At 41.2% G+C, this 235537-nt stretch overlaps 9 protein-coding genes and 1 long non-coding RNA gene across 20 annotated transcripts; 7 read left to right on the top strand and 3 right to left on the bottom strand.

Annotated features, from left to right (window-relative positions):
• Positions 1 to 3364: 3364 nt before the first annotated feature.
• Positions 3365 to 6748, bottom strand: LOC147798687 (uncharacterized). The gene is made up of 4 exons (XM_087139279.1): positions 5990 to 6748; positions 4514 to 5770; positions 3779 to 3965; positions 3365 to 3609 (listed from the first exon to the last, which is right to left on the bottom strand). Exons 1-4 carry the CDS (start codon positions 6746 to 6748, stop codon positions 3365 to 3367), a joined length of 2448 nt encoding a protein of 815 aa, XP_086995405.1.
• A 3911-nt stretch (positions 6749 to 10659) lies between these two features.
• On the top strand, positions 10660 to 15265 carry LOC110976210 (uncharacterized). Of its 2 annotated transcripts, XM_087138712.1 has the most exons (4): positions 10660 to 11090; positions 13499 to 13657; positions 14107 to 14215; positions 15015 to 15265. In XM_087138712.1, exons 2-4 carry the CDS (start codon positions 13508 to 13510, stop codon positions 15092 to 15094), a joined length of 339 nt encoding a protein of 112 aa, XP_086994838.1. In that variant the 5' UTR covers positions 10660 to 11090; positions 13499 to 13507; the 3' UTR covers positions 15095 to 15265. The 2 variants fall into 2 exon arrangements, with proteins under 2 accessions (XP_086994838.1, XP_022084986.2); XM_022229294.2 differs by lacking the exon at positions 10660 to 11090 and having other exon boundaries at positions 11600 to 13657.
• Positions 15266 to 18971: 3706 nt separating this feature from the next.
• Positions 18972 to 28697, top strand: LOC110976155 (cationic amino acid transporter 4-like). The gene is made up of 4 exons (XM_022229211.2): positions 18972 to 21481; positions 22674 to 24399; positions 24825 to 24933; positions 25591 to 28697. The coding sequence occupies exons 2-4, from the start codon at positions 22708 to 22710 to the stop codon at positions 25665 to 25667; spliced, it is 1878 nt and encodes a 625-aa protein (XP_022084903.2). The 5' UTR covers positions 18972 to 21481; positions 22674 to 22707; the 3' UTR covers positions 25668 to 28697.
• A 16343-nt stretch (positions 28698 to 45040) lies between these two features.
• Positions 45041 to 57662, bottom strand: b3gntl1 (UDP-GlcNAc:betaGal beta-1,3-N-acetylglucosaminyltransferase like 1). Of its 4 annotated transcripts, none has more exons than XM_022229261.2 (12): positions 57561 to 57662; positions 54739 to 54855; positions 53789 to 53888; positions 52633 to 52697; positions 51798 to 51863; positions 51542 to 51637; positions 50663 to 50758; positions 50357 to 50481; positions 49804 to 49939; positions 48605 to 48673; positions 48173 to 48247; positions 45041 to 47259 (listed from the first exon to the last, which is right to left on the bottom strand). In XM_022229261.2, exons 1-12 carry the CDS (start codon positions 57573 to 57575, stop codon positions 47179 to 47181), a joined length of 1041 nt encoding a protein of 346 aa, XP_022084953.2. In that variant the 5' UTR covers positions 57576 to 57662; the 3' UTR covers positions 45041 to 47178. The 4 variants fall into 4 exon arrangements, 3 of the variants coding, with proteins under 3 accessions (XP_022084953.2, XP_022084955.2, XP_022084954.2); XM_022229263.2 differs by having other exon boundaries at positions 53789 to 53883; positions 57561 to 57577; XR_002597805.2 differs by having other exon boundaries at positions 47196 to 47259; positions 49791 to 49939.
• A 2630-nt stretch (positions 57663 to 60292) lies between these two features.
• LOC110976134 (uncharacterized) lies at positions 60293 to 75500 on the top strand. Of its 3 annotated transcripts, XM_022229167.2 has the most exons (16): positions 60308 to 60722; positions 62890 to 62961; positions 64456 to 64527; positions 65335 to 65403; positions 65686 to 65766; positions 65967 to 66047; positions 66868 to 66939; positions 67978 to 68049; positions 68545 to 68688; positions 68842 to 68910; positions 69491 to 69565; positions 69648 to 69719; positions 70590 to 70643; positions 70961 to 71136; positions 71348 to 73252; positions 73683 to 75500. In XM_022229167.2, exons 1-16 carry the CDS (start codon positions 60511 to 60513, stop codon positions 73913 to 73915), a joined length of 3459 nt encoding a protein of 1152 aa, XP_022084859.2. In that variant the 5' UTR covers positions 60308 to 60510; the 3' UTR covers positions 73916 to 75500. The 3 variants fall into 3 exon arrangements, with proteins under 3 accessions (XP_086994824.1, XP_022084859.2, XP_086994823.1); XM_087138698.1 differs by lacking the exons at positions 70590 to 70643; positions 70961 to 71136; positions 71348 to 73252; positions 73683 to 75500 and having other exon boundaries at positions 60293 to 60722; positions 69648 to 70546; XM_087138697.1 differs by lacking the exons at positions 60308 to 60722; positions 62890 to 62961; positions 64456 to 64527; ... (1 more) ...; positions 65686 to 65766; positions 65967 to 66047 and adding an exon at positions 66056 to 66735.
• Positions 75501 to 75633: 133 nt separating this feature from the next.
• LOC110976135 (uncharacterized) lies at positions 75634 to 95763 on the top strand. 5 transcript variants are annotated; one of them, XM_022229170.2, is made up of 17 exons: positions 75634 to 77327; positions 78421 to 78492; positions 79735 to 79806; positions 82771 to 82839; positions 83916 to 83996; positions 84686 to 84766; positions 84936 to 85007; positions 85373 to 85444; positions 86010 to 86153; positions 87187 to 87255; positions 87505 to 87579; positions 87684 to 87755; positions 88372 to 88425; positions 89433 to 89608; positions 89814 to 90150; positions 90751 to 91718; positions 92715 to 95763. In XM_022229170.2, exons 1-17 carry the CDS (start codon positions 77137 to 77139, stop codon positions 92930 to 92932), a joined length of 2823 nt encoding a protein of 940 aa, XP_022084862.2. In that variant the 5' UTR covers positions 75634 to 77136; the 3' UTR covers positions 92933 to 95763. The 5 variants fall into 5 exon arrangements, with proteins under 5 accessions (XP_022084862.2, XP_022084860.2, XP_086994829.1 ...); XM_022229168.2 differs by having other exon boundaries at positions 89814 to 91718; XM_087138704.1 differs by having other exon boundaries at positions 77124 to 77235; positions 89814 to 91718.
• A 3414-nt stretch (positions 95764 to 99177) lies between these two features.
• On the top strand, positions 99178 to 106239 carry LOC110976209 (uncharacterized). Its single transcript, XR_015425993.1, has 5 exons — positions 99178 to 99309; positions 101578 to 101646; positions 102384 to 102464; positions 102652 to 102732; positions 106164 to 106239. It is a non-coding gene; the product is annotated as an uncharacterized LOC110976209 (long non-coding RNA).
• Positions 106240 to 109982: 3743 nt separating this feature from the next.
• LOC147798686 (uncharacterized) lies at positions 109983 to 124964 on the top strand. The gene is made up of 6 exons (XM_087138711.1): positions 109983 to 110430; positions 113722 to 113793; positions 118144 to 118197; positions 118392 to 118567; positions 118789 to 120672; positions 121354 to 124964. Exons 5-6 carry the CDS (start codon positions 118839 to 118841, stop codon positions 121575 to 121577), a joined length of 2058 nt encoding a protein of 685 aa, XP_086994837.1. The 5' UTR covers positions 109983 to 110430; positions 113722 to 113793; positions 118144 to 118197; positions 118392 to 118567; positions 118789 to 118838; the 3' UTR covers positions 121578 to 124964.
• A 2898-nt stretch (positions 124965 to 127862) lies between these two features.
• Positions 127863 to 211279, top strand: LOC110976099 (uncharacterized). The gene is given in 101 exon segments (XM_022229093.2): positions 127863 to 128273; positions 132528 to 132647; positions 133121 to 133513; positions 135202 to 135254; positions 135256 to 135322; positions 135996 to 136118; positions 138250 to 138384; positions 139177 to 139299; positions 140265 to 140387; positions 141216 to 141341; positions 141522 to 141644; positions 142734 to 142856; positions 144280 to 144402; positions 145131 to 145247; positions 146202 to 146327; positions 147947 to 148069; positions 148491 to 148607; positions 149005 to 149127; positions 149607 to 149729; positions 150845 to 150970; positions 151428 to 151544; positions 152003 to 152125; positions 152940 to 153062; positions 153447 to 153566; positions 154177 to 154302; positions 155025 to 155153; positions 155645 to 155761; positions 156162 to 156284; positions 156918 to 157040; positions 157322 to 157444; positions 158258 to 158380; positions 158999 to 159121; positions 159698 to 159820; positions 160350 to 160472; positions 161405 to 161530; positions 162032 to 162160; positions 162343 to 162465; positions 162991 to 163107; positions 163675 to 163797; positions 164591 to 164713; positions 165156 to 165278; positions 165578 to 165691; positions 166609 to 166722; positions 167398 to 167517; positions 168128 to 168250; positions 168431 to 168553; positions 168687 to 168809; positions 169037 to 169159; positions 170379 to 170501; positions 171389 to 171511; positions 172113 to 172229; positions 172924 to 173046; positions 173605 to 173721; positions 174393 to 174506; positions 174808 to 174927; positions 175555 to 175677; positions 176195 to 176311; positions 176429 to 176551; positions 177126 to 177248; positions 178109 to 178231; positions 179423 to 179539; positions 179947 to 180072; positions 180317 to 180430; positions 180896 to 181009; positions 181583 to 181705; positions 181913 to 182035; positions 182597 to 182716; positions 183113 to 183235; positions 183984 to 184100; positions 184882 to 185004; positions 185667 to 185798; positions 186641 to 186772; positions 187164 to 187298; positions 187472 to 187594; positions 188155 to 188277; positions 188929 to 189051; positions 189589 to 189723; positions 190866 to 190988; positions 191648 to 191767; positions 193208 to 193333; positions 193882 to 194004; positions 195092 to 195214; positions 195883 to 196008; positions 196659 to 196781; positions 197457 to 197585; positions 198069 to 198182; positions 198644 to 198751; positions 199579 to 199692; positions 200635 to 200748; positions 201154 to 201270; positions 201877 to 202236; positions 203357 to 203473; positions 203995 to 204105; positions 204793 to 204909; positions 205485 to 205601; positions 206131 to 206241; positions 206833 to 206946; positions 207452 to 207568; positions 207823 to 207936; positions 208611 to 208724; positions 209197 to 211279. Coding segments are annotated over 101 exon segments (12714 nt in total). The 5' UTR covers positions 127863 to 128188; the 3' UTR covers positions 209418 to 211279.
• An 8274-nt stretch (positions 211280 to 219553) lies between these two features.
• LOC110976187 (2-oxoglutarate and iron-dependent oxygenase domain-containing protein 3-like) lies at positions 219554 to 233927 on the bottom strand. Its single transcript, XM_022229267.2, has 9 exons — positions 233756 to 233927; positions 228518 to 228723; positions 227853 to 227928; positions 227077 to 227119; positions 225689 to 225753; positions 224816 to 224875; positions 223755 to 223908; positions 222177 to 222300; positions 219554 to 221541 (listed from the first exon to the last, which is right to left on the bottom strand). Exons 1-9 carry the CDS (start codon positions 233851 to 233853, stop codon positions 221399 to 221401), a joined length of 969 nt encoding a protein of 322 aa, XP_022084959.2. The 5' UTR covers positions 233854 to 233927; the 3' UTR covers positions 219554 to 221398.
• Positions 233928 to 235537: the final 1610 nt, after the last annotated feature.

Genomic DNA, 235537 nt, shown 5'->3' with positions numbered 1-235537 from the left:
ATCTCAAGGCGTTTGGAAGCCGTCCTCTGTGGTGTTCTAAAATGGACAGACAAGTTTGTGTGTGTGAGTTTGAACGTCGTGTTTGTGAATTGCAAGCGTTATGCAAGTAGAACATCGCAAGTAGAACGTTGACCATGACCAGACTCTATGTCAAAAACTCCCGCAAGTGAGAGGGCGCATTTCAATTCCATCGATGGAGTTATCATCCGGATGCAAAGTGCATTTGTGTTACTGGGTACGAATTGTCCCGGGTACGAATTGTCCCGATTCCCTACCAGCCCCCCATGCTGTCGATAGGCTAATTTAGATCTTAGACCGCTCTTAGAGTGGATTTGCCAATGGAACAGGGATATGCTGTCCGAAAAGCTCCATCACGTAATCCATTTTTACAGATTTAAGCAACACATTTCTCCAGCTGAAAGTAAAAACTTTTGTTTAGTCATTATCTGTGTTGAAATTGGGTTTAAAATGGCGTTTGGTTAGGCGGATGTGGGTCACTTGAGCCAGATTTATAACCCTCCAAGGGTGTTTGCGTAGTATGAAGCAAAAGCTACCTGTTCCCCCACTAGTCCGCCCCAAATAAGAATGAGTTGAAGGGAGACAGCGTAATGAAATCAATAATCCAATTTGATTTCTTGCCAGTTGACCCGTCAGCCATAGGCGGAGAAGTTTGAATAGACTGAGTACGGCTGAGTATACGTCCGTAAGAGGTAATTGGGTCGACTCGTCATACAACTCCGAAAAAACACCGATCAACTATTTCAATGACGGATTTGTGCCGAGGAGATGTAAATTAATATTGGATATTTGCCCAGCCTGACGTGTATTTTAACACTGTATACTCACTGAATGCCCCTAAAAGGCTTGTGAAAGCGTAATCGTGTAGGACTGGAACCCACGACCCCCTGCTTACTAGTGCAGACGTCTCAACGACTCGACCACCGAGCTTGCCGGTGTCGACTGGCTGGCTCTAATCAGATGTAGCAGCGGGTACCGCGAACAACTATTTCAAGGATGGATTTGCGCTGAAGGGATGTGAATTAATTTTTAACTTTTACCCAACCCGACTTGTATTTTTTACACCCATCAACCAAATGCATCACTTCAATCATTTGTGCACCTGGACCACCTTTCTGATATTGTCAAGGCCGTGCACGATATTGCTGGCTTCAGGGAAGACAAACAGTTGTACGAAGATCCGCCACTACCACTGAAGATCAGTTATTGTGTCAAGAAGTGTGCACTCGTCCTTAAAGGAACTGCCTAGGGTTCGGCCAAAACACAAAGCGGAACGTGCGAAAGAGTTTCTGCAGTTGTGTGACTTGAACTGGCAAGACCGTGTGTCCACACACGCACACAGAACACTGTACCGAGAAAAACCACAACAAATTCAACCATTCTCCCGACAAATGCAGATGTAGTCTAAATGTCGTCGCTCCTTCATGAAGCTGACAACGGGGATGTTCAACTCCTCCAGGGCGCTCGCGGCAAACCATTCAGAGCGGCTTGGCAGATATTGAATGAAGTCACTCTGTGTCACCTCATCATGTTCAACCGAAGAAGGAGGGGGAGATTTAAAAAATGAAACTTGAAGATTTCCACCAGCACAGCACCGCCAAACTGGAGGGGGAATGCCTGTTGAGTGATTTAGAACGCTAGCTGTGCAAGATGTTCCGTGTTGTCAAAATAGTTGGCAAGAGAGGCAGAACTTCCTGTGTTGAGGAAGTAGCGTGGTTGAATGCTTTGGTCGGAGAGACACCTAGCTTGAGTAGCCCAAGACAACAACTTCTTGTTCGCACGGTGCTGTCATGGCAGGGAGGCCACATACGAGGGAGTGACTATTATAGGGCATATGCAGATAAGGCTGGCCTTGACAATGCATCCAGCATCCGGTCCACCACACTCCGTAAGCATGTGGCAACTGCATCTCAAAGTCTTGCGTCAAAGGAACATCAGCTCGAAACTCTAGCCAACTTTATATATTTATATAACGGGTTTTGCCCTTACCCAACTGAATCTGCCAAAGGATACACACGCAATGCTGCACATGTATAGTGTGCACTTCAGATCCAGATGTTTAATGCTTCTCTTCTTGTTCATGTAAACAGCTTGATGCACAGACACAGGAACATGCACAGGCACAGATTGACTAAAATAAAATTAAAATCAAACAGAAATCAAGAGTACGGTACATCCGACGTCTAGGTGATAATAATACATGTATGTGTGCCCACTTTGAACGTGTAAATATACATGCACCCAATGTTTGCTTTGACCTCAATTATAACTTGCACTTAGGTGTATCTAAGTGACACCAATACATGTATCTAAGTTCCCCTAAAAGAGTATGATGCCCAATATTTAAGTTAGACAATACGAAACCCCATACTTTTGACTATGGCTCCAATATGTAGGCCCCCCATGTGCGTCTCTGTATTATTTACCATTCACAATAAAGTATTCCACCGATGTAACAGCATGGCCTAAATGAGTGAGTTTCGGTTTATACAGGACTATAAATAACCCAGTAATTACTTATCAAATTCTTTAATTTAATATGAGAATCCTGAGAATAAAGAGCTCTAACCGTATAATAAACTTCGGCAGGATGGGCGAATCAAAATCTGTCAGATGCAAAACGTGATGGAGCCATCTTGCTTTCAGTGCTGTTTTTACGGTCCCCGCTTATAGCGCCCTCAATCGGTTAGAAATAAAAAAATGAGTTTGGCCGCTACATATCGGCCCTCTAATTGTTTTTCATTAACAATTACATAATAATTATCAAAGAGGTCAAACTCTATTACACCCTTAAAACATTATCCCTGCGGAAAACATGTAAAAACACAAAAATATGAGTAGGTACTGGTAACTCCTAAGTACTACTTTCAACTAGGAGACACAACTTTGACACAACTAGAGTAGAAGTTGTTGTTTTCAACTTGGCACTCCTAACGAACCCCTTCTTGTCCTTGACAACTTCAAGTACTCTCCCAAGTGCCCATAAGTTTCTTGGAGTCGTGTCCATCACCAAGAGAACATCTCCCACAGTCAGATTTCGCCTGGGTTGGATCCACTTTTGCCTTGCCTGAAGGAGAGGGAGGTACTCTTTTGACCATCGCTTCCAAAATATGTCCGCGAGATACTGAACTTGTCGCCACTGCCTGACAGAATATTTGTCCCACTCATCAAACAAACCAGGAGGCAGACTCTCGCCCGACCGTTGCAGAAGCAGACGATTCGGAGTCAGGACATCTAGGTCATCTGAACTGTTAGGACACTCGGTCAGTGGTCGCCCATTCATGATTGCCTCCACTTCACACAATAAAGTTTCGAGAGACTCGTCACTTAGTTGGACTCTCTGTTCTCACAGCAAGGAGTAGAGGATCTTCCGGACACTTCGAATCAACCGCTCCCATCTTCCTCCGAAATGGGACTCTGTTGGAGGATTAAACTGCCAGGATATGCCTTTCTGTGACAAGTTGTCATGGATCTTCTGCTGATTCCAAGTACTTATCTCCTCACGCATCTCGCGCTCGGCCCCAACTAAATTGGTTCCATTGTCAGACAGAATGCTCTTAACTGGTCCACGACGGGCAGTAAATCGTCGAACTGAGTTGATACAGGAACTCGTATCTAGTGAGTGTGCCAGTTCAAGATGGACAGCGCGTGAAGTCAAACATGTGAATATGACCCCATATCTCTTAACGACACTTCTACCACGTTTTACCTCAAACGGACCAAAATATATCAATCCCAACTCTGCTGAATGGAGGCTCACTCAGTGCAAGTCGCTCTCGCGGCAAACTGGCCATTTTCTGCTGCTCAGCTGGGGCCTGGTATCTTTGGCAAATAACACACCTCGAGACGATACCCTTGATGATAGATGGTGCCCCGATTATCCAGTAGTGTCGGCGAAGCTCTGCTAGTATAGAATTCTTGCCCAAGTGTCCAACTGACTTGTGTACCTGCTCAAGAATCAACTTGGACAAAGGAGAGTCCCTTGGCAGCAATATCTGGTGTTTGGACCCAAACTCAACATCTGCTCTACAAAGCCGACCACCAACCCGCACAAAGCCCCCCACAAGCTTTGGAACAAGCTTTCTTAATGAACAAGACTTTTTTTACTGTTGAGAGTGGCTTTCCCTCTGCTTGTTGGAGCGATTTGATTTCGTCCTTCCAGTGTTTCTGCTGGACATGGTACGCCAAACCCTCTCAGCAGCCTCAAAGTTATCTGTGGTAAGCCGAGTGTGGCTCGAATCTCTGGCCTCTTGAGTTTGCTCAACTCTGCCCTGGCTTGATTCAGACTTTGTTGAATTACACGAGGAAATCGGTTCTTTCTTCTCTAAGTTCTGCATCAACTTCTTACGTGCGGCCACTTTGTCTTGGAGTTTTCCATCCAAACCAATATCCAAGCAACGGCTCATTTTAGTCTGGTCCAATCTGAATAGTGTTCAAGAAGTCTGTCGACCGGACTGGTAGGTGACTCTGTAGCTATTAATACGGTTTTCTTCACCTCAAGGTCATTATCAGGTAGTTGGGTGACACGGGCATCTTGCTGGGGCCATTCTGTTTCCGGCTGCGACAGAAGGGCTGGACCCTCAAACCACATAGAACAGTAAAGAAACTTCTTTGCTGACTGACCTCGTGTTGCGCAATCGGCAGGGTTGAGTTTGGTATTCACGTACTTCCACTGCTTCAAGTTGGAGGCATCTCTGATGACTGCAAGTCGATTAGCGACAAAAGTCTGGAACCGACAACTCTCATTTGCAAGGTATTGCAGTACTGTTATACTGTCTGTCCAGTAGTAGGTTTCTTGTATGTCGTAGCCAAGCTCTTGAGTGAGCAGTTTGCCAAGTCTAACCGCAAGAGTGGCTGCTGTCAATTCCATACGCGGAATAGTTATCTTCTTCAATGGAGCAACTCTTGCCTTTCCCATGACAAGAGAACAGCAGATACTCCCAACTTCATCAACAAGCCGCAGATAAGCAGCCACACCGTAGCCTACATCACTGGCATCTGAAAACATGTGAAACTGACAGCTCACAACTTTGCCAAACTCTGATGGCTTGTAGCATCTCCTGATCCTCAGCTGATCTAGGTCTTCCACCTCGCTGAACCACTGATTCCAGATTTGAAGGTCGTCACCTTGGATTTCTTCATACCAACCTAAGTTTCGCTGACAAAGACTTTGAAGGAGAAGCTTGGCCTTCAACACAAACAGAGCTGCAATGCCCAAGGGGTCATATACTGAACTCGTGATGGACAGTATTCCTCGTCGAGTAGCAGGCAAATCTGGCAGCTTGACTCTGAGCCCCAATTCGTCTGATTCAACAAACCAATACACCCCTAGAGCTCGTTCATTGGGAAAACTCTGGTTCTCTATCGACAGATCTCTGATGTCTTTTGCTCGTTCCTCTACTGGCACTGTCTGCAGAACCTGATGGCTATTTGACATCCACTTTGTCAGACGAAAACCACCCTCTTTGCACAAGGCTGTGGTACTCTTGATCAAATGAGCAGCTTCTTGTTCTGTACCAACAGAGACAAGGCAGTCGTCCACATAGAAGCTTCTCTCTACTACTTCACATGAAGCCCTTCCAAAGTGGTCACGATTGTCCTCTACAGTCTGCTTATGGGCAAAACCTGAGCACCTAGGCGACGACACTGCTCCGAAGGGGTGGACTTTCAGGCGATACGCAACTGGCTGTTCTTCAAGATCTGCATTGGGCCACCAAAAGAATCGAAGGCAGTCACGGTCTTCCTTTGGAACCTGCACTTGGAGAAATATAGCCTATATGTCTCCCATTATGGCTATCTCTTCTTGACGGAATCTCAGTAGTACGCCAACCAAACTATTTGTGAGATCGGGTCCTAGTAGCAAAATGCTGTTCAAAGATGTACCCAAGTATGAAGAAGCACAGTCAAAGACCAACCTAATTTTATTGGGTTTGCGCGGATGGTACACCGCATGATGTGGAATATACCACACCTTGCCATCTGCCCGCTGTAAGTCTTCCAATGGAACATGCTCAACATAGCCTTCAGTTATGATCTTTGACATGAACTCTGCGTAGTCATCATGGAGCTCACTGCTTCTCTGCAGCTTACGCTTCAAGCTGTCTAGGCACTTCAATGCCATGGACTTATCGTCAGGTAGTTTCACACCATCTGTTTTGAATGGTAAGCCAATACAGTAGTGACCATCTCTGTGAGTGATATGCTCGTTAACCAAATCCAAGAATCGCTTGTCTTCCTGAGAATACTCTTTCTTGTCATCAATGAGCCTCTCAGGGAAGTCCATATTGATAGTTTCTCGAACTGGTTTTTCCAGATGCTTCAGCTGGTCTACTTCTGTTATTGCTGTGACCTCAGCCTTGTTCACAACGAAGCTACAACTTATATCATTCTGTACTTGTTCGTCTCTCACTAGATTCCAAATCACCCAACCAAGCATTGTTCTTGCAGCATAAGGGCTACCTGCTGGACCTGTCTTCAGATCAAACGGAGTGTAAGCATCTGCCATATTATTGCCAAGCAGGAGTCCAATGTCTGCATCTATTTCTGGCAAACTGATGTCTCTCAGGTGATCCCACTTGGAGATGTCATCTGTCCTTGGGACATGGTGTTTGGAATCCGGAATTGTGCTTTTGGTGTATGTGACTGGGAGATCAATCTCATTCTTCATGTCCAAGTCACTAAGCTTCAGTCCGTCGATGAGATATGTCTTCATTGAGTACGGCTTCCCCATGGTGTCCAAAGTAATGGACTTACATGGACCACTTGCTCCAAGCTGTTGAGCCAATCTTTCACTGCAAAAGGTGACAGCGCCTCCAGGATCCATGAATGCGTACGTCTTTACAGCTTTTTACCATCTTTGAATCTGACTTGAACTGGTACAATTGCCATCGTACATTGACCCTGCTGACCGGCCCTCGTGTTACCTCCTGCCTGCTCTGCGAAGTTTGCACTTTCGCCTTTGCCACCATCTGGATTAGGCTGTGGCTCTGACTTGGGAGCTCTGCTTTCATCGTGAAGACAGGTTGGATGTCGCAGTTTGCAAACATCACACACGGATCTGCGACGGCACTCCTTGCTCTGATGTCCTCGCTTAAGACATCCAAAACATAGACCTTTGGCCTTTACATAGTCTGTCCTTTCAGTTGGAGGCAAACTAGACAGACGTTTGCACTTGTCAGTAAAGTGACTGACGTCACTGCAGTATATGCACATTCTTTTTGCTTCTTGCTTGTCAGATGTCAGTGCAGTTGACCCTTTCCTCTTTTTTGTTGCACCCTGTCTGCCTTGGCTCAGCGCTTGAGACCTCTATGGCGAAGCTACCCTTTGAACGATTTGTGTACTTGGTGATGGGCTTCGCACCTTTGCCTTTTGCATCTTGACTCAGTGCGTCTCTGCCATATGTCGGATCCATCACCTTCTTCGCTTCTTCCTTTGCAAACCTTACAAGTTGGCTAAATTGGATGGTTCCCCCTTTTCTTTGGTTTGCTGAACAACATTTCTCCACCTGTCATGCAGATATGATGGTAGTTTTCCCACCAACTTCCTCATGTTGTCTGGATACTCAAGGACCTTTACTGTTTGGATGCTTTTCACAGCATTTTCACATTCCACCAGTAGGATGGAGAAATCATCGAGTGCTTTGGGGTTGTCTGGACGAACACATGGCCAATCGAGTGCTTTCTTAATGAAGGAGTGGGCCATGAGATGCATATCTCCATATCTTGACTCCAACTCGTTCAGAGCTGCTGGATATCCTTGCTCAGAGGGAAGGTGGCTAAAACATGAGACAATTCTGTTTGCCTCTCCTGTAGTGAATTGCTCCAAGTAGCTCAGTCGCTCGTCATCATTTTCGGTGTGTACTGCCACTTTTGTATTGAACTGCCGGATAAACTTTCGGTAGTCAGCTGGATCCCCACCAAACCGCTTGATCTCTGGGATGGGTCTTTTCAGTTGCCGAACAACAGAGAGAAGGATGTTGTCACCTGAAGTGGCAGTTTCACTTCGGTTGTTGCCACAGTGCTTGTCACCTGAAACAGAATGGTTATTACATGTTATGGCATGCAATGGCACTGATGGACTTCTGCACTGTACACTAGCATTACTACTATGTTTACCTTGTACTTGTGCACTACTACTACTTTGGTTACGACTCTCTGGTACAAAACAATGAGCATTCACATTTAGTGCAGACTGACCACCATTAGTCTGGTCTACTAAATCTGACTGGTTATTCGGTTGCACTGCTGCTAACACAGTATTCTCAGTGAGCTGCTTAACTGAATTTGAATTCTTAATAACTGAACCTGTATTAGATTGGGACTCAAAACTGTCCAAAGCTCTTTCTTTTGCCTTAACAATGTCCAGTTCTGTAGTCAAGTTCAGCTCTTCTTCTTCCAGCTTCAGCTTCAATCTTGCCATCTCGATGGCCTGTTTCTTCTTGAGCACCTTCCTCCTTGCCTCCAAGGCTGCTTTCTCCTGCAGCGCCTTCAGTCGTGCTGATGACACAGTGCTAGCAATGGAAGCCTTTGAGCCCCTTCCAGTCATGCGTGATATGATATAAAACAAAACTGATCGTCGAATTAGGAGCAATTCCAAAGACATATTTTTGAGCCTGCATGTACCAGTAGCATACACATTTGATTTTTCAATTTTACGAATCAGTTCATTTTATATTCACAAATCCCATGTCCCCATTCTTAAAGTTGCCTGTTACTCATTGCAAACATGATGAACATTGGCCCAAAGACGGATTTCCTTACGGATCCTTGAATTGTAGAGTTTTACAGTGGCGGAGCGACTGGTAACTTATTTGCTAACCTCGTGTCATGTAAAATTCACAAACCGGTCCGCGTTCGTTACATTTTCTGCTTCAGCGGAAATAACGACGGCCAACTTATACCGATTGTGTACCAATTTTGGATTCATTTGCATACCTAAGCTCCCTTTTCGATCCAGAATTAATTATTGGGGGTGCAACCCTACACACAGCCGCTTCGGCCCTGTCGTTACGTTCTTGCATTGACTAATCGATTTTTTTTCGTGTAGCAACAAACAAAAGTCCTAATTTCGTGTGTTCTTTGAATTTCTTATTCATTTATGTTTTATGAATTCTTTGTCTTACCTGTCGTTTGGGAATTGCTACATTGAGATGTGTGGACACCAAACCTTTCTCTTTTGTTAATTGAAGGGTGCCCTTCCCCAGGATGACCTCTGAGTAAGTACTATCTGTTCCACTTTTAATTGCGAACTGGAAAGTCCTCTATTTTTGACCTTCAGTGCTAAAACTGAACAGCGCTCACAGGGGTATCTCATCGACCACTGTGACCCAATAGAGTACTGAGGAGTGACGTCATTTGGCCAGGGAAGTGGAAAATAATGGAGCACATGCAAATGCGAGACTTTAAGAAGCTGATGACAGTAGACATACCGGTCTTTTTCAAGGTATTGCGCGTGCTCAGAACTATTCACGCATGCTAAAAACAACGCCCGCATGCTTAGAACTGGTAAAAAGGACTAGCATGTTTTTCGCTACCAAGCGTCTTAAAGTCTCCCATTATTGGTTCGCCAGCTCATGCTTCGGTTCTCTATAGATCTGTAACAACGACGTAACGCTTTGTTTCACGTGTGCTTATCTATCACAGTGAGGTGAGACGCAGTCCATGGAGCTCCCGTAGGAAAACACACATGTAATCAATGCAAAACGTTATTGTGTTTTAGGTTTATTGGTCCAAGTGGTATTTAATGCGCGCGTGCCAGATTGCGTGCGTGCGGAGCGATCGTAGTAATGGCTAGATTCTAGTAACAGGTAGCGTTTCATCAAGCACTTCGCGGCTGTGTTTATGTGTAGTTGTAAAGCGGCTGGACAGGAGAACACATGCACGAGTGGCACAACCACGAGGCCTTTTCCATCTTGTCAGGAATTTCTTGTAATTTTCTTTATGTTTTCGTTAGGGTAGCAAAAATCTCAATCAGTCATAAGTGAGTGGGTCAGCACACATTAAACCTATTATGCAAATTGAAAGCATACGAAAGATGGCAAGCATGGCAAGTGCGTCGGCAGCCGTGAGTGCAGGTCAGTTGTCTGATGAGCATTTGGACAGTTCTTAATAATATGCTGCTGGAAAACTTCACCTTGCCGAGTTTAAACCTTTCCAGTGTTACGCTATTGAAGCATCTGTATGCAGGGGTGACGTTTTTATCTCTACCCACGGGATATGGTAAGACAAAGAGCTCCACATTTCAAGCACTGCCATTTTGCTTTGACCATTTGGCCTTGATGAACTGCTAGTGTTACTCCAACGTCAGCACAACCCCCTACCAACAAGTATCATAGTTCATCTCACCGCTTATTGCCCTCATGAAAAACGAGATGGAAATGTTGCATAAGCTTTGGAGTTGATGCCGTTTATTTCGGAGACTCATCTACTTCAACTATTTACATGAAATTTATGAATAATGCATATCAAACAGCGTATGGGTAATTCACCACAAAAACCTCAAAATCAAGTCGGAAAAGGCCTCGTGGCTGCGCCACTCGCCTGGTCTCCTGTCCAGTCGCTTTGCAGTTACACACAGCCACGAAGACCTTGACGAAAGGCTATGTAACACGATGATGTTATGCGTATTTCAATTCCATATTCATTGTGTGCTTGTAGGACTCAATGGACCAGTAATAAGCACACACTACTAACTGAACGTTAATAACTGCAACTTCTGCCTCACCTAAACTCGTGTGTATGTCAAGTTATTTGACAAAAATGTGTCTGTTCATTATCCTGTCGGAAGTAGTGGCGCCACCTCCGCAGGCTTTGTATGCACGAATCAGCGTGGGCAAGCTCGCTTGCATCTTGTGAATTTTTCGCGAGGATTTTCCCCCGTTTTGGTTGTATAATAATTGCAGCTACTTCTCTTACAAATAGTCCTAACTGAAAGGTGGGGGCAGCAAGCCTTCGGGCGTATGCCCATCTAGTGCTGAAAGAGTTTGTGCGCGGAGTCTATGGCAAACATGACTGTACAATGTTGCAACCTTCATTTTTGAAAGGGGATTTCATCGGACATATGGTGATATTAGGGTAAGGATAAAAGGTTAGGTTACAATTTTAGTAAAAATGTTAGTAAATCTGTAAAACAAATCAAAACAAAAACCAGCGAAAAAATCAATGATAGTTTGATGCGCTTTGAAAGAAAGACGCACTGTATGGATGCCATTCTTACCGCTGATTGGCTTGCTCTCCTACATCGTACTCTGGCTTAACTTGACTTCTATGCAGTTGAAGTATACATGTAGCTCAAATTTGACGTTTGACCTGTGAAACCTTTTAAATGTCAACATTTTAAAGCGCTGAAAATCCCCACATAAATTATTTGTACTGTTTGACTCAATACTTTTCAGTCCTTAAACATTATGTACCGTTATTTTTAAACTATTAGACATTAGACACTGAAGACTACTTGTGGAAGGATATTCATTTTTCTTGACTCAATTTTCCATCCCTCTCAGGTTAATTCACAGCTGTGTAAAACTTAGCCACATTTTTCTTCCCGATTTTATCTATTCCATGTGCACAATTCAGTATTTCCTGAAAAAAGAGGTCTAAAAGTTTACGGAAACCTCCTCCAGTTTTTGTAAAAAAAAGCCTACCGCGGTGCAGCGAGCAGAATACTCAACGTAAAGACGTCACCTGGGCGCGTATCAGTTCTACTTCCTGGACGAGTGGCGGCTGACACAAACAATCTTCTCATGAGTATTCATGAGGTGCAGTAAAACGTAATTATGGCTATACAGTACCGACCTCTTTTGAGAGAATGGCATATTTTATTCACAAGCCCAATCATAAACAGCGGAGAGTATTCAGATCGGGTGAAGTGCTTCTCTTTAGCGATATCTGCAGACACTCCCCCTTTCTTCGGGCGATAGGCGGACTGTTTAAGTCAACAAAGTAGTTAATGCACAATGAGTCTAATTCAGTGGCTGAGAGATTTTTTGAGCTCAATATGTCGCAGGAAACCTGTACAACAGGGAGTGGGTTCAACACCCCTGAACCGATGCCTTGGCGTAGCTGATTTAACAATGATCGGTGTTGGAACTATGGTCGGTTCCGGTGCTTTTCTTCTGCCTGGACAGATTGCGGGAGTGGTGGCAGGACCGATTTCACTTCTGACTTTCTTCATCTCAGGACTGATTGCTTTGTTGGCTGGGTTTTGCTGCACAGAGTGCGCCTTGCAGATTCCTGAAACAGGCGGGTCGTACTCGTTCGTGTATGCCACACTTGGAGAAATGGTCGCTTTCTTCATTGGTTGGATTAGCGCAGGGGAAAGAATTTTTGCGCTAGCTGCGACAGCACAAGTCTGGAGCAGCTATTTCGACGAGGCTTTAGGTGGCTACATACAAAATGCTACTGTCAAATTTGTTCTTGGGGGTGAGGAATGGGATGCCCCTCTTCTTAGCAGCTATCCCGATTTTGTCGCTGGATTGGTGATTCTCGCTTCCTGTGCTCTTATTTCAACTGGCACGAATGTATTCTCCAAGGTTAACAACGCATTTGTGCTGTCGACTTTATTAACTCTTATTTTAGTTTTCGTCGTAGCGATGATTCACGCAGATTTCTCTTACCTTCTAGAGCATGGTTTTGCTCCTCGGGGAGTTGGACGTGAAGAGGTTGTAGCAAGTATAGTAAGTGCATACATAGGATACGCTGGTTTTGAAGCTATCGCACTGAGTGCTGAGGAAGCTAAGGGTCAATCGAAGGATCTCTTGATGGGGTTATTGGCTGCATTTGGTATCAGCATGCTGGTATACATGGCTGGATCCCTCTCGATCACCGTATTAACGGAATACAGCAACATCAATCTGAAAGCCCCGTTTGAAGCGGTGTTTAATGAACTCGATGGTTTACGTTGGATAAAGTACATTGTAGCCATCGGTGCGCTATGCAGCATAACGGGTGGAGCTCTAAACTTATCTTACAGTTTGACCCGCTTCATTTATCCGATGTCAAGAGACGGCCTTTTGCCCGCGATGTTGTCCAAGACCCACGAGAAGACCAAGACGCCCATATTGGCTACTGTGTTGGGAGCGTGTTTTTCAATCGTTTTTGGTGTGTTTGTTGATATCAAGTTTTTAATTCAAGTGTCTTCTATGCTATTTACGCTGGAAACGGCCAGTATTATGTTTGCGGTAGTCATTCTGCGTTACACACCCACTACGCAAACTGGACGCATGGAAGTAGACGGCAAAGATGAAGGTTGTTTCAAGGAAGGTCTATCTTCACCACAAGTAAATCAACGCCAGAGCTTCAAAGAAGTGAAGAGTCTGCGAGGGCCAAAGCAGGAAAGCCATGCTGACATTATCGATGCTGAAAGGGGGCACTCAATGCGTGCATCTTTGATCAATAGGGCCTCAACCAGCCTTCTTCAGTGGATCAGAAAACATCCAACCAGATCTGTGATTCTGTGTCTTTGCTTGCATGGCACCTTGCAGTTCCTCTTCATGGGATTGCTAAACTTCAACCTGGAGGACCTCTTGGGAGCCAGCGACCCTCCTTTAGTACTTGGAGTAGTCATCAGTGGTTCCCTGTCTGTCGTTGTGTGCTGCCCTTTGTTGCTTCTGCCGCAATACAAAGAAGAACTCCTGTTCAAGGTAATATAATCCAATTTTTTTTGCCAGAAGTTGGGCGGATTTTGTCTCAGAGCCAAACGTTTGGGAATCCCTCTAAGTAACTTGAATGGCCCTCTAAGGGTGAAGGCAAATTTAGCCTTTTAAAACATTTTTGAAGGAAAGGAGACGAAATAACCCCCTTCCTCCCTTTCTCATTAATTTTAAAACCAACTGTATTATTTTGTGGGGTGGTGGTCTCTGTTGTCCCCCCCCCGGTCCATGCTCTGGATAATATATTATGTAATCTTTCAATAAAGCCTTACGTCACCATTGCAAATACAGATGTATGATGATGTTACAATGCAGATGCTGGGCGATAAAGTAGGACTTAGTAAAAGAAAACCACGAATCATCTTTTCTTGATAAAAAGTGAAACATTTAAAAATTCCATGCTCTTGAAAAGAACGACACGATTTTTGTTTGCATGACAGGTGCCATTGATGCCACTCTCACCGCTGATTGGCTTGCTTTCTTGCGTTATTCTCTTGCTACAATTTGATTTTCTAGCCTTCATTCAAGTCCTCGTGTGGACATGCATAGGTAAAGTATCACGTGGCTATTCTCTTCACAGCCTAAAATATATTTAATAAACACATAATAACGTTATCAAAATATGAACCCAGATTTTTAAATAATAAAATAATGAAATAATACGTCAAGATGGTCTTATCGTGTTTGTAAAGCTAAATTGCAATTTACAATCCGGCTTTTATTCCTAAAATAGGCTTTTATACTTAATGCTCCATTCAATTGGTATTCTTCAAACTCTCAGAATTGCGTCTTCAATATTAATTAAGTTCCCAGGTCCTGAAATCATTAGGACAGACTCAGAATTCACTTTCGAACTTCAAATTTTATGAATCCAATCTGTGATGTTTTGAGATCAACCTCATGCACTCCTTATGTTTGAACGAACAGGAACTACTACTTAAATATGAAAAGTTTACTTGAAAGTTTGCACACGTTTTTAATGATTTTAGTGTAATGTTTCCGCCTTTTGACACTGGACCAATTCCGTTCAGTTCTATAAAGATGCTGGTAAACTATTGCTCTGTGGGTCAGAACTTTCCCTTGTAATGAAGTAAAAACAATCCCATCACTACCTAAAACGAACCATTCACAAGGTCCATGACTTCTGGCTAACAATCACCTGCGAAGCACAAACGACCAACCGGTAGCGGCTTTACAAGGAAAAGCAAAACTATCTTGTACAATATAATGGAAATCAATATAGTTTATATAGCATTTGTTTTTATGGGGGCGGTTTCGGTTCAATTGTTAAATGGCTGTAACAAGTTAAATGTACGAAATTCTTACAGTCTGCAATTTTGCCTTTCAGGATTACTCATGTACTTCACTTACGGCATAAAGCACAGCGTTGAAGGAACGCGACAAGATGGCTATGAAAAGTTTCAGTGATTTCAAACTTTACTCTCCAATGTCAAGCGTATAAAAAGTATTTGAACATCTTTAATCGAATGACACTCCTATTTCACAACGTCATTATCTCCTGCTTCAAAATGGCTAAATCTTTGTTCTTGTATCTTTGTGATTGGATCCCCTGAAAAATGATTTTGTAAGGGAGTCGTTCAGCTTTTCAAGAGTTTGCTGAGAAAATTTTGCTAGTGAACCGTGAAGTGATATTGCTTTTCCTACGTGTTGAGCCATAATATGCATGTAAACGGTTACATCTCTGATCAAATATGTTTCCTTGTAGAGTGTGACCCAGTTTTTGCTTTTGTCTGAAATTGTGAGAGTTGTGCTGGGTCAAGATCAGTTTTTACCATGGCCATAATGACAGGGAAGTTAGTCCATAGCTTAATGACTTCATCAAGATTTTGTGTCACCGGATAAGTGATTATAGATTGATCTCTTGTTGGATTTTCTTATGTTTGGGGCCGATGAAATCACGGTTAATCATCAATTTGCTGTTTTTGTCAGTGTCAAATTTCTAGTAATTACCTAATCCTGAAACAAACATTTCAAAATTTTGGCATTTAGAAATGTCAACATTCTTTTGATATTTTTTGGATGTTGTCTCGAGTTTTAATATCTTTGATGAGTTGACGAATAAATTGATCAGAGATTCGTAAGTACATAAGCAAACGGTCCATCACAACAGTGCAAACTTGGATTGGCAGCATCGGTATCCGATTGCAGTTAAAGTGTTTGTTTCTGGGGCCTCGTAATTTGGATTCTCTCTCAATCTCTTCCAGTGTAAGGGAACCTTTACAGGTGTCGGTCATTGACTACTCAAGTGTCATATCCCGAAATTGAGAGCTGGGGCATTTACATCAACACCAAGGAAGATCACAAGAACAAGGGCATATTCCCATAATTTCATTCAGACATTTGAGATCAGCACATGACATGTATTGCAACTTGACCTGTTTCTCATTCATGCTTAGCACTTTCTTCCTTTGAACAGTTGATGTAACATCAGCGATAATTGGTTGTATTTCTTCATACTTTTCCGGGACTTGTGCGAGTGCAAGAACATGATCACCTGACTTAATACTTCCCTTGATTAAACTAAAACCAATGTTTGTCACACTATGACTAGATCCAAATGAGGTTCCATCCCCCTGTGATTTTCACACTGACAACATTCCCATCTGCAATTTGACTTTCTTTGTTGGAATTCTGCATATTTTTTTAGTGCATGGATAAGCTTTTCTTCCAAAGGTCGGCAAACGGCAGGCGATTCAGGTACGACCTGACAGCAAAGAAACTGTTAATCTTTTCTGCCTGTGACCTTAAAGAGTACATACACAGCACACTCATTAGACCAAAAGGAAAAGCCACTGTCTTTAACAAGTTCACGAAGGACCAGATTGTTGACTTGAATTACCCAATAATCTTTAACACCACTAACTACAGTAATGAGAAAGACATTAAAAAGTACAAGCAATATTACTCTTGTATTGCCCATAATGCCCAAGATTAAGCGTTGATATGAGGTCGTAGTTCATCAATCCTTCCAGTTCTTTGACGAAGCGCAATTTGCATGTTTACCCTCTGTGAGTTGATTTCTTCTGAAGACTCTATGTTTACTCTACCAAGCACGTTCGTTCAGTCAGCCAAACTTGAATGGTACCTAACTGATGTATGCTGTGTCACTGTACACGTTGCCAACACGATACCACCAGCCTTTTCCCCCGAATGTTTTTTAAGTGCACACGGTCAGCTCGGTATACGACTCTGCTGCCTTTGTCATATGTCGGTGTGCCCAGTCCAGATGTCAAAAGTGCAAATGTCTCCTTTTGAACTGGCACTTTACTATAATTTCGGTTTCCTGAACAGGCGACAGGTTCAGCAGTCTTTTAACCTGCAACTTCAAACAGCTCAGCAGTAACTGATAGGCGTCACTTTTTTCATGTTCTGCAGTATCAGTAATATCTGATGCAAGATGCCACTCATCAAATGATTTCTGCCATCCCTCGTAGTGCACAAGAAATTCTTCTTGCCCTTTGGGATTCACACGATAGTCAATTATCTCTAAGCGCCACATTTTTTTGTGGACCACTTCCCAGATTTCCTGCTGATGCAGACCACAAAATTAAGAGAATTGTAAGCCAGGTCAACAAAGCAGCAAAGGTCGGGCAAAACAACTGCAGTTGGTCCTGTCAAAGTTGCCAAAATCCACGTATGCAGTTACTCTTGGGATGCAAAGAGAAAAAAAGTCACCATGAGCTCGAAAGTTAACGGAAACGGTGGAAGTTAGCTGAAGAAAATACAAAAAAGCCAAAGAAAAAGTGCGTAAACTGAAAAGGCTAGCAAAATATGCAAATACCAATGCAATTCGGGCAAGAGGTTTGGTAAACTGAGGCTTATCTGAAGAGTATCCGGAGAAGAAACGTCGTAAGAAAGGCTGCCTACTATAAGAACTGGTTAAGCCAAAGGAAGAAGTCTCTTTCTCTTGATATGCAACTCGTGTGGGACCTCCTCCAGCAGGATGGTCTTTTCCTAAAGCACCTGAGGGTTGCGGACAGATACGGAAATATTATGGAATTCTCAACACCAACCTTGTCTGCAGCTATAGAATTCAAACCCCCACTAGACCAAGTGAAAGATCGCTATTGCATGTCAGATTTATCCTACCAAGAACTTGTTCTGTCATGTGGTGCTCCTAGTTGTCTTCATTGTACTCTTTAAGGTCACAGGCAGAAGAGATTAACAGTCCCTTTGCTGTCAAGGTAGTACATGAATTGCGTGCCGTTTGCCAACCTTTGGAAGAAAAGCTTATCCATGCACTGAAAAATTTGCAGAATTCCAAAAAAGAAAGTCAAATTGCAGATGGGGATGTTGCCAGTGTGAAGACCACAGGGGATGGACCCTCATTTGGATCTAGGCATAGTGTGACAAGTTTAATCAAGGGAAGTATTAAGTCAGGTGATCATGTTCTTGCACTCGCACAAGTCCCGGAAAAGTATGAAGAAATACAACCAATTATGGCTGATGTTATATCAACTGTTCAAAGGAAGAAAGTGCTAAGCATGAATGAGAAACAGGTCAAGTTGCAATACATGTGCTGATCTCAAATGTCTGAATAAAATTATGGGAATATGCCCTTGTTCTTGTGATCTTCCTTGGTGCTGATGTAAATACACCAGCTCTCAATTTTGGGATATGACACTTGAGTGGTCAATGACCGACGCCTTTAAAGGTGCCCGTAAACTGAGGAAATTGAGAGAGAGTCCAAGTTATGAGACCCAATAAACAAACACTTTAACTGCAATCGGATACCGATGCTGCCAATCCAAGTTTGCAATGTTGTGATGGATAATGTACTTACGAGTCTCTGATCAACTTATTCATCAACTCATCAAAGATATTGAAACTTGAGACAATATAAAAAACCCAAAAAAACAAAAGAATGTTGACGTTTCTAAATGCCAAAATTTTGAAACACCCGTTTCAGGATTAGGTTTTTAGTGGAAGTTTGACACTGATAAAAACTGCAAATTGATGATTTACAGTGATTAAGAAAATCCAAAAGGAGATCAATCTATAATCACTTATCCCATGACACAAAAAACCTGGATCAAGTTATTAAGCTATGGACTGACTTCCCTGTCATTATGGCCATGATAAAAACTGATCTTGACCCAGCACAACTCTCACAATTTCAGACAAAAGCAAAAAACTGGGTCACTCTCTAAAAGGAAACATATGTGATCAGAGATGTAACCGTTTACATGCATATTAAGGCTCAACACGTAGGGGAAGCAATATCACTTCACGATTCACTAGCAAAATTTTCTTAGCAAACTTTTGAAAAGCTAAACGACTCCCTTACAAAAACATTTTTCAGAGGATCAAATCACAAAAGACTACATGCCATGAAACAGGTTATGCAAAAAATGAACAGAATTGAGCATTTGTATGCAAAATGTAAACGACGAAAGGTGTATGTTGTGTCTTGTAGTAAGTGTGGAAACAGTGGGCACAACAAACGTACTTGCCCTGTAGAGTACACTTATAAGGCCATCTAAATTTGTACTGGGAATGGCATAATTTACATGCACTCATTTACATGTATTTTGCTTTAGTAGTTTACAGTATATTTACAAATAGGTCATTTGGGAGACACTTTGTGATAACTTTTTCAGCATTAGGGAGACATTGGCTTTTAGGGAGACATTTCAGTGTCTCCCTATTTTCAAACTACTAGAAGGAGGCCGAATTTTAAAGTCCATATTTTGAGAGATGATAGTTTAGGGCCTGAAAACATACAAAGTTTGGTTCAGATCAGATTAGGCAATAGTGAATTATGGGACTGCAGAGTTGGAAAAAAATTGTGCACGTTCTTATGGGAATGTCTCCTTAATGACTCATTAAAATTATTTTCTTGATAATAATGCAAATTTGATCGACAATATGCACCAATTTACTCTTACTCAGTCGATACACAGATCCATTTTTGACTTTTTTATTGAATAAACCAGCGCATAGAGCTGTGTGATGCCGTATTCACAATTTCCACTTGCTTTTTGTTTGTAAAGGATGATTTTTACTTAATAGGCCTATTTCACAGCTACCTGTACTTGTATTATGATTTTGAACATGATGTTGGAGCACGAAAAGATGTTATAAGTGTGGCCCAACCTCTGATTAGAATACTACCCTACTTGACAATAATTATTTCACAAAAGATGCCTCATAATGATCTGAACGAACCTTGTGCCAGTATCTTGCTAAAACATGCAATTTTCTGTTTGTTCAATTGTTTCTTGTAAATAGATTTTTGATACTACATGTAACTTGCACCGGTGGCAATTCAGCAACTCTCTTTTCCTTTCAAGAAATTCTAGTGTGTATTTATGTCTTGATGAAGTAATTGATGATTTTACTTGTTCTGTAGCTTTTAGACAGTTATTTTGTGTTCTTGATTATCAGGTATGGAACATTTCCTCGGATCAACTGATTTTCTTGTTTTTCTCTCTTCACAATCATGCCAATGAATGTTGAAAAACACTGTAAGAAGGTCTTTATGAAGATTGGAATTGCTTCTTTTTTAAAGCTACGGTTGCATCCCAGGAATACTTGTACATGTATAAGTTAAACGATGTGACAACTCAGTAAATGTTTTGGATACATTTAGGTAACCTGGCTGCACTATACATTGGTCGTGGTATATTTTAGCTTATCATATTTCATATGAATCAGTAAAAGCTAAATTTCTGGTCACAGATGAAATCTGATACTTTTATTGTCTCTACACATACTGTGCTTTGTTTTAAGTCACTGTTGGGCCCGTTTTATTATAATCTGTGAAGATACATGAAAATGCTACTGGTACATGTACGGCACAAGCTAGCTTCACAGATTTCCGACTAAACACCCCTAATCCAAATGGAATTGCTCAAATACCAAGGAGGACGCCTCAAAGTTGAACGCAAAGCTTACAAAGAAACTCGTGAAGATAAGATCTATGCATTGATCTAAGCTGTGTTTTGTGGGAAAATTGTGCAGAGAAAAAAATTATATCTTGAGACCCGACCAGTCCATACTACAATATTATTCCTAGAAGCGAACTTGAAGTTAATGAAAATGTTAAATGTTAATGTTAAAGTCTAGCAATTCTCGCATTTTCTTATCCCCCTTTTAAAAATGTTCTACTTCATTTATTCGTATGAATGAACTCTGAGCAAAGTATTTGATTGTTACCTTGATGCATTAAGTTTGCAAACGATCTGGCATGAAAAGGGAAGGTTATTCAGTTGAAGTCTTGGTGAATATGTGCATTTCCATTGTGACGCGTAATATATAATGCCTTTCGAAACCCCCGACAAATGACAAAATTGTGTATAAATTGGGCGAGGATAAAAATCTTGTCTCTTTAATTATGGATTTTTACCAGGAGAGGTAAAAGCCTGCGGTATTGTTTATTTCTCCTGTCACGAGCGGTAGAATCCTTTTATGAGTGGATAATGGATGCAAATTAACCTCGTTATCCTATTGCCCATTGAATGTGGGATAAAGAACACGTGTTGAAAATTCAGTATGAGTGAACATCATTCAAATACTAGTTTTCAGAGACAGACCTTAATCTAAGGGAAGTAAATAACAGTTATGTTATAGGTGAGCAAGAGCCAAAAATAGAACTGAATCAATCAGGGAATTTACTTTGCATTTGGAGATTATGAATGCACGTAATGCACGCATGTAACGACGTCGTTGAGTTGGGCAGAACAGATAAATACTTGCGTGAGGAAAACTGTTGCATTAGACAAAGGAAAATAGCTGTCAATAGTCAGATTTAAAGTGTCGACATCAACAGTCCGACTGACGGAAATTTTCAAGGTAAAAATCGTAACATTAAACTGTAGAATTATGTAGAATTATAGCTGTATGACAGCGGCTTATTAGGGTCTTTGTTTTTTTCAACTATCTCTTTTTTCCAAGAAGTATTAATGGTGGTTCTATCCTATTTATAAACACTTTCTACAGGGTGATTATTTTGTGAAAAAGTACAAAATGTGAATTCTTCATCCATAGCTCTTTTACAGTTTGCATAGTCAAAACGTTAGATATGGAGATGATATTATCACCCTGTTGCTGTCTTCTAGATTATTCCATGAAGATCTTGGAGGGGCAGAAATGTTTGAGTATATTATTTGCAAATGAGTGATGCTTACCGTGTGAATCTAAAATTCTACCAGGCACGAATTTCATCAAGTAATACTCTGTTCCCACAAATATTATGAGTGACAGTGCAAAATATGGATTTCATTTGTGGCTAGGTTTCCCTGTTTCATCTCGCAGCGAATTGTGTTTTAGGCCTTGTACTGGTCAGTAATGTTTGATTTCAGGCATGAGAATAAGTTGGGTCAGATCCTAACGTTCCCTCTCCAGAAAATAAGCCACCCCCTTTGCAAAATGCCAAATGTACCCCGAAATGTCACTGGTCAATGGTCTAGATTTTCCATTCCCGCATTCGTTCGCTACCTTGAGTTATTTCAACATCTTATTCATGCTAAATAATTTCTTTTGATCAAACTATCAAATGCCAAACAAAGATTAATGAAAAAGCATAAAACACCGGAAAGTCTTCAGAATCTTGAAATCGTCGTATTTACACTAATTTGAAGTTTTATCACTGAAATATTACTGAAGACTTCTATAAGAAACCGGTGTTAGATTAAGTCAATAGATAAGTTTCAGAGATTATAACTTTATGCTGAAGAGATTTGCAGTGTAAACAAAAGTATCATTCAAATTGATAATTAATTGGTGTGGAATATGTGAGAATCAAATGTGAGGTTTTAGAAATAATTAAAGGAATTTGGAAGTTGCATCGGTCCTTCCTTTAATTGAGTCTGTTATTGTTTCCCAGGATCCCGAGTTGCTATTCCTGTACCTGTGTAGAATATATTTACAGCCAAATTCTGAAATGGCGACAAGCTATGTGCTCCTTTGACATGCCAACAAGGTATCACCTCATCCATATTTTGCCATTATTGGCAGAATTTTTTTCCTTTTCCTATGACAACAGGCGTACCCTTTGAAGTCAACGAAGTGATATATTCATGATGGGTCTATTTCAGTGGTTTAGAGATATTTCCAACTCAGTGTGTCGCAGGAAACCAGTACAATGGACGAAGAGTTCAACACCTCTAGATCGATGCCTTGGCACAGTTGACTTAACAATGATCGGTGTTGGAACTATGGTCGGTTCCGGCGTTTTTTTTCTGCCTGGACAGATTGCGGGAGTGGTGGCAGGACCGATTTCTCTTCTGACTTTCTTCATCTCAGGACTTATTGCTTTGTTAGCTGGGCTGTGCTGCACAGAGTGCGCCTTGCAGATTCCTCAAACAGGCGCGTCGTACTCGTTCGTGTACGCGACACTCGGAGAAATGGTCGCTTTCTTGATTGGTTGGAGTGGTGTAGCAGGGCGAATTCTGGGTGTTGCTGTAACAGTGCAAGTCTGGAGTGCCTATTTAGACAAGGCTACAGGTGGCTACATACAAAATGCTACCGTCAAATTTGTTCTTGGAGGTGAGGAATGGAACGCCCCTCTTCTTGGTAGCTATCCCGATTTTGTCGCTGGATTGGTGATTTTCGCATCTAGTGCTGTCATTTCAATCGGCACGAATGTATTCTCCAAGGTTAACAAGGTGTTTGTGCTGTCGACTTTATCAACTCTTATTTTAGTTTTCGTTTTGGCAATGATTCACGCCGATTTCTCTTATCTTGTACAGAATGGTTTTGCTCCTGAAGGGGTTGGACTTGATGAGGTTTTAACAAGTATAATCAATGCTTACATAGGATACGCTGGGTTCGAAGCTATCGCACTGAGTGCCGAGGAAGCGCGAGATCAATCGAAGGATCTCTTGGTAGGGTTGTTGGCAGCATTTGGTATCAGCATGCTGATATATATGGCTGGATCCCTCTCAATCACTGTATTAACGGAATACAGCAACATCGATCTCAAATCTCCTTTTGAGGCGGTGTTTGATGAAGTTGATGGGTTGCGTTGGATGAAGTACATTATAGCCATTGGCGCACTATGCAGCATAACGGGTGGGACTCTAAACATATCTTACAGTTTATCCCGCTTCATTTATCCGATGTCAAGAGACGGCCTTTTGCCCGCCATGTTGTCCAAGACCCACGAGAAGACCAAGACGCCCATATTGGCTACTGTGTTGGGAGCGTGTCTTTCAATCGTTTTTGGTGTGTTTGTTGATATCAAGTTTTTAATTCAAGTGCCGTCAATGCTATTTACGCTGGAGACGGCCGGTATTGTGTTTGCGGTAATTATTCTGCGTTACACACCCACTACGCAAAGTGGTTACATGGAAGTAGGTGGCATTGATAAACTTGGTTGTTTCAAGGAAGGTCTGTCTCCACCACAAATAAATCAACGCCAGAGCTTCGAAGACGTTAAGAGTTTGCGGGGGCCAAAGCAGGAAAGCCATGCTGACACCATCGACGCTGGAAGGGAGCGCTCAATGCGTCCATCTTTGATCAACAAGGCCTCAACCAGCCTTCCTCAGTGGATCAGAAAACATCAAACTAGATCCGTGATCCTGTGTCTTTGCTTGCACGTCACCTTTGAGTTCCTCTTCGTGGGATTACTAACCTTCAACCTGGAGGACCTCTTGGGAGCAAGTGACCATTTGTTAGTACTTGGAATAGTCATCAGTGGTTCCCTGTCTTTCATTGCGTGCACCCCTTTGTGGCTTCTGCCGCAATATAAAGAAGAACTCCTGTTCAAGGTAATATTATTCAAACATTACTGTTTTGCAAGGGGGTTGGGGATTTTGTCCAGGAGCCAAACGTTTGGGAATACCTCAAAGTAATTTAAACGGCCCTCTAAGAGTGAAGGCAAATTTGGAGCTTTCAAAACTTTTTTAAGGATAGGAGATGAATTAGCCCCCTTGCCCCTTTTCTCATTAATTTAAAACCAATATTATTTTGTGGGGGGATGGTCCCCGTTGTCCGCACCCTGTCCACATAGTATGCAACCTTTCTGTAAAGCCTTAAGTCATCATAGCAAATACAGATGCACGATGGTGTTGGGATTCAGATGCTGGATGATAAAATAGGACTTATAAAAAATGAATCATCTTTTCTTGATAAAAAGCGAAACAATTAAACATTTCATGCACTTTAAAAGAACGACATTATTTTGGGATGACAGGTGCCATTGATGCCACTCGCACCGTTGACTGGCTTGCTGTCTTGCGTTATTCTCTTGCTTCACTTTGATTTTCTAGCCTTCATTCAAGTCCTCGTGTGGACATGCATAGGTAAAGTACCACGTGGCTATTCTCCTTACAGAGTAAAATATATTAAATGAACACGTAATACCAATTGGTATTCTTCAAACTTTCAGAAATCGGTCTTTAATATTAAGTTCCCAGTTCTTGAAATCATTAGGACAGGCTCACAATTAACTTTCGAACTTTTTATTTTATGAATCCAATCTGTGAGTTTTTAGATCCACCTCAGGCTCCCCTCTGTTTGTAATGAACAGTAACTACTACTGAAATATGAATATTTTTCTTCAAAGTCTGGACATGTTTTTTAATGATTTTAGTGTAATGTTTCCACCTTTTGACATCAGACCAGATTTATTCTGTTCTGTTCTACAAAATTAAGATGCTAGTAAACTCTGTGGGTCAGAGCCTTCCCTTGCAATGAAGTAAAAAAATTCCCATCACTACCTAAAACGACCCATTCAAAAGGTCCATGACAACAGTCCAACAACGCACCTGCGAAGTACAAGCAAAAAAACAGCAGCGGCTTCAAACATGGAAAAGCAAAACTATACTGTACAATATAATGGAAATTAATTTAATTAAATAGTATATTTTTTATGGAGGTGTGGTGGTTTGGTTCAGTGGTTGAATAGCTGTAACAAGTTACATGTACAAAATTCTCACAATCTGCTTTTTGCCTTTCAGGATTACTCGTGTACTTCACTTATGGCATAAAGCACAGCGTTGAAGGAGTGCGACAAGATGGCTATGAAAATTTATGATTTCAAACGTTACTCTCCAACGTCATGGCGTATAAAAAGTATCTGAATATCTTTAATATAATAACAACACCCCTATTTCACAGCGTCGTTATCTCCTGCTTCAAAAATGGCTACATCTTTATTCCTATATTGGAGATAGCGTCTTTTTCAAAATTCAGTAATATAAATTTATCCTGAAGCTTGAAACAAATCTGATCAAGGTATCTCTGTTTCTAATACTGATGCCGATCTGAGATTAAATGGCAATTTGGCAAGTGTGGAACTAGACATATATTTGATTTTGGCTTCAGTTTTATTTTTTTTCAAAACGTCATCTACACTTCATCTTCTATTGAGTTTACCAACGAAGAAACTTTGAGAGTAAGTGTGGTTTGCCATGTAAAGATAAAACTACAGACTCAACCCAATCAATGATTTCAATCCGGAAAGTAGCATTAATAGGAATTGATTAACCTGGTGCATCTACAATTTTCATGTTGATTTGATAAAGCTGTTCATTTCAATTGAATCTTCAATTAATAAATACTTTTCAGGGGTGGGGCCATTTCTCAAAAAAAATTCTCCCATTTATTAATCAAACATATCTTTTACATCCTGGATAATGTTTTAAAACGTAAAATCTTTAATTATAGAAAATAAACGGACACTTTAATGCTTCTCGTCGAATCGAAAGTACAAGAAAGTAACCCTAATCAAACAAAAAATTAATGAATCAACAGTAAAATGTGCGATGTACTAAAGAAGTGAGCATTCTTTATTAGGCCTAGTTCTTTGAGTGCACGAGCAATCTCGGTTGCAAAGAAAACGGCCAACATACACAGTCTACAGACACTGGACACACAAGCGTCGCGTGATCTTGTGCTGGGACACCGTTGGCAGTATTATTACTGCTAGACTGCTAAGAGTATTTGCACCTTATTTCGCTTTTTTGACTTGCATTTGGCCAACATGGAATTTTTTTTTTAAAAGTGAACTACATCACTTGAAGTACGGTACGAAATGAACCCCTAGTTTTTGCTGCTGAACAAAAAACAAGGATAAGATTTCGAAAGAATAGCCCTATTAATCAATTGAAGCTTACAGGATTTTTAAAAAGTAAATAGAATTAGAAAATTTATAATGAAGCATGTATTGTTTTATCTCTGTTTCACATCTGTATTCTGTTATTTGCGCTTTAAATGGTATTTCAATGCCGAGGAACCGTTCTTTAGAAATGTGTACATTTTCGTTTGCGTCCGATGGAGATTGAGGCTCCCTCAGCTGTGTCACAGCTAATTTGAAATGCTAATTCTCTAGCACTGTAATTTCATGTCATTTGAATTTACGGAAAATGAAAGTATAATTTCTGGTGTATAATATAAAAATAAAATGTCTGGTTTCTGTGGAGTGCCGTGGTGTAGTGTTTAAAAGAGCATCGGATTCGTAGTCGGCGGGTAAAGCTGCAGGTTGCGGGTTCGAATCCAGTCCTGGGGTCATGGTGCGTGCGCCCTTGGGCAACGCACTTTGTCACTCATTGCCTCTCTCCATCCAGGAGTAATTGGGTACTCTGTGAGGGCAGAGATGGTTATTGTGATTGATTTTGCTGCTTTGCGCCGAAATAGCAGCATCGAACCGAGGGAGGTGAGATGGTATTTGGAATGTTTAATTGGCCCAGTGAGCAGGGGTAATAATAATGGAAAAGCGCTTAGGAGCTTAATTGTATACCTGTTAGGTACTTATAAGAAATTCATTTTTGCGTGTCACAACTTTATACAATGGCAATGAAACAAGTACCTAAAAGAAAAATTACCAGCTAAAGTGAATCAGTGCCCGAAGATAAGTTAAAACGTTTAATGGTTTTAGCGACTCCTGAGCATTTGCATGCTATAATGTACAATCAAGTACATAGTAAACAAGAACTTGCTCATATGTGGTTAACTGACAAGAAAGGCCAGATAGCTGCTCAATCATAGTTTTTAAACTGGCAAGAAATACCTTAACCTCTAACAGCTGAGAAGTAATTTACAGGAGGCATGTTGACGATCACTTAGCCTAACAGTAATAAGAATCATGTGGTGAATTGTATCATGTGGATTGTATCCCGTCCGATAGGACATTATAAACGGTAGAAATAGAGATAAGCCCACCCTCCTTTCCGTTCAGCTGATCTCTAACATAGCAGTCCTTGACAGTGACACTTGTCCCTTTTTCATACAAGCCACGCCCCTCTGATGTGGTGTGTGTGTGTGTGGGGGGGGTAGTCTCGCAGCGTTCAGGGCTTCTGGACCGCCAATAAAACACTTTTATGCCAAACAAGTTCCGAAAGTGGGAATTGTCAAAATGGTTCCTTCCCGTTGAAGTGAAGCGGCCCCTCCCTATTGCTTTACTTGCTATCAACCAGCAGAACTGTGGATAAATGGGACACAGGATAGTTATAGACAGGTGAAACAAGGCCCAAGGCTTATTCCTGCAAATCATTAGGACAGCTGCTACGGTTTTGCTGAAAGTTTGTTACCCAGTTGGGGCAGGTGCACGCTGTCCCAACTTTTTTAAGGCGCCCTAAAATGCAATGCTGACTGGAATTGATGCTGTATGGAAAACAAACCCCCCACCCAACCAATCACCCGGTTAGTTTCCCGATTTTCCTTCTAAAAATATCCTCCTCACTAGTCTCCCCTTTTCCTTCTAAAAGTATCTTCCCAGCCTTGATGGTTAGTCTCCCGTTTTCCCTTCTAAATATATCCTCCTAGCCATGATTGTCAACCTCCGATTTTCTTTTTCAAGATTGTCCTAGATGCGATAGTTAGTCTCCTGATTTTTACTTTTAACAAATACTCTTCCAACCTTTATAATCAATCTTCTATTCTATACTATATAAATTATAATAATTATATTATATTCTCCTAATCTTGATGTTAGGTAGCCTGTTGTTTCCTTCCCAATATATCCTCCTAGCTGCGATGAGTAGTTTTAATTATTCGGGTTCCTCCTTGTCAAACAACATCGCACGCGTGCGTGAACACGCAAGCGTAATAAACAATTTCAAAACTATGTTGTGTCTGTCACATTTCACTTCTGGGGTCACAAAGGCACACACCTATCCACCTGAAGACGCTCATGTTTGTTTACAACTACTTCATTGGCTTCCTATTTGACGTTTAAATTAAAATGCTACAATTTTTACAAAAGAAGGAAATACATCCTTTTGGTTGATAAATCCTTGATCTACACAAAACTGTCGTATCAAACAATGACCCTCTTTTGGTCTCCTAGCTCTCCGTGATTCCTCAACATCTAAAAGACAAAATTTGGAGGGGGAGTACGTAGAATTCGGAACCTTGTTGAAGTCGTCGCACGGGACGAGACGCTTTTTACAACCGGGTCCAATGAGTCCCCACTTTGGCAGATTTGTCCCCATAAGAAGGCTCCGCGTATCACGTCTATCGAGCAGTGGACGTCGGCGTTTCTAGTTTTTGCATTTGTGTATTTGTTGCAACATCCTACCCACGCTCGTTCGTTATTGAAGTAAGCAGACACTATTCATTCTGCGGCATTTCGACATGTGGTGTATGGTTGGCGCGAGTACGACATCCAGTTTCGGTTGCGCCAGGCGCGTGTGCCGTCGCGCTCTTGGGCAACTATTGATGCCGAACTTTGGCTGATGCTGCTTGGTGTGCCCGTTTCGCACCAGCATAATTCTCGTCCGTACCAGCAAAGTGAGCGTACCCCTCCACTTCCGCTAACTCCTGAACCGATTCCGGGCCTGGTCGGCGCCCAGTCGCCGGGGTTGGTCAACCTACATGTAACGACTTCAACCGAGGTCAGTGCAATCGCCCCATGTGTCGCTTCGCGCATCGCTGCTCCACCTGCAGGGCATTTGGCCACCCCGCAACCCGTTGTCGGGGAAACTCACAGTCTTGCGTCACAGCACTGGTGCCGGCAGCTGGCAGCAACTCCGGAAAACTAAATAGTATGCTCCCTTTTTTGCGGGCTTACCCTAATACTCAGGACCTCCCACATCTTGCAAGAAAGTTTTTGTGCAGTTTCCGGGTAGGCTATTCAGGTCCCAGGGTTAGTACCTCTGCTCGTAATTCTGCATTTGCTCAGAAACATCCCAACAAGAACGAAAAATTGTTGAAAAAATTTAAACGCATATCCAGTAAACCCAGTTTTAAAAGAACGATTACTTTTAAAGAATGCGACATGACTTATATCAAAATGTACAAGACCAGAGTAAAGCTAGACAAACCAATTAATGCGGGGTTGAATAGCTGTAACAAGTTACATGTACAAAATTCTCACAATCTGCTTTTTGCCTTTCAGGATTACTCGTGTACTTCACTTATGGCATAAAGCACAGCGTTGAAGGAGTGCGACAAGATGGCTATGAAAATTTATGATTTCAAACGTTACTCTCCAACGTCATGGCGTATAAAAAGTATCTGAATATCTTTAATATAATAACAACACCCCTATTTCACAGCGTCGTTATCTCCTGCTTCAAAAATGGCTACATCTTTATTCCTATATTGGAGATAGCGTCTTTTTCAAAATTCAGTAATATAAATTTATCCTGAAGCTTGAAACAAATCTGATCAAGGTATCTCTGTTTCTAATACTGATGCCGATCTGAGATTAAATGGCAATTTGGCAAGTGTGGAACTAGACATATATTTGATTTTGGCTTCAGTTTTATTTTTTTTCAAAACGTCATCTACACTTCATCTTCTATTGAGTTTACCAACGAAGAAACTTTGAGAGTAAGTGTGGTTTGCCATGTAAAGATAAAACTACAGACTCAACCCAATCAATGATTTCAATCCGGAAAGTAGCATTAATAGGAATTGATTAACCTGGTGCATCTACAATTTTCATGTTGATTTGATAAAGCTGTTCATTTCAATTGAATCTTCAATTAATAAATACTTTTCAGGGGTGGGGCCATTTCTCAAAAAAAATTCTCCCATTTATTAATCAAACATATCTTTTACATCCTGGATAATGTTTTAAAACGTAAAATCTTTAATTATAGAAAATAAACGGACACTTTAATGCTTCTCGTCGAATCGAAAGTACAAGAAAGTAACCCTAATCAAACAAAAAATTAATGAATCAACAGTAAAATGTGCGATGTACTAAAGAAGTGAGCATTCTTTATTAGGCCTAGTTCTTTGAGTGCACGAGCAATCTCGGTTGCAAAGAAAACGGCCAACATACACAGTCTACAGACACTGGACACACAAGCGTCGCGTGATCTTGTGCTGGGACACCGTTGGCAGTATTATTACTGCTAGACTGCTAAGAGTATTTGCACCTTATTTCGCTTTTTTGACTTGCATTTGGCCAACATGGAATTTTTTTTTTAAAAGTGAACTACATCACTTGAAGTACGGTACGAAATGAACCCCTAGTTTTTGCTGCTGAACAAAAAACAAGGATAAGATTTCGAAAGAATAGCCCTATTAATCAATTGAAGCTTACAGGATTTTTAAAAAGTAAATAGAATTAGAAAATTTATAATGAAGCATGTATTGTTTTATCTCTGTTTCACATCTGTATTCTGTTATTTGCGCTTTAAATGGTATTTCAATGCCGAGGAACCGTTCTTTAGAAATGTGTACATTTTCGTTTGCGTCCGATGGAGATTGAGGCTCCCTCAGCTGTGTCACAGCTAATTTGAAATGCTAATTCTCTAGCACTGTAATTTCATGTCATTTGAATTTACGGAAAATGAAAGTATAATTTCTGGTGTATAATATAAAAATAAAATGTCTGGTTTCTGTGGAGTGCCGTGGTGTAGTGTTTAAAAGAGCATCGGATTCGTAGTCGGCGGGTAAAGCTGCAGGTTGCGGGTTCGAATCCAGTCCTGGGGTCATGGTGCGTGCGCCCTTGGGCAACGCACTTTGTCACTCATTGCCTCTCTCCATCCAGGAGTAATTGGGTACTCTGTGAGGGCAGAGATGGTTATTGTGATTGATTTTGCTGCTTTGCGCCGAAATAGCAGCATCGAACCGAGGGAGGTGAGATGGTATTTGGAATGTTTAATTGGCCCAGTGAGCAGGGGTAATAATAATGGAAAAGCGCTTAGGAGCTTAATTGTATACCTGTTAGGTACTTATAAGAAATTCATTTTTGCGTGTCACAACTTTATACAATGGCAATGAAACAAGTACCTAAAAGAAAAATTACCAGCTAAAGTGAATCAGTGCCCGAAGATAAGTTAAAACGTTTAATGGTTTTAGCGACTCCTGAGCATTTGCATGCTATAATGTACAATCAAGTACATAGTAAACAAGAACTTGCTCATATGTGGTTAACTGACAAGAAAGGCCAGATAGCTGCTCAATCATAGTTTTTAAACTGGCAAGAAATACCTTAACCTCTAACAGCTGAGAAGTAATTTACAGGAGGCATGTTGACGATCACTTAGCCTAACAGTAATAAGAATCATGTGGTGAATTGTATCATGTGGATTGTATCCCGTCCGATAGGACATTATAAACGGTAGAAATAGAGATAAGCCCACCCTCCTTTCCGTTCAGCTGATCTCTAACATAGCAGTCCTTGACAGTGACACTTGTCCCTTTTTCATACAAGCCACGCCCCTCTGATGTGGTGTGTGTGTGTGGGGGGGGGTAGTCTCGCAGCGTTCAGGGCTTCTGGACCGCCAATAAAACACTTTTATGCCAAACAAGTTCCGAAAGTGGGAATTGTCAAAATGGTTCCTTCCCGTTGAAGTGAAGCGGCCCCTCCCTATTGCTTTACTTGCTATCAACCAGCAGAACTGTGGATAAATGGGACACAGGATAGTTATAGACAGGTGAAACAAGGCCCAAGGCTTATTCCTGCAAATCATTAGGACAGCTGCTACGGTTTTGCTGAAAGTTTGTTACCCAGTTGGGGCAGGTGCACGCTGTCCCAACTTTTTTAAGGCGCCCTAAAATGCAATGCTGACTGGAATTGATGCTGTATGGAAAACAAACCCCCCACCCAACCAATCACCCGGTTAGTTTCCCGATTTTCCTTCTAAAAATATCCTCCTCACTAGTCTCCCCTTTTCCTTCTAAAAGTATCTTCCCAGCCTTGATGGTTAGTCTCCCGTTTTCCCTTCTAAATATATCCTCCTAGCCATGATTGTCAACCTCCGATTTTCTTTTTCAAGATTGTCCTAGATGCGATAGTTAGTCTCCTGATTTTTACTTTTAACAAATACTCTTCCAACCTTTATAATCAATCTTCTATTCTATACTATATAAATTATAATAATTATATTATATTCTCCTAATCTTGATGTTAGGTAGCCTGTTGTTTCCTTCCCAATATATCCTCCTAGCTGCGATGAGTAGTTTTAATTATTCGGGTTCCTCCTTGTCAAACAACATCGCACGCGTGCGTGAACACGCAAGCGTAATAAACAATTTCAAAACTATGTTGTGTCTGTCACATTTCACTTCTGGGGTCACAAAGGCACACACCTATCCACCTGAAGACGCTCATGTTTGTTTACAACTACTTCATTGGCTTCCTATTTGACGTTTAAATTAAAATGCTACAATTTTTACAAAAGAAGGAAATACATCCTTTTGGTTGATAAATCCTTGATCTACACAAAACTGTCGTATCAAACAATGACCCTCTTTTGGTCTCCTAGCTCTCCGTGATTCCTCAACATCTAAAAGACAAAATTTGGAGGGGGAGTACGTAGAATTCGGAACCTTGTTGAAGTCGTCGCACGGGACGAGACGCTTTTTACAACCGGGTCCAATGAGTCCCCACTTTGGCAGATTTGTCCCCATAAGAAGGCTCCGCGTATCACGTCTATCGAGCAGTGGACGTCGGCGTTTCTAGTTTTTGCATTTGTGTATTTGTTGCAACATCCTACCCACGCTCGTTCGTTATTGAAGTAAGCAGACACTATTCATTCTGCGGCATTTCGACATGTGGTGTATGGTTGGCGCGAGTACGACATCCAGTTTCGGTTGCGCCAGGCGCGTGTGCCGTCGCGCTCTTGGGCAACTATTGATGCCGAACTTTGGCTGATGCTGCTTGGTGTGCCCGTTTCGCACCAGCATAATTCTCGTCCGTACCAGCAAAGTGAGCGTACCCCTCCACTTCCGCTAACTCCTGAACCGATTCCGGGCCTGGTCGGCGCCCAGTCGCCGGGGTTGGTCAACCTACATGTAACGACTTCAACCGAGGTCAGTGCAATCGCCCCATGTGTCGCTTCGCGCATCGCTGCTCCACCTGCAGGGCATTTGGCCACCCCGCAACCCGTTGTCGGGGAAACTCACAGTCTTGCGTCACAGCACTGGTGCCGGCAGCTGGCAGCAACTCCGGAAAACTAAATAGTATGCTCCCTTTTTTGCGGGCTTACCCTAATACTCAGGACCTCCCACATCTTGCAAGAAAGTTTTTGTGCAGTTTCCGGGTAGGCTATTCAGGTCCCAGGGTTAGTACCTCTGCTCGTAATTCTGCATTTGCTCAGAAACATCCCAACAAGAACGAAAAATTGTTGAAAAAATTTAAACGCATATCCAGTAAACCCAGTTTTAAAAGAACGATTACTTTTAAAGAATGCGACATGACTTATATCAAAATGTACAAGACCAGAGTAAAGCTAGACAAACCAATTAATGCGGGGTTGAATAGCTGTAACAAGTTACATGTACAAAATTCTCACAATCTGCTTTTTGCCTTTCAGGATTACTCGTGTACTTCACTTATGGCATAAAGCACAGCGTTGAAGGAGTGCGACAAGATGGCTATGAAAATTTATGATTTCAAACGTTACTCTCCAACGTCATGGCGTATAAAAAGTATCTGAATATCTTTAATATAATAACAACACCCCTATTTCACAGCGTCGTTATCTCCTGCTTCAAAAATGGCTACATCTTTATTCCTATATTGGAGATAGCGTCTTTTTCAAAATTCAGTAATATAAATTTATCCTGAAGCTTGAAACAAATCTGATCAAGGTATCTCTGTTTCTAATACTGATGCCGATCTGAGATTAAATGGCAATTTGGCAAGTGTGGAACTAGACATATATTTGATTTTGGCTTCAGTTTTATTTTTTTTCAAAACGTCATCTACACTTCATCTTCTATTGAGTTTACCAACGAAGAAACTTTGAGAGTAAGTGTGGTTTGCCATGTAAAGATAAAACTACAGACTCAACCCAATCAATGATTTCAATCCGGAAAGTAGCATTAATAGGAATTGATTAACCTGGTGCATCTACAATTTTCATGTTGATTTGATAAAGCTGTTCATTTCAATTGAATCTTCAATTAATAAATACTTTTCAGGGGTGGGGCCATTTCTCAAAAAAAATTCTCCCATTTATTAATCAAACATATCTTTTACATCCTGGATAATGTTTTAAAACGTAAAATCTTTAATTATAGAAAATAAACGGACACTTTAATGCTTCTCGTCGAATCGAAAGTACAAGAAAGTAACCCTAATCAAACAAAAAATTAATGAATCAACAGTAAAATGTGCGATGTACTAAAGAAGTGAGCATTCTTTATTAGGCCTAGTTCTTTGAGTGCACGAGCAATCTCGGTTGCAAAGAAAACGGCCAACATACACAGTCTACAGACACTGGACACACAAGCGTCGCGTGATCTTGTGCTGGGACACCGTTGGCAGTATTATTACTGCTAGACTGCTAAGAGTATTTGCACCTTATTTCGCTTTTTTGACTTGCATTTGGCCAACATGGAATTTTTTTTTTAAAAGTGAACTACATCACTTGAAGTACGGTACGAAATGAACCCCTAGTTTTTGCTGCTGAACAAAAAACAAGGATAAGATTTCGAAAGAATAGCCCTATTAATCAATTGAAGCTTACAGGATTTTTAAAAAGTAAATAGAATTAGAAAATTTATAATGAAGCATGTATTGTTTTATCTCTGTTTCACATCTGTATTCTGTTATTTGCGCTTTAAATGGTATTTCAATGCCGAGGAACCGTTCTTTAGAAATGTGTACATTTTCGTTTGCGTCCGATGGAGATTGAGGCTCCCTCAGCTGTGTCACAGCTAATTTGAAATGCTAATTCTCTAGCACTGTAATTTCATGTCATTTGAATTTACGGAAAATGAAAGTATAATTTCTGGTGTATAATATAAAAATAAAATGTCTGGTTTCTGTGGAGTGCCGTGGTGTAGTGTTTAAAAGAGCATCGGATTCGTAGTCGGCGGGTAAAGCTGCAGGTTGCGGGTTCGAATCCAGTCCTGGGGTCATGGTGCGTGCGCCCTTGGGCAACGCACTTTGTCACTCATTGCCTCTCTCCATCCAGGAGTAATTGGGTACTCTGTGAGGGCAGAGATGGTTATTGTGATTGATTTTGCTGCTTTGCGCCGAAATAGCAGCATCGAACCGAGGGAGGTGAGATGGTATTTGGAATGTTTAATTGGCCCAGTGAGCAGGGGTAATAATAATGGAAAAGCGCTTAGGAGCTTAATTGTATACCTGTTAGGTACTTATAAGAAATTCATTTTTGCGTGTCACAACTTTATACAATGGCAATGAAACAAGTACCTAAAAGAAAAATTACCAGCTAAAGTGAATCAGTGCCCGAAGATAAGTTAAAACGTTTAATGGTTTTAGCGACTCCTGAGCATTTGCATGCTATAATGTACAATCAAGTACATAGTAAACAAGAACTTGCTCATATGTGGTTAACTGACAAGAAAGGCCAGATAGCTGCTCAATCATAGTTTTTAAACTGGCAAGAAATACCTTAACCTCTAACAGCTGAGAAGTAATTTACAGGAGGCATGTTGACGATCACTTAGCCTAACAGTAATAAGAATCATGTGGTGAATTGTATCATGTGGATTGTATCCCGTCCGATAGGACATTATAAACGGTAGAAATAGAGATAAGCCCACCCTCCTTTCCGTTCAGCTGATCTCTAACATAGCAGTCCTTGACAGTGACACTTGTCCCTTTTTCATACAAGCCACGCCCCTCTGATGTGGTGTGTGTGTGTGGGGGGGGGTAGTCTCGCAGCGTTCAGGGCTTCTGGACCGCCAATAAAACACTTTTATGCCAAACAAGTTCCGAAAGTGGGAATTGTCAAAATGGTTCCTTCCCGTTGAAGTGAAGCGGCCCCTCCCTATTGCTTTACTTGCTATCAACCAGCAGAACTGTGGATAAATGGGACACAGGATAGTTATAGACAGGTGAAACAAGGCCCAAGGCTTATTCCTGCAAATCATTAGGACAGCTGCTACGGTTTTGCTGAAAGTTTGTTACCCAGTTGGGGCAGGTGCACGCTGTCCCAACTTTTTTAAGGCGCCCTAAAATGCAATGCTGACTGGAATTGATGCTGTATGGAAAACAAACCCCCCACCCAACCAATCACCCGGTTAGTTTCCCGATTTTCCTTCTAAAAATATCCTCCTCACTAGTCTCCCCTTTTCCTTCTAAAAGTATCTTCCCAGCCTTGATGGTTAGTCTCCCGTTTTCCCTTCTAAATATATCCTCCTAGCCATGATTGTCAACCTCCGATTTTCTTTTTCAAGATTGTCCTAGATGCGATAGTTAGTCTCCTGATTTTTACTTTTAACAAATACTCTTCCAACCTTTATAATCAATCTTCTATTCTATACTATATAAATTATAATAATTATATTATATTCTCCTAATCTTGATGTTAGGTAGCCTGTTGTTTCCTTCCCAATATATCCTCCTAGCTGCGATGAGTAGTTTTAATTATTCGGGTTCCTCCTTGTCAAACAACATCGCACGCGTGCGTGAACACGCAAGCGTAATAAACAATTTCAAAACTATGTTGTGTCTGTCACATTTCACTTCTGGGGTCACAAAGGCACACACCTATCCACCTGAAGACGCTCATGTTTGTTTACAACTACTTCATTGGCTTCCTATTTGACGTTTAAATTAAAATGCTACAATTTTTACAAAAGAAGGAAATACATCCTTTTGGTTGATAAATCCTTGATCTACACAAAACTGTCGTATCAAACAATGACCCTCTTTTGGTCTCCTAGCTCTCCGTGATTCCTCAACATCTAAAAGACAAAATTTGGAGGGGGAGTACGTAGAATTCGGAACCTTGTTGAAGTCGTCGCACGGGACGAGACGCTTTTTACAACCGGGTCCAATGAGTCCCCACTTTGGCAGATTTGTCCCCATAAGAAGGCTCCGCGTATCACGTCTATCGAGCAGTGGACGTCGGCGTTTCTAGTTTTTGCATTTGTGTATTTGTTGCAACATCCTACCCACGCTCGTTCGTTATTGAAGTAAGCAGACACTATTCATTCTGCGGCATTTCGACATGTGGTGTATGGTTGGCGCGAGTACGACATCCAGTTTCGGTTGCGCCAGGCGCGTGTGCCGTCGCGCTCTTGGGCAACTATTGATGCCGAACTTTGGCTGATGCTGCTTGGTGTGCCCGTTTCGCACCAGCATAATTCTCGTCCGTACCAGCAAAGTGAGCGTACCCCTCCACTTCCGCTAACTCCTGAACCGATTCCGGGCCTGGTCGGCGCCCAGTCGCCGGGGTTGGTCAACCTACATGTAACGACTTCAACCGAGGTCAGTGCAATCGCCCCATGTGTCGCTTCGCGCATCGCTGCTCCACCTGCAGGGCATTTGGCCACCCCGCAACCCGTTGTCGGGGAAACTCACAGTCTTGCGTCACAGCACTGGTGCCGGCAGCTGGCAGCAACTCCGGAAAACTAAATAGTATGCTCCCTTTTTTGCGGGCTTACCCTAATACTCAGGACCTCCCACATCTTGCAAGAAAGTTTTTGTGCAGTTTCCGGGTAGGCTATTCAGGTCCCAGGGTTAGTACCTCTGCTCGTAATTCTGCATTTGCTCAGAAACATCCCAACAAGAACGAAAAATTGTTGAAAAAATTTAAACGCATATCCAGTAAACCCAGTTTTAAAAGAACGATTACTTTTAAAGAATGCGACATGACTTATATCAAAATGTACAAGACCAGAGTAAAGCTAGACAAACCAATTAATGCGGGGTTGCTACACTAGAGTTATCAAAGATGCTCACGAAAAGCCGTTACAACGACCAAATAGGCTTATTTTACACTGACACAGACAGTTTACTAATAGAGATCCAAACTGACAACGTTTAGAAAGACCTTTTGCAAATTAAAGATCAGTTTGATCTGAGTAACTATCCCAAAGACCACCACTTGTACGACCCTACCAACAAAAAAGTCAATGGGAAATTTAAAGACGAATTTGGCGGGGCAATCATTTCAGAAGCCGTTTGTATCAGACCCAAGATGTATTCAATCAAACTCGCCAATGACACTGAACTCAAAAGCCTAAGGTGTTACAAAGCTCGTCACCGATTACGACCTATGTCACGAGTCTTACAAAGACTGTTTGTTAAACGAAACGCAGTTCATAAACGATCAGTGTCTCATACGGTCATATTGACATCAGCTTTATACGATCGTTCAAAAAAATTTATCGTTGCATTCACTCGACACAAAACGATACATTTTAACCAATGGGATATATACGCTGGCATTTGGTCATAACCAAATATCGGAAGAAGGCGGCAACTCGGTATTTTCTGGCACCACTTGAAGTTCTTCTCTAACGAAAGAACGTTTGGGTCCGTCTAGCAAATAATACAAAGTAGGCCCGTTTTAACTTTTTTACCACCGACCCGTTTAAACTGGCTCGTGCAATTTTCTACTTGATACACGTCAATGCTTCAAACAGGATAGGTCGCTCTTTTAACGGTACCACCTTCCTGTTCACCGGGGTAATACAGGTAGCGAACAACAGCGTTTGGAGGTAATTCATGCCGTTTGCTTCCTCTTTTTGGGGGGACGGGCTTTTTTTTCATTTAACGCTTTTACGACTTGGGGCAACCTTGTGACCCGTTCCACGCATACTGATGACAAAACAAACGTTCGGCCAAAGTTATTACTTTGTTCAACTATTCCCTGCGACCGATGAACACCGGGTTCACCCACTTGAATTTCAATTTTGTTTTTGAACAAGACTTTTTAAAACTCGCCTTTAAATTCCGACCCCGAGTCTTTAGGCCAAGTCAATGGAGACCTGTCATAACTCCGTTTTATGGCTTCTGTAACTTGATTTGCGGTTTTACTCGTATCTAGAAGCTACGTCCACTACGGTCAAAGCGTACTTGTAAGTTTTTCTTTTAACTCGGTCCCACGGTAAATATAATACATCCATCTGATGCGCATCGTTGGGTTTGACTGATTCTGGTAAAGTAGTTGGCCTGGGTATATAACCGAGAGCGGGTAAATAAATTTGCCAGACGACCTGTTTTTTCAACCACCCTCTCACTGCGCTTTTGTCTGCGTCAGTCTTTTGATGTAAATGATCTACGGCGCTTTTTCCTTTCCGATAGCATTGTGAACTATAAAACAGTTTTGAAAATTCTTTCTCCGTTTAAATAAAGTTAACCATACCGGTAGACCAATAAACCCGACCAACGCCGTTCCTCCGACAATCCAAACCAATAGATGGATTTCACATTAGCGCCGTCTACGCATATATCTGCATCGAAACCGAGGCTTTCTGTGTTAAACTTCGTCACACCCGCCTGCTGAGTCGACAAATTACATGCAGTCCCCGGTTCGTAAGTGTGATACCACTTCAGTTTAAACCACGCCCACTGCACAAGATACACGGCCATCGCAGGTACGTTAGTTCGCGGTAAATTGTCATTGTTTTTTCTTGTGATTTCACGTGACTTAACTCCTTACTTTCAATCGTCTGATCGTATTAAGAATTGAAGCTGACACATACAGCCTCGTTTTCAAACGCGGAGGTGCGCAGATCGACGCTAAAAGCGTCGTATTGGGATCTCCTATTCTCTAACTTTCTGATCTTCTGCAGATCGTAAAAATCGGACAACTTGGGCTCTGGCGGCAACGGCAATACATTTTCCCGTTAGTTCTGAATAAACGCGTAACGCTTCGTCTGCATAGACGAATTCCAGCTGACTCACGCGTTCTTGTTTCATACGTTAATGGGGCAAGAACTTTTACAAATCAAAGACTAGTTGGCAGAATTGCAAACCTACTATGTAAATATTGAGGTCATGCTTGGTGATATGCGAGCCGATACAGACCACATTGGTGACAAGCTGGCAGAAATGCAAGCCGAAACTTTTTGTAAGAAAATTCAGTTGACTAAACGCGAATGCACGTTTTTGGCGACAGGTGTGTCGTTGATTGTTTTATCTTTCATATTTGGGATTTTGAAATAAACTTTATAAGTTATAAAACCATTAAATTATAAAACATTCTATAATAAAAAGACAAGACAATGGCAAGCCAACAATACACAAAGCAATTAAATCCAAACCGCCAGCTCAAAGTGCCTCGAGCTATTAAAGGCGAAAGACGCGAAGTTGGGGGGGAACGACGTCGTTATGCCAGGTACCGCCAAGTTAGCTTTCAAATTGGAACAAGACAGCGGTTCAGACGAGGATAGAACCGTATACAACAACGTCGCGGGTAATCTAATTACAGAACTAGACGTTAGTTTACAAGGCAACAAAATTGTGAGTTATTGAGACGCATACGTCTTTCACAATTTTAAAGACAATTGGTTGCCCTCGACGCAAACTAAAACCATGGCTTACTTTGGAATAGAAAGGGAAAATGTGGCTAAATTGAGATTAGGCGCAGCGGACACGAGCTTTGACGTTAGCTTTGACCAAGCGCTTGAAGAAAAGAATGTGGTACCAGACCTAGAGCAGGATCGATTAAAACATCATCTAAATGACGTAAAGTTTAGTAAGTTGGTTCTTATGACAGAACCACCAGTTAGCTGGTCGTTGTTGTACACTAATTACAGCTTGTTATTAAAATAGTTGCTCAACAAAATTTAGCTATAAATAAAATCAACAAATAAACAAAACAAAGCTGCAATACGTTCAAGTAGTTGTAGAGATTGTTACTGCAATAAACCTGACCTTTTACACGTACGAGTACCGAAGCGTCAAATTAGCGTTTAACAAAATAAAAAACCGTATCATAAAATGGAAGACATCAAATCAATATTGAGCGCAAAACCAGAATCTACTTAAGTTTCTGAACCCAAACCCAACGTCAAGGATAGGTTTTGCTCTGTAGTGGCCTCGGGCGAGTCCAAAAAGTACCTGGGATAAGAGTACACCGTCAAAGACATAGAGGCGCTTACAAGCTGAACAAGAGAAATTATTTAACCTTTACGAACTTTGATTCGGACAGGAAATTGCTAAAACATTGGGCAATTCGATTCTAAGTCTGTATGTGCGACTTTTAGGCATAGCTACGCCTATCGGTATTTTGGGTTACATCGTTGATTTAAAACTAGAAGATGATTTAACCAAAGTGTTAGTCAAAGTATGGAACATTAACTCAGTGTAATTTGCTACAAGTACGGCGCTTACCTGTCGCCTTTGGTAGCAACATTAATTACAACAAAACATTTAGCCATCAATAAAAATGCGTCTATTGTAAAAGAAGATGTCGACAGAAGAGAAACAACAACTACCAGCCCCACCATCGAGTCCAGTCAAGAGCCCAGTCAAGACTCAACTTCAGGCAGTAACCAAGAGTAAAAATCCTAAACGGATAGAACCGGGCAATGTTTAGCAGAACATAACAAGCGAACGAAACAGCAATTAGCTAGGTTAAAAATAAACGATAATTCCGGGGCAGAAACCGAAACTAGCACAGAAAGTAAGATCTACACCAACTGCATGGATAATAGAAATTTGATTTAGGCAGACTATTAATTGGCGCGTTGGCTCTCGCTTTGTTCGAAAAAAAAAACCTACGGTAAACCAAGCGCCGGCCGTTCAAACAACAGCTTCTTCCAAGACTGCATCCATTAAATCAACAGCCAACACGGAAGAAATTTTAGACATGAAGTAATAAAAAAAATCACTATGTAATAAGACAATGAGTAACACAAACATTAAAGTAAACGTAATTGCGTATCACGGTGCTGTAGTCAGTATCATTTCCATGAGTTACGCCATGCTGGATAAAAAGCTACTAAAATTAAACTAACCGATTTGGATAAACTCAGCGTGGAAGACGCAGCTAAAATGACTGCCATAGCTAGTGGCGCGCTAATGCCCAAGGTTAGCTCGTGGCGAAAGGTACCAGTATATTGCCAGCCAGTTTGTCCGACAGGTAAAAAACCTGTTTATTATAAAAGAAAATGGCAGAAGGTGGATTTGACTCGGAAGAGATATCTCTGTTGGATGAAGGGGGAGAAGAAGATCAAAACGATTTAGCATTTGAAGATGATCAAAATCTGGAATGGGACAATAGCACTGATACAATGCAACAAGAAACGACGTTTGTAGAGGTCCAAGGACTAGACATGTAACATTTAAGGGCCGAGTTAGTTGAAGATAAAATGAATGACTTTTATGACGCGATGCAAAACTTAACGGGGTACGAGCCAATAGTTAGAGACCCCAACGCCTTTAATCTCGGCAATAAAGACCGTCCACATGTAAAGTTTGAAGGTAAAAAGGTTTTATTGACCCGAGAACACGACAATAGTAGATTTATTAGTTTAAACACCATAAAAAGTAAAACAAATACAGATTTTATAAGACGCGTTTTAGGTTTTAGAAATTGTTACCGGTAAAACAAAACAAGAATAACAAGAAGTGTTTCATAAACTTTCACAATTTAATCCCGACAGCATTCCATTGAGAGAACTCCCTCGAATATCACATCGAGTAAGTGACATAGTAAAAGACCTTACTCGCGATGGAGAAGCGCAAACTGAAGGGTTACACTATAGAGAACTCGTCGCATTGGACAATCGTTACAGACGGTAAACGGAGAGCTTGTATCAAAACAGGGCAAGTTGGACGTGTTGGAAGAAAATATTCAACAAGTCCAAATTGAATTAGAGGAAGCGCAATCAGAAGGAGAGCGTGCGGAAATCAAGAACAGTTGGACGAAATACGAAATTATTAATAGAAAGACCGACCAGATTAGAACTCAAATCAATCGCATCAAAGAAACGATTAACGCAATAATTGATGGCAATTTGACTTTACGCCAAAAAGTCGGGTGCTTTTCAGAGAAAAAGGCTTCACAATTGCGAGCATCTTGACTGCTTTTAGTTTAGCCATCAGTACGATTGTGTTAAGCGTCGTGGCTGCTGCCAGAGCTGCTGGTACTACATCACCTAATGTTGAACCTGAACCCCCAGCTCCAAAACCTGGACCAGCATCTAAAGGGGGCATTACAGACTGGATCAAAAGAAAATTACAAAATTTAGCGAATGTGCTTCGAAAATTCGGCTTATCTGCTTTGGGCGCTTTGCCTGGGATTATTGGAAGCGTGTTGAGTTGGTTGTTTTATGTAGCGAGTAAAGCACTCGTTTGGATTGCCAGCAACGTTTGGACTTCATTTGTAAATTGGGTTAAAAAAATTAACCCAATCATTGATTAACAATGATCGGGGATTTTTTTTTAATAAATGCCTCTTACTTTTTGGTTAACACTTCATAAGCTATAAATCCAAGTCCAGCGACTGCAATAGTCCCCACCGTTAAAGATAGTTTTTCTTCGTTGTGAATATCGAGCGGTTTCTTTTCTTCTGGTTCTTTTACTTGAATGGGTAAAATAGGTTTTGGTGAGGGCTTAATACAAGGGGTAGAAGTTAGTTCAGGTTCTGGTTCTTCTGGATCGGCAAAATCATCAGATGCTACTGTACCAGGTTTTGAATTACAATTTAATGATGGAACGTAACCCGTTTTCATGCTGCTCGTTGGGATTTGTAAATTGTTGTTGTATCCTTCAAATGTACCAATACGTAGGTCCATATCTGACGGTACGAGATACAAACCAGACGCGACTACAAAATTAAGAGGCGTTTTCGCATATTGCAGCGAATCTTGGAACTGATTAATACTCTGTTGTAAATTTGGCTCCGAGTTAATCAAAGATCCACGATAGTTATAAATTGCTGTTGGGCGTGTAATCCTGTTCCAGGTGCTAATACGCTGGGTCATTGTTTGAGCTTGTTTGTAAATAAGGTTTGGAACGAGTCTACCTCTATGCAAATTCAATAACTTACCGACTTCTTTGCCCAATCGCTATCTTAGATTTTCATCTGTCACCATAATTGTAACTATAAATTGGAGTCTCAGTGAACTTTAAAACTTACACCCGGAATGGCGTTTTAAATAAAATCAAACCACTCTACGTTATAAAACCCTGGTGGAATGACTATACCCCCGCGATCTACACCTTGCAAACAGTCTCCGGGCATTTCTCTCTTATGCAACAGGCGCATGATCGGGACATTATTTAAACCCGTAACTAAAGGAGCATACCTGCTTGAATTAAAAGTATAAGATAAATTAGAGTGTCATGTATCTCTTTATCTGCTGCTTCAGCTTTTATTTCTCTTAATCTTAAATGTTGATTTCTTAGCCTAAGTATTAGATTATGGAGGTCAGTTATTTTTTGGCTAATTGAGGCGTCAAATTCATCTAGATTTCCCGCCTCATAAGCTTGAATATATTCTCTTATTACGTCATAAAACAAAACCAAAATGTAATTCTGAGAATGGAACTGTAAGTTCATGTACCTCTACAACATCCATATTGATAGGTTTTACCTCAGCATGTTCTGTTGTGGCTGATGGTGGCAGTGGGTCAGGTATTTCACGCTTTTCGGCATCGGCAATATTCATAATAAATTGTAAGGAAATATGCATCCTAAATAACACTTATCATAATATATTCAAAGAACAGACGTTTGATCGCCCGCCATCGTTACAAGAGGCCATTATAATTGCATTATAATCAATTAAGGTTGATTAAAACCTTCATTTACATTACATTCTGTACATTACAGAAAAACGCAAACCATTCATGTTACAAGTATGCAATGTGCAATTATCATATAACGCCTTGTCAAGACAAGTAAGGATCTACGGACAATGTAACTGCTATCCAGTGAACAAAATGACAAAAATGTGCAAAAAAAGGCTATAACAGTTTGCTCAAACTTACGGTCTGCCGGCAGATATAATGCAAATTGCTCCTGGAGCCTACCGCCGGTTTAAGACCTGGCCATCGGCGTCTTAAGTTATTATTTTCCGGAGGGGAAAAGCAAAAAGAAAGCTTTGAGTAGCTACATCGCACAAAGAAATAAATACCAAGATTTGTATCCTGCTTATACATAAGTACAGCATAATGATGTATTGCGGAATTAAATATAATGAAAGTAGCGGTATTCATTACTAACCCTAGTGCTCCTCGATGAGTTAACACTCCACATTAATTCCTTTTGGTGTGACTTAAGGGTCTTTTCTTCCTGGCAAGAAGAGGCGGCCCATAAGGGCCTGGATCCTTGGAAAATCAGCTGGTTCTATGCTATTTCCATTAGAGGTGACACGTTCATTTAAAACAATTACATCTGCTTCGGATAGATGGACAAGAATCTTTACTTTGTTACTAGTCGCGTATTTTCTGCCAAATGAATGCAAATTCAACCTAACTACAGAAAACAAAGCGCTATTTTCAAAGCTCTAATTTCTTAGCCGCTATTTAATGAAAATCGCGGTAACTTGACTTCAATTCGAAGGACGGAAAAAATAGATCTGGCACTGAAAGGTACTTTGGCAATGTTTAGATTTCGGGATTTTTTTTAATTTCAATTTCTGTCTGTTGTTAAAAGGTTTACCTCAACAAGCATTCAAGGGTACGATATGTAAAAAGACATGTAAACTATCTTAATTACCACCACCGATGTCAACCTGGAAAGTAGCATTTAAAACGAAGGCGTGCGTCTACAGATGTATGCCATTTAAGGGTTATTTATCGTTATTTTTGTCTCACTCCTGGAATGGCGTTGAATTGGGAAAGCAAATTCGTGTTTTGTCATTCATTTCACTGGTGTAATCATTCAATTTTGTCAATGATATAAATTTGTATACGAAGCACTGGCCTTAATCCAATTAACAAGGGAAAGTCACATAATAGTGAGTTATTATGCCTGATTTCTTCGGCCAACTTTTTTCTTAGTCGATCTTGAATCACAACAAAAATGATGTCCAAATAACTGCTAATTCAAATCATCATACCAAACAACACACTGTATGACGACATCAAATGATTAAATCGGTAAAATGGATGACAATTTTTTTTTACTTTTCTGGTTCAACGCCATTCCGGGAGTGAGACGAAAATGATGATAAATAGGACGAATAAGTGTGGTTTGTTTTCGTGATTTACAATGCCCTGAGAGTGAAATCTAGCGGTGTTACGTCGAAATTGAAATCAACATTTAGGGCGAGTGACCCCTCTTTGACGAAATTAAACTTCCGTTTCAGCAATTTGGAATGAAAAAATAAAAATCCCGAGACATGCACATTATGAATCTTTAAAATATACTTACACACGTTTAAAAAATTTTAATTTAAAAACTAAAGAATAAAAATACAAATACGTGAACACGTACTGCAGCTGACTTGCTTGGGCACAGCTCATCGTTAAGTATCTTGGAGTCAGCTGAAGAAGACATAGTCTTTTCCTTCGATGAGATGTAGAGAAGCTAGGTTGCTCTCAAAACTACCACCTGTAAGGTCCTGATTGTCAAAGCACAGTACAGAATAAAGACATACTGAATGCAAATTTTAAGGTTTAAAAACAGCTTAAGTCTCGTTTTTATTTGAATGTAACCTACATACCTCGTTTTTATTTGAATGTAACCTACATACATGTATACGGATCTCCTCATTCTCCTGATGAAAAATGAACATGCTCATCTTCGCAAGAGCAAACTCAAACACGATATACACAGGATGAATTCAAAACAGAACATACATGTACATATGTAGTACCTGCCACAGAGTTGCCGGCGGCAAACATGTCAAAAAATAAGCTACACACGATTTTGTGTAAGCTTCTCTCAACAGATTTTTTTCCGAGCAAAATTACAATTCATAAATTCTTTTGGTCTGATTTTAGACAGATCTTTCATCTCAACAGCAATGCTACCCCCCACGGAGAAATTGCAAAAGCATGCCTGGGAGGCTATATTATAACCCCCCCCGGCATCCTCTTTTATAATGAATAACTGGGCTTACAATGCAAGGCTTTCAGTTTGTCTGCTAAGAAAATGCTCTTAAAGGTACCCTCGATTTGCTTTAGCTGGGAATGGTGACCATGCACAGAGATGGTCAATACCAGTGGAATAAAATATTTAAGTTTTTATGCTTGCAGCAGTGTACCTAGCTGAAATATATGGGAGGGCAAGGGGGGTGTACAAATCATTTCAAGGGGCAGTGGGTTGCATGTATAGCTTTGTGTTCATTTCAAGAATTCAAAATGATCCCTTGGGGAAGCAATGGCTTTCACTGATGGGAACATGGTTTTCCCCTCTCCGTATTTTCACCATTATGCATGATTCCCAGTAACAACTGTGAGAAGAAGAAATACAATTTCCAGATGACAATGAAACCTTCTCCTGCAGGCACTCTTGGAGACCAACATACGTACCATTTTGACACAGATGATGATAGGTGGCCTGGCTTTGCTAAAATGAATGATGGGAACTCGTGGCTTGGGAATGGCCTGGTTGGCAAAAAATAAAGATTATATTGACTGCTGAAGGAAAGACACCCCTGCAAAAATGCAGAACTATATTTAGTTTCAATTAACTGAAAAGCCATAGATGTAACACTGAAGCATGGCAGTAATGGAGAACAGAATTTTCTTATGTTGTTACTACCACTTCTTAAAACCATTCACTGAAAAGTATGAACATTCACCCTGTAACTCGTTTTGAATCATGTATACATGTACACGTAGTTTGAATTTGTATTTGAAATATCCATATTTGTGACAACTTCGATCAAAACACTGGCATACTAATTGTTACTTTCCATTTTGTTCAACTACGAATTGAGCACAACCAGCCAGAACATATACCTCGCTCTCTTCATATATGTAGACACCCTTTTCTATTTTCTTGACGTCAACGTCACAAAACTGGGCCACCTGTGATAACAGAATAGAGTTTGTGAAGGTTTTAGAAATTTCTTCACGAGGGTGAAATACCTGAAATACTCTCAAAAAGGTGCATGTACGGTCCACCATATGCCATGTATGTCTTATGTTCATTTGAAGCAACAAAAGTGCTTAAAATCTAAAGAATGGTGCTTTACAATTAACTTTATGAAGTTTGAGATCGGTGAATTCTGTATATTGCAAAAAAATAATTTCAAACCACTGACAAAATTAGACAGTCTGTTATTGCAGCGACTGATTTATGTTGAGACTTCATTTTTGGATGCTAACATTAACACTTCATATTTGTCTTGCTCAACATGATTTAACAAATAAGGGCAAAAGGTAAGGCTTATCTCAGCTGATGCAGGCCTCTTAATTCCCTTTTTGTTTAGAAATGCAAAGTGTTGTGAGTTAAAGACCTTGGCTATTGACATATTCATCGGCCTTACAACTAGTAAAAAGCCTCTCTCAAACTGGGGGGTTTGTCTATCTCTTCAATGCGGTCCACGACTTTGCAATTACTGTACTTATGGGGCCTGTATGTGGGGGCTTGATGTTTTGACCAAATTTGAAGACTCCTGTCTATGTATACAGTTTGCTGCATCTATTATACAAATGGAACTCCTAAATAATGACTCAGCCTCTGTTGGAAAACCTATGGCAAAGACAGAAGAGCTTGAGTGTGCCTCTTTCCATTCTCCCAGAAGTCCTGCAATGTAACAACTGCTGATTAAAAGCACCTGCAAACTTGCCCGCACTGGAAGCTTTAGTTGGCGAGTTCGAGGGAATAAATTTAATGGACATCTGTACTCATAAAAATCTGGAATACGAGCAGGGGTTACAGGTAACACCACCGCGAAGCTGAAATTTTATTGGTAGCTACAGATGCTGCAGGGAAGGCTGTCTTTCCCATAGTCTGACTTTGTCCTCAAGAGCAAATCATGAAGATTGCAGGGCCAACTGGAATAAGCTGATTGGAAAATTCCAATCAGATGACCCACATGTCAGAGGTCACAGAGCCAACAACAACTACTAGACTCAAAATCTGCATGAAAACGAGGACAATGAGTCTCAACCATGACGCCACTGCACTGTCAAAACTCACATTTGATGTGTACCTTTTCCTTATTATGCTCGCTGAGGCTCCGATAGAACCTCCGGCCCTGTTTCCCAGCATTCCAAATGGTAAAGGAGTCCCAACAGCTTAAGACCCGCTCCTCAAGTGCCTTCATTCTGATATTCCATATTGACTCTCTAGAGGGTTAAAAGAGAATGGTGTAAGTCATCCTGTTTTGTGATCACTCATCTTGGGACAGTAGGTAGGCCAGCAGGCATCTTCCAAACCCAAAAGGAGTCAATTAGCTTTGCACTGGTATATAGGGTAATTAGGCAGCATCGTAATTAGTGGGCTATGACTCGGAATTATCCATGTACCTATGGCAGCCGCTGGCTGACGGCTCCAGTCACTTTGCCACTAGCATGACTTCAATGCAGCCATGAGGTTGCCACTTGGGCGCCAGATGGATATACAATAAGAAAGATTGGTCCAGTTTCTCTACGACAGAAAGCGCTGTCCGTTTCTTTCTGTGTCACTAGTACCGAATTACTTGTGAACATGGTCCATACTGATGTTGGACTTGGCCAATTAAAGAAAGGAAGTGATCCACTTACTGTGAGACTGAATGAGTGGCAGCGGCTGGGTGGTATCGGTACATGAGAAGGCAATGGTCAACTCGGAAGACCTTCCCACCTAGGCGTAAATGCTCAAGGAAGAAAAGCAGGTCTTCAGGTGTCCCCTGAAAACAAACAGAGATTTTCTGAGGGCAAAACAGTTGGCATAAGTTTTATTCATGTTACTGATAATATTTTGGTGACTTGTCGCGATGCTTCATTTTAAAACCACTTGCAGGATGGCTACACAAATCAATTTTTCAGTTCTGTGACCAATTATAAACCAGCCTTAAAAATGCTATGTACCTTGCCATGCTCATTAAATGCACCCACTCTGTCAAATGTTTCCCTCGAGCAGAACCATGTAGGCATGATAACAGTTGGCCCATGAGCTGTGTAGACCTGAAAAGAAATTGATTTCTCGTAGTTGTTTGTAATTTCCTTGCATTTTAATCCATGGAAGCACTTACAACTAACCTCTTAGGCAGTGATGATGAACCAAACGAACAGCCAAAAAAGATATTCTTACCATCTAGCAGCCAAGATCATAAGCAGATGAAGGCAACAATTTAGGAAAGAAATAAACAAACAAAACCAATCTGTCATGCTTTTTTAGGGGCAGGAGGACCGAATAGTTGGCCAGATACATGAAATATTTGAGAGAATTGTGCCTTTGATGATAAAGGCATGAAATTTTGTACACAGTCACTCTGCATCCTACAAAAGACATTGGCTATAAGGCCACTGCAGATTTGCCCCTTGACACCAATGACGGCCATTTTACAAAATGGTTGCCATTGTCATAGGACGCATGTGCAAGGGCCCTATAACCAGATATCTTTCGAAAGACCTTCTTTTACTCTCTGTTAAATTTCATGCTTTTATCATCAAAGTCACAATTTCTGCACCTACCTGTATCTGCTGTACTAAAATAATGGCTGTGGACCGATCAACAGCTTTGGTAGCATTTCTGACCCTGACTGCATCACAATTTCAAAACCCTGCCGATCGGTTGATCTACAAAGGGACAGAGGGGGCCCATAGCTCAAGGTATTCCTTTGCAAAACTGCCCTTGACTCAGCTCTGATTGGTTGGCACACAGAATCAGCTCACATCTGGACGGGCAAATTCGTTTGGCAATACTGAGCACCAAATACATGTAAGTAACTGATTATCCTACTTCACCTGTGTCATCAGCTGTTCCTGATTAATGGAGTTGGCCCACTTTGTGTATCGCTCGGTTGAACCTGCCGGTACTCTGTAAAATTGGCAACCAGTTATCTGCATTGAAAGGTACATGGGGTGGAGCATTTTATTCGTGGGATGAATTTTGTACAATATGACAAGCAGGTGTTGAAGCCAAGTGGATTACATTCAATTTACTTGGTTTCAACAGCTGCTTGTCTAATTAAAGTGATCAGAACATCCCTTTTCTACTCACCGTGAATGGCCGAATAACTGTGGCAGCCAACTGCATTTCAATGCGACGACCGTCCATCACATCATCCTGGGCTCAGGTAAAAACATACATGTAACCTGTTAATGCACAGGCTATGCCTTATTCCCTGTGCAATGAATAGACAAATGTTAGAAAAATACCTTCAAAGACTAATAACAAGACATTGGGAAATGTCATTACATGTATAAAAAAAATTAAGTGTAAAATACACACCAAATCTCATTACAAGCCGCAACTGTCAAATTTAGAACTGTACAAAAACTGCTCCAAGGTGTGACCAAACAGGTCATGCTGCAACAGAACTGTAATACCCCAAGCTGCTGTACACGTGAGCTGGTGGCATAGCTAGGATTTTCACAATGGAGGCAAGAGTGGGGAGGCCGGATGTCAAATGTAAGATGGGGTGTCAAATGAAAGTTTTTCCAACAACTTTCAATGTTTTTCTCAAATTTCAGGTGACAGGGCGGGGGATAATGGAATGGATAACAATGTTGCAAGTAGGCATGGGCCCTACACCCCCCCACTATGCTGATGAAGAACAATTGTGTTTATCTCTGTTTCGACCGATATGAGTGAACTCAAAATATCTCCACTTCCACAAGGGATACTGTTCCATTGCAGCTGATTGCCCAGCCAATGCCGGTACCTAGTCCTGGTGGCCAACAGGCAAGTGGATTGTCAAGAAACTCAACATATGATCTGCTAGGCTGCACTTTTGGATTTGAACATCTGATCCGACGACTATGCTGACAAAGTATGAACCCCCACAGTGATTGAACAGAAGGTTCCTCATATAATATATTTCTGTTAAACTTACTGCATCCAGGAAACACAGGAAGGTACCATGGCTCTGGAGAACAGCTTGGTTTTTGGCATATCCAACTACAAAATAGTAAGCAAGACAACAAGGCTTTTAGGAATGAACTTCCCAAAGCTAAATAGCTTAATTTGACTAAACTGCATTATCAAAAGAGCAAAGTCCTACCAATACAGGGTGTCCCAGAAAAATAAGCCCTGAGGAAAGGGGTTAATATGCCCAAACCATGAGATATGATTATAATGCATAAGGATCTCCGAAAAGTAGAAGCAGTATTCTTTCTAATGATACCTTGATGGTATCCCTCCTGTCATGCATGACTGAACAGCATTGTCTTGAAAATGGGGCATCCGATATCTCATGGTTTGGGCATATTAACCCCTTTCCTCAGGGTTTGGTTTTTCTGGGACACCCTCTATTACTAAAAGTTTAAAACCAAAACACCTGAAGATGAACACAGCATATTTCTGAAGGCCTGAAACTGAGTTTTCAAACAAGTTACAGCTGCACTCTTGGCATGCTTGCAGATGTTTGAACAAAAGGATAAAGAGCATTGTGAGCGGGTATCAATAAACAAAGTAATCAAACTACATGTACCTTTGGAAAGTTTGTTAAAAGGTTGAAGTTCACAGCCCAAAACATCTACGGTGCATGTAGCTTACTAACATTTTGGTTTCAATACAGTGACAGCTGTGAAGTCATGACAGTGAATAAAACCTGGGCCCCCTTATGATGAAAGAAAATGCCCTTGTGCATCTTCAGGGATTGCATTAGATGGCAAGTGCTTTTATATTCTAAGGGAATAAATATGAGCTTGTCTTAAACGTGTGTTTACGACCGGCTCAGGAGAATGGATGACTATTGCAGATTGGGCTATATGACTGGCTCAGGACAATGGATGTGACTATTGCGGCTCGGGCTATCAGTGTTCACTTTCCCGAACTGGTCTTAAATGTTAGTTTACCGGCCAAGCACATATAAATTCCAATTCATGAATACCATTTGCAGAGTCAAAAGAAGTCAATACAGAATTGATTTCCAAGGATTTTGTTATGATGGGATGCCTGCCTGTGCTGATACGGATTTCGAATATTACAGAACCATTTTTCATGGAGTTTCGTTTGATAAAGTCATTATTGCCCCTATGTCTTCTCACCTCCTTTCGGCTGTTTATCATTGTGTCCACCTGTCACAATGACAATACCAGAGGCTTCGAGTCTGGGCTTCCATTTGTCTAGGATGTCACCAGACCTATCCTGGCAAATGCAGGAAAAAAAGAAGGAAAAAATGAACTTAGTAAAACTACAGCACTGTTGCAATTACTGACTGCCCCCGACGGATTTTTGAGTACGGCTTTTGATCTTTCTTTCTCCCCAACAGCATGTTGAATGAGCCCAAAGCTGCATTTGCTCTTGAATTTGCCCAACCTGACATTAAAAGTTGGATACACTAAAGGACCGGCATGACTAGTGGCAATGTGGGTTTGAACACTGTTAGGGAAAGTAGCGAAAATGTCCCTTGGGCAATACTACAAAAACGCTCATCTACCCTGAATGTGAAATAAGTAAATGCTGTGAGGTTGGAGCACAGAGTATGTCGAACTCAACCTGCTGAAGAAAACTGAAAATAATGGGATAATGACTGTGATGCCATTTGTGTGTCTATGCTGTAAAATTACCAAAATTTTATAAATACTTGGCAGCATTCAAGTGTTTGTTAACAATGATCTTTTCCATTTTTACGGCTGATAGACTGTGAATGACTGAAAAAAATTACTCAAGCTATGATATGACTTTAATATTAAGATGCAGATCTAGTGTTTACAAAAGGAAGACGCCATACATTTACAACAGGGTCAGGGTCCGGGTGTATATTTCTAGCACTAATTACTCAATGCTGGTATGCTTGGTAAATTTCCACAAATATTCCGATAATACAACATGATTGATGAATTGACAGGAACTGTACCATGAGCCTGAAATTTTATTAGTTAATGCATAAAGTGTTACCACAAAAAAAAAACCGCTACATGTAAAAGTAGGCCTACATCTTGGAAAGGTAGGCCTATACACATGTACACGTAGATTTCGCTTCATCACTACTCACTGTGCATGCATCTAGGAAGGTAGACAGCTCCAGAGAGCCACTAAATTGTTGGTCGAGTACAGACTGAAGACACTCATCCAGCCAAGCATCAGCATTATGCACAGGCAGGATGATAGACTGAGGGAAAAAGATTGAAATACCAAACATGGAGGACCAGGAACTGGGTTGTCCACATTTGAAGTGTGTCCATGTACATGCAGAAAATTGCAGGGATGGGGGAAGGTCGTGCATATTCCTTGAGTGTGGGGGGGATATAAGGTAATGCAAACATACAAAGAGTCCTTATCATACCAGTTCCCTTGTACAGTCAGAAAATTTTGATTGGCACGACAGCAACATGAATGGAATTGGTCAAAGTTCGCTGATTGACTCCCCAAGAAATGACATCCCTAGAATGTTCTCCATATTTTACATACACGAACAAGTATTGACGAATGTGTGGCCCTTTCAAGCTTTAGGCCAGAAGTTTTTTCCCCCCAAGTCTTTGTCTGAGAAGACTTTGTTGTCATTTTGCCACTGTTTTTGAACTTGGTGCATGGTAACAGTTGAGATTTTCCTGACACTGGATTACTTTCTCAGATGATACACACCAAAGTCAAAATTTATTACAAAGGAGTACAAAATGCTTGAGCGGATAGGAGTGGGATCCTGTACAGGTAGACCCCTTTATCTAGCCCAGCTATGTACAAGGATATTTACGTACATATCTAAACAAAACAAAGGAAGTGGATATTAAGCTATCAACAGCCATATTTAACTAAATGATATTTTTCCTGGCTAAATGTGGACTGTGCCCTCTTGTACGCCTGAGGCCAAGTGGATTGTGCTTATGTCTACCATAAGCTTGAGAAAGATCCCCCGTTTGAACCCAGCTGACATGGCTGATGACCTTTTCTCATCCCCCGACATGAGGAATTTTCTTCTTTTTTCTTTATAAAATTATTTATGGAAATGATGAGTCGAAAGTGCCTGTTGCACTTTTGACTGTACATGTACAGTGTAGCTCCTGAACCTAAAGAAACCTGCAGAGAGGAGACAATGAGTAGCCGGTACATGTACAATTTTAATGGTGGAAGGAAAATCCAAGAGGAATATTCCGGGTAAAACCCAAGGAATCAGGTAGGGACTGAAAACCGAATCCACATGTACCTGAACCACAGTCACAGCGGTGGAAAGTGAGGGAAAGACTACACCAACCACTACACCAACCAACCTGACTCCATGTTCTTTCCTGATTCATTACTCTGGAGGATTAACATGATTCATATGGGAAACAAGTCCAAATCCCCAAATAAGCATTTTTCCTGTCTCTGGAGCGATAAACCCTACCCCCAGAACTAGTAGGCCTACTGGGGTACCCCAAAACTGTGGGGTTTGATTACTTTGAGAACCAAAAGTCACTACTCCGTCATATTCCATGTCACTTTGAGCCAACATGGTTTACATGGTGTCGTAACGCTACCGGGTTTTGGAATCACATTTTTGTGGTGAAGTGGTTCACAGATGAAAGAAAGCTATTGAATCAAATTTTTCCATCACCAAACCTGATTAATTTATACCTCTTAAAAATCGTGATAACGAAGTTTGAGAGCATGAGATAGAATAGCTTTGAAAAAAATGAGATATTTGCAAACCAATTTCTCGCTTCCACCCGTTGACTGTCGCTCGTTGTTTATCAGACTGTTCAAAAGTACTCTCAACTCTCATGCTCTGAAATTAAACTTTATTAGGCCTATCCTGCTTTTGAAGAGGTATAACTTAATCAGTTTTGCTGACAGGGGAAAATTTGATTTAACAGCTTTCTTACACCTGTGAACCATTTCATCACAAAAATTAGATTACAAAACCCTTATACTATTTTACACCACCATCAGACCATGTAAACTGTGTTGGCTCAAACTTCAAAGTCACACGGACTCATAACCCCACTAGTGTGGCACGGACTGTCACTCTCGATCCATCCTTAGCCACACATCCGTATATGCTATTTCGTGTCAGCATACTGAAAATGTTCGACGCATCCACTTATCATCGTGGGCGCAATTTCTTTTGCACACAGAGATGATCCTTAGCCTCTCCGCATTCTTAGCACCATTCATTGAATGATTTCACTCACGTTGTTCTGGTATTTTCCAGTCTGTTTGCCTTCACCCATTCAATCTCACGGGCTCGCTCTCACAGTCGCCATCTTTAAAATAAGGTTGTTGAACATCACGTCATTTGACCCCTCATCGTCTTGACGGCTGTTCCATGTCAAGACATACATGTATGTAATACACGGACTGAGTGAGCGACAAGATGCTACATCACAGTACATGTACCAATGGGCTGTTCCAAAACTTTGGCAGCAGTTTAGATGTCTTGACATGGAACAGCTGTCGAGATGATGAGGGATCAAGTGACGTAATGTTCAACAACCTTATTTTAAAGATGGCGACTGTGAGAGCGAGCCCGTTAGATTGAATGGATAAAGGCAAAAAGACTGGAAAATACCTCAATAAAGTTAGTGAAATCATTCAATAAATGGTTTTTAGAAAGCGGAAAGGTCAAGGATCATGTCCGTGTGCAAAACAAATTGCGCCCACGATGATAAGTGGGTGCGCTGAAAAATGTTCAGTACGCCGACATGTGTGGCTAAGGACGGATCGGGAGAGGGAGTCGGTGCCACAGTACACTCCACACTAGTAGTGGGGCTAACGGACTCACGGAGTATTCTGAGAAGTCGGGTTCGATGTCCCACGTGGCCGTGGGAACGCGGGAGAAATCGAATCCCACACTGGGGGTAGGCCTACCTCTATGCCTAGGCTCAACAGGTTACTCACCACATCGACTGTCATGAAAGTGTCTTAAGAAAGAAAATAGATCGGAAACTGCCGAAACATCACCCTGGCTTGAGCATGTTGAGTGACTGCACGGCGCCGGCGGTGGTAACCAAATAAATAAGGCGCCCTCTGTAGTTTAAATTAATCCATTTCGGCTGAAAGTAGACTGATTCCCTGTCCAAAGATTCCCCGGCAACTCTAATAATAATTTATTTTGTCTAAATCAACTATGGAAAAAGCTCCATTCTTGAGATACATTTCAAAAAGAAAGGTTGCATTTTGGCACGAGGTTGATCATAAACGTAAATTAACCCTGGGTTAAATGAAACTGGTGGGAACAGACAAACTAGGTTATTGCATCACAACAGGGGTTAAATAAATTATTTGGATATTTCTTTTAATTTTTCCCGGAGGGGAAGTCTTGTAGGCTGAGTGAACCATTTGGTTCTGTGTGAACAAGTCGCGACTACTTGACAGTTCTAGGTGAACCAGCAACTCCATCAGATCATGGAGCTGTGTTTAATAGCTCCATGATCAGATTGAGGTGTCACAGGCCTTTCAAGAGGGTTCTCACGCCCATTCTAGAATTTGCGGGAGCACATGTGCTCCTTCGACAGCTTGGAGATTGACCCCTGCTTCGGGATTCATCGGCTCCAAAGTCAAAGTTTTCACTGACCCAGGAACTGGCAGCAACCTGGACATCTGTCAAGGATATGCAATCTCTAAGGGCGTGGCTATCATCATCGTCACCATTGGACTGACGGGGGTACCTGAAGGGACCGGAATAATTGAGTAGGGATGTAAATATGTTTCCTTCTATTTTTCCCAACGGCCGTGGGGTGTACAATTTTATACACATAGGGATACTGCCAATGTTTAAGGAAACTGTTGGTTGAAATCAGCCAATAATATAAGTGCTGGAATCTAATAAATAGTTACATTTTGTGAAATTACAGAAAAGTTGGTCTACTATGGAGAAAATGGACCCTATGGAGTGACACAGGACATAGGAATCCCTCCCTTTGATCGGCTTCTTATCTGTCTCAGGCCTCACCTAATGCTAATCCCTTGACTCATTTAACTGCTTCTAGTTTATCATAGATTTCAAATGACCCGTAAAGAAAGGACAATAGGCCCCGGGTGATTTTAAAGAGGAGGAATACAAATCCACTGCTAGAAATCTACTGCTTTTCGTGTGAAATTAAAATGGTCAACTTTCTGCACGAAAAAATTCTTAATAATTAGTGAGCATTAAGAAAAAAAGTCCAAATTAGTGAAAACGTTGCCCCAAATCAAGCTTATGTCATACTAGCTTATGTCGTACTATCACAGTCCTCAATTCTAATCAATCACATTGGTCTTATTTCCTGTAGATGTTAGACTTTACACGTGTGACTCCCTTTTGGATTTATCTTATAGGCAATGGAGAGAGTGAAGTGTATAAATGACAAAATTATGTATGCTTGATGATGAAAGGAAAGAATGTTGTGCACCCAAGGCGAAGGGTTAATCGTGAAGACCCAGACAGGCCAGTTGTGCATAGCTGTTACATTGGCCAACGAGCTCAATTTATAGCTCAGAGCATTAGTGCGAATCGATACGGTTTATTTCCTTGGTTCCTGACCAATACAGTTGTGAGCAGGCGCAGTTCTAGAGTATTTTTTTCTAGGCGGGTGGGGCTAGACCCTTCGCACGTGACGTCACCTTTCAACTTTCGCTTCTGCTCTTTGATCGTGTACTATTCATATAATGTAAACAGAAATAACCATGCTGGCAGCAAAATATTCAAAATACATTAATTCTGTTTACTCTGAGCAACGTACAGACCTCATTCACAGTGAACTATTTTTACCTTGGTCCCTGAGTTCATCATATATTTAGTGTAATGTATTAAAATTAATTGGGTGGTTCTACACTATTGCTCAGTGGAATCCAAACGTAACTTACTTTCTTTTTGAGTTTGCCTCAGATATAATCTCATCATAAATTTTAATTTATTATTCTTAACAAAGCTGAACTTTTTTATTTTACCGTTATTAATTCTACTCTCAGGTTCCCAAAATAGACTGTTTCACCTTACTTTCAATTGAAGATGGCTAACACAACAATGAATACAATCCATTCCCCTTCTGTATAGCAATTAGCAGCACGAACTCGTACCGGCCAAGGCCAAAATCTGTCAGGGACCTCCGAATGTAGAGTCCCACAACCAGCGGAATCCGGAAAGTAATATCAGCGGATTGATTTAGGGATTTTCCCCGGAAAGAACGTCCAAGTAACAGACTGCATACCCGCCACCCCCCCCCCCCCGAAAGTTCGAATTGACCCGTTGCACCACTTCCTGAATGCATGCCTTACTCTGCCTGAGGCAAACTGTCAGCCTCGATCCCTTCACTGCAACTTAAGTTAAACCTCTGTCCGCAGCCACTCATGAACGCTACACCTAAGCCGTTTGTGTTTTTGCATTGGATGCCTCAAATTGAACGGACACCCGGGGCTCAGGTTTCTTGAAGATGTACTGATGACCCATCATAGTATTTTTTTCGAAATGCTGAGCAGCAAAAAGGCCACAACCCGGTCGTGCAGGGGCGTGGAGGGAGAGAGCGCCCTATGTTGGCAGTATGGTGCCCACTAATTAATTCCCTTAACACCCCGAGAACAAAACAAAATTAAAGTGAATTTGCATAGCCTGTTTAGTGATAGGTTTGCAGTAGCACCATGCTAACTGTATCTCTTTTGTATGTTTGGTACAGTGATACTATCCTACTTACATGGCAGGCCTGCGGTCTGGTGCAACATGAGTCGTATTGTTTTTCATGCGCACCAGGAAGTCAGTTGCATGGAGGAAATTCAGATATTACTCAATGCAACCGAAATCGGTCTGGCAAACAAAACATGATAGAAACATCTGTGACTGTGTTTGTTGAAATCATTGTGATGCGGTAGTGTAATGGGAAGGAATAACACTTTATACAGACACACCATCATGCCGCTGTTGGGATTGTATCACGTTGCACTTTTCTGTGCGTTTTCCGTGGGTCTGGTGACTGGTCAGAATGAAGCCTGCCAGGTGTGTACTTGTACACCAACGAAGGTAGTGGACTGTACGGGCAAAGGTTTGACATCACTGCCTCCTGGAATACCGGAGAATACTCTAGTGCTGTAAGTTGATTGAGTAGCTTTTATTAAGTCTAATATGAATGGGTATTTTAGAGCCTACATGGTCTGCTAATACTTGCTGAGTGCCTGAGGGGTATTTCACTTCTATAACAACCTAGCAGTGCTTACATTATATTTATAGTTTGCAGGTAAGAGTAAAGTAAATGCATCGTGACGTGAACTCTCGGGGTCTTGTTCCTCAGCTTGATGAGACCAAGAAGGTTACACAATTAACTCGAAGGACGAGCAAAACTTGTACACCAATAACGCAGCGGACAACTTCCCGCACTGCTGTCAGATCGTTAGCACTCCCAAGCACTATACACGCACTCAAAAAACATGTGCCAGCACAACCCCGCCCTGGAAACCAGCCAAACCTTTCCCAACAAAAGAACAGGATCCTAATGTAGATGTTAATTTCCTATGTGCGCAGAATATAAGCCTGAAAACTGACCCTTGGTGTAGTGCTTCCGGAACGCTTGGATGGGTAAGACTGGTTACCTTCCCTATTCCAAGCTATGTGTGGTTTAATTAACTTGTGCGATTAGCCCTTTCAATTTGGATGCAAAAAAATTCACGTTTTGGTAAAGAAATTCCTGCCCAAATTATTTTCATGGTAAGATAAGGCCTTGTCCCCAAGTATTTTGTAAAGATAAAATAGAGAAATAGTACTAGAGTGATTAAAACTAGTGATTTTGTGTCAAGCTCTTTTCGTATGCTGTATAGTTTGTTTATGTTTTGATGCGATTTTGAAGGCTCGAACGCAAAGAATTCAAAGTTTTCCTGAAGTTTTCAAAAGTGGGCTGTGGTGGAGAAAGGTGTGAAAGTTTTAGATTTGCTGACGGTTTTCCGCTAGATTTTTTTCTCTTCCCGAACACATCGACCTAACTCAGCACCGATTCCGTTTATTCCTCGTAATTTTACGGCCATGCGAGCGTAAGAATTCATTGACTCGGAAACGAAAGACAAATACAAAAGTACATTTAGTCAACATGAAGTTTATTATTGAAACCGAGGTCTATCTGTCATAAAATTTTCAGGAAATGTTCAAATTCACCGCATATATTCCCAGTTTTACATGTCCTTTAATACACTGGACAGCAAAAGAAACTTGCCGCTTCTGTCAAAGGCCACACATAAAAATTCACTCCATAGAAATAAACAATTCTTTGTACACAGGTATGCTGCAATACCCCTTACAAATCACATGCCCAAAAGCAAGTGATTATCCTTATAACAAAGAATAAATTGACATACACAGCAACTAGGCGGACCACTCGAAGTTTCTGGAAGCTCGCTGCGTTATCTTTTACTTTCAGGCTCTATTACAAGCAAGCAGGTCCTCCACTACTGACAACAAAACAATACTATAATTACAGTCCATTAAAGTAAGAGGTGAGGTCGTTTTGTTTAGTTAGTTGGTGCTCGTACATTAAGACACAGTTTTGAGGAAGACGGGTTCAAGAAAACCAATGAGGACCTTCAAGCGGGGAAAAAATGAAATTTATACAAAGAGAAATCTCTTCTTGCCATTTTGACATTGTAAATTTTAATGAATGCAATTCTATAGCTAGCTTATGTTAAACGATTGCTTTGTTGTCTATAGATCTTGAACCAATCAAAAAATTGAACTAAGGGCTGTCATTTTTCAGGTTGAACTTTCTACAACAGCCATTTTATTGCCGTGTCAGATTGGGGTTCGGGGTTTATATTTTGGTCTATCGTTATGTAATAGAATCCCTAATAAACGAGGACCATGAAGGAATTCGGAAACTCAAATAGTACAGTACTTGTGCAATCACTTTGTTGCAAACAGTAGGCATTTCTGAACCGGAACACCCATACTTGTTTAAACTTCAGCTGCTCCTGAAAACTATTTTCTGATAAGTTTTACAATTTGTAGGGAATACCATCATCCGAAATGTTTTCAACACAAAACTCAGTGGGGAGAGCGCCTAATTATCTAACTTTATCGAATAGTCTATGCATCGTTGTCCCGCAAACGAGATAATTAAGCGGTGGTTGCCATTGAATGAATACAACAAATATTCCCACATTTAAAATAGTGTACGACCTATTCAAGGGAAATGTGTGGCGTCCATTAATTGAATTAAACAGACGCTCATTCTCATCGTAATCGGATTTCAATAACTCCTTTTTTTCATCAAAGGAAATTCGGACATAATAACCTGACAAGAATTCGAAGGCACACCTTCAAGAACCTCACCAGATTGAGAAGGCTGTAAGTACTTCTTAAAACCTGCTGCAGATCGGGGAATCAAAGTGTAGGGACCCCTTTTCTATCCAAAAGGAAAAGGTTTTAAAACAGAATTTCAATAAAGGCCAATTTAAATATCAGGCGATTGCGGAAGCGAAGTGAATTTGACCACGCAATGCACCTGCATGCAAATGTACATGCTCGTTGGTTGAAATGTGTTCAACTTGTATTTTTGGCTGCACAAGTATAGGTTTTCCCGCCCAACTTTTTAAAATTGGCGCTCCAATTAACGTCAGGCTCATTCAATTTAGCGCGAAATAGATTGACGATCCAGATCAACATTCAATAAGCCAATATAGTCATTCAATTTAACTTCATGAACACGCCATTGAAAATTCCTGTTAAACAGCAAAGTTTGAGTCGCTATTCAGTTTAAGAAACCCCAAGAACAGAAGTCAAATTCGCACGATCACTCTGTGGTACTCGTAACAGGCATGCGATTTAGTGAATAGGCAAGCATTTCTGACATCCATGCAATGTTTTTCACCGAAGTCTAATTTACAAATTTAAAATGTTTTATGCTTGACTAATTTATTCAAATTCCATCATGAAGAAGACGGGTTTCACTCGCAGAAAAAGATATCTCTCAGTACACTAATATCACCTTGATGGGAGAACCTCTTGTCTATAATGTACGTCTTTATTTCTGCTTTAAACGAGAAAAAGAAATGATCAAATTCTTCTTATCTGGTTAAATGATTGTTAAAACAGTGACCAAATACTCAATCTTTTCAGCAGTTATCTTGTAATTTGTATTTTTCCTGCTTGAAGATTTATAAAAAGAAAGAACAAAATTGGTTTCGTGTAATCCGAATTTTTTTACGAAAGTCCAGAAACATTTGTCGTTAATATAAAGTGTCAATCTCATTTCACCGTAAGTTAAAGTTATGAGGTCTAGTCTTCACACTCGAACCCTAAACACTCAATTATACCTCACAGTTCTGCCACTTGAGTCTTGAATCCAACGCAAACAATAATGATCACACAGTTCATTCCAGATCTATCAGATCAATGAACGTATTTAATAAAACAGTTTCTCAAACGAACATCTTATTGGCTAAAATTATACAATTTGGCTTTCAGAGTTGTTTGACCGGGGTAGACTTACATTTACTCAGGCTTTCATTTAGGATTAGGTAAAAGACGGTTTTAGATCGTCGCATTCCATTCTTCGCCCGTCTCACGTGTGTCATAAGATCGATCCACAATCCTTTGCTTTAGCACGCCCATTATGCAAATCTCACTACTGAGAGCGCAAGGTATGTAAGGTCACATGCTTATCTATCAAATAGGTCAAAACTATGATGTAAATATAACAAAGGTTCCAATTAGCATTATAAGAGTACATGTATGAGATCTGGGGAACTACAATAGATATCTGAAAAAAAATATACCTGGATGCAAATTTCACGTGATTGCCACACTTATAGATTCAGCGTTCCTTTATTCCGTGTGTAGGAATTTGGAATCGAATCATATTTCGACGATCGAGCCGGGAGGCTTCATTGGACTTTCCAGGGTGTTGAATTTGTAAGTTGCCCTTCCCAGTTATTTCCTGGTAGACAACATGTTCAGTTTCTAGGCCTACACAACGGAGTTTTTCTCCCAGAATGCTTTGTGATTCCCCATGTGCACCCAGTGCCTATTTCTCGAATTGAGAAGAAAGGTGGCGGATCAAAGAGTTTCATAGAGAAGTACATGAACGACTTCCGTCCAAACAATGCACATTGTTGCAATGTTAACTTCATCATCTACTAATCAATGGTGAAGGCGTGCAATTGTTGGATTACTTAAAAGGAAGAAAACATGAAATATGTTACTAAAAATCTAAAAAATAAAAAATGTAAAATATTTTAATAGGGATGGGAATCCTGCTTTACATTTTTATACCCAGCGTTTTCATAATCTGTTTTGACGTCTTTTCAAGACAAAAATGTGCATATAGTAAGGATTTGCGGGTACATCATCTCTTCAAGAAAAGGTAAGGTTTGAAGAGAACCGGTGAGTGTCTACTCGACGTTTCTACCAGGGTGCCCTGGCCGTCCTCATGAATGTGCCGGACTGCTATGTGGTGCTGGGTTATGGAGGGAGCCAAGTTCGGTGAAGCGGGGAAGGGCATAGTAGAACTACCTTTTTTTTTTGAAGAGATAGATCCCAGGTGTACCTGCAAATCCTTACCATATGTACTACTTCCACCAAAGTTCTGCAAACGTATTTCATATGACCAAACATCTCATCCCACGTGGTATATTATTAGGTTTTGGTGTATGTTTCATTCATGCTTTTCTATTCCTGCCCCCCCCCCAACCCGAATTATTTTCACCCCCAACTATCCAGGCTGCTTGAGTACAATCATGTAGAGAAGCTGGATGCAGACATCATGTCAGGCATTGGTGGAGGATTTGGGTCAGTCGGTAGCATTTTTGTTTCTAAATTCAGGAAGTTTCTCTTTAATTAATTTACTAAAATAAGCAATAGCTCCTACACACAAGGAAAAACGCACATCTTATGCATGCACGCTACTATGAATTAGTCAACTGCCTGTCTTTTGTAACACTGAGCAACATTAGGCCGATGCAATATTCTTGTAAAGATAAGCTAGAGTGATGAATCTCTTACATAGCAAATCATCATTATGAAGCGAATGTTCCCTGGATGTTTCACTAACAGTATGTTGTATGATAACAGGTTTTACATGAGGATGGAAGGCAACAACTTAAAGAGCTTGGGTCCGCTGACTTTCCATAGAGTAGCAACACCTTACCGCATGTACGATCTACGTTATTATTTGAAGTAGTTAATCTTTTGAATGACAAAATATTTCAAGACACGTAGTTTTTTTCTGCACAATGATCTTCACTTGAGAGAAATGTCAATCGTTGATAGTATTTTTTTTTACCAGAAAAGAAACAACGTCGTTTTAAAAAATAAAAAGAAATAACATTAAATTAAAGTTTTCTGTTTGATAGTACGTTTCGTAGCAATGCCCTCGTGGAGGTTCCATCACGACTGATGTATCAGGAAAATAAAGAAGTTACCATGTATACCTTGTAAGTATTACGTAGAAAGCAGTGGTGGAATGGAAATACTAATGTAATATTCTTTTTGTGTTAGTGTATTTGATACTGAAATAAAAATTCTTCAATTTTGTTAAGACACTGCAGCTCAGAAGCCATAAAGTTGGAAAGATAAAGATCTCGTGTTTTTTTATGGGAGAAATCCACGTGTATGCGGAAAAAACAGTCATGTCTGCTTAACTCAGAACTATAATGGTCAGTGTTGGATTGAAAGTCGGGTTGTATTGGTTGAAAAAAGAGGGGTGCATCGTTGTAGTAATCTGATACCCATAACAAACATTGATCAAGGACGTTTGCAAAGGAAAGCCAGCAGACCATTCATTAATGGAATTGTGACCATAGATAGTCAGACTTGAGATGTAAACAGAATCCGGCGTACACGTCTAATACAATTTCACAAGACTAGTTTACAGCATTTACTGAGTACAAAAACCTCCATATCTTTCAAGCACTTCACTTGTATATGAAAGTTATTAATTGCTGGTTGTGAAAACCAAAGATTCCTCACAAGAGTCCTCGTCACTGTAGCTCACAAGCCCGAAAGAAACCTGTGGAAAAAGACATCAACATTTCATAGAGACGGAAGGGAACCCAACCTTGTGGAAAACCCCAGAGGAATACTCTAATCAGAAACCGCACTTGGAATCGATAGGCCGCAAAGGTAAAAGGTGAAGAACTAAACATTCAAGGCGTATGACTGACGCCCTATACGCACGTATAGATTAGAAGAATTTTGCCCTCATCTCACAGCTTGATAAACAGGAATGAGAATGGTTCTTTGTGTTTCCAACAGGGTCTTCACAGATAATAAAATTGAACGTTTGGCGCCCGATGCATTCGAGGGAGTAAAGTACATACATACACTGTAAGTGCTTAATTGAAGATATTCGTGAAAGTGAAGATTAGTCTCTTGGTTTGGAAGACGCAAAAGAGAAATTAATGGAATTGAAACCATATTTGAATCATAGTTTTGGGGATATTTGTTCCTTTAATCATACGGTTTACATCTTTTGACATTAAAATTCGTGAAAATGACGGAAAAATTAAAACTACAATAAAAAATATGTATCCAACCGGACCTGAGTTCGACAGAGAATTAAAAATTAAACAAAGTCGTCAAACAGTAGTGGAACAGCATACGAAATGGAAAAAATGGACATAATTTAGAAAGACCAATTATACACAAAACTAAAGAAAAAATAGAAAAAAATGAAAACCCTTAAATGCAAAAAAATCAATTTATGATGTCAAAAGAGAAGCAGGCAAGCAACATTTGTTTTTTCAGGATGTATTTTGCGTCGGGGAGATGTTAATTTATATAACGGGTTTTGCCCTCACCCAACGTATATATTGAAAAACACTGTCTGCTCAGTAAGCAGAAGGTTGTGGGTTCGAGTCCCACCCGAGTAAGCGTGTGATTTTTTTGCAAGCTCTCGTACAAGCACTGAGCATACAGTGTTTATCAATAAAAGACACATTTAGCTAACATAAACAAAGAGGTTAGAGCTGCAGTACATAATTGCAGAAGTCATTATTCCAGGAAGAAGTTACAACATTGCAAAATTAACTCTTAACGGACAGTACATTAAAACTAGTTGATTGAATTAGTTTCATTCTAATCATGAGGTCCATCAGACAGAGAGACTGATTTTTCAATGTCTTGTGATCCGAAAAAACAAGAGAAATGCTATCAAAGTATAACACATACAATCCATATTGTTTCATGCGTTGCATATTTTTCTAAGCATTTTTTTCTTGTCAAAAAAGTACTAAATGTTGGTCATTTTAAAACAAACATTAGTTTAGGATTAAACGGTAGGTATTTAAAGTTTTTGTTCACAGCTGCTAGGGATTAAAAAATCAGTTACAAAAACGCAATAACATCTTAAATAATTCATTTCAGGTATTTCACTTCAAACAGAATTGCATCTCTTCCTGAAAATGTTTTCATCAACACAACTATTGGTAGTACTTTGTAAGTAATTTTCTGACCAAATATGATCTGGTGAATATTTCTTTTGAAAAACTTGAATAATAATAATCGACATAGTACTGTAATTTTTCCCAGCGAAATTGAGTACCAGATTTACTTATTGTCCAGTTACGGGTTCGTAATTGCCAGAGTATCCAGGAAAGTCCACATTAACACACCCGATACCTATGTTTTCTTGGGATCACTTATACTGTTTTAGTTCCATATAGATAGCCGAGGTTACATCAACCCACTACTGTATCCTGTGTACCTATTTTAAAGCTCACTGGCAGAAAAAGTCAATGCCTGCGTCTTTGTAACTCCTCGCCTAAGCTAAGTTTCATGGTATTACGCCATGAATAATTTTACTTTGTGACTACAGTTAGGATTTTTTTATGTACCATCAGCGTACAATGTCGAAAATAAGGTGACGCCTTCCCAACTAATGTTTGCTATTCCTTGCTCTTGTGTAAATCTTTTACATCACATCTTTTCCAGGGACTTGTCTTCAAACCTGCTCAAAGGTCTTCCAGCAGGAGTATTTCGATCGTCAGGAAAACTACGTGCCTTGTACTTGAACAACAATCTTTTCTCTGTTCTCTCGAAGAAGATGTTTGATGGACTGCACTCCTTGCAAGAAGTGTAAGAAAGTTCCATGATAAGGAAATTCTCTGGATGAACGAAATACCAATATAAAACTGAATTATCCTGAAGTCCAGTATCAAACAGTGCCATTCTCACCACCAAACTTTTCTAGTGTTTATTATGAACGATTTTTTTACGATTTCTCCGCAGAATGATTTCAAACAACCCTATTACCAAAATGGATGAACGGGTATTCTCCGACACCCAACTAGTCAACATGTAGGTATTTTTGATATCTTCCATACCCTCGAAAGTAAACAAGCACCCACATAGCTACTGGAGCCGTGAGCCGGCCATAAATATGATCCTGTTTAAATATACTTAGCTGCTGTGTGAACAATCTCAACCCAGAGGTCTTCAATGACTTATTGTGCCACATTTGGAGTCCAGAGTTTGTTATGTGGCCTCATCTTAAAGACACATCGCCGGTGCGTTGGTTACCGTTTAAAACAATATTCAAACCTTATTAGACCTTTTCCTGCTGTTTAATTAATGGTGACTTTGCGTATGCGGGCAGTCAGTAAAACCGCCAGCGCAGGTATAAGCCCCGAGCTGGACGAAGAGAGGGATCAAATTTCCTCTAGCAACGAGGCTGTTTTGGTGGGAACTGCACTTCGCTGGTTCCCAAGCGACTATGAAATTCACGCGTTGCGGTCGCGTCGCTACCAACATGACTCTTTTCAGGCGATGAGAAGGGTGCTTCTACGGAATGTTGGACACCTTGAGTATACAATGGCCAGTAGGAAGATCGGTGTTACTTACCATAAACAAGCTCTTAATTTAGTATGGTTACTCACAGGTACATTTACAACACCCAGCTGACGTCAACCGGTAACAGGCCATTTGTAACGAGGAACAACACTATAAAGCTAGCGTAAGTATCATAACGACGAAAACGCAATGCATCTCAGAATGGTAAAGTAACCTTACTAAAATAAATGCACATTTCCTTTCAGGTCATTTCATGGCAACAACATAAAAATAATCTCTGATTCCGTTTGGCAAGATTTGGGACCGCAATGCAAAGTGTAAGTATAACCTCAGGCGTCCTCTGGTGTCACATAACAGTCATAGTAATAATAGTCGTGTTTCTGTATTTGCACTTCCCAATTGTACCAAACGTTATGGGCATGATAGACAGAGTGTGCAAAACACCCTGTAACGATTTCTTCTTCGGCTGACTCCACTCACCGATACTAGTCATAACTATTAAGGGGGATTGGTGTATTTTTTAATTTGTTGTATTTAAAAGTAGCACCTTATACAACAACTCACTACTGTTTACAAAAAGGCTTCTTCTACGAAATAACATCGTACAAAGCATGTTCCATGGTTTTTTCAGATAATTAACTTTAAATATTTCTTTTTTCCTGTGTTATATATCTTACCCTAACTTCATTTTCTTTGGAAAAGATCAGATTGACAGTTTATTTCATTTATTGCCCAAATTAGGAGCATTTGTGGGAAAAAGCTCACTTTCGATGCATTAACGAAGTCAAGGCTGGCTTCTTAGCGTAGTACATTTATCAAAATTACATCCATAATTCGCATTTTGCTTCAAAGGCCTCTTTTCTAAATGCTGTGAATAGCAGGATCGGGTGCACTTATGTAGGCCTGCCTCTGGCGTACATCAGGGAAAGCGCAGGCTGTTCACAGCCCTTGCAGTTTCGTTGCATCCTTTAGGTTGTCCAACCTTTTTATGGTAAGTGTTAAGGGATTTGGGGTCATGGATCAAAAAAACAAACAAAGAAACATAACGCGGAAAGAAAATTTTGTTCAGCTCAGTTTGTCAATTTTGTGCTTGTTCAAGGACACGCACGCTCTAGCTTTGAATTCAATGAGAAAATTTACCGGCAAAAGCCAAAATATTTGCTCATTATTCTTGGATTTTTCCAAAGATACATCGGTACTACTCTACAAAGAGCCCCTAACGCAAGATCAGACCTCGAAATGTATGTATGACGAGAAAATGATTTTGGCTCTCATTACATGCGTAACTACAATATCTCTGAAAAATCTTTCCATCTCCTCTTACGCCTGGATTTCAGCTGTATCTGTACACATTTCATTTCAAACTGTTATGAGTCAGGACGTATCCATTATTTAGTCCGTATTTAGTCTCGTTGATGCTTTTGTCAAGGTGGCTGTAGATCCTTTCAAACTTTGCATGTTGAGGTTTTTGTACGACTTCTATTTTCCTTTTTCCAAGAATTTTGCCTCCCAGAAATTTTCGTTGAGTCGCCGAATTTCCTGTTTTTTGTCGAACTAGTGATCTGGTGGGAAGTGGATTCGTCCAGTCAATCAATGTAACGCATGAAACAGGCCAAGCCTTAAGCAGCGCTGGTTTTAGCTGTTTAGAATTATCTGATGCACTTTGGGTATGCACACCATGTCACCAAGGCTTCTACGGTGGCCCCTTGAATTCGTGTAGGCCCTGCCCACCTGGTAAGGTTTTAATTTTAGTTGCCTCAGTTCCGAAATAGGGGATAAAGCTGTATAATTTGGTGATAATGTCACATTGAAGGGAATTATTAGTTCCTGAAAATTGCTAATGTTGAAATATATTAAAACATGAAAGGGAATTCTTCCTTTTACCTGTTGTGAGTTGGAGAAATTGTGCCAACATATTAATAGGTACATGCACTTGTTCTTGTAGGTGGATTTTTCCAAAACCGAACTGGACAAGTTGTAAGGAGACGTGGCGACATGAACTGTCATTTTTGCAACAATGGCACTTACGTTACATTGGAGACTCATCCTGGAAGAAATATTGGCGATTGTGTCGTATGCCCATCGGGCACGGATAAAAATCGTCAGGCTGGATTCCGCGCGTGCCCTTGTGTATCCAATTACTACCGCAGAGACAGGTTTGGTGAATGCTTCCCTTGCCCCTTGGAAGGTATCAACTGCTCGGGGGAATACCAACATCTCCTGCCTGGATTCTGGTGGACTTGGGACTGGAGTTCAGTGGACAATTACCATTCATATAAGAAATTTGTACAAAACATTCTCGTGCGGAACGATAGCTACGATAGAAACACCCTTTCATTCCAAGGAGCGCTGCCCAAAGTTCATGCATGCCCGAGGAATGAATCCTGTCAAAATCTTGGTGACGGAGTAAATGTGACATGCCAACTTGGTTACGGGGATTTCCTGTGTTCCCAGTGCATTGCCGGTTTCTATTCTTGGTTGGATCGGTGTTTCGAATGTCCAAGGTGGTGGGTGTTCCTTCTGGAAGTCTTAGCTTCTGTTCTTACCATTGTTTTGGTAGTTGCCATTGTTGTCTGGGACCTTCGGAGGCATCGTCGAAGAGGTCGGTCCATACTCAGTGTGCTGTTCTCACGATTTAAAATTTTGCTCGGCTTCTATCAGATCATAGGCGAGATATTCGACGCACTGCATGATCTTCCCTGGCCGAGACCTTTGATGAAGGTTGGTCAGTTTTTTAAAGTTTTAGAGGTGAACATCATGCAGATGATTGTTAGTCCTCGCTGTTACTTCCCAAACTTTACCTACCCAACAATTTACATTGAGTTCATGGCTGGTTTGAGCTTTTTTATGCTTGTAATTGTGTTGGTGATGTCAGTTTACAGAATAAAACAGTGCTACCTACGTCTTAAGGAGACCCCAGTTGACGTTTGTAATGAACTAATGGCTCGAACAAAACAAAAATGCTACCTAGTCGTGGTTGTTTTGCTTTTTATTACATATCCAAGCCTATCGAGTACCATCCTAACATTGCTGCCGACTGGCTGTGATGTATTCTACCTAGATGAAAAAGAAACAATCAAAGTTCTTCGACTTCGATCAGACTATTCCATCGACTGTGAAACAGATCAACATGTCGGGTATACCTACGTGGCCGAGGTTTCTCTCTGTTATGTTATTGGCTTTCCGTCAGTGTTGCTGGTTATGCTGTGGACGAATCATCGGGGGAGACTGAAGAAAGCCAGTGATCCCTCGAGCTCATTAGAGTTTAGGAATATATCAGATCAAACTCCATTGGAAGATCTAGATCAGCAGACTGATCACGACAATCAGCGTCATCAGACAGATGATGTCTCACACAGAAGTACCAACAATTTTGCCACTGTCGCTTCTCAAGATAATGCGTATGATATAATGCACGTAGATCCAAGCATTGATCAGCCTGTGTCTCTTCCAGCGTTCAGCTCATCAGCTGCTAGAAGTGTTACTTGGGAAACTTTCCTATGTGAAAACTACAAGGAGAAATTCTGGTATTGGGAGATCGTAGAGCTCGTACGAAAAATCCTCCAAGTTCTCTTCGTTCTGTTGTTCGGTGCTGAGGATCACTTCACCCTCTTCGCGACCATCGTCCTATCCGTTGGCTTTCTCGTCGTCCATGCCTACGTTAAGCCAATGAAGGATGCTGCAGAGCATCGTCTACAGATGTGCTCCCTGGCTAGCATCTTTCTCAATCTGTTGGCGGCCTCTTTGCTCCTGTTGCCGAGTGAGGGCAGCAATCCAAGCAACTCAAGAAAAGAGGTTTTGGCAGTATTTTTCGTACTACTCAACCTCAGCATCGTAGCTTTCGTGGCAGGTGGGACGTAGGGATTTTCAAACAAAATATCCTCTAAATAGATTCTCAAAGTAACTTTCAGTTGAATACAATGAGTTATGTGTCTCTAAAAAGGACCAGCATAGCGATGGTTAAAATGTTAACCCTAACTCACTGTCACCATTATATTTTAATTAATATGGAGTGGCCACAATATCAGTAAACCATACCCACTTGGTATATCAATCATTCAAAATGCTTTAATTTTAGAATACAATGAGCAGGGATAGAATCAATGAGCGCGACCCATTCCAAATCTGGAATTATGTTCGGCCGAGAAGTGCACAGAGGGGCATATCTCCCATGCCACTGAATCTACTACGCCCCTTACGTCGCTTGTTTATTTTGGCTTGACGATGATGAAGAAGGTGGAGTCCGCTGTGTAAAGTCTTACTTAATTCTGTTTCCACAGGAAGCGCAATCATGACGCTTGCAAAGACAGTTTTTAATACTGCATGCTGTCAGCACACTGCTGGGTTCATCGCTCACGCCTTCTGTCGGCTTCGGCCGTCACGACTGTACTGGGCACCGAGACGCCGCCGTCGTGGTCGTGGTACTGCTGGAGAAACGCAAGGTCTGTTAAGTGGAAGGCCTGATGCACAGAGTGTTCACCCAGAAAGCTTGACTGAGACACTGGCTGTGTGATGGTCCTCGTTGATTTTGTTCATCATTGGCGTGGATCACCACAGATGCCCATTAAACGTTTGGCGAATAATTCTATGGAGGATCTATTATCCCTTTCGATTGGACATCCATAAGACTAGGTATAATCTTATTGCCCAGGCATAGACATATAGTATAGAATTTGAACCTGTGCATGGGTTTAGTGAGGCAACCTTCGATTGGAGGGAATCCTTTCTTTGCCACATGGACACGGCTGGATATTCACTGTTTTGTATTGTCCAAAAGATTAATTATCCATGTAATATGAACATGCTGCGGCGTGGACTAATTTGTTATAATTTAGGACAATGACAGTGGTGCGACGAAGCTTGGATGCTGCACCATGTGAACTCTTTTTTGGGAGTTTCCAGGAATTCGAAGAAAACCGATCGACTCTACCATGAATACATCAATTCATTCTGGAACCTTATTTCTAAGAGAGACTTCAATCGTGCCTTTGCAAACCTGCTTTAACGTCCACCACTCAAACCTAAACATTGTTGTGGAGTATAATGATACTGTCAAACGCAATTGCAGTCTGGATGCATAATGTATTATACGTGCACAGTCATGAAGATCGATAACATACTCGTGGCTTAGATAACCATTAGACAATAGATTGTTTTATATTACTGTGCTCATTTTATTTTAATGTCACTATTATTTGCCGCTACACAGAAAACAAAAAAGGCTATTTCGCGATTACGTCTCATTTTGGACATCGAAAACTGCAAAAAATCTAGTGATGTTTTGTTTACTTCTGTATCTATATAAACAATTGTTTGAGGTGCAAAATCAGTATACACTGAGTTTGATAGGGCGTTACAATGTGCTTACTATAGTAGTTTAACGTGACATTTAGAAGTGTTAAATATTCAATTTTGAAAGTCTGCACGTGCGTGCTGATTTTTCATGAGTTCAAATACAGCGTACGGTGTTCACCTGTCATCGTTTGAGAAAATCAGCTCCAAAGGACATTGGGCCCATTATTCAACATAAGTGTTTGAGAACTTTTAGAATTCTGATATAAAACCGTTTAAATTTATTTGGATTAAGTATTCATTGGGTGGACGGGTTTTTCCCGCGTTGGTAAATTGGAATATAAAATGTTATACGTACTTGTAGTTCCTGGAACTAAGGAAAAGCGTTCGGTAAAGTATATCATGTCTTTATCTTTATCGCGATTTAATCATATAAGACGCATGTATTTACGCAGCTTCGTATTGAATTCAGGTAAACACATACAGAAAGCCTGTTGGCAAGGCGTGAAGGATAGCGATTTTCTGGAAAAGTAAGACGATTTTGATGCCATGTCAAATGAAAAAAGCTTTAATAATGGGGAATAACGATAACGTTGCCTAGAATATAGTTCAAATCTTGGCAAATGGAAGGCAAATGGCAAATGGAAGGTAAAACACTGTATGCAGTGTGTATCTTGTTTGATATGCAAGATCAATGTGGTTTCTGTGACAACCTCAATGGGTCAATGCACGTATACCTGTTGCATTGGCAGGCTTACTGTGATATACCACAGCTTTAAAAATAAGAGGGATGTTTGTTGTATGAATCGATTTTTTTGCTCCAGTAATTTTGCGTCAGAGTTCTAACTTTACTTTTAAAAATCTTTTCTCCCCCAAAAGTATGTTGGTTGAAATTCCTCAAAAGGATTCAAGTGTCCATATAGGGATATCTTTTACAAATTCCATTTTCTGCATGTGAAATGATCATATCCTGTACTATGAAGAACAGTGTTGGTTGTTTTCGGTCGGTTCCAACAGTTCCCACCTAGCCTCCAAGATGAAAACTATACATCAAATTCAAGACAAAATTTCGGCCGAGTTCCATTCAGCTATATACACAGAAAAGGTTGTTCAATACCCTCCTGCATTTTAGGAAGGGAGGGTCCCTCCAGGGTGTCCGGGGAAAAAATAACTTGACTCCGAGGGTTTGGGCCAAAATCCAAATCTCGCTGGTCCATCCATGTTTATGTGTCAACGTACGTTAAAAAGTAGATTAACTGTAGCCTCTGATTACATGTAGCTGTATAGCGAAGCTTTAGGACCTTGAGTTGTTCAGTCTTGTACTTGAGACCACACTAATTTTTTTTAACCATGCGACGTCAGGGACGGTGATGAGAAACTGTGAAGCCATCATTCATGCAGCAGGTTTCAACTCCAGTATAATGCCGACGAGTTCTAAACATGAATAACGTTCACGCACAGGCAACATTTTGGAGTGGCCAACTTGACACGCACCATTACAAACCCCACTGTGTGTGTGCCGAAACGCCCCTGCTTGCCCAGTAAAACATATCAGCAATCATGCACTGCACTTTGCCTTCAACGGCTCGCGAGCTGAGTTAAATAAAATCATACAGGAGTAAATTTGCTATAGTACAGTAGCGGACAAGTGTGCATCCCCCTATCCCACTATCCCATAGCCGCTTTACTCCGGAAAGCATAGTAATGAGCCGAACGATCAAGGGGTTCTCCCTGGAAAGGACTATGTGTATATACCGGTAACCTTCTCGAAAGGTCAGATGCCTCAGTATCTGTATCAAAAGGGTTTAGTTCCTGTTTGAATTCAACGCAGTACGAGCTTCCTGTTCAGCTGTAACAACGTTTCCGAATCAGCACAGACTGGCTGCGGCAGGGAGTAACGCTGCATTCATAAATGGGCAGTGTCTCCCGCCGCTAGCCATTGGTTTCATACAGGCGCATGAGTTATTTCGAGCCGCAGCCGAAACTTTCCGGACAAAGCCGTAACTAGGATCGGATTTAAATCTCCGTTTTATGCAATTGCAGTTAAATGTCCAGTTCTGTCTTCAACACAAAGCCTGCACTGAATTGCAAGAGGCCACTTTTCACATTTCTTTTCTTTTCTTTTAAGTTCAACACTCCGATTGTTTGCTACACTTGCTGGTGGAAAGTAGACCTATAATCAAATTAATGTAAGAACAAAAACAGAACAGCAAGCGGTCCAACAAGCTCCTTACTCTTTCCGCCTCTGAGCAACACAGTACACTTCTGAATGTTAGCGTACATGGCCCAGTGCTAATTGAGTAAACAGATGTTTAAAATGCAACGATCACATACGCCAGAAGGATATCTAGATGTCTCCATCACTTCCGAAACTAGCCTAGATATAAACGTCTGTGGTTGTATTAGTCGGTCAAACTGACATGACAATGTTAAGAAGGAACTATGTCCAAGCCAACTATCATGTTTATGGAAGTGTTTCACGCAGCATTATTCTGTGCGTTTCTTTTGGGTCGGGTAGCTGGTCAGATAGAAGCTTGCCAGGTATGTACGTGTACACCAGCGAAGGTAGTGGACTGTACGGGCAAAGGTTTGACGTCACTGCCTCCAGGAATCCCATATGATACTATTGCGCTGTAAGTTAATGTGAGATTCAGTTATTATTTTTCAACATGAATATACAAAATTGAACAAGATTCTACAACTATTACAGGAGGATTATTTCTCCCATTTATTACTTACTCCAATTATCAAAGAAAAAGTGTTATACTGTTATTTCAAGCATAGATGCGATGTGCATGTACAGGGCTAATAAATAATGAAATCTTCTGGTGTTTCTTCCTGAAGAATTTCTTGTGAAGGACACTGTTGAATGTTCACTAATATCTACTTGCGCACATCTCATTATTGTTTGTAAGTCATCTTAGTTCCCCAGTGAGTAACTTTTAGAATATTCATTTTTCTCGATTGCAAATTTCAAAGCTTAAGGACATCTCCAACATTTGTGCAATAAACTGCAATAGATATGCTCTAATGAATTAAGGTGAATATTGATATTTTAGTTTATATTTACGTGCGCCGACATTAATATAAATATTGTCATGTGAACATGAATTTCTTTATAAACGAATTGCCCGACTCTTCGACCCGCAGGTAGCCTATTTTTTAAAAAAATAAATCAAGGTTTTGTGCTGATTTGGACGTTTTCCTTGGCGTTTAGCTCTCTGTACGGAAATAAACTTAAAGTTAACTTCTGCCAAAAACCAAAAGGCAGGCTAGACGTGAGCAAACGTATTTAGTATCCATCAGATAATGTATATGTTTACCATCAGATTGCACTTGACGGTCTTCAGAAGCTTATATTGGTCGCCAACACGAGGCAGGTACTAGTTAATAAACGAGGGTCGCCAGATATTATGCGGCGACAGCCAGATAATTTATGGCTGTCTGACAGGTATCAGAAAGGACCACCAGAGCCCACTAGGTGTTAAATGGCGGCCATAGGTGACATAAAAGTTAAATAAATATCAAGACATTTTTACGACCTTTTGAAAACCACGATGCACTCCTTTTCTCTGACACTATTGGGCTTCAAAAAAAGAGGTGTCTTAAGGGACTCGTTTTACAGAAGAAGTAATAAAACGAATTTAAAAAAAATCATTTTTCTATATGAGATTTCAGTAGGAAACATCATACTGGTAACAATGATTTTAACTTTTTTTGTCAAAGGACATTTTCACAGAATAACCTTACAAGAATTAAAAAGCATACCTTCATGAACCTCACCAGACTCCGAACGTTGTAAGTATCTTTTCATAATTTTCCCAGGGGCGTTTTTTTTTCAGAGGGGATAAGGGGCAGGAATCCCTCTTCCCTCAAAGAAAGCCAAAAGGTATCAGAAAAAAATTCCACACAAACATATTTTGCGGTTTAACAAAAAGTTTGACGCGATCAAGAAGAGTAAGTTTACATGCTATAGACTAAAATTAGCCTCTAATGGGGCATAAAGGAGCCTTCGCCCTAATACATGTAAACACTTTCCGCCAGCAAAAACAGAAAACTTCACTATTCGAATTCCCTGCAAGTCTGCCTAGATTTCTTGTCTCATAAGTGGCAAAGGTGAGCTTTGAAAACTTTTTACTTGAAGTACTTAAGTGTTTTATATTTATCACATTATCCGGTTTAATTATCTTTCAGCCTATATATGCTGCCAATTTCATAAAAGACCAAGTGGCGGAACCTGATCCATGACAGTTTTTCAGATATTGTTGCAGCACACTTTTTCACGCAATGAAAAGGCTTCAGTAGTTTTCAAGTAATGTCTGCACAAGCTTGAAGTTGGTTGGACAACAGTTTGGGTCGGAATTCGGCATACCGTGCTATGCTTGCACTGAGTTAGTTTTCCCGATGCAGATGAGCAAAACTTTTCACTCAGTGTGTGCAGGCTGGGAGTCGTGTGGATTGAAAATCAAATGACCGTATCAAGAAAACAATATATTGGATTGGGTAGAAACAAATTACTAGTAATCAGTATTTTCTTGTGATTTCCAAGTTTTAAAAAAAAAACGTTGTGAGACAGTCTTTAAGAAGAGCAGAGGGTTAGAAAAGTTTGAATTTTACTGTTAATAAATTTTGCAGTACAGAGGAGTTAAGTATTTTTTGAATGCTTCGCTCACTGATAAATGAAGTTTAACTTTTTTGGAAACGTTTGTCATAAAAGTTCATTTATATCAAACAGATATGCTTTGAAGTCATCGTTTTATTTGAAACTTACTTCAGTTTATTTACATCCAGTGTGCTTGCTATTTGGCTTTGCTATCTGCTCACCAGTTTAATTTTTTGCGGAGATCTTGGTACCAGAAAAGTACTCGATTTTAACGTCATGTTAGCATGTATGGGCTGGGAAAAGCGTCAACGGGAATGAAAATGTTCCCCCCATATGTTCATTGTGCAGGTGCTTTTACAATTTCGATGTCCAGTTTTTATTTTGAGAAACAAATTATGTTCGAAGGGGATTGACTGTCCATTTTATTTTTTTACCAGGCGTTTACAATTTAATCAAATTTCGACCATAGAGCCAGGAGGTTTCATTGGACTTTCCGGCATGCTGGATTTGTAAGTCGAAACACACATCTTTCAGGCTGGAAACTTTCCACTTATAAATTATTTTCATGGGAAATGCTTGATAAATAAATTATTAACTCATAATCATGAAAATTAAAACATTTTGCAGGCCAAAAGCCACAACATTAAGTCTAAGAAATCATCTGTGACATCGTCCCGTTTTAATATCTTTACGATGCGATGGCTCTTCACCCGATCCAACTGCCCACCACTACTTATAAGTAGGGCTTGCACTCCAAATACGCCATGCTGTAAGCAGGTTGGTATTGGATCGTAGCAGGACTACGTTCGCCACACTTGTAAGCCTGGCATGAAAAGCAACCCCACTTGCCACACAACAGAGAGCCGCTGCTGCGGTGCACAAGCTAAAACTGGTCTAGCTTACAAGTGTGGCAAACGTAGTCCATGCTACGATCCTATGATCCCGACTACTCTATGGAGCGTCAAAAGTGGACAACCTCATGTTCTCATTTTCTGCTAGTAGATTTTCGGGATTTGGGACTTTGCCTAAAGCATAAAAAAAACTCAATTTTCTGCTAGCAAAAATTGGGAATTTACTTACATAAGTCTTCGTACCACGTCAGAAGTGGACAACTAAAAACTTCAAATTTCCGCTTGCAAATTTTATTTGATGCTTCCAAAGAGGACAACCCTATTTTCTCATTTTCTGCAAGTATCGTAGATGTTTGGGTTTTTTGAAGTTGCACCACCCCTTTTCATAAAACCCAATTTTCTTCTTGCAGAAATTTGGATTTTACTTTGCCGACGGTGGGTGGTCCAAAAGTGGATAAGTTAAAAACTTGAACAATTTTCTCCCTATGTTGAAATGGAACGGTCTTGCGAAGATTGGCATCACCCGACCCTGAAAAAAAATAAGGTGGATGAAAGTTGCGAGGCTGCCAGAGTTACGGTCTTTTGTACATGTAGTAGTACTGCAAACGTGCGGAGCCGTCTGTTGACGGGCATCAGGCGTCATTTCCCTAGCTGCATGTGATTGGCCTTTTTCATGCAGCTTGTATTTCAATTTTTGTGAAAAAGATCGGACGTTATTCACGTCAAGGATGTGAATTTTATGGGATTTATCGGAGGGGAGTATTATTCCATAGGTAATTATTGAAAATAATATGTCCAAGACTAAAAAAAATTATGAATTGATTATGGTGGAAGTTACTCGGAGTGGCAAAAGTGAACAACCAATTCTTTAATATTCAGATATCCTAAGTTTTGTTATTCAATCCACCGTCCTTGCATTTCACAGTTGTTGTATCTGATAACTGCGCTGAACCGTCAGTTGCAAGTTTGTGTTTTCATTGCATTAATATCTCTTCACATTGTCACTTTGAATCATTTGCCTCCACTATAACTGCCCACACTGCCCACTGAACAAAGATTTGAATGATAAAAATTAATATTAAATTAAATCTTTGATGTCTTATCAGTGACCGACTGGTGTACTGGCTGAAAGATTTATTTTCTTTGTGGTTATCCTTTTTTGTTATTGGAATTACTGGCTGAATACGTGTTTTGGAATTTTAAGGGTGTCAAAATTATTTCAGCAAATTCAAGTTTTTGAAACTCTTGATTTAAAGGCTTGATTTGATTAAACAGCACTTAGCCTATTCTCTTTAGATGACTTTTTCGATTACAACCTGTTTTTGTTCCACAACAAATTCAATTATTCTACTGGAATAGACACAATGGTTTATTCTAGCTAAAGCATAGTTTAGGGGACATACCACCATGCGCTCATTTATTTAAAATGGAAAGTCCCGACGGCAAGCCACCACCGTCTTTCGAATTACACCGTGTGCTGGGAAGTCGCAAGTTTGCTGTACCACAATGGACTGTCACGCTTTGGACGGCCCCTTTCCTATTTGCAAGTTTCTCAATAGGAATCACCCACATTTTTTCCCGAGCTGTGAAGCCATCGTCGACGAGTCACATGCACACCATTGACCCTATACCGTTAATGTTGGCTGCCCTTCTTCCCAAGATGGTTCCATTCTGAGCGTAGGGAGCACAGCGACCGTTTCAGTTTTTAACTTGTCCACTTTTGGACCACTCCGCCGTCGGCAAAGTAAAATCCATATTTCTGCTAGCAGGAAATTGGGTTTTATGAAAAGGTGTGGTGCAACTTCAAAAAACCCGAACATCTACTTGCATAAAATGAGAAAATAGGGTTGTCCACTTTGGGAGCATGAGAGTAATTTTGCAAGTGGGAATTTGAACATTTTAGTTGTCCACTTTTGACGCTCCACGAAGAGTTGTTGAAGTAAAATCCAAATTTCTCCTGGCTGGCAATTGCGTTTTTTGAAAATGCTTTAGGCAAAGTCCAAAATCTACCAGCAGAAAATGAGAAATTGAGGTTGTCCACTTTTGACACTACATACCTACTCATAGCATGGCGTATAAGTAGCGATGGGTAATCGGATCGGGTGAGCTCTTCCCGTGTTTCGTACACAATCTACTTTGCACTCGTTATTTCTACCACAATTGTTTTGATTCACCATCCTTCATAAATATTGTTGTCAGTTCACGCATAGCGGATAAAAATGGCTTCATGATATGAATCATGCTAGTGTTCACAATATATCTATATGGCGTAATGGATTTTAATGGTATATTTTAACTGCTTAGTCAATTAGGAGGGACAAAATGTAGATCAACATCAGTGACCTCATAAATATCGACCAGTCAGGACAAGACAACGACTAAATATCCTCTTCCTTTATGTTAATATGGAATATAAGCCGTGAATGCAAGCTTTACCGCTATCCCATCACCCGACATTTTTGCAGTGCAATGTTTTGTGTGTTACAAACAAGTGCTTGACACCAGGAAATTTAATACCTGACCAACACTAAATCCACAGCCACTGAAATATTTTTGTAAATTGTGACTTCTTTTCACCTCATTCCTCAAAACTAACCCCTGCCTTTATCCAACATTTTACAGACACCTCGGGTCAAATCGACTAGAAAAGCTCGATGCAGACACGATGCTTGGCATCAATGGTGGATTTTTGTAAGTCTGTGCAAATTCAATGACCATCTGTGACGACTTATAATCTGAGTTCGCCAGACGGTTTCCCTAACATCAGTTACTCCTAATGGACCTTTTTACTAATACGTTCATAATTATGTACGTATGTGCACAAATGAACTTGGCGGTAAGGGCCATTGAAAATGTACAGGGGTGCATTTTGGATTATTTTCTTTCAGGGTCTTCTGACTTTTTTCAGTTGTTTTTCTTCAGAAAATCCCATTAAATCGTTTTGCTATTTGTTTCTAATCTAAGCGGGACTTTTAGTGCTCTGTAAAATGATTTTACAATTGTGATTTTTTTCCTATGCTCATGAGATTAAGCCGGAAAAATCCCACTTACATTAGAAACTCATAGCAAAAACGATTTAATTGAATTTCCTGAAGAAAAACAACTGAACAAATCCAGAAAACCCGAAAGAAAATGGTTCAAATCGCACCCTTTTACATTTTCAATTGCCTTAGCCGCCAAGGTCATTTATACGTGTGCGTGCATAATTATGAATTTATTGGTGAAAAGGTCGATAGGTCCAATATTGATGCTGTGCAACTAATGCACTTAACTATGGTACATTTCACATTTCAAACTCAACTTAGGTGCAGACTGTATTCGCGTGTCGGCTACCTTGAATTGAAGGTGGGGTAAAAAATGGGGGGGGATCTGAGAGGGTAAGTACAAGCGACTAGATAAAACTTTATACAAGTTCTTGCCATTTTCATGTTTAGAATAATTCAAAATTTGTGATCAATTTTATCGTATTTTCCAGCCATATCAAAAAAAGGACTGAAAGTGAGATCTAGAACCCTAAATAGTCCGTCACAGATAACATTGGATACGATAGACTCGGGAAGTAAGACGAAAAATGGCTTCCTTATGAATAAGGTCTTTTGTATCAATGCCTCGTGTCCTCGTAATATAACTGCCGTTGTCATTAGTATGCACCCCTGCGATGCTGTTTGGGGCATTCAGACGTTCAAACTAATCCAACATACGTGGATAAAGTCGCTTTTCATGTAAACAGCATAATTTAAGTATGTTAATATTTCATCCGATAACAGGTTTCACTTGGACGTGGCGTGCAATAAGTTGAAAAGCTTAAGCCCTCTGACATTCAGTGGAGTAGCAACGCCTTACCGAATGTGAGATATAACTTTACATGATGCTGTTGGATAAATTTATTGAAGATGGAATAGTACTATAGCATAGTACTGGTACTATTACTGTTAATAGTAATTAACCAAATGTTTTTTGTTGAATATTTGTAATTACTGTAGCCTTAAATCCCAATGACCCAGTCTAAGTTGTGCCAGTTTATGAAAACTGAGGGAAAGTCACTGATCCGAGGGGTGTGGGCTCGTTTTTTGCCGCATTTACCTTCTGCCGGCCTTCACCCCCCCCTCCATCAGCCGATGACTCTTGCTTCTTTCGGTCATTAGGTTAGCCTAATCATGAGGTGAATGCTTTAGCATAGCTAGAGGGGTGTTAAAACAATGGGAGAGTTTAACTGTTCAGCAACAAAGCTGGGCATGTATCTATTTTGAAACTTACTTTGACTCTCTGGCTTAAAAAGTATTTATGAAGGAGAATGTGTTTATCCTGTCTTAAATTTTCGTATAATATTAGCGCTGGAAGGTGGACACTATGACACTTTAGTTTGCTTCCAGTTTAGATCGATCAAACAAAATATTGAAACCCTTATTGAAACACCTATTCCTTTGTGAGTAGTTTTCGCTCTGCAAAAGGACAAAAAAATACCTTATATATGTATTTTCACTGGAGTTTATGCAGATGCAATATGGTAGCTTCATTTTTTTCTTTCACTCTGCAGTGTATTTCGTGACAATGAAATCGTGGAGATTCCACCACGATTAATGTACCAGAAAAACAAAGAACTTGTCATGTTCAGCTTGTAAGTATAACTCAGTGAATGATTATAATTCTGTGTGAATATTAATGTACTAATTATTTGGTGATGTACCATTTCGGTTTAGCAGATATCATAGGAAAAGTAAAGGATATTAACTGTCCCTATATGCAGCATCATACTGAAATTGTCGGTTTTTCTCTGGTTTCTAAAGGGTCTTCACAAATAACCGAATAGAACGCGTGGCGCCTGATGCATTTGAAGGACTGAAATATATACATACTCTGTGAGTAGCCATTCCGAAAATCCTTGGGGAACTGTTTCATTTTCACGCAATTATAGACGTTTATTTCACTTTTGTGAGAGAGAATCAGTCAATCGGGAATTCGAATTGCATGGCAGCCTAACTATAAAAGCCTCGACATAATCATATCGATAATAATTTACATATTTCTCTCACGTATTATTGTTCTCCACTGATTATTCTATTTGGCAACATTTCCTCGGCCATTTCTCACTTTTAGAAATTGAAGATTTTAAAACACTGTTACACGCGTTGTTTTCCAGCTACCGTCACATGTACAAAATATAAATTCAATGACAGCTGTTGAAAGGATTCACCTTTAGTGAATTATATTACATCCATTCCAGGTATTTCGCCTCAAACAGAATAGCCTCTCTTCCAGAAAATCTTTTTATCAACACAACGATTCGTGGCCTTCTGTGAGTGCTCTTTAATTATCATTGGAAAACAACGATTTCAAATTTTCTTATGCAATTTATTGAAGCACATGTTAGTTCTCCTGAAGTCTCAGGAGAGTTAGATTATTTTTTTGCGTGTAAAACTTTATAAAATGCATTCAGTGAAGGGCTATCCTGACACCTTACGTATCAGTATAAAAGCCCTAAACCACGCACGCACATATTTTGGTCTTTCGGGTAAACACCTGTACAAGAAGTATCATACCTATACAAGAAGTCTATGCAGTATATAGGACCAATTACTATACGTCATCTACGTAAATAAATATAGCCTTTTAAACACAAAAAGCCGACATGTCTGTCAGTTTGACAGTCCGTCTCTCTGTTTGTTTAATTTGGAACAATTTTCCAATTCCTCACAATTAGATTTTCAGAGTTAGGGCCATTTCTAAATTGAGAAGTTTTGAGACTAACTTTTTGTCATTGAAGCACAACATAGTCTTTAATAACGCTTCAAGTTTTAGTCGTTACCTCATTGTTCTTTTGTCATTTGTCTGCGTAATATGTCTCCAAATATTTCTTGCAGGGACTTGTCTTCAAACATGCTCACTGGTCTTCCAGAGGGTTTATTCAAGTCGTTGGGAAGACTCCGTTATTTGTACTTGCACAACAACATGCTATCTTCGCTCTCAAAGAATATGTTTGGAAGACTACACTCCTTGAGACAACTGTAAGACAGTTTCAGTTCTGTGATCTTTTACTAGACGCGTACCTTTATTGAAATAGCGATTATAGTCTTGACTTCCTTGTTCAAGAAAGGACAGCGACCTTGTCGTTCCGCGACACAAACCATCACCAGACGAAACACTACATGGGAAAGTCTGTGATATTTTGTTTGATAAGGGGCGGCAACAGATGGACTATGGTAATAATGGGAGGATATGCATTATTCATACTCGTTAGTGATGATTAGCAGAATTTATGTAAATGACTTTCAAAGTGCATCACGGTCACGAACGACGTTTTAAAACTGAAGCACGAGCCAACATCATATCCAACATAATTTTCAGACACTCAAGAGTTAAACATTTACAAGACATCATTTTATTGTCTGAGACAGCAGCCAAAACTTGCAATGGGCGCAGACAACGGCAAAATTAGAACCATTTTCAGTGTTTGCCGTGTCGCATGACATGATATCTCCACTCACTTTTTGCAATGCAAGTTTCGCCCGTTTCTCTTCCAACTAGAAATGTACAGGATCAGTGCTCCACAAATAGCTAAATATGTGTATTTGTGGTAAAAATTATCTACTGGCGGGTCTTTAAGGCATGTAACAACCACCAAAACACGGCGCAATTTTACGAAGCAATTCTCGGATTGCGAAATCGGGACGCCATTTTTATTTTCAATTCTCGGTTACGTGACGTCATGAACTGATATTACTATTTCAATATGGGGGCTCAAACGAAAGTGTTGATTGGCTTTCCCCAGAAAGTATGGAGAGAAGCAAAAAAGATAAGTACTGCCTGACAAGTGTCCAAGACAATTTTACAGCTAAAAGGAGGAATGCGAAGGTCTGAGAACTAAAACTAACCGACCCCCCGCATTGAGCAAAGCACCTTCCTTTAGGTCTTTTAACCATGTCCTATCCAGTTACCTCAAGTTCCCAAGCCAACCTGCCACAATTCCAAACACCTTGCTGATTGCTATTTGCTACCTCTTTAATCTCATCAAAGATATTTTGGCCACCTTGTCTACAGATTGATCTCAGACAACCCCATCATGCAAATGGATGACCGGCTTTTCTCTGAAACTCAACTTGTCAATCTGTAGGTACTTTGAAAAATGTGTCTATCTAAAATATGCCGTAATTTTGCACTCCATTTCCAGTGTATTTAATTGCAAGGCACAAGTACGTTTTCTCAAGTTCAAGACTGATTAGCCTCATGCGCGTGCTTGTTACCAAAATAGTATAGCATTAATAATGGGCCGAATGAAAAAAAAATCAAATAATAAAATAGCCGTGACGTAATTTGTGTTATTTTTAAGTAAGCCCGTCCATTTTTTTCTCAAAACAGGTACATTTACAACACCCAGCTGAAAACAATCGGTGACAGGCCATTTGTTACAAGAAACAATACCATGACGCTTGTGTAAGTACATTAATTGAAGGATGCCGTGAATCGCAAAGGAGGGGGGGGAAACGAAAGTTTGATCACAAGATCAATGAATATATCCTGTGCTGCTGTCACTTCAGGTCACTCTATGCCAATGATATTGAAGTCATCTCAGATTCTGTCTGGCAAGATGTGGCACCGAATTGCAAAATGTGAGTATTATACGTAATGTAGGTTTGAGTCCAGCCTTATGATTTGTCACACCATACAGACCTGTACAGGGTGTCTACATCAAAAGTGTACCGAGATAAAAATTCTGTAATGGCAAAAATACTTTGTACTAAAGGAAAGAGAAATACGTGTATGTCTCTAGGAAGGGCAGACGGTCCTCTTTGCATTGGTGTAAAGCTTGTGATGTTATTGACAAGGCTTGCCCATGCAAGTGTGCAGAATACCAAATTCCTTTGGTTTATAACACATACGTGAAAACAAAGCTTTTGCTGCGCTACTTAACTCATACGTGTTATGTGCTGTGCCCCCCCACTTGGCCAATATCCCTGTTACTGCACACCTGACATCCTCGTAACATATTTATCTCGGTATACGTAATTATGTGGACACCCAGTATAATCCTGGCATGCGGGTTACACAAAATTGGAAATACGCATTAGCTCAAGAGCCAAGGGGCTTTAAAAAAAAGAAGAAGAAGGAATTGATAGTACGATGAATTGTGGAGCAACGGTGCATTTCATGCAGTCACCACATCCTTTAAAGTTTAAATTCACACAGCAAATCAGGTCTTTGTTTTATCCCTGTTTGATTCCACAGATTTGTCGAGAATACCATACGAAGAGCACCTCACGCAAGATCAGACGTCGAAATGTATGTGTGACAAGAAAATGGAACAGGCAATGTCGCCTGCTATCAGCTTCATTTTACATAATTTCATTTGCATAATATCGCGAAATGTCATGGTTCAGAAAATATCAAAAGCATGCAAACGAGGAACAAAATTTCTCTGACTCAACTTTTGATGGTCTTACCGAGCTCTACAACCAGTAGCGTACAAAAGGCTTTTTTATTTCCTATTTCTTTTTAACTCATGTAAAATTCTTACGCCCGAGACAAGGTAGTTATACTCTTTCAAAATGCTGTTGCTTTGACTCTGAAAGACATTTTTTACATATTGCTGCAGTGCATTTTTTTAAGGAGCTGAACCATTATGAGTTTTTAGAATAACTCTTTTCATCATTTTGACACCAATTTTGTGATAATTGAAGGTACTGTTTCTGTGCAGCGCCATTTTGCCAAGACAAGATCGCTTAAAATGTATTTTTCCACTGTGTTGCTCAATGCGAACACGTCTAGCTTGAACTTCTAACGACCGTAAACAACAAAACCAAAATTGACTGGGTTCAAACTTCATACTGTATTCATAAGGATATATATGTACGCCAAATGTAAAAAAAATGAGCGTGAATCCGCCCCCGGCTGTGAGATGGGCCAAAGTAGCACAGCTCTTTGGGGGTCAAAAAAGCAACACAGTAGCCCAGTTCTTTGGGGGTTAAAAAATAACATGGCTCAGGGAGGCCCAACTTGCCACCGTCCACCTCTGGATACGCCACAGTCTCAACCTATGTTTTTTTTAGTTATTTATTCCTCTTTACAGAACCATCTGTCACAGTTATGACTTTAGACGGTCTGTCTTTTTTTTCTTTGCAACGTCGTCGTCTCATTGAGACTTGTCAAAAATATGTTCTCTATTGAGGCTTTCATGCCTTTGGAAGCGCATAGAGTTTTGAATGCAAAAATCGCTATCAAGATCCCGAAGCATTCATAGACTTTCTCAAATTTACCACTGAGTTCTTTATTCTACTGCGTCATGCTAGTGTTTTAGCGGGAAGTGGATTTGTCCGATCCATCAACGTTTCACATCAAACAGGCGAAGCCCTGAGAACTTCTGGATTCAGCTGTGTGGGATTACCCAACTCCCAGTGGGAATGCACACCTTGTCGCCAAGGTAACTACGGTGGCCCCTGGATGTCTTGCAGGGCATGTCCACCTGGTAAGACTTTCATTTTAAATAAAATCTAACCAACGGAGTTGCAAAATGTAAAAATTAATTTTGTTTTCTAAAAGGATCACAAGTTTCGGCAAATATGTGCTGTTTAAACAACTAAAATTTGGAAAACTTCAAGAAAATGAGATTTATAGGGTACAATAGGTATTAAAACGTATGTGTGCATTCTCTTTGAAAACAATTCATACAGGAGGATTTTTTCAAAACCGAACCGGTCAAGTTGCAAGGAAAGGGGCTGCCATGAATTGTCTTTCTTGCAACAATGGCACTTACGTCACACCGGAGAATCACCCGGGAAGAAATATCGGCGACTGTGTGGTTTGTCCATCGGGTACGGAAAAATGTCGCCACGCTGGATTCCGCGCGTGTCCTTGTTTGTCTAATTACTATCGCCGAGACCGGTTTCGTGAATGCTTTCCTTGTCCCTTGGAAGGTATCAACTGCTCGGGGGAATACCAACATCTCCTGCCTGGATTCTGGTGGACTTGGGATTGGGGTTCAATTGACAATTACCAATCTTATAAAAGGTATGTCAAAAATATTCTCACGGAGAACAACAGCTATGATAGAAGCACCCTCAAGTTCCAAGGAACACTCCCGAAAGTCCATTCATGTCCGAGGAAAGAATCCTGTCAAAATATTGGAGACGGAATAAATGCAATATGTCAGTCTGGCTACGGGAATTTCCTCTGTTCCCAGTGCATGGCTGGCTTCTACTCTTGGTTCGATCGGTGTTTTGAATGCCCGAGGTGGTGGGTGTTCTTTCTTGAAATCCTTGCTACAGTTATTGTCATTATTGTAGTGGTCCTCATCGTTGCCTGGGACCTTCAGAGACATCGTCGAAGAGGTCGGTCCGTGGTCAGTGTGCTTTTCTCAAGATTTAAGATTTTGCTCGGTTTCTATCAGATCATGGGTGAGATATTCGACGCACTTCATGATCTTCCCTGGCCGAGGCCTTTAACTAAAATCGGTTCTTTTATCAGAGTTTTGGAGATGAACGTCATGCAGTTGATTGTGAGTCCTCGTTGTTACTTCCCAAACTTCACCTATCCAACAATATACATTGAATTTATTGGTGGTCTGACCTTTTGCATTCTTGTAATTATGTTGGCGTTGATTGTTTACAGACTCAAACAGTGCTATCTACGTCTTAAGGAGACACCAAGCGACGTTTACAGTGACCGGCTGGCGGAAACAAAATCAAAATGCTACTTAGTTGTTACTGTTTTGCTATTTATCACATACCCTGGCCTATCAAGTGCCATCCTGACTTTGCTACCGACTGGCTGTGATGACTTCTACCTAGATGAGAACAATAAGATCAGAGTCCATCGTCTTCGATCAGACTATTCCATCGACTGTGACACAATTCAACATGTCACGTATAATCACGCCGCCGAGGTTTCCCTGTGCTATGTTATTGGCTTTCCATCAGTGCTGCTCGTCATGCTGTGGATGAACAATCGGCGGAGACGGAAGAAAGCCAACGATTCCTCAAGCTCGTTAGTTATTTCGAATAGCTCAGACCAAACACCAGTGGGCGCTGCAGACCAGCAGACTGACCACGACAATCAGCGTCATCATGTGGATGATGTCCGCCATGGTACATGCCGTAATAATGATTGTGCCGTTGTGGCTTCTCAGAATGACTCACATGAAACGACAGATGCTGCTCATAGCAATCAGCCTTTGTCTCTTCCATCGATTAGCTCTTCAGTAAGAAGCATTACATGGGAAACCTTCCTGTGTGAAAATTACAAGGAGCAGTTCTGGTATTGGGAGATCGTAGAGCTCACAAGAAAAATCCTCCAAGTCCTCTTCGTTCTGTTGTTCGGTGCTGAGGATCACTTCACCCTCTTCGCGACCATCGTCCTATCCGTTAGTTTTCTCGTCGTCCATGCCTACGTTAAGCCAATGAAGGATGTTGCAGAACATCGTCTTCAGATGTGCTCCCTGGCTAGCATTTTTCTGAATTTGTTGGCGGCCTCTTTGCTCCTGTTACCAAGTGAGGGCGGCAGTCCCAGCGAAGGAAGGAAGGAGGTTTTGGCAGTATTTCTGGTTCTACTCAATCTCACCATAGTTGCCTTTGTGGCGGGTAGGTTGAAGAGATTTTTCTACACCCGATATATGGTCTAAACTGTTACTGATTTCCAAAATTAATTCCTTGCTCCTCTAAACAATTTTGCAGAACAGAAGAAGAAACAGAGGATCTTAGAATCCTCAAAGGTTACACTAGACTGACCTCAATCAAAGCCGTCGAATGGTACCACAGTTTACATCAACCAACAACGTAAATTGAACTGCAGAAGTGTAGGGCATAGGGATGAAGATAACAGATTATGAAAATGTACTATGTGACGAAACACATGACAACGTGTTGATGGTGGGTTCCTTAATTGTCATAAGTCTTTGCCAACAGTCCATTACTTCCTGGTATAGCGGCGTTGTTTGACCTTAAAATGGGCACACCGCCCTGAATTTGCCAATATTTTAATGCCACCTGATCCGACTACCCACCGCTACTTATAAGCGAGGTCTGTGCAGCAAAGTAGCCGCGCTCTAATTGCAATGCTATTACAGTAGGCAAATAAATGAGGCTAGTCAGCGTCACAAAAATTTGCAAGCAGAAGGCTTCAACAAGCCTCAATTATAGGTTTGCCTACTGTATTGCATCATACGATAATATATCAGCATCACAGTTCTTAAAGGCTATTTTGCTGCGCAGGCCTCACTTATAAGTAGCGGTGGGAAGTCGGGTCGGGGGTTTATGCTCTAGATACTTCACCTTACCATATTTTTTTAAAAAGGGGGCGTGTTTCAATCGTATATGACACTCTTTTTTCGATTTTACTTTTTTTCCGGCTGTAAACACAAGCCACAAACTATGCGTGTATTTAGCTATATGAGCGTTTCCTTAGCACAAGAACTCGAGATACTACATCGCTTTTGTACCCTAAACGGTGCGTCACTGCGCTATGTACCTACGAGGCAAAGGCTTTAGATCAACCATCGGGATACGTGTCATGGGTATTAATCGTTTATTACAATTAGAAATTGATGAAAACATACATGATTTGTTTTGTCTTCACAGGCAGCGCGATATGGTCATTTGCCACGCTGGTTTTTAAGACTGCATGCTGCCAACGTGCTGTCAGGTTCATTGGTCATGTCTGCCGTCAGCTTCGGCTGCCAAGACGGTACTGGGTACTGACGCGACACCCTAGTCACCATAACATAGGAGAAAGGCATGCTTTGTTAAGCGGAAGGCCTGGGAGTAACCACGAAAGTGTGCGCAATCGAATTGTGTGATGGGCTTGGCTATTCGGTGCAGTGTTCCCTGGCATGTTTTGCTCTCAGGTGCATCACTGTGTAGTTATATTTTTAAAATTACTTATTTTCTTTTGTTCAGTTTTTAGTATTTTTTGTAACAAAAGGGTTAGTCTCTCCATAAATTTAGCTGTATGTTGGGGTACGCCCTCAGCGCCTCCCATCACGAACGACCTATTAGAGGCTCTTTGGAGGCTATCTCGTCAAAAGTGCAGGCTACCGTCATCACAGATATGATTGTGTAGACTAGATAAAATCTTGCACTTTCAAGATTATATGTATGGATGTATGTTATCAATATTGCTATGTCGGCTAATTCAGCATAGATCACAATGCAGTGCTGATGTTGTCAGGCAAGGGTTGTACATGTACAGTCTACGTCTGGTTGGATGTTTGACAAGATGCATTTTAAAGTGTAGCTGCAATGAATTTTTCTTTGGCACGATTCTTTTGCATCTTTTTACGTTTCTTCAATGCAAGAAAACTCTTCCACACCACACTCCTATTTGGTTAAATGCACTGAAAAGTGCACACTTTTAAACAAATAAAATTATCCATGTTTTTTTGCTGTTAAGTCATTTAGGAAGACGTGGCTCAAAGGTATTTCTGTTCAAATTGTGAACCCAGAATTTACCAACTAATAACAGTTCTGAGAGAGGGACTGATGGTTTCTTATTGCTATGCACATAAACAACAATGAATCAGTAAGGGAGAGAAAACTTTGTCCAGGAAGATCTACAAAAACGCAGGACTTTTTGTGTACAAACCAATGTAACATTGAGGCTTATTCCTGAGATGACATCACAGTTTTGCTCATGAATATGGAAATACTCATTAGCAGAAAGCATTGAAATACCCTTTCATATAGTGAAACCAAAGTTTAAATATGGTTTACTAAGGCACAAAGGTGCATTTACAGGTTTGTAATCAAAAACATTGATTGCATCTACCCTTTAATTTGGTTAGCCTATTTTAGAGCCTTGATGTTTCAGTTTTACTTAAGTATTAATTAGTGCAGCTACATGCTGATGTTACTGTAAACCGTTGCTTGGCCATAAGAGGTGGTCTTCATAGGTGAAGATAGAAAGCAATATAACTTTTGCCCTTCGAAAACTGTTTTCGTATGTGCCTTGGCGCCGAAGATGTATCCACTCAAAGACATGGAGGCCCATTACGTCTTTTCAAGTACATGATTTCACCCTATGTACATAAGAAAACACTTTGAAATTGCATATTTATGACAAGAATTTTCAGACAATCTTTTTGTGTGTACATAAGTAAGATTGTCAATTTGTAGCTTTTGTAAATCTGGTTTGTTGCCTTGTTCAAGGTCAAATGATATATGACGGATATTTCACTTTTCCGTGCATCTTCGCGACACGCGATCTGCGACAGAGAAGATTCCATTAGATCTTTTGCCTTTTCCATCAGCATAAAGCCAGTCCTGCAGTGGTTACCCTTTGAGACGATTTTTAGCTCTAGTGAAGGCTTAAAAACACTGAACTGTGTATATTTGTAGCTTAGCAACGACTTGTCTAAAGCGACAAAGACACGCACAAGTCAATACCAAAAGCAGAAATCAGAATATCAGAAGCAGTAGCCATCCATAAACTCAGGTCTAGACCGCTGGTCATGAGATATTAATATTGAAGACATTTTGTCCTCCGGTATACCTGGAAACAATGGATAATTCATAATATAGTGGTTGGCCATCTGTCTTCCGCCACTCTTTTCACGTGGAAACCTATCTATGATGCATGCTTCTGACTAACCAAAGATTTCAGCTGAATGAAGGAGACAAGAAAGAATAGCTTCACTGTAGCAGTGGCGAAACTGGGTACTTGTGTGTGTGTGTATGTGCGGGCGTGCCATACATGGTGTGGACCTCTGCACAAAGGAAGTCCACATAAATGTAGGGTGCGATGGGGTAGTGTGGACTCGCACACGTCCACACAATGTTTCCCCTCTGTGAAAAAGAGTTTCAGAGGCATTTTTGGGTCTAGATCATCCGTGGCAAAATGAAGAGGAATAGTTCAGAGAATCACCATCAAAAATCCAGCTCGAAGGAGTTATCCTAGTTAGAGAAAAAGGACCCTTTCCTCACGTTTCCTTAACCACAGGAAAACAAAGGAAAGTCCACACTTTGTATGTAAAACAGGTATGTTTTTTGTGAGTTTGTCTCTGCATTCAATTGGGGACTCTGAACAGTAGAGGACAATAAGGTCCCCGATTGACAGAGGGTCCCCGATTGACAACTGTGTACGAAACATATGGGCGGTCTTCTGAAAAAAAGTTTCAGTACAAACAAAAGAGGAACAATAGGGGGTCCCCGGTTGCAGGCAAATGAACACTTACATGTGTGTGTGGGTTCTCTTTTTTGGAGGGGGCAATAAACAGGTTTGTCATAGTTAAAAACAATGACCAAGATGGGCTATCACCAGATTTTTTTCTTCCATTAGTTTTCGGGGGGGACGCATAGGCGAAGCTCGCGCAAAGGCCGTTGTCCCCCATGCAGCCGTTAATTATGCCACTGCCCCGCAGGCCTTACATGTGGCTGACCTTATCCCTGGCTTATTCAACAAAATTGACATTTCTCTAAATTACATTACAGAATTACATTTTAAGAGGATTGCAGATTATTTTGTAAAAATAGTGATTTCGAAACACTGAACAAGTACAAAAATTGTCTTAAATGTTTATGTAAGTATTTTAACTATTGCCTTCCACTAAACACAAATATCTATTAATATTTCTAATGTTTAGGACCACATATTTGGAATACAGGATTTCATTAAATATCCATTCCTTTAAGAATGGAAATATATGTTGATCATGTTTGTTTTGCACCAGTCACTATACCCTGAATCGTTGGCTCTGGAAATTTAAAAAGAGCAGCGTGCCTTGTCTATGCCTCAGCAGATCCAAGTCCAGCAGAAAATCCAATTGGCCATTCCCCTGGTCAGAAATTGGGAACAGATCCTCAAAGATGGAATAAATTTACTAAACGTTTGCTTGACAAAAGCTGGACGAAATAGGACGAATGCAGGGACTGGCCTTCACTTAATGTTACTTATAGAAACTTTATATTATCTAACATTCACGAATATTTCGTAACAGTGATTAGCCCTCTTTTTGTCATATTTCACCAAACTTAGAAGGAGTCCATCTTTAAAACGGCACTATTTTCTCCTTGTTGCAGGTCATATATTCTTGACAGTTTTGATCCGTCTACAGGTGTTCATGTTCATTGCTTTTCACTTTTTATGTCACTAGTAACAAAATTCTATAACTGTATCCCCCATTATACCCTTTAAATGCTTCATTTACAAAAGTTTTTTTTTAGTACACATCGGCTGGGGTAGCACTTCGGGATTTGCGAGATCCGTTAGGGAGAGTTGCGAGGTGGCATATACAGAGCAACGTACTTTCCTAAATGCATTATTTTTATTATTATTAACTCGGGAAGCGGCAAGCGTGCAACTGCGAATATTCGGACACGCCCGCTGACCAATTTATCCTGTTTGAGGGATTGATACAGAAGCGAAAGCGGAAGTTGGTTACAACCCCTCGCTGCATGTTAGACAGTGAGTCAGTGATCGAGCCTGCGCTGTGGATCATATGTCGGACTAGATAGTAATTTCGAAAAAGTTTGCGTTTTACAATTTTCTAAAAGAATCAATCCCTGAGCTACCAGGGCTCCCTGAATGAATTTTTGGGAGACTGAAGTGACAGCATTCCAGAACAGCATTTGAAAGAACCATGTCTCCAAGCGCGGTTTTGGCTGGTTTTCTCATGACTGGGTTTCTCTTGAGCCTGGTACATGGTCAGTATGACGCTTGCAAGGTGTGTACATGTAGCCTAACAAAGGAAGTAAATTGCCAAGGCAAAGGTTTGACGTCAGTGCCGCCTGGAATACCTAGGAATACAACATTGCTGTAAGTTGACGTGTCTACTTGCATTTTCACAAATACTGGAATATTAACATTCAAATTCACGTTACATCGGCTGCCCATACAAAGGAAATGTCATAGTTTATTTTGTCGTGTTTTACTCCTATGTGTCAGTATTTCGTGCTGAATAACGTTTTCTGGCAAACTTTGCGCACATCTTCAGAATCTGTGATTAGTGGCGTTGCTGCACGGGGTACATTTCCCGCGGAGCACTTGGGGTCCTCAATTTGTGTTAGGGGAACTTAGTGAATGCATGCGGTCACAACTACGTAAGGTTTACTCTCACCAGGTTTTCTTCTTTAATATTTAAGCAGGCAGACACATGCGCCGTTTAGGGCCATTTCCATATCTGCTCCCCCTTATGATAGCAATGTTATTATGAACAGAAAATTCATTCCTGCAGTTTCTAATCCAGCTGGCCGGTCTGTCTCAGTCTAACCCAGGCCCGCCTATTTCAACCTCTTGAAACCAGCCTCCGTCCACGCCTTACTAACTGCAGCGAACATAGGCAAAGATTCAAGGACAATGAACTGAAAAGGCAGACCGTGTTTTCTACCAAGTTAACACACATCTGTTCGTGTTATAACGAGTATTCACGCAACCATTACTCTACTCCAAAGGAAGTCGTGGATAGTTTAAAAAGGGCATTCCATTTCATCATGCCTAGAACGGTTTTGTAACTCTCCGATAAAACCATTCAGTCGGAAGAGCATAGGGAGAAAACACACTGATTTGTTTAAAACAAACATTCCAGCCATTATAGACTATTGTATCATGAAAACGTAAGGATGAATACTTTTCCACAATAGTCGTCTCGAAGGGAGGTTGGCCTCTACCTACAAACAAGGTCAAGTAAACACATACAGGTATATATTAGCCTGATACACGATGAGGACAGAAAGGAAAGGATTACTGAACTGAAAACTGACTACCGACCACAGTGGTCTGATGATTACAAGTTTAAACCGTTAGGAGTTAGATTGTAATTGTCCCACGCTTGGGAAAATCTGTGGAAGATCTTGGCACAAAAATTATTTTCTAAACAAAGGAAAAGTCAAATGTCAGTTTTGTAGTGAGCAAACTAGCTTCAAACCAACCAATTACACTTGTAATTCTTTTATTAAGTAATTGGTTAGTCTGCCCAGCTACACTTTAAGTGTAGTCCTGAATAAGTTTTAATCAGATTAAATTGCTTTAATCTAATCAAGCCTCCTGTGTGTATTCCATCGATCGGTCGGTGGTGCAAGTAGCGAATCATGCTTTCCACGTTGCAAAAACGGTTTTAGTCGCAGACGTTGAAGATCAATCACATTGCTTTTGACATAAAACGATTAGTGAACAGGGAATTGGTTATTGTTACCCATACCATACCTAACGTGGCAGCTTCTCTTCGTATTTATAAAAAAAATCGTCAATTTGGGAGTTCAGTTCCACATGCGAGAATGCTCACAGTAAAAACAAAGCCGTCGATGAGGGTGGCAAACAAATCTGGCGATTTGATGACGTCATAATACGGATCTCGTTCCCCAGAGTTTTTTTTTCTACCTTGCAGCTGTAATAGGGGTTAATAGCACAAGAACGGAGAAAAACCGGGTAAAGTAAGTTCGGTGTAAATCTCGGCAAATGGCCACGGCCATCTACCTGAAATTCATCAGGACCTTACTCCAGTTCAAACTAGGACGGTTCAACTTTATCATGAGATCCAGTGTTCATCAGCATTGTTGATGGAAAAGCAATTCCATGTCGCTCTCACTGTCCAACCTCTTTTAATTTTCAGTTCGTGCGAGCAAGCCCACCGCTCACGCCGCGGGCGCGTTTACCCCGAACCAGGAACAGTCGAATAATCGTAGAGCTGTAGTGTGACGTCATCAAAACAGGCTTCAATTGGATGTTCCAGAGGACATTTGGCTTCAGTTTGCGTGATATAAAGGACTTAAACTTATGCTTTTGACGTCAGTAGCAATTTTGAATCTTTACTTACTAGATTGTTTTCAATATTTAATTAAATACCATAAAATTTTAATTGTGAATTACCAATATGATTGATCTTTAAAGCCTGTTGGCATGGAACATCGCACCTCTCTGTTACTTCATTTTATTCCTAAACATAAGATAGTTTTACCGGGGCGCTTGAGTTTGAAAACGAGACCAGACGTGAATAGGGGGATCTCTTTTTACAACCCACCATACAAAGAGTCCCATTGTATGGTTGATTTGTTGACGCCTACTTATTAGACAAAATAGCATGCCAAAAAAAAGTAATTTGGGGCGAAAAGAACCACATCGGACGCTAAAAACACAATTGTTGTTTTCAATCATCGCTGTAATTTTTTGAAGGAATCTCAGAGATAATCATCTGGCAAGAATTAAAAGAGGTACCTTCGCTAATCTCACCCAAGTCATCAGATTGTAAGTATCGGCTTTCAGTATTCTTGGTAAAATTGTGGATTCGAAAAGGTATTTTGTTTTTAATTAGCTACAGTTACTACGAAAGAGAAATAAACCGAAAGGATCATGCATTCAAAGGCATTACAAAGATCTATAGAGCTGACCTCGCGTAGGCTAACTGAATGAATAAAACCGGCCTTCCAGACAGGCCCATTAAATTCAAACATCTGCAATGAGAATTTATTTACATTCCAAGGGTGGCAGCACAGACATTCTGACCGTAATCCTTCCATTTCCCTTTTTTTAATATTTACATTTTTACGGACATGTGTGTTCAACGTTCCCGTATGCTGTATGTTTGCTACAGTACATAGTCTTTTACACTTTCTTCGTCGGTGATTTGAAACGATAAAACTTGTTACCCCATGGATAGTATTGCAGAATGCGTGTCTGCACGAAAAAAACCTTTACAACGCTGGTTACATCTCAATGTCTTCTTGTTTATACCCAGCAAGAAATGAGACCGACGGGTACCCCCCAACATGTCCAATCCCTATACACATTCCAGACTATTGTTACCTAGCACATCCCCCCCAAGATGTCTGAAAGGAATTCCCCAGATTCCTGCGAGACAATGACCAACACAAAGCAGGGGGGGGGGGTTCTCTCCGTCTCATACCTTGCTGCATATGTTCTTGTTAGAACAGAATGCAGTTAAATCATAGAGGAAGGACACCGAAGGAGTTTGAACTACCCGGGCTATAACATAGTGCCAATTACCACTTCTGGCATGCCCGGTATGGTCGCCATGCACAGTCTGCCTGACAACCACGAAACTGCTTTGTACCCAGTAATCGCCTAAGCATTTTCTTGCTGGTAATCTGCATCCTTAAAACTTTGTGCACTGAGGTATAGGAAATTGAATATTCATGTATTACTTGGTGCTTGGTATGATATCGACATCAAATTTAATGCTTGCGCAGTTGCACGTATGATACACCGTGGGCCTAAATGTACATGTCCAGTCATTGCCCTTAACGAACGATTTTTTTCTGGAGCTATTTTTGGGATAAATTGCCTCGTTGTCCATAAAAATGTGTGCTTTGTTTTAATTAATCATTTTTATAAAGGCATTTGCACAAAACTGTATTTAACGAGACTTAACGATCACTCCCTGTGATGAAAAAGCGCATTTTGTTGCTTGTGAACTTAGCTTTCCAGCAGTAGTCAACATTTTGTTGGCCAGTCTTAGTCAAACTCGTACCAAGTCTTTGAAAACTCGTGTATTGGAGGGAGGAAAATAAAATGACAAACTTTGCATGCATAATTGAACATGTTACCAAAATGTTTAAAAGTGTATTCAAGATGGTAAATGTAGGTCCAATATCAGGAAGTTTTCCCTCTCTATTTTCTATGGTTACCGCAATAATTTGTATAATTGCAAGCAGAACATTATAAGTATTGCTGGAATATTACTGGCCCCGCTTGTCCGGCTAAGATGTAGGCAGTAATCTGGTATTTTTGGAATGCTTTCTGTTAATCATCTAACTAGACAACGAACACTTTGAACACTTTGAAGTCCTTCTGTGTCCTTCCTCTATAGTTAAATTAGGATTTTTAGGAGGCAATATCGTGTCTACCATTGATTTGGGAAGCATGGGACTGACCGTGTAGATGGTTGTAAGTTTTCTTTTTATATGATTCGTATTAAAGGGTTATAAAGTTTCTAGACTACTGGTCAAACTGCTTAATTGAAAGGTTTCACGTTGGGAACTAAGCTGGCACAAGTAGATCCCACTATTCATCACTGTCTGCCGTCTTTTATATCAGGTCTAGCCAAAATTAGGTATTTGGCTTCGGTTTTCACGGCGCAAAAGCTTAGTCACTGTCCATTTTCATCGTCCGTTGATGTCAAATCTGATGGACCCAAGAGTCTTGTTAATTATGTGTACATGACGTCATTGTACACGATTGTTATTGGCGCCTTTGGCAACTTAAAATTCTACGAACTGTTGGATCTCCAGGTTAGAAGAATTGATCTAGGCTGAAAACGACGTTTCCAAAGCGTAACATTTTATTGCATGGATTTTAACCTATTCGTTGCAAATGTCAAGATTGGCAGACGAAACAGACAGGTGCTTTTTACTTTGTCCTTTTATGTAACTCCTAATAAAGGGTATAAGCTTGTAAAGATTCCTCAGTTGCTTCTCACTGTTTCGTTTACAGTGAGAAGCACAGATTTTGTTCACCCGTGGGCTGTCTTTCGTTTAATTTCTCAAAACTATCCAGATATCTTGGCAACAATGAACTGAAGACGATGGATGCAGACATCATGTTTGGCTTTACAGGTGGGCTTTTGTAAGTCCAAACTTTATTTAATTTAATATTTGTGGTAATTTCTTATCTGAAACTAGTAAAAAATGTCTACTCGATCAAGTTTTAATTGCAAAATGGACAACAGCAAAAGACTTGCAGGCACATAGCATAATTCTATGCAGAAAGGATGCACAACAAAACAAAATGATAGAAAGGGGAGTGCGCACGTTTAAAAGAATTAATTAATCAAGGCCACTTTCACGACCTTCATGACGAACAGAGCAATTTCTAAGGAAGCATATAAGGGCCACTTGCAATTTTTTTTTCCGAGTTACTGTCTCGCAGGATATCAAATTCATGCCGCGGCAAGATCGTATAACTCTGTGCAACGACATAGACATTCAACAATATAACTCGCAGCGGCGAGGTATTATTTCGCCGCAGCGAGATATTAACTGGCAGAAAAAAGTTGTGCTCTTATACGCTTCCACGGATTTGTTGATTTGGGAGCTAAACCATTAGCCAAGTTGACGCTGGCCATTTGCACATGATCAAAACATTAAATAAATGTGTTTATGTCAGCCTGAATCACAAAGTTGATTATCTATAGTTCAAGTGGAAAGGAACTCTGGTATTAAATTACTTTGATATGTACAAAGCTACCATCATGACTATATCTACAAAACCTTACTACTTTGTATAATAGGAATTAAACTACTTAACATGGGTGAGGAGCAACTATGTTCGATTAACTAAAATACGACATTTTATTGCAACAGATCCTCAATACGGTTGAACTTCAACAAGCTGCAGAGCTTGGGCCCCGAAACATTCAGTGGAGTTTCATCACCTTGGCGCATGTAAGCCCTGCTTAATGCTCGTTGATTTTGAAGAAAGAGCATTTCCACTCTTTTTATTGAACAACATACTTCTCCTTCGGTATTTTTGTTGCAAGAAGACAAACTATGGCGAATAAAATCTCGAATTTCTGTACTATTTGTAATGCATGTGTAAAGACAATTGCTTCCATTTCCCCCCAATTTACAGTGTCCTTCATCACAACAATATGCAGGAGATTCCGTCACGGTTGATGTATCGGAAAGACAAAGAACTCGTCATGTATAGTTTGTAAGTATAAAATGGTTAACAGTGGTGATAATACTTTGATGCTGATGTAAATATATCCTTGAATTGTTTTCCTGCTAACCAAACGATGATTCCCTACTTTGCACAGAAAATGCAACTTGGAAGTCTGTGAAGCATAGATAGGAAAAAGAAAGGAAATTAAAATGGTCAGAAACCCCAATATTGAAGGCAAGTTGCGTTAATCTGACTCCCTTAGCGATTGCTGGTTGAGGAATCTTGAAAATATGGGGAAGGGGTGAAGCCTCTCAGACTTTCTCCCAGAAAGTGTGAGATTAGCATTAGTGTAAGATAAGGCATTAGTGCTCAGGGCAACTGGCCTCACTCCGGTCCAAGACTCATCGATTTCACTCAGCAGGTTATCGATACTAGAGCCTGAAGATGTACAAAGGGGAAGACTCTAATTTGAAGGTTTCTTCGCTTGGTAATTGACGCCAAAATAGTATCAAAAAGGTCTCTCCAGTGGAAGCAGTTTATGCTTATGTGAGGATTTCACAATTCAATATGGAAAACCAATGTTTTCTGTTCTTTTTTTAAAACTCTTTTGTCATTCTTTCTTTGAATTACGTCACAACCATGTTTCTGCATCGTCACATTTCCCGTTTGTGCTGAAAGATGTAATGGTGATAGCCAAATAAAGGTGGGTAGACCTATTTCAACCACAATTTCTGCGTTTTGTATGTCTCCCACAGTGTGCCTCTGTGGAATTTGGCATCAGGTCTGCTCTGGAAGAAGTGGCTCGTCTTACTACACCTCCATACTCCATTACCAAAAGGAAACGTTGTAATCGTTTGGAGCACCTTTTTTCATGAATGAAGTCAATACAAGTACTAATGTTCACCCCCCTGCTTCCTTTTCTAGTCTCCTCCTACGTATCTCTCTATTCCAGCTTCTATGATGTTGACAACTCAGATCACTCATTAAGGTCGTCTTCTGATTCGGAATCGTGCTTGAGCCCCTCTTCAATCTGGTTATAAACAGAATTACTTCTTGGAATGTCCTTACTCTGACCCATGAAGGATTCCTTGAGCTTTCACTCACGGAGCTCTGCAGGCTCAACTATGCGTTCACCAGACTTCTATACCCAGCCCCATATTCCAGGTAAAGGCTGGAAGAATGCTGCTTCACTGTTTTTTGTTTGTTTTTTTCTGGCGTGTCTGGTCACTCCAGTGCTTACTTTTCCAGTGCTCGTTTTTCGAACAAGAAAGCAAGAGGCACATAATCGTGCAGTGCCCTCACGGGGCAAGTACCATCTTTTTTGCATGCCCCCCACGGAGCTAGGTCACCCACAAGTTAGACAAGGATTCCTTTTACGATCAACTTTCCTGATCTATCTCCTCACTTTGTTTCCACGACAAGTTTTCTGTCCTTGAAAACTTCAAGATAGCAGTGGGCTCTGACAGGTTTGGTTTGAAAATGTCGTTGGTAACCTTGGTTACGATATAATAAATGGCAACTCCTTTCGGATGGTATCTTTTTGGTGTCGTTCACTATCCGTCTTACCTCACGCTCTAACTTCAAGTGGAAGTTAATTTTTTTTGTCCTGCCCGATGCGTATTTTAATTAAACACTGTATACTTATTGTATGCCCCCGAAGGCTTGGGGAAAAAACACAAGCGTATTTGGGTGGGACTCGAACCCACGACTTCCTGCTTACTAGTGCAGACTAGCTTATTCACTGCCCCCCATGCTTATCCAACGAAGGTCACATTGCTGAAAAAAGGTGAGTACATTCTTGTCAGTGATTGCGATTACCAGACTACCACAGTCCCCAAGGTCTTGCCAATAATACCAGCGACTTTTGGAACGTATAATTCCCCATCAAGAAGTCTTTGATAAAATGTTGCCTAAATAAAGCATACACCATTGAGACTGCGCACCGCTTCAACGCTCAGGGTGAACTGTCTAACTCGAAGCATATATTGGATAAACGGAATCCGGTACTTTAACTTCAAGCATCCATCCAGTAGCATACAGGGTTAGATTGTATTTTGTCAGAGATCTCAGAGAGGCAGCACAACTCGCTTTGCCCAATTCCTTCAAGCAGCCAGTCAACTCATCTAGACCTCGACGTTCCTCCCAAGTTCCATCTTTGTACAACAAACAGGGGAGGGGGGCTTATGGTTGGTCCCGACTCACCTGGCTTAGCCAGTAGTTGCAGTTTCCTTCAAGCAAATGATCCTGTTCTCTTGGGTACTTTAAAATCTCGCTTAAAAACACATATTTTTAAGGATTATTGCTTATCTTGTACTTGTTAGTTTTAATTTTTTTGTTTTATGATTATTTTAATTTAATTTGATGTTTAGTTTCTTATTGTTTGATTTTTAATTTTGTTTTACAACTCCTGTTACTTTGTTTTAATTATTTAAAGTCAATTTAATTTCTTCATTTTACTGAATAGCGCTTTGAGATGTCATTGACAGGGAAAGCGTTTTTTGAATAATTCATTTGTATTATTATTACCATTATTATTATTGTTCTTTTGCTCGGGGGGGAGGCGTGGCATAGTGGGTCTTCCCTATTGGTGGTTAAGTACAGCAGCACAAACATTATGACGATTTCTGTATTCAGCTGACGTTTTTCAATCGGATGGGGTTCATTATATATATATTGGGTTTGCCCTTACCCAACGTATATTAATAAGCACTGCATGCTCAGTGCTTGACCGAGAGCTTGCGAAAAAAAAAACCTCACAAGCTTACTCGGGTGGGACTTGAACCCACGACCTCCTGCTTACTAGTGCAGATGTCTTAACCACTCGACCACCGAGCTTGCCGGGGTCGGCTGGCCGGTCCGAGTCAAATGAAGCAGCGGGTACCGCGAATGTAACGGATGGGGTTCGTTACTAACCTTGTTGCATATGTTTACATGTGATCCGAAAATACGTTCACTTTTTTCCCTAAGGTACTGTTGTCTGTTCTTTTTTCATGTTTGCAATGCTGAGAGACTTTGAATGCGCTTGCATTTCCTATTAGGCAACCTTTATGACTTTATTAGTCAGGAAAATCAAACAAAAATAATATATATATATATATGACGAAATTAACAAATATTGGAAAATAAAATAGTGAAATAAATCTGAGAGAAATATAATCAAATAGGACGAAACTAATACATAAAATACAAAACCAATCTATATATAGGACAAAAGTACATTTGAAGGACAAAGGTGATTATATAGGACAAAAACTAATATAAATATAGGACAAAACTCATATGTAAATGACGAAACTAGTAAATATAGAATCCTCAGACCCCTCCATTATCATGATTCATGAGTCAATGTCTATTTGTGTGCTACAGTTTCGCCATAAACACCCCTTTGTCAAGTAATCAACATCAGAGCACAATACGCCTATGGTCAAAAACAACGATGTAAAACAAAACTAACCACAGGTTTCTTTTTATTTCAACAGGGATTTCGATAATAACCGAATCGAACGGGTGGCACCAAATGCATTTGAAGGAATAAAATACATACAAGCGCTGTAAGTGGTTCTACATAAAACTTTTTGCTCCGGGCTATTGTAGTACATGCATGTTCAGGGTGAACCTTACTACCTTTTATATGTAATTACATCATATTAAGTACATAAATTGAGCAAAATCTTTGGGGAAGGTGTTTATTTTGTGGTGTAGTAAAACTATCCTCTCAAGGTGATATATAGAGCAATTGCGTTTCCCGGGGCTAACCATGAGAGGCTAGTTTTGCTATATCCCTCGAAGAATTCCATATTTGTATACTCATAAATATTCATTGCGCAACTGCTGTATTTCACTGTTCCAAAAACTGCGGAGTAGCTCCGATCAGACACAAGCACGCATTCAACACCTATTATTTTCAACTATTTCCCCTTAATCATTTTGTATTTGAATGCTGCTTTGTGCTGTGCTGTGCCACGCAGTGTCATATTGGAAGCAAACCCTTTAATTAACTCTACAAAGGGTTGCAACAATACCATACGGCATTGAACGGAAAAATTAGTCTTTTCGACTCAACACGTAGCTAATTATAAAGATTTAAAATGAAACGCATTTATCAGAGGTTCCCGTTTTGTCAATGTTTTTAATGACAGACTTTGAGACGGGTGGTGGCAATGGTTGATGTGGGCATGCGCGTGCAGTTCTCGGCATGCGCGTTAGTTCTGAGCATGTGCACAACCGCAAGAAAGGACCGGTTCATCTACCACCACCATACGTCTTAGAATCTCCCCTTTCAAGACAAATAAAAATCCAGTAACATACGTGCGCATTCTTTTCCTTGCAGGTATTTTTCCACAAACAGAATACAATATCTTCCCGACGAGGTTTTTATAAATACAACAGTAGGGGGCATTCTGTAAGTACAATTTTGTCCGGCTTGTTGCCTTTGAATAAAAATATATTGTAAGAATAAAACCTTTCATTCGGCTAAATATTTCTGTTGAATCCCCTGTAACGTACGCGTAGAATTTTCATGTATTATCTCGCAGTTAAAATCCAAATAACGGGTTAGAATTTCTTTTGAAAGATATGCCATTTGTAATGTACCTATATGTTTTGTAATGTGTGAGGGGGCTTATCAGATCCTGTGAGGATGAGTTCCCTCCCGTGGAGAAAAAGAGACACAAAAGAATCCCCGAAATCGTCTTTTCCAAAAGTAAAGCCTCCACCTCTTTGTTCTTTCAAGTTTAACCAGAGCAAATGGCGGTGAACAACAACACCCCTTATCACGGCCGTCCCATGATTGATTTGCTTATACGTTGTGCTAATTGAAATATTTTGCTTTTTTATTCAGGGATTTGTCTTTGAATTTGCTCCAGAGTATTCTGCAGTGCATACGGTCTTTGAAACGACTGCGCCATTTGTATGTGCATGGTAACAGGCTCTCTGTTCTCTCGAGGGAGACCTTCAGCGAAATGTACTCTTTAAGAGACTTGTAAGACAGTTTCAAGTTGAGAACCTTTAGCAAATTTTACCAAATTACTTGAACTTAATTGAACAAAAACATGTTGTAATTTACCTCGAACACCATATTAACGAATAATCTTGGTCACCTTTCCACCGGTAATCCAGTGAAGCATACCAATCACCATTTACAAATTCCACCATGAACCTAAAATCCAAACCACTTTGCCAACTGAAGTGGTTAGAACGTGAGTGTCATCGGTGATGTTTTGATCATAATGCCAAATCTACAGAATGGTTTCGACTACCTAATGAGCTAAGTCGTACCGGTAACCAATATTTCCAGTGTACCATTCCCCGTGTACTTAAACCACGCCCACTATTTAAACACACAACATTAAACCCCCAAACAATTTTCGTTTACGTACAAGCTGTTGCTACCCACTACATGCCGCCAATGATGTTTTAATTATTTTTTCAACAGAATGATCTCAGACAACCCTATCATCCTAATCGATGACCGAGTGTTCTCCGAAACTCAACTTGTCAACTTGTAGGTATTTTGATACAGTCATCCCAAGGAAAAATAATTTTCGTTATAACTGTATATACGGGCCTTCCTGATGTGTCTTTGTCGAAATCAGACAAAAACAGTTCCGAATACATATTATAATTCCCATTTCTATTCCTATTCACTTGTCACTGTTCACCTTTACCTTTTTAATACGAATTGCTGGGAGACCTTCTGGTTCCAAGACCAAGATAGCAAATATTTTGTTTAGATGTTGGGCCCAAGAGCTGTTATGGTCATGTGACTGAAATGTAAGAATTTTCTCCCGTTTGCAAAGTTTCCGAAGCTGACAGTTTCCTAACCAATATTGCTGATATTCGGGAATTTTGGGCTGGTTAAATTGTGCACAAGCAAAGGGAATCAGGCCTGTTTTCCTGCATTTCATGTATCCCTTGAAATGGGTTTTAAAAGTGTTTATTCAGACGTTCCAAACTAAGTTCACAGACGCCAAGAACCAAAATATTTTACTGGCGTATTTTTGTTATTCTGCGAGCAGTAAAAATGGGCAACACTTTTGCGATGGCAGGTCCGATCAAAGTACTTCGCTTGTTTACAGCCCTTTGATGACAGACTTGTCCATTTCGGTCACACGCGCTCTACTTCATGTGCAATATCGTACGAAGCATGTTGGGATCCAGCATAAAGGTGGCTTTCAACATGTACTTTACGGGACTTTACGTATACGGTGCGTTCATGCAGTTCACTTTCACAGATACAAACATCGACCCATCGGTAGTCTAAATAGCTCCGAGAGCGATTTTGACGGATACGGACACGATACTCGGTGTTGACGCGCATATGAAAAGGTGCCTAAGCACAGCAAGATCATACTCATGGGACCAAGGTTGTTTTGAAGAGAACTCACTTCATGTTAGTCTGGCTCCCCGACCTGAGGAATATGATTACTTCGGTTCAAGTCACCGGTATCAACCAATGTCACATGACAAAAAAGATGGAATTCCTCCGTTTTCTGAAAACATCCACATAACTCCAAATTCATTGCTGTCAACATTCGGATAGTATCGTTGATGGTCGGACATTTTCACCCGTGCTTTAGTCAGCGGCTGAATATAAGAAAAACACGATTCAAATATGTGTACAGTCTGAATCGTGGTAAATTTTGGTTCGTTTTTTCTTTTTTAGTTTACACTCAAACTTAAGCTGTTAGTTCAAAAACAACGCTGCACCCTAATTGTGGCAAAGCAAATTTACTTATATAACCCCCAACGCCTGCGCCTACTGAAATGGGGGGAGGGGCGGTGGGGCTGGTACCGTCCGGTATTTTGCTGGTCTAAGTGTAAAATACATTATTTTTATCCTTTTTTTCATGTCACGACTTTGTGTGTTATTTAAAGCATATCTCAATATTGAAATAAACGAAACAAAATGGCTTCCAGCCAAGGCCACTTGCGTCATTTTTACATAACGTCCGTGATCCAGGTCTGGCTTCTAGAGCGACCCCTGACACGTTGCGTCATGAATTAAATGTAGCGGGATTGGCGATACTCAACCTGGGATTTTACCAGGTGTCGTCAGTGCCAAAGCAGAGATCGTTTCAATTTTAAAAGATTTTTATAATCATGTCGATTGTCATGAATGACATTTGATGATTGTCATCATCAGGGCACCAATATAAAATCACCTTAAAAAACCAACAAAAGAGCTCTCATGAACATTCAATTCAATTCAAGAAAACGTTTATACCATACTCTTTTAAAAACATTACATTAATTAAGAGAAGTTGGTGCATAGAAATTGACAAAATAAATAAGCTTAAGAAAATACATCAGAAATTTAAGAAATTTAGTACATTGAAATTAGCAATGGGGATGAGAATAACTTTTATAGATACTTGTGCTTAATGAGAAGAGAACATTGGAGCTTATGATAAGATAAGGAAACCAGTCCATGTACAAACGAGAAAAGAAAAGAGCATGAGGCTGTTGAAAAAGCAGAGGCTTGTATAAACAGTCCTTAAGACAGAAGACATAACAAGGACAACACGAACAGCTACGAGACAGCAAACAAAAACAAAACAATCAAAAAGAAGACACGACGTACAAAACATAAAGGCAAGACAAAAATTGAAGACAAAAAAAAATCATTTTTCCATATTAACCGCCTTGTAAAACCCTGCTTTTCTGTTACAGGTACATTTTCAACACCAAACTGAAGGCAATTGCTGGTAGGCCGTTTTTCACAAGGAACAGTTCCATACAGTTTGTGTAAGTGTTAAAGTTATTGAGAAGACATTATCATAACAGTAGGCCTATACATCGGAAAAGCAAAAGTATTTCTGCAATTTTATCACGTTTTGCAGTGTCGCACACGGATGTAACACTCCGTGCAGTTGACTAATAAAGTTGACTAGTTATCAGTGGTCGTGTTGGAGATTACGGTAGCCCGGCCCGTCAATACGTATCATGAACTATTCAGTATAGTTAATGGTGTCATCAATCTGCCTTAAACATAGATTAAACATAGGCATGTTGGTGGGGCAGTGTCTGTCTTGTTGGTGGCGACACTACCGCGACGCATGCATTTCAATATTCGTTACTGGACCATCGAAGAGAAAGTGCCCAACAAAGGAGCCTCTGTTACAAGGAAAATTGCTCCCTCTCTCGGGGAGATAATCTCTGTTCTTTTCCGGTTTTGTTTTGCAAAGTCGTGGCTCTTCATATATCGTAATATCTGGTCATCCAGCACCGAGCTGATGAATGCACTCTCACAGACATAGAATAGGTTGGCGCGGTAGTAGGAAGTTATTTTAGCCTAGTGTCGTTCCCTGACCTGAAGATTCCTCAGGACTCTGAATATCTTAGGTCAGGTATCGCCCACGATGATCTGTTTTAAACATGCTACGTGTATGTTGCTCACTGACTAATGGGATTCCTCGTCCACAGACGTGTGGGATGAGTCCGCTAGGGAATCTACCCAAACAGTCCTCAATATTCAATTTTTCCGTACTGCCTTTGCCATTCGCTAAAACCATGATCAACTTAACTGCGCCCTCTAGTACCACAATGCATTGCAGCTGCGACGCCATGCTCGTCCTTCTTTTCGAAAATGGATGAGCGTCTGACCCAGAGCGGGGAGGACGGACGGGCGTGAACTGTTTGGGTAGATATTCTCTAGCGGGCTCTCCCCACACTTCTGTGGCAGAGGAGTCCACTGTATTCAAACTACACTGTAAATCCAAGTGTTTAATTTCTAAATACTGTAGCGTGTCCTACTTATTGGGCTCTGACGCTGTCACAGAAGCACAGTCAACCACAAATCGCCGTTCCGGGCAAGAATGCTCTGTTTATTCTCCCGACGTAAAAAACCCAGCTGTTTACGCACACAAGCTCCAGACACGAGGTCTCTGCGGGGACTGCGCAGGCGCGAGGCGGGAAAAGTTAAAAGTGTTTAAGAACTCAAATGTGTTTAATTATTCAGCACTCAATATGCCTCTGCCTTTAGGACTCCTTTTTAAATAGGGTCCAACAATAATTGTCAACTCACCTGGGAGAGGTCAAACCATTCTGGACAAAATTTTTACGAACCTGAAGAGTTTGCACCATGCTCCACAGATAACCTCGCCCATTGGATCGAGTGACCATAACAGAGTTACCATTGAAGTCATCTCATGAACCAAACTCCCTTCAATGCCGGATCGTAGGCCCCCCAATTAGAGACTCCAACAGGCGTGAGTTTGGCCAGTGGATTACAAAACAAGACTTGAATTTTGTCAAGTCAGCATCAACAACTAGTGGCAAAATAATGTTTTTATCAATCTTTGCAAAATGCTGTGGACGATTACTTTCCTACTAAGACTGTAGCAGTTCACAACAGTGACAAACCTTGGATAACCCCTGATATTAAATCTGTTATTGTGAAACGTCAGAAAGTATTTCATAAGCGTAAAATAAGTCTATGGAAGCTACCCCGTAACAAAATATTAGGCTTTTAAAAGTAGCAAGATCTGCTTTTAATAGTGTAAGTGTAGCAAAGCTTAGTACTAGCAATCCAAGGCAGTGGCACCAACAAATTAAAAAATAGCCGGGTTGAAGTGCTTAAGCCGGTATTTTTATTTCAAAGACCTTTTGTTGTCATTCGGGCTGTCATTTGTCAGTTGCCATGCAGAAGTTTAAAATATTGGAATCTTTATAGCGGGTATCAATCCGGTTCGTATGTTTTACGTCATTTCAGTTTGATTCACGCATACTTCACATGTGCACAGCACATAGGGTTACATGCATTGATCACCGTTTATGTGGATCCCTGGAACCGGAAGTTAGGGCACATGTCTTCGATCGTCCAATGGGAGCCTGTAAATTGTGGCGCGTCTTCCTTTGTGACAAAGTCACTTACAAACCGGATACCAGCTAATTTTAGACCGTGTATCCGGGCAGAAAAATTGGTTTGCGCATGATCAGGAGTCCAATTTTAAACACTCAGTGTAGAGTAGTAGCGAATACAGCGTTTACAAACTGGCATGCTTCGCTTGAAAATGTACTTCTCTTTGGGAAAAGTTCAACTTTTCGAGACTCAGTTTCCTACAAACAGTGATGCAAACAGTGGTGGCTATGTACCTACACTTGAATAAATCGAAGAAATGAATTATGACTCCATAAATTTAATTTTTTGTGTGTTTTAGTGTCATTGGGTATACCATTTTTTTTAAAATCACACTGACCTCCGTCCTTGTCATCGACACTCGTTTTGAGCTCTTAGTCTGATTTTTAATCATAGTACTTCTGAAAATTTATATAAGGTAAACGCTTTGCATATGTCGGCAATTGAAACACCCTGAAAGCAGGTCTTGAAGGTAGATACCGCGTTCTTATGTCATAAACTCGGATATGCTGGAAGTTTAATCGATGCAAGTGGTCGGCCAATTCGTGTTGTCAAATTTTATGGTTGAAAAAGTCCATTGGCCAATTGCATCTCTAGATTATGCACAACTTGGTTTGACTTATGCCACAAATAGTTGTGATATCTTCTCCCTCATTCTCTTGGTTCTTGCCAACTACCGGTACCTTTTGTGAGCCCCAACTGGGTACCACAGTTTATCACCTGAAGATGTTCGTTCTCTTTCTAAATGGGGCTAACTCGAACCAACTTCCAATACATGTTTGAAGACATTTTAATATCCAAGAGATTGTTGTGGGCTGAAACACCAAAGAGCTGAGCATCAAACTAAAAATATCGATCGAGCTGATATTACCAGATAGTTTAAGGAAAGCTATTCAGAACTCTTGGTGACAAATTCGAATTCAAAATTGGAGTTATAATAAGAATCGTCCATAGCAAATCAAACTGAGAGACGTAACAGATGACATGCTCAGTGGTTTTCGTTAAAAAATACTACAAGATGAAGTTGTCAGAGGAAATATCGTAAGGAGGATTATCATGTTTACTTTTCTTCCAAATTTGCCGTGGATGGGAGCATATTTGTGCCGTGGGAAGAATAACTCAACGAATTTATTCTCACCATTGCACTCATAAATGATTTATTCCTTTTTTTATTCTAGCGCAATGTACGGCAGCAGCATCGAAAACGTTTCAGATTCAGTTTGGCAAGATTTGGGATCGAATTGTAAAGTGTGAGTATAAATAACATCCATCTTCGGTTGGTGTTAGATGTCGCACGTAGAAATAACCCATGCAATATTAGTACATAGTACATGTATATTTAACAGCTTCTGTCAATTTATTTAACCAAGTCTCAATTTCATTGCTTTGATTACGGCATGTGAAATAGCAGGACAACGAGAATTGAAGATGTAAACATTTTCCTCTTTAGAAGGACTGTCTACTGAAGCCCCATAAAATGGTAAATGATAGATTACATTTTCAATGATCGTAGGATAATCAAAGGCTGCATAGCCAAGATCATACTCCCATCGGAAATTGATAGATTGACTATCATTTGAAAGCGCCCACAAGTATCTTTCTAAATTAACTCAAGATCATTCAACAATATTAAAACGGTCCATAATAGGATCGGCTCTTTTGACGTGACAGTCGTGTTTTTCCTACAAGTGGCTACTAAAACCCTGGTAAACAAGTAATTCCCAAAGTGTTACAAATCCCACGCAGGTATCAGAACACCAGATAATAATTCACGTACTACTAAATACTAATACAAATATTCGCTATTTAAAATTGATGGGACAAATATCAATTTTGAACTAATTCGGGGTAATATCGAAAGCACACCAAAGGGGGTATTTCTGAAAACTTTGGCCGCGCATACAAATTGTAGACAAAATGAAAGTAGTCTGTCTTCTCGAAATTGAAAAAAAGCTTTTCTTGGATATAGATTTGAGTTTCAAATTTCTGTTTTTTTCACCCTGAAGTGTAAAGGTGTGACATTGTGTGTGACGTCCATGGTCTCTTTGCTTGTTTAAGGCCTATAACTGTCCAGTAAATGACCACCAGCAGAGGTATCCCCCCAAATACTCCCTAATCCCTGCAACTGCATAGTTTTTAATAGGCTATTTTCAGATCCGAGAAAAGGCTTGTAAATTTACATCAATCTACTGACTTTTTAAGTAAAGGGAATAATGGACCAGCCAAACGCCAATCTCAAAACGTGGCACATCTTGTATCTATTACAAGTAGGCTGAGCATTAATTAAGCAGATGAGAACATTTTTACAGCTGTGTGAACAGTGTCTTTTCCATGACTATCATAGATCCAAACCTCCTCGAGGGGACTTTCCAGTTTCTTGCGCAAAGCTGTCGTCTTGGAGAACACCAAGCTTCCGCATTGGCATTTGGAGAATTTTTGCTGGACGAGTTTCCTTGGCTGTTGTGCCTTGGGCTGGGTCAGATACAAGAAGTTGGACTCTCAAAATGTTTGCGGTGTATTACCAAGCTGCCACTTGTTGTCTGGCAAGTCGTTGTTTACGACAATGGCATCTCTTATCTTGACGTCCAGCCTTTTCTCAAATCATTTAGGCCTTGTTTGCAAGGTAATATACTGTAGATACTCTTTCATTGCGCAAAGAAACAGGATCTCAAGGTGTTAGACCCTCAAGCGTTCCAAAGTCGCACCAAGAAGCTGGAAAGTACACTGTACTGGAACAGTGACGCTAGATTTTAAGGAAACCGATGGTTAGGGTCAGCGGTTCTGAAGATTTGACAGCGCTCTAACATCTCAAGAAGGTGCGACAAGTGCCACAAGCTCACGAATATTCTCATGCAAGTATCAGCTGTGGTGTTTCTAAGGCTGGAACCCCACTTTTTCCCATTTCAGTAAAATTATGATGAAGCCATAGGAAGCTGCTGGCAATGGGAATCATGACTTAAAAAATTGGGGAGTTTGTCAGCTGTGGTGAGGTACCTCAACACCAAATAAAAGTTCATGATCACTCTGATTGGTGGATAAAAAACTGTGTTCTTCAAAAACCTTCAATACGTTACTTCACGAAAATATCTGTTTAAGAAGTCAACTCCAGGCCATATTTCACGTTTGAACGTAACTGAACTAAATCAAGTTTCTAAAATGAAGCTTTTTGGTGTTATTTTAAAGGTAATACTGACCCTAAAACGGTCAGGGCGGAATTTCTCCAACATTTTCTGATAATGCTATGCACTTTTCATTAGCCCCACCTTGAGGGGCTTTCCTTGCAGTCACTGTCACATCAGATTTGTGAAATCGAACACACCGCGTAGTGCCCATTTTTTTCTGACACAGGTCAGCTAAAAAGTACATTTGTCCACTGCCACGGTGCCCAATAAGGCCCCCGTTCTCATTTCCGACCGACAGTAGTTTTGGCTTCCGACCTAAGAAAAAAAACAAACTTTTTTTTTCTACCGAGTTCCTTCTAAGACGACCCTGCCCCCCAAATAAATTGTGATATAACATCTGTAAAAAATCCAGTGCTGAAAATGGACATGGGCCATAGGATTTAGCCCAACCATTAGAGTAGCGATATGTTCTAGATTTTTTAAAACGATCGTGTTTTTGTTCAATATGCATTTTACTCCTACAAAAATGTTTAAGCTTTTCATGAAACTGTGTTCGCAGCTACATGTACTTACGGTAGTTCCATAAACTGTTTTCGAGTTCTTGAAAATTCAAGTATTTTACTGTGTACTCAAAGAATATTTCTTAGTTGCCAAGTAGAAGGAAAACCACTCATGGGACTCAATTTTACAACTAGGAACAAGTGTATACATGTATTGTGCACTTTGCCTGGTCTATCGATCTATTCAGTCATCTCTACCGACCCACCCTCAAGTTGAAAAAGATATGAGAATCATAGAATAAAAAGGGTGCCCATACAAGCGGGCTGGCACGCGTGTGACTTAAAACGACAGTCACCATAACAACAAAACCACGTTAGATTCAGTTGAAAACTCCACATTTATACAGACAAGGAAAAGAAAGGAATTTAGTCACCTGCTTTCTGGCATTGCGTTATTAATGTCGCCTCACAGTTCCATAGGTTTTTGAAGGGATACTTTCAGTACGTGAGTCTCAGCGAGTTGAAGTGTTGAAGTTCTTGGACAGTGATTAATGCTTCCTCACGCTCGTTTGAGGACGGGAGCCATCCTTGGGAAGACAGCCATCACAGAATTCCTCTGGATTTTTGCGTTCTTAATGTCATTTTCTGAAAGTGCTGTTGGTGGCAATTACTCGATTGGTTTTACTCCCATGACTACAGTCTCAAACGTGTGTAAGGTCTGTCGCAGGTTGAACTGACTGTATCGCCAAAGCTCACACAGCTCTCAATTCAGGATCACCTTCCGTGAGTTGATAGACTGGGTTCTTCCCGTAGGAATGTAGGACCATTGAGTCACTTTTAACGTTGAGACCTCCAATAGTGCAATGCCTCTGGAACATTCATCAGATGGATTTTCTTCGAGGAGGACCAACCTCAGTAGGCTTCGGTCGAAGTTTTGTTTTATTTGATGTACTCCGTCCGCAACGAATGCATGGAATCAGCAGGTCTCGTCGTTGACGTAACCTATATAGCACGATGTAGTCCTGTAAAAGACTGTTCGGCATGCATGTTAAGAAGCTCCAGTAAAGACCACACTTTCACTGACTGTGTACTGCTAAGCCTTTTGAAGGGAACATTCAGAACCAAATTTTCAGGAGGGAAAAACAAATTGGGGAATTGGTGGAATTTTTGTGGAGCTCTTTATAGCCTATTTGAGAGATGAGGCTACATTTTGGAGTTTTGTAAACCTTAAAAGGAAGGGAAAAGAAAACAAACGTCACATTTCTGGTGTGACGTTTGATAACAATGGGGCCAGTTCATGCCCCACAATTAGCTGAAGTAATGTTTCGTGTGCTCAGCTTTGTCGGTTTATTCGAGGAAATCATGTTGTAATCGTAATCGCAAACGACACAATGCAACAGAATTTTACAGTCGATCATCCTCCACCTGATCTGATCTCGCGGGAAGAATGACCCATGATAACTCGTCCTTTTCAGAGCAAAATTGTAGAAGATGCGTCTTTATTTGGTGGATATTACCGATACCGTTTTGGACCAAGGTTAATAAGCCTTTTGCGAGTTAATTAACTTTGACCCAAATCTGGTACGCTAAGTTCTTTAAATTCACGTGAACTCAACAACTTGAATTCTCCATACTAAAACCACTGTTGCTATACCTCTTGATTCGGGCGGCTTGTGCTTAGTTACGTAAGAGACGCGTGGCAAAAATACACTATTCTCAATGAATAAGAAGGGCACAAAGGAACCAGTCCATTCCAGAGATGGTGGTCGCTATGCAAAAGCTTGCCCCGAATCACGAAGTATAGCAACAGGGTCTTTAGTCTGGGGAACTAAAATCGCTCTGTTTATGTGCAATCAGATAAGTCAGTGTACCAGATTTTATTCAAATTTAACTCGCAAAAGGTTTGTATTTATCGACGCGCATGCGTAGGTTTCCATTCACTGAAAGTGGGATGTCTATATTATTCTTGATTCCCCAGATTCGTCGACGCTACCTTACGAAGAGCACCTCACGCAAGATCCGACCTCGAAATGTAAGGATATTTTCTGCCACATGCCATTCTTTTATGGAACGTAATACTGCAGCTGAGTTTCACTGACTTTTTTTCTGACTTGTGCTATTTCTGAGCAATGTATCATAGTTCATACGGTATAAGATTTTTTATTTGTATTCTCTAAGCTTCACGTCCAGCTTACACCTGAAATTGCAACATTTTCTCCATGCTAGTGATTTTGTAGGAAGTGGATTCGTGCAGTCAATCGCCGTGTCGCGTGAAATAGGCAGAGGCTTACAGTATTCTGGATTTAGCTGCACGGATTTAAACCGTTTCGAGTTGAATTGCACACCGTGCCGCCAAGGTACCTACGGTGGCCCTTGGGAGACATGCAGGGATTGTCCACCTGGTAAGGTTTCATTAAAAGATTAAATGAGCTGTCGCGATGACGCCAACAAACGCATTTAATGTAGACAGTTCTTCTTGAAGGAGGGAAAGACTTTACATTACGGAGCAAGTGTTTGTGGAAAGTTTTGAATGTGTGGACTTCGATAACTCTGAAAATTCATATTTATACAGACATTTTAGGAATGTATGTATTTTCTGTTCAAAAGTCTTTCATTTTTGCAGGAGGGTTTTTTCAAAATCGCACTTGACAAGTCGTAAGAACAGCAGTTGACATGAACTGCCTTCTCTGCAACAATGGCACCTACGTTACACCGGAGACTCACCCTGGAAGAAATATTGGCGACTGTGTGGTTTGTCCGACGGGCACGGATAAAAGTCGCCACGCTGGATTCCGCGCGTGCCCTTGTGTATCCAGTTACTATCGCCGAGACAGGTTCGGTGAATGCTTCCCTTGTCCCTTGGAAGGTATCAACTGCTCGGGGGAATACCAACACCTTCTACCTGGATTCTGGTGGACTTGGGACTGGGGATCAGGGGATAATTTCCAATCTTATAACAATTATGTCCAAAATATCCTAACGGAGAACGACCACTACCATAGAAGCACGCTTAGGTTCCAAGGAGTTCTTCCTAAAGTTTATCCATGCCCAAGGAAGGAATCGTGTTTAAGTCTGAATGATGGAATAAGTGCAACATGCCAACATGGTTATAGGGATTTCTTGTGTTCTCAATGTGTAGCTGGCTTCTATTCTTGGTCCAGCCAGTGTTTTGAATGCCCGAGGTGGTGGGTGTTCTTTCTTGAAATCCTTGCTTCAGTTATTGTCATTATTGTAGTGGTCCTCATCGTTGCCTGGGACCTCCGGAGGCATCGTGGAAGAGGTCGGTCCGTGGTCAGTGTGCTGTTCTCACGATTTAAGATTTTACTTGGCTTCTATCAGATCATAGGCGAGATATTCGACGCACTTCATGATCTTCCTTGGCCGCAGTCTCTGACAAAGATCGGTTCCTTCTTCAGAGTTTTAGAGGTTAACATCTTGCAATTAATTGTCAGCCCTCGCTGTTACTTTCCAAATTTCACCTACCCAACAATTTACATTGAATTTATAGCTGGTCTCAGTTTTACCATTCTTGTATTTCTGTCAGCGTTGAGTGCTTACCAGCTAAAACGGCTTTTCTTACACCTTAAAGGGAGACCAGCTGGTGTTTGCTGTGCTGTGCTTGCTAAAACGAAACAAACATGCTACCTTGCTGTTGTTATCTTATTGTTTATCACATATCCAAGCCTATCGAGTACCATATTCACCTTGCTGCCCTCTGGCTGTGATGAATTCTACCTGGATGAAACTGAAAAAATCAAAGTTCTTCGTCTTCGATCAGAATACTCCATCGACTGTGAGAAAAACCAACATGTCATGTTTAACTACGCTGCCGAAGTTTCCCTGTGCTACGTTGTTGGTTTTCCGTCAGTTTTGCTGATTATACTATGGATAAATCATCGGCGTAGAAAGAGAGAGGCTAGTGATTCCTCGACCTCCTCAGAGATGAGGAATGATCTTGGCCAAACACCCTTAGACGTTGCAGACCAGCAGACTGATCATGACAATCGGCGCCATCAGTTAGACGACTACCCGCAACGTGTGTGTAGCAACGGTTCTGCCACTGTGGTTTCTCAAAGCAACGTAACAAACAATGATCTTGCTGTGTTCCCCCAAACGTTCACCTCATCCGCTCCAAGCATTACTTGGGAAACCTTCCTGTGTGATAATTACAAGGAGCAGTTCTGGTTTTGGGAGATCGTAGAGCTTGCACGCAAAATCCTCCAAGTCCTCTTCGTTCTGTTGTTCGGTGCTGAGGATCACTTCACCCTCTTCGCGACCATCGTCCTATCCGTTAGCTTTCTCGTCGTCCATGCCTACGTTAAGCCAATGAAGGATGCTGCAGAACATCGTCTTCAGATGTGCTCCCTGGCTAGCATCTTTCTTAATCTGTTGGCAGCCTCGTTGCTGTTGTTGCCGAGTGAGCGCAGTTTCTCCAGCGAGGCGAGGAAGGAGGTTTTGGCGGTATTTCTGGTTCTTCTGAATCTCACCATAGTTGTTTTTGTGGCAGGTAAGTTGCAGGGTTTTTAAGACACACCCGTTTTTGCATAGGTTTTACTAAGAAGACGAGAAATGTTTCGAAAATAACGCTCCCGTGCAAATTGGAAACTCCACTGTTTGGCCTCAAAGGTTTACACCAATTTGCAGATATTCAGTGTTTTAGAAAGTTCTGTTTACATTTCAAAGGTCTTGGTGAAGGAAAGAGTCCTTGTTTCGAAGGGTATTGTGATACGAAAGTTTGTTCATGTCACACGCGGCAGCCATTTGAAAGCTTGTGTATACGTACTTGTGTATACGTGTCAGCAGTGACACAAGCAACAAACCATCACCGCATTGGGTCATTTCCCTATTCCATTTGCAGAACCAATTCTACACCACTGTCATATAAGCTCTATGCATTATAGTCTGGTTAACTGACTACAACTGCACCGTGGGTGAGACCCACACGCCGCAAGCGTCAAGTCGCAGCACGGTTGGCAAGTTGCCACACTTTCAAACATAACGCAAAGCTTTCAAAACTTCTGTCATTTCGTATTGTTACTTTACATAATTTGACCCATTCAGATACCAGTGGCTGAACTGGGGTATACTTTGAGGGGGCACTGACGACCGAAATTTTCTGCAACTGGGGGTATACTTTGACGATGATGGAAATGTGCTTGCTAAAGTGTTTCTCGTTTCCTCTACATAGGGAGTGCGGTTTGGACATTTGTTAGGCTGGTTTTCAAGTCTGCATGTTGCCGGCGCACTGTTTTGTTTATCACCCACGTCTGTCGTCAGATTCGGCCACCACAACAGTACTGTGTACCGAGACGTGATCAGGGTCGCGATACCAGTAGTGAGACGCAAGCGTTGTTAAGCGGAAGGCCTGAGGCACGGATTCTCCCAAGAAACATGAGCGGAGGGATTGTGTGATAGGCTTTTGTAACGTTCCAGTGCTCCCTAACAGATTTTGCCCCTGTGCCTTCAGTGTCTTAGAGCATTTGAGTAATTTTGAGTTGAACGTTATTTTATTTTTTTTGTTAACTGTTTTCACTATTCAGGGCCTTTTATTCAAGTTTTTCTTGTGTATTACATTAATTTTGACAAAGAAGAGAAGTCAATACACAGTCGATTCACATTAGATGAACAATTACAAAACTAGGAAAAAAGGTCCCATTAGTACTAATTTTAGCAGAATTTCCGTGAGATTTAAAAATAAATCTTTCTAAGGCAAAATATCTTTTAAAATCGTCTTTAAAAATAAAAATGATTGTTTACCCCCGTTCATTTTTATCTCATAAATATCTTGTAAACTTTGTCGTATGTATGGGGTTCTCTGCACCTCATGTCATAAACAGTCATCCGCCTGTCCCGTCAAAGTACACGTGCACGTTGTGACAAAATGATTCTGTTAGTGATTAGTACGGTCTTCTATTTCTTCGTGTTCGAACGAGTGCATTGTCGATTTCTCTGTCAGCTATAATTTTGCAGTTGTAAATACTTTTGTACATTTAGTAACTTCTCTTATGTGAATGGTTAAATAGTTAACGAGTCCGTTTTGGGTCATCTTTTCATGCGCAGTTGGATTAGAAAAGCAGACGTAATATAGGAGTACCAACGCTTTGCTTTGGTTTGTGCTTTTCAAACGATCAGCTTAACTCTGAAAGATCCTGGCTGTTTCTGACCATGATTTGGGAGGGGGCTGGTTCTGAGAACTTCTGTGTCCCACACATGGTTTTTAAATTATAGCACCTATGTAAGGTCACTCACTGTAAGATAGGTTGCCACTGAATTGCAAAAGGTTTTGCGAGCAATGATGTTTACCCGTTCAAGTGCATGGCACTAAAACAAGCACAAAGTAGATATAAGTTTGTCAGCAGACAAACGCGCTGTTTCGGCTTTCAGAAGACTGTCTTTGTTCATGTTAAAGATGACTACTATATAAGAGTTTCCTCAAAGTACAAAGCTGAACTCAATTATTTTTCGAACGAAGTTATGCACCAAACCAACGGAGAAAACTACACCTCACCTTTAATCGTGTCACATCAACCGTGATAATGTCACTATTATCTAATTTGTGTCTGAAGACGTCATCCTCATATGAGGTCAATTTTTGTTTATAACAGTTCCTTTTCCAGCTTTCCTCTGGGTTCAACCCCAATCGGACATAGTGCTTTTAATAATGCGCTTCTAATGTCACGTGACTTGTCCCTTCACTATGTCATCACCACATCAGGTCAAGATTTGTCTTAATACTTCCTTTCAAGTTATCAGTGAAGCTTGGACACAATCCAGGAGATACAGTGTCTTGAAGTGTTTACCTTTAATGTCACCTGACCTATCACCTGGAGACGTCATCATGACATCAGGTCAATTTTCGCCGAAGATACTTCCCTTGCTAGATAGATATCTCCAAGATTTTAATCCTATCCGAGATGTTCTTAAGAAGATAAAGTGCAACGAAGAGCGCACCTTTCGTGTCACGTGACTTGTCACTTGATGTGGTCATGATCACACCAGGTCAATAATTTCCGTCTACAACACTTCCTTTTCTAGATATCTGCAAGGTTTGAACCTAATCAGACATGTATTTCCAAAAAAGAGGACCTTTGAAGGGTGCCCTTTAATATCACGTGACTTGTCACCTGATAAAGTCATCATCATATAAAATCAGTTTTTGTCTACAAAACGTCCCTTTTCTAGACATCTGCAAGGGTTTAACCCAATCGGACGTGTACTTCAGAAGAGGTGGACATTGGAGGGTGCCTCTTAAATGTCACATGACTTGTCACGTGATGAGATCATCATCTTATGATGATCTAATATTTTGTCAACTGAAACAATACACCTCTTTCTAGATACATATATTTACAACGTTTCAACCCAATCGGACATGCGTTTCACAAGATACGGGGTTTTGAATGGTGCCCCATAATGTCACGTGACTTGTCAACTGGTGACGTCATCAACTCATGATTTCAGCTAGTTTTCGTCGATAACACTTCACTTGATATTTATCTACAAAGTTTCAATCCAATCAGACTTTAACTTAAGGAAATACAGGGCTTTAGAGGCTACCCCTTAAATGCAATGTCACGTGACACATGATGACGTCATTATGATGATTTGCTTTTGGACCCTCCCTGGCTGGTTCGCTAAGAGTGTGGACCTAACATCAATACAGTCACGTCAAGAACCGTGCCAAAGTCTTGCTGTTGAAGAACGTGTACAAAATTTACGGGGAATTGTTAAATTTTAAAAACTCAATAATTAATCATGTCAGACGTCATTGTGACGATTTTGTTCCTGGATCCTCTCAAGGTGGTGGATTAAAAGCGTGGACCTAACATCAACCCAGTAAGGACAAGAATAGTGACAATGTCGGGCTGTTTCAAAACGTACAAAATACATAGGGAAAAATTGAATATTCAACAATAATAATAAAGCATGTGATGACGTCATCATAACGGATTCCTTCCAAGACCATCTTTAGGTGTTTGTCTAAAGGTCTGCCATGTCTGAAATTAATCAGATGTATAAAACTGCCAAGGTTGACAATGAGATGTGAAGAAACCCTATGGAGAAAATCTGAAAAATGAAAAGAGAAAAAGAAGAAAGCCTTACTGTTCCAGCCGCTAGCCGAAACAGCTAAAAGAAACCTTGATGACACATAAGAAGTACAAGTTTCACATCGATGATGTACATACGAAAGCGAAACACCACGAATTGTTAATTATATCTGGGCCATGTTCACTCCGTGGTATTTTTTAAGTTAAAGCGTAGAAATGAAAAAGGACTTTATTTTGTACATGTACGAAGTATTACAGTTATGTTTATTAATGTATTTCGCTTTAAGTGTTTGATGTAAACTCAGAAGAATATTTTTCAGCTGAAATTATAGCGTAGCAAATGTATGTAAGTAGAGAAAGACTCTGTGAAGCACACCTCCCAACGGAAAGCTACTTGATTCAAAATGTGTATTGGTGCACATGTGGGTCTGATTGATTGCTGCATTTTCAACAAAGAATTTGAAGATTATCGAACGTGATTTATAGCTACCAATGTGTTTCATACATGTATGTACTTTAATTTCAAGACTCTATCATTGGCCTATACTGATTATTTTTAATTTTAGTATGTGAGCACTGAGTAATTCTCCTAAAATAATTTTGGTGTGTATTTAGGGCTTCGTACACTTATATTTTATGCCGTAAATAAAACCAGCTACATACACAGGAAGCAATTAATAGGAATTATCTGTCTATAGAAAAAATGGCGAAATAAATTTATGCTGAACGGCGTTGGATTTTTTCTTTTCAATTTGTGGAGCTTAATTTTTTTTTACTTAGAAATGTTGACTGTTGCCTGAGCTAACATTAAAGTCAGGGGAAGAGCAATCGTAAGCCAGAGACAAGGATGATTCAAAACTTTATTTTCGGTAGGTGGACCAAAAGGTGTGGATCCTCCTTTTCTCTTTGGTCTTTGAACCAAAGTGTCCAGGGGCATATGTCCCCACCCATCCACCGGCCGTCAGTGACGCCTTGTCTGGAAATAGCGCCCTCTAACAGTGATGGGTTGTAATCTTTGATATGTGTTTATATGTTCTGCTTCATGCCTTTTAAAAACACTGGAGTCTCTTGTTTTCTTGTTGCTAGCTTTGTGTCTGTGTGATGGAATATTTTGATCCCTAGGAAGAACCCTTGGTGACAGTTGGGGGAGCGTTTATTACACTTGGGATATGGGCCCTTTTGGTGGCCAACATAGACTTATTTGCCTCCCCTTTACTTTATTTTAGACACTGCAATGGCGGCCAAACGAAGATAGTTTCAATTTCAAACAATAACGGGGAAAATGAGGTCTAATATTCATGTCCCCAAAAGGATGTGTATCTTAATTAATTTGGGGGTAGTAACCCCTGTGTTAATCCTTTACTGGGTTCAAGTAAAGCCTATACAGAATCACGCGAACGTTTTCCAGTTAGGAGAAGCTTATATCTTCCGATTATCTCGAAATTCTCTTCCCTTCAAAATCCACGTGTCTCTCACGGTGAGACGGGTGACGGTGTTGGGTGACCCCGGCCCTCCGCGAGCCTGAATTCATCATTGCCTGTGTAAGCGAAGGACATTACGCACAGATGGACTTCTGAGTTGTGTGACCCAAAGCGAAGCATGGAGCAATGCTACGGCCTTGGACTAAATACTTTAACTTCTATTGACTCCTGTAGGCCTACGTGTAGCTCTCGAAGAAATCGCGTGCAAAGGATCAAAACACTGTTACTTGTCACCTCCCTTAGTAGAGGGTAACGCATAAGTTGTGGCTGTCTGGAATACGTTCCTTGGTTTCTCCAGAGACATTATTAAAACTATGATTCAAAATGGTCCACAGTAAAAAGTTTACCAAGAAACATGCTTTATGCACTTTCCAACTCTAAAATGTAACTGAAGGTATTTTTCAATTACTCTCCTTGAAAACGTTTATTGAAAATCGTCCGTTTTCCCTGATATGCTGTCTTTTAATTACAGGAATGCGTTATTTGCACCTTGGGGGAGGGGTTCAGTTCAAATTGTTACTCCAAAATGTGCACGTTGAAAATATTTGTGGGTAACCTTTATTCACGTGCCTTTTGATATTGCTGTGAACTGAAATAACAAACTGTTATGAACTGAAACAACAAACCTCCAAATTGCAAGTTTGGTGCAGAACTTCGGTAATACACGATAAAGTTTCTGTGGATAGCATCACACTTTAGTTCAAGATGAATAACTCGGAAACTGCGCGGCAAATGGACGTCAAGTTCAATGAGACACAGGAAGCATTAGAACTGCATTAAAAATCATGTCACCTACGACCTAGAAGGAATACTTTCCAATACACTATGAGTTAAATGTCGAACCAAGCAATACATAGGGCTAGGGCTAATCAGTACTTCGCCGTGACTATAATTTCCAAATCTTACAACCGTACAGCCTGAGCTTACAGGGTGAGGACTAATGTTGGAGACAGTTTAGCGACACAGTGTTTTCTCTATTGCGTTTAAAAGTGCTGATTACCTCAAGGAAACCGATAGTGGATGCTGTGGGCGCACAAACTCGGTCACAAAGTCTTACTTCTTTCGTTCGATCCTATCCTATAGAGGGCGCCCACTCTGAGGACAATCTCTGATATACGTGTACCAGGAACGAAATGGGACAGATGGGTTCCCCCCCAACAAGTCCAATCTCTATACCCCCAGCCTATTATTCCTGAGAATTATTAGAATTCCTGAGATATCAGTGTTACAATCACCAACACAAAGGCAGGGGGTTCTCTCTGTCCCATAATTTGCTTCATTCGATCTCCGAAGGACCTTGTCTAGAAAAGCACAGCCGCCAATGAGAGCAAATGACAAGCGGCAGGCAGTGGTTTCATCAGATAGCTTGTTACCTAGGCTGCAGCCAGTTGCTTGGGACACATCAGTCAGGTGCGGCCCGGTGACGAGGTGCAACCATGGGCAGGGTAATTAGCCCAATATCGGACAAGCTCACAGAGATTGTGAATGTAGATCAGACAATTTTGCGGAACTTATGCATGATAGCCTTCTAATCTATTCCGTATTTTTTGTGTTCTTCAGTTCCTAAACACAATTACAACGCTTGAAATATGACAAAACAATTGACGGACTTAACAAAAGTGAAGAGAATGACATTTTGAAGGGAACATTCAACAAACGGATGAAAGAGAATAACCAGGGGGTATCTATAAAAACATTGTCACTTGCCATTCAGGTTTTTTTTTCTTACACCCGATTTTCTCCTGATAGTCGATGTTATACTATAGAAACAAAAGTTTAACCATTAAAGCCCCAATTAAATTACAGGGATCTTTTCATATGGTATTGTAAATGCTGAAAACAAGTTACGAGCCAAAGCAATGCGACCCTCCTGTCATGTAAAACCCAGACTATATTCCAAAGAAGTTGGTCTTTTTTTCTCGTCTCCCCATGCACTCCAAACTCCCACTTAAGCTTTGTACGACTCCACCCCGTGGTCAATTCACCATGCGTCATGTTTTCTCCTGAACCCCACGTCTCCCTTTTGTTGACAGAATATTTCCCACTATACACACAGGCCCACTGGCCGATGTTCGACAGCGGGGTAACAGCAATGTGATTTACATGTCAATTGTGTGAGAAACGGATTCTCCACGCCTGAGAAGTTTGTATTGTGATGATGGATCACGTTGGGCCTATAGCAATACTTGGCGTATGTACGTATAATTCAGTTACGAAATATTTCTACTACCACAGGGATTTCTGACGCTGGAGACATTTCATGGTGAAGCAACAAATCTCCAGTGCAGTTTAACCGTAAAAAATATCAGTACATCGGTCGGGAACTGTGATCGATCTTGGGATATTTCACGACCAACCGCAAATACCTGGTAGTTCGCCAGCGATCTCTGTTCCTGCCGTTTCCGCTGGCGGATAGGCATTACTGACGGCCGGGAATATCACACGTACTTGTTGAATCCAGATCCTTACAGCTGTATGATTGGTACAAGTTATCATGGAATATTATAGGTGTGGAATGATGTATCTGGTAGTCTCTACAATGGCGCTGGCGCTCGTAGGGACTGCTCAAGCACAGAATGGTAAGAGTCGAAGTATTCAATTAACAAACGCGTCAATAATTCGAATTTCCATCTTGCTTCTTGTTCTGTGAATTGACAAATTTTTGGTGTCCCCTCCTGTTAGCCCAATAATCAATCTTCCAACCTGTAGTAAAATATTAGTTCCCAATATGGGTATCACTTAGGCCTAATACCCTCACATACGCAAATCTTATAAGACTATTTTGAAATATTCGTAGTGTTTAACGTTTTCCCTGCTAAATGGACATACATGTAGATGGCTAATATACCACTGCAAAGGAATTAGTATTAATATCCGCATGGAACTCTTATACCCAACAGATACATGTGCAATAAATACATCTTACTACATAGCCCTAATTGTCCTTCCAGAAGGGAGGCCTATATGTAGAGATATTGCTGTAGGTTTTTGCATCATCATGATATTGCGGAGTAGGTTCCAACATTTTAATCAGGCTGGTTATCTTACATGTAGATTATCCATAAGTTTGATTGATGTTCTGCCGACTACATCGGGTATATTCTAAAGAGAAATGTTAACATTCTTAACCATGACTAGCGTGACTGAGTCGGCCCGACGCTTGGATTATGTAAAATGTAAACGCCAAAAAAGGTAGCACTTTAGGTTTCATTGATATTTAGCAAAACATATTTTTGATGATCTCATACAGTTGTTAATTTATTACAGTTTTGATTTTGCAATAATGTATTTGAAAAGTAATGTATTGATGTGAACATAAATGTACACTGTATGTTGACCCCCCCCACAGTGTCCACTTGAAAATGCATGACTTGATTTAACTTCAAAAACACTCAGGTTCTTTAGATAATTTACTCTGTGGAGAACGTATATCTTGATCCCCAAACAAGAGCTACTCTTCTAATAACACCAAAATTTGATTTTAGGATGTATTTTGAGTCTGGGATATGCTGTTTTGCCCTTACCCTACGTATCTTGTAAATTTGTTTGCAAGCTCTCGGACAAGCACTGAGTATACATTGTGCTTATGAATACACATCGGGTAAGGGCAAAACCTGTGTTGATAATTTGATTGTTATATAACCATAGTGGTACGTGTGGTGAAAAGGTACCATCGTTTAACAGAAAGCCACATCGTTAACTTTTATGTTACTAAATATAATGGGCACCATCTTAGTAAGGTGGTCCCATGACTTGATTTCGTAAAGTGTTTTCATCGACTTTCTTCAACATGTAGGGACATTTAGCCCACTTGTCATTATAACCTACCCTTCTAAGCTCGAAACACTTGTTCTGTTATTAATACCATAATAATATTGTTATATAACCAATATTTTAACTGATCATGCGCGGCATCATTAATTTTATATCGCCACATGTATAATAGGAAACGCAGAACGCAGCTGTAGTCTTAACTTACCTGAACTCACTTCGGTGAGGTTATCCTGGTGAATTATAACTTGAGTTTCAAAGTTCAAAATAAATTGGAAACGTTTGTGTTTGATGACTTCATCCTGAATTTTTGGATTTTTGTTTTAAGTAAACATTTACAAGGCATCTTTCAGGGAAACTCATGTCGTACTATGCACGGTCTGATGATTGTGCGATAAAAAAAAACATGTAAAATGACTCATACACATGCAGGACATTGGGGGAAAGTGGTGGGGCATTTTCCCCTCATTTCCAGTCAACTTGAAAGAATACCGTATTAACCACTTCTGAAGAATCCATCTGTAGAAATCAAACATAAAAGTCTGTGTTCCTCTCCCATCGCCATAGTGTCCTTTGGATTTAGAATAAGCCATTGAAATTTTGCACAAATTGGAATAGCATACTGATGTCATGGTTGAAAATATTGCGTTCCACCCAGTGACATAATTTTGTTTTTAGATGAAGGCTGAGTATCATTGCCCTAGCGTTTGTCGAATCATAGGGATAGAAGATACGGATTCTTCCTTGTGCATGTAAATATTTTCATAACCCAAATTGACATGTCTCAAGTATACCCTCTCCCCCGTATTTGATATCAGACAAAAAAGGAAAATTTTAAGGATAAGGCTACTGTTGTGAGTGTATAGTGTACCACAAAATGGCCGGTCCTCACCTTGCATTCTGTATACACCTTGATGGATAATTAATGTCCTTCGTCAGTCGCTTCCCTTGTTGCTATAGGTACCCGTCCCTTAATCGTTTATTTAATGAGAGAACCTAACAGTACTCATGCATGTTTAGTGACACGGGTCTTTCCATACAACGAAATGCAGGCTGCTTCATTTCCTCCGGACGCGCCAGTAGGCCATGTCTGTGGTGATACATGTACCACCAGCTGGGCAAGTTAGGTTCGATACCTGCCATTTCTCAACGTAGCCTTGACTACAAAATGGTAGTCATAATTTCAGACAAGCATTAGAATTTTACACATTGTATTTTGTTTTACATTAGCCTAGGAGACCAGGTGGTCTTGTAAGTGAAAATTCGACCAAAGAGAATCACGGAAACTGATTTACATGTATGCTTACATGATTTACCTTTTTGAACACAAAAAATAATAAGCGAAGCATAATTGGCGACACATGCTTTTTTATTGTTATTTTGTCTCCCAAAAGCTGTGTTTCAGATAAATAACAAAATTTTAACAAGGTTCAAAGATGAAAAATAAGTTAACACATTACCGTACTTTGTTCCAAAGCATCGTGTATCCTTATGCCTGATATACTGTACATATAATTATTGAGCTATTCTCGAATGACAATCCCGAAACACATTTGATTTTAATTAAAAGCTTTACATCGTGGGAAATATAGCATATGATAGCTTGGAGCAAAACTGAATTGTCCATATAAAGGCTTATCTTAAATTTTATTTTGATACGCTCTTCATTCCTACATTTTTTGGGCGGGACGATAACTATATATTCCAAGCTTTTAAAGACTTTCAGTTCATGTACCTATTAAGTGGTATACTTTCGTTTATAAAGTTTCATTGATGATAAGCTAAGCTGGAAAGTTAATTGTTTCTTCAGAAAAGTAGTATTTCATTTTGTATTAGAGGATGCCAGAGCTCTGCGTTTGGATATTTTCAGAGTTAGCAAGGTTTTCATTTCGTGAAAAAAGTGGTGGATGTTATTAATCCTTGGGTTACCACAGAAATTTCATGGACGAAATGTCAGGAATATCTAAGCTTTAGCTGGGCTTTTTGAAATAAAGTTATGTTTTTCACCCGCAGTTAAATTTTCATTTCACGTGGATGGTTTTGTTGAAATACTCGCTTTCGCACAATTGAGCGGGCTGTTAAAGCGCCGTGCACTACGTCAACTTCGTAATTTACATGTCCATTGTGTGCTGCAGTGAAATTGGTATTCGGGGCACGTCGGTGAGGTCATATTTCTTTCTACACGCGAATTCTTTTATCAAAATTAAACGTCATGCATTCCACAAGGCATTTTAATTCAATCTTGTTTTTTTACCGGCCCAGCAGAGGAAAGGCACAGTCAGGCACGGTTCGGGGCTGAATTCGAAGGTCATCAGAGTAGATGCGTGAGGAATTCATATTGGGAGATTTGTCACTCATATGGGTTTTATATAATGCATGTAATGCGTCCAGCAATAACAAGATGCTTCTAAATAAGCACATATGTCAAGACACATCAGAGAAAAATTATGATGTCAATTTTTTAACATCTTGTAGCAATTTAGGTTCTACCCAAAACTGAATTCTCGGAAACGTTAATTAAGACACCCCTGTACACTTTCTAAACGGTCAGTAAATATTCCCTGTACATGTGTGTGTACCATAGCAGCTATAAGAACCGGGAAGTGTGGCTTTCATCTGTAACTCTTCAAAGAGAATCGCATTTAAATATCACATTTTATCCACTGATCTTCGGCAAGCTTGGTGGTCGAGTCTTCATGTCATTACAAACAGGTTTAAACACTTTCCTTACAGAGTTTTGGAAATAAGGTTGGCCTTGAACAAATTTTCCAAAGAACAAAAATTCAAATTCCTTAAGATCTAAGTGTCATACACCTGAAAAAAGTAACTTTGATTTGCCGTAATGGAGACAAGAAATTAGAAAATGCTGGAACACGCTTCAATTCAATGGGGAGTAAAATGGATTGTGGAACTTGAGAAAAAATTTGCTCCATACGCGTAGAACCACCGCGTTAGCCAATAGTTGGTCTTATGATGTCCATCAAATCCACAATTTTGGTCGATAGGTTTAAGATTCCTGAGCCGGAATTTTCGAGTTTCTTTTGTTTTTTTTCTTCTTACAGCATGTCAGAGTAACCCTTGCAACGGAAGGGGCACGTGTTACGAGCGACCGGGCAGGACCCCGGATTTTGCCTGCGAGTGTGTCGACTCCTACATGGGGTTTAACTGCAGCATAACGTCAAGTAAGTACAGTGTGCTGTCGCGGCAAGTCTGGTTTACTCAGTGTTCATTAGTTTTGTTCTATTTTGATCATGGTTGGAATCTTACCCAGGCTTAACCTGTCCTAAATTATGGGCCGAGTGCCTGCAACCAAGTTTTCAAAACTTATTGTGCAGGAATTTATGCGCACGGGACGCAAAACGTTTAGTCCGAAGGTAGGGTAGAATTCGAGGGTAACTTCGTTTCTTCTTACAGGTACCTGGGCATCACTGTTTTGTGTAACATATATAGACTACCTGCTTCCAGTCCTACCGATTATCATACACCACATGCAGTCTCTGGAAAGGCTGTTCAGTCTGGAAGTTTAGCTTCCATTATTTTTCGCCCCTCTACTTTATTGAACTACATGTATTGCAAAAGTGGCATTATATTTCGTAAAATTACATGTAGTTGGTTTCACTTATATCAACCATTTGGTGTTCATTCCCTCAAACAGATGTCTTTCTTTTGCACGAAGTCAACCGATGTTTTGATTGGCCCAATACCTGCAATCTCAGTACCTTTCAATCCCCCAACTACCCCAACGCATATGAGAGGCTGCGCAACTCCTTCTATCAGCTCTACATCCCTTCGGCCAACTCCATTACCCTGACCTTCGCCAGCGTCTTCGAGGTGGAAGAGAATTTGAAGGACGATCTCTACATCGGGACCGGATTGGCCTTCCCGGACGATCTGGTGACCACCAACGTGTCGACCGGCATGTTCCCTAGGCGCTTCGACGGCACAGTCGCCCCGTTACCTGTGACCCTGGACTCAGATACCATTTGGATTTTCTTCTCCACTGACAAGAATCAGGAGTTCCGGGGTTGGAGTGTTTCGTGGACGGCGGGTGAGTTGCAATGTTCACCCTTCCCCAAACCTAGCTGGGAAGCACTTATTTCTATTAGGTCCCCTTTCGGGTCGTATTTGACCCTGTCATAATTTGACCCAGAAAAATAAAGCCGAATGGGACCCAATTCTGGGTCAATCTGACCCGGAGTTAGAGTGCAGCATGGGTTCCAATAATAATGACAGCAGTCGTGGGTCAATATCGAGGAATTATCATCATTTTTAATAGTGATTTTCTTTTTCAGCCGTTTTTTAGTTTCTTTTCGCGGCCTATTTTTTAATTCTTTTATTTTTTCTCTTGATTTTTCTGGGGATGGGGCCGTGCATGCCAGGCCGAGCTTTGCCGGGGGAGATACTGTGGGTGAGATGTGCAGGCCTAATATGCCCCCACCTTTCTCCAGCTTCTTTAAGTCGTATTTATTCATTTGTTCTTGATTTTTGTAAACACCATCTGATCATTGGCCTGTATAACTCAACAGATATACATTGCAATATAAAAATAAATACTGCGTTAATCCGCCGCGCCGGCTACGTTGATGCGCCGTTTCCCAATACTCAGCTTGGTCGCTGCGTTTCGTCTCCGTTGCATGTTCATTGGGCAGGCTGCATTATTCAGTTCAAATGGTAAAATTTCAATTTTGGATCTGTTGTATGTCGTTCGATGTTCCAGTGGCATTTTCTAACATTTTATTGAGCACTGACTCAGTTCCGCAATAATTCCAAGGCAGCATGTTGATTTCAAGGCAGACGCCGCTTGAAGGGGCATGCATGTACCAGTCTGTCCTGGTAATACATTGAGGTCGCTTGAGGGCGCAGCTTATTACGGCATTCAGCGCTAGCGCGGCGGTGTATTTGACTGTCGTTTGCTGTTTTTGCTGAATTTCGGTTGGCTAATAATGGTATAAACTTTTCACTTTTCCACGGACATTTTTGCTAGTAACATGTTTTGTAGATAAGAAAAATCATTGGAACAGTTGTGCATTTGAGGCACTTCATGCACATGGACCTACCTGGTACCTCCACAGCCCCAGAACTAGAAAAATGGGGTCTGACGTCCGCGCGCCCCGCCCCCACGTCATGCACGTTCAGTCAGTGGGTGGAGCGGGACGGACGGATGTCGGACCCCACACTGTGGGAAATAAGTTTCACTTTGAACGTAGGCCTGCATGTAGGCCAATGATCATGTGTTGTCATTGTCATGATTGTTTTAAAACAAAAATGCTCAGGCATTTTTTTCAGGCCATTATAGGCCTACATCGTTTAGCCTCAGTCCTACATCATGTATCACTGAATATAGCCTGCATGTATTCCCCTCCTGGTTAGGCAGTGTTAGGTATCAAATCTGCCAAGGGAGCAAACACAAAGCAGCTGATCTGCTTAAGGTGTAAATATAATTCAGCTGAACCAGAAAAAAGAGGCATTTCTCTTCGCACCTCGGAGACATGCACCAAGTTGCAAGTTGACCCTTTGTTAAGCAATCAATCAATTGCTCTTTAGGCGAATACTCATTTGCTGTTCAAAAGTACACTTTCCAATATAAATTCTGCCTGATGATATGCTCTTTCCTTGAGCTGTGTAGTGATACTTAATTCTATTTTATCACTTTCATTCATGATCAAATTGCAAGTAAGGTAATTTCCGTTGTTGAGTTTGATGTTCATGTATATTGGTTCTTTCCCGATCATTTAGCCGTTGATCCTTGTGGCTGGATGCCCTGTATGAATGGTGGGGCCTGCATACCAAAATTTCTCATTTAATAGCTACACCTGCCAATGTCCGTCCTGCTTCCGAGGAACAAGATGCCAGCTTCGTAAGTATCAAGGCCGATTTGCGCTTGGCATAAAAGTGAATATTCATGTACATTGTAATTTTTTAACATTAGATGAAATGTTCATGCCTGAAATTTGCCAAATTTTTAACACATCCCAACTGGAGTATATTTTGCTGCAAAATTTCCTTGGCATCAGACTTGCTTCAACTTTGCACTCACCTGAAGTCACTTGAGATAATCTTGTAAAATCTTTCTCAAAGAAGTCCTTTTGTAAAATATATCTTTGAAAATTTCTGTAAAAATAGAGGAAAGTAATATTATAAGAGAAAACGACTGCTGAAAATAAAATGTGAAATTCCATTAATCTAAAACCAGTAGATGATTGGGCGGGAGAGGTACATGTACATGTAATTTACTTTTCATGCCACTTGTTTTTTCCTGACTTTATTTTTCTGTCAATTGCATGTTCGGTTACTTAAAGACAACATTTTCATACAGAGGAACTAATTATGCTCCACTCAGATGGTTGGGTTCCATCTCCAATTAAGATGTTCCTTCCCCTTTATTAATTAGTGCTGGATCTATCTCTGCAAACGTTGCATTGATGACGCTCAGCTTTTCCTTCTTACATTCTTCACCTTGGTGAATGTTTTAGGCATTTGATATACATGTAAATGGAAACCAATACTTTTATTTCTTTGGTCTATGGCAGCCTTCAACATTTGTGCCAGCTCGGACCCCTGCCTGAACTCAGGGGTATGTTTCCAGAGCGTCGACTGCAGATCAACGTTCTGTCAGTGTACCGAGTGTTTCCAAGGAGACATATGCCAGGAACGTAAGTTAAATTCTTAGCAAAATAAGAGACGTTTGTTCCATTAAAAAGCTTGGGACGATTTCTACATTGGGACTGGGCTGACCTTCCCGGACAGCCTACTGACACACCAGAATGATTGATGAGAATGATAAAGGTGATAAACAAATTTAAGCCCCACCTGTATGCACCATGAATGACAAGAATATGAAGTCTTGCAAAGAACAGATTCTAACGTTGAGATATTCGAGCTCAAAATCGACACACTTTTTTTTCTGAGTTAAGGTTTGACATGTCAGAAATGAATATTTTTCCTTTTGTCATCTGTTATATTTATAAGCAAAAAAAAAAGCTTAAGTGCCATCACAGATACATTCAAGTATTTGCCCGCTATTAATTGCTTTGTTCGGATTTCAACTTTTTTGGGAAGGGTTCCCATAGGATTTGTTGGTGATTGTTGTCTACTGTTCATTGTCTCTGATTGAATACAGAAAACAAACTCATAGACTCGGCGCTCTTTACACAGCTCTAAATATCAAGGGTACATGTACTTGTATTAAGCTTGGATTACTTTACGAGTCTCTTCAGTCTTGCCATTTTTATTTCTTTTTGTTGTTTGCACCTGGCACGCATACTTAGCCCTATGGAGGTTTGCAAATTGCACTGCCCATGACCTTTGACCTTAGCCAGTTTTGAAACCCATTGTCTGGCTTTGCACAAAGGCTTAGCCACTGTCCTTATCGTTTATATTCTTTATGCAGAGCTATAAAGAAGGAACTGAGTTTTGTGTGTGGAGTGACCTTCCTTAGAAGGCAAATGGGCATTGATGATAGTCATTGATTTGGATTGATGTTAGTCATGCTGGTGTTACCTTATTTGAACCTCAGAAACTTGTTGCAGTAAACAAAAATGATGTTCACATTCTTAAGAAGAAAAAGTAAAGTGTAGTTTTTTTGGGGGGGGGAGGTTGAGCTGTTTTCAATCATGACAATGGTGTTGGCCCCCCATTTAGGACAGTCCTTACTTTTATGATCTTCCTGCTATCTTCAACTGCCAACTTGGCAAGATCGTGAACAGATTTTCAAACTTCTAGCAATGTTTTCCCCAACAAGAGCCTCCAATCTTTCAGTTGTTTGAAAAAAAAAAAACACTTCTGAGGTATCGAATGTCCTGTTGCATTGATGCACACCTTATGAGAAGTTGGAAAAGGTGCGTGAAACACAAACATAGGTGTCCTACAAGTAAGGATTGCCCCCAAAACCTTTACATTTTTTCAAGTGCACACACCAGTACGTTTTTTGTCCTTTCTATAAAATTTGGAGCTCTACACTGATGTGTTAATCCTACATTAGACACAAACACCATGCCCGCTGTCACTTCACTTTGCAGCAGGTTTTATTTGTTGTGAAAGTTCAATTAAACTTGGACTCTTACAAACATCACCGCTGCATGTACGATTTGTGGCATGTGTGTTTGATGTGGGTTATTTGATCAAGCTTAACCTGGGTTGTAACGGCTGTTGAGTCAGCCTTCTGAAGATTATTGCGCTGGGGTCTCACTGTGCTGTCTTTAAAAAAAAAGTCAAAACCACTTCTAGTGAGGCTCATAAAGCAATCCAGTAAACTTCCTGGTGTGCGAACATGCACATGCCCAGCGTCATACCAAAATTGATCCAGGGTTCCATGGTACCTATTGTTAAATTAAATCGCCCAATAGTCCGGCACACACGTAGTATGCTCCAGTATTTTTTCAGACAGTTTTGTCAGTCATCCAGACAGTAATCTGAATATCTACAAAGACCTGCTCATTTGATCCTCTGCCCCCGGGGTTGACATGTACATATAGGCTGGATATTCAACTGAAGAATAAGAAAGTTATTGTATGAAGTCTAACTTGGTTTATTTGATGAAAGGCACAGTAGCAAATTGAAAGTTGTTTGGAATTTTGTTAAGTTTTCAACATCATGAACAAACCCAATAGCACCTTGCAATGTAACTTGAAGGATAAAGACTTTCTTGAATTAGTAAAAGAGGCCTCGCTCTGCCTCTCTTAATCCTAAAAAATCCACTAAAACCCAATAACTTTGAAGGTGTAAGATTAATTTATAGCATTGAAAATTGAGGATTAAATTATATTTTTTCCCTCCGTCTTTCAGGCAAAAACCAGTGCATGAATCCTAGCAACCCATGTCAGAACGGAGGAACCTGTATCCCCCAGGGTACGGGCTGTGGTGTGGGAGACCTCATCTGCCAATGTCCTTCGTGCTTCCAGGGAACTTTCTGTGCCGATCGTACGTATTAGTCCCTTCCATTGACTTTGATTTCATATTTTTCTGGACAGACTGGACTCTAACTGTGTAGTGCTTTTCAAGACTTAACAGTTTAAAACTATACATAAATTCGTACAAGTCACTGAAGGAAGCTTTGGACAAGTTTCAATCAACTGTTTTAATTCTAAAAACCTGGGTTTTTTTAACCATCTTCAGCCAGGAACACGGCTTTCCCACAGCCAATTATTTTGAAATGAGATCAGCATGTAACAACAGCTCGTAAGGGGGTTTATGTGAAGTTTCAACTCGGTTGGGAGGCTTTGGCTTTTAAGGCCATTTTATAGTTTACTCTCTCTTGCATGCTGTTGCTAGCCTGTGGGTTTTGAGCACATGTTAGTGAAAATTAACATTATAGCCTAAACCGTTTAGAATAGTCGGCATTTCACAAGAACGCTTTGTCTGATTCTCATGAAATTGGTGTCAACCTGACTGCAAGACTTCTGTAAAAATACCCTTTAAAGTTTGGCATCACATTATTGCAATGCGAGTTTATCAAATAAATATTACAGAAAGTGTACATGTACATGTTTTTGGCTTTAAGAGTGAAAGTTAAACCCGAATCTGCCATGATGAAAAATAAAAGTGATCATGAAAATCGGGTTGTTCTTCCAAATTGTTGGATTTTGCATTTATTTCATAAGAACTTTTCTTCACTTTGTTCTATTGGTGTCTACTTCAGTTACTGCAATTTGTTGCACAATTCCTAGATTATACCGATATACGTGTAGTTATCATTTTTTGTCGATATTTCAGCTGTGGATCTTTGTCTGACCAACAATGTTTGCCAGAATGGTGGCCTCTGTGTGATGGACGATACATGCTCCCAGACGTCCTGTACGTGTGTCAACTGTTACACCGGCCCTACCTGTACCATCTGTGAGTCCTCTCTCTGCATTTTCCATAAAACCCACAGCATTGTTGTTTGTGGAAAGAGCATTACAGGTCTGTTTTGAAATGAAGAATTGTATTTTGTCACTGACATGAAACCGTCTCAGCCTGTGATGTTTCAAATCCTGTTTGTCTGCGTGGTTTCCAGTAGGCCTCCCACGGGGAAACTCAATGAAATGTATGTTATCGGCAGTGGATTACACCTGCTCCCATGAATCCCTTTGCAGCCTGTTTATGGTGAGCTCAGGGTTTACCCACTCAACCATGCTCCCCCGCACTTGACTTTTGCTCTGTGAGCCCTTTACAACAAAACAATAAAATTCTATTTACATAGGCAGTATTGCCGTTCAAACCCTTCTACTGGAAAGTCATAACAATTATTACAAATTTCACTTTGGAGGATTTAACTGGTAGAATATTGGGCCTGTTTACTTCACCCAGATCCGAGTCATTGTCAGTGTTCTAACTTTGGTTCACTGACACCGTAACCCTTCCTAATGGATAGTGCAAACTAGCTATGGGATCACTGATTGAGATCCAGATCTGTGTGCAACAAAAAGACCCTTGGTTTTAGTTTTTTTAGGGTTGTCTACAATAAGACAGTTCAAAGATTCTTTTTAAACTCACAGATGCATCGAGTCGTGAAATGGCATATTCCAATTCCCCCTCATTCTACCAAGGCCTTCAGAGTCTAAACAAATCCAGTATTGTCCTTGAAGAAATAAGAGGACGTCATTCCCAATCAGATTGAAAAGAAATGGAAACTTCACCTGCCAAAATGTTCATTCTTGTCTGTACAAACAGCTAATTCTGACAATCTTTATGGCTCAAAAGACGGCAGTTATTATTACAAGCATGGATTTTGAGCATTGAATCAATACCATCTCCTTTGTGGAGGAATTGAATAGCAGTTCAAAACCTTGCATCGTTTCTTTTTGTGTCTGTGTTTGAAGACCAAGATGCCTGCAGCAGTTTCCCATGTGAGAACGGCGGGTCGTGTCGCGTCAACCAGTCCTCGTGTCTGGACTTTACCTGTGCCTGCCAAGGCTGTTTTGAGGGAGAGCGGTGCCAAACAGGTAGGCAGTGGCGATGGCAATTTATTTACTTCTTTCTGAACACAAAGCCTTGGCAGGGATCCTTCTGTTGCACTTTGAAAGTTTGCCTATTAGCATGGACCTGGTGGGATATGAAGAAAGCTTTGTACAGGTCAGTTAAATAACAGATTTAGAATTAATAGACATTGAAGACTTCAGCGAATGAGGGTTTACAAGAAAGCCTTGTAGAGTCCTTTTGAGATGTATCGGTCCGAAGGAGAATTGGTCGAGTGATTGTACACTTGTCGTCTCAAACTTGTTTCAGTTGAAGAATTCTTGTCAACTTTTTTTTTTCAGTAAAAACATGAAGGCAGAAAGACGTGTTAGGGAACACCTTTTATTTCCTATTCACAACTTTATCCTTCTAAAAATCTTCATATTCTTTGTAAAACATGCTTTCTGCTGAGCAGAAGTAATTCTTGGAAAAGGAGCCCTTTTATTTTGGAGGCAAAATGAGAAGAGAACCTGTCAGGTGCGTCCTATGTGCTTGAAAGTCGCAGCCAGTGTTGCTATTAGCAAGGCGGTTTACTTTGGGAGTATTTACAGTTTGTGGTAGCAGTATGGATGCAAAATTTGATTGAGTTACTGGTACTTTGTAAGCAAACCATTTCATTCATGACATCTCAAAGTGGCAATATCATCCAAAATCATTCTACAGGTCCAAACAAATCTTAAAGTGTGTAAATTAAAAAATATGGAGTAAGAGACACACCATTTGTGGTACATTTATGGTTTACATGGCTTATAGGATGAAGTGTTGTTTTGGCCTGGGTGTTTGCTAAACGATCCTTTGCTTGATTAATCTGACAGCCTTGGACCCCTGTGCCAACAATCCATGCGTCAATGGTTTCTGTCAGCGATCCACCACGGGAGACGCCTGCCGAGAGTATGCATGCGTATGTCCGTTCTGCTTTGAGGGGACCAACTGTGACATCCGTGAGTTATACCCAAAGCCCCAAATTTTGATCATGTTTGAATGAAGTATAAATTGGAGACCCAGCACACACACACACCTAGTATGACCACAGCACTGTCTCATTGCTTGTGGTGATGAAGGTTTGCTTTACCAGGGAAGTGAAGTTCTACGGTTTTTGTGTGCCTCTTGATTCCTCACAGCCAAGAACCCATGCAATTCTGCTCCCTGTGAGAATGGAGGTACATGTGTCCAGGATCCCAACTTCTGCTTAGGATTCTCCTGCACTTGCCCGATGTGCTACGAGGGCAACACATGCTCCTTCCGTAAGTAGTAGCTCGGCCAACCTTGACTTTTTATGCATGGGCTCCTTGCCTTCATTGAAACCAGACGCAAACCTGGTCTTTCCTTCAAGCATTGTTGGCATCTTTACTACTTGTGACCAAATGCCCCTAAACCAAGCTGAAGTAGGTAATCTTGATGTTTGATAATTTCTCCCCTATACTTAGTCTTCACACTCTAAAGTATTCCTACATTTACGTAACCATTTTACCCTTGAACAGCTTAGGAAAGCATTGCCTTGAAAGCAATGGAATTCACATTGTTTGTGCTTTCACTGATATCATTTTCAGATAATCGAAATTGATAATCGTTTTAAACTCTTCTGTCAGGTTTTGGAATGGTTGGTCACATTTGTGGTGCAGCATTGATCCCTTGAATTCAAAATTAACTTGAGGTTTTGCTCAGTGTGCCCCTATGTCTGGGGCAGTTGCTGAATTGAGCGTTGGCTTGCTACCTGGAGTACTTTTCTGAGTGTCAAGTTCCCTGCCAAATTTTAAACTTGTTAGGAGGGAGCAAAGCTGGCAAAACATGGGCAGTAAAAGTTGCACCAAGGTAATCTAATAAAATAGAATGATAATTCCAAACATGCACTGCACTCGAAAGGTACTTTGCTGATTATTTTTAAGTACTTTTCTTCTTCAAAGTTAATTTTTACCAAAGTGGAGTGTCTGAAGTCTTAGACTATTTTTCAGTCTTATCTTTGTGCATTCAATAACATTTCAACGTTATCTAGCCTCTCCTCCTAACTACCTAGCAAGGTAATATTACAAAATAAAACAAAAATTGAGGTTTATGACAAGCGTATAACATGGCCAACTATGCGTCGAGTACTTTTACTCCTGAAAACTTCATCTTCACCCAAACTGGGAAACTCTGAAATCTTAAATTTAGTTTACAGTCTTACCTTCATGGTTTTATTTCAACAGTCCTTTGCTGTCCAGCTTTAAGTTTAATAAACGGTAGTGAATTTGGTAATCGTCTACAACACTGGGCACTATTGTAGTTTTTTGGGCCTTGCTTGAATGGTTTTCCTCGTATAAAGCTATTTGGTGAGTGGTATTTGTTTCGTTTAGCTATTGACCAGTGTCAGTTCAACCCTTGCCAAAATGGTGGAGTCTGTCTCATCGATCCCAACGACTGTAGCAACTACACGTGCACCTGCCCCATGTGTTTCACGGGATATAACTGCGAGACTCGTAAGTTGATTCAAGTTTTTCAGCATGTCCTGATAACTGAATAAAAGCACCAGTTTCACTAGTGAGACATGCTTTGATGTTATTTAGGGAGCGTCTCATAATTCTGAGCGGTCAGAATTATGAGACGCATCGGAATGCCGTGTTTTCATTCCGGAATGGTCAGCCGATCCTTGGGAAACACGACGTTCCACATGGAAAGCTGTGTTCCTTTGTGAGAACAGTCTGTCAGAACATCCCCATTCGGGTAGCTTCATATCGCCCATGTACAAATCTTAGCCGATGACCAAAAACAGCCAGCCATGACAAATGAGCCTACATGTGGGTAAACTACTTTGCTTTTATGATTGGCCTAATTTAGAACAAGAATTGGAAGTAAACTAAAGATGGAAATGTGATGTGGCAAAATTAAATTTGTTAATCTGGTGATGGAAATTCTGGTTTTGACTGAGATATAAAAGTGAAAATCCCTACGTGCTGACTGCATGCGGCGTATATGTTGGTGTGTGTATCACTGAGCTATAAGCTGCAATACCAACGTCGAGCTTAATGTCCTTAGTCGTGTCCTTCAACCTTTTTTGTGATTTTTGAAGACCTCACCCCGCACCCTGTCAATTACAGGTTTGTTTCCAAATTGTTTCTGATATGATGGAATAAAATGCGTGTAAACATTGCAATAATAAATCTCTCTTCCACGCAAGCCCAATGATGAATAAAACTCTTGCGAGTACCGACGTTAACATTAACACAATAAAATTAATGGTGTCCAGATATACTCTAAAGTCATTGCATGGGAAGCTACATGTATGCCTATGTGAATATGGAAAAGAAAAACAGGAGAAAAGTTAACCTAATAACAAAATGCTACGCTGCAGCTGCCGTGCTTCAGACACAGGGTCTAGGAAATGAACGCAATCCTCCTTCCCGATTGCGAATGTAACAGCAGGACCATTCCACTGGGAACATGCGTTCCCAACAGAACAGCAGGACCATTCCACTGGGAACATGCCTTCCCAACGGAACGCTGCCTGGATCAGTCTGGAACATGCTCGCATCCAATGGAATGCCAGCATTCCAGTGGGAACAGTCCAAAGGAACAGGAACATTGGCGATTTTTGAGAGGCTCCCTTAACTTGACAATAGAAGTTCCTATTTCTTTTCACAGATATTCATTGCATCATACAACATGATACTGCTTTCTCATGATAATGCCTTGTAAATGCACATGCATGCGCATGTGAATTATCAAAGCATGACGAATTTTGAGAATCTAGGGATCACACCCGTATATCCAAACTGTTCTAGTAAACACTCTTAAGTGTACCCTTTTGGCAATATTGAATGTTCTTTTGGTAACAATTGTTCTCATAGTTGGCTTGTGAGTGTGTGAAATGATATTGTATCCGCTGTGTTATGTTCTCTCCAGGAATCAACCAATGTTCTCCCAACCCTTGCCAGAACAATGGACTCTGTTCACCGGTTGGCTTATCATGTGACCAGTTCACCTGCACTTGTGTGAACTGTTACACCGGAAGCACATGTGACACCTGTAAGTCGACTCTCTCATGCTCAGGGTCCAATTTCTGTTTTATAAGCAAGGTCGTATTGCTCAACAAAGTTTTCAACTATAAAAAAGAGCCATTCACAATCTCAACTTCATCTAAGAAGCTGGGGGGGCATTGCTGATGTACAATACACTCTAGGAGTAAAGTTTTATTTTCAGCAGCTCCATGAAAATTTCAGACCTGTCCAGATAAATTACTCAAATATTACATCTAAAACTGCTATTAAGACTGTACACAAAGTCTTTAAAATTTTTGTTTTACCTTTAATAGTCCTTAATCTTGCTTTCTTAGTAAAACTGTTTGGAAAGAATTCCATTTCAGACCATCGCAATGTTCCAACCTATTTTATCTAGCCATTTCCCCCAGCTACCGAGTTCCTCCGCTTCGCTAAAAATGCCCTTCTCATCCCCTGGTGCGTTTCTTTGAAGCCTTGTTGGGTCCATAACATTTGAGAATTGTGTTGGCCCACTGAGCTCTTCCTAGGGTTTTGTCATACTTCAAGGGAGTATAAAGATTTTCGTGCCAGTGCACCTGTCGTGACTGCCTTAAAATGTTCGTATTTGATATTTTTAAAGTAGTTTTATTGTAAGTGGTCTTAGTCTTCTTTTTGTACGTAATTTTAATAATATTTTAATGCGCATACAGTCATTGTCATGAAGACCGTGCAATACAAATGTTCATTTATTATATTATGTAACCTGTTTTGCGTCAGTGCAAGATCCATGCAGTGCTGATCCCTGTCTGAATGGAGGCACCTGTACGATGCTGTCATGTTCAGACTATAGCTGCAGCTGTAGTGGTTGCTACACAGGAGTGAATTGTCAACAGTGTAAGTCATCAACATCTCCTTGTCTGCAAGTCCCTGTCACTCAACCCCAACCCCACTCATACCCTCATCTTGGACTTCCTCCATCAGTCTGTACAGAGCTCTGCTGAAATTATATTTGTTATTCATTTCCATGCCAAATTAAGGAACTTTTGGGGGGTTTCCTTAGGCACTGGTGCATTTTTGCATATTTAAAAACCGTCTGTTTAAGTTTAGTCAATTTTTTCTGTTTTTGTGGCAACATGAAATTAGTTTTAATTAACAAGCATAACTTGCATAGTGCCATTCAGCAAGCAGAGTAAGAAACCATCCTGGGTTGGTACTACGTCTGTGGACAAGATTTAAATGGCTCTTTATGTGCTTCTTTGGCCAATAGGATGTTTTGAGTTTAACAACAAATGCACACCTCTCAGATTAGTCTATAAGTCTAAAGGATGGGCATCACCTTGTCGTGCCCAACATACATTTAGCATTGTGAAATTCTTGAAGCACTTGGATGAGATTCGATCTTCACAATAATTAATTAATCTGGTAAATTGTGTTCACAGAAAAAAATTATAATGCATGCATCTATGTGCTCACCTTACGATCTGTGGTGTGTAAAATCTGGCAAAAGCACAAAATTAAAACAAAGATAACTGTGTATGAGGGGATTCTACATGTTTCAAGAGACCCAGCATTCATAGGTGCCATAATTTCATATGACCCCGGTTCATACCTGGGGCAGATACAAATGAAATATGCAGCGTAAGATCAAGGATATGCAAAACTTGCACCAACCTATAAACTCCAGGAACTTTCAGAGAAATGATTCAGAGTGACACCTGCTTTGCATTGACGTGAAGTGTAAATAAGCCATCTCGAGCATGTTTGCTGCAACATATACTCTGGCTCTGCAGTATAGCTGTTCTGCTGTTAATTCTCTCTCCTTTGCTTGTTGCCTTTGTGCTCTCACAGTGAGGGATCCTTGCTCCCCAAGTCCCTGTCTGAACAATGGAGTGTGTCGGCCACTCAACGGAAGCTGTGATCTGGCCACTTGCGATTGCCAACTGGGCTGCTTTGACGGAGCTTTCTGCCAGACACGTGAGTTACATAGACTCTTATTGCTAATCATGTCCCAATACCTGGCTTTGGCAATAAACTGGCAGTCATTGAAAATGTGTCCTTAACTTGTTCTCAAAATTAGTACCATCAGAAAAGGTGTTATGGTGGAAGGATTAAACAGACACTATGCATTTATTCTCTGACCCCTTACAAAAGGGACATTGGACTATGTTCTGATTTCTGGAACAGCTTAACACTGCTTTTAATCAATATCAAACAACCCAATCATTGGGCCGTTAGCCCACTGAACAAAGCAGTTTGTCAAGTCAACATGTTATATTAAACAGGATGATTTGGGCAGGCCTGGCCCCAACCAACGTGGCACACTTGCCACACAAGTCAGTGACATTGAGCACGGTTTCCCCCGGACAACTTGGCATGCTTGCCACACACTTCACAAACCTTGTGGACATGCTTGCCCCCATACCTTGGCACACTTGCTACACAAATCACAAACATTTGGTGGGTACGCTTGGCCCCAAACCAGGTCAGCCTGCTTGCCACCCGATTCACAGACAATTTGGCACGCTAATTGCCCCCCAAAATTCGGCACGCTTGCCATATAAGCACTGGGGGCCGCACGTCCCACTCTACTTATTATAAGGAATATATACATGCAGCTGTGCCCTGTTCTGTGCTTCGTGAATATAGCTATTTTTCCACCGTTTGTACGTGCACATGTACGGTTGGAGTGCTAGGCCCTCCTCCCCAGGAGATGGGGTGCCAGACCAGTATTTATACAGTGGAAATGCTGGGGTGGCCGGTGGGATGAAAATAATGTTGACTTGATCGTCAGCTAAACCAAAGTGAAGGTTTCCTGCCCAACTTGCAGTACCATGGTGTCCGAGATTCGTGACCTACACCCCAATTGGTTAGGAGGTCCGGAGTTACTCCTTTGCAAGTACCCTCTCCTCCAATTAAAGAGCTGCCAAGAAGTTGGTCTTTCGCCAAGGGTTTATTACCATATCAACACAGCGGCCCCAGATCACACAGTGAAAGGCACCCCTGATCGGCGGTTACCAAGAACATTGTATTTTCTTTAAAGTGTCTCCTTGTTTGGCCCCATCATAATTGTTACAGTGTCATTCTTAAAAACCGGTTGACTTCAACATTATTAAGGATGCCTTTTGTTAAGTGAAAGTGCGTCTTGATTGCATATCCATCAGGCTTAATTTCCTCAAAGACAGTGCCCCGAGGTGTCCCTAAATATTTGTAACTCAGACAGATATAATTAATAATTGCACTGTTGACATATATTAAACAAACAGGTTTCTGTTGCTTTGTAAAGGTTTTGGGCTCATTGTTGGCTCTACAAAACAAACAAAGCTGCTGATTAAATGTGCTTTAATTGCATGTACTGCTCTCAGCTCCTGACAACAATGCTAAACATGTACATTCAGAGTCAGTCAAAAATCAGTTTAAGCCCACTTGAGGGCTTTTGAGAAGTTACATGCATCCCGTCCTGTTTCGCAAGCATAATGTACAGTAGTCCTGTTCTTTTCAATTGCTTTTGCTGAACCGGTCGTTATTGGCAAAAACCATCCTGCTCTTGCAAGCGCAGCTGCATTGCTTTTCTTTTTGTGCTTCTTTCCTTTCAGCCATTGATCCCTGCAACCCCAATCCCTGTAATTTTGGAGGCATATGCACCCGGGACCCATCCAACTGCAACGACTTTACCTGTAATTGTACAGGATGCAATGCTGGACCAACCTGCAGCACAGGTACATGGCACTGAGGATGTCTTGAAGTCGATCATTCAGCATTTTGAATGTGCTGGCTTCATCATTTATTAAAAAGAACATCTCCCAATGAGACAAAGATAAGTTGCCTGAAAGAGAAGAGGACCTCAATTTGTGAAGTTTCAAAATAAAACTGCTTAAGGTTGCTCTTTTCATGGTCCTGTTGAAACTGGAACAGGCTTGTTGTATGAGGAATCTTAAAATCCGAGATTTGAATTTATAAAACCATTTCCGCTCGGGGTTGTTGATTTTTGAATCGAATTTAATGCAGAATTAGTCAAAGAAACTGGTTCAAACATTTCATTGTGGAAAATTAACTTAGAAATTGACTTTTGACCTCAAAAATTGTCCATCGAAAAACAATTTTCACTGTTAACGTTTTAACTTGTGTCAACTTGGATAGTTTTGGAGCCTTGTGCCAACGATCCGTGTCAGAATGGTGGTGTCTGTAGCCCTACCTCGTGTACTGAGTATGAGTGCAGCTGTCCATCGTGTTTTGTGGGAACCATGTGCGAGTCAAGTAAGTGCCGCCGGTACCTCAGGTTTTTTTTTCAAATCACAGCTTTGTATCCGTCAGTCAGCTTCATTTCCAATTCTTTAATTGTAAGATCAGAGGGTTTTGGGTTTTTTCTGTAATTGAAATATCCTCCTTTTGTTTCCTCTTGGCAATTCCATGCTAGTGGAATAATGATATTTTGTGTATTTAGTGTCATTCTGTTACAACCTTATTAACATTCATAATTAGCACTCTAAAAGTAATTAATTTTGCATTGAATTAAGAAGAAACAACCTCGAGGTAGTTTTTCAAGAATGTTTGAGGGAAGGGCTGTTCTTCCCAGTTACAGTGTTTTGCTTGATTGGACATTAGTGTCTCCCTTATTTCTCGATTCAAGTGTTTATTGTTCTTTCTTTGTTAGGAATTGACCCCTGCTCCTCCAACCCCTGTCAGAACCAAGGCAGGTGTACGTCGGTCCAGTCTTCCTGCTCCATCTTCCAGTGTGAATGTGCCGGCTGCTACACAGGGCCCACCTGTCAAATCCGTAAGCCAGTCCAGCGAAGTTTCCCTAAAGACCATCACGAGACCGCACAAGACCTCCTGTCCGAATTCAAGTCACACAGTATTCAAATGAACTGCAACAGCAGTCTCACAAATATGCCCTCTGACTTCATGAAGAGTGTTGGTGTTGGAAGGACATTTTCAAGTGTGAAATTTTTCGGTGGCCAAAATAATGGAGGTGGTACACAGTTAAGGAGAAAAACTTAAGTTCTAACTGTTCTAACGTTGAGCACTTTCATGGAATTTATGAGTGTGAAGAGGAATAGTGTAGAATTCCATGGCTTGCGTCTCGATCCCCTGCAGAAGTTGATTTCAGTTGTATACACCGGTTTTGTTTTAGGACAGATGTCCCATTCCAGTGTATACATAATGTATCCTGGGCCCTATGTTGCACTGATATTTGGTGTTTCTTGTAGACATCGGTACATTTAATATGTACATGATCTGTTTTTCTTTTCATAGTTCAAAACCCTTGCAATAACCATGCGTGCCAGAACAATGCCGTGTGTCAGCCATCTGCCACGTCTTGCTCTGATTACACCTGTGCCTGTGACGGTTGCTACACTGGCCAGTTTTGTGAAGTTTGTAAGTATGGGTTCAAACTACATGTACATGTAGGCAGAGCTTGAGAGATCCCACTTTACGTAGGTGTTCCTATATTTGAGGTTGAATTTCCTGTATCTTGGTGCTCATTTCACCATTGGCTAGTCTTTTAACTAAATTGGACAAATCTCTCACTGCAAGCTTACAAGATAACATTGCGGTCTTCTGTGTGTTCACTCTTTTTTGGGTAATTCTATATTATAACATGCCATTGTTGAATAACTTTTTGGCATTTGACAGAAGAAGTGCTAAAAATACCTCTTTAATTTTCAGGGGAGGGGCCACAGACTTTGTTTTGTTCTGTTTCATTCAAAGCTTTGAATGGTTGATTTTGAGAGCTGTACTGACTCATTCCACGAGAGCTTTTTCTCAAACAGATTTTCAATTTATTTGTTTCTTGTACTTGCTACAGCATGGCGCAAATAACCGCACAGTGTGTAAGACCTAGCGTAAACTGTGCTTGTGCATGCTAACTGCAGCACGTTTTAGCTGGGAAGTTGGTACACTGTAGGAAGACGCAATAACCCTATCAGGATTGCTTTCAAATGAAATAATGGGAAGGTGATTTTTTCAACCCGAGTCTTTAAGGGTACTTGAGATAGAAATCCTGCTGACTATTGCAACATGTATGTAACTGTTCTCAAAGTTATAGCCCTTAGTGTATAAACATAACCCAACTATCCCCATTAGCCAAACAGCCTTGAGGTTAAATCTTGAGGTTAAACGACACCACACGATCCAACATCGGCATTTTAAGACTACTTGTAGCTCCCATTGTGTTAGCATTGGTAGTTTATTCTCCTGCTGTTGATTGCTCAATGGTGCTAAGTCCCACAGACTTTGAAACATATACATCTGGAAGTGTTAGGCCGCCTTTCCTAATATGCATTTTTGGCCCATTCTGTATGCACATTCATTTACTGTGTTTCTCTGGTGTACATTTATTTTTGGACTTTCTTTATGTTACACATATGGGTGACGATGCCCACCGACACCCATCTTTAGAAAGGCAGCTTTAGGCTTAATATGTGGAAATGCAAGCATCAAAAGTCATTGATGATCTGGTTTTTACTGTGTTTTTTTTCTTTCTTTTCCAGTGATTGATCCGTGCAGTAGTTTCCCTTGTCAGTTCGGTGGTGCCTGTTCCCGTGTTGGATCCAGTGATTGTAACGCCTTCACCTGTGCTTGCCAGGGCTGTTTCACAGGACCAACTTGTGCTACAGGTGGGTTGGGGTTTTTACACTTGTCGTGACTGGCTAATAAAAACTCCTGAAACATTTTTCTTTTTTGAGGGATCTTGCAGAATCCTCTAAAATTGATTTTGCAGGAGTTACAAGGGTTTTAGTCATTAAACAACGGTGCAATCCTAGTAGACTTGAATTGACTTGCTTATCCGAAACATGGTAGTTAAGCTTGAACATAATCTGCATTAATAAGTGAGAAGACTTACAAATAAATCTTTCCTTAGCAAGCTTGTGCAGTTGTTTCTAAAAGGCATTTCAAAAAAAAAGCAAAAACTGAAAAGTTTCCAAAGGCCAGCCATCATTTCAGTCATACCGGAATCTTTCTTAGAGACAAAAATTGTCTTGAAGTCTTTTGGCAAACACAGTGCTGTGGGCACCTGTATTAGGACAGTATGTTATGGGATCACGATAACCATGTTGTTTTTTGTGTCTCCAGAAATGAGCGCCTGCATTTCCAATCCATGTCAGAATGGAGCCTTTTGCTCACCTACCTCCTGCAGTGAGTATTCTTGTACCTGTGTAGGCTGCTACAATGGCACCAACTGTGAGAATGGTGAGTCCTTCCTCTATCTTGAGTCATTTGCAAATACAAAATGCTTGCTTTGCAAGTTTCTATACTAACCAGATGCTCATTGTAGCCTTTACATAAACACTGTGCATTGTAATGGAAATCGTTGATTTAGCAACATCTTTATTTGTGATTTAATGTACAATAATATCTCTACAGTTCAAGAGAGGGTATCATTTTGAGATGACAGCTACTTAATGATTTCAAGGTGTGGAAATGCACTTTCTTTTCAGTTTTTGAGTTTTGAAAATTGAACCTTTTTTCTTTTATGGGGAAGTTTTGAGGTTTGCCCCAAGAGTGTGGCCATATGCCAATTTTCACACGTGCTTTGTTCTTGAATGACCTTGCCTTTTTGAAGCACAGAGTTGGCTCATTCTTCCCTGGCCTCACCCTCCTGGCTAGGTGGTGTTGCCTGTCTTAATCTTATTCTTCTCTCCCGACAGTCATTGACCAGTGCTTGCCCAACCCCTGCGAGAACCAAGGTGTCTGCAGCAAGGTCCTCGGGTCCTGCACTGCCTTTACCTGTGCCTGCCAAGGTTGTTGGACGGGGCTCCGATGCCAGATCCGTGAGTATAACAGAAAAGACCACTTCAACCCACCCTTATGGACCATCTTTCCATGATGAATTGCTTTATAGCCAACTTTTGAGCTTAATAGGCTTTTCACAAGATAGTACCCAGTCTCATTTCAATCGAGCAACTAGTGTTGTAGTTGAGTTCATGACAAGTCACTGCAAGTCCTTGCAAATTCACAAGAAGTCGTCCAGTCTTAATAAGCCAAGGCCCAAGCTATTCATGTGCCGAACTATGACGGAAGCATTCGTTTGTGTTTGTTTACCCTGTCACCTATGAAGGGTCTCGTGAAAAACACCTCTGATGGACCCTACTACCACTCGAGGATCATCTGTGCAGAAGACTTTGCTCAGCCAACTTTCTTGCTGAGCAAAGCTTAGCTTGGAACCAACCAATAGCATTACATATTACATGACATTTGGAGTGGTATCCAATTACTTAAAAAAGCTTTTCCATGCTAAATATATGTGGGGCCAAGTTTGTAGCAGTGAAGCTTAGAAAATTGCTCGTCGTAGAAACTGGGTGCTTGATAAAATTAGGTTACCAGTGGTATGTATTTTGCTCCTGACTGGTGCTCTGCGAAATTTTGCTTAGCACGTAAATTTGCTGAGCAAGATTTCCTGTTCAATAACTGGCTCATAGAAATGTTTGAGCATCTCCATGAAATTTGCCGTTGCCTGTTGCCAGACTCAAAGTATTGTCCATAATGCATGTACCTGATCAGAAACCAGAAATTCAGTCCTGCTTTATGAAGAGAGGGGCTCCGGAAAAGGCTAAATTTTCTCTTTTTATGATGTTAAAATTGCAGCTCTGGATCAGTGCGATCCCAACCCTTGCTTCAACAGTGGAGTCTGTATTCCGGACAGTAATTCTTGTACTGACTTTTCTTGCATGTGTGACACCTGTCACACTGGCCGTTACTGTCAAACTGGTGAGTATGTTACAAGCGGGTTCATTACAGGATAAAGTTAGTTTTAGGTCTTTATTAAGACCTTCATTGTTACTTCCTGTTAATTTATTTGTTTTATTGTTTCATCGTGCTTATGTGATGTAGTTGCCTTTTTTCAATGTCACGTTTGAGTTTCTTTTTATTTAATGCTTTATTAAATGTGTTGCTTTTATTTGGGATCCAGAGTTTTATCTCGTGAAATTAGTTTCTTTATAACTGCCAATTTAACTTAGGTAGTGTATCTTGTTTTTTTGTTCAATATCAAATTTCTTTTCATGATGTAATACCCGTTTAAATAAATCTATGAATAAAACGGGAATAATCTGGGTGGTGGAAATTACATCGTGTGTTTGCTTTTATTTACAGCTGTTAACCCATGTCAGAGTTCACCGTGCATGGCCGGTGGAATGTGCACTATTTCTCAGGACTGTCTTAGCCACAACTGTACCTGCCAGGGGTGTTATACGGGGAGTAACTGTGAAACATGTGAGTTGAGAAGCTCTAGCTGTTGGCTTTTGGGCAGGAACTGTAGCCTGGCATGGCCCTACCGGTTCACTCATTGAAGAAGCAAAATAAGACCTTTCATGTGTTTTATAGCAGTGTTGTAGTTGAGGCATTCCTTCGTCATTGTCCACCCTGTCAGTTGTGACTGGACTCCAGGGTTGTGGCTGAGACCATCACACCCCGTCCAGCTAGTCCAACACATATCTATCACAAGTCTTCACAATTCCACCAAAAGTCAGCAAGCCTAATCAGTTCAGAACCTGTTCCAATGAGCTTCACCTAGTAACTTGTCTTTATTCCGCCAGTGGCGTCTGTGATCAGATTTGCAGTCATTGGATAGACTAATATGATTATGGACTTGATAATGGCACAGACATGGCGTACAGTAAAGATTTGACAAGTGTTGTTCAATTCAGATAATACTGTAATTTATGTATGAGACACCTAAATCCATTAGTATGAGTCCTGCTTCATATTCAAACTGTATGACAAAGGAAAGAAAATGTTACTTTGTTTAAAACACCTGATACACGCTGCATAGCAAATCTCTCAAACTGACCAAGTATTGATGTTGGCACGTTTCTGTCACCAGTGTTGGATCCATGTAACCCAAGTCCTTGTCAGAACAATGGAGTGTGCTCCAGGCGAGACGGCACATCTTGCACTGAGGCTGTGTGCATATGTCAACCATGCTTCACTGGTGCTAACTGTGAAACACGTAAGTTGGCCAAAGGCAGATTTGATATTTTTACTCCCTAAAAATGGCAACGAATGTAAGAGCTTTTGATCATAAGTTGAGAATTATGTTTGTTATTGTTTCAAAATCTAATTTGCAATTTATGTACACTGTACATGTAGGTTGAGGATAATCATTGGCCCTTTAGGGGATTGTTTTTTTCTTTTGTGGATGATATTTGTGGAAATATTGGCTGTTCTGTTGCTTTACTTGTTGATTTGATAGAGCAAGCGCTTTTCCCTGGTCAAGGAAAGTTGTATCATTCTCAAGTGTTTAACATCAATCAAAAGTTGACACCTATGGCCTGGTCAGTGTGACCAGGGAAGTTTACTCCATGTTGTGGAAGGTTTACCTGTAGCGTCACAAAGGCATTTAAAAAAAATCTATTTGCCAATATTCCTGGAGTCTCCTTTTTTAATTTGTCTGAGAATTAGTATGAAAGAAGGGGTACACACACCAGAAATGCCAGTGAGTTTGAGGTTTGGATGAATGGGCCCATGTGCTGGTGACACCAGTCTTTGTTCACCTGTGCACTTTCTTATGAGATCCAGGTTGAGATGATGGATTCAAAGCTACCTGGTATAAACAAAGTGTACATGTAAAACAAAGCATAATGTCATCAGCACAGAGGCCTACTGGGATTAAATCAGTCACTAAGTATCTCGGGAAAACCCCTCTGACTATTTCTCCTATCTTCTCCTCAGGTCTCAACGCTTGCGTGGACAACGGCAATCCTTGTCTGAACGGTGGGACATGCTCGCTCCAGCAAGGTTCCTGTTCCCAATTCACCTGTAGCTGTGATGGCTGCTATACAGGCTCCAGATGTGCTACCTGTGAGTGATGCATTCATTCCTGATCCATTGAGGGTGCTATCTAGTAGGAGTTTTGGGCCCCGGAGGGCTTGACTACATTTTGCTCACCAATTTAGTATTACATTTTAAAATCTGTTAATTTTAATTGAGTGTTGAAGTTCTGTTGCATCCACTTTTGTGTGGACTTGAAAATTTATATCTACATCATAAATTGCCTTCAATTTAGTGAAGAGACATTGTGCCGTATTATTTTTGGGTTGAAATTCCCAAAATATTATTTTCGTGTGTAGCCATACCTTTCATGTTAATTAAACGTGAATGTAAAAAATCGAAGCCAACTCTTTTTTAGAGCTATAAAGGCTACATTCATTTCAGAACTTCCTCATTTCTCTTGTTAGAACAGATTGGAATGAGTTATTTTTCACAGAATTCAAAAAGTGTTTCCCGTAAGAGTTGCCTCAGTTACCAGCATATTTCCTTTTTATTAATTTAAAATCATTTTCTCATTCCAGTACTGGATCCTTGTCTTGGTAACCCCTGTCTGAACGGAGGCTCCTGTAATGCCACCTCATGTACATCATTCCAATGTACCTGCAGTGGCTGCTGGACAGGAGCACGCTGCAGTGAATGTGAGTCACAGGCTTTTCTTCCTAACCCATTCCTTTTGACTCCTTTCTGGGCCATTGTACGAGCACATTTTTTACAGCTTAAAATTAAAACTTATACACCATATTGACAACTTCTCTTGTGTGTGTTGCATCCAGTACACAGTTTTCTGATATTTTGAATCTAAGGTTGTTCATAAACTGATCTATAGAACTGACAGGACAAGCCTGTAGTGATGTATTCTCATTCGAATTGAATGAAGCCTTAACCTCCTTCGACGTAAACTCGTTAATACATGTACCAACATTTTTTCTACTCTCTATTAGTAAAATAATGGAAGCAACAATTGATAAATTAATGAGTATTTAGAAAATTAAAGCCTGTTTTAATAACTCGTTCTTGTTGCTTGGTTTATTCTTGTAGTTATCAACCAGTGTGAGCCTAACCCTTGTAGCAATGAAGGATTCTGCCGACCTGTGGCTGGTTCTTGTACAGAGTATGAATGCAGCTGTGCACTGTGCTTCACTGGACCAACTTGTAATATCCGTAAGTGCCAAGGATCTTTTTGGGTTTCAAAGCTAAGATCATTAGTTATAATCGTCGTTGCCTTGTCTCTGACCCTGCTCACTTCTAACCTCTCTTGAGAAAGTCTGCAGTTTATCCCAGTCAAATGGAACTAATCATAGAAAATCATGCCTTGTGGCTATAAGGAATAACCATCTCTTATTTATCCAGATTGGATCGTTCTTTATAAAACTACATTATTGCATCTTTGCTTGAGCTAACTTCACAACAAAGTTATATAAATGGGAAAGGAGATTTCACACCTGTGAGTGGCATGGTCGCATGGTGGTGGCATAGTCATTATTCACGGATGTGTTCACATCAACTGCAGATGTTTGTTTTCAACCAAAGCCACGTGCTTTTTACTGATATTTCTGTATCCTGGTTTTGGTGGTGGAGAAAAAAAAATATTGGTGGGGTCAGGGCTCAGGCTAGACTTGGGGTGGGGGGTTAGAATGAAATTGTCCATTAAATGCATTCCAACAACTTCAAGCTATTGGTCCAAAATAAACAAAGGGAAATGCTGTACTTTATAGTTCATCAAGTATTTTCCCACTTTTCTTTTTACCCAGAAAGGCCCCAATTCTAAGCTGTGTACTTCTTTTTTTTTCCCAGCTGTGGATCCCTGTATCAGCAATCCTTGCCAGAATTACGGAACCTGTAGTCAGGCCCCTAATGCTTGCACCCAGTACATCTGCACCTGTCCGAGTTGCTACAGGGGAGCCAACTGTGAAATTTGTAAGTTATGGTTTCCAGAAGCAGGAAATGTAGCTATTTAAAAGAAAATGTTTGCTATAAAAGCAAAGATTAACTGAGAACCAGAGAAAAGCTGTTGTATATTGTATCACAATTTGGCTTGTAACTACTTGTTGCTGAGTAAAGTTTTGTTTGCAGTGGAGAAAAGTAGATTATTACAACTGTTATAAAACTTAAACATACATGTGCTTCTTTTTACAGTTAATCTGAAATCCTGTTTAGACTTCCCTACTTCAGATTTGTGTTAATGTTTTTTCTCACAGTTCAAGATCCCTGTGCCACTCACCAGTGTCAGAACGGCGCCACGTGCCAGTCAACTCCAGGAATCTGTGCTGATTACACATGCTCCTGCCCTGAATGCTACATGGGCCAGTTCTGTGAAACATGTAAGTAGGATACCATGCTATACAGTAGAACAAATTAGTCCCCATACATGAGATAATTGTCTCAAGTAACAGCAGTGCAATACGGCCGTTTTGAAGGGATCACCTTGAAGAGACTGTATCCCCCTTAACACCTGCTGCATAGTACCCCGTTTAATTTGTTTAATAGAGCACACAGGATGGCAGACCTTATGAGCAAGAATGACCACACCGGGCCAAACAGTGTGTAGAATCTGATGTAATCCAGAGCTTGTATATTGAGAGTATCGCTAGCTCCAGATTTTGGAAACAAAATGGTTGTTCATTAACGGTAGAGCGTGTGGCTATTGTATACAAACTCTCCATTTGCACTGACGCATACACCTTTGAGTTTGTTTCCAACAATGGTGGCACTAGTTTCCCAGTTAACTTCCTCTGTCTGCCTCGAGCAGAAGCACGCCCTCATTGGTTGAAAAGAACCGCATTGGTCGGGAATGTTCTATTTGTTGATAGCAATGTGACTGTGATGCGTACATTTCCTAGTCGTTTGTGAACCAGCAAAGTTCAGTTCCGACCAAAGGAGCGTCCCTCGCTAAGAAAAGAGTGCCCTTGGTCCAGCTTGAGGCCCATACAAGGCGGCTCTGATAGGCTGTTTACAGGTGGAATTATGACCAGCTTGTCCAAGACACCAAATTTGGCAGAGAAACTAAATGGGCCATAATAAAAGTTAATCCTGAATACATATTTGTTTCTGCGTTGATTCACTGTTGACCACAACTGACCAGGTGGAGGATGTCACTTTCAATTGAGATACTGCTTTTGGTTTTCCTTTTGCAGACATAAATCCGTGTGACAGTTTTCCTTGCCGTTCTGGTGGCACCTGCAACCTTGTGCCAAACACCTGCGGTAATTACACTTGCACCTGCCAGAACTGCTACGAAGGAACAAACTGTGAAACATGTAGGTTCGGCTACAGACATGCTTTATACAACCATCGTTACCCCATTTTGATGTAGGCGACCTGGTGTAGCCTAGATAATCCGACATGAGCTCTAAAAGCATGAAACCTGTGTGTTGTAGTCGAGTAAAAAAAATCACAAGTCCTTCCATGAGTCCCTTCACAAGTCCAGTGCAAAGACCAGTCATAAGTAACAGGGTGAACTAAAAAGAATGCTTCTATCACTGTTGATCAGAATGGCGTATGCCTTGGCTTAAGACTGGATGATTCACGATCGACTTGCAGGGACTTGTGATGGACTCGACTGCAACACAGTGAATACACATATTTCATTCATAAAACACCTGATACCTTTAGCCAACCCTGCGAGGTTGAAGGCCATGTGCCTGGGTAACTGTTGATTGATTTTTTTGGAAAATACTGTACAGTGGCAGAATGAAGTTATTTGTATGACCTTAGAAATCTTTACTGGCCTGATGAGTATGGATAGTATGTTGAACTCTGTAGGTAGGCACTCTCATGGTTGATATGCATACTTTGTACATCCAGAAATATCCATAATTGGATCGTAACACCGTTTTATTCATTTGTTGAGTCCTTTATCGTCTTGATTGATGCAGTTTTGGATCAGTGCAGCCCCAATCCTTGCCAAAACAACGGATTCTGCAATCCGGTCCCAGGCACCTGTGACCAGTACCAGTGTCAATGTCAGCCCTGCTTCAGTGGAGACGACTGCTCTATCAGTAAGTGGCTGTAATTTTCTTGATTGGTCCCTGCTGCCACTCCAGGTGTGCAATGTTCCTAGCATTGTTAACACCACTGTGAATTTGGGTGCTGTGTTTCACATGGCATACACAGCTTTTTTCTCATGTCTTCTGACAAGTTCCTCGCGAGCAAAACTAGTATAAATTTCAATGCTGTTATCTCAGTCTAATTGTCTCTGTTAGGAAAGCCCCAATCTTTTGCTGTTGAAATCAGTTTGAAGATCCGGTTTAACCAATTTTTTTCTGTTGAAATTTTAGAATATTCTTTCAGCTCTAGTGAAGGTGACCTAATTTTTGCATGCTGCATGCACTAAGCATTAAATGTAAAACGAGTCAAAAGATCCCTTTTGGTAATGTTAATATCTTATTTCATGCGTTTTCAATGAAATTAATTTCCACAAAATGATATATATTGAAAAAAAAATTGATCATTTTGAATGTGAAGCATTTTTGAGTGTTTTGACCTTTTAAAATTGCAGGTCATAATTTTCTGAACTGAAAGTCAGTGTAATCCTTTATAAGCTTAATATCTTTAAATAAATTCCCATTTTCCAGGGCTAGACCAGTGTGCACCCAACCCATGCCAAAATCAAGGCGTATGCCAACCAGTTGGCTCAGTGTGTGTTGACTACATCTGCCAGTGCCCCTCGTGCTATGTTGGACAAAACTGCGAGACTCGTAAGTATGGAATAAACACTGATAAGATTCACTCTGCACATTTTGTCAAAATGAGTACTTGACTCCTGGAAATGGGTCTTTGTGTACAATCCAAAAGTAACCCCAACTGATTTCTTTTGTTTTGATTATTGTCACTTCTTAATTTTCTTCAGCATGTATTCCATGCATCAGCCTCTTACTGTCTAGTAAAATGCATTAAAGCTCACTTTTTTTCTCTCTTTGGTTTCACAATCGATGATGAACTCTGATCTACTGTTGGTAGATCCTGGCCATTTCTTTCCAACTTTATTACTAATCAGTGCAAATAGTCGCCTGTGCAGCAGAAAAGTTGACCAATCAATTATTGTACATCGGTTGTAACGATCTAGAGAGCAGGGTGAGCTGATTAGATAAAGAAGACTTTTACATCAACCAGAATTCCAGAATCCTTGATGTTTGCTGGTGATATTTCTCCCACATGTTGGATGACAGGCAAGAGTGCCTTTAAATTCCCATTACCACTTTGTGAGCTTTTTTTTTTGTATGTCAGGTGTTGACCAGTGTGCCAATAACCCTTGTCAGAATGGAGGGACATGCGTTCCTGAGCCTAATTCCTGCACAGCGTTACAATGTCAGTGTGCTGGTTGCTACATCGGAGCATTATGTGAATTCTGTAAGTTAACAATTTATATGAAGGTTTTGTCCTTTGCATTATACCTGCTTTGATAAACATTTTTTGAGGGAGCTTGGCTGGCAGCAGATTTCCAGCTCTGTTCTTTGTCAAGTGACACATAATACAACCTTGTTAATTTGAAACAAGTCTGAAATGGGTACAGCACTTTCTTTTGAAGGTTGAACCTGCAACAGACGTGCCTTTTGTGTAGGATACAGATTAGTTGCCTGGATTCCCGTGGACCTTTTCAAGGTGTCATCTTTGTATCAAGCTATGCCTGAAAGAGGCATTGTTGTCAGTTGCTATGGCCATTTTTTGTGAGATGCTAATGGCCAAAAAAATAAGGCCATAGCCACAAAAAGCTCTATTCAGTCATGGCCTTGCATCAAAGACTGCACACTGGAAAGGATTGTTGAAGATTTGATGTACATGTAAAGTGTGAAGGACATCACTGTGGAGGTATTATTGTCATTTTGTGCAATTTCTTAATGCATTCATGGATTCTAACTAGAAATAAGCCTACTCTAGGCCTACTGACTTTATTGTAGCAGATGCTGTAATGCTTCCTTTTTCAAACTGCCTGTTAGTATGGAATGCAAAATTTCCCTCAAGCCTCATGAAAATCTGTGGAGCAAGGAGTCATTTGTGACCCAACCTAGCGAAATGAGTCACAAGTCGCTGATGCCACTTTTGAGTGAAAGGCCTTTAAAGAATCTTATGTAGTATAAATAGACAGAAACCTTTGAAACATTTCTATCCATATAATAAAAGGATTCACTGAAACAGAGCTTTGTGGTTATCTTTCAAGTGCAAAACTTCAAAGGAAAATATGTGACCCCTCAAACTCATTTTCCAGGATCTGGTCATGTTTCAGTCATGAAACTTGTCAATGACCACTCCGTTTTGTACTTTGTCACTTCTCGTCCATTCAGTGCAAGATCCTTGTCTAGCTCAGCCCTGCCTGAATGGCGGTACGTGCTCACGATTTGGCGGTACCTCATGCACACAGTTTGAGTGCAGCTGCCCAAGCTGTTTCCGAGGCAGCAGATGTGAAGAAAGTAAGTTGTTTGCCCAGCCTCTGCATCAGTATGTGCTGCTTTAAAGGCCACACATTAACAGCGGCTTGTCGTGTTGACATTGTACCCTACTGTCACTCTTATTTAGGCTTTCGTCCTACAAGCCCTACATTTTTACTGGGGTAGAGGCCCTCATCAAGAATATTGGTCATAATGTAATTCAGGTTATTTTTGAAATGAAATTGTTCTTATATTTTTCTTCCTCTGGGGGCTCATGATGTGGGCTGCAGTTTTGTTGGCTGAATGTAATAAGATAAACAAAAAAAAATATACATGTATTGTATACACCTAAATATTAGGGTTCTTTCATTTGTTAACTTTGTGGACAAGTGGTTTTACATGTAGTTTTGACGGTTCACTGAATCGTCTTTGACCCTCATAATTTGACATTGAAGTGCTGTAGACCAAATACTGTAAGTACGATCTGTTTGTTCGTGAATGGAGGCATAATCGCTGGCGTCATTGGATGCATTTATATTACAGCCATCAACGCCTGTGAGCAGTCCATGTGCCAGAACAATGCCCAGTGTGTGAGCTCCAATGAGGTGGGCAACTGTGTGGATTACACCTGCTCCTGCAGGGGATGTTACGCAGGAACCTTCTGTGAAACACGTAAGTTCATTCTCAGCTTGGGTTTGTTTCACGAGCTGTACATCATGGTTTGTTTTTCTGTGTAAACTGTCGGGCAAAAGCTCACCTGTTCAGTGTGATCACATATTTGAGGAAGCCATCCAATATGTCTGAATGGTAGAAATTTGTTTTGATCTTGCCGTGTGTTTCACATCTGTTTACAGCAATTGATCCTTGCTTGAGCACTCCATGCCAAAATGGTGGCACCTGTAACTTACAGCCTGGTTCTTGTACTGAGTACACCTGTGCCTGCCCTGGCTGCTATGTGGGCAGTCTCTGTGAACAACGTAAGTCCTGTGATATTGTCAGCTAAAACATAGTGTCGTTCTTTGGAAAAAAACAGTAGTGCTGCCCAGTGATTGTTGATTTTACATGAATCTTAGTAGAAATCTACCCTTTCTGTTAAGAACATTTTCTGTTTTGCATGTAGCTGTGTAAAAGAATAGACCAATTTATTTATATAAAATACTTCAGTAGGAATTTTATAATAACATATTTGTAAATAATATGACCAAATGTTTTATGTAATGACTTTAATTTTTCGCAAAAAGAGTAATATCTTGACTTTTCGAAATGTTTTCAGAAAGCTTCCTACCACATTTTTTTTGAGAGTTTTCAAAGACGTGTATTTCTACACTATTTTACCATCAAAAAATGAAAGTAAAACCTGAATTTCTGCATCACCGATGAAATGAAGTTAGCCAACAAGTAATTCTCGAGTTATAATCTATCTGTTATAGTGATTGAGCGGAATTATTGTTACCCATGAATAGAACTTTTAATTGATCTTGTGTCCTCTTTTTCTTTGTCAGTTCTGGACCCCTGCCGTTTCAACCCTTGTGCAAATGGAGGGAACTGTGTAGCCACATCATGTACCTCTTTCACCTGCCAATGCACAGATTGCTACACGGGTGCAAGCTGCCAAACAAGTAAGTGACCGTGCCCGAAATATAATCTATCCCTGACTTACCAGTCATTATTACGGTGGTAACACTTAGGTCAAACCATACCTCAACTTTGAAAACTTGTTGAAGCCTGAAATATGAACTCAAATTCACAGACTGAGTCACTTTGGACTTAGCCAAAAATCGGGGAACGAGTTATGTCCGAAATACATGTACATTGCATTGCAATTTGCTGGTAACATGATTTTGCAGACAAATGTTTCTTCTGCGATGACCATTTTAAGTACTTTCATGCGCTGGCTCCACAGAATTGGCTTCAGGAGCCAGCATCTTAGGGCTCTCAGCCATGAAACGCAGCTTTAACTTTTTGCATGGTTTTCTGAGAACCAGTCACAGGGCTGTGTTAAATATGGCATTTTTGTCTGCAGTTTTCTCAGCTTTGCAAATTCCTGAGTTTAAGAGCTTTACCAACTAGTCCCAGATCTGTGTGTTTGCAAGAAATCAAGTTCTCTTAATATGCTGTATTGCCTTCTAAAACCAATTGCTGTTGATTCTGAATGATCTTTTATCCCTCAAAATGTCAACTTACAGGAAAGAACCAGTGTGAACCCAACCCTTGTTCCAATAACGGGCTTTGTGTTCCTGATGCCAACTCCTGCGAAACGTTTACCTGCCAGTGCAATGGCTGCTACAGTGGTGACCTCTGCCAGAATAGTAAATAGTTACTCATTTTTAATCTGTTAGAGTTTTTATGCAAAAAATTGTGTGTGTTGTTGAGTTCTTACAATATTGATATGTTTGGAGCTCAATCTTGTAACAATCCTTTCCAACTCAGTGTTAGTTTTGAAGACTCTGTACATTTTAAAAACTTACTTTAGGAAAGCTTTTACGAGCCCTTTCTTGAAAAATAAGTTTCCTGAGAAAGTAATCTCTAAAAAATTTATCAAATAAGCCAACTTTTCCTCCAGGAATCCATTTGCCTTTGGCCAAAAGGAACTGTCCCTGTTGCAAAATGTCAAATTGCACCGTGAAAATGCCCGTTGTTTTCAAGATTTGGGCGGGGCCACAAATTGTCACAATTTGTCCTTATACGGGTGCACCTTGAACAAACACATATTTCTCACCGTGGTTTTTAAAAAGGAAACTGGATTATCGTATTTCCTTTTATTTGTCCTCTCTGTGCCAACTTTGTCAACCTTGTGCCAACCAAACAGAACCAGTCCATGTAATACAGTTTGTGTGAACCTTGGGTGGACTATTGAAGCCATGTTCACAGAAGGTTTCGCCACGTCTGAAAAAAACATGTTCAGAGGCGCTCTTTGGTTAGGCTTATCCATAGCAAATCGGGGAGGAGCACTTTGACATAAACTCCAGCTGAACAGTGTTCACAGAAGAAAAAAAGCAATAGCCTGGTCGTTGAGTTATCTTAGTCATAAAACCAGTATCCACACAAGGTGTAGACATTTATCCATCGGCAAATGCTAATGTGTCCATTGTTTGATCACAGATGTTAATCCCTGTCTTAACAACCCTTGCCTTGCTGGAGGAGCATGCACCCCACTGCCCGGTGACTGTACCCGATATTCATGTGACTGCCCGCCTTGCTTCCAAGGGGCCAACTGCCAAAACCGTAAGAATGAATGTTCTTCACTTGGGTTATTTATTTATCTAGGTATGCCCTTGAGTGTTGGAAAAAATTTTGTCCGGTATTCCATTGAAGCAGAATGCACCTGACATGCTACATGTAGTGCCATTCTATAAATTTTTGTGTCCCTGTTACACCTGACCTGTGTAATTTTACACAGAAATGATCACTGAAATTGATTTCAAACTAGTTCTATTTGTTCGGCAGGTAATCTGCATTAATTCACCACTCTTGAAAATTACAGAATGCGTTCTGAACTTACAGAATCATATGTCAGATGTGACAGGGACATGAAAAAAAATTCAACCCCTAATTTATAAAATGACCCTGCAGCTCCATCTGCCCTTGAGTCAACCTGCTGTCATGCTGATGGGGTTAATCTAGGATGCATGTGTTGATCTCTACCTTGTACAATTTTGCCTTTTAGCGGTTGACCTGTGCCAGACATCCAACTTTTGTCTGAATGGAGCGACATGCAGTCAAAAAGCAAACTGCTCAGGCATCAACTGTCAATGCTCACCTTGTCATGCCGGAACTTACTGCGAGCAACGTAAGACCCTTTTTGACTGTTACTGTGGTGTTGTGTAATTCTGGTTTGTCAAAAAAATTGAAAACATGTAATGTAAACGCCCGGCTTTTATTTCACAGTGTTTATTGGGTATTGATTTCCACGCTTTCAACTTGTCACAATAATAGTCAAAGTAAGCAACAGGTTTAATAGTTGGACAGCACAGTAAATGAATAATTTAAAACCTCCCCAGATTGATCCAAGAGAGAAAACTGAGAAAGCAACAGAAGTGCACATTTTACGTATTAAAGTTACCACCTGTTTTGGGTTTTTGTATTTAGGTGTCAACTATTGCGCAAGCAATCCATGCTTGAATGGAGGTGTCTGTCTGAATGGGTGTCCCGGTTATACTTGCCAGTGCAGTGCGTGTTGGACGGGCCCTGATTGCTCTATACGTAAGTATTCTTTGGCATGTTGGCCTTTTTGTAAAGTCTTTCATAGAAGGATAGCAGTTGGGGTCATTTATATCAGTGGTCTTTGCAGACACAAAGGGAGACCTCATTTTTATAAGTGGATCTAAGTTATTTATGGCATCCTTTTAAGACTCTAACAAATTATGCACATCCTTTGTTACTATTTTTAGACATTTTGAGGTGCAACAGAAAGAAGAATTGATTAACTGTTTGGCAGAGACAGAAATGGCATCTTCAACTTTTTTGAGTAGCATTGATCTGGACAAATTTTCAGAATGCTGCTGATGTGATCAGCTCCTTCGTCTTGAGTTAGTCTCAGTGTTATCTCGTATGTGCAGTGACTTCAGTGATCTCTGCACATTGTACAGGGTATCATGATTCTGTGATACTGTTTTCTCTCACTGACTGGTACCTCGTTTTCTTGCTGGCAAGCAAACCAGACAGCATGTAAAACTGTTCAGATGTGAACATTTTTCTGGAGTTGCATTTCAACACCAATAATTTCCTTCATTTTTTTATACCCATCAGTGCTTAATTTGCGCACAGAAAGTTATTTAAACTTTTACGTATCAACAAAGTCAAATAGGTCTCTCTCAAATGATGTCACTTCCAACAGGTTACTGCATGCATAAGCATTTTTGACTGAAATTTTTGTGACATGCACCGGCTGTGCCATTTTTCAGACATTTGGACCAACATGCGTACTTATTGATGTTGTACATGCAGTTATAATTTTCAGACAAACGCGGCATCCAATGAGAGAGATCAGTTCAGTTATCACTAAAGACACTACTCCACAATGTAGGAGATTCAAATTGACATCCCGCTGTGATAATTTTTCAATTTAGCTATTAGAAAGTATGCCCTTTTTGAAGCTGGCCTATTGATTAAATTTTCAGCTGTGGCAGCCTGCTCCAGCCTGCAGTGTCAAAATGGCGGGCTTTGCCAGGAGTACTGTTCCTATGCAACCTGCAGCTGTCCAACATGCTACGTGGGCACCAGCTGCCAGACCAGTGAGTAGTCCTGCCCTGTGCACGTATTTTTCTGTCCCCGGGTTGAAATCCCACCCAGGGTGAGCTGTGGACTAGCAAAGTAATGGTGGCATTTTCATAGGGTTTCCATAATGTGAATGTGATGAGCAGTCAAAAACAAGCTTACAATTTTAATCTTGTGTGTTTATATTGCGTGTTTCAAAACTTGACACGTAACATTGCTGTGTTTGTCGCACAAATGCTTTGTGATGTTGAACCATTTGCTTGGGACTGGAGATGTAGAATCCTCACCAAGGCAATATGTTGGTATCTTTTCTCACATGCTTACAGTGCAATTAAGGCACTGATGCCAGTACTGTCTGGACAATCTTGCTGTGCGCCTCTCTGAATTTGTGAAAATGCCTGTGCCATGCTATTGCCCAATAACACATACTTTGTACTTCAGTCATTTTGAGGTGTTGTGATTGTGGCATCTCTTGCAACATTTGTTTGATCTTGCACCTGCCCATTCTCTCCTCCGGGGATGCCAGTTTTTAGGCACAAACCTGATTCTTATGCTGTTTGTAAAGCAAGGAGATATTTCCAGGCTTTTCTGGCCTCATTTCTCAGGCTCTGGACTAAACCTTGACTGGCATTCCTACTGCTTTCCCATTCCCATTGCTCCAACGATTAACTGCTGGTCATCTCTCCCCACAGGATTAAACGCTTGCGCAGGCAACCCCTGCGTGAACGGAGGCACTTGTGTTCAGTCCACGGACTGCACCTCGTACACCTGTCAGTGCCCCAACTGTGTATCGGGTAACAACTGTGAAACAAGTGAGTCATCCCACTTTGTGTCAGTTTCTCTCACTACTGCTTCAAGTCAATTACTGAACGAATGTGACCAACTAAACCCCCAGAACCAGGCTGAAGGAGACCACTGTGATGTTTAAGAAATCTTTTCCCCCACTGCTAATTTTCATACTTGATCCAGAATTCAAAAATATGTCTGCAGGAAGCTTTAATAGTAACTGGAAGTGATGGTTTAGTTGTAGAATTTGCATTTGTTCTTTTGTTATTGGTTATAAAGCTTTATTTCTCTTCATCACAAAAGTCCCACCTTGCAAACGGAGTTCTGTAGCTCCTAAACTGGAGTCAGTACAAGTCAATATGAAAGAACCTGATACATTTTGAAATTGTCAGAAAATATTGCAACAAAAAGATCTTAGAAGGAAATTAGGTTCCCTTAAACTTGCACAAAACCGTGCTGATTGCCAAGTCTCAAAATATTATGATCTAATAATTGTCTCTGCCATAATTGCTTTTTTATTTCCTTTTAAAGCTGTTTTCTTTTAAACATTAAGCTGTTTTGTCAGTGTATTTAGACGGATGCCGCGTGCCTCACATGGTCTCATAAAAAACACTTATTTGTTGTCTCTTCTTCCAGTTCTCAATCCCTGCTTTGCTCGGCCCTGCCAGAACAGTGCTATATGTATCCCCAATGCTACGGACTGCTCGGCTTATACCTGCCAATGCCAAGGATGCTGGCAAGGCTCTCGTTGCGAGCAAGGTAGGTTCATTCTCACTCTGAAATGTACAGACTAATGCACTGACTGAATGTGAAACGTCCGTTTTTTGTTTCAAACCACTACTGAATCGATCCCTGCCTTTTGATTGATCACTTACTCACGTGCAGTAAGCATTCATTACAAGTGCAAAATTATTACTGTTTTGGGGTTCTGCTTTTCAGAAATCAACTCCTGCGATCCCAACCCCTGTATGAACTCAGGCCAGTGTCTGCGCAGTCAGAGTGTGTGCACTGACTATGTGTGCCAGTGCACTGGCTGTTACGAGGGAGACCGGTGCCAGACAGGTAGGTCTAGTAGGCTTGTAGTACATGAGAACCCACCCTCCCATGATGTGGACTAATTCTAGTTCCAAATTGTCCCTACATTGGTGAATTTCAGCATTATAAGTCAATTTGTTTTGGGCCCATATTCCTGCAGAGGTCAATCCCTGTGCATCTAATCCCTGCCAGAATGGTGGAGTTTGCAACCGACAGGCTGGCAGTTGTTACCTACACACCTGCTCCTGCCCGCCGTGCTTCCAAGGATCCAACTGTCAACTTGGTAACTCTAATAGAAATCCAGATTTTTACTTGCTGAAAGCTTAAGCTTTAAAGTTGCAATTATTGATATTACGTGAGTATACATTTAAACAAGTACCCAAGGGGTTGTGGCCAGTTGTCTGGAACAGTCTTCAGTTGTAATTACAACTTTGAAGTATATTGCTAAAGTTTTAGATAATACTCACTATTCAAAACTTAACCCCATTTGTCGTGTGTTGGACTTGACAGAGGTTAACCCTTGTGCCAATAACCCATGCCAGAATGGGGGACAGTGCCAACGTGTGCCCAACTCCTGCACAGCATACACATGCCAATGTTCGGAATGCTTCACCGGACCGTTATGCCGTCAAGGTAAAGTGGAATTGTCTCCGTTAACCTTCACAGTCCCCACAGTTTTGTTGCAAAAATGTTGTACTGAAAGACAACCCTGCAGATATTTCAGCTGCGGTTGACAAGTTCTAGGGCTTGTGGGGACACCATGTGGTCAGATCTCGTTTAGAAGTGGTGTAGTTCTGATAAGAACCAGTGAGTGTGTACTCGACATGTTGACCAGTGTGCTTTAGTCAGTGTGCTCTAATCAGAACCACACCTCTTCTATTGAGATCTATCAACATGGTGTCACCGCATGCCTTCTCCTTAGTCTAAGCTTCAAATCGTATCAAGTGCTGGACTAAATAAAGCACATTTTCTGCCCTCTGCACCTGAATCTGAAGAGTGTCTCTTTATAGCGTCTGCTCGCTTGTACGTGGGTAATTACAGAAATAAGGGATCCAAAACTGTGACATTTTTGCGTCCCTGTTACATCTGACCTTTGTTATTTGACAAGGAAATATCACCGGAACTGATTTCAAACTATTTGTTTGGTAGGTAAAATTCATCACTATTGGAAATTAGGAAATGTGTCCTGGACACGAAAACATGGACCCTTACTATCTGGAATTACCCATGTAGCATCAGCAATTGTATGCCACAGCATACTGTATATCTACTTCTACAGGTATGATGGTTCTCATCAAAACCTTGTCAGCATGTAGATGATGTCAAAACCTCTTGCAAATATGCCAGTTCGTAATTACTGCATGTACGCTGCCCTGGAAAGTTTACGAATTTCCTTTTCGTAAAATTTATAGAAAAGTGTTGTAAATTTTTTTGGGACACTAGTCAGTATTACTTTTAAATGACTGTTCGGGATTGTAGGTTAATGTTCATTCTGTTCTTGGTTTTTCCTATTTCATCTTTGGTATCTTCCCAATCTTTCCAATTTTTGTAAACGATCATCCGTATCAACAGCAGCCCATTCGCGCACGCACAAGCTATAAGTAAACCAATTTGTTTTATGTACAAACTGACAAATAACTTTTTCAAAAGTTCATTCGCACATGCGAAGTTCGTAATTATGAACTGGCTTTTTATTGTTGCACGTTGTCATGGTAGCTCCCTGGGACATTTTCTTGGGAATGAGGTAAGAATATCTGGTGTCACATAATATTTGTTTTCAACTATAGCAATGCAGGTATGATATTCCGTTTTTTAAAGATTTCCCATTGGCTTTGTGCTTGTTTCCCTCCAGTCGTCAATCCATGTTCAAGTTTCCCATGTCGTAATGGCGGTACTTGTGTGCCATCCATTAACTCATGCCTGGATTACCAGTGCCTCTGTGATGGATGCTACACTGGAACTATGTGTCAAACATGTGAGTACAGTGTCTCAACAGTCCGTTCAAAGAACAAGTACATGTAGACCGAAGTACTGTTAAAAAGATCGAGAACTTTGATTTGTCAACATTAAAAGTTTTTATTGCGCAGAATTTCTCTGCTCCACTACTCTACAGATTTGGAGTGGGACCAAATTGATCATGCAACCTCAACACTCAACTGATTTGTAGTTGAGCCACATTGATCGTGCAACCTCAACACTCAACTGATTTGTAGTTGGGCCACATTGATCGTGCAATCTCAACACTCTACTGATTTGTAGTTGAGCCAAATTGATTATGCAACCTCAACACTCAACTGATTTGTAGTTGGGCCACATTGATCGTGCAATCTCAACACTCAACTGATTTGTAGTTGGGCCACATTGATCGTGCAATCTCAACACTCTACTGATTTGTAGTTGAGCCAAATTGATTATGCAACCTCAACACTCAACTGATTTGTAGTTGGGCCACATTGATCGTGCAATCTCAACACTCTACTGATTTGTAGTTGGGCCACATTGATCGTGCAATCTCAACACTCTACTGATTTGTAGTTGAGCCAAATTGATTATGCAACCTCAACACTCAACTGATTTGTAGTTGGGCCACATTGATCGTGCAATCTCAACACTCTACTGATTTGTAGTTGGGCTATTTAAATCACTGATGTACAGTGCTAAAGATTTGAAGTTTGACTAGTTTATTCAATTTCAGCTCTACTGTCTTGTCAGTGTGGCCAGTTGAATCAGCTTCTGCTGTATAATTTTGCTGTTGGGGAAGTTTTGCAATCAACCCAAGGTTGTGCCAGTGTTCAACATTCACTGACACAGACTCACCACGAGGTCGGAAAATAGACATCTTTCTATTTTTCCTTTCCCCAGATGTGCACGTCTGTGACCAGAATCCTTGCCAGAATGGAGGTTTCTGTCTCCGCGTAGCCGGCTCCTGTACAGATTATGTCTGCACCTGCAGTGGCTGTCACAGTGGCAACAACTGCGAAATCCGTGAGTTTGGAGCAAGACCGATTCAGTAAAAATAGAGGAGTCAGCAGGGTCTTTGATGCCAACACTTCCCCTATGTTTTTTTATGGTTGAATCCAGACAAGTACAGCAAGTGGATTGGGAGTTGAACTCCTTTCTTCCTCCAAAGCATTAAGTCTCCGATGGTTTCTTCCAGCATGGAACTGATTTCTCTAAAAAACTCAGCTTTTTCCAAGAACAACCAATCATTTTCATCAATAAATAGATCAGTAGGAACAACACAGGTAACTTTGACTTGTTGGTAATTGCCTATAGTTGGTACAGTCCACCTCGTAATAGCGGCTTTAACACCAGTAACCATTCAGGAGGATTTTGAAGGATTGAGGAAGACATAAAACCCAGAAAACTATACTTTAGGGGTTAGCCCACCTGTGTACCTGACGTTTGAGCACTTCTGTTGTCAAGAAAGTTTTAGTACTGGGAATGGGCAAGTGGCATTTTTACACAGCAAATGACTCTTGATGACGGTTTCTGGCAAAAAATACTCAGAGAGTTTATACTACTCTTTAATACCTGACGAGGGTTTTTCTATAAAAGGTTTCCCAATGTCTGTTTTGTTTGTCAGAGGTTGACCCTTGCAGTAGCAACCCTTGCCAGTTCAGCGGTGCCTGCATCGCAGACAGCTGTACCGAGTACACCTGCTCATGTCCTACGTGCCGCACGGGCACCCACTGTGAAATAGGTAAGGCATGGTTTTGTGGAATTTATAGACCACTGTAACTTTGCAGAACGGAATGTCTAGACTTATGTTGTAAACATGTGAAGGGCCTGAGGTTTAGATTGTCAGTTTTTATAGGGATCTCAATGGTAATAAGTATTACCGAACTTTTTTGCATGATCTCTGCTTTTCCCTATGGTTCGTTTTTTTATTTCTGTGTTTCACCTATATTTGTATTTGTATGTCTTTGTATTGTGGAAAGTTCAATAAATTAAATCAATATCAACTCCTATCAAAATTTGTTTTAAAGACTGACATGTTTGATTCAAGATTCTGCTAGGATCAAAACACCAGGTGCTTGAATTGAACACCATGAACTGTCTGACAAACTTCAAACATGCAGAGATGGCTCCTGATATTTGCTTCCTTTTTTCCCAGACGCGTTTTGTGTTTTTATTTGCTTGTTGGCCACTTGTGTTGATTTTGGGTTTTTGCTATGGATAAAAAGCATTAATTGAAAACCTAATCAGTCTTGCCTCTGTTTGGAGCGCAGTTTGGTGGATCTGTAAAGAGAGCAAAAATTACTGTCATGAGGAAATCGTCTGTGAACGACCGAGAAGGGCTATTTGTTACTTGCAGGACATTTTGCCATCCAATATTTTTGTAGAGTAAATGTGATGCGGCTTGTATATTGTTACCTCTTTGCGTTGATTTGCAGCTGTGGATCTTTGTCAGACCCAAAACTATTGTCTGAATGGCGCCACGTGTTTCCAACGGAATGCCTGCACAAGCATCAGTTGTATCTGCGACGCCTGCCACTTTGGCCAAGCGTGCGGAGAACGTGAGTAGCCGTGCCTGAATCAACACAGCTGCCGCTAGGAGAAGCATACGTGTCTATGGGAAGTGGCTGCAGTTGTTAGCCACCTGGCTTCCAGCTGCAGCCAAAACTTCCAAACACAGGCTATCAGTAGAGATCTGACATTACGCTGAGTTCATAATCTGTGGTTCAGGAGAAGACCGTTATCAGCTGTTTGTTGAATTTGCGAATAGTGGTGATAAAGAGTTTTAGAAAGCGTGTATATGTTTAACATTTGCAGTGCTACATTTATATTCAAGTGCTTTTTGAGTCTTAAGTGCCAGATATTGAGAGTTTGTTCTATCTATGTATTGAAAGTTGATGGTGGATGTTAAATACTAGTACTTGATGCAAATGAAATTGAAGACTTTGGATTCTCACCTTTTTTGGTAAAAGCATTTGAGTCGGACATTTACAGTTTTTGCATTTAGCTTTACAGAGGCTAGTTGAGTACCTGGACATTTTGTTCAATTTGATTTTGTTCGATTTGGTTCAATTCGATCCGATCTGAATTAACAGGTTATTGATTTTTTACACAAACAGTTGTGGACCTCTGTCAGCAGAACAACCCTTGTCAGAACAACGGCATTTGCCAAAGTAACTGCCCCGACGTGACTTGCACATGCCCTCCATGCTGGTCTGGACAGTTTTGTCAAGAACGTAAGTAGAATAGCCTTCCTGTTGTCACCATCACGACCAACACCTTCCTTTATCACCCAGAATTTATCTGAAAACCTGACATATCTAAGAAGCATGCTTTTGATGTGCTGAATTCCATTTGGTCACTAAAACTTGAAGAATTTTACATTGGCACTTCCCAAACTTAATTGTGACTGGCTCCACCAAAATGGGTGTTATGGGACTTTTTTTTTTTAAATGAGTTACATACACATTTTAATTGGTTACATTATAAGCTTTAATTTCGTTTAGGTTTGAACCTGTGGCATTTTGCAATCTGGAGATGTACTTATTTTTGCGTAATCATATCATACACATTATACAGAATTGCTTTCAGAGATAAAGCCGTTTAAACAAAGGAAGTGGAAAAAGAAATCAGCCAAGAAGAAAGTCTCTTGAATAACCATAGCAACAGTTAGGTTTCTTGTATAAATTATGAAAGTACTGATATGATAAAAACCAATAAATCAAGAAATAAATTCACCGTCTCCACACAGAAAAGCCCTTAGTATGAAATAGCACAGCGTCCCTTGATTCCCTTTTTTGCAGAGTGGGTCCCAATTACAGTCGGAAATTTCAATGAAATCTCACTTGAAATCATTGACACAGTTTGACTGGAATAATACTCTTTCTTCCTGTTTTTTTATTGACAGCTGTGGACCTGTGCGTTAGTAACCCATGCCATAACGGAGGCCGTTGTGTCAATCACTGCTCTTACTATGTCTGTGAATGCACCTCATGTTGGAGCGGAGAAACCTGTCTTGCAGGTCAGTAAAAATCATACCAAATTGTCACTGCCATGATTGTCTAGGCACCCCCTCACCAACAAAGGAGAGAGTGGCTTGCAAACCAGAGTTTCAGTTGGACATCTTGCAACCCACGCAAAATACTGGATATTCCAAGGAGAATTAGTTGCACGTGCTGTACGTGTAGTGCAGTGTGTTGCCCCCAAATACATCCTGTAACTCATGATTTTACATGCTGAGCATAGATTTCTGAATCAAGAAATAACAGTTGTCGGTATTCAGACATCTTGATTATATTTCCATGTTTTGTACTTTAATGTAGCCGTGGATCCATGTCTGAACCTGCCGTGCCTGAATGGGGGTACCTGTCAGAAGTCAGCTGACTGCTCCACTTACAACTGCACCTGCCTGGACTGCTTCTCCGGATCCAACTGCCAGACCTGTGAGTGCTATTGGCTACGCACGAGCACTGCAGAGGGCAACATTTCATCCCGACGCTGGAACTTGCAGTGTCACTGGCAATACGTGCAATACCAGTTTATGGCACCAACTCTGCATGGTTGAGGCCCACACTGCAATTTGCACGTGGGGCATAATGCAGGATGTTGTGATGCAAATAGCTTTTTTTTTTTTTCACCATTTTGACGCAAATCTTCGGCAATACAGGCAGAAGCACTAGCTGAAGCAAAGCGAAATTATGCGTAGGGTCCATGAAAACATCTCCAGAAATCTCCTTGATATTCATCAATATCTTCTCTATGTCAGTAATACTGCAAAGGTTTAAAGCCTGATGTTTCAAAACCATCCAGCCCATTGACTTTTTTTATTTGTATATTTCATCCGATTATTGGAATTTGAAGTGGCAAATTAAGTAGCTGCAAAACCATCCCCTGATTCTGTGTTTTCTTGGACCTGTGTTAGTGCTGTGTGTGACATAGGTTAAAACGGAGACAGAGATATCCACTGTGTTTTAATCAGAAGAGGGTTTTTTAGCTTAGTTTGAAATTGTTAAATTCCTCTCAAATAGAATGTCACTGATGCAAAATCAATCCTTTTGGGTTACTTTCAGATGACAATCCTTGCGTTCCCAGTCCATGCCAGAATGGTGGAGTCTGTAGCCTTGACCAAGGTCTCTGCTCTCAGCCCAGCTGTGTCTGCTCGGGCTGCTACACTGGACCCCGCTGCGAAACCCGTAAGTATCCCCTCCCTGCAAAGTGCCACTTCACCACGGCCAAACAGACATGCTTGGCTGACAGTCGAATGCTGTTGGCAGGGTGCACCCTGTGTCCACATCAGTAAACATCGAACTTACAAACAGTAAGTCATACTTGATGCACGTGAACAGGCACATGTAAGGAGCTTTGTATGTCACAAAGGAGATCATTTCTAGGTTACAAAACTCCTTTGTTTGCTTTGTAAGGAGCCACTGGACATTTTGCATAGTCAGGTTAGGAATTTTGCTCCCCCCAAAGATCAGAGCGGATTCTGAAATGAAAACTCAACAACTCACAAAGACACTGTCAAAATGAAACTATCAACAACATAGATTTCATGTTCTCCTTCCTACCTTTAGAAAGCCACGCAACATGTTTTTTGCCTTTCTTGTCCATAAAAAGCAAAATAAATCAATATTTAGCTCTAGATGAATTTCTTCCCCAGAAATGTGAACTTCAAAGAATTGAACCGATTTCTGATTGGCTGTTTTCCAGGTCGGAGCCCTTGTGCACCCAATCCTTGTGCCAATGGGGGCCAGTGCACCGAAATCTCCTGTGCTGACTTCACCTGCTCCTGTGAAGGCTGTTTCACCGGTCCGTTCTGCACCACCGGTAAGGAAATGCGACTCACTCCAACAAAAGCTCGGCATTCTGTGATCCATCTATTTCAAAAGTTTGCCATCATAAAGTTGTGAGTCGTTGAACCTTTTTTTTTTTTTTTATTTTCAGAAATTGATCCTTGCCGCAACAATCCTTGCGAGAACGGAGGCACTTGCTTCAGAGGCTTACAGCAATGTGACACATTTACCTGCAGCTGCCCATCTTGCTTCACAGGAACATTCTGTGATCAACGTAAATATGCAAAATCCTCATCCCTCATTCGACTGTCTCCTGAAATACTTGCTGTCCATCCTGTTAAAGTCATGACCTGTTTATACGTGTAGGGTAGTTGAGTCCATTTGAAATCCCTGCAAGTCTATCACAGGTCATCCAGTCTCAAGCCGACTCACTTATATGATGAATTGTGACAAAAGCATCCCTTTGTCATCATGGAAAGACTTCTGACTGGACTTGTAAAATAGGACTTGCATTGGAACAACTACTACACTGGAATTTTTACAAATGAACAGGTTCAAAACGGAAACAAAGTGTTCCGAGAGATTTTGCTTTCCTGCGTGTCTCAAATGTATTAGTTTCCAATTGGGTCAAGTATTGCTATTCCATGATGAATATTACATTAAAGAAAGCCTCAACCCACATATGAGAACAACAGTGATCGGAAATTTGGCAAACATACTGCAAATTTTATACATATAAATGCATTTTATAACACATCTCCCAAAAGGTGTACGACCGTTTCTCCCAAATTGAGTGTTTCAGATTGAATTCAGCCATTGAATCATTATTGTAATTCCTATGCCTACAGCTATAAACCCCTGTGATCAGAACCCATGCCAAAACAACGGCAACTGCTACGCATTCCAGGGCGACTGTGTCAATTACATTTGCGAGTGTGTCGGGTGCTTTGGTGGAGCAGACTGCAGCGTGTGTAAGTTGGCATGTCGTTGTCAGTTCAAATTTCCCCTTTGAAATGTAAACCTCGGGGCCCTTTTGGCATGTGCAGTGTTATACAAATAACGTTTATGCACAGTGTTATACAAATAATGTTTGTGCACAATATACAAATAACGTTTATGATGACGATTTTTTATAAATGTAACGGTCAGAATATTTTTCTAGGGGAGAAGTTTCGTTTTATACCACAGCGCAAAATGGAGTGGAGTGGAACATTCAAGCTTGCACAGAATGAAATCAGTCTTTCTGTTTCATGAATGTCAAACATAGATTTTAAGATTGACACAGAGTTTTTCACTTGAAAACTGAAAACTGAAATTTTTGTCTATAAAGAGCAGCAGTTGTGCCTGCCAGGGGCCAATTTCATAGAGCTGCTTAAGCACAAGATTTGCTTAAGCATGAAAAAAACTTGCTTAATAAACGAGGGTTACCAGCTCCAAATATATGACTGTCATGCTAACCAAAAGACAGGTGAATGCCATTCCAAAACAATATACATCACATGGAGTTTTGGTTGGTAACTTGATTTGTCAAGCAAGGTTTTTTCACGCTTAAGCAAGTTTTGTGCTTAAGCAGCTCGATGAAATTGACCCCTGCAGGCATGCATAGCCCAGGGTTTAACAGGGAATATTTAACTGTCTCACCATTAATTGATGACCCGCGATTCAGATGATGGGAATTTTAATCAGGTGTTGTGAAAACATTGTCTTAACCAATTATTATCAACCAATCACCTGTTGATAGAACAAAGAATTCAATTCATGTGATCAACAACCCCCATAATTTAATTCGCAATACCTATTGAACATATATCTTGAACCTCAATCACTCTAGTCCTTGATCCTTGTGCGGCCAACCCTTGCAAGAACAATGCCTTCTGCCAACCCGCTGGTGCCACCTGTAATACCTACCAGTGTTTCTGCTCAGGTTGCTGGACAGGGCCTACCTGTGAGGAATGTAAGTATACCAGCCAAGTACTGGACTTTGAAATGATTTCTGTTTGATTATTCCAACATGTTCAGTGACCAAAGTGTCTCAGGCAAAGTGTATTCGGATGAGTTTGTGACGTAGGTTTGCAGTATGTGAAATTCTTTTTTTTTTTGAGTAAGCAAAGCTCTAAAGAGAACCGTTGGACTCAGTGTCTTGTGCAGGAAACCCGGTCAATTAAGATCCATTTCATGATGTCAAACCATGCAAAAATTGCAAATAATTAATGATGTCATTTTCCGTTTTAATAAGAGATTTACCTTGGTATTCCTTTCTGTTGAGCATTAGGGGCTTATGTTGTTTCTGTTAAAGTTTCCTATTCAAATATGCGTGTCCTCCATACATGTACTCTGTCACTATTCCCTTGCCCTCTTTGTCAGCGCTTTATTTGTTTGTGCATGCGTACTTGGACTTTTCACATGTCCTTAGTAAGTTATTACTATTCCTGATTTGAAACAAATGATTTCCAACCCAAAGCAATATGTGCATGTATTTAACATTGATTTGTTTAAATGTACCTTTTATGAATTTTAAAAATATTCTGTTCAAATTATAGTTTTTAAAAAACATTTAAGATTTTTATTTAATATGCCCCAATTTCTTTCCTTGTCAAAGGCAGTTTTCTGTCGTTGAAAGTTTGCAGTATGTAAAGAAAGAACTTTGTCGAGAATCACAGAAAACAAAAATGAATTGGGTCTGATATAATTTGGCACTTGAAGTTGGTTCTTAGTTTACGTCTGAGCGTTTTGTACTCTGCAGTTTGGATGTGTACTCTGTAGATTAAAATCATTTCAGATTTTGCTACTGTGGAAACATTTGCAGAAATTTATTATATGCACTTAAGAAGATTCTTGAAGCCTTTTCAACTCACCCATAAACCTTTGCGAGAAATTATCAAATATTGCAAGGTTAGAGAAAGACTACTTGATTCGTTTCAGCAAAAGAAATCTGCTCCAGAACTATAGCCCCTAATATTTTTTATCGTTAGAGGCCAGTCTAGATCCTACGCTGCAACTGTATTAAAGTAAATAGAAAATAATGTATTGCAAGAGCATGACAAAAGCTCACCAACCTCTTGCCCCAAATGTCACCTCATACTATCACAAATTGCGGAAGATTGGTTGGAAAAGATCTACTAACTTTGTTGATTATTTCTGACAGACATTGATCCGTGTGCTAGTAATCCTTGTAGTAGGGGCAGCACATGCGTCTCCACCTCTTGCAGTGAATTCAACTGTATATGTGATTCCTGCTCTCAAGGCCGCTTGTGTGAAGGAGGTAGGACCTTTCCTCATTTCAGTCTAATTTATGTTTGAATTCAAGGTGTACAGTTAGTCAATTATTACACCACGTTAGCTGTGGGTTTTAGAATTTTGTTTGGTGTTACCTCAACTTAGGTTTAGTTTTTCGGACAGATCTTTATGAGAATTTCCCAAAACAGACCTATGATGCAGTTTTCTTAGGAAATCACATGAATTAGTGACCAATATTCTATGGATAATTTTTGTCCTAATTCTAAAATGCATAACAGAGCAACTACAATTATTTTACCAAGGATACAATTTGACCTCAAGCTGCATAAAATACAATTAACCACATTCCATTAAACAGATTTATGAAAGTTTTCAAAGGTATCCTTGATCCATATTTATTTTATCTTTTGACTTGTTTTTAACTGTCTCTAGATGTTGACTTGTGCAGTGGTTCATTTAACCCATGCATCAATGGAGGTACTTGCATCCAGTTACCATCCTGTACCTCAACCACTTGCGTCTGTGACTCGTGTTTCGGGGGGGCCTTCTGCGAAATCCGTAAGTGATTTTAAACTTGTCCTTTGTTCTTTTTTTTTGCAGGCACAAAAGTTGCCTTGGTATAAGATACAAAGAAAATGGCATATGGTTTTGCAATTAAAAAATTACTTGATGTACATTGTTAATACTTTCCAGAGTTGATCATATTTTCAATCGATAATTAATAGTAAAGTTCATGGTAAAATATCAGATAAGCCTCCTGGTAACTGATGGTATACTTTTTCCTTTGATTGGGGACCACCAGCTGTTGATAAGTGCGTAAATCACCAATGTCAGAACGGGGGTGTTTGCAACAATGGATGCCCTGACTACACCTGCACTTGTCCAGTTTGTTGGACTGGAGAGTTCTGCGAAATACGTAAGTAGCTCTAGATCCGTTTCCCCTGTATGAAAGTAATGCTAAAAGTAAAATAAGACTAGATAAATGAATTGATGAAATCCAGAACCACTCACATTTTGCTATCAGCTGCATCTCTCGTTGTGTTTGTCATCTTTGACAACTTGTGCAGTTATGTTCATGTCAGTGGTTCCCCGTAAATGTGATTTTTAAAAGAGGCTAACCAGTGATGTGACTGTGTTCTAAAGCCTGGTTCTAATGGTCAACAAGACGGCTCAACCACCCTTTAATCCGGTGCTGTTGGTCAAAGTATAGTTTAGCCACATTCGTGGCTAGAACTTGCCCTCTGTGTGTCCCCCCAAAGGGACAATCAAGGATGATAAAAAGAGGTACCCTTCTTGGTCATGCACAGAGCTGCCTACATATCACTTTCATTTCTCGTAGACCCTACATGTACATCTCACTCTTTTGTTTCACCCTCTGCAGCTGTGGATATCTGCGCTAGCAGTCCTTGCCTGAATGGGGGAACTTGCAACAATCTTTGTGTCGGCTACAACTGTTTTTGTCCACCATGCTACTTGGGATTCAACTGTGAAGTTTGTGAGTTCAGATTTTGAAAACCAATACCTTTCATGGAGAACGGCTTTTGCTTGTGTGCTTAACATGACTTTATGAAATTAACATCTGGGCAATATGGCACGTAACATACAAGCACAGACCCTAGAAGTTGAAAGGTTCAAGGCCTCTGCAGTTCAAATTTCTTTATTCACTTTTACAATTATTCTATAAGCGCCCGGTCACATTCCATCGTTGGTTTATGTAACAACACGTCTATCTGAAAATTATTTGTCCAACTTTTTGCAGCCTTCTAATTAACTTGTGCTAAAATTTCTAATAGGCAACATATGTCAAAAATATTGTTGGATTCACTCATCAATGCTTGACAGCATGGAAACTATGCCATTCAGCTAACTTCCTTTATTATGTAACACCAGAAAGTTCAACAAAATCAATCTTCAGTTTTTTATCATTTCTCCATCCTTTTGTTAGTGACTGATTTAGACAGAATTTTTAAATCCAAATTACAGTTTCAATCTTGTGATAATACATGTGGAGGTTGATTTTTAATTGACAGCATTTAATCGATGCTAATACTGTATTTTTTGGCCCTAGATCAAGGGGGTTGCACCATTGATCCATGCCAGAATGGTGGCACGTGTACTGAGGCCCCACATGCATGTAATCACTATGTATGCACCTGCCCGCGTTGTTTTACTGGACCGACCTGCGCACAGAGTAAGTCATTTAACCTTGACGATTTTAAATCAGCCCTTATTCTAAAACATGGTTTGTAGTATGCACTGGAATATGAATGTGGCAGAATGTGCACATGTGACGATGATCCGTTCACCTTTCAAAGCTGCCCATGTGACAGGCCCTCGACCAATAGGATTGGAGTACGTTGACAGTCATGTTTTTTTTCTCCCCATCTGGTACATGTAGTTGTCGATCCATGTCTGGAGAGCCCATGTGCCAATGGTGGCCTGTGCTACAGGAGTTTGATAAACTGTGAACGATACACCTGCCAGTGTACTGGATGTTGGACAGGAGAAACATGTCAAACTTGTAAGTCCAAAATCAATTGTAAATGTAGTAATGATACTACTGGTTTTTGTAGAGTCCCAAATCTCTCGCTAGCTTATTATTCAGAAGCAAGACAACAAGAGACAAGGTTGATGTAAAGATAGCCCATGTTATAGACAGCCCCTTGAGAGAAACACAAGACAAAATTAGCTCAGACCCAACGTGAACAGTTGGCAACAGCTCAAACTGAAAGGTTTCTGAAACTCACGCTGCATCCGAATCTCTTGTCTAGAGCTAGGTCTAGGTCTTCACTCCATTGGAAATGTGTGGAAACGCGTAGACAATAGACCTAGCCGCAGCTCTGGAAGCCCGTTTCGGACATGGCCTCTGCCTGGAAATACGTTAATATCTGACTACTTAATTATATTATGCTTTTGAATCAAGGATAAGAGGATTAATGGCGTTCAATCAAATGAAATTACATTAATTAATACTTTTTAGTACAGTTAAGCCACGATTAGAAATTTGACATCCCATTCACCAAAGAACCAATGACATTTTATTCATGAAATACTGACAAGAAATTGTTGCCATTCAACACAGATTCAAGCCCTTGTCTGAGTCTACCTTGCCAGAACAACGGGGCCTGTACCACAGATAGCACCTGCAGTAACTTCACCTGCGTCTGTGACGCTTGTTACTCTGGAGACCTGTGTCAATTCCGTAAGTTAATAGTCTCGGGGCCGGGTCTGGTGTCAGTCAAGGGCTTTGTGCAGCAAGTGCGGCACCTTCCCACTAGAGTCAAGAAAAGATGCGTTAACATGTGTGTATTGGTTGGTTCGTGAGAATGGAAGGGAGGGTGTAACCAGCTCCCAATATACTGGTGACTGCTTCATCAGCGAGGCGGTAACATTAGGGTTATCATTGAAAATCATCTGAACATATTACCCAGTGACCTGGCCCGGCATCAGTTGTTAAAATCCATTTCAGCCCTGCTAGTTGAAAACAGATATGAACAGATCAGCATCACTGTCAATGCCGAGTTTGGCTCATGAATTCAGCAACCCATCTTGGCCACTCACATTGTTTTGTTTTCCCCTCGTTTTTTATATCTTCCAGGAAGTGACCCTTGTCAGGTCAATCCGTGCCTGAACGGTGGCGCTTGCTTCCAGGCCTCTGTCACCTGTGGCTCATACCTGTGTGTGTGCCCAGGCTGCTATACTGGAGACAACTGCGAAACTTGTAAGTATCACAAGGAAACAATGCCAACGAATGGCTCCGAAGACTAGAGTTGGTGTTCAGGCAAACCTCAACATTTAGATCGGAACAAATCACGGGAGTCAGCATCACTGCATAATACAAGACTGATACATGCTTCTCACTCACACATATTTAAACCTTAAGGATGGAAGCATTGGGCCATTCAGGATTAATGATCAGGAAGACACTTATAACCAGATTCTGGTTACCGGATGCATACAAGCCAGACATAGGAGGAATTCTCACTGTTTAAGTACAGTACTCAAGTGATGATGGTTGTACGGATTAGAGTGACCATAAGGAGTAGCTATTTGTAAATACATGTACTTGCCCTAAAGTTTTGCCTGTTACTCGGCTTCCCCAATGAATGGGCATAAATATTGTTGTCATATGTTGGTATACATTGTGCACTGTGGAACTGTTGAGGACAGGTGTTGACAGGTGTTCAAGTGGAATAAACCAAGTATACTCAGTCATTGTTTGGAGCTTGCACTGGGTTTCACATTGAGGCTTGCAGTGATATGCATTTCAAAACAGTTTTCAGATTTTTGTTTTAAAGATTGTCATTCTAACTTCATCATGTGCCATCCATCCTGTATCTGCAAGTTGACAAGGCCTATTGGAAAATCATTTAAAAAAACAAGAAAGGGTAATGCCTAGTGACTATTAAAAAGGGGAATGCAATATTTCAACAGCTACTGTTGATGCTGCTGTTGTCTTTTCTCCACAGTACTGGATCCATGTGCCAACAATCCCTGTCAGAACGGCGGGCAGTGTACCGCTACCTCCTGCTCCTCATATACCTGTGACTGCGTGGGTTGCTGGAGAGGAACATTCTGTACTCAGTGTGAGTCACTTAGCCATTTATTATTTTGCTGCATCTGGTCATTGCAGTAATTCATTTACGGAAACCAAAGCCATGTCCAAATTGAGCATTGTTATGTATGGCTATGGCTATTCCCATAGTATGTGGGTGGCCAAAATCACATCCATGACCAAAAAGGGGAATTTTTTTTTGTTTTTTTTTTCATAAGCAGTAGATGTACCCCAGTGACAAAAACTAATGCCGTGGTCAAAATGGAATTTTACTGTATGGCTATGCATCATTACTTCAGTGGATAACACCAAAGCTGCAACAAAACAGTTCAGTGTCACTTTCCACTTTTAAGGCAGCCCTTTTAACGACAGGCTTATATTAAAGTGATTGTTCTTTAATTTATTGCGTGAAATGTAACCTTAGTATGTTTTATCACTCTATTTTGTGTATGATGTAGTTTTTACTCCTTATGAATTTGTGATATAGTTGGGTATATTAACTTGTTAATTGTATGGTAATTTATGGAATCTTTATACAGGGATGTGAGAATTCAACTTTTTAGCTGACTTCAGCTTTTTATTGTTAAGATGTTGACCCTGAATTTCAGCTTTTTTGCACACCTGGTCTGTACAAAGGAATGGGAAATTTTTATATTTCAGCTTTTTGCTATCTGTTTTCAGCTTTGATTTTAAGTGGCCACTCACACCCGTTTATAATGCTGTTTTAATAATAAAAGTGCCTTGAGATTTTGTGCTTTTGCATTAATTAATCCAGTGTCACATATCAAAGTCGATTATTATTGTTGTTACAGTGGTGAATCCTTGCATCTCCAATCCATGCTTCAATGGTGGTTTGTGTCAGCCGGTACCTGGCACCTGTGACAGCTTGACGTGTCAGTGCAGTGGTTGCTGGGAGGGAGAGCTGTGCACCATCCGTGAGTTCATACATCACCTCATGTTGATTCTGCTTTAACCCTAGTCTGACCATAAAAAGCCAGTGCGTTTTAGTTGAGCCCCCTTAAGACCATCTTAAAACCAACACAAGACCACCAATCTAAATTCAGAAGCATTCCTTGGTTATTGTTCACCCTGCTTAATACTTGTGACTGATTTTATGAATGGTCTCGTGTCTGGTCTCCACTACAGTTACTGTTAACCCAGAAGGATCAGAACTGAATTTCCTGAAATGGGGACGCACAACCTGCTTGTCTCAAAAAGAGAGAAAAACCTCCATGGCAGCTGTGTACACTTTACTTCATTTACTCTCTGCAAACCAAAAGGAATGAATTACCTTAATCCCAATTAAAACAGGATGCAGAGAATGGAGTTGAGCCGTTGCTCAGCTTCCATCTAGAGAAGGAAATATCTGTTATCAAAACTGAACAGTTTAATCTAGTAACCTTTCAAGGGCCATTACTTGCTGCAACTTCAACACTTCAATGTGAGCAATGGTGAACCAGTTCAGTGTTTCAATAGAAACACTGAACTGCTCAACAGGAAATGCATTGTAGTTCATTTGAGAATATCAATGTGCACACACTCACTGAAATATCAGACTGGCTCATTTTGTACGTGCTGGTTCCCCGTTGTCTTTCAGCAACCGATCCCTGCCTTAGCAACCCGTGCGGCAACAGCGGAACCTGTCACACCGTACCCAGCCAACCTGGCACTTGCTACACCTTCTTTTGTACCTGCAACTCGTGCTTCACCGGAACGCGCTGCAACCAGAGTAAGGCTACGTCCAACATTGCTTTGGCTGTGGCTAGCCAGAACACATATATTTATGGAAATTGGAAGCAGTTGCTAGCCATGGACGTGTCTTTATCCTCTAGCTGTGGCCAAGTGATTTTGTCAAAGCCCTTCTAAATATCATTTTTATAGATAGAAACTTAAATGCACTATTTGCCATGTTCACATGTCCAATTTGGTCCCTAAATGTGGAGACCCTCCAAGGTTGTATGCATTCCATGCTCTCTCCAATCCAGTATTAAAAAGCTACAGAGGATGGAACAGTTTAAGAAGCTACAAGAAACTGTGTTTGCTTAGTTTAGTTCTAAGTTCACATGGTGCTGTCAATAGTCTTATTTGGGGGCAGGCTTACACCAGTTGAATTGAACTCTGTAAAAGTCAAGTGCCTTTGTGACATTGTTGGCGGCTCTGAACAGTGTTTAACTGTGAAAGAGCTGGCCCTGAGTCATAAGGTGAATGTATAGCAACAGTTTGTCAGTTTGGGGTGTATGTTCAAACCGGCATAAGGAAGTCAATATTTCTGAACTTATTCAAAATTAGCCCTCAAAGAAATGTAGATCCTGAAATATTTCTGCAGTTGACTGAAATACATCAGTGTGGCTCTTGGGAGAGGAACTCTGGCAAATGTCCAGACGCCCTTCACACCTCACCATTTGAAATCTTGATACACCTGCCGCTATTCATGCTTTCAGTACCCCCTTGATAAATGTACGAACCCCAGGCTTGCCGGCACCACTTCCCAATTGCCATCCCAGTTGCGCCACAGCTCAGATGTAGGATTTTCATGTTCTGACATTTAACATATATCCTGCTTTCTCCCAGTTGTCAATCCGTGCGACAGCAACCCATGCCAGAACGGCGGTATCTGTGAAGCTGCCAATGTTGGTGGCAACTTTTGTCCTGTGCACAGTTGTGCCTGTACGTCTTGTTGGACGGGCCCCAACTGTAACACGCGTAAGTCAGCTGTCATTTTTTTTCTTTTCATTGAGTCAATTATCTGTTTGGCTGCTTGTTATTTATTTTACTGTTTTGGCTATAAAGCTGCTTACTTGTTATTGTCGTCAAAAGTGTCACTTTTACATGTACATGTGCATCACTCCTTTTTTTTTTACTTAATTACAGGTAGCATGTCAATCCCACCTTGAATTCTTATCTTGCTAGAATGGAAACTTCTTTAAGTTTGGAAATGAACAGTGTAACCGTCTTGTGACTTACGTAAAGACAACATTTTGACGGCAGTGGTATTGCAGTGTGCTGAACAATAAGGACTTCTCATTTTTGGCATTTTTCCCCCCAAACCTTTGCTTCTTAACATTCAACCTTGTTTCAACTGTTTCACTCACAGCCATGAACCCTTGTGCATCTAACCCCTGCCATAATGGTGGACAATGCACGCAGATCTCCAGCGCCATTCCGGGACAGTGCAACACCTACAGCTGCACTTGCTCAACTTGTTTCACCGGACCCAACTGCCTTTCATGTAAGTTTTATCCCCTTGTCAGTTTTCAAACATTTTGATAGTGAAGAAATCCTGACATTTCACAAAAATTACGAAAAGAGAGCCAAAAAGAGGAGAAAAGCTTTCTTTTCTTGGGAGATAATTTATGTGTTGGATGTTGTACTGTTTTTCAGCAAATGTATGTCTTCTTGCAGATGTGAATCCTTGCGCTGGTAATCCATGTCTGAATGGTGGCACGTGTGCCCAGGTGTCGGGAGACTGTACCCAATCCCTCTGTCTGTGCCCAACGTGCTTCACAGGCAACAGGTGCCAGATATGTAAGTTTTCTTGTGAAATTTACTCAATTGACTTCAATAATCTGAGAGATGATATCTGCACGTAAAATATTTACATTGCTACAGGCATTGGGCCCAAAGAAAGCACAAAGTGAGTAGTTTTTGCATAGTTTTAGAGACATTTAAGATGGATGTTTTGGCTTGTGTGTTTTTCTTTGTAGATGTAAGCCAAAGTCAATCCCGTCTGTTCAGATTTATTAAAAAACCAAAGTCCAATTGAAGAGTTACTGTAAAAAAATTACTGCGAGAACTGTTATAACCAGGCAACCTTTAATCAATAGATTTAGCAACGTTTGGGCTTGCAATAATTGAGTTTTCAGCCCCTCTTGGTATATAGAAAAACATCAGCTAAAGCATAGTATGTGATCTAGGCATGCAAAACTTTCCCGCGTATGGAAATATCTATTAAATCAATATTCTAAATGCATTGTCTCGGCTGTTAGCTTGATCCCAGCTGTGATTACCGCTTGAAATTTAATCCTTTCTATTTATACAGATGTCTGACAAGCAATGATGCACTTTGTGTTTCTTTTCTTCGACAGCCATCAACCCCTGTAGTTTACAGCCCTGCCAAAACGGGGGCACGTGCTACATCAGCAGCACTTCATGTAACTCGCGTATCTGCCAGTGCACGGAGTGCTTCACTGGCTCTGACTGCTTGCTACGTAAGTCCCGAGGATAATGCGACCGTTTTGAAATCCTGTGCCTCCAATTCATTGATTTCAGCATCAGTGCATGTATTGAATGTGCCTTAAAACTGCACACATGCCCATGCTTACTTTAAACATGTTGGGTTTAAGCTGGGGGGGAGAGTAGTTCCACAAATGAGGGGTCCAAAAGTGTGACATTTTGGTGTCCCTGTTGCGTCTGACCTTTGTTATTGGACATGGAAATATCACCAGATTTGATTTCAAATTATTGGTATTTGTTTGGCAGGTAATTCGTATTAATTCATCACTCTTGGAAATTAGGAAATGTGTTCTGAACTTACAAAATGTGACAGGGACTCAAAAAAATGGACCCCTAATTTCTGAAATTACTCGTATAAACCACCTGGGTACACTTTCAAATAGGAAGAGTGAGTATATAAGTTCTGCCTTTGGTACTGTAGTAATTTCCGTACAGAAATTTTAGGAGGGCTTGCATTTGGGCAAGATTTGTATTAAAACTGCAAACTTGGTCAAAGAAGTGGCCAGAGCATGTTTTCTACAGGTAACTGCCAGAAAAGCTATTGTGTTTGCTTATGTCAATTTGTTCTCGTGAGATTTATGCATCCTAAATCATGAAGTGATTTTGTCTGTCTCTTTGTTTTGTAGCTGTGACTCCCTGCAGTCCCAACCCTTGTCAGAATGGTGGTGTCTGCTCAGCCAACGGGCCCAGCTGCCTAGACTTTACCTGTCAGTGTTCAGACTGCTACCAGGGACCTGACTGCTCAATCCGTAAGCCACAAAGTTTCCCTTTTTTTATGAAGCCTGCTGTATGGCCAAATAGGCTGCGTCTATCATAAAGCTTCATTCCATTATGTAAGACGGCAAATAATGATGCCATTGTGTTAAAACTTTGTATACACCATTTTAGAAACGTTCTGTTTTCAAGTTGAAGGGCCGAGGAAAACAAAATGTGGTGATCTTCTTGAAGGGACTTAAAATATGAAACTGGTCTTCACTTTTTGCCGATAACTGAAACTTTAGTAATTATTTGATCCAACGGGTCATGGTCATTTCAAACAGAATTCAAAATCGGACTGTTATGTCTTTTCTTTTGCATAATTTTCTCCTGAAAGATATCTGTATACGTAGTTTGATAGATTTTTATAACATTTTTACACTACTCTATATTCAGATTGTGGCAAGTCTTTTAAAGCATGTACTTTTCCTAGTTAGCTGAAAAAAACTTGGAAGAGGTAGAAGGTCTGCTGCAGGCAGTAGTTGATCTAGATTTCAAGATTAAATTCATTTTTTTTTTTTCGTTTACAGCGAAAGACCCGTGTGCTGGTAACCCATGCCAGAATGGCGGCCAGTGCTCACCAGCCCTGATTGGTTCCCAGCCAGATTGCACGGCGTTCACTTGCAGGTGCACTGGCTGCTGGGTGGGAAGCACCTGTGACCGAGGTATGCAAATCATTCACACATGCAATGGGTCAGTAAGCCCTCATTGGTGAAATAGGGACAGGCCGAGCCGGCACCCAGTTCTCTCAATGGGCATAATAATGACAATCGTACGTAGCATGGGGGTGGCCATTGTGCCATTTGACGAAGAATTCACGATTTAACTATTACATTTGCAACATGTGGTGAACTGCTGTTGCAATGGAAATTCTGTACTCTCTGTCTGATTGGCAGTATGTTTCTTCTTGCTTGCCTGTAGGTCACACTCTTAATATTTGTGCACTTAGAAATATACTCATGGTAACACAAACAGCACATTAAAACAGCTCAAGGGTTGCACACATTCACTCACATGCAGTCGTTGCCATGTGTCAAGGAAACTGTGAAGGCACTAGTGTGTGGGTGATTCTATAAATTGGAGGTCCAACTTGGGAACATTTTGGTGTTCTGCTACGGGTGAAACCATTCAGCTCTTCTGGATAGAACTAAAATTAGTACTGTTCACATTCTGTAGATCAAACAGGATTACATTGTTTATGACCTGTACAATATGCTGTTCAATCTGGACAATGTTTGATAATGTGGCTACAATTTTACATGGAGAAAAGTTGAATGGCTTCAGGTGTAACAGGACACCAAAATGTCCCCAAGTTGGACCCCTAATTTATAGAATCAGCCATGTATTGACGCCAAGTGATGTCATGTGTGGGTCTTAATAAATCGCCCTTCCTTGCTTGTGCACAGCTCCATACCTCAGCCAGTTGAAAAGTTATTTGTGTTCATTTCAAGTGTTTGAACAAATTTTCTTTCCCTGTGACTGTTTTTTTGGCCTGCGTACATGTTAATTTTTTTATTTCATAAATGTTATTTTATGATGCTAAGTGTCATGAAGTTTGTGAGGAAAGATACAAACAGGTCATCTGTTGGAGATGGAGGTTTTAGATGTTGACAATCTTTCATTTTCACTCTTGTTAATTTTTTTGGCCACATCAAAACTTGATACATGTGTGTTGAATCTAGTGTTAAAACTCTGTGCCTTGCCGTGTGATTTCACGTGGAGTTGATCGTCCTTCATTCCCATCTCTTATCTGCCGATTCCTATGTTCCTTTCTCGATGCTATTTGTGATGTACCTGTCAATTGTAGTGTTTGAACCCTGCGCTGCTAGCCCGTGCCAGAATGGTGGAATCTGTCAGTCCGTAGCCAGCAATTGCCTGACGTTCTCCTGCATGTGTTTTGGATGTTACAGAGGTTCGACCTGCACACAAGGTAAGTCCTGCCCAAAATCCTCTGAATTCTTGAGGTTATGTTTTTGCAGGTGAGTTATTTTGTGGGGCCCTTTTTTTTAAGTTTTGGGCAGGGAATGTCATTCACTACAGTTTTTGGGGGGACTAGGACATTGACACCTCTTGAGAATCATACCACAAAACATTTAATCCTTGCTGCTGATCGGTGTTTCCATAGCAACAGCTGTTGAGTCCTAAGTACTGATTGGGTTCTTTTGTGACAGGTGCTGTTGACTGTGAACTGAACCATGTCCTAAAATTGGGGTTATTTGAAAGCACAGACTATTGATCTGTTTGTTGGAGAGTGGATTGATCAGATGATTTCAAGTCATTGATAACATTTGGGTGTCATGCAACTTGTACTTTATTTCTGTTTTAGAACTGGAACAAAAGCTTGCTGATTTTGTTGTGCTAGCAAATGAGGAATCTGCATTTCGTACAGATTAAAAACTATGGCCTGTATTTCTGTTGATAATTAGCAAAACCAACCGTGCCTTTCTCTGAATTCAAAATGAAAATTGACAGTCCATGTATCCCTGCAAGGAAAACTTATTCCAGATTCCTTATTCTGCAGTGTTCCCTAGCTTTGCTAGTCCGCAGTATCGTTCATGTAGAGTATACGTCTTTCTTTTTGGCGTTTAGTCCAAGATCTGTGTGACCCAAACCCATGCAACAACGGTGGTTCTTGCATTCAGGACAGCACCTGCAACCAGTACGTCTGCCAGTGTCCCTCATGCTTCAGTGGCATCAACTGTGACACAGGTGAGGCCGTTTTTTTTATTTGTCTCAGGTGATTAAAAAAATATTAATTAAATATTCCAGAATCAGAAGGCTGGAATAGCAGATAATTAAGGTAACCTTTTTCACATGGAGCTAAATCTTTCCAGGGTCAGAGGGTGAAAAGATAATAACTGGGTGTGGTTTTAGATTGAAGACGAGTGGTAAATTAGTGATATATTAGCATTTGCTTCGTACTTTTAATTTCAATTCCCTCAAAATACTGGATCAGGATAAAATGTTACAAATACTTTCCAAAATATTCAAAAACCTGTGTTGGGAAATATAACTGGCTTTTTCTGTAACATTTTCTGAAGCATTATTTTTCAGAGTCGGCTAACAAATGAAGTGTTAGCCTTTGAATGATGGTGTTATTGTCTTTGTGCATTGTTGGTTGAGGGGGGTCTGCTGCTGATATCTGTAGATGAGTAGGTGGAATACCGAGTTTGCTGTTGATATGAATCCGGGGATCTTTCTCTGTTTCTGTTTCTGCTCATTTTTATGTCTTGACATCGCTGTTGGATTCAATGACAATGTATGCGTTACGACCACTATGTGCCCTAAGATGTGTGTAAACACAATCTGGCTTTCTATGTAATAGTCACAGTCACGGCTGACTGGTTGAAACATCAAGTGCTTCTCAGCTTATATCTGGCTGTATAACATCAGTGGCGTTGCTGGGATTTCATTAGTGGGCGGGGGGGCACGAACATTTTAATGGGGGGCACCAGCTTTCAGTGGTGTGGTTTTTCTGGGGCAAGCTTTTGCTAGCCTTGTTCAATATTCATTCATCCATTTATTTTGTGGGGGGGGGTCACCGAGAATTTGCTGTGGGGCACGTCCCCCCCGGCCTCTCATGGCTACATATACGCCACTGTATAACATGCATGTATTACTTCAACATATAGTGTACACACACAAAGTCTGAAAAGCCTCTGTGCAGGTAGAACGTGTGTTGAACTTTGGTGCTTAATACATGCCCAAGTGTGTTAGAAAAAATAATACGAAGTTGCAGTGAGAAATATTGTACTGATAGTGTCCATTGAGTCATGCAAATCAATTTGGGGGGGGGGCATTTGGTGGTACATGTATATCAGAAATCAGAAGCTATCTTATGCCTTTCCTGAAAGAAGAAATCTTCAGCCGAAAATTAGGCTGCCACAAGTGACCAACAACAAATTTTTAATTGTCCGTTTCTCTGTTTTTCTCTCATTTATTAAACCAACTCCCCCCCTTTGGAGAAAGTAAAGTCCAGGCCTCATACTGCATTGTGAATCGTAGGTCTAGAGAATTAAACACCATTGCTTTCCTGCAAAGTGGCAAACATTTGAAGATTGAAGACGTTAGCCAGCTCAATGTCCTCAAATCCTGGCCAGCCTCACTCAGGCACATACGTCTGTCATCTTCTCTTTCTCTTGTGTACAGAAGTCAATGGTTGCAGCAGTAACCCTTGTCAGAATGGAGGAATTTGCATAGTTGATCCCAACGATTGCAGCAGATATACATGCCAATGTCCACTATGTTACCAACAAGACCCAACATGCAGCACACGTAAGCTATACCCCGTCTAGTTCCCAACAGTCTTTGTTTTGAGCCATATGATTACTTTTCTACAGCAGCTCGAGACCAATCCAATCTTCGTCTCTACACATATATACACCCAAAACAAAGTAGACCTGGTCCAAACTATTTTTTGAAGACTTTGGACAGTGCTACCTGTAACATTTTTAAACTATAGGTATATATGGCATACATGTAAAAGTCATTAAAGCTGTCACATAGTATCTTTCAATCCTATTGACGACAAACACCAGTGTTTCATGCAAGCAAATATTTCTTTTGTCACAGAATTTTAAAAATTATGAGTCTCATGCAAACCCAACATGAGGAGTTGTCTCTTTGGCCTTATGTAGTGGATACTTTATAAGTTAGCTTTTGCTTGTCCTGTTTGTTAACCAGTCACCACAGCCACTGATGGTTCAAGGGATGATGGGGCAGGTGTTGAAGTAAATAATAAACAACAACCAGACAAATATAATCGACTAGGTGCTTAAAAGGGGTTCTTTCCTACCGTTTATTCTCTGGCAATTTGCGTGCAGGTTTTGATCCTTGTGAGACAAGCAATTGTGGTAATGGTGGTGTTTGCGTCCCGATGGAGGGAAGCTGTTTCCGGTATACCTGCCAGTGCAGTGGCTGTCGGGAGGGACCATCGTGTGAGACATGTAAGTATCCAATCTAATTCAATCTAATTATCTAGTCTAAGAATCTATAAGTCAGGGGAGATGTCCTCTTGCTGTGTTAACATCACACTCAAGTATGGGGGCTAGAAATGACTAGCATGAAGATCGTGGCATGTCCATATTCTATTTAGGAGACACTTACACGTCCAGTCCGTGAGCATGTTGTTATTGCAGAATTAATTCTTGTTGTTACTGCAGAATTAATTCTAATTCTAGTTCTGGTCTGTGAATAAGTCTGTAAAGTCATAGCAGGAGTAATAGTGGTAGTTTTCAAGGCAATAATTCAGTCAGCGCTGGATAAAAATCCTTATATATATGAGTGAAAATCTTATGGGAATTTTCTTTCTCAGAAAACTTACCTTAATCTGGACAGTTGAAACATAAATATACTTCTTTCATTGTTTCTAATATTAGATCGCCCAAGGATTGCCACCAGATATACATACTTTCAAGGCTACATATTTCTCTCTCATTTATTGAAATCAAAATCCCTTGCTTCCACGGGTTGCTACACAGTCATTTTATGGAAGTTCGGACCACCAATACAATCAAAACTTAAAATAATCATTGAAACTTAGGTTTTTTCCATATATAACCTATCTTGGTTGAACAGCCATCTGACTACAATTTGAAATGTTAACAGTTTATGATGAATAGAATAGCTTTTTTACCCATACTGCATTGCAGACATCTATTGAAATGGGCTCATAGCACAACTCTGATGTCGTGAACCACTGTAAAGAACATGTTAGCCAATCGGACAATTTAATGTGGGCCCAGTGACAGAAATAGCACCAAAATGCCAGGTGGTCTTAACCTGCAAACAACTGTAAAATAAAAACTCAACTGGCTGTGAAGAATCAGGTTTTTAGCCCCACCGTGAAATAGGGTGCAGATTGTAGCATTGGCCATCAATTTTGATGTGAACTTTCTTCGTGAAGTTAAAACATTGCAGCATTCCTTACATTTTCCAACAAACCTGTGTTAGTTAGACACTGTGGGCGTAAACTGCATTTTCCTTTAATTAATCCCACACAATAATACACCTCTCGTAATTTATCATGTTCAGCCACCAGTGTGTGTGACAATAGCCCTTGCAACAATGGTGGCTCGTGTGTTCACGTCAATGGCGACTGCAGTACCTACGTCTGTGAGTGCCCCAACTGCAGGACTGGCGATAACTGTGAGATCGGTATGTAATTCAACCCACTCTTCTCCTTACAATTTTTTTTTAATGTGCTGGACACGTGCCTCCCAAATCTTTAGGCTCCCTTTGTAACCTAGTGACCATTTGTGACCCAGCCCAGAAGTTGGAAATCGACCAAGCCACTCTCAAGTGGAAATAAATGGGAACTGTCAAAGTTTTCCATTTTCAAATGTCCATAGTCATCAGGATGTCAAACTGAGTGATACCGCAAAATGGAAAACTAATACACTCTCATGCATATAATGTACCTCTAATTGACTCAGTGTCCTTTAGTTTTATCCTTGTATTTCCTGGGATGGTTATTTAAATGACGTATTATTGTGTTTAGTACCAGAGGTGGGATGACTTGGTGGTGAGGGTTCATTCTTCATGGTCATAGGTTCAATGTTTGAATCTTATCATTTGCCAGATGTGTCCTTGAGCAAGCAACTTAACTCTTGTTAGCCTCTTTCCAGCTAGGGGGTATCATTCCATATCAGCGCTCAGCTTGGGTTATTCTTGAATTGACTTGCATCGCGATAACTGGGATAACAAAAGTATTCATAAGTTGTTTCATACCACGGAAATGGAAAATAAACACCGGAGTGGTAAGGCGTGGACAATTGGGAGGGATTTCACCTTCTGTTTATATCATGTTTGGTGTTTGATTACAGAGATTGACCCCTGCGCAGGCAACCCATGTGCAAACGGCGGCACCTGCAGCCCAGCAGCGGGAGGCAGCTGCCAGGAGTTTGTCTGCTCTTGTGTTGGCTGTTGGGATGGTCCGTTGTGTAGAGATTGTAAGTAGACTGAAGACTTGAAGACCTCATTAATGCGTCGGAGGACCCATTTATACATACGAGGACCTCTTGTATACATATGAAGACCTCATTTATATGTACACCAGAACTTCATACATGTGAGGACCTTGTGCATATATGAAAGTACAGGCAATGCATTCTAAGCCAACAGTTTGTGCCGTATGAAATCCAGTTTCAAGTCATTGTTGAAGATTTAAATATCTCATCTCTTGAAATTTGAAATTCTCCACACCAGCTAATCACTTACTAGGTACATGTATATATATCAGAGTAAGACTGATTACCCAAAGACCTGTTTTCTAGTTGTCGCAAATCTCAAAAAAGGTTCCTTTTTATCAGGAAATATCTTCATACACTACTCAAAAAGGTAAAGGACCACTTTATTCCTAACTTGTAGCTTTTTTCCAAGCAATGAATGGGGTAAAGTTCTTTCATTTTTTGTTTGTCTAGATGGTATTCGCATTGGAATATATATATTTTTTAAATATTTCAAAACATCTAATGCCCATTTTCAGCAGTAAGATATCTCATGTAAAAAAGTATACACAAAATAAAAAGTGGTTCTTAACTTTTTTTGAGTAGTGTAGTTTTCAATAATATTTTGGCCAACTTCTTCACCACACTTACAGCCACTGCCTTTTGCGACCTCGCCGACCCTTGTGATCGTGGCACCTGCCTCACTTCACCTGACAACTGTGGCAATTTCCTCTGTGAGTGCCCAGTGTGCTACACAGGACTGATCTGCCAGACGGGTATAGTGCTGCCATTTCATAAATTTTGTATACCTTCACTTTTCCGCATCAGGGACTGAACCCTAGGCCCCTTTCCCCTCCTGTCTTTTTAGTCTGTATCAGGATATCCAATCGATGTTTATGTTCACACATTATGAGTAAGCTTGAGACCCCAAGAGCATGACATTGACAAGGTCGAAATAGGGAAAGTCTGAAAAAGGTCTAACTCCTTTCCCCACTACCATTCCAACCCGTCCCCTCAACTTTTACTTTTCAACAAAAATCATGTTGCCCCTAGATCTGATTGAATTCAAAAACAGAACTATCCATTATGTGCCTATTGTCGGTATATTGGGACCAATCGCGTGCAAGTTGGGTAATTATATTTTACCACTCATTAATCAGTACCACACGGTAGATTGGGATAGCTTGTCAAACTGTATTCATAGAAAAGGAAATCTATTAAAAAATGTTTTCCTTCGATGAAAACTTGCTCTCTTTATGCATGTAGCCACTGCCTCCAAGTACCTGAAATAAACTTCTGGAATGTCAAAGCTTTTTTGAACATGAAGCTCTGAATCTTTGACCTACCTTTTGCCAAAGTGTACATTGTGAGTTGGTTCTTTTATCGAGAGTACTTTATCGCCGAGTAATTATCAAGACAACAATTTTGAAAGCCCTTTTGTTTCCCATCAGTTCAAGATGTTTGCGAGTTGACACAGAACCCTTGCAACAATCGTGGTGTCTGCATTCAAAACTGTCCAGCCTCATTCAGCTACCGCTGTGACTGTAATGACTGTTGGACTGGACCAGACTGCTCCATACGTAAGCCTGCGAGAACGGTTCTTCTAAAGAAAGAAGCCTAAGATTTCTAACTAATCGTTGTCAAACTATGAAATTTTTGAGACTTGCTTCTAGTACGGTTGTCCCAAGCTGGGTTGTGAGAGTTAAAAAGTGTAGGACAGAATCGAAAAATGGTGTAACATCAGCAAAATAAATCCCAACCCCTCCTAGACCTATCAGATCCAACAGAATGTTCTGTAGGCTTATGTAGGATCCAGGAAGCAAAAACCAAGCTGCTGGTGTTTCAAATGCCCCTTAAATATTTACATATACAAATAAAGAATGTTCCATTTCAGGTCCTTAAAAACAAAAATTCAAAAATTTTCTGACCAAACATGAAAATGCCTGGAGAATTTAGATGCAAATTCAAAAGTGTTAGGAAAACATGGGTAATATCGCTGATGGCAATAATTGTTAATCTCCGCGGCCTCACTTAAAATTGTTTTATTATATTGCTTTATGCAGCTGTTGACAAGTGTGTCTCCAATCCTTGTCAAAACAACGGTGTGTGTCAGAACCTTTGCCTGGCCTACCGGTGTGACTGCCTCGATGGATACTCCGGAGTAAACTGTGAACAAGGTTAGTGGACAAACTTTGCTCTTGACAGAAGGTCTCTTTATGCAAAATGTTGCTCTCATTTCAAAACTCTTTAGCATCTGGCACATAAAAAACTGCATTCCTGATTTTGTACACTTAGTAACCCACTTGATAAACAGTAAATGCATATTCCACACTCAGAAAAACCATGAAAGACCAGACATATGCCGTACAACAGCAGTTAGCCAGTGTCACTCCATATTTATTTGTTTCCTGATCAGTCTTCTGTTTTAAGTGACATCTTTTTCAATCTAAGGTTCCAGGTCTCTTGGTCCTCACAGCCAAGTAAAGAGGCAGTTGGGGTCCATCGCTTCACATAGAGCATCATATATCTAAATATTGCAAATGATTGAAACAGTGCATCCTCAGACCAGAAGATGGTCTTAATGTTAATGATTTCAGTTGGCCATTGACTCTGGTGTCTTGTATGTGAATCCTTTCAGATGTCTGCAGTCCGAATCTTTGTAATAATAACGGTACTTGCGTGCGCCTTGCGGGTGGCTTCCGTTGTGAATGCGACCAGTGCCATGCTGGGCCATTCTGCGATATCGGTAAGACTGTCCATATCCAAAATTTTATTGTTTCCTTGTTTTTCTACATTTGTACGTGTCTGAATGGAAAGGGTGTAACTTGAGTGAGAGGCATTGTCAGTCTTGTTCTATTGGAGCAGGTCACTCGTGGATCCATTCATAAGCCCTGTCCCATTGTTTTCTGACCAATCATGACCATTATTTATTCCTGACAAGTCCCACGTGTGTGTGCGTGCATGTGATGCGCATGGCTGGAATACGTAGTGTGGCACTGGAGAAGAGCATATGCTAATGTGCCCATGTGCACAGTAGGTGGTGTTGACTGGAGTGGTCTATTTTTTTCTGTAGTGGGCAGATTTTGGACAGCCCGTTCCAGATGCTTACATGAAATAAGCCCTGCTTTTTTCCCAAAAGGATTGACCAGGGATCCTATCACCGATATTTGCATTGAAGAGTCAGCAAGAAATTTTTTTAAAAATCTGATAGAACTTGCTGCAGGGATTTATTTCACACCTGATGTAATTCAGATGAATCATTGACCTGGGGCAAATTTCATAGAGCTGCTTAAGCACAAAATTTGCTTAAGCCAAAAAAAAACCTTGCTTAAAAAACAAAGGTTACCAGCTCACAATCTATGTGATTGTCATGCTAACCAAAAGACAGGTGAATACCATTCAAAATCACATGGAGTTTTGGCTGGGAACCTGATTTGTCAAGCAAGGTTTTTTCACGCTTAAGCAAAATTTGTGCTTAAGCCGCAGTTCTATGAAATTAGCCCCCGATGTTAAGCGTAATTCAACAACATCTGCTGGAGCTCATTCACTCAGAGTAGGTTTGTTTTCTCTTAGTTGTGGATGTGTGCGCCAGTATTCCGTGTAAGAATAACGGCATGTGTCGTAACATGTGTTCTCACTACACCTGCGACTGTCAGCCGGGTTGGGAAGGAGTTGACTGCGGCAATCGTAAGTATTAACGACCTCCAGATGTGCTTTCTGTTATGTATATCCCCCTGTCTGTGTTTCATACAACAGCAGGATGGGTAAAACTGAGGCCTCATCGTCATCATTACAAGGGCACTTGACTTGTGCACATGTCCTTTTGGGGGATCAAGGCACTCTTTGGGTCCAAAGACATTACTGCATACATTCCATCTGCCCACAAGCGTGGCGCCGCTGGTGTTTAAGGATTCTTATTCTGACCATGGAATTATTCTGTTATAAACGCTGCTCTAATGCTTTTGCCATAATGGAGGCATCCATTGGTGCAGACTAATTGTGTTCATGGATTTGTCTGAAAGTTTGAATTTCAGTTTTACAACACAGCAATGTCCTGTTACCCTCAACAGTTCATTTGTAGTTAGTCCTTTGTAGGGTGTAACAAAGGTATGCTTTTCAGGCAGTTTTATTTTGTGGATGCTAAAGTTCAACCACATTTTGCTTTGAAAGAGACTGGGCTTGATTTATAAACCTGAATGGCCAAAAATTATGGCTGAAACATTTGCATACAGAGCCAAACTCAATGGAGAGCCAGTTTAATACAGGCAATCCTCCTCGAGCAGAAGCACCTCCTCGTTGATTGAAAAGAACCATATTGGTCTGCAGTGTTCATTTCGTTGGTAGCCATGTGACCATGATGCACACATTTCATAGTTGTTTATTAACCAATGAAATTCAGCTCCAAACAAACCTTAGCATACCTTGCTAAGAAAAGGATGCCCCCTCTTGGCCCAGATCAAGGCTCATACACAGCTCACAATCCTTGGCTGCATCATTTTAAAGCGGCTTGATATCGGCCCTTGAATCGCTTGAGTAGGTAGTTTAAGCATGGCCAGGTACCTGTGTTGCATCAGTGTTTGTAGTATCAGAAATTAGTGGCCACAATCTTACTACCGGTTCTTTTGTCAGGAATAAACCACTGCTTGAGCGCACCTTGCAAGAACGGTGGTCTGTGTACCAGTGATGCAGATTCCTTCACTTGCACCTGCCGGCAGGGCTTCTCAGGCCCAACTTGTGAAATGGGTAAGTATTTTATAAAAAAATTCTCATTTGTTGCTTGTTGATTTTAATGGAATTAAATAGACATCACATTATAGATGAGAAGTGTAATCAATCGTTTTCATATACATGTACGTCTGTCCATTAATTGCTTTTCTCTGAATGCTGAAATGAAAACTTCCGTATGCCAATATGGCTCTATCTGATCTGTTGTTTGTGTTTATCTGTGAATTCAATAAGTAATTGATTGTGCCGCTATCCAGAAAAGCATTAACAGCTCCCATAAGTAGTTGGCTTGCCTGAATTTTAATATCCCAAGACATCTGATCCTGAATTTCAAGTTGTATCATTTTATCCTTTGTTAAACCATATTGAGAAATAAACGGTGTTCAAGTTATGAGGCAAATTTGGCTTCTTTTCCCCTTTCAGACATTGATGAGTGTGACTTGATGCCGTGCTTGAATGGCGGAACTTGCCAACAGCTTCCCATCAGTGGTTACCTGTGCAGCTGCACAAACGACTTTATGGGCACCAACTGTGAAATATGTGAGTTCTCAATTCACCGTAGCAGTTGGAGCAGATTTTGTTGATTCTATCTGGTAACGAGCTTAACCCTAACAATCCTCAATCCTCCGATTTCAGTATGTTTTTACATATACCCGTGGGTTAATTATTTCTCAGAAGTGCACATGTGAGACGTTTATCTGTTCAAAATCACCATACAGAAAAGTACGTTTTCCTGAGCCATTTTGACTTGCAGACTGGCATTTACTTCCAGTTTTCTTGGCATGAAACAACTGAAAAGATTATTATTTCCCTCTGGATGGACTCCCCAGCTCATGCTTGTCCTCATTTATACTCGCCGATGGAGAGAGACAAGTAGGGATGAAGTTGCTTATCCAAGGCTACAGCGTATGGCCAGCAGGTGGATTCAAAACCCTAACTCTTTAAGCATTGGTCTCCAACCCCAACATACTTTCCAAGGGATTAAAAAACCACAGGTCCATACGAAGTAGGATTTAAATCAACACCGCCAAGAAGAAAGGACAGGATAACATTACTTTACAAGTTTGCTATTTTGGAAAAGCCATTTAGTCCATGGCATTTGAAAAACTTAATATCCATAAATTGCAATTTTTATTTTCTTTCCAGCCATCGGGTGTGTGGTCAACTACACCCTTCCCAACGACGGTACAATCATGATTTCATCTCCCAACTTCCCGGATAACTACGGCAATGATCTGAGCTGTCGCTGGACCGTCCAGACCTCGCTCGGTCGCCGCATCCGGGTCATCTTCGCCAACTTCTCCACAGAGCCTCTGTATGATTGGCTGGAGGCCGGCAACGGGCTGGTGGCAGGCAGCGTAGACTCGCGCGTCATCCGTCACTCCGGCATCGAACAGCCCAGCAACTTTGTCACTAAGAGCAACGAGCTGTGGATCACTTTCTCCTCCGACAGCAGCAAGTCGGCACCGGGATTCCTAATCGAGGTTAAGGACAATGACGTTGAAAGTAAGTTGGTCATGATAAGCAGGTAGCTGATATTGTCCAGCCAGTCCCTAACAATAGGAGGAACTTTCAATTAAAAGCCATCAGTTATAGGCCTTTTTCCCAAAATGGGATCGCACACTCACTTTGGCAAGGTTCAGTACGGTGCACCTGTTAAACAGCCCCATATCATTGTACCTCGTCCACATTTTACATAGGATGAATACAGACCTTAAAGGCAGCGTAGATTTTCAAACAAATCTTTTTCTTGCATTGAAATATTACTGGATGGTCGTTCCTCTATTTTGAAACTCTTTATTGAGATAAATATAGAATAGTAAGCTTGAGAGTGTTGATAAAATAGTTGAAGCAGATCTTGTTGTAATAATGTAAATTGCAAGTCCTTTCAAAAGTCCTTTCACAGTATCACAAATGCTTGCATCAAATCAGTCACATGGAACAGAGTGAGCGATGACAATGGAATGGTTTGGTTACAGTTCATTTGAGTAGTTCGTTACTTGAGACTGGATGACTTATAATCAGTCTAGAGTATTGCCATACATGTATATGGGCATAGTGACCTTCCCCTACTGATACAACAATTTTGGTCCAAATTCAATTTTTAAATATCTCAAGTTGGCAACAACGAATTTTAAACCCTATTAGTACAAAAATTTCAAGCTTATGACTGTTGTCAGGTTTTATTGCACAACCAATCAAATTTTTGCAGTTTAAATTTTTCACTAGTGTTTTTCGTTCCATATGCTGCAACTTTTAAAAAAGGCACCCCGTAATATTGAAACACCCATACAATCCATTGCAGGTTGCTAGAACAAGCCTTGTGATTGCGCGAGATTTGTAACGTAATAGGCTGTCCAAATATGGTAATACTTCAGACTGATGATGGATTTGCAGCAGACGTGCAGGAAGCTGTGATGGACTCCACCACAGCACTGCACCAGGCACAGGGCTAAACTGTTGGTTCTTGAATCTATCCTAGAAAAGCAAGTAGAGAATGCGCAGAGGCTCACCCAACCACTTCTCTTACGCTGTCACTTCTGAGAGAACAACTCGGAACTGTTGCATCATAGATTCTTACACAAGATTTGTGTTGACAATTCAACTGATTCCCTTTTTTCTGCAGCCAACGAACCATGTGCAAGCAATCCATGCATGAACGGCGGCACCTGCCAAGATAACATTGAGAGGTTCGTCTGCATATGCCCCAGCAACTGGGGTGGGCCACGCTGTCAAGTTGAAAGTAAGTTCTGCCTGTCAGTCTTACAGGATTTTGTCAGAATTTCAGGCAGTCAGTACTATTAAGTAAGGCATGTGTAACACTAATAGTGCTGGGCTCTTGGGTTAGAATCAAAATGGTCAGTTTTCTGTAACAGAACACCCCAAAAGCAGTCAGGAGTACATGTATTTGCCTTATAATGGGCAAACTGACCTTTCCCTATGTGATTGCTAATTACCGAGTATGTTTCAGTGATCAATGCCAAAAATGCAGTAATTTTCATCAAACTTCAACTTTATAAATCTCAAGCTGTCAATGGCATCAGTGCAAACGTGTTTTAGAACATATAGATGATGTCAGTAATGGTCTTTTTGCGGCACAGTCAATCAAATTTTTGTAAACGGAACTTTTCGGTTGGTGTTTTTTTATTCCATATGCCCCAATGTGTAAGAAAAGCTGAGGGCTGTTAGGACAGGCCCTGTGATTGGTCAGAGTGCGCGAGGTTTGTGACGTAAATTGCACTTTATTTTAAATGTCTTGTTTAGCTCCCTGCAATCCCAACCCTTGCTTGAACGGCGGCACTTGCAACCAGTCGCCAAATGGAACAATCACTTGTGACTGTCTGGTCAACTTCAGCGGAGATCGCTGTCAAACATGTAAGTATTGCTATTTAGCACTCCAGTGTTTTCAAAAACACTTTGCTGAAAAATTCATTTCTTTGGATTATAATTTTGCATGGCACAAGATGAATCATTTCTAGACAGAATCCATCCAACTCTCAATTTTTAGATAGTTGCAAGGACAGTTTATAAATTGCAAAATCGGTAATAAATTCTAACACACACACAATACTTGTGAGTTAATTAGATATAACAAAAAATCTACTTTGTTTTCAAAATCAAACAGATTTTTTAAGTTTAAAGATACTAAAATGTGGTGGAAAATGCCAAGCTCATATGTCAAGTTCACATGTCCGGTTGTGTAGTATGTATGTTTATGAGGTTGACAAACCCCAAGGTATTAATTCTACGTTATCAAATAGGGTGTTTTTTAGCCAGACGTTGAATTTACACCCATGCATTCACCATCTCCACAGCCAACCGGAGCATATTCGTCAAGTTTCTTTCCTCTTGCTCTGGAATTCTTTTTCTATACCCCGTTTTCAGATTTCTACAGCACATGCCGTCGTTTTCTATTTTAATATCCAGTTTTTCTTGGAATTTTTTGGAATTTCTCATAGCCCTGCCCTTGAGAGGACTTTGAAAGCCTAATGTAACATGATTTGTGTTAAATATAATTTTTTAAAAGCTCTAACGCTTTGTAATTGATGATTTGATTGACAGTGATAACTGAGATCTGTACTGAGGATACTTGCTTCAACGGAGGAGTTTGCCAGAACGATGAAGGGATGATTGCTTGTAACTGTACCCCAGGATACACAGGAAGATTGTGTGAGGCTGGTGAGTATTACAAGAACAAGTTTCACCCTTTTACTGCCTCGCAAAGCTGTGGGCTTAAATTTGGCATTTCACACTAAACAGCACTGAATTGTTCAATGTTTTCTCTCCTTGTTTACAGTCCTCAGGGAGACGGCTCGTTAATCTTCATAAAATTGAATTTTGTATATGTAGCTTCCATCACAGGGTGAATGCTGTAGGAATTCAATCATTGGTAGAGGAAAGCGGGAACTTTTTTCTCCCTGTTCTGTTTTATAAGATTTAGCTGGAGTCACTCTCATCATTTCGGGAGATCATCCTACCCCAGTAACCTTATGCAAACCTGGCCATGTCTTAGTCCATATACATTAAGGCTTTATACACAACCTGTATACCGTGGAACTGTTTTGTTCTTCATGGTTGCAAACAATTCTTACACTGTTATGTGAAAACTAGCTCATCAAATGGCTAGTGTAGAAAAGATAAAACCTATCCTCATATGCCTTCGAAAGGGATCACAGCAATGCTATGGAGACCTGATATGTTTTCTTTTGCTTTCAGATTCTCTTTTCATCATATATGGTTGTTTGCAATTGCAGATGTTGATGAGTGTGAGTCGTCTCCATGTCTGAATAACGGTGTTTGTATCAATGGCGTCAATCAGTTCTACTGCAGCTGTCCCAACGCATTTGCTGGCGTACGCTGCGAGACAGTTGGTACGTTATTAAACTGTTTATTCTAGACCATTATCGTGCAGTATGTGTTACATAATAAAATGAAAGCAAGACAGGTAAAATGTAAAAGTGCAAACATCATTTGCAGAGGGAGCCGTTGAAACATGAATTTGAAACAAAATGCTGCTTGGGAAATCTCAGTGTATCTTTTCTTTAGTTAGTCATATGGTAACACTTGATTTAGTTGGGAACCACTTTGTAAAAATGACGACTTTTGTTAGAATGCACAAGAGTATGCATCACAAGCATTCTCAGGCCCCCCCCCAATCAATCGACAAATGTCAGCGAAACTAGCACAAAGATATACTTGTTATCAGATAGAGACATAATAACCAGGCCAGGATAAGGGAAATCAACGTACCCCCCCACAAAACATAATTAATCATCAGAGAGGGAATAGTGAGTAGATTTTTAATAAGTCATAAACTTTGGGTTCTACTCAGATCCAAGTCAGACATGGTCTACTTTACCCTTAGTTTTAAAATTCCTTTTGGCTGTCTTGCTCCTCCAGTTGCTTGTGTGGACAGGCCGTGCTTCCATGATGGCGTATGCATTCCACTCAGTGATGGTACCTATGTCTGTCAGTGTGTTCCTGGATACACAGGAGCACAGTGTGAAACCGGTGAGTTTATGCGCAGGCCATTCAAACACCCAAACCAAGTTCCATCTAGAACTCTTGGCTAACAGAACACTCGCTTGTTATGTCACTCGTGGATGTTGGAGGCTTCCAACAAAACAGCTTGTGGTCAAATGTTGGCAAAAAGCCTCAGTCCTGCTCCTGTGTTTGTGTCAAATCTCATGGAAAAAGGACTGGAAAGCTCTGTGAGGTCAGCGCTTCATGCTGCAAACTGTTCCCCTGGATAGAATGCCAACTGCTCCCCAGTTATTACGGTACCCATTTAAATTCTTTGGTGGAGAGAGGCAAATAGGGGTGAAATGGCTTGCCCAAGGACGCAAGATAAGTTCAGTTGCATATTGTATGCGAACACCTGACCATCTGATCATAGGTCAATGGGCACTTAACACTAGGCAACACTCTTCTCCAAACCTTCCTTTTAAACAAGAGCAGATGTAAAATACATGCACGTTTGTCCACATAATGTCTTCACTGCCTGTGTGGACCTGCTCGAACATCCTCATATGCAAAATTATGTCTGTCCAAGTGAATCCTTTTTGGGGGTAATTTTTCACGTTTCTTCTGAACTGCCCACAGAAATCAACGAGTGTGGTAGCAGCCCCTGTGTCAACAAAGGAACCTGTATCGACCACCTCAACGACTATGAGTGTTTGTGCGAGAGCGGATTCCTGGGAAAGAATTGTGAATTCAGTGAGTCCATTTGGAAAAGTCACGTGAACAATGTTGCATTTGAGTTTCTTGGAGAGATGTCATCAAATGAGGTTGAAGTTCGATTGGCCAAACCATGTATGCATTAGTGGACCTCTGGTTGATCTTGCCTAGTCCTGGGTACCAGTGTTCCTGGATACCAGGCAAAGTTACCCAGTATTTGACCAACAATAATTGTTTTTTAACAAGGTAAAATGGAACAGAATTTGACAAATGGTTAAGCAAACTTGACCAATGCTAAACAAAATAAAGTTATAAACCTGACTAGTTAGTAATTCTCGTGAACAGTCTGGTCAAACCTCATGTTTGCCTATCAAGGAAAAAGCACTCATGTCCTCTTTTCCGACCTCTCCAACAAAATAATTCATTCAGAGGACCGTTCTAAGTCAGTCATGACAAAGAAAAACCCCTCACAAACATCTTTTAGTCAACCCGTCTGTCACCTGTAGACTTACGGCACCCTTTACCCTCACTGTTTCCCTTTCAGGAATTGGGGAAGGCTGCTTAAACAGCCCCTGCAAGAATGGTGCCACATGCAATGACACCTCTGGTCAGTTTGTCTGTACCTGCCTGCCTGGCTTTCAAGGAACTACCTGCGACATCAGTAAGGACACTGTTTTGGCCTCTTATTATCTGCTCCTCCAGCTCGTGTAAAGCGCTCACGCTGCCATGTATTTCTTTGATTCCAATGTTAGACTGTGCCATGGTATCTTTGTTGGTATCTTTCCATTGTTTCGTTGAAACGAAACCATCCTTGTTTCTCTCCAACTTTTAGTTCAGGGCCCCACATTTAGGGAACTTAGACGGAATGATGATGGGAATTGAAACGTTTAACGATGCATTGTCTATCCTGTTTAGATACCAATGAGTGTAACAGTAACCCTTGTAAGAACGGAGGTTCCTGCACCGATGGAATCAACGGCTTCACGTGTGCCTGCCAATCCGGCTACACAAGCTTCGACTGCAGCATCGGTATGTTAGAGGATTTTTTGTTTTTCTCTTTTCAGAAAGACACCAGAAATTCTGCAACCTAGAAAGTGGCAACTTTGGGTTTGACAAGACAATTAATGGAAGCTCTGACACGTGCAAAAATCTGGTCATGCATGTCATAGCAATCCAAAATTCTAGCCAAAATGATTGTAGGCTGTGCTGCGGGGAAATTGTTCTCTGTGCCAGACTTTATCCTGGGCACAGTTTCCTTATACTGCTGAACAGTTAGCATGAAAGTTTTCCTTACTGCAGAGTAACAAAGTGTGACGTCATTTTAAAAAAAGGGTTATGCAAATGAATCGAGCGCAGGTGCATGTTGGTTCACAACACTGGTTCTGACACATAATTGTTTACTTAGGAACTTTATAGCAGAGAGAATGCAGTTGCTAAAGCATAGGGAGTTAAACCAGTACAACGTAACACTGGTTCCCAATCCTTCCACCTGAATGTGCAGAGGGAGCCAGTCTCATCCTCTTGCTTCCGTCACCTTTTTTTGGTTTACTAAGCTATTGTTTATGGAGAGGTAATATTAAAGGTCAGTGACTTTTAACAGCCAACGGTCTACATAGACCAGAGGTCCTTCATAAGATCAGCTTCAAATTTCCAGCCAGTCTCTCTAATTAGAATGTGCACTTTGTCACTCCTTGTTATGATAGACATCGACGAGTGCGTCAGCAGGCCATGTCAAAATGGTGGAGTATGCTCTAACGGCATCAACAAGTACAAGTGCATTTGCAAGACAGGCTACTCTGGCACCAACTGTGAAATTCGTAAGTTGAACCCTGTTGGCCTGTTCGTGATCCCTCTTTTACCTTAATACATTTCAAACTACATGGCAATTAAGCTTTTACGGATCCGGACAATCAGTTTTAAGAGCAGGCACTTTTTGTGAATAGTCTTGTGTGTGGGCTTGTCGCGTGTCTGGTCTCGTGATTGGTCTTGTGACTGATCTTTGTTCTCAACTACAACACAGGTTGGTTTGTGGTTCTTGTGTCCATATGCAAGACACATTGTCACAATTTTCTTGTCACAGTAAACAACTACCCCTAAGAGCTGAGATGGTCAGTCAGCCATTGTAATCATGATGACAGCATCTCGTTGTCAGCCTTCTAAGGAGTTGGAATGTTCTTGTACAAAAATCAGGTTTGAAAAGCAGGGGTAGCAATAACGTAGCACCTTTAGCACCAATAAAGCTGTGTATGTGCATGCAATATTTATTTATTTATTTTTTGGGTTTTACAGCACCTGATAACAACCCTCAGTTGCCAGACGAAGGTGGCCTGGATTCCTTCCCCTTAGAGCCCTGGTGGATTGGTGTCATTGCAGCTCTCCTTGTTCTGATTACCATTTTCATCATTATTCTCTTCTGCACCTACAAGCGCAACAAGAAGCCAATAGAAGTCGTCTACACCAAGCCGGCACCCAAGCCTCAGCCTAAGTTTATCTCGCCTTACAAGAGGTGAAAAAGCCTTTAGAAGCAGTCCATCCCGTTTAATAAGCAGTGGCTGGTACAGTGGTTTTAAGAAAAAAAGTTTTAAGGGGCAACACTTGTCAGTCTAACAACGTGCATTATCCCACCTCACACCTGTCGTACATGTTCATCATTGAGAGCCAAATTCAAATACGGAAGCAAACTCCTTGAGCAAGGATCACCGTAGTTGCAAAAAGATGACAGTGACGGTAATGGTATGCTAATCAGCATCCTCACGTTTGGCTGAAATTGTAATGGCAACTGGATATGTACAAGGTGTGGTAAAAAAAAAAGTATAACATGCTTTTCATTTCGGCTGAATAGTGTTGTTATAGGTGCCCTTCACGTTGGAAGTCAACAAACTTGTTAATGAAGTGAGTTTGTCAACTTCCAATACCTCTGGAACCAACATGGACTATTTTATGTCAAACCATGTTACGTTTGTAAACTGTTACATGAAGTTTATTTTGTGATCACTATTCAGATGAAATTCGCTAAAACAAGTCATGGTAATTTCAACTTAAACAGTGCCTGCTTGTTTTTTTTTTTGGTTCAGTGCTGACTTTACGCAACGGGGGATATAACTATTTGTATGTTAAAACGAGTAACAGAAGCATTCGCCAGAAAGTCAATTATTTAACTGTTTTGGACACGCTTTGCCATTTTCAAGTTAATTTCTGTAGGAGGAATGGGAATTTTCTCAGGTGAATTTAAATGTATACATCCATGTTTTAAAGAGGTATTTTTACATTTTGTAAGAGATAAAACCCTACAACTTTTTATACTTGTAGATAGAACATATGTTAAAATTCTGTACAGCTGTGATTTATGCACTGATCAAGTTACATTCAGAAATGATTTTCAGAACGCCAGTGGTGTTTGGCAACACTTGTACGTGTAACTTCGCATTAATTCGGATAGCCCTATCAGTAGAAAGGTGCATTTTGTTTGGGGGGTTTGTGTTTTTTTATATGCAATTCATGTGTCGGGAATCTCAATTTAAAGCTTTAATGCATTCGACTTACAGAGAAATTTGCCTCTGGCATGTCTGCAGTAAACGTGAAATGTGAACCAGGTTAAGAATAATGTGTTCTTCTTTGTGAGATTGTTCTGAAAGTAACGACCTTTTTGTTACCATTCAAATCATTAACTCATTTCCTAGAATACCAGTGTTTATAGATGTACACAGAAATGTCAGTGTTCTTCATGAACATTGTTACGTCTTGTAAAAGTATTCATATCGATTTAATTTTGTTAAAGGTTTTCCCGAACATTTTTACTGGAGAATCATTTGTGACATTCTCACAGCAGATACATGTACTTTGCGTCTAGATACTGTTTTGGAAAATTAATTTGCCAATTCATCTTGATAACTAATTTATTATCAGCTTTTCAGCACTTGGCAATATTCCGTTTGGATTACATTTGCACCTATGTGTCAAATGTTGCCATGCTATTGTGCAGGGTCTGTGTAGTAGTACATCACACTCTCATTGAAAATGCTTACATTAATTTGTATATAATATGTAGCTTTTTGTACACATTAATGTTGTCTTTCAGTCGTATCATTCTTTAAAAATTGAAAATACCATAGTACTGTTTATTTTTAGAACATGACAAGAAAATAGCTTTAAGGAATGTTCCATGCGTATTCTTCTTGATACATGTAGATACTACATTCTTATCTTGATACACTACACTCATAAATTATTAATTGTCAATATACTGATATATGGGAGAGTTTTGAGACACTTTGATGCTGTAAATTTAGCAGCCTTTTTCTACTGTTTGCGTCATTCTGAATATGTCCATAAAAGTTGAAACATAATGGAAGCAGTATGTTTGCAGCCAAAATGTCACCACTGGTGCCTGAGTTATATTTTAAACACACTCTGGGGTGCTATCAGATCATCAGAAAATGTTCAGACAAATAAATAAAATCTTTAACTCGGCGCATCTCTCTTCTTTGAGTGCTTTTAATGTTGTAAGAAGAAATAAGACACTTTGAGAAGCTTGGTGGCGGCAAACATATACTGGTTCTTTTTTCCCAGTTTGAACAAGCGTGCGTTCTGAGCATGCTCGAAGTCCAAAATAGGCAGTATTTTAGAAGTAGAGAAAATATTGCAGTTCAGCTCAATCCTTTCGGCCTACATGTTTACGTTGACTGCAGGCGTTTCAAAGGAATGTTTAAGCTCCTAATTCCGTAGCCTTTCCATAACCTATGCATCTACACGTGTCACATCATTGCGAAGCACACATCGTTAACCCTAACTCCCTAGGGTGTGTGTAAAATCATATTAAAATTGGAGGATTCAGGGCTGTTAGGGTTAAAGGCTATAATCATCGGTACATGCATGCCACCATGTCCAGTAAATCATGCCACCCTGGGACTGTCGTTTCAGATATTATAACCGATTAATATTAATTTCCAAGTATACATGTTGAGTCAATTATAAATATTAAGATTATTTGCAAAAAGTTGGACAAAATATACATCGAAAATAAATCATTTTTATAAAATAGATATAAATGACCCGTAACTGTGTCAAGTTCAACTGTATGCCAAGCAACGGGGGCGGAATCAAATACATTTACCAGGCTGTGAGATGGGCCAAGCTAACCCGGTGTAACGGTCTCTTTTATCCGGCATGCTCAGACTTCCGGGCATTAACCGAACACTGTCGATCGACCCGAACTAGCGCCCGAATCCATGCGCAGTATTAAGTCCCGTTTCCTTCACTTTTGTGGGTGTTCTGAGTTCCTAACAACCTCGACTACATGGGCTGCCTGTGCGTTCGAATTAAGATCGCTCAGGGCATGTTGGGAAGCATCGTGTGGCGCCGCAATATCGTACCAATGAGAACGAGGTTGCGTATGTGCATGTACCATCAATTGACCTTGATACCTCTCGTACGTCAGCATTTATGGTTCGCCATGTATGTAAAATGAATGCACCGCTCAAAGGCTCGCGCGAAAGCGGCAAAGTCAAAACAGTAATTCCCCGATCTCCCAGTCGCGTCTGCATATTTCTTTGTATGCCTATACCACCACGCTCGGTGCGGGACCACGGCGCACGTGTACGCAAGTGGAAAAATCAGCGCGCCAGATAAGTGAGCACGTTTCGGCAACGTGCTTATTCATCCGATCCGACGCGTTCTTCCGGAATTCCGAGCACGCCAGATAGATGAGACCGTTACATCGGCTCTTTCAGGTTTAAATGCATTGGTAGGCCTAACTGGGCGCCAAAGTGGGGTAAGCGGTACACACTGCCTATTTAAACCAGACAGGCTCCTGCGTTCACATACCTACATATGCTAATTTCCCGTGTGCCTATTACATTTCGCTGAAAAGACTTGATTATTCATTTTGCCTTTTGACCTTCCACAATACACTGCGATCCCGCCGCTATGTTCGTCCTTCTGTTGTCAGCGCCTGTCGGTTACGGATGTGTCTTTTATGGCATTTCCGTGCCTTCCGCGTTTGTGAATTGACTTCATTCCTGTTAACAAATAAAGAGTGATTTCTTATCTATTGGTAAGAGTGCTTATTCTTGTATTTCGTAGCTTGTATTTTGTTTTTCTTTTCTGCCCCTTTTTTCTGTGCACCGTCTACATTGTTTGGGTGTATGGCCGTTGAACAGGGCTGGGCAGCCCTTTGTTCTTTATGTGGTGCGTGCGTTCGAATAATAACGGCCCTACGCTTTATGGGTCTAGCCGTGGAGCGGGGCTGGACGGGCTGCCCGCTCCCTTATGGTGTGGTTTTGCGTTATCCAAGATTAACAGCCTTGACGGAGAGAGACCCAGTGGAATGAATGGGACGGGGTTGAGCGAGCTATGCCGCAACACTACCCCGGACTTTTATCTACATGATCGGGTTGAGCGAGCTATGCCACAACACTACCCCGGACCTTTATCTACATGATCGGGTTGGGTGAGCTGTGCCGCAACAATACCCTGATCTCTGATGACCATTACTGGAATTGATCGGGCTGAGCGAGCGGTACCGTAACCATGTCCATAATCACTGATGACTGCTTTGTACATCTACCAACTGGGCTGAGCGTGCTTGGCCACAACACTACCCTGGGTCATCGACGCCCTTTCCACATATCTACAGATCGGGTTGAGTGAGCTATGACGCAACAATACCCTTGATCACGGCTGGCTAGAGAATAATGGGCTGTTCTTTTCTCTAAGCTGCAGGTACCGGGCGTCGCTACCTACCACATCCCCGAGCGACTCTACTGACCGATGGGGCGTGTGGCGACGGTCCGCCGTCTGCCCCCTCACCGGCTTCTGCTCGTCGGGCGGCGCATGTTCGGAAGCCGGGCAATTCAACTCCCTCCAAGCGGGCAACGGGCTCCACCGCTTCTGCCACATCCCACCCGTAGCTCTGGTCTGCCGATAGACTGTCGTCATGAGGCCACCGATCCCTACCTGGGACGCTCCTCGCAGGATACAACCGACCATTAGGGGGTCCTTCGCCCGGCTGTACCTCCACCCGTCCCTGCCTTCGGCTCCCCCGCACCGGTAAAGACTAAAAAGCGCAAGGCCAAGTTCATCTTCCTCGGCTTCTTCTCGTCCAAGGCTAAGAAGAAACGCCGCTCCGATCTGGATCCACCACCATGTATGGCGACCCTTCAGTCTCTCTCGGAGGCCTTCACCCGGAACCTGACCCGGATCCCCTCCTAGCCGTCCCTCCTCCCTCGCAAGGGGCGTTATCGGAGGCTGAAGTGGTTTCTGTTGTCCAGCCTGAACCGCTCCCCCAACGGGCCCTGGCTCCGGATCATGTCCTCGATCATGGTGCCTCTCTCCGTTCAGAGCGCGGCTCGGCTCTCCCCTCCGCGGGCCTCCAATTACTCTTTTCCGAGGATAACGACATTGAATCTATTGCTGGCCTGACTCAAATCGAGGTCCGCCTTCGCCTTCTTGAACGTGACTTGATCCACGTTCTTGGACTTCCGTCGTCAAATCCTACGCCTGCAGAGCAAGGACACACTTCGTTCAAGCGTCAGTCTTCACGCCTCGAGTTGGCTGAGCCTGTCTTCCCGGAGCTTCCCCAAGATCGCTCCGGCGTAGAGCTGATGAACGCTTTGGCGAAGGCTAAGCGCTGGCGCGCAACCAAGGGCTATGTCTTACTACCGTTCCCCCCAGAGGATTTCTCTGGCTTCCTGTCAGGCCGGATATCCCTGGCGCTGCCAGAAACAAGATCTCGTCTGATTCCGATAACTGCAACACCCTCTAGGATAAGGACAGGGCCAACTTCGACTCAGTTCTCCATCGCCTAGATTTGGCTTCTCACTTCGGCATCCGATGTTCAGCCTTCCTCCTTCTCTCGGAATATATCGCCCGGGCTTGCAAGGAGGATTGGATTCACCGGTCTCACCAGATTTTGCGCCCTACGAGGGCTCGACAAGGGACTTAACTCTGTCTTTGAACAGTTCACTCGCATTTCGGTTCTGGCCACTTCCAGCCGCAGAGCCGACGGGGATCCAAATAAGCCGGAGCCAGCCAGCCCCGTGTAACATTCTTGGTCAACCTCTTGGGAATGCCCGCACTGGCCACAGGGTATCCGGGAGACGGCGTCGGCGTTGATGTGTTTCCGCCCCGCTCGGTGTTCTATGTCGAACTCGTAGCACCCCATCCTCTGCAGCCATCTGGCTGTCTGCCCCTCTGGCTCTTTGAAATTAAAGAGCCAGCGCAGCGAGCCGTGGTCTGTTCTCAACAAGAAGCGTTTCCCCAACAGGTAGTGCTTAAAAAAAGTGCACGAAGTGCACGACCACCAGGAGCTCCTTCCGGGTCGTGCAATAGTTCCTCTCCGCCTTGGTCAGGACCCGACTCCCATAAGCCACTACCCGCTCTCCGTGCTCCCCCTCCTGGGAGAGAACGGCCCCGATCTTGCAGTTTCTGGCATCGGTATCCAAGATGTAGCGCCTCCCTGGGTCCGGATATCACAACACAGGCGCCGTAGCTAGGGCATCCTGCAGGTGTTCAAACGCCGTCTGGCAGGCATCGGTCCACACAAACTGTTTCTGGCTCTTGTTGGTCAAAGCATGGAGGGGCCAGGCGATCTCGGTATAAACCGCCAATATTATGACGCCAGGCCCAGGAAACTCCGGACCTGCGTCACGTTTGTCGGCCTTGGCCAACCACGGATCACTGCGACCTTAGCGGGGTCCGTCCGCACCCCCTCCGCCGACACCAAGTGGCCCAGGAAGGACACCTCCGTCTTAAAAAAGTCACATTACTTGGGTTTCAGTTTGAGTCCGGCGGTCTGGAACCGCCCCAGTACCGTGGCCAGCCTCTGATAGTGCTCGTCAAAGGTCCGCCCCCATACTATCACGTCATCCAGGTAGACGACGGCCACTGCCACTGGAGACCCCGCAGGACGCGCTCCATCAGACGCTCGAAGGTGGCCAGAGCGTTACATAGCCCGAAGGGCACCACGGTAACTGTAGAGGCCGCTCTGTGTCCTGAAAGCCGACTTCTCCTTGTCAATCTCTGCCATGCGGACCTGCCAGTACCCGCTTGCCAAGTCCAGGGTGCTGAACCACCTGGCTACCTCGAGTGCGTCTAAATTATCCTCTATCTGAGGGATGGGGTAGGCATCCTTCAGGGTGGCTGCATTGACCCGCCGGTAGTCCACACAGAAGCGGACAGACCCGTCCTTCTTCCGCACCAGGACCACCGGTGAAGACCACGGATTGTGCAACGGTTCGATTACCCCATCCGCCAGCATCTGGTCCACCTGACTCTGGGCCTCCAACCGCTTGTGGATCGGAAGCCGCCGGGGAGGTTGCCGGATGGGTGGCGTCGTCCCTGTGTTGATTGGGTGGTGGACCCAGTTGGTTTGGCCGAGCCTGCCGTCCGGCCCAGTGAAGGCACCCTGGAACTCTACCAGCAGCTCGCCAGCCGTTCACGTTCCTTGCCGTCCAGATGGGCCGCTCCCCGGTCCAGGAGGTCCTGCAGGTGGGCGGGCACACTATCGCCCGAGCTCCAAGAAGAGCCTCCCTGGCAACCGTGGCCTGCCGGGCCGCCCTCGGGGTTCCAAAGGAACCTTCCGTGGGGCAGGGCTCTGAAACCACCTGTTGAGAACTGTCCTCGGGGTCGATCACCGCGCCTTCTTCCACCGGCGCGAACATGGCCAGACGACTCCCCTTATAGACTGTAACCGGGTCTCCCGTCGGGTTGAATACTTGCACCGGCAAGGCCCCCTGATTGGCATCCACGAGGCCCGTCGCAGCTGCCACCTGGCAATGGTCAGTGGCCGCCAGGCTGGGGTACACCATCCCCACTCCGCGGGCACGATTTCCGCAGACTTTCCCAGTCACGACCGCCTTGTGCCCGGCGGGAATTATCACGCTCTCGGCCACTTGGACCCGTGCCACCACCGGCTTGCAGCTCGGCCCCTCCAGGGGAACCAGCTTGCCGTCAACCACAAGTGGGTTGTCGCTCCACCTCCACTCGCAGCGGTGTTCAGCCAGGAAGTTTATTCCTACAATGACGTCAGGTTCGATGTCCACCACGGTGTAGGTGTGTAGGGTACATTGGTCCCCAGCTGGATTTTGAAGTCGGCGACTCCGTACGCTCACATCGGGCTACCATCAGCCATCCGCAGAGTCAGTCCAGCTGGCTGCAATCTGGGTTTGTTGGTTGGTGCCTGTAAGTGCGTAGTGGACCCTGGCCGACACGAGACTTACGGCCACCCCAGTGTCGAGTAGCACCCGCACTGTCTTGCCGTCCAGCTTGCCGGTGGCGTAGTTGGCCCGGTTCGCCGGCGCCACAGGCGTCTCCCTGTGTCGGGCCGCTAGCCTTGTTTCTGCCGCCAACGGACGCGGCGCAGGGGCCGGCTCAGGCGGCGCCGTCAAGATTGGCTCCGCCAGCAGCCGGCCCCGGACGGCGCCGCCCTTCCCCTTTCCGCGCGGGCAATCCCCGCGGAAATGTCCATACTTGCGGCACCCGTAGCACTGGACCCGCGAGGAGGCGCCTGGCGATGGTGAATCTCCACCCGCCACCCCTGCCTTGCCCGGCGTACCTGTGGAGGGTTCCTCGACCACCCAAACCCCCTTGGCCCCGATCCGACCCTTCCGCTGATGGGCCTGGGACTCCAAAAAGGCCTCCATCTCAGTGGCCAGGGTAATTGCCTCCGCCAGGGTCGTGGCTTTCCTGGCAAAGACATGGCACTGCAATTGTTCGTCCCCCAGGGCGTTCCAGAAGGCCTCCACCGCCAGATCTTCACGCGCCTGTGTGGGCAAGGTGGGGTAACTCTGGAGGACTAACCGTCGGATGGACCTCCCCAGTTCCTCTAGGGACTCTCCCCGACCGCGCACCCGCATGGAAAGTTGAGGTCGATGGAGCTGCACCTGTTAAGCAACTCCAAACCGCCGCTCGAAGTGTTCCAGGACGCTCACGTAGTCCATCCGGGCCTCCGGCGATAAGTCGGTGAATGCCTCCTGGGCCAGTCCCCGCAGATGGGAGGCCAAGTATCCCGCCTTCTCTGCCTCGTTCCATCTATTGACGGTGGCCACACTCTCGAAGTGCGTAATATAATCCGCCCAGGACGAGCTTCCATCATACCGGTCCGGAAGTAGCACCGGTTTTCGATCCTTCTGATCCGGCTCCCCCCACTCGGGGATCTGCTTCGTATGTCTGTGTGCGGATCTGGGGGGGGGGGTCCGTCTCAACCAGGCGTGTGCAGATCCCTGGTTGGGGATCCGCCTCGTGTGTCTGCGCGTAAATCCGAGGGGGATCCGCCTCGCACGCCCGCGCACGGATCCAAGGGGGACCCGCCTCGACAAGGCGCGCGCGGATCCCCGGATGGGGACCCGCCTCACACAGGCGCGTGTGGATCCCCCATGAGTTTGAGCGCTAATCCGAGGGGGACCCGCCTCATAATAGATGCGTGTGGATGCCTGAGTGGAGATCCGCCCCATGCGTCCGTGCGTAGATCTGAGAGGGATCCGCCTCACACAGACGCGTGCGGACCCCCAAACGGCGATCCGTCTTATGAGTTTGAGCGTGGATCCGAGGGGGATCCGCCTCGCACAGACACGTGCGGATCCCCGAGTGGGGATCCGCCTCAATCTTACTATTTATCTCACAAACTCCAGCTTGCCCGTCTCGATTCCCCCTTCCAACGACCGTGGCCGCGGCTTCGTAGCGCTCCAGGCGGTACGCCACACCAGCCACGTCCCCAGCGCGTGAGGGCGCCCTGAACCCTGTCACGGGTCCTCTAGCTCTCATTAATTCGCATCGGGGCCCCCACGCTCAGAGAGGAACGCTTCCTGAGCCACCGTGGCGCCGCAAGAGGGCGCCCCATACTATGGCTAGTACTACAAGCTTCAGCTAGTACCTCGCACAAAGGCTCCAACCCCGCGGCAGCCGCCCGGCCGTGCTCTGAGAGGAACATTCTCTCGGCCACGACGGTACCGCGAGAAGGCGCCCCGACGCTACCACATGACGTGAATGAACTTCCAACCGGCCCCCGCCAGGACCCCCCAGCCGCAGACCCACCCCGAGGGCGCTCCGACTGGAACGCCTCTCCCAGTGCGTCCCCGCCACCAGACGGCGCCCCACGGACGCCGGCGATGGGTGTACTAGTGAGGGGTTGGGAGGATGTCGCCTGGCGATGCCCTGCCCCCTCCCCAGCGATCGGGGCGAAATGGTCGTGCTTCAAACGGAACCGCACCTTTCTCGCCCATCGACTTTGGGAGGGGGGAAGTCGCCCGGGGACTGCGCAGACTTGGCTGCATTCTCCACGGGACCTAACCCTAAAGATCCCCCCACGCTGCGCACTCGATACCCTCGAATTTCCGCCTCCCGCTCCTGGATAACTGTTCTAGATTCCCCGCGAGGAACGACTCCAGCTCGCCCGCCAACCCAGGTGAGTTCCACGTCGCCTTCGCAGTTTGGGCCCCCGACCACTGGGCCCCGCGCTGGCCTGTGCTACCGCTGTCTAGCGAGTCCGGCACCCGACCCAAATCATCCACCCATTCCATGACACCGAAAAGGCGAAGAGTTTACCTGTTTTTTTACAGCTATCCAGCGTCTCGCTGCTGCCACCAGTTGTAGCGTGTCCTACGGATTGGGGTCCGACGCTAGTATAGACACACACAGCAACAGATCGCTATTCTGATCAAGAAAATCTCTGTTTTATTTCTGTAGCGTCAACTACAATGTGTTTTTCAGACAAGCTCTAAACATGGCGCCTCCCGGCAGGGACTGCGCAGGCGCGAGGCAGGAAAACCGCGGGCCGTTGGCAACCAGCGGAGGCAGCCAACCAACTCCATGCGCGTCCGAGCTGGCGCCCCCACCGGCCGGACCCGCCAGCGCTACAATATCAATGCCATAGAGTTATGAAACAATTGAGACGGTCACTGATGTGTAACACACATACTGTGTCTACAGTTACGTTTTTCTCTCAATTTAGGTATCAGTATTACCGACTACCGGTACTGTTCGTTTTGAAATATACACTTTGAATCAAATATTTACATTATTTGCAAAAACTGAAACAAAATGTACATACATATATTTATATTTCAACAATAAACCACTAAATAGAAAAGTGTGCAATGTGAATTTGCTTTCTGCTTAGTTTGACTGTAAACACAATTGGCTTTCAAAAGGCACTTTTTAATGCGATTTCTGTAAAACCTCACACAAGTAACTTTTCAGAACTTGACGTTTGGCAATTCCTTCCGAACTGAGCAGACAATGGATTGGCACACCTAGTTCAGCATCAACTTGTCACCAATTTCTCAAGTCTTCCCCCGGAACAAAATTGCAACTGGTTGAGTTCGACAGCAATCGTTCCCAAATAAGGTCTTGACCTCTGACCTCTCTACCCCGACAAAGCAGAAACCAAGCCAAATCCCGAATTCCACCACCGACAAATTGGTTTTAATGCATAAGTTTTATGAACAACTACTTCCTCTACCTCTCAAATGGGAATTTAGCAATGAAAACTATTTTCACTTCTACTTATCGAAGGCAATGAAAAAACATACAAGTATTTCAGAGTTTTACGCTCACTGAATTGGTAGAGCATTTACCTGACACATCCACTGTGTATAACATGTAGTGTCTATGTTACTCATCTGCAACACCTTATTTCCTTATCTTAAGTAATTTTTGCAAACGTTTTGTCAGGGACTTCAAATTTATTCAAACTTCAGGTACCATTCACATAAAATACAACCCACGGGTGGTCTACTGTCTGTAACTTTGGTTCGAACAGCTTATGTAATATGGATGAACCAGCACAATGTACGAGTGCATGGACATACAAGTATTTGCTTCAAACTTTTATGTAACTCTGCAATGCCTCGTTAATTTTTTTCATTTGTACTGATGACTAGCTTGTCTACCTAGCAGTGGCAGGTAAAATCTACAACTGTGACACACGGAGAGAAAGATCCATAGATATCATGATACATGTACCTGTCAACAGTGAAAAGTCAGATATCAGAAGACCCATTATATGAGTCCATAGCCAGGGATCTGAGCGTGGGGGGGCCGAGCAGGGGGTTTCACGCTTTACTGAGGGGGGCTGACTACATGTTGGACATATACATGTACATAATCGTGATCACATCAGGATATGCAAGTGGGGGGTGCACCCCTACGCCCCCCCCATCAACTGCAATTCTGATATAGCAAAGAGCACACTATTTTTCCCACAGATAGCACTCTCTTTTGCTAGGGCTTTTTACTTATTCATTTATTTATCCATCTATTCCTTAACGGGGAATCGGAACTTTCCGATTAAAAAAAATCAGAACAGTTCCAATTAAATGGTTGGATGGTATGTGTTGATCTGTTTGCACTGAAGCTCACCAACTTGTCTTTTTTATTTGTAAGGCATGTTCTAAAAACAACTAGAGGGGGGCCATGTTCCTTCATGTAAATGTATCAGCACATGCTGGGAACAATGCCATAATGTGATGTTTATTGTTGGAAAGCTATTCGTAATTCATGACTTGCGGAGTTTTGGATGTTCAATGGCTTTCGCCTTGTCACACGTGAAAGACACCGTAATGGCGTACCGGGTTCCTTTGGTGACGCGCTCCACAAAGTGAGTGTTCTCTGAGCCTGAGGTGAAGAAAGACAACCTCCCTACAAGAAAAGGAAAACAATTGCAGTGTGAGTGCCTGCAGTTTTTACAGGCAAGATGATCACAGTGACTATGAGTGCACACCTGTCCCGTTTAAGGAAAAGCGATTCATTTTGAGGCAGAACCTCTGAAGCTGGCAACCAACAATCAGATGAAGACAAAAGACAAAAGATTGAAGCAAAGCCACAATATGAAAAATGAACTCAATGCAAAGTGAACATGCTGATTCAAGTGCACGGTAAATATGCTATATATTTAGACACCAATGTGTATGTATACCAAGGAAGTCACCGGGTAATCGGCTGATTATGTTCTAGTGGGGGGGAGGGAAGTCCTGACCATTTTTTAAATTAAGGCTGCACAAATTAGTCTCCCGCTCCATCTTTGACTCTGAACTGTCAGATTTAAGGATCAAATGAAAAATCTCCATTCCAGGAACTCTGGAAAATGAAACTTAAAGGCAAAAAGGAGGACAGGAAGACGATTGGGAACCAGACTAAAAGTCAATAGATTTTTCACCACGTATACAGTTTTGCATGCCCTATTTATCATGTTAACCAATGAATTCCATGAACAAGTGCACAACAAAACAAAGTGCACAACAAGTGCACATTGTTTTTGTTAACACTGTGCCTACCTAGTTTAGGTTCCACTGTCATGTTGGTGCCCTTGTCGGTGAAGATGAAACGGCCACCTTCAAAATCCTTCCCATAATCAGCGAGGTAGAGCAAAGACGTGTAGTCAAAGGTATCATAGGTCTCCTAGTGGGGCAAAAACAAGGGATCAACCAAATGTCCTAAACCTTTCTCTAGGTATAGTGTTGTTAGCCCCAGTAGTACTCTGCCTATGGACTAACAAGGGCGCTGTGCAAACTAACAATACGGGCAAGTGGAGCGCATTCAGGACTTACTGAGTCTATTGCAAGCCGTGCAAGTCCATCAAAGGCCATCACGTCTGAAGCCAAGCCGCAAGCTGCTCAAATTATCTGTAACAGATGCACTCTTTTGTCATTGCTCATCCTGTTAACACTTGTGACTGGTCTTGTGACTGGTCTTATGACTGGTCTTGTGACTTGTCTTGTGACTGGTCTTATGACTTGTCTTGTGACTGGTCTTATGACTGGTCTTATGACTGGTCTTGTGACTGGTCTTGTGACTGGTCTTATGACTGGTCTTGTGACTTGTCTTGTGACTGGTCTTATGACTGGTCTTGTGACTTGTCTTCTGACTAGTCTTGGAAGTGGACTTGTGAAAAAAATGTACCAAAGGATTGTGATGGACTCCAAGGACCTGTCTATCACTACCTGCTGCCGAAAGTTGATTTGGACAGTGCCTTACACTTCACTATTTGCCCACATACACTTTTCTCCAGTTTAAATTTGGTTCTTATTCCAAGTGCTGTTCCATATACTTTTAAAAGCTGAGGCGGAAATAAAATCTTAAAGTCTAAGCCTCCACTTCGCTGGTCCATGTGCACCTATAGAACTTTATCCTGATGCTGCCATGTTTGTCTTGTTTCCTGTATACCCATTGGCATTGGTAATACAACTTCACATATTGATAGAAGGGAACAGATGCTCTTTCCTCCAGCCTCAGTTTGGTTACATTGCTTTGAATGGTTAAAAAGCAAGACGGCTGCCATGACGGAGGTCAATTGATGAAAGTTACAAATCATGCAATGTCAAGAAGTCTCCTAAACTGAAAGTGAGTTTTTACACATGTACAAAGTTCATGCTAAAGCGTCATTCAAGGAAGATTACCTTTCTGTCTCTTCAAGATAATTCTGTAATCTCTACTGGGTCCAAACTCATGCAAACCCATGTGTGATATTGGTTCGAGACCTTCACACAACTTCTTTTGAATAATATTTCAGTGTATTTACATGGAAGATATAAACCGAGCATTGTCAAAACAGGCTGCATATGGCTGGAAATTCAGAGAAGGTAATTCCAAAGTGTAAATTTTTCATATAGAGTTTTTCAATTTGTAATTGTTTCATTATTGACAAGGCCAAGTAACAGGGTGAACAATGACAAAGGAATGCTTTTCTCACAGTCATTTGAATAGGTTGTGTCTCGGTTAAAGACTCGAGGACTTGGGATGGACTAGCAGTGGACTTGACTTGTCACAGCCTCCACTACAACACTGTACTCAAGTCCTGGGTTTCTAATGCTAATCTACAATCTAATAGTCAAGCAAGCAAAATGTACTGGTACCTTGTCCACATGGACATGCCAATATTCGTCGTGTATGGTCTTAGCTGGTTTGTTGGTCATCCGTGAAAAGAATGTGGGATGGGTTAGGTAGAGCTTGCTGGGCTGGATACGGAATTCTTTGGCTATTGCTAGCTTGATCTTCTTGGCTACGGTGCTGTGGACAAACAAAGTGACAAAATGGCCTTTCAAACCTATTGACTTTGAGAACATTCCAGGGGTAAGCACACTGTGAAAATGTTAGTGCTCAGCAAAGACCATTTGTCACAAAATGAAATTATTTTCATTTTCTGTGTCTTTGGTGGAATAATCCCGAAAAACATCCCAACATGTACATCAGCTAAATAAATTCTAAAATCCTCACAATCTCCTGCATCAACTTCAAGTTCAGAAATGTCATCTGTTACAAGAACAAATGTTTGGTGTTCATTTTCTGCCACTTTGCATGACAAGCTGCATATAATGCATCTAATAGAGTGATCCATGCAGTTGGGTGTTCTTTACTAAGGAATATACAGAACTTCTATTTTACACAGAAATGACACTTATTTCGTAGCATGGCCATCCCGTACACTAGGAAAAATTCCATGACTCACGATCAAGGACCAACCAATCAGATGAAGGAATTTATTTGGATACCTACCTGTATTGTAAATACCAGTGATACATTCACGTACATACATGTACATAAACTACTGGTACATACTTCACCTTTCAATGGGCAAATTTCTAAAGCTAAATAGCTAGGCTCTTTCTTTTTCCATCATGCAAAATCCCACAATATCCTGTGGATTTTGAAAGATCTTGGAAGGTAAGTGTTGACACAATCTTGTTAATGACCACTCCAACCAATACATGGTGTTGAAATCCTAGATTTGACTGAATTTCTAACTTTCCAACACGACCTATGTTTGGCTTTGGGGCAAAATTTACAGCTCATACAATTATCCCACTGGACAACTCTGTACCACAGAGAAATACTTGGTAGCACGAAAATAACTCAAAAACGACAACAAACATGCAGGACAAATGCAAACAAATGCACGATCTGTGCATCGTCTCACCTGTAGAGCTGAAAGTCTCCTTCATGAAAGACGCTGCCTAGTTCACTTTTTTCTAAATATCTGGATAAACATAAAAATTAAGACATACAGTTGTAATTGAATGTTAACTACACTTAAAACTACCAGTGGAATGAAAGTATTTAACTACCGTTTCAGCCAGTTCTTGGCTACCACTTCTCTGTAAAAAAACCCACTGAGGTAGAGAAGATATTTTGATTGAACAAGCACAGAAAAGCAATGGCAGTTAGGATTTTAAATGTACACCCTTATCACAAAGGCTAATACCCCAGATGTACACATTCGACAATAAGTAGAACAAGTTGAACATTTAGTTTCCTTAACTTTTCTTGATGCCATCAAAATGACAAAACAGCTTCATTTCAACTAGTGATTTAATACTACTGAGGATTTTGTGGGTGCCAGATCACCAATGTACATGATCATATGTGCAGGGGTGTAAGAATGGAAGCAGATCAAAACAAAGTGCACATTAAACTCTGACAGAGGCAGTGTTTGTATTGCATAGATCTGGATCACAAATCAGTGATCTGTCGTTGGTATACAGACACCAAAATTCATCTGATGGATGGTGCAAACCAGCTTTAGGATCACCGATCGAGATCCCAATCCAAGTGAAACAAACAGGCCTGACCCATGGATTCCACAGACCTATATGTACTCTGGTGTGCCATTTATGAAGTCAATTTACGACCTGCAATTTTCCATTCAATTTTTATTTTCTGATACCTTGAATTTTCACACGCTGTCACATTAAGACTTACCTTAGATGCCAGCCATTTAACATCCTGAAATGTAATGTAAATTTCTGTAACAGAATCAATTTCACTATGCAGAAAGATTTCTCACACTTACTTGTATATATTTATAAATGAATCGCCTTTAGAAAGAGCACCGGAGTGGAGATCAAGAATGGATGCCTGCAGAGGAGATAAAGAGGTTAATACCCAGAATCCCAAGGGACTTCTGTTCAGGACGATGCCTAATTCCTCCAACATCTGACACTGTGCAGTAACCAAATGACCCATAATGACAAAGCCTATCAATTGATGAATATTCTAATGCATTTTTTAAACTGAATATGCACAGGTGAAAATACATGTAAATGAAAGGGGGGAAATTCAATTATTATGTCACAAAACTGTATTCCAAAATATTTCAAGGTGTTCTGAATGAACTTACTGGCAACTGATGCATGTGCCAAAGGCAGGAAAATTACTGTTCCTCTTAATCCTCTCTTTTTATCTTTTTTATGGTGTGTGATCTCAGTGGCAATAGGGGAACAAATCACCAATTAGGCCCAACATCAATTGGACTCGCAGCCTCCCTCCTTTTTGAGGAATTGGACCACTGTTATGAAACTCAACATGGTAGCCTGCCGTACCAAGTGCATATTTTTGGTTTCTTCTTTGGTGCAAATATTCGATCAACTGGATGGACGTCCAAATATCCACTTTAGCTGTTCAGCTTTGGAAACAACTAACTCCTACAAATAGCCTTGTCCAGTGGTTGACCTCCATAACTTTGAACACCCCCGTCCATTGTGTGGTATATTACGTTTGAAAGTTTGCCAACTGAAACCCCTTCAATGAACTTGGCGTGTATGGCGCATCGCGTGCATACAGACTCCTGACCAGTCTGACCCAATTCTGTCTGGTATCTACACTGTATGTGCCAGTGTGATTTACGCAGCGGGAATTATCAAATGTTTAACACAATTTTGACCAACAGGAATAGAAAAACTGTCCCAGGTGTTTATGAATGAGGACTGACATTTTAAGCATTTGATACACATACACAAGGACATTAAGGTGATTCAGTGGTGAAAATCATCCTTATAGTTGCAGATAAATTAGTTTTTTAAATGTGAAACAAATTGTTGACACTTTTGGTCATATACATTTCCAAGTAATGGAGGTCGACCACTGGACAAAGCTATCTGTAGGATGAGCAATGACAAATGAAAATAAAGTTTCAGAAACAAATTGTCAGAAATCCATCATACAGTATGTTGACTTCTGACTCTCTGAATAAAAAGGTACCGGTATTTACATGTATGAATGGGAATAAATATGTGCTTGGCCAGTCCTAAACTAACGTTTAAGACCTTACTCAGGAGAACGCACACTGATAACACCCTCGCCTGCAGCTCAGGCATTAGCCGGGTCCATTCTCCTAAGCCGGTCTTGAATGCTCGTTTAAGACCGACCAAGCACATACTTATTCCCTTAGTGAAAACTCACCCCTCCATTGGACCCACCCAACTGTAGTCCATTTTTTGCAAGTCTGAAACAAAAGTGTAAACTTAGTGATCAACAAGTTCGATACATCAATCAACAAAATTGGTATCTTTACTACTGAGCTCTGAAACCTTAGGGGTGGTTAGAAGTGACTGACATGAAAGCTCATTTCTAGTGGTATACATAAAAATATATGTGTTTGTGAACCATGTACTTATGGGGACCATGTACTTCTGAAGTAAAAAAGGTACATACCTGGACACCAGCAAAAGAAATATCACTCCCAAATTCAAGGCAAAGGTATCAAAGTGAAAAATGCAATAAATTGTGTCTGTCTCAAAATGCTCCTCAGCATGTACATATGCATGCATACATACCTAAGCATTCTATTCAGTCTTCATGGGTCTCATTAAAGAGATTTCCTTATAAATATAAAAGCTTTCTTTTTCCTTGTCTGACTTGCTACAAGTTCGTTTACAAAGTTGGTTACAGGTACCTGAATCTATCGTTTAGCTCCAGTTGCTGACATCAACAGTAAGGTACTAAGCTAAGATTAGATACATTTGACCACCCAACCCTATCTAGGGGACCATTTCTCAATCCTTGAGCTAGCTTCTAGCAGAGGCTTCTGGCTCAGGCTTCCTGAGTCCAGTCCCCTCACTTTCTGATGAGATCTTGTTCACGGGTTCATTCTCAGCTATGGATCTGTCCAAAGTTTCAAGTCTCATACCCTTGTGTTGATACTCAAAGCTTACTAGTGACTGTGAAGCTTTGCTTACTCTAATAAGTGTCTGGCTTCACTCTTTGATACAAGGCTGTCCATTATCACTCTGCTACACTGAGTCGGAGCACATCCTGTGGGAAAAGCCGTCCCAATTATCAAATACAGTGAAGAAGTCCTTTGGACTTGGCAAATTACAAGTACCTTATTATAAAAGGAACCTTGTGTTATCGGGAATGAATACAATGACAAGCAAAGGATTGGGCCTACAAATGTCCTTGTTTTAAGCAGAATGTTGTATTATCAACGCTCTTTTTTAACGAGGTTCTACTGTATGCCGTCACATTTTTAATCAACAGATTTAACAACATACTGGCAGAGGACATGTGCCATGCACCTGCAATGTTTTTCTGTGACTAGCAGTTCCATGGGCAGCTTGTGTAAAACTGTCACAGGCAACCATGTAAAGTGTTGGGTGATAGATTAAACTCTCTTTCAAGTTTACACAAAGAAGTTATTAAAGAAATGTAAAATACAAGTCCTTCAAAAATAAATCCCATGTCAGAATCTGAGAGGTATTCTTTTCCTGTAAAAAGTTGCTGTGACGCAATGTATTATTTTATTTTGTATTTTAACAGTCAAGATCTTCAGCTGATTATACATGCACTGGGCTTGACAACCTGTAATGGTTGAACCTGAAACTTCAAGTCAGTCTTTAGTTACCTTTAAACCTTTTTAGGTCGGATGCGAAATCTGAAGAACATGTGACGTTAAAGCGTCTGGAGTGTACAGTTTCTGTTTGCTGAGCTAACGTCTGGGGACCAGCTTTGGCAGAGTACCAGTGAGCCAGGCCTAAGAAGAAGAAGATGGCCAACAATCGAAGAGCCAAGGACCGGAAGGTGACCCTGTGCCGTGGTACTTCCTCCTCACTAATGAACAAAGCATAATTTTTTGTCAGTTCTATGCACTGGGCGTGTGCGCATCATGTAGTTTTCACATTCTGCATAAGGGTGGGACGTTTACACATTTTGACGAAAAAAGATCCACCTCTGTTTACAGATTTCCTCAACATTTCATTGGATAACCCCTTCCTGAGGTTTGACGTTTTAATTAGCAATATCTGGCATTGATTTTTATTGTAATCGATGTCTGTAAAATGTAACCTGATTTCCAGGACACTTTTAATGTTCGGTCATATCAAAGGAGTACCGTGAATTCATCACCGAAACTTTGTGTTAACTATTTATAAATGTACACTGTATATTATTTATTGTGTTTAAAGTTTTTCAATGACATCATTTTTCGAATTTCCAATCAATTTTGTGTGTGTTTGAGTGGAAACTTAAGGTACCTGTAGCTATTAGAAAGGGTGGAACAAGGGTTTAAGAGCATGGGACCAAGGGGGCGACAAGGGTGGAACAAGGGTTTAAGAGCATGGGACCAAGGGGGCGACAAGAGTGGAACAAGGGTTTCAGAGCATGGGACCAAGGGGGCGACAAGGGTGGAACAAGGGTTTAAGAGCATGGGACCAAGGGGACGACAAGGGTGGAACAAGGGTTTAAGAGCATGGGACCAAGGGGGCGACAAGGGTGGAACAAGGGTTTAAGAGCATGGGACCAAGGGGGCGACAAGGGTGGAACAAGGGTTTAAGAGCATGGGACCAAGGGGGCGACAAGAGTGGAAAGAGGGTTTAAGAGCATGGGACCAAGGGGACGACAAGGGTGGAACAAGGGTTTAAGAGCATGGGACCAAGGGGACGACAAGGGTGGAACAAGGGTTTAAGAGCATGGGACCAAGGGGGCGACAAGGGTGGAACAAGGGTTTAAGAGCATGGGACCAAGGGGGCGACAAGAGTGGAACAAGGGTTTCAGAGCATCGGACCAAGGGGGCGACAAGGGTGGAACAAGGGTTTAAGAGCATGGGACCAAGGGGGCGATAAGGCAGGAACAAGGGTTTAAGAGCCTGGGACCAAGGGGGCGACAAGGGTGGAACAAGGGTTTAAGAGCATGGGACCAAGGGGGCGACAAGAGTGGAACAAGGGTTTCAAAGCATCGGACCAAGGGGGCGATAAGGCAGGAACAAGGGTTTAAGAGCCTGGGACCAAGGGGGCGATAAGGCAGGAACAAGGGTTTAAGAGCCTGGGACCAAGGGGGCGATAAGGGTGGAACAAGGGTTTAAGAGCCTGGGACCAAGGGGGCGACAAGGGTGGAACAAGGGTTTAAGAGCCTGGGACCAAGGGGGCGACAAGGGTGGAACAAGGGTTTAAGAGCCTGGGACCAAGGGGGCGACAAGGGTGGAACAAGGGTTTAAGAGCCTGGGACCAAGGGGGCGATAAGGCAGGAACAAGGGTTTAAGAGCCTGGGACCAAGGGGGCGATAAGGCAGGAACAAGGGTTTAAGAGCCTGGGACCAAGGGGGCGATAAGGCAGGAACAAGGGTTTAAGAGCCTGGGACCAAGGGGGCGACAAGGGTGGAACAAGGGTTTAAGAGCCTGGGACCAAGGGGGCGATAAGGCAGGAACAAGGGTTTAAGAGCCTGGGACCAAGGGGGCGATAAGGCAGGAACAAGGGTTTAAGAGCCTGGGACCAAGGGGGCGACAAGGGTGGAACAAGGGTTTAAGAGCCTGGGACCAAGGGGGCGACAAGGGTGGAACAAGGGTTTAAGAGCATGGGACCAAGGGAGCAACATCTTGTTTTCATTGCACAACTGCCTTTACTGTGTGACTATGCACTGCGCTGTGTAGCTATGGCAGATAATAAGATTTTAGAAATCCCCCCGCTTTCAAAAATGCTCGAAGCAAGATGCGGGGCAAGCTTGGACATTGGCCAGCCGAACACATGCGCAATGTGATAAACACAAACAGCATGGACGATGCAATCATCGTTGGGTGGAAGCGAGAGACTGGTGTGTAAAAACATCAGTTTTTCCAAAAAATTCAAATGTGCCATTAAAAACCCCATAGCATTACTGCTTCATGTAAATTACACTGGCTCAAAAACACATGTAGTTAGTGACTTTGAGTTCTCAAAGTCATAACAATGCCATCACTAGGTTATTGGTATTGGTGATGGGCTGGGGCTTTAACTTAGTTTTCCCAGGGTACTAGGCTAGCACAACCAAAGCAAAAAATCACAGGATGGTGCAGGGTAACTGGCAGATGGGGCAAAGTACACACATTTAACTCCCATCATCCCCATATTTTTGTTCCATGTACATGTAGGCTGTAGTCCTATGTTACATGTAAAGTACATAAATATTATGCCAGGCCTCGGTTGTGTGCATAAGTTGTGCCTACTCAGGCCACTATTTGTAGGTATGTGGAAAAAAAATCAAAGTTAGTCAATGCCACTGCAATGTATACCGTTGGAAATACCAAAAACCGGAAATACCAAAACAGCTGCACTGCAGCACTAAAATTAGACCAGGCATTTCCTTGGCGACTTGTGTTACATTTTAGCTCATTTTGAAACTTTTATAACCACACAAAGTTCTGAAATGTAGCAGTTAAAAATTCCACTTACTTTGTGTAGGTACTTACTAACACTTGGTATAAAATAACACAGACAAAAATTGATTTCAATAGATAACGACGCTTTTATTGCATTGTAATTTAAGCATGACTCGTGTTACTCAAAAGAAAAGCAGTAAAATCGGCTGAGGTTTAAATCAAATTTCTCCTCAAACTATGAATTCGAGAAAACAATGAATAGTTATCAGAAACTCACAACTCAATACCATTTCTAAGTCACCTAAAATTATTTGCATTTCCCAACCAGTTTAGGAAAAAACATAAATAATCGATGTGACTCGCGTTACTGTGACTCACGTTACTTCAAGATTACCCTACATGTAGATTATTCACACATTAGCTTGATTCTGTTTGTGTATACATAGTTACCAGTGCAACAATGCTTTCAGGTTTGCAGTTAAATGAGAAGACAAATAGTTGCCAAGTTAATAATTATAACATTTTCATATCATGACCGCTTAAAGAATTACTTTGATGAATTGACATGTGGTGCCCCCCCAAGAAAAGTAACTGGCACATGTCATTTTGAATAAATGCCACATTACCACATATGGTTGATCAAACACACTTCATGACAAGAAGTTGTAATGGCCACGATAGTTGACTGTGAATTTTTCAGCCTGTTCTGTTCAGCTTTTGTTAGGTTTGTTCCATTGCCTTCTTGAGCTCACAGCTTTTTCTGCTCATCTCTTTCTGTTGCTTACTGTAGTCGCTTCACAAACTTTTTAATGTCTTTTTCATTGTTTTTCTGCTGCTGTGAGAGCCATACATATATCGGCAATATCTGAAATGAAAGAACAGTTCTAGTAAAATTTTGGGACATTCCTTACAGGTAATTTTACAAAAATGAAAGGCAATTTATTAATGATACCTTGCCAATTATTAAAATATAGTACAAACATGTGCAATGCATGTCCTTGTAATCTTACATGTGAAGTACATACCAATATGAACATTTCACGAGCTATCACAGTGATTTTTTTTATTATTTGGCACTAGTAAACATGTCTAATGTTGTGGGATACAAATTATCAAAGGTAACCCTGCAGGCACTTTTGCTTGGTTATGGAAAACAGTCAACAGCTCTAAAATCACTTTATGTGTGGTTTACAATGTATGAAAAAATTTCTCCTTAACCATTTTACAACAACGCCATTCAGCAATACAGGTACATGTAAGTAATATTGTCGACTATACATGTTTTAGGCTTAGTACAGTACACTGGTACATGTACATGTGTATTTCTAAATGACACTTGATACGCAGAAAGACAAGAATAAGCCTAAAACAGGAGAAAAATTCACCGGTACATGTATATGCTACATTGTGTATAGTTTGCATTGCAATAGCCATAGAGGTCATGCTACATAGAATTCCATGCATTTCATTTGTCTAAATTCTACAATTGGTGCAATGTGTGCCCCATTTTTCCTCATTATTTCCTTTCACTTTTAGGAAAGTTTAATACTTTTCACCCCTATTGATATGTTTTTGTGAGAAAGTTAAATTTACTTACCTTTATTTCAGATAGATGATGATAGACGTAAATCTTTTGTTTTTCAGCCCACATGTACTGTACATGTACATGATGCAAATGAGGAACGTTGCAAAACTAACAGGAAACGGTGTATGGAATTATGACAATATTATCTGCTGCCCTCTATTTCAGATGCCAATAAACCTGATAAAGTTTAGAAAACAATTGGCACTGATGAAAAGATAATAAGCACTGCAACTACTGCAGTTTAAATTGTGACTCACGGTACCCCGCTGCTTTAAATGCTGTGACTCGCTTTACGTTTAACTCGCGTTACCAACTTCAGTGCCAGATGTATAATCCTAGGCAGATAGCCACGGGTTATTGTTGTTATAATTTAGTTTGTTGCACACTGACTGACTGAAGGAGGAGTTTTGTAATTGACAAACTCAATACCCATGGGGTTTTGGTACACAGTTAACTTTTTGTGTATTATGTGACTTGTGTTACATCGTCACCACCACCTGATTCAACGGGTCTGTCCTGAAAAAGCAAGAGTCTTAATAATAGTCTTTATAAGAAACATGTACCTACTTTATTCCGTCCCATAAATGGAACAGATCAAATTGCATGCAAATCACTAGCTTTAACACATGTGACTGTGAGCAGTAGGCCCCTATTTAGCTAGATCCAGAATTTCGAACATCGTACTTCGTAGAAAATGAGTATTTTCTTTTATCAAGGAATAGATAAAATGCTAAACATGCTAAATCAGGCATGTCAGGGTGATTAATAACGAACATGACCTGAAAGTGAAAAATCAAATGACACGAAATCCAAGGCTCCAACTTCCAACATGAGTTCAACATGTCCAACGTTTGTAAGCGAATCCAACGTACACAGTCCAAAGGGCCCCTACATGTCACGCATGTAGAGGTACAATGTTGCATCTTTACCTAGATTCTGCTTCCTTGTCTGCATGATTGTGTTTCTTTTTCGAATCACCTGCCTCGTTAGTTTCCGAGGAAACAGGTTTTCTCCTCCTCGGTGCCATCTCGCAACCAGCATATGGCCTACATGTACATGTACCGTTATGTACAAACTACGATGAACATAACAGTAACATGTACTCGCTAAACTTGCTACAGCGCCACCTATAGTTAGCTTCTCCGACAAGTATGGGTGGCGCGGTATTAAAACCCACAACTAAAAGAGCGTCTCCGGGTGCGGTTCCGTTTGAGCGTTTCTATTGTTCTCGTTCTTTCGTCGGTGTTTCTGCTAAAAATCCTTCGCGAATAAACCTCAGGGCTATGCAGCGGGCTTCTACAATAAGATATTTTTATCAAGAGTTAAAAGCATTCGATATTCCATTGCCTTTAATTCCTTTTTCTTTAGAAAATAAATTCAAATTTGATGTTTGTTCTGTGAGATCATTTATTTTGGGGGTGATAGTGTTACTACATTCTTCTAGATTTCCTGCCTCGTAAGCTCGAATATAATCTCTTATTATGTCGCAAAAGAAAACCTAACTGTCAGCCTCTGATTCTGACGACGGCACTGTAAGTTAAATTGATTTTACAATATCCATATTGATCTTTAACCTGCGTCCTTCATGTCTCCCTTCAGCAGGCCTTCCTTCGAGTTGAGATTGCCTTACGATTTCGGTGGAGTTTGTAATGTTGAAATACCCAGGGTGAGAGCTTACTTTCTTGACTTTTTTCTTGATATTTTTAGCACCTTTTAAATTATTGATGTAATTTTGTAATTGAATGTCTGCTTATTTTTGCTGTTTATTTTTACAAGTGTGTACAATTATACTTCTATTTATTACTCTGTTTTAAAAAAATTCTTGCGGTTTTTAAAAACCATGCATGGGGGTCAATTATAGCAATATGTTTATCGTAGTCAACAAAAACAATTCGTTTTGGGCCAGGTTTCCCGATATCACTACGGCTTACAAAATGCAAGAAGTCGTACATCACTACCGTACAGACCCACTGCTGTTTTATCAAAATCAAATAAATTTTACTTTATATTGCACCACAACCTCGTGTTGCATTGATCCCAACCATTACGTATCGGCTTTGATGAACTTCCACGTTTATTACACCGTTCGAAAAAAAATATCACGGCGCAAGTTCCCGCTACCCGGCAACGACCTATTTGACCCGCACAACAACCACGCTGCTTTTACCGACATTTGCCGCGAGTTTAACGTGGATGCTAACAAAAATTTTAGACAAACCCGCGACCCTTGTTCAAACGGTCTCGGAACCGCTTACAATTACGACATAGCCGGTTTTTTCTGAACACGTCACTCATAATTATTTCCCCGTTCCGGAAACACTACGATTCAAAACCAGTCTACAGTATGGACTGGAGGGTACCACGATACGCTTTGGTTGGCAGCCCATAGGATCGGGCTTCACGTTGAAGTATATGACTGGTTGGATCGAACAAGACGACAACGTCAAAATGGCGTGGCAAGACTTTATTCCTCACAAATGAACCAAACTCACAGACGTGGGATTTACTCACGTAAACGATTCGATCCAAACTTACGTCTGGTCATTGTTGGTGGCTTAAGCAACCGCCAGAACCAGCGCATTGGAACCGGAATAGATGCAAAGCGTCACTTTATCACGGACGTGGAGTCAAGAATCAACGAAAACCAGATCTCACAAAATCTATTAAAGACTCTCAAGACTCATAACAATACGCCAAAACACCTTTGAATT

This window comes from Acanthaster planci, linkage group LG07 (genome assembly GCF_054643075.1).
Source record: "Acanthaster planci isolate LZ-2023a linkage group LG07, COTS_SCS, whole genome shotgun sequence".
In the NCBI taxonomy this organism is placed as follows: Eukaryota; Metazoa; Echinodermata; class Asteroidea; order Valvatida; family Acanthasteridae; genus Acanthaster; species Acanthaster planci.
This window is presented reverse-complemented; position numbering and strand designations above follow the sequence as displayed.

Bases quoted from the DNA above. Each gene is read 5' to 3' on its own strand.
- LOC147798687 (XM_087139279.1), bottom strand. From the start codon at position 6,748: ATGGGGAAGCCGTACTCAATGAAGACATATCTCATCGACGGACTGAAG. The intron at 3,966-4,513 runs GTGAAGAAAACC...ATTCTTGAGCAG, and splicing joins TACCTGATAATGACCTTGAG to GTACACAAGTCAGTTGGACA. The intron at 3,610-3,778 runs GTGAGCCTCCAT...GTATCAACTCAG, and splicing joins GCGAGAGCGACTTGCACTGA to TTCGACGATTTACTGCCCGT.
- LOC110976210 (XM_022229294.2), top strand. From the start codon at position 11,972: ATGAGTCTAATTCAGTGGCTGAGAGATTTTTTGAGCTCAATATGTCGC. The intron at 13,658-14,106 runs GTAATATAATCC...TTTGCATGACAG, and splicing joins AAGAAGAACTCCTGTTCAAG to GTGCCATTGATGCCACTCTC. The intron at 14,216-15,014 runs GTAAAGTATCAC...TTTGCCTTTCAG, and splicing joins CCTCGTGTGGACATGCATAG to GATTACTCATGTACTTCACT.
- LOC110976155 (XM_022229211.2), top strand. From the start codon at position 22,708: ATGATGGGTCTATTTCAGTGGTTTAGAGATATTTCCAACTCAGTGTGT. The intron at 24,400-24,824 runs GTAATATTATTC...TTGGGATGACAG, and splicing joins AAGAAGAACTCCTGTTCAAG to GTGCCATTGATGCCACTCGC. The intron at 24,934-25,590 runs GTAAAGTACCAC...TTTGCCTTTCAG, and splicing joins CCTCGTGTGGACATGCATAG to GATTACTCGTGTACTTCACT.
- b3gntl1 (XM_022229261.2), bottom strand. The intron at 51,638-51,797 runs GTGAGTAGAAAA...CTTTCAATGCAG, and splicing joins CAGTTATTCGGCCATTCACG to ATAACTGGTTGCCAATTTTA. The intron at 48,674-49,803 runs GTACACATCAAA...CTGTTATCACAG, and splicing joins GCGAGCATAATAAGGAAAAG to GTGGCCCAGTTTTGTGACGT.
- LOC110976134 (XM_022229167.2), top strand. From the start codon at position 60,511: ATGGGAAGGAATAACACTTTATACAGACACACCATCATGCCGCTGTTG. The intron at 70,644-70,960 runs GTATGTATGACG...TTGTCGAACTAG, and splicing joins GCAAGATCAGACCTCGAAAT to TGATCTGGTGGGAAGTGGAT. The intron at 71,137-71,347 runs GTAAGGTTTTAA...TTGTTCTTGTAG, and splicing joins GTGTAGGCCCTGCCCACCTG to GTGGATTTTTCCAAAACCGA.
- LOC110976135 (XM_022229168.2), top strand. From the start codon at position 77,137: ATGTCCAAGCCAACTATCATGTTTATGGAAGTGTTTCACGCAGCATTA. The intron at 82,840-83,915 runs GTAAGTCTGTGC...ATCCGATAACAG, and splicing joins GGCATCAATGGTGGATTTTT to GTTTCACTTGGACGTGGCGT. The intron at 87,256-87,504 runs GTAGGTACTTTG...TTCTCAAAACAG, and splicing joins GAAACTCAACTTGTCAATCT to GTACATTTACAACACCCAGC.
- LOC147798686 (XM_087138711.1), top strand. From the start codon at position 118,839: ATGAACTGCCTTCTCTGCAACAATGGCACCTACGTTACACCGGAGACT. The intron at 120,673-121,353 runs GTAAGTTGCAGG...TCCTCTACATAG, and splicing joins CATAGTTGTTTTTGTGGCAG to GGAGTGCGGTTTGGACATTT.
- LOC110976187 (XM_022229267.2), bottom strand. From the start codon at position 233,853: ATGGCACCGAGGAGGAGAAAACCTGTTTCCTCGGAAACTAACGAGGCA. The intron at 223,909-224,815 runs GTGAGACGATGC...GTTTGTCCACAG, and splicing joins GGAGACTTTCAGCTCTACAG to CACCGTAGCCAAGAAGATCA. The intron at 222,301-223,754 runs GTACCAGTACAT...TTGCCCCACTAG, and splicing joins GGCATGTCCATGTGGACAAG to GAGACCTATGATACCTTTGA.